The sequence below is a fragment of the Ammodytes marinus genome (assembly GCF_949987685.1).
Source record: "Ammodytes marinus genome assembly, chromosome: 10".
Lineage (NCBI taxonomy): Eukaryota > Metazoa > Chordata > Actinopteri > Uranoscopiformes > Ammodytidae > Ammodytes > Ammodytes marinus.
Window position 1 is genome coordinate 9,971,744 of NC_137214.1, and position 231,321 is coordinate 10,203,064.

Below are 231,321 nucleotides of genomic sequence, written 5' to 3' on the forward strand. Positions count from 1 at the left end.
ACTAGGCCTACTCTACATTCCAGCCCTGAAGGTTACAGGGAAAGATGAGAAGGTGCTCTTTCCGTGTGGTTGACCCAGGTCGTCTTCCTGGTGTATTTCCTTGGCATGATGGCTTTTCTACAGTGTGTATGACATTAAAATAAAACGTGTGTCATGTAATATTACATTAAAATATGTTTAAGACTAAACTTATGCCTCATCTCTCCCCTACAGCATTTGGCTCACTTTCCCCCACCACCACAATTTGAGAAAAAACTACCTCTCTTAGCATTTCAGGCTAATCTTCAGTTATCAGCATCACATGGTTTCATATGTTGGTAGTTCATCAACACATATGATAGAAGTTTTACTATGTGAATACATTTGCTTTGGCACAACAGTTGATTAAGTTGACAGCAAGAAAATTTACTTTTACATGCAAAATACCTATTTTGGTGAAAAAAACATGCTTACCACAGCACCATGAGGTCCTCTCTTTCAGGGCCATGGGGAAATGAGAGGGGCTTGAAAACATATATCTCACATGACCACAAATGTTTGCCGTTGCCTAGATACAGGGGGTGGCTCACATTACCCGATGCCTCAGATTCCCCCGTTCTCCCCTATACTATTCCTCCACTGCATTCACAGCAATTAAAGTATTATATTTCAAAGTCATGCTTTACACACCCTACACATAATACACAATTTAAAGATAATTATGATACATCAGCAAAGATTAAATATCCCAACAGTATGTAAATATTTAAGCTCAATGATACTAACATATAAATGTATCAGTAATAATATTCCAATAACTGGTAGGATGTATATGATATAGGATAATATAACTGATAAAACAAGCTGATTGGGGCCATTCTGTTCTGTTAGTAATTGTTGGTTTGTACCTTGGGCTAATGCCTATGAAATTGCATCAGGACATCTAAAATATTTCACTATGGAGAGCTTTGAAAGAAAGTTGTGATGTGAGAGGAGGACACCATGTACAGGTCCTTACCCACAGTAGAGGTCGCTGTTTCCTCAATCATGGTAGAGGTTGTTGTTGGTTCAATACACAGGGTGTTATTGGCTGCAAGCGCCCATTGTGATATGTACATCCCATTTGAGATGCACTCAATGTATATGAAGCCTATCGGAAAGAAACAAAACAATCACTGATGAACAATTAATAATTTGGGTCATTACTGTTTTCTACGCTCCGTTCTCACTCACCACTGGTAGATATATTCTCTTCCTTTGAGACACTACTGACGTGATTGCTGACTGAGCAGACCAGTTTTCCTTCTTGTTTCAGAGTGATGTCATTGGTCTCATTACTTCCAGAGAGCAGCAGAGTGTCTGTCAGTGTGTGTCCATCCAGAGTCCAGCTGTACTGAGGACTGTCCCCTCCCTCAGAGGAGCAGGACACCCTCATCTCTCCCTGGGACAGACACTCAGAGACCAGCAGGACAGAGGACACAGGAGCTGAAGGAGACACACCCACATGACTTTTCATATCAATAGAACTTTGGTTATTCAAAACATTTTCTATTACAGTGCCGCCATGCACAAAGATATATGGAGAATATGAGAGTGATGTTGTTTAGAAATAGTATCATATGACATGTATGTTTATCAGTGTTAATAATTCCCCCGTAGGGAAAACAGTTGTTTACCTTGAACTGTCAACTGTAGAGTCCGTCTCTCTATATTCTTTCCATTTGAATCAAAGATTTCAAGAGTATATTCACCACTGTCTGTCCTGCTCAGGTGGTTGATCCTAAATGTTCCATCACTGGGTGTAAATGTGTATCTGTCTTTTATGACATTGATCACAACTCTATTCTTTCTCCCATGTAGTATCTCTATTGATGTTTTAAACCATTGGTATTTAAATATGTCTGATGCGCTGTCCATCAGCCGTAGGACCACAGTTCCTCCCAAAGCTCCATAACACTGAGCTCCTTCCTGTCTGCCATCACAGTGGAGTTCCACACCTGAAGATTGAAACATGAACAAAACAGACAACTACTTTCATCCTTTGACTTCTACAAACTGACAACAGTGGGTTTGCTTCAGCTGCCTCACTCTCAGTTTGAAAACAGGAAGTTATTCTTGTTCTCAGAATTACACAGGCCTGTAGTCAGCCTGTACCCCATACTGGTCTCTCTCTCTCTGCATGTGTGTGCGCGCGCGTGTGTGACTGACATTATACGTTTAGTTTTAGAAATGTGCATTTCTCCTTTGTACATACAGTATTTGAGTCTTAGTATAATCAATATATAAGATTGCAAAATATTTTATAATCAATATTGAAGCTTTCAGCTTTGGGATCTTTAAAGGTCTTTGAGTTTCAATTAAAAGTATTACACTATATTAGTATATGAGTCATTATAGACTTTTCACTTCTTTTTGAATTATGCTGTATATATTTTATGAATAATATTTTGGTTTCAATTTCAGTTAAAAGCTTAAATTTACCGTCATATGTAACCTTAACAGCAGCTATTCACAAGCAAACATGTAGGATTGAAGTGCAGTACATTTTAGTTTGTTTTAAAAACAAAAATCTATGAAGGCACATTTAAGATCAAATCTGAGTTAACATATATAATCATTATTTAATATACAGTATGTACAGTATGTCTCATCAATATTTAATTAATTTGGTCGCAGCATGGGTCAGTGTTTAAGCAGGACAACCCGAACACATCTCTGAAGATGATTTCAAAATCTGTATTAAACATGTTCCCATAACTACATATACTGTAATATGTCGAATTAAAAAAAGTCAATCAGCTCACCTTGAGAGACTCCGAGGAGCATCAACAACAGTCCAAACACAGCTTCCATGTCTCCTTGGTTCAGCCTCTGTTGACCCAGTCAGCAGCTTCCACACAAACCTTTCTCCTTCAGTCAATAGCAAACATGCACATCTACATCTACAGCCTGAAATGTCTTCTGTAAGTGATCAGCTTCAGGTTAGAAGATGGAAACTCTGAACAAGCACAGTGGTTAACAAACAGATAAAGAGGAACCAGTGTTCAGAACTTGTTAATTTATTCAAGAAGATACGAAGAAACAAGAAGTCGCCTGCTTGTTCTAGTTACTATTTTCTCGCCCTCAAGCATTTTTCAGTAAGAGCCATATTCTTATGTCTTTGATCAGACAAATAACTTGTTTAATAAACCAAGGTGAGCCGAGGTGGACACAAGTTGCATGCTCAAAAACTGCGTGATGCAACATCAGTAAAAATGTTTCTATTATCTTGACATCCATTTGCCCTTTGCGTTAGAAATATAAACTCTTTGTAACAAGTGTAATACCTATGCTCCGCAGTTTGCACTTTAGACCATCAGCAGGATAAGATTTGCAATGCTGTACAGCGTCAACGCAGTCTCATATACCCACATTAACTACAAAATGGGTTGAACAATGGAAAAAAAGGTGTTTTAGGAAGACAGTTGATAACTCCACAAGATGCTTGTGCACTGATAGGATATTGTATGTATGTATGGAGTCATTTTAACACATCATTATCATCAGGTCATATGGTTATTGTAAAGGCCTCGATATTGGATGTCTCAAACTTCATATTATCACAACAGAACAATGCAGGCAATAGGTAATCTCAGGTCCTTATTTAAAGTTTGATAGTGACATTGACAGAATTTATTTCAATGTTAACAATTCCCTGCAAGGCAAACTAGTTATTTACCTTGAATGGTTCAACAGTGGAGTCCGCTGCTCTGATCTCAGACCATTTGAATCATATACAGTATATCAATATTTGCACCACTCTCTGTCCTGCTCAGGTTGTTGATCGTACATGTTCCATCACTGGTAGGGAATACGACTGTCTTCTTCATTTCCTTCTTCCATCTAGTATAAATCTTGCTTTTTTTTACCATTGGTATTTTAATATTTGGTGAGGCGTTGTCCATATCAGCCATAGGACCACAGTTCCTCACAAAGCTCCATAACACTGAGCTCTCGCCTGTCTGCCACTGCAGTAGACTTTCACACCAATGAAACTCAGGCTGCACTTGAAAATAAGAATTTTGTTCTTAATTTGCTTGCCTGGGTAAATAAAGGTTAAATAAATAAAATAAATGAAATTAAAATATATTTTCCAACTGCATACACTGGAGTTGCAGTCTAAGCAATTGTGATTAGTTATGAAAAGACTGTACATTATCTTCCTCCACCTCAACTCAAAAATTCTCCCACTAACATCTGTATATGTTCAACAATATCAGAACTGAACAAGGCAGGGGGCGCCTTTAGCTCAGTTGGTAAGGCGTCCCCCTCCCGGGCCGGGCCCAGCAGCAGACCCGGGTTCATTTCCCACCCACGGCCGTTCTCTGCATGTCACTCCCCTCTCTGCCCCGTTTCACCTCTGTCTCTCTGCACTATGAATAAAGCATAAAAATGCCCAAAAATATCTTTAAAAAAAAAGAACTGAACTGAACAAGGCAGATTAATCAAAGATGGAGGGACAGACACAAGGTCAGACCAGTTTTAGCTATTCGTAATCATTCCAAGTTGGGAAAGAGTTCTAGTCATTGAATATTTTAAGAGTGAATGCAAACTGTATTTATTTGACATAAAGAAGAAAGTCATTGTAACCATCATCAACCAACATAAACATACTGGTGACACATTCACATAGCCATTTGCCATTTATGTCTGCTAATTATTGTACAGCAAGAAGTAACTGAACACATTTTTTAATGACCTTGTTACTTTTTTAAATGTGTATTGTCAATATTGCAGGATTACAGTATGTTAAACGATAAAATAAAAGTAAATATGCACATACATTCAAAACAAAAAATTAATGATTATGGAATTGTTAACGAAATCTATTTCTCTATGATTGTATAACATATTAATGCTATCATTCTATTCACCTATTCACCTCACATTGAACTCTGTTGTACAAACACTGTGGTAAACATGTTTTTCTTAAGAAGTAAAACTGCCTCGTCACACATCAAGATGTGAAACACACAGCACATTCTGTTCAAGGACTTATTGCACTATCAGTGCAATTGTATCATCTCCCTTGCAAGACCTGAACACACACAAACAAGTGTGTATACGCCTATTTTTTGGACCATATAACCTCTGCTATTTCTGTTCAAACGTTGTCTCAACCATGTAAGCTACACTTGTGATACATGTTGTTTGACCCTTGCATTTGCTGTTTGCAAGTAAATCACCTGCTTTCAAGAAGGCCTGACTCAGTTTCCATTATTCAAACACGTGGGGTTTTAATAATTCTAATATTTTTAATACTGCAAAAAAAAATTCCTTGAGATAATAATAACCGATACAAGTAACTAATGTAAAAATAAATAAATAATGTATCAACTAGAACTCCAGATGAGGGAGCTAAGTAGAGTGAAGGCAATATAAAGGCACCTTTGCAAACCCTGCCTCCATCTCTGCCTTCAGAGGTGCATACTTTGCAAAAAAACGAAACCAAAAGAAACGCTGCCAATCACCTATCTCTACGGACCTTGGCATACACACATTCTTCTACTGGTTCAACAGTCCGCCGAGGTCCCTCTGAAAACTTGACCTGTCCGTACTCCACCTCACTCTCATCCCTTTGAGGCATCTGCTGCCTCCCCTGTCGCTGAAAGACCCTCACATCAGCATAGGTTAATTCCTGTTCATCGACTTCTTCTGCAAAGGAAAAGGAAGACGTTCACAAAAACATCATGTTTAACTACATGGGCTAATAGTCTACAGTGGATCGTTATGTGCGTATTTTGACACTTGACCTTTTAGCACCTCTAAAGTTCTACAATTACAGTTTTTTACGATTGTGTGGTGTATTTTGTCATAACACATCCTAAAATGACTGTTTAATTAAGTAAAACCATTATACTGAATAACAAGATATCTACAAGTCAAAATGCATCTCTCCATGTGTGTTGAGCAGGCCATTATATAAATAGTGTTCTCCCCTGGTAAGAGAGAGAGTCAGGAATGTGGGTTGTTTAGCGTGGTCATTGAAAGGGAAACCTCCGGTATTTCAGCTTTAGCTTGCATGCAGTAAAATAGGCTCAGGACTGACTGTTTTACGAGCCTAACAGTAGTTAGTTTATGTGAAGTTGCGAAATCATACTATTCTGAAATTCTGAGCAGACTCTCTGGCACCCCAGGGGGCACTCCTCTGAAGATGATGTTTCCAACTAAGTCCCTTTTGGTAATGTTTTAAGGAATAGTCAGTGTCCACCTATCAGGGACGACAAGGGGGCAGATCCTATTGACCAGTGACACTCATCTTACTTAGAGTCGGAGAATAAATAGGCCTTGAAATCAGAAGAATAGCGGGTTTTTGCTAGGAGCTTTTCATGGTGCATCTACCTCACTTCAATTTGACTCCAATACTTCGCATATTTTGATTGGCTTCGTTCTTTTGATTGCAGTCTGAGTTTTTGTTTATAATAAAGAATTGTTCCGGAAACCTCCTCAACTGCTTCAAGCTGTCTCTTTTTCCATCATCCTGATAACCACCACAGTTCGTGAAAGTCTGTCCAGAAACCACAAAGTGGCGTCATCGAACAGAGGGCTTCTGGACGGTTCATTGGGACAACGCGGTGACCCGGAGCTCAACTTTCTCCCCAGCGGCTCGCCAGGTGAGCATTGTTGCTCTGTGGGGGGAGACTTGGGCCCTGGTATCCCTGCGTGTGTTCGTGATGCTGTCGGGCTGTAAATTACTGAATGCGGGGTGAACGACATGGTGGTTCGGTTGATGGGAGAAGATACAGACTACATTACTGTTTTGTTTCGGCTTAAAAAAGAGAGGGATGCATATTTTATGTAGGCTATACATACATTTTAAGTTTGTGGTGCCAAGAGTGTGAGATTAAGTTGTCTTCTTCTCATCTAAATTTCAATGTGACGCGTGAGGTAACGAGTGGCTCATATTGTTTGTGGTAGGCTAACTTGTCAACCAATTAAAATTTTTACTTTATTCTATGTGACGCGTGAGGTAACGAGTGGCTCATATTGTTTGTGGTAGGCTAACTTGTCAACCAATTAAAATTTTTACTTTATTCTATGTGACGCGTGAGGTAACGAGTGGCTCATATTGTTTGTGGTAGGCTAACTTGTCAACCAATTAAAATTTTTTACTTTATTCTATGTGACGCGTGAGGTAACGAGTGGCTCATATTGTTTGTGGTAGGCTAACTTGTCAACCAATTAAAATTTTTACTTTATTCTATGTGACGCGTGAGGTAACGAGTGGCTCATATTGTTTGTGGTAGGCTAACTTGTCAACCAATTAAAATTTTTACTTTATTCTATGTGACGCGTGAGGTAACGAGTGGCTCATATTGTTTGTGGTAGGCTAACTTGTCAACCAATTAAAATTTTTACTTTATTCTATGTGACGCGTGAGGTAACGAGTGGCTCATATTGTTTGTGGTAGGCTAACTTGTCAACCAATTAAAATTTTTACTTTATTCTATGTGACGCGTGAGGTAACGAGTGGCTCATATTGTTTGTGGTAGGCTAACTTGTCAACCAATTAAAACTTTTACTTTATTCTATGTGACGCGTGAGGTAACGAGTGGCTCATATTGTTTGTGGTAGGCTAACTTGTCACCAATTAAAATTTTTACTTTATTCTATGTGACGCGTGAGGTAACGAGTGGCTCATATTGTTTGTGGTAGGCTAACTTGTCACCAATTAAAGTATTTACTTTATTCTATGTGACGCGTGAGGTAACGAGTGGCTCATATTGTTTGTGGTAGGCTAACTTGTCACCAATTAAAGTATTTACTTTATTCTATGTGACGTGTGAGGTAACGGGTGGCTCATGATGTTTTAGGTAACTTGTTCTCTATTAAACTAGTAGTTTGGACAGAAGTTGCCTTGTTGTTGCAGTAAGAAACTGCTGTGACGTTTTGACTTGTATTGGGATTCTTATAAGGTGTGACTTAGCGGGTTCAACGGGGATATAAAGGGGTGCTATGGGGTTCCTGGGGTGTGTGTGACTTAGTATTTACAAAGGGCTTTAATGTGGGTGGTCACGGTGAACTCTTTGGGGGTACCGCAGAGATACAACCTTGTGGCTTAAAAAGGGAACAATTTGTGTTTAAAGGGGTGTCACAGGGGTTAAAGGAACAAGTAGCTTTACTGGGGATTTAATTTGTCTTGTTAATGGGGTGTCACATAGATGTTTTTTGAGTATATTAAGAGGCCCAGAGTCCAGCCTAGAATGAAGTTGTTCTAGAGTGTAGGGGCCCAGAATCAGGCCTAGGCTATAGCAGTTTTGTCTATTAAATGTTATTTGTGTGTTTGTCTGCTGTATGTACTAAGTGTTGTCTTGATATGAATAGGCCTATATAATAATAATTATTAGAATTTATTTGTGATGGCTGTCTGTGGGTATTTTGATCAGGTGACCACATGACGGATTATATGTTGAGATTGCTCTTAAAGTAAGAAAAGCATAGAAAGAAGAAAGAAAGAAAAAAAAAAAAAAAAAAAAAAGAAAAAAAAAAAGAAAAAAAGGGGGGATAGACTAGCTTGCCTAACCCTTATGACATAATAAAAATAGAAACTAGAAGAGGCTTATCCAGGAGAAGATGAGAAATTTGTGTTTTGTCAAAGACTGTAATATGTTGAAATAACATGACAGTGGGAGAGTAGTTTACTCTGTGATTTGAGGCAAAATGTTCATATGTAAGTCCCTTAGTTTAGGAACAAATTAGGAATGAGGAGTTAAAGGTGTAGTTGACAATAAAAAGATTTAATACAAATATTTGGAAAAATTTGTAGAACAGCATTGTAAATTTGATGATAAATTATTTCTATAGAAAAAGTATACAGACACTTGTTTTACACCTGAGTAAGTTGCATAAAATGCATTAAGTATACAAACAACGTGTGGATTTTGATGTGGCAATTTGACTAGTAGTGACAAAGTGTTTAACTACTGATTGATCTAAAAGTAATTTGACAAATTTGCATTTGAAAGAGTGAGAAAAATCTGTTTCTGTTTTTATGTCTGCAGTTAACTTCTTTTTCTGGTTTCTTTTTCAAGCAGAAAGCTTGTGTTTATATAGACTCCACGGAAGCAGATGGATGTCAGGTAGCAGAGGGAGAGCTGGCAGACTGTGTTTAGTTTTAGATAGTATATAAGAAGGTCAATTAATGACCTGGAAAACAACACATGTATTTAAATTAAGGTGAGTTTAAGGATTGGTTGACACACTCAGTAAATCATTTACACTACCAACCCCTGAAGTTTTGATATGAGGAAATTGAATGAATTAAGTTAATTATTTTTGATGTTAGCTGTACAATATTACTGTCTCCTCATGAGATTTCAAAAGTAAGAATAGGTATCTTGATACCTTGGTGGACCATTTTGATGTATAGTGTAATGTGCCTTTGGTCTTATTTCCTTTCAGTGTTTAGTTTTGACTCAGGTCAGGAATAAGATGATAATTAAGGCTAGCTCACTCATAATTGTATGCATTCTATAGATATTTTTGAATTAAAGGGCAAGGGTCTGTGGACTCTTGACACAGAGGGTAAAGTAAATATTTCCTAGCCAACCATGGCAGCAAATGACAATGAAAATCCACAAAAGGAGGGGCTTACTAACTCTGATGGACTGTTCTTGAATGATGAGTGAACAGGGTTCCAGCATTCTGCCAGCCTATGCCGAATGTCCTGGGACACGGAGGACTGCAATAAGCGTGACTGTTCTGGGATGCAAATGACTCAAACGATGGTACGAAACCAGGAACTTAAAAACAATGGAAGACTAATGACAAAACTTGTGTTGTTGTCTGTCACAGGGGAAGTGCTTCAGCCAGCACATCCAGAGAAGAATACAGATCCATCTCCTTGGAAGTTACAGTTCCTTTCTGTGTGGAGAGTTTCCTAAAACCCAACGTTTCCCCAAAAATTAATTTCTGTGCATGAAGTGAGGAGCCAGCCTTAAAACAGACCAAATTTAAGCTTCCATAGACATTAAAGGATTGATAAATAGAGTGATAACTCTGAGCAGTTATAGAGGAGTATTGTTTTTGTTGTTAGCACTTACAGAGGGAAAGGAAGGTTCATATTTCATCTATGATTTTTCTCATGCTTTCAAAGACACCTGGGTTTCTTTAAAATTTCATGCGATTTAAATTCTAGTTTTTGAAAAGATTGACTAGTAAAGCCACATGTTGTTTCCACGCTTTTTCTAATTTGATTATACTATTTGACTATCTGTCTCTGATTGAAAAGAATCATGCTCTTTAGAGTGATGACATCCTCTTCCAGTACAAAATCACTTCTTACAGTGTTTAGGAGTCTACTAATTGAAAGGTTGCAAGGTAATACAAAAATAAAAATGTTAATACAAAATTAAAGATATGGAGGATTAATTAGGGTAATTAGTGTTTGAAGGTTGCAGATAAACTACAGGTTAGGGAAACAATAGAGTTCTAATGCATAACATGACCAGTATTGCATGCCTCTTCAAGAGAGGGGGGTGTGCTTGGACTGGCCTCAGGGTAAACAGGAAAACAGAGGAACAGGTGGTCATGTGTGTATATTGTTGTGAGGAACTAGATTTCTTCAAAGGGACAGGTAAACCCTGTCAGATTGCCACCAATAAACATTCACTAGGGAGTCTATTGACTTCTGGGCACATTGACTAGGGCAAGATTACAGGATATAGTTGGAGGATTTCAGTTAGTTGGCAACTTTTTGTCTGATCATAACCATTTTTATTTAGCTATTTGTTACAGATATTATAGGATCTCTATATATACTCTAAACCTACCTAATTCGGATATTTGGTTTGCTGCTTTATGGAATGGAATACTGACAATTGACAAATTTGGATATACAGAGAGCTGTCACAGTGCAACATCTTCCGGAATGATGAGCAGAGATTTTTAAACATATGTAGGTAACGGTTATTTTAAGGTTAACGAGGCATTTCAGTTTTGACTAAAGTAGAATTAAGGTACACAAGGTTGCTTTGGTTTATTTACCGATGTGAAATACAAATGGATCTGGCTATCTTTTTCGTAGTTATCAAGTCAGTTATGTCATATGTTTCTGTCATTTCTACGAGTGACAGGCGTCTTGTAGTATTGGTGAACTCGTATGGAACCTTGGTGTTCCCCTTGAGGAATTGTGAGGAGTTGATTTTACAATAGGTTGTTGAATGTGATGAGCTCGAAGACTCTACCTGTTCTACATTTGCTGGTGAGTATTGCAGGCCTGCGGGGGTACATGTTGCATGTTTGTTTGATTGTTTGTTTGTCAGATGTCAAGTTGCATGTTTTGCATGTTTGTGGACCGGTCCTTTATAATCTTATATGGCCTAGATAAATGTCTGTAACTTTATTTGTTGTTGACATTGTTTGAGAATTGCAGCTTTCCATCTTGGATCTGGGAACACGGCGTTGGATCCCTTTAACAAATGTTGTTTGCAATTTTAACTATGTTTGTGGAAGAATACTTTCATTTTCCGTAGGATACGTACAGTCAGGTGTGTGAAACCAGAGAGGTCTCTCTGTCCCACTGAGCAAACCAGAGGCTCAAGGGGGGAGGAGCAAATTGTCAGAAAGGGACTCCATGGAAGCAGGCTGCTAGTACACGCTAAGAAATATCAACTGGTGGCCAGTGGCCACATCCAGAATGGCAGGCTGCAACGTCATCTAATCAACTCGGCTTGACAATGCCGTGTACGTTTTGTTATATTGGAATAATCAGATTTGTTCAAACTTTGAATGAGATTCAGTTTTAACAAGGGGGGAGGGATTAGATAAACAAATAAATACATACCTTCATCTTATTTTTTGAAATTTAAAGTAAATAGTGTTAAATTGCTTGACTGGGAGGTAAATTAAAGAGCAGTCAGTGCACTGCTTCTGGTCTCAGAATCAAACTTTGAACATATTTGACTTTAACACTTAAGAAATTGTTACACACGTGAGGTTTGTTATTGGCAAAGGTACTGGTGGTTGTTTTCCTCTCTTCTCAGTGTGATGGGGAGGATTATATGCCTGTCCAGGGAACCAAAAATAGACAAGGGAATGGACTGAGAGACTCAAACATGGACTTAGGTTATGATGGTTGGGCCCTGGGCAGAGCTCGGACTGAGAGAGATTACACTGGTTCAGGGTATAAAGGACACTAAGAACCCCCGCACCAGAAGGCAACGCTGCTTAAGAAGGAGTTTGGTTATCATACAGAATTAAATACACGTCTATGTTCTTATATATATGTGGACACAGTATGTTGCAATGTGGAAGTTGTATTGTTTTGTCATAACCTGTGATATTGATGTTATGAATGTATTGTAACTCTGTGATGTATGCAAATATATTTAGCAACAACCTTAAATATAATATGTTAATCTGGCTTTACTCTTATACAGGTATTTTTTGATAATATTTTAAAATAGGTGTAGAATCTAATGGCTGATTGGAATATGGTCATTTAATTTTAGAATAATGGATAATGATAATTGTTAATTTTAAAAAGGAGTTTCCCTACCTTATTTGGATTGACAGGTGCGGATTCTTCACGTTGAACAAGAAAGGTCTCCGAAATCCTTTTTGTTGTCTTTTAGACAAGGCAATTTTTGAACTAGGAGATAACAGCTGAACTTGCAAGACTACAGTCACGCCTAAAAGGCCATAAGCAAACATTTTTAGTTTCACTTTCCTGTATTTGGAAAAAGGTGTACCTGATAGTCTTGCAGGTGATGCTAAAGGTTAGCCGAATTTGATCTTTACTAAGAATTAAGCAATTAACTTTTCCCAGTCTAACTTAAATTTAAAGTAATGTGAAATTGAGCAAATAGGACATAGTTAATACATTGCCCTTCAAAAATTAAGCTTCAAATAGGACTCTAAAGCGATCCAAAATAGGATTATAGAGGAGGACTTTTCCGAACAACAACTGAGAACTGCAACAAAGGCCAATCATTGTTAAGATGTGTTTAATTACCTTTCTTTCAAGACTTGTTTAGTCTTGAAGGGGGGAATATGTGGTGTATTTTGTCATAACACATCCTAAAATGACTGTTTAATTAAGTAAAACCATTATACTGAATAACAAGATATCTACAAGTCAAAATGCATCTCTCCATGTGTGTTGAGCAGGCCATTATATAAATAGTGTTCTCCCCTGGTAAGAGAGAGAGTCAGGAATGTGGGTTGTTTAGCGTGGTCATTGAAAGGGAAACCTCCGGTATTTCAGCTTTAGCTTGCATGCAGTAAAATAGGCTCAGGACTGACTGTTTTACGAGCCTAACAGTAGTTAGTTTATGTGAAGTTGCGAAATCATACTATTCTGAAATTCTGAGCAGACTCTCTGGCACCCCAGGGGGCACTCCTCTGAAGATGATGTTTCCAACTAAGTCCCTTTTGGTAATGTTTTAAGGAATAGTCAGTGTCCACCTATCAGGGACGACAAGGGGGCAGATCCTATTGACCAGTGACACTCATCTTACTTAGAGTCGGAGAATAAATAGGCCTTGAAATCAGAAGAATAGCGGGTTTTTGCTAGGAGCTTTTCATGGTGCATCTACCTCACTTCAATTTGACTCCAATACTTCGCATATTTTGATTGGCTTCGTTCTTTTGATTGCAGTCTGAGTTTTTGTTTATAATAAAGAATTGTTCCGGAAACCTCCTCAACTGCTTCAAGCTGTCTCTTTTTCCATCATCCTGATAACCACCACAGTTCGTGAAAGTCTGTCCAGAAACCACAATTGCTAAACCACAGTGGGCACAACTGGAACGACAAGTGCAAAACTCTAACAACAGTATGCAGAGCAGCGGTTCATTCGGACCAAACTGTAGCTCATTTTAGCTCGTTTTTCATTGCTTATACACAACCTTCAAAACTCTACACACCTATCTCATGGCTTAACCACAGCCTGCACAACACTGTGGATTTCCAGCACTTTTTTCAAATGCTAACACACTGCTGCCACAACTATAAACCACACATTTAAAACAGAATTAATTCCTTTCAAACACTGCGGATTGCAATTTCAACTCAAACACTAAGATGTCTTGTTAAGACTTGTTAGTGAACATATATACAGTATAAAGGGAAAGCTCAAAAATATATATTTTTTGGGAAATGGACCCAGGAAGACAGGTTGTTGGAGGTAGAAGAGTGGCAGTGAGAGTGTGGATGTGTGGAGGAAGACCTGGAAGACATAGAGCTGTAATGTCTGATGAAATACAGTAAGGGCAACACTGATAGACCCTGTTGAGAATCATGGTATCTCATTGAGAGAGGCAGGGTTGAGAGTGCAACCCAATCTGCAAAAATCTAAAGTTGCATCTATAATACGAATTTTCCAGCAAACAGAGTTGCATCCTTACAGTAAATGACAACATTACAGGAATTGATTTCTGTATTACAATTTTAGAATATTTACAAAGATAAATACTACATTTGGAAATGTTTTCAATAAAGTATACAAAATGTGTATCTATTGAAGCAAACTTCTGATTTTCATTTCTTTTTGTTTTCCTTAAAAAAATGGTATGTTATAAAATAAAAAATTTCATGTGAAAGAATTTCACCCTTTCATCAAAGAAAATATTATGTAATTTGTGTGAAATAACTCATATTATTCAAACTGTAAAGATTAAAAGTTTGTAATGTGTGTATTGGGTTTGATGCTAGTGTTTGTACTCTGAGCAGGTTCTGAGTGACAGTGTGTGTTATCTCAATGAGGCTGGTTCATAGTGTTTGCTGCACTGAACCTATGACTGTTGGTAGTGCAGACTGTAGTTAGAGTTTTGCACATTGAGCTACAGTTGTGCCCACTGTGGTTTAGCGATCGAAAAAAACTGTAAAAGGATTATTAACGGCCAATTACTGTAAGTAGAGAGCTTTGGAGGTGCTGGTAGCCAGATTTTGTTATTAAAAAAAATTATAATTATTCATTAATCGATTAATACAGAAATATAATAATGGAGGGATGTTTCAGGAAAATGAAGTTATGTTTCGCACCTTTTTGTTTCTGGTTCTGCTTTTTCTTCTGAGTGCAGAAGACGACCACTACGATCACCAAAAGAAAGAGCAGTGCTGAGAGTACGCCGGCAATGATCGGCAAATTCCCTGTTCCAGTAACACAAGACACAAGAGACAAGCAGATCTTTAAGTTAGCAAACAGTAAAAGTGATTTTTTTAAAAGACAGACAAAGATGACTTTAAGAAAGCCCCTGCAGCAGAGTTAGTTTTCACTTACTAATGTACCATGGCTTGTCTTTGCTGGGGGCAGTCCCAGTTTGATTTGAGAATGTGTTATTAGTGTTGCCAGTCTCAGTAGTAATCGTGGTATAGGTTGTTGTTGGCTGAATACACAGGGTGTTATTCGCTGCTAACACCCACTGTGTTATGTGTGTCCCATTGGGTAAGATGCAGTCAATGTGGATGAAGCCTGTGGGAAAGAAACGCAACAAAAAATTATATATAGTTAATCATCTGGGTCATAATCATCAAACTGTTTTCTACTCCTGTTCTCACTCACCACAGGTAGATATATTCTCTTCTTTTGAGACTCTACTGACGTGATTACTGACGGAGCAGACCAGTTTTCCTGAGACATCTTGCTTCAGAGTGATGTTATTGGTCTCATTACTTCCAGAGAGCAGCTGAGTGTCTGTCAGTGTGTGTCCATCCAGAGTCCAGCTGTACTGAGGACTGTCCCCTCCCTCAGAGGAGCAGGACACCCTCATCTCTCCCTGGGACAGACACTCAGAGACCAGCAGGATAGAGGACACAGGAGCTGAAGGAGACACGCACATGACTTTTCATATCAATAGAACTTTGGTCATTCTAAACCGTTTCTATTACGGAACTAGAAACAGTCTAGACATAGTATAATATGACCTGATTGTCTATCAGTGTTATTAATTCCCCAGTAGGCAAAATAGTTATTTACCTTCAATAGTCAACTGTAGAGTCCCTTTCTCTGATTCAAGTCCATTTGAATCATAGATGTGAAGAGTGTATTCACCACTGTCTGTCCTATTCAGGTTATTGATCCTAAATGTTCCATCACTAGGAGTAAATACGGACCTGTGTTCTATCTGATTAAATGCAATTCTTTTATTTTTCCAACGTAGTATTTTTCCTGCTTTGTTTGCCCATGTGTACATATGTATTTCTGAGGCACTGCCCATCAGCCGTAGGACCACAGTTCCTCCCAAAGCTCCATAACACTGAGCTCCTTCCTGTCTGCCATCACAGTGGTGTTCCACACCTGAAGATTGAAACAAGAGTTGAAAAAATAAGACAACCATTATCATCCTTTGATTTACAAACAACATTGACAACACTGGGTTTGCTGCAGCTGCGTCACCCTCAGACCACAGTTTACAAACAGGAAGGCCAGTTATGATGTGTATAACTATAACAACAAATCCCCAATCACCTCTCTCCCTCTCTTTCTTCATTCAATTCAGCTTTATTGGCATGACAGTGTGTGTGTGTGCGTGCGTGCGTGCGTGCGTGCGTGCGTGCGTGCGTGCGTGCGTGCGTGCGTGCGTGTGTGTGTGTGTGTGTTTTCTCAATATAAGCATATTATAAACAAGCATTTTGGAATTGCATTAGGAATTTACCTACAATTGAGTTCTAGAATAAACGATATACAAGCATTTCAGCTTTGGAGTCTTTAAAGGCACACTATGCAACGTTTTAATGAAAAAATAAATGATAGTGTGTACACTGTGCAGGTAAACACACTACCACACATTCTAGTGAGGCAGAAGTGATCATTGAATTGGATTACTTTTATGTGACTCTATGCTTTGTTTTTATTGCAAATGTTGCATAGTCAACCTTTGAAGTTCTTTGAGTTGCAAATATAATAGTTAGAATAAATGAATGTATAAATCATTATTTAGATCCTGGTGATTTGTCAAATTAATTAAAATTATATAAATGAAGTGTTTCAAATTTGTATTTCATGCACTCTTGTCTGTTTTGTATGTTTTATTTATTGGTTTCAATATCAGTTAAAACTCATATGAACAGCATTTATTCACAAGCCGACATTTAAAATGAAGCCAACTTTCAGTTTGTTTCCACATCACAGAGCTATGGCAGCTAACTGATGATGAAATTTGAGAAACATAAATCATATTTAATATAGTTATGTTTCATCATTCTTTAATGCATTTGGTCCCGGCATGGGTCTGTTTTTAAGCAGAACACATAATGAGATTATATTAAAAAGTCAATCAGCTCACCTTGAGAGACTCCGAGGAGCATCAACAACAGTCCAAACACAGCTTCCATGTCTCCTTGGTTCAGCCTCTGTTGACCCAGTCAGCAGCTTCCACACAAACCTTTCTCCTTCAGTCAATAGCAAACATGCAAATCTACATCTACAGCCTGAAATGTCTTCTGTTAGTGATCAGCTTCAGGTTAGAAGATGGAAACTCTGAACAAGCACAGTGGTTAACAAACAGATAAAGAGGAACCAGTGTTCAGAACTTGTTAATTTATTCAAGAAGATACGAAGAAACAAGAAGTCGCCTGCTTGTTCTAGTTACTATTTTCTCACGCTTAAGTATTTTACAGTAAGAGCCATATTCTTATGTCTTTGATCAGACAAATAACTAGTTTAATAAACCAAGGTGAGCCGTGGTCAGAACTTGTTTATTTATTCTACTGAAACAAGAAGTTATCTGCTTGCCCCAGTTTCTTCTTACACTTAACTATTCCTCTGTTGAAGCCATATGCTTATGCCTGTAATTTAATCTTTGTACTTGACGGGCAGAGACGAGGTGGATGCAAGTTGCATGCTCAAAAACTGTACGATGCAACATCATGGGCTACACAGCATCAATATAATCTCATTAAACACACAATAAGCTACAAAATGGGCTGAAAAATTAAAGGAAAAAGGTTTTCTAGAAAGACAGTTGATACCTCCATAATATGCTTGTATGATCTAATAGGATAACCTGTATGGAGTCATTTTAACACATCATTATCATCATCATGATCAGGGCTTATGTTTTACGTAAAGGCCTGGAACCTGGACTACTTCAGAAAGTCTCAAACTTTATGTTGTGCACAGCATGGTAAAGGCAGCAGAACATAGCAGCCAACTAAAGGTGAAAACTGTTGTCTTTGGCTACATTCAAGACATTATCGGATGTTGAGCAAATTTTATGAAATTATTTACAATTGTAGGCACAACAGTAAGGTGTGACCTTTAGTGTCCTCAGTAGAATGATGGTGACTAAATTCTAACAGACGTTTGGAAAAGGGTTGCTTAATAGCATGTGTATGAAGATTGAATGTTTAGTTACACCATACTATACCAGGAAAGACTAACATTGCACTCATCTCCCGCAAGCAAAACTGTCATCATACAGTGTGAACCCATCATGACACGTATTTGAGTTAGATGAACATTAAAGATTAAAATGTGTGCACAATGCGTACATGCACACAATGTGACATCTTTCTATTTTCAATGTGAAGTGGGAGAAAAGAGACCAGACTCAACTCAAGATATTGTATATTACAGTGAATCTTTTCAATGATTCTGCGACTCTTATTCTTTACATGCAGAAAATTACATATATATTTGGTCATTGGCACATTCACATTTCCTTCTGAGACAAGCGAACCATGGACATTTTGTACAACTACACTTTAGTGTTCCTACCTACTACACATTTAATTCAACATTCACATTCCCACTATATGCAGTTAAAGATTTACATTTTTTTGTCTAATTATTATTTTTCACTTGTTAAATGCATCTATTTATAAGTGTGTATGTTTCCAAGATACACAGATGTTCCAGTTATACTGGACAAGGCTATATGCCAGTCTCCCTTCTAACGACATCCATAACAGCCTGGCGTCCATCCCAAACACAGCCTGCAGAGGTCGGCATAACACAACATGATTAATAAGCTTCAGCATCAACTAAAAACCAGCTAGACTGATGACCCTTTAGAAATAAACAACTTCCTAGTAAAATCTTTCATAGTTATTGATGTTGTCTGGTGCTTTTAAAGGTTTACATCAATAAAATGATTGCTACTGTTCATCATGATGCCATTTAGTTCCATAATGCCTTTTCCATCACCACTGAAATTACAGCAGAATACCAAATTCAAAGCTCTATTGATGAATATTATCCTAAATGTAAATCAAAGTTGAATTGTTTGGTGTATTGGCTACAGCACACACTTCTAACTTTTAATTTGTATACATATTTTAGAGAAAAAATCGAGGATAGCAACATAAGCATACCATTGACATTGCAGTATGTTTTAAAAAAAATAGCACTTACTTATCACTTGTGAGTAAGTGGTCTCATCAGAGATTTGGCTCTTTTTTTACAATGAACTCAAAAGACAATTTTTCGTCATTGATCAGCAATCGTTTATTATTGTTTAACAAACATCCAACACACAATGATTTACATAATAGATAAATATGAAGAGCATATCCCAAGTCTTCTTTTGTATGCAAGATACAAGAAGAAACTCCAAAGGCTTTTTCAGCTCCCAACTTTTGTTTAAAGTCCTGTCAGCTGTTGGCTCTTGTAGTCTTCGGTTCAGCGTCCATTGGATGTTATGGTCACAGGTTGGGTTGATTAAGGTCCGATACATGAACCTGCAAAAAAGTCGGAATGCAGTCAAATGGGTTTGCACGTTTCCACCAACATATTATTGTCTTAACTGAAATGCTATTCATCTTTTCTTTAATTACAAACAGGCATGTTAAGTCTTACCTGACTTCTTATGACGCCCTCACTTTCCGGTAGACACAGCAACAGCAACATACCAGCATCACTACCAGTAGAGCACCCACTGCACAACAGATTATGATCCACAAGGGCAAAACGTTTTCTGGGGAGAAGAGACCACAATGGTACTTATACATCTTAGTTGCATGCCTGAACAGAATTGAAACATGGTTATGTAATCTAATGTTGTCCTACTAGCAGACTGCATAAAAGCCATAAGCATGCTTCCATTTGTTCTGTTAGTATGAAGCTGTGGCAGCACCCTGCAGCCTTTAACATCTACCATAATACAATAAAGCAAGACTCCAGTTGATGCTAAGGGCTCTATGAATAGATTCAAATACAAGTATCAAGGAGCTCCATTTGGAAGTTCAATTTAGATTTAAAACACCAACACCGCTAAAAAATATATTCTTGTGTAGTAGATATGCTTCATGGTTAACCAGAGGAATACATTCAGTGCATCAATTTGGTTGACACAGATAAAGACGTGTTTGAGGTGATTTTTTCCCCCCAAAAGTTTGGATTTGATTTGACTGTAATAGCAGATTTATGAGAACAGCGTGCCGTACACTGTTATACATGCATGGCTACAAATGTGTTTATGATACCTATTACAGACTGACACGTTCCTTGACTAGATATATGTTTCCCAAAGCTCTACAACGGAGCAGCTTGGTAAAAAAGAAAAATAAATGTGACCAAAGTTCAAAACAAAAATTATGACAAATAGTGAAAGTTCCCTTGAGGAGTGCAGCCACTTCCTTTGAATGCTCTGCACCTAGTTCCTCTTTTTCATTGCACCTTTCAACCTTGGCTTAGCAAAGGTCGCCCACATGTATAAATCAGTTATAACTCAATTGACATTTCAGTATACCTCTAAGAATATTTTTAGGGATAATTTGCTAGAATGCAATCGGGTACTCATATTTTCTAACCTTTTTAGGTAATTGAGTCGAAAGCATTGCTAATAACAGAAAATGTCATAGGATTGAGAAGTAGAGGAATTCTTGGCTGTTGTAACTTTGTGAAGAAATATTTCAAAGCCTTCATTTGGATTACAGTAAATACTAAGCACATAGTAGAGGGTTCTTTCTTAACGATAAGTCTAATAAAGCAAAACACAATGATGAATGTCTACCGATCAAGATTCTTACATTTTTTTCTTCTAACCTTCTTACATTGCACTCATTTGTGCACTGCGTTTTGTTTTGATTCACTTTATGACATTATAAAGACATGTTATATGTTTTTAACACTTGCCTTGAACAACCAGATTGGCATATATGTTTCTCACGAGGACCCCATGTTGGTCAAAGATATCTACGGTGTACTGGGCTGAATCGTTCCTCTCCAGGTGTGTGATCTTAAGGGTCCCGTTGTTGATGAAAAACTCTGTCCTGTTTTTGAACGCCGCCCGTATGGTCACCTTCTCTTTCTTCAGAGAGAACACACTTATGGGTCCGGTGGGAAGCTGTTTCTTGCACTGCAGCTGATGGCCACTGGCATTGGTCATCACCTGGATATACACAGATCCTCCGAGAGCCGCAGAGCACAGAGATGTGTTGCTGGTGGCGTTACATTTTGTCTCAGCAGCTAGAAAGAAAGCTAGAGAAAGACAGAAATCCACTCAAATAATTCACCTGTATGCATTATGACAGTGGTTTCTGCAAAGTGTTTTGTGCTGTTTCCTTAAATGAAGAGGGCTACCTTACCCTGCGTTACTCCAAATGATATCACAAGAAGAATTAAAACTTGCTCCATTTTTCTCAGTCATCCAGAACAGTGACTGATCCCGAGAGAACTGATTTACTGAACACTATTAAAATGACTCAAATAAAGCTAAAGAAGATGAACCGCTGCGCCTAGGTTTTGCCAGATAGCCTCCTGACAGAAAACGGTAAATGGGCGTCAGTGAGGTACAGCAGTCAGAGGGCAGGAAGTGAAGTAAACGGTCTCACTTCTCCTTGCAAAGCAAAACTTTCGACAGCTGTAGTGTGCTCAAATATGCATGTTCCTGCAGCCTGTCAAGTCTTGTTGATATTCACATTTGAAACTGGATTTTTTTTTTGTTTGAGTGACTGGGAATTGCATACTTTTTTAAACACATTTAATGGAAACAGATAGCAAAAGCAACTTTGATTTTTTTTGTGTGTCTTGTTTTGTTTTTTAAAGTTTTTCTTGATTTTCAGAAAATAAAATGGAAGTGAGACTTTTAACCTGGCATGCATCGAACCGAAATCGAACACTTAAAATTTGATCAGAGACTCTTTTCATTCACATTCATATAGAAGTCGCCATTACTTTCTCTCATTCTTGCAGGTGATTTTTCCTTGTAACATTGTCAGACATTTATTAATTTGTTTTTATTAATCGCTATAAAGAGCTCTTATTTATTTTATCTCTTTATTTTGTATTGTTTTAGTTTTACAGTGTTTTCTCTCTGATGATGGCGTTTCCTCAGCGCAGTTTCCTTCCTGTTTTAATGAATTTCTTATTTTGGGGTATGGATGGGTGGGAGGGGGAATGTTTTTGCATGTATGCATATCTCTGGGTGGAGGGTGTGGGGGGGGGTGTATTAATCACTTTGTGTTACATTTGATTGTATGAAAAGTGCTATATAAATAAAGTTTGATTGATTGATTGACATGTCAAATACAGTGATTCAGATTTGTGTATATTAATATACAGTATATTGTGTTTCTCTTGCTCTTAGAAGAACAATTTCCTTTTATGATGATAAAAACGCATTTGCTTATATACTCATCTTGTTAGATGGGATCTTAAAGGCCTACTTCACCAGTGGGAATATGAAGGTGTATTGAACTCTGAGATCATATGTAGTATCAATGTGCAGAATTTTTAGAAATCGGTTCATCCTAACCTGAGAAAAGGCATCAAAGAGTGTTTATGGTCTCACTGTCTACCCTACAGTTTTCTCAGTTGTGATGTCACACATAGGATCTCAGAGTTCAATACACCTTCATATTCCCACTGATGAAGTAGGCCTTTAAAACTAATTTTTCAGCCCAGAATATTCAATTAAGGGGCACAAACATGTTTTATTCAAAAAATAATACAAACCAGTAGAACAATTCCTACTTTCATTGAGATTTTCATCAGTTCTTCTAGAGAGACTGAACATACACCTGCAGCTCCAACTCAGTAACTACAGCTGGATCTTGCAGAAACATTGTTCAACAAAAACAAAATTGCAGCTCCAAAAAGTTCCATCATAAAACAGATCTATCCTTCATGTAACTTTGTCCTTCGGGAGTGCCTCCTCTGAAGCCTTTTCCGTCATGTCCTGTCTATATCCTGTTGGACATCATCCTAGTGTTGAGTCTCCTGAAAAACGACTTGCTTTTGGACAGCTTAAGCTTCTTCTTCCAATCCGTGTTTGTTTTCTGGTAGACACTGTCCCAGCTGTCTACCTCCTCATCTCCCACCCAGGGCCCCCAAGCGCCTCCATTCAGCTGGGGGTCAGCCCGTAGGTCCTCCGATGGGTACCTCACCGGTACCGCAGTGCGATTGTAGAACACCAACCTAGCCAACAGCTCTTTCACGACATCTGGTCTCTGCTCAGAAAGGTCCACGCGCTCGTAGGGGTCTCCCGAGATGTTGAAAAGCCACAAAGATTTCCGGGGTTCCACGTTGCGCTCCAGGTTCCACCAGCTGCCGGGGAAACCTGGAAGCATCTGCGGCGGCGTCCAGTCTCCGTAGCCGGGGTCTCCAGTCAGGAGTTTCCAGTCTCCAGATCGTATGGACGCCTGGATGGCCGTATCCCAGATCCCGTATCCTTTCTGCAGGGAGCCGCTGCGTGCGTGGTTGTACAGCGGGTCGATGTTGTGGAGGATCTCCAACCTGGGTGACTCCTTCCCTTCACTGATGGCTTCCCAAACGTCATACCCATCCAGCCCCTCAGTCAGGGACTCATTGCCGCCCGCTAATCCAACCAGGGTGGGGTACCAATCGGTGATGTGCACCAGGGCTTTGCTCACCCTCCTCTTCTTCCTCAACAGAGGGCTGTGGACGAACCCCAGACCCCGGACACCGCCCTCCCAGTAGGTGCCTTTACGTCCCCTGAGCGGCCAGTTACTGCCACCAGACAGGGGCTGGCCACCGTTGTCAGTGGAGAAGATGACCACACTGTTCTGGTAGTAGCCATACTTGCGGAGAGCGTACGTTATATTGCGCACGGCCTCGTCTACGGCGGAGACCATAGCGGCGTATTTCCTGCGCGCCACATTCTCCATACTGCGGTACGGGTAGATGTACTCGCGCGGAGACTGCAGGGGCGTGTGAACAGCTTGGAAGGAGAGGTAGATGAACAGCGGCTGGGACTGAGGATCATGGGTAGCCAGGATCTTGCGGACTCTCCGTGTGTAGAGATGGGTGGAGTATATGCCCCCTTGGCCCCAGGCGACAGACTCCCCCTCATGGAGGTCGAAGCCACAGCGCCCGGGCCCGTCGCAGGAGTCGTAGGTGTAGTAGTTGACGCTGCCCGTCAGTGAGCCAAAGTACGTGTCGAAGCCGCGGCGAGTGGGCAGGCACTCCTTCTTGTAGAAGCCCAGGTGCCACTTGCCGACCATGTGGGTGGAGTAGCCCAGCTCCTGCAGCCTCTGGGGGAGGGTGACCTGGTCAAAGGGCAGGCAGTTGGGCTGGCGTGGCCGGATGATGGAGTGCTGCAGGCCAGTGTGGATTTGGTACCTGTCGGGTTTATGATTAAGAAAAACTGTCAGAGGGACAAACGTGTGATACAGAATAAGGTCTAGATTGTTATATACAGAAGAATGGGACAGAAAGTGAGAGAAGAGGGGAGAGGGAGACTGCCATTACATATCTGTACTGTTATTTTTTTACTTTTCTTTCATTTACAATGTCTTAGCGTCTCAGCCTCAGGACCCCCTTTTACATTGGACTATTCCATGATCTTACTTACTCGCACCTTCAGAAATGATTTAGATAGAAGACATTTGTAAACGAAGAAACGGATCAGGCTACAGAAAACTAAGAAAAGTTAGCAGTGCTAAATATGGGAGGAAGCGTGAGGAAATCCAAAAGAAAAGAAGTATCGCATAGTCTTTTCTAGATAAAAGGATGGAAAAGGGGGGCGAACTAACCAAAATATCTAGATCCGCCCCTGAATTAACATGAGAATATCCTTATTTATATCAGAGAAATACTATGCATCTTCATGTCTAAATAAAGTATCAAATTTTTTTTTACTGTATACTTTGAGAAATAAGGAACAATGTCCCTAATCCATCTATAGTCCTTCAAGTGTTTTACAAGTTTGTCTCTGGGCACCCCTTTCCATTCATTCCAATGCTATACCTATCAAAAATAAATGTTAATGTGTAACATTGTATCATCTTGAACCATAACTAAAGATTTATGAATTTGTTTTTTACACCAATATTAAGAATAAAATTGAAAACATTCAAGCAGTCTTAGGCGTGAAGAGGCACCCTTTACCTGCCGGTGATGAGTTGACTGCGGGACGGGGTGCAGATGGGCTGGATGTAATAGTTCTCCAGCTTCACGCCGTCCGCTGCCAGTTTGTCCAGCGCCGGCGTCCTGATGTCAGAGCTGTGGTAGCCGATGTCGTTGAATCCCTGGTCATCCGTCATGATGAAGATGATGTGTGGAGGATGTGGGACAGGAGACCGGTCCACAAAGGTTTGGTCCGGCTCGTTTTCCACCTGGTTAGGACCCATCATGTCCCAGGACAGGTACCCAAGACTAAGCAGGCTCATCATAGAGAACCCAGTCAGTGCTGTTGTTGCCATGACTCCTTCAGATCCCTTTATAATATCCAAACTAACTTATGTTACTGTCACCAGATCATCGTGCAGCGAGCCTGGGCGAGTAACATTCTTCTAAACTCAGCCAATGGTGCCTTTATGAATGCTTTAAGTGGCTGTGGCTGAAAAGCTACACCTTCATCCTTTGCGGAGCTCTCCCAAATGTTTCGGCCTCCTTTGAAAACATTTCACTTTCCCCAGTGGTCCCAATAACCCCACCCATTTGCCTCTATGCCTCACTGAAATAACATCAGCCCCCTCCCACCAAAAAAACACACACACACACACACAGAAATTCTTCTCCTACCTCCAGGTGTTAATAGTGAGTTTACACCTCACATTAGATCTTTTGTGGCATAATTTTTAATATTTCTAGGCAGAAGGCAATGATGTTTGGCTAAATTTGGATACTACTTTGGATAAATGTTCACATTTTGCTCCATTCCGTGTAAAGGCAGCCTTAGCATAAAAGCATATCACCCTTCAGTCATACCGTTACTAAAATAATATATTGCAGGCTATTCATGTAGCGCTTTCCTTGAAACTCAGAGTCGCTTTATTACTGCATTACTATCAATCAGATTCCAATGAAGCGCACTGCTAACTTTCGAAAACTTTCAAAATACTAGAAAGCAAGAAAAGTCTGACCTGGTTTAGCAGTAGATGGTACAGAGACTCTACAGAGACCCTCACCAGGAAAAACACAGTGTGTGTGTGTGTGTGTGTGCGTGCGTGCGTGCGTGCGTGCGTGCGTGCGTGCGTGAGGGACATTTGAGTCTCGGGGGTTTGCTATATGAGGCCCTACGAGGCCCTAAAGACACAGTCACAGACACTGTTCCCGTACTCCACTCCACTGCCCTCCACAAGCGCTCTCTTATTATTCCTGTTGCTTTATGAGTGCTGCAGACCTGAGGTGAGAGACAGAGCAGAGTACCCAGACTCTGATAACATCTCCTACCAGACGTCAGAGAGATCATACAGTGGGTCAACACAAAATCAGCAGTACTGCACAGCCTCAGCCACAGCTCCTGTTAGAACACATTGCTTCACATTCATTTGTCAGCACAACTTTGTCCTGCTGTAGATTCACATTGACTGCAAGAGAGGGCTGTAGGAGTAGAACTGTGGAGAGAAACAACTAATGAGTTTAATAAATCTATGTCACAACGAATCAGGTGATCAAAAACACAGCTTCTCATGTCACATTATGAAACAATTGCATTTTATCGGGTTGTTTTACACACGTCATGGGATAAAACAGCGTGCTCAACTCACATTTTAGTTACCGGTCGGATTGTGCCACTATCATCTGATTTTTTCATTCACTTTGGTATAATATGTCGGCCTGTTATCTACAGTTTCAAATGTAAGTCTGTTAAATAAGTCCGCGAATAGTTTGCTCCTTTTTGTCTTGTCTCTTTTAACGCCAGGTCATCCAGGTGAAACAAGGCCTGTGCTCATAAAAACGAGATCTGTCAAAACCGTGAATTGGTCAACACACTGGACGGTCATACACCACAGCATGCGAATGTTGATATTGGTTTGGGAGAGACTTGTGGGCATGGAAGCCGCGGAGTCAGCCAAAGGAAGTATGAGCCTCCCGTATATGGGCATGAGGCTGTGTTTGTGATGTGATGTTTGACCAGCAGCAGCAGCAAAGGCTTCCTTGGAGCAGGGCCTCTGGGTTTAAAGCAGGTCAGGCCAGGAACGAGAGAGAGAGAGAGAGAGAGAGAGGGAGAGAGAGAAGAAAAAAACGATTGTGGTGCACCTGAAGTTCTACACACTTGTGTTTATTCGTGTAGTTTTCCTAGAGGGAGCGGCTTGGACAGCTGAAGGTCTCACCCAAAAAACATGTGTTGGTTAATTATACTGAGGGACCTGATATTATTGATCATAGTAGGTTCTTCTTGCCTGTGTGTGTGTGTGTGTGTGTGTGTGTGTGTGTGTGTGTGTGTGTGTGTGTGTGTGTGTGTGTGTGTGTGTGTGTGTGTGTGTGTGTGTGTGTGTGTGTGTGTGTGTGTGTGTGTGTGTGTGTGTGTGTGTGTGTGTGTGTTCCAGGAAAGTAAAGGCTAGTCTCCAGAGGTCTTTGGGCAGCCACACTTGTGAGACGTGACTCAACTGTTTTCTGTTGGTGGGAGGTGTGACAGCAGCAGCTCATCGTGTCAACAACGTTTTACTCACAACCAACGCCACAACCATGGTCACAACACACACCTAAGCTGGCACACGACGGCTCACACACACCCAGATTTCAACATGAGCATGTGCCCACTTACTCGTCATCGTCTGAAGTCTGAAAATATTGTTGATAGCTTGCTACCGCAGATATGTCACAGCTTATGGTCGCAAATTTGCTAATCCTTTTTTGAGCTGTCCGCTTGCCACAGTAATAGAATTCAACCATTAACCAAGAAATGGTTTGATGACAGTATTTACGGAAACAGTTACCTTACAATACACCACGAGTAGGGGCTTTCATTGACCCTTAAACGTTGAACAAACACCGCGGTGGGTTTCTGGAGGATATTTTCAGCTATTTTTATGTCATAATCTTGGGCTGCTGCTCAATGTCAAAATGAGCTAAGAATAAAACAATGATGACCTTTTTATTTTTAGCATTCTTTGTAAAGCAAATCTGTCTTATTCCAGTAATTGCCCAATTCAAACTCAGTATGTGGTAAGACATGTTTGAGAAGGTCACTCTGGTTTAATGAACCAGTCATGCTGAGTTGCGGATGAACCAGATGTGATTCGACCAAAGATGTAAGATTAAATCCCTCTTTCCAGCTGTCCTAAATGTAAATTATTTCAGACCATTTTCCGTAATGTAGCCTACACTGTTAAATATCAACAGGGAAGTTTTGAGTGGAAAATGTACTACACGGAAATTTAAACATGTGACAGCACCCTTGAAATCCAAATACAACATAAAGTCTCTGAATTGCATTTAGTTATGGTGTGCATGTATGTGGTTTATTTCTTGGTTGTGCATTAGGGTTGTGGTTTACTCAATTTCCTCCAGAGGATGTGAACGGAGCGTAAATTTAACACCGCTTCCTTCTCTCAACTTACTAATTGAAGGTTAGTCAATAAAACACAATCAAAGCGTGGTTTCATTCAGAAGGAGCTCATTACTTTGAGCTAGGGGGGCTCAGGAATGAGGTTAGAACAAGGCACCGCTAGCTTTTTACAACCTCGTGTTGACCTTTCCCCTCTTCTTCCGTTGGTGGTGCCATTTTTTTTTTTGATGAATAAGAAGCTTCAGCAGTATAAATGTATATGTTGTTGCAAAGATTGGATTTAACCAACTCTCTCACATTGTCTTTACATTTTTACTTCCCTTACCATATAGGTTCTGAGCATTTTCTTTTCTGGAACCATGAAATGCAATAATGAGTTGAAAGGGAAGCAAAGACTAGGGGGAGGGGTGGGAGGCTGCTGTTGCCGCCATGTGTCGGTCGGCACCAGATGTTGGCTTTGGCTAAAGGAAGAGGTGCTGTTACTGAATACGGCTGCTCCCCTTAACCGTGAACACTAGCACCTTTCTAATCAAGCGCCCTGCCCTGCCAGTAAACCTGCACATTACTCCCCCTCTTAGCCCAATTTTCTAATCTGAGTATAAGACTGGATGGAGGTTTTTCTTTCTTCCTGTGCGCCAACCTCTGAGCCAATGCCTGTACTTCAATAGGACTGCGTTCAGCCCGTCACCCCTCTAATACGTACAAAAGTACCTTTGTTTCAGGAGTGGCTCAACATTTTTGTTCATGTTATCATTTTCCGCAACATCACTTAGTCAAATAAGGGGTCATTTGGGGGGAAAGGGATACTCATCTTTTGCTGACGAGCATTCAGTGACCATTGCCCTACAAAGGCAGGTAGCAGTAACTACAGTACAGCAGCACTGAAGTGTTGATGCTTTTTCGGCCTTACTGGCAAGCTGCATATGGAGAGACATTTTGTAGAAGCTTAATATCATGCCGTTTAAGGTTGATAATTATTGTGGCCTAAAAATGATTTCCATACAACCCAGAAAAATATCTTAAAATGTGAAAGCATGCTTGTGGACTTCACATAATGTGACATGTATTTTCAGTGTTGTAATGACATATAAGAACACAGACTTAATGCTGATAATTGATAGTCCAACACCATTGAGAGAAAATCTTATAACTTTGTTTTGCTAAATGTCCAAAGCGAGAAGCTGAGATGACGGCTATTAAGATCTGCTATAGTTGTTAGCTTTAGACACACAAATCGTATCCTAACTAATCTGCTAAACCGCAATCCCTTCGTGGAGTTGATGTCTCATGTTGTGTGGCCCTATCCAGCTTGCGCTCAAATTTTCTCCGTGATGACATTTTTGAAAGTAAGAAGGACAAAAACTGAAGAGACAGCAAGTACAAAAACTGCAGTAACCTACCAACAGTAGCTTGGTTGTTTGTTGTGCAGGATAGGATGCCGTCGATTGACGAGCAATAACATTTTAGTACCTGGTACTTTTTTGGAACCTTAAACGGAGTAGGTACCAAATAAGTAGGTACCAGGTACTTTTATATGGTTGAAAACCAAAAAAGGTGAGTAGTTTATAGAGTTTATAGAGTATAGAGTGATGGAAAAGGTACAAGGCCAGAGGTAATACAGCCGGAGTGCAGTTACTGTAATTTACTGGATTGGTCTTTTGCTCTGTGTTGTTGTTTCTGCTCGTTTAAAAAGCTGTTTTCACTGGGGTTTTTCACCGTTTTGGGTTGCGGTAAGCCTCTCCCTGGTTGTGGTTTACTCTGTAGCATGTCAAACACACCCTCCACTATCAGTAGATCTAAAGTGCAACAAACATGCAATTGTACCTGTATAAATATAGAAGGAGACCACGATCTGTTACCTTCAGTATAAACAGTGTTGCATTGTATTCAGCTAATATCTCCTCTCTATCTGTGGCAGATATAATGTCTACACCTCATGTGGTACCAGGTGGGATCTCACAGGTAAGGTGGTGGTCCAGTGTTCCCGGCTGGCCTCAGCCCCTGACTGTAGGTGTGTTTGATTGGGCTCTTGCGGTGCCGGAGCAGCACCTGGGCAAGAAGGCCATGTCCAACACTTCATTATGATCCTCCAGCAAAGCCATATGGTTGGATATCTGACAGGGACTCAATGAACAATCACAATGGGGCTGGCTGTGTTTGAAATTTCCCTAAAAGGGTTCTCGCTTTTTCATTGACGAACCGATAAATCTTCACCTTTTTAGAATGACATACCAATACGTCTTAAAGTGTGCTACTGAAAAAAGGGTTGTACTGCCGTTTGAAAAGGCAGCACTGACAGGTTGTGACACATTAAAGGACCCCAGTAATAACAAATCTCCCCGGCTGTAGTTGGAGGCAATTACCTGAGGAGTGAGCGCAGATGTGAGCGGCTAAATGGTTGGAATGTAGAGTAGATTTATTTCCTGTGAAACAGAGTGCCATTTACAAGGGTAACCTGTACAAATATCACAGTCATTTCTTACTGCAGCTTGTCATCAAAGCCGAGGGAAATGCTCCACTCCTTTATTCTCCAGCTCAAGGATGTCAAGCTATACGGCCTCCTCTTCTGCTGGTTCTTTCTCCAAAAACTTTACCCCACTCTTTAAAATGCTGTTTAACACATTTCAGTTATTAATTTCGTATATTCTGGATTAAAACTGGCCCAAGCAAACATAACATTTCCAATTATACAAATTGTTTTTCTTCCATAAAAACCTCGGTGGTCTGTCCCATCAACTCAGTGGGAACGGGAGCTGAGTCAGCCTCGTAACCAGCTGGCATTGCCAAACCTGAAACTCCACTGTGTGCGCTGACGTTGAGGTTGGAATAGACACTGCTTTCCTATGCTGGTTTCGCTCCATGAATGAGACTCTTTCAACCGTTTGCTCCGGCTGACCCTCTCCTTACCCAATACTCTCCTTCAGTTTGACCCAAGGTCTCACCACCACCTCTCTCAGATCCACTGCCCGGACACCTTCAGTTTCTTCCCAGAACCGACCCAAGAAAAAACACATGCTTTTATCCAAATACACCTGATCACGCTTTTGAAATGTTAGGTCAATTTGTCTGGATAGGTTTGGGGGATCGTCTGGCTCATGTGGTTGAAGGATGTTTTTCCAACGTGAAGAGATTTTAGGGGAGGGCTGAGTCAAGATTCCCTAAGGCTATACAAGAACTAACAAAGACTTAGGGTGTATTCACACTGGGAAAGTCCGCTAGTTCACTTGCTTTGGTCCAGACCAAATTGAGTTTTGATTTTTTTTGTTTGGTGTGGTCCACTTTCACATTGCCCCTTTTGCAAGTGAACCAGCATTACGAAGCAAAACCACACGTGAGCTGAGGTCATTCATTCATTGGACAGACATTCTGGGGTGGAGAGAAGCAGGAAGCACGAAGTTAAAACTGCGAAATATACCATTGATATAATATGGGGTTAAAAATAATAAAAAGGCCTACATCTAACCTATAAATAAAGAGGAAAAACATCAAATTATTGTTGTTTCATATGGTTATAATATGTAGCCCTATGTCAATGCCACGTTATGTGGCTTGTAGCCTACGATATGAAACATCATTTTTACTGTATTTTTGGTGCTGGACGCGCGGCTCGCGAGAAGAATAGGCTCAAGCTGACACTCAGCTGATTAAGCTGTGTATCAGCTGGGTCGGCGCAGTTCAGCTCCAAACTGACACGGGGATAGTATTGACGGTCCCGTACATGGGGAGCAAAATAAAAACACACACTTCTTGCGCAGCGTGAACCTGTTGGCACTGTGCGGGAGACGCTCCCCTCTCCTGCGTCTGATCGCTGAACACATTCAGCATTTTTACGCGTCCTCTCGATCAAATGTAATATATTGTTCTGGGCTCCCGGTCAAACCACAACTTTTCGTCCTAACAATGGCGACAACAACACTTTCCCATAATGTGAAGCTGACTGCAATTTATTAAAAAAGAAAAGAAAGAAAAGGCACAGTGCGTCCTGCATTTGGGTCGGATCGAGTTCGGACAAATTCACACCACAAACGAACTGCAGCAGAGTGCGTTTGAAAACGGACCGAGACTACCTCTTCAGCTGGGTCTCGGAGCGTTTGTTTGGTCCGCCCCCGAGTGCGATTGCTGTATTCACACCTGCCTGAAAGATGCGCACCGAAGGCAGAAGTGCATCTGAGTTCGTTTCAACCGAACTAAACACGGCATGTGTGAATACACCCTTAGAGGATAACGTTATTTCCTTAACTATGAATCAGTGGTCTACATTGGTCCATCTCCTTCAATTTCCCACCTTGTAGTGTCAGATCAGACCACTAATATATGGTCTGCTCCAAGAAAATAAATGGACCCTTGGGGGAAATTGACTAAGAAATTAGATTGATCCAAATGATGGACCTTGGCTAAAAGGTGAAGTCAATGATTCTGAAGAATACTTTTTGTTAGAATCCCATTTTGTCAGAATCAGTGAATTTCCTACCTGTCCGTACTGTGTGTGCATGCTGAAAAAAGTCTGGTGTTAATACACAGCCTAGGCTCTGTAAACTGGTATGTAAACAAAGGGTAGGCTAAAGGGGGGCCATCGTAGCAACATACCAGTTTACTATGCTAGGCTGTGTATTAACACTGTGTACAACATTGTGCGGATATATTCACTGATTATGACAAAATATTATTTTGACAACAAACATTCTCCAGAATTGCTGACTCCGCCTTTGATGCTCCTCAAATTGTTATGACAAACTTCAGGATGACATTTGACAGCTGGTGGCTGTCAGAGGCTGTTACGCGGAAGCACTACAGCTCCCAAGATGCACTGCAGCAGCAAACAGAATGACTTCCTGAGTTCACAGTTCAAAGTGCTCCCATGCTCGTTGCAGTATGGTTTCAATGGAGTAGGCACTGACTCCGTCCAGTGCGTTTTAACATGAAAATACTTGTTGTCGTTATTTCTGCGTGTTTATTTGTCGGCTTCCACACGCATCGAGCATGTCCGTGAACGCATCAGAGCCCGAGCTGATCCAGCTTATCTACCGCCACTTGAAGGAGCACGGCTTTCACTCAGCTGCAGACGAGCTCCAGCGGCACAGCCCACAGGTCGACACTGTCTATGCTGCACAGACACACACACGCACGCACACACACACGTGCACGCACACGAAGAGAGTGAGGAAATGAAACTACTGTATATGCTGGAGTTCGCCACCATAGGTCCACGTTTGCGACAGTGTTTCACGTGCTGCACAGCAATGTTACAGTTTTGAAAAAGTTCACAACCTGAAAATGGGATTTGCCTTCGCGTTCTGTGCATTGGCAGAACTGCTGTTGAATACACAGAGTTCCTCTACAACAAGTTGATTAACTTGTTCCATACACCCTGACCCTGTCAGTATAGTGTCAACTCTGTCTTCTCTGAAGTTGCTTCCATAATCCAAACCAATGGTAGCCTAGGCTATATCATTTGTCACTGTATTTATTAATCTATTCTTCTTATGTTCATTATTCTTTGATGTTATTGTGAGCCTGATGTGTATGCACTGAGCCCTATTCCAGAACAAATTGCTGCCCACATCATTAATATTTTCCAGCTGCTAAAATAGTAAAAAGTGAATGGCTTGTGTATAACAACATACTTTCTATAATAATGGACATTTTAAAAGATCAATGGCTGTTTTGTGATACACTGAGTTGCCAATATTCATAGTTTATTATATGCACAGCCGGCTGAATCTAACCTGTTGTTGGTATTATGTCTCATTTATTAAACGTAATATACTCATTGTATACTTTGACACTTTTCCATTTCTGCAGGGAGACACAGAACTATCGGCGTCACTATTGGATATCTACAGCTCCTGGTTAAAGTGAGTACGGTTTCTCTAATAATAAAACCTGATCAGACTCTGTTGGTTGTTATGATGTATGTGCTGAATATTTTTTCTTCTCTTGTCAGGGACCCGAAAAAGAAGAGGCAAACGGCCAAGCACTCCAGTTTAAAGAAACAAGAAAGGACTCCAGCCAAAGGTATGACTGCGACTTGAAACTTCATATACACAGCATGGGAAGTGGGTACAACTCTAGACCGCATGATAATTATATTAACTTGCTTTAAAAAAAATAAACAAGAGATGTAAGTGGCTTTTCAGACGTCGAGAGCCATGTTAAAGGCCTCCACAGCTGTTCTCTGACTCCTTTTAAGATAGCTTAGTTTTTACTTTCTATCCAAACACGTTCCAACATACTGTATAGTGTGCAAAGCAATGCTGCTCAAACTTGTTAGATTAAGGTTTGAAATTAAGTTTAAGGTTAGTGCAGTTGAATGATTCTGTGCTAAGCTGCGACAGATAGATACTAATGTTTCAACGCTCTTTTAGCAGTTATTTTTTTATACGTTTGAAAATATTCTGTGTGAATTTTTCATTTTTGTGTTTTCATCCTACATCCTACATCCTGCACCAGCTCCAAAAATCCAAACTCCAACGGCCTCCAATCACACCGGAGCTGAGGATGACAGCAGCTCAGATGACGAGGCACTGAGTCAGAGTCTACTGCCACAGGTGACACTGAGATAAAAAACCTATTACACTGCACACACACGAAAGCTGTTGTTGGTTTTTTCAGGGTTTTTCGATAACACATCCTAACAATGGTGATTTTTCATTCTATTGACTTCTTCATCTTGACGTTACAGACTCCCCCTGCGTCCGGTAAAAAGTCTGCTGTCGCTACCCCGGTGAAACCGGTGTCCGCAGCCTCTCCAAGGAAAAAGAAAGATGTGGGCTCAGTCACTCCTGCCACAGCAGCTGCCGGCGACTCTAGTGACACCACAGACATATCGGAGAGCGAATATAATACTCCAGCTGTGGTAAGGGGAAGTTTTTGTTTAGATCACCAGTATCTATGTGCTTTATTTGTCTCTATGGCACATTGCGGATCCATCATAATAGTAAATTCACTTATATGTACGGGTTTTTCAAGTAGGGTCTTATGAAGATGCATGGTCCTTCTATTCATCGTCACGGTCAAATTAATAGAGGGCTGATGCTGCCTGTTCCATGGACAGTACATTCTTGAAGTGCTTTAAAGTGCTTTAATCAAAATTCTAAAGCATTTGGGTTTATATATTGTTTGATTCATCATAATAATACGCTTGACTGATGAAAAAGGCAAAAAGCAATGATGCATTGTATAAGTGATGAAATGTGTATTTTCACATTCATAATAGAAGACAATCTAGAGATGAAGTCTTCACTCATTAAAGCATTTTATGTGGAAGTTTTCACACCTACAGACATCTGTATCAACACCAGTAAAACCGCCAAAATCAACGCCAAGATCCAAGGCGGTGAAATCTATCTCATCTGATGTTGAACTGAAGGCTGCTCACCCGGGAGTCGGCGAAAAGCAAGCGTCGGTGAAGGTATGCAGCATTTAAAAAAAGCTCCTTATCTCTATATATATACAGTACATGTTGTGCTTTTTAAAACTGAAAGGCTGCAAAACACTTTCTCCCAGGTCAAAACACCCAAGAAGAAAAGCACCGGCATCACCTCTGTGCAGGGAACCACAGCTGCTGTCACAAAGCCTTCTGTCGGTAGGTTTGGCTGCGGTGAACCACAGCATTAAGTAAGAAAATAAAAGTTCACTTGAATATATTTGTGAACCCATTCTGTGCACTTCTTTGTCATGTCCAGCAACGCCAAAGAAAAAGAAGGACAAACCAGCGAAAGGAGCAGCGACACAGAAGAAGAAGGTGGGAAGAAGGCTTTTATTTTGTAACATATTTTATTTTGGGTTTAAGAACTGGTCCTGGTCACTGAGCGGACTGTTCTCTCTATTCCTCTCTTTTGCTTTTTCTATAGTCTGTGCCAGTGAAGAGGAAAAAGGCTGAAGCTAAATCCACGGAAAATGTCTCCAAGGCGAAGAAATCAAAGAGCAAATCAAAAGCCGAGACTGAGGCTGCTGCTGTGGCGGCCGGAGGAGATGATTCAGACTCTGACAGCAGCCTGGATGTGGAGAAATGGAAGAAACTGATCCTGCAGATGACAGGTAGAGGTTTCCGTGGATAAAAAATCACTGAGGGCATCGTTAGTGTACACGTATGCAATGGAGGAAAGCAAACCATATTTTCTAGTTTTGTGGAGATATTTGGTTATTTTTCCCCAAAATATAGCCACCACTATTTATTTAGAAGAAGATAATGTATCTTGTGGATAGTTAGTATATAGTAGATGGATACCAAATCCCACTCACCTCAGATTAAGCTTCGGCTATGATATAGATACATAGACTCCAGGTAAGAAGAAGAATTTTTGTTTTTAGTGGGGAGTGGAGGATTGGAAAATGCAGGAAATGGTGTAAGAGCTGGGTCCTTTCACTTATATGGAGAAAGACAACCACCAGGCAGACAGGGCACCACCCACGAACAACATGGAACACAGTGATTTCATTCAAACCGTTCATGCAAACCGAGGTGTGTGTGTGTGTGTGTGTGTGTGTGTGTGTGTGTGTGTGTGTGTGTGTGTGTGTGTGTGTGTGTGTGTGTGTGTGTGTGTGTGTGTGTGTGTGTGTGTGTGTGTGTGTGTGTGTGTGTGTGTGTGTGTGTGTGTGTGTGTGTGTGTGTGTGTGTGTGTGTGGAAGCTGTGTGGTTGCCATTGGTTTTTAAAGTGAAACGCTGCATGTGAAATGTTTAATGTATAGATATCATCATGAAACTTGACAATTTGATGTTGGATAAAGGCAGAGTAAAAATCTTTGAGTCCAAAGTTTTGATGGAAACAGATTTTCGATGCAGCTTTTTTTCATTTTATAAATCAAAACATACTATGTAAAGGTCTCTAAAAATGCATGTTTGGCATATCATGAATCAGACTATTTCCAACCAAGTATTGAAAAAAACATAATGGCCGTTAAAGACGATTGTATTGTAGAAATATACATACGCAAACAGACAAGGTTTAGTCAAATAAACACCTAAATGTACATTTTGGACAGAAAAGAGGTTTTGGAAGCTAAATAGCCAGAAATCTTAATATTGAGTTTGACCAGTCCTTTAAAAAAACTAAAAATGTGCCTGCCATGTCTCACGTTAAGCATTTTTGCCACCTAGCTATGTGTGTTCACTGTCCTCTTATTTGTTTACTTGTGTCCACAGAGGACGACTTAGCCAAGATGGACACCATAGCCGCTCTGGACCCCACTATGCCACCACCAGCCAAAAAGAGAGTGAGGAAGTCCCGGGCCAAGCCTGCCGCAAAACTGGAGGCCCCCGTTCAACAGGACAGCGTGGCGCTTGAAAAGAGTGAAGAGGTGGAGGTGAAAGCTACAGCAGGAACACCAACGAAGAAGAGTAAACCCTTGAAGAGCATACTGAAAAAGACTATGGCCTCCTCCTCCGCCACCCCCAGCAAAGAGCTAAACGTCAACGCGGTAGAGCATGCACCAGCTGTCTTAGAAGAGACGCCTAAGAAAGAGAAAAGGAAAATGGTGGCTCCGGCCCAAGACAAACTAGATGACACAACATGTGAGCCCAAGAAGAAGAAGAAGAAAAAGACAAATGAAAAGGAGACGACTGAAGACAAGGCGGAGGCAACTGAGACCGAAGGAGAAATAATACAGACACAAAATTGCAATGCGGAGGACGTTTCAGAGCCCGTAGTGCAAGAAAAGAAAGCCAAGAAGAAGAAAAAAGAGACGACACAGCACAGCGAGGAAGCTCCAGAACAGACAGCTGAAGAGGAGAAATCTGTGAAGAAGAATAAGAAGAAAAAGACATTGTACAGCGAGGGAAACTCTGAGCAGCTGGATGAAACGGTAGAAGAGAATACAGAGGAAAAGAAAGCAAAGAAGAAAGAAAATAAAGTAGATGTAAGTGAGGAACAGGAGCAAACAGTGGAAGAGGGCAAAGACGATTCAGAGCAGACATCCGGCGAGAAGAAAGTCAAGAAGAAGAAGAAGAAGGAGGTGACGGCTGCTGATGGTGGAGATGATATAGAGCAGATAGTGAAAGAGATAGTTAAAGAAAAGAAGAAGAAGAAAAAGGACAGTCTCCTTGAAGAGAATTCAGAGCAGATTGTGGTTGCAGAAAATACAACGATAAATAAGTTGGAGGGCGAAGAGGAAACGCCAGAGCAGGTTACTGAAGGCAAGAAGAAAAGGAAAAAGGACTCGTCACTGGAGAACCATTCAGTTGATACAGAGCCCCCGCCTCCACCGAACCCCGAGACGCCAAAAACCAAGAAGAGTGAGTAGAGGACTCAAGCCAACCTTTACAACAAAAAAAATATATAGTTTTGGAAAGTTTCAGTTAACTTAACTGAACTTAACCTTTTTATTTATTTCTTCCTCAGAGAAGAGCAAGTCGACATCGGCAGAGAGTGCAGAAACGCCTGCGGTGTCAGTGGAAGACGCCGCGGAAACGGAAACCCTCGAAACCGCCTTCGTCGACACGCCCAAAAAGGTATCGCAACGCTGCACTCTTCACAAGTCAAATGTGTTACAGGCAATGGCAATGTCAGTGCCAGCGAAGGACGTCCCAAAACTACACAGGTGTCCCTCCTAGCATTGCTTACTGCTGAGACCGAGAATTTACGGATGATTCCAAAAACCGAAGCAGGGCGTCATGTCACTCGATGCCTGAGTTCACATAGTGAATCAATCCAGGAACCTTAAATGTCCAAATGATAACTGACCATTGAGTTTGTTTTTTTATCGTCTCTCTTGTATGACACACACTCTAATGATGATTAGATCTTGAAGCGCTCACAATGAATTATGTCACAGCTGCCCAATCAGAATACCACCGTCATTGGTTTGAGAGCGAGTGGATAATTTTTTTTTAATGTACTAATTATTCTGTCATTCTTCACAGAAAAAGAAATCCTCCAAGAGCAAAGAGCCGTGAAGATGTTTGATTCTTCATCCCTGCCAGAGCCATGAAGATGAAGGCATCACATCCAGAGTCCATCCGATTTCTACCATATTTTATGGGATACAAGTATCACCAAAAACTGTACAGAGAAAATTATTTTTTGTATCTTTTTAGTTTTTGTCTTTGTGTTTTGACTTCCTCTTATATGATATATTGCCATTTTAATGGCATTAATATGTAGAAGGGATTTATAACTACTCTCGTATACAAATTTTATTTTCAAGGCAAAATTCTGTCAATGATTGAACAGAAACAAATCTCTCTTCAAACACATTCTCTATTTCAGTCTCAGGAAATTTCCCCAATATCGTCCTAAATCTTAACCCTTGTGCCACCCTTACTTTTTTGTTACACAGAAGGACCTGGCGGCCACAAGAAGCCACTCCCAATTAACTTCCATAAAAACCTTATACAATAATGTTTTTTTTTACTTATTTTTTTATAAACCATTTACCCCACTTGTGCTCTGTACATACATATTTGATATTAGTTTTTAATGTTAATATTGCTTTTAATGCTTAAAATGATTGTTTTTGTGTCAAAGTCAGTATTTTTTTCCCCCTAAAAACGAAGATTTTTTTTTTATTCTGATATAATAGATGCAGAGTTGATTTTTTTAAGTGGAATAACTAGAGTTTAGGGCATATGAATGATTTACACAAAAATTTATTTTGATGCATGTTTAGTTTTTGCGCATGCTCAGATGCAAATAAATTGTTACACAGGAGGACCTGGGGCCTGTTTCAGGTAGCTGGTTTTGAGGCAACCCGGAGTTTGTTCGCTCTGAGTTGGTGGAAACTCTGGGTTTTCCGTTTCAGGTAGCAGGTTCAATGCAACCGAGAGTCAGTTACTGCGGCAACATACGCCGTGGGTCTAACCTGCTGGATAGGTGGTTAGACCTACCCTGAGTTTGTTTTCACTTTACGCTGCAGCTCCGACTGAAGAAGGAGTGTCACTGTCACACGCGTCCCTGTACAGTTTGAAGCAAAATCACTCCACAGAAATCTCCATCGGGATGTTTTTATCATTTCCTGATGATTTTACGTTTGACCGATCATTTATCTGATCAGTAGCCTTGTTCTCAGCCCTCGGTCCGTTCATATAGGCGGCCACCTTACACATCGTGACATGCTCTACATTCAGATTAATAAACCTATTTGTATTGTATGCTTTTTAACGTCTGTGCCACTGAACAGATTTATGTCAGGTGGATTCATGTAACGCTGCGGCTGCACGCGATTGTTACTGTTCACTTGTGCGATCCTAAAGTCACAGACGAGCCCTTTTATATTCATATTATAGCCTAATATGAATATAAAAATTATATAAATAATTATATAATAATTTAAACTGTGATCACTTGAGGAAAATGGATCTGATAATAAATCAATCAGGCTCTTCAATGGAAACTGTCACCTTATGTGTCAGACGTTAATGTCTTTCACTCCCCATTTAAAAGAAGCGACAGTCTGTTTACTGCACAGTGGGCTATTAGGCTACAGCTTCCCAAATACAGCGAATATAAAACACTGTCAGAAATGCTGTGCCGCGCCAGCTTTATTACTTTACTGCTGATATGCGTAACTTTTTAAAATGGACTATGTACTATATATTTTTTCTGAATTGCCGAGGAGATTAGATCAGAGTTATGTGACAATATACCCGTTAATTCTTCTCCATAGGCTACCATAAACTCATTCGTTAATATTTCTAACTCCAGTGGGAGGAGCGGAGAAGTTTTTTTTCTTTTTTTGAGAAGTGGAGAAGTGGGAGGATCACGCATTTGTTTCTTCTGTTTCCATGGTGAATCATGTTATCAGCGATCCATTGACGATGGCTTTTATGCACACGCTCCACCCAGAGTGAACACGCTCAGAGTTGATTAACCCAACGCTGATCCACTGTTCTGTAACCGAAAACCCAGAGTTGCTTATCAACCCTGCGCTCTGAGTTAACCAACTCAGAGCGTATGATTAAACCCAGAGTATGTAAAACCAGCTACCTGAAACAGGCCCCTGGCGGCCACAAGAAGCCACTCCCAATTAACTTCAATTAAAACCTTATACAATAATGTTTTTTTTTTACTTTTTCTTTTATAAAGTATTTACCCCACTTGTGCTCTGTACATACATGTTTGATATTTGTTTATTTTTCATTGTTTTTTTCCCTTTTCAGGCTAGTTTTTGTGATGAAATTACACTTTTTTATATATAAAAATAATAATAACTAAGGGGCCACTCACACTAGGGCCGCGGCCCCGTGCCAAAGCTCATTAGCATACTAAAGTCTAGAACGTTTGGCTAGTGTGACCACGCCATCCGTATTCCAGCACGGAACAGCCCCTTGGCCACGGCACACCTGGGAGAGGTGTGCCGTGGCCAAAGTACAGATGCTAATGAGATGACACGCGCACAAGCAAGCGCACAGGCGGAGTTCCTCACGTGAATTTATTAAGGATGCGCATAGTCCTTTAACGCCCGCTGCCTTACTAGTCGGCACCAGAATTGCCCACCACTTGGACTTGTAGCTACATAAAATGTGTGAGAATTAACGTGTGTGTAGGCCTAGGTGTGGGCTAATAAAAGAGGGGGAGAGCTAAATAGGTGAGCGCAGAAAGCAAAGCAAAAAGGTTTTCGTGTTTACTCACGTTCGTCAGATGATTTTTTTCTTTTTCCTCCCGTCAGCTGTCATAATACTGCCTTTACGCATGGCGGTGGAGACGAACACAAAACAACACACAACGGGACTCCGCGACCCGGTGATAAGGAAACAGTAGCCTACACTAAGGTTTAACAAGAAACTTTATAAAGACACTTAAAAAAACGATCTCTGCCCATACAAAAAGTTCTGACTTGGATTTGATGGAGCGATCGATGTGTATAAAACCATCCGGTACGGTCTGATGACGGGCCGTTATATTAATAATAAACAGCGTGCTGCACAAATATGAGACTGTCCACCGCGACCTATTACGTCAAGGCTACATTTAAAAAAAACTATAGCTTAAGGATTCTCGTTGCTCTAATGTGGAAGTGGAATATTTGATGCAAATTTGGCCGGATGAAAATATTCACAAACAGTCGTATAGCCTACAAGTAGACTAAGCTCCAAATCCTAAACGCGCACGGTGACGTAGGCAAGGTGCAAGTGTGCCCAGGCCACGAGCAGTGTGAGCACGGGCCTGCGGGGGGAGGGGGGGGGAATCGTGCTGAAACGGCACTAGTGTGAGTGCGCCCTGAAACACTTTTCATACAATAGATGCAAGGTGGATTTTTTTCTGTGGATGTTGACCAGATCAGATCTATTAATCATCAACGAAAAGATTGACATTCAAGCATTTTTTGTTTTTGAGCAACAACAACATTTATATCACAAAAAACATAAATCGAACAGTAGAACAGGCTAGAATAGATATATATATGCAGCTAAAAGGTGCTATTTTGGGGCTTTCAGGTGGCTGCTCACCCAGCATGCACAAAAGTTCACTGACTCTCCCAAAACTGTGTGTGTGTGTGTGTGTGAGAGAGAGAGAGAGAGAGAGTGTGAGTGAGTGAGTGAGTAAGGCCCTTTCCCAAATGACTCCCTATGCACTCCCACTCCGTGAGCGAGTGTGACTCGCTGTGGAGTCACCCTCGCGGCTGTGGAGTGCCACTCGATCATTAAGGGGAGGGTATAACAACGGCGCGGCTTTGGCAAGCCCTCGCCTCTGTCAGACGGAAACAGGAAGAAACCTGGAGACACTAGTTAACTGTTAAGTCTTTATTTCTCACCCTAAAATAAAATTCCACCACTTTTATATTTGACCTGAAACGATCTTTACATTCATAAGCTACGCATGTGAGAGTAAATGTAGTATTGAATAAAAACAAACTCACTCCCATGATTTTTTGGCTGCATAATTTATTTTTTGTTAAACATTTTGTAACTGCATATTCTTAATTTTACCAGCTCAGTCTGTAGTGGAGAAAACGGGTGGGTGATCCGCTGTTTAATTATCCTTTTAGTTTACATGCACAGCAGCATACAAAACCAGGGAAAAGAACAATAGTCTGCTAAAGCATGTATTCCACTTGTCATGATACGTTAATCTGCCATTTCGACCCACGAATCGCGGCAGTTAATTAGCGTGCATAAATTATAATGCACTGCAAGGATGGTCATAAATGAGAAAAGTCATGCGCTCCAGCTGACTGACGTCACCGCCGCTATTACTACCCCTCATTGGCTTTAACAGTAACACAAATCTTACTAACAATTTAAGGAAATAATAATCACTGTCCCTTATTAACTTGTGGGCATTTTCTTCATCTGCTTCGTTTTATCTTTTATCCACGCCTTGAAAATACACTAACGGTAGACAAGTGGCATAATCAAATCAACAAGTGTAAAACAACATGTTAATTCCAAAATTGTAGGCTACCCTCTGGTTCCGTCATTTAGGGCTATGCATAAAAATAAACAATCAAATGTCTGTTTGAGGTAAGAGAACGTTTCATTTATAATTCGGGAAACAAACTCCATGGAACTCTCATTTGTAAGTTAGCTCCTCCATTCCGGACTTAATTGATTGGCGGACACCTGTGTCAAACGTAGGGCTAAGCCACTATCGATGCAGACTCGATGATCGAGGGCTTTATAACCCACTCACACTCGAGGCTCTGTGGTTTGGGACGACACTCAATATGGCGGGCCCTCCTCGCGAACGCGCAAACGGAGGGATAGTGGATAGGGATAGGGTGTAGGGGGTGGATCTAGATTGGGCCTTAGTGTGCGCGTTTGTGAGTGAGTGTGTGTGTGTGTGTGTCTGTTTGTGTGTGAGAGAGAGAGAGAAAAAGACGAATGGAAGAGGAACACACTTCGCTGGCAATTTTTGCAAATGTGTCATGGCCAAGCATGGAAGTTGCTTGGCCATGCTGTAAATGAGCACCCATACTTAAAACATTGGTCAATGTTGCACCTGTGTACACAAACCCAGACTTTCCCAGACTTTTGTTTTCACTTCATCGGCATCTTTGTAGCGCTGCAAGATGCAGGAGTGCGCATCACTTCAAAGAGTATCTAGGAAGGATTTTCCATTATCAAAGAGGCTCTGAGCTGTTCTTCATTCTTATCCACATGAATACAATCTATATAAACTACAAAAAATGATTTGTTTTACCACAAGAAATGTGGCCTTATTATGAATACACACACACACACAGTTTTAGGAGAGTGTTAGTGACCTTTTGTGCATCCTGGATGAGCAGCCACCTGAAAGCCGCAAAATAGCACCTTTTAGCTGCATATATATGGAAGCACACAAAGACACACATACGCACACACAATAATTTCACAACAAACACACAGACACAACCCTTAGGTATCCATATGGACCCTAACCTTTCATGTGTTGCTAATTTTTTTTTATGTATAGGTCTGCAACTCTAAAAAATTATAAAAAATCATGTTTTTTTCTTGTTTTGTTTTAGGGAGCATTTTGATTTATCAGTAAAAGGTGAAGTACATTAATAATTCAGCTAAGTGGGGGTAAAAAGTGTAATTTTGGTGTCTTAAGTTTGGGATGCATGCCTAATATCATTACATTTATATATGTCTGTCAACATGGCTATGGTTTGAAAAAGATAAGTTTTTACAGATTTGAATGCTTTCAAATTGAGCCATTTTTTACATACAAGTTTGGGTGTTTCAAGTTTGGCTGTCTGTACACACACACACACAAACCATAATTTCTCAATATCTACATATACACCACACACTGGTATCCCTACCAACACATCAACACCATTTAGGTTGAAATATTTTTTGACATTGACCTTTGGGGGGCAACAATATTGCAGGACTGACAACCAGGAAAATAGCCTGTCATTCAACCCCATGTAAAATATACCCAAAGGGCACCAACTAGTAGTTGGTGTGAAAATCACAAATTGTGATGCCTTTTGTCAAGGATGAAACCACAAAATAATAGAAAAATATATTGTATGCTGGTTTGTCAGCAGGATCAAATTTGGAAAAAACGGCCGTTTTGAATGGAAGTGAATGACGGCAGAAAATGGTCCCAGGTCCTCCTGTGTAACAAAAAAATCTCCTGCCTTTATTATAGGTGCTATGAAGTTGCTGAGTAGAAATTCAGAAAGTATCTGCATAAAAATTAACCCTGGCCAAAATGTATTAGGCTAACATAAGCACAGCCAAAGTTATTCAAAAAACAAAACAAAAAAAGGCCAAATGGCAGAAAATGGTCCCAGGGTGGCATGAGGGTTGATTTGTTTTCTGTGTATGCCAGTTGCCCACTCATCAACTATTGTGAAGAAAAACATTTGTGACCAGTTATAAATGTATTTAAAAATGATATGGATAACGGTTTTAACTGCCTATTTTGGTATCCTATTGAAAAAAAATATATGTTTTGTAAAAGCATGTTTTTAGAAAACAAAATGTGTTAAATGTTTGATAAAGCTTTCATACGTGCATTGTACATTATGCTTTTATTACAAAATTAAACTCCATAGTTTTTTAAGTCTTCTGTGGCTACCTGAGGTCTTTTCAATCCTTTATTGTGGACACTGGACAGTCTTGTCTGTTTCTGTGCAGTACCTGTCTCTGCTGACTATGTCCGCTAGATGGCACTACAGTAGCCGGCTGGGGTCGCACTCGCACACAAAAGATACAACGAAGAAGAACTTCAACCACGGCACCATGGCTACAGTGACATATTCTAAAATGAAATAAGATTAAACAACCCTCGTTTAAACTCTGTTAACTGCGGGTCATTAACCTCCAAATAAATACAATGTGGCGCTTGGGCAAAGTTCGCCACAAAGCTGTTCGAGTGGGCGACAGCTTGGAAGAGCTCAGGTTAAAGAGGCGAGAGCACGAGAAAGGTAAGTTACACTGAGATAAAAAATAAATAAAATCAAAAAAAGTGCAAAGGTAAATTAACAATCCAACGTAACGTTAACATGACAATGACAATTAGAATAGGCAGGAGGCAGACATTGAAACGATCTCATGTAAGCTAAACGTATCTGGAAAGAGTTAACATCAAAGTAGTTCAAAAAAGTTTACCTCAAGTTTAAGTTCTTCTAACAATAAACGTTACGTTATTTAATTTTATAAATTTCCATACACCTAAAACCTCTTATTTGTGAAACGTACGTCTTCATCTTCATGTCTGTTAGGTTTGTTTACCTCATAAACAGGAGCTCACTCCTGAATACTATTTAAAAGAGGTTCCTGTTTAGCTATCTGGATACAGATTAAATCAATAAGCATGGAATGGATATGATCAGAGACAGCGACCTGCTTTGTAGCTTAACATTTTGGGGTTTCTTAGAAGTTTGTGGGCTCTAAGAAATACAACCACTAATGCAGAAATGGCTAATGGCAATGCAGAATAGGGCTTTATTCCAGGCCTTTAAAACAAGAAGACAACTTAAATGTTTTAAACACAGCTATATGATAATATAAATTAAGGCCAGCTAAAGCCAAATTGATATCATGATGTTCAATTGACATTAGCCTACTTGTGGTCAATTTCCTAATTAATTGTCACGCTTTGAATAGGATTGGCTACTACTCTCAGATGATGAGCAGACAGTGATGTGATATCTGTCTATCTGTTGTTACAGAACTGAGACAGGCCCGCAGAGACAGACAGCTTGTGAGCAAGAGACTCCTGCTGAATGAAGATGAGGAGCAGACCACCATGGACACTAGCTCTGGAGAGCAGGTTTGGACGGATGTTGTGAAAGATGATGTTTTATTTTGGTAGGTTGAGTAAGAAACTGACCATCCGAATGATTTACTCCTTCTCATTTCCTCAGGACGTGGTGGCTTTGTTCAGCAAACTTCAGCAGAGTGGTCCAGAGAGAGAGGCCCACATGAGAGCGCTGGGTAAAGCCCTGCGCGACCCGGCAGCACAGCTCACCTTCATCAAGTACGGTGGTAGTCCTTTTGAATGAGTCTAAATCATGTTATCGCCTCGTGTATCTCTGATTCTTGTAACACACAACATCCTTTAAAGACACATTCGACCCTGCTAGTAATCACCTGTTTGAACTGCTGCCCTCCAAAGAAAATGCTACAGGTCCATCAAAACATGCACCACATGAGTTTATCAACAGTATCATATTTGACTCTGAACTGAAAGCAAAACCTACCAAATACATTACAGCTTTAATGTGCAATAATGTATTGTTATGTGCAATAGTATCAATGAGCAATTTTATACCATTTTAACTGCATACGTTGGCTATGAGTATTATATGATACAAAAAATATGAGTATAACTAAATAGAATTAAAGCATTTCTTATTTTTATATGAGCAGGTCCTTGTGCATGAATTTTCTTGTATGTTTTTTTTGTAAAATGACAATAAACAATCTTATCTTTATCTTCCCTTTTCAGGCAGGAGAACAGCATGCATCTTCTAGTTGGTCTCCTCTCCGGCTCTAATGCTACGTGCCGTCTGCAGGCTGTCCGGTGTCTCCATGAGCTGTCTCACTCGCCCCACATCAACGTGGCCCCAGCCTGTCTGCCTGCCACTCCTTACCTGCTCACCTACCTGTCTGGCCAGAGCACCAAGTTCACTGTGAGACCAATAATAACAAGCAAAGTGTACTATTATTATTATCAACTAATTATGCAGAATATTGTTTGACTCTATATGTGTGTTCATGTTTACACAGGAGCTGTGTCTCTACACGCTAGGTAACTTAGTTCCGGACAGTGATGTTGTAAAAGAGAAACTCCTGGCCCAGGGAATCATACCAGCTCTGGCCAACTGTTTGGAGGTGAACTCACATGAATCATTTGTTTCAAAATTGTAACATTATGAAAGTAAATAATTAATGGAGGTTTTGCATATAACTTTAATTAAAATATCATATCCCACATAACCCTGAACTGGTACCAGTACCACACAATGTCAACGTGTGTGTGTGTGTGTGTGTGTGTGTGTGTGTGTGTGTGTGTGTGTGTGTGTGTGTGTGTGTGTGTGTGTGTGTGTGTGTGTGTGTGTGTGTGTGTGTGTGTGTGTGTGTGTGTGTGTGTGTGTGTGTGTGTGTGTGTGTGTGTGTGTGTGTCCATCCAGAACCAGAGACATAACCTTGCGGTGGTGGAGGCTGCAGGGTTCACCCTCTCTCAGCTACTCCAAGCCAAAGATGCAGCACAGAAAATAATCCCGTAAGCTCTCTCCGATGACACACTGTTCATCTCTCTTATGAGGCATTGCTCACATTAAAGGTGCAGTGTGTAAAGGGAGTTGCCTTTTTTCACACCAGACTTGGTATAAATTGAATATAATATTCTAAAGTAAGTTTTCATTAGGCAGTAATCACTTGAAAATTAAAGTTGTTTCTTGAATTACCTTAGAATAGAATGAGCCTTTTATATCTACATAGGGGAGCGGGGCGCGCCGCCATGTTACTACAGTTGCACAGAATGGACATACTTAAACGGCTTTACCTGTTTTTATCTATAGTGGGTGCCTGCTGGAAATGCACCTTTTTAGAAGACAAATAAGTATTATAGAGTAAATAACTAAATACATCTTCACCTCATCACTTGATATTGTGGAAAGACTTGAGGCAGGGGTGGATGATGCCACCTTGGGTAACTAGCTTCTTGTCCTATAAGGCCAACGTAGCTTCTGTAAATTCTATGAACGGGATGGGAAGATACGGAGTGTTGTAATCCACATTTCTTTTACCACTAGATGACACCACATTACAATACACCCTTATTACACACTGTACCTTTAAACATTGTGGTCAGTTTTATAATAGATTCCCTCTGTGTCTGCCAGGATGGTCCTGGCCTCCACATTACCTTCACACCTGTTATCAGTGCTGACTCCTGACCCACAGTTTGGCCTGGCACCCGCCATTGAGTGTGCGTGGTGTCTGCACTACCTCACATGCAGGTAAGAGCCAAAGGGCTTCCTCAGCATGTGTCAACAGTCTGTTATATTTTCGCTGTTGTCATTCTTTGTAATTGCTTAACAAACAGTGGAGTTTTTATCTTCATCATAATAATCTCTGTCTCTGTTGTGCATTTATCCCATTCCAAAGCATGGAAGATAACAGTGTGCTGTTGGCTCACGGGGCTTTGTTGAAGTGCAGTTCACTGTTGGTGTCACTGGGTGGCGCTGTGGCTTCAGGAAAGAAAGAAGAAGGGATGGAGTTGGTAAGGAAATGAATGGATCAAATACAGCATTTCTTTTCCTTCAATTGTGTTATTTTTTCTGTTCTGTTTTTGATTTCTTCAATCAAATTCATGTGTACCAGTGCTTTTAGATACTGTGTTAATACGTTTTTGGATGGATTTTTCACCCTCACTTTGTTGGTAGCAGATCACATCAGCATGGAATGAATCATTATTTGCAGACACTTGAAACAGACAAAGGCAGAAACGGCTTTAGAATGTATTCTGAACAAAAATTAAATTAAATATATTATTTTAAAATATAAATTAATTTACAGTGTTTAATAACACTAAGGACATACTTGGTTTTTCATAGTGAAAGGCATCAAACTTATTATAAACAATGCTCAGGAAAAAAATCAGCCAATGTGTAAAGTAACCACTGTAGCCATTGTTACATTTGAACTGATATGCAGTTTTCCAATGTGTTCCTCGTCTCCAGCTTATCTGTCCTCTGCTGAGGTGCGTAGGAAACCTCCTGTCCTCCTGTCCAGTGGGAGACCTCAGCTCTCATGTGGGTGACGCTCGTGTGCCGGTTGCTCTGTGCGCGCTCCTCCAGGCCTACCTGCAGACACAACCAGCCCTGGCCAGAGAGAGTGCCTGGGTGCTCAACAACCTCACGGGTTTGAAACATGAGGAATCTTTTTCAACATTTAAAGTATTTCTTCTTACTCTTTCTCTGGAACAAAGAAGTCATGCTTTATGCAAAATTCTAACTACATCTAACCCAAAGTGATGGATGTATTTTTATTTAATTTTTTTTAAATGTGGTCTTTATAAAATTGGTCCAATTGGCATTAAAAGAGGTCTTAAAACTAACTTGCTGTGGAAACCCTAAATGTAATGTTTGTCTGTAGTTGGGGTGTGAAGCTCCAGCTGGTTTGCCATAACAGTTTGTAAAAAAGTTTCTGTAGTCTTTCCTTCTCCTTTCACTTTTTGAAATAGTCCTGCTATCAGTCAGGACCATTCTACTATGTATGATTTTTTTTTTTTGCAAAGTAAGAAGGAGGGCGGCTAGGTGGCTTCGTATGACAATTAATTGTGGTATGTAATTTCTTTATGTGTGTAATTAATGCACTGTCCATCTTTCAGCTCAATCCAGTGCTTTCTGCTCTGCTCTGCTGACTCTCAACTTGGTTCCTGGTCTGATCCAGCTCCTCCCTTTCTCTCAAGGCATCAATACCATGGTCTGTGTACTGTAAAGCCATCTATGCAATGACATAGAATCCTCCCTCCTTATTCTCTCCATCTCACTGAACTATGCATCCCTTGTTATACTCAGATCCTGAGGGTTCTGGCAAATATTGCACACAAGAAAAAGGAGTTCTGTGTCCAGCTGGTGGGTTTGGGGATGCTGTCTGCACTCTGTGCTACGCTTAAAATGGCCGACCAAGAGATGGTGACCCTTAGTATGGATGTCCTCCTCATGCTGGTAGTTAGCGGCCCGCAGGTAAATAAGTGAACTTTTTTAAACTATGATGCTACCCAACCAACCCAAGCAGAGAAGGACTAGTGTTTACATTGTGTAGTTGAAGTAGCTTTTACCACTTATTTCTTCCCGTTAGGTGTCGGAGGAGTTTGTGAGGCAAAGCGGGCTGTCGCTGTTGGAGGCCATTCAGTACAACAGTGAAGGAGAGATCAGACGAAGGGCAGCACATCTCCTGGAGCACCACCTGCTGTCCTACTCATCCTAAGGCTCGGTAAAGCCTTTGTTACAGTTTGTTTACCTCGCTGAATGTGTAGTAATTAACTAAAGTAAAATACAAAATACTCATATAAGTTGTTGTGTTGCAGGTGTACAACCTCCCACCAATAGGAAGGCATCAAAATCACTCCTAAGGGATACATTGTGTCGCCATACCTGAGAATAAAAGTACTTCTTGTTTACATTTTGCAATCTGTACAGTATAAACAATGTTTTTAAACTTAATGTAATGCTTGATACCCTTTTTAAATTTGATCTACGCGTTTTTGAACATTTAGCATTTTCAGTGTTATAAATGTTTTTTTAATAGTCTATGTAAAGATGAAATATGTTTTTAATACCTGACTCACAAACCGTGACATTTTCCTGTTTCATATTGTGCCACCTACTGTATGCACAAAGGATTATTTTAAATGACTGACTGTAGATAATAAGAATGAGATTATTACGCATTTTAGAAGTATCATGTATTTTGAGCTAATAATGCAATATCATCCATGTACATTCATCAAATAAATTATAAATTAATACATAAAAAGTCTCCTTCTCTACAAGTGATCTGTTTTCCTGATTTGTTTGTTTTTTGAGCAAGATATTCTCTGCATAACAATATTTAATTGTATTGTATTATTATTATTGTAAGTTGACTGATTCTAACATATCAGAAAATAACCGTCAAGGTCCAGGACTTATTTCAGTTGTTCCATGTGTTTTTATCTATAATGTCTTGTGAGATAAGTACATACCATGCTGATTCCCCAATAACAATTAAAACAAACTTGGGACTGTTATCCCAGCTGTTACTCTGCACAAACATTCAGTATTATTCATTAATTATTATGAATCTGATAAACCTGCAGGTCATTCAGGTGTTTCTTCTGTTTGAAGAGTGAAAACTATTCCCTTTAGAGCTGAAATAATCAACAGATCAATTCAATCTCCAGAAAAATAACCGGCAACTGTTTTGATAATTGATCATTAAAGTCAACAAAAAGCAGCAGAGGCTAGTTCCAGGCGGAACCCTAGAAAAGGGCTCTTGGGTTGCAGCCCTTTTGTCGAGAAGGGTCTAGATGCAGCCGCTTCCGCCTACCAGTGCAGCTCGGCCAAACATGCCAAACACGCCCATATCTGCCAAAAACGCCCATATCGGCCAAAAACGCCTACAGCTCGTGCGCATGCGTAACGCTACAGAACTAATTCAAGCCCGCAGCTCAGTCCCATTGTTGCTTACTTAGCGATGTTGTCGCTATATTTACCGACTTTTCAGACACCTCTGGCGACGTTTTCTTCAAAAAAGCGACCAGAGACAAATCTAGCTACTTTTTCTGGTGTTATTGGTGACTTTTTCGCTCAAGTATCGCTCTTTACTCTAATCAACGATCAGCGGGTGCCTCCCCTGCCTGTCCCCCTTCCTAGAGCACTGACAGGCGGCAGAGTCCTCGCGCAGCAGTCCCTCGCAGCTGCGGGCAGAGCAGGAGATACACACCTCTCTGCTCTAGTGTTCCTTTAGCATCCCTATTAGCAGTTGTAGTACCCCTCTTTTAAGAGTAGTGCTTATTGAAACTGTGAGCATGTATGATTACTGCTAGACTTAACATTATCACGTCGGTTTTCTATGCAATTGTTTGATTCAATTTTATTTCAGACATATCAAAAAAAGACAAATTAAAAGCATGAAAATACAATAAAAAATATGTTCAAATGATTTCACAAATAAAAATAAACAAAAAAAAACAAAAAATAAACAAATAACATATTGAATTGATATGCCTGAAAAGGAGTAGGAAGAAGTATAAACTTATTTGATCCAACCCCTTTTCCACAGCTCAATAACTTTATAATAATTTTTTATATTATTATTATTATTATTATTTTTATATTTATACAATCCATATATCCATATATACTCGACACCATTGCAAATGAGGGCCACCCCTCAATTGGTCTCCTGAGGATAAACAAAAATCAAACGAAAAATGAAATGAAATATCCACTATACATCCATACAAAAATACATCCATCCACCATATGCATCAGCACAATTCATATGTCCATATCTCCATATTTGTACAACTCACATATCCATATCCACACATACATACTTTCCGTCTTAAATCTCTCCCTTATCCCTGTTAAAAATCATTGCTTTGAATTTTTTTTTGAACTGAATCATGTTTGGACATTGCTTTAGCTCCGTGCTCATACCATTCCACAGTTTCACACCACCAATTGAGATGCAATGACATTTTAAAGTCATGCGTGCAGCCAGTGTCTTAAAGTTTAACTGTTCCCTCAAATTGTAACCCCCCTCTCTGTCAAAAAAAAGTTTTTGAATGTTACCTGGTAGCAGTTTGTTTCTAGCTTTGAACATGATTTGTGCAACTTGATATTCAACCAGGTCCTTGAACTTTATGATGCGGGAAAAAAGAGGAGGTTGGTGTGATCATAATATCCAGCTTTATTGATTATTCTTATGGCTCGTTTCTGAAGTGTGACTAGTGGTTGCAGTGAGCTTTTGTAAGTGGTCCCCAGACCTCCACACAGTAATTTAAATAAGGTAAGATCATTGGGCAGTAAAGAATATGCAATGATTTGTGATCCAATATATGCTTTCCTTTACCCAGGACTGAGATGCTTCGTGAAAGTTTAGATTTAACAGTTATGTGACTGTATAAAAAGTAAATAGCCTTCAGTCGCTAATAATATTATAAGAGACTGAAGTATTATTAAATTATAATAATGTTATATATAGGCTATATATTACATCTCACATGCTTTTCCATACTGATTGTATGTGCATAATGCACTTTTTTTGTAAAGTGTCTAAGTATCTTAAAAAAAAAATATTATTTTGATGAACTGTTCTGCTTTTGTTGTTGTGTAGTCAGACACTTTCCCAGGTTCTTAAATGATGGACTTCAATGACAAAAATATTCAAATAGTTTATTTACAGACAAAACAATTATGAATATATTTTCTCAACAATGATATGAAAATGAGTTTTGTTTTAAAAATATGTTGAAACATTGCACTTTGTGGGAAATCATCAAATGCAAAGTGTAGCAAAATCAGACAAGAAGTTTTTGACACTGAATATGGCAGACCCATTGGTCAGTGACATCTTTGATTTGATATGAATTGCAGGCTCTTTGGGACAAAAAAAACCTTTGTTATCAGAAAATACACAATATATTAAATAAAGGCAGCCCCCAAACCTGCGGACAACCACCTTGGCAACCCAGCAAGTACTGTTTAATTGTGATTACTGCACGTATAGAAGAGCTGGAGCTTTTTGAAAAAGCCCACTAAATATGTTCAGATGTATAGCTCTGAGACTCGCTATGTGGAACAGAAGCAGAGTCTCTCATGAGGCTCATTGCAATCAAACATATATAACTGCCCTTAATCCATTTCTTCTGACTGAAAGGTATTTTTCAAGAGGGTCATGGCCGACACACAGCAGTGCAGTAAAGCATACACATTAACACAAGGTACACAGAAACATAAAACTAAAACTAAAAAGAATGATGTGCGAAAACACAGCATGTAGGCTGTGTATCAACATCAGATTTTTGTTCAGTGCTCAGACAGTACGGACAGGTAGCATATTGTGAGGAGATATTCATTGATTTTGACAAAATGTTGTACAAAGTTCATGTGCACCTAAAAATAGAGAAAAACAGTCACTTAATTACACTGATGTATTTGAGGGGACTGAGTCGCTAGTTTAGCCTTTAAGTCTACACAAATACAATGACATCTTGTTTATGTATTATAAAGTATGTAACTACCAACAAAGCACCATTGAACTTGAAGGACGTGCAGGTGTGACAACTTAATTTCTTTAGGCAGCTGATTTGGCTATGGAGACCCAGACCATTTTGTTGATGCAAAGCTCCAAAATGTCATCAGGTGTTCGTAGCTTGCAAATCTATTCACAAAAGACACATCACATAAAAATCATGTTAGTCATTAATTAACATAGTCAAATAAATTATACATTGCCACCAAAATAATGTTAACAGTAACACCTAACCTGTTACCTCATATGCTGACCAGATGCCAGTCTAATTTAATATATAAACAAACACATGTTAATCATTTTTATCATATACTAATTATCATTCAGATAAGACTTATAAAGAAGCTATTTGGTCTGTAACGTTAAGCTATTTTCTAACCAACAAAATCCTTTGAATAACACAAACATAACATTAGGTAACGAAGTAGGCGAATAAAACATTTGTATTGACTTACCTGATATAGAAGAGCAGGGAGGTGTCTGTTTCAGTCCCAGCTGACTGTTGTAATCCATACTCTCGCTGGAGACGTAACTCCTGTACTATGAGCACTTAGTATTCATGTTTAATGTTGCGGATGCTGATTCTCTTGTTTTTAACTGTGCTGTAATGTCCTGTTTTAAACATTTTGCTGGTGAAATGGTCTCAACATCGACGGCAGCAAGAGCAGCTAGCTGGCTAGCGCGATATTAACCAACAGAACGGATCAGGAAGAACGTCACACAGCTTAGTGCAGAGCAACCATAGCAACAAGCTGTAGGCGTTTTTGGCCGATATGGGCGTGTTTGGCAGATATGGGCGTTTTTGGCATGTTGGCCGAGCTGCACTGGTAGGCGGCAGCGGCTGCATCTAGACCCTTCTCGACAAAAGGGCTGCAACCCAAGAGCCCTTTTCTAGGGTTCCGCCTGGAACTAGCCTCTGCTGCTTTTTGTTGACTTTAATGATCAATTATCAAAACAGTTGCCGGTTATTTTTCTGGAGATTGAATTGATCACTTTTTGCTAGGTTACCACAACGGAATAACTCAGCCTTGTTTCTTGGCGAAGTTTCGTATTGCTGAGGCAGCATAGCAGTTTTTTTTCTTCCCTTTGCACGATTGCACAACCCATAATTCTACTTGTTTGGCTGCACTGGTTATTATTATTAGCCTACCTAATTACCTACCTGCTCACACTATAAATGTTTTTGCTATCAGTTTTGTGGTGACTATTGCTACTCAGTCACCGAGGGATTGTTAAACTTGGTAGAAACTAATTTAACGTGTAGCCACCTGTATGTGTGTGTTGTCTATTTCTTGTATTGTATGTTTTTTAAATGGACCTTGAGTCTAATAATAAAAGTTGATGATGTAGCCTACCAATACCACCGATTATTCAAAAGCCAGAACAAGTTAAGATTTATTGACAGGTCAACAGCTGCAGTGAACAACCAGACATCACAAGTTTGCTGTTTTGTACATTTAGGAACCAAATATTTTGAATTGTAATCTTTTCTACCCACACAACATTGAGGAACAGCCTCTGCTCAGCCTGTAACTTGTAAACAGCTCCTCCCCCCAATGTAAAAAAAAATCAAATTTCCCAACTTCCTCCATCCACCCAAAACATTCCCTTCCCGTTATCAATCTCACTACTGCTTCTCTGCATGCAAAGCTTAACACAAAGGTGGGTTCGCTTCATGTTTATATATCCCTGGCATGCTTTGATACTGATATTATGAGGGAATCTGAGCTAATCCTGCTGCACCATAACTATTTTGCCTCTTCAAATCTGCTTTTTACTAGTAGTAGTAGTAGTAGTAGCTTTCTCAATAACAATGTGTGCTGTCAATGGGGTTTGATTCGTCTGGTTCAATTCCTTCTTGTTCTTTCCTCACGCAGCTTAACAGAAGTTAACTGGCCATGGAGGACACCGAGTCAACAACCAGGGAGAGGACACCAGTAGGACGGGATAAGGGCAATCAGGTGGAAGGGGGCAACATGCTCCTGAACACCAGCAAGCCTCTGCATCGCTTCGTCGAGAAAGAGCCCAAGTCCATTGGGGTAACACATCCATAAAAACAAAGAATCCAGGGTCTCATGTAATGAAATAAATGTGCATAGAGATAGTGGTCTGCACAAAGAGCGTCTACAAACTGTTATTGTACCGTAGCTGGCTGCTTCAATCCATCCCATGCTCTTCCACTTCCCAGATTGCCATTCTGATCTTCGGCTGTGGAGAATTCCTGATGGGCTTCAATATGCTCGCTGAAGAGGATTTCTATTCCGGTCGAATCTACATCCCGTTCTGGCAGGGCCTTCTGGTACATAACATTTGGCTGAATAGCAGAGGAAATATTGTACTTGATTGTTGAAATGTTAACTAACATTCCGTATTTCTCAATTTAAAGAGGACATCATACGTTTTGTCTTCAAAGCTACAATGCACGGCATCAAGAGTTGCTATAGCCCCTGAAAAACACTTGCAGGACTTGTGTAAAATGTGCGCATTTGCTTTCTGTTCCAAAAGTGAGTTGAGAACAACCATACCACCCTCATGTCTGACTGTGGTTTCATATTTATGCATTGGTTCTCTCATCAAATCAACAACTCTCAACCACACAAAGAAATCAGCATATCAAACTATTCATCTATGACTAATTCAATTTTTAAATTGTAAATTGTTATACTAAAAATCCAGCAGGCCACCAGGGAGACTGGATTGTAATGTGGTCCATTATAATCTTTATCACATAGCTGACTAAAATGTCAGGAATTCTTTCAACCTTTCACTCCAGCACAGAGAAGTTCTGTTTACTTCTCCATGTGAACAAGTGTCAAAATATAGTTTGGATGTATAACAAAGGAAAAATATGTGATTTTGTTTTGTTTTTTGTTTTATTTTATAAAGTTTATTGTCTGTGGAAGCCTGTCTATCTACACTGAAGTACATCCGACCAAGAAGATGGTATGTTTTATGTCCAAGTTTGAATGTTTTTTTGAATTGATTGAGTCACCATCAGTCCCTGTCTTTCTCAATAACTCATCTGAATCTAGTTGGACTTATTTTCCCCAGGTGACTGTGTGTTTGGCCATGTATGTGGTGGCCCTCCTGGGAGTGATCATCTCTGTAGGCTACAGGATATACTGCCTTAGCTGGTACAGCTTCATGCGCGTGAGGAGATACAGTTGGGAAAGGTATGGGACCAAGACCAATTCCAATGCGGTGAGTTATACCAGTATATATATTTTATATATATTTGGGGGGAAAAGTTATATACACTATATATTTTTGGGCCCATTTTCACAATGTATGAACAACTTTCCATGTCACCTTTCCCTTGCTTTAGGAGCAGCTCTTTGTTGTTGAAGCTTTATTGCTCACAATCTCGCTGTGCGTGTCGGGGCTGCTCATCTTTCTGTGTGTAGTCGCACGCCTAGCTCTGAAATCCACACGTTCTCAGGTAAAAACAAAACAAAAACTTTTTCATCCAAATCCATAATGCACATTTATTGTAATGTTTTCAATTTGACCAGAAAAGGCCAAAATACGAATGCAAAATATAAACCACGATAAGTGACAATACAAATGAGTCACTTCAAACAACTATATATATAATATATATATATATATATATATATATATATATACACACAGTATATATAGTTTTTTCTTTTTGCATTTTACATTGCTGGAGATTTAAGAATGTCATTGCCAATGACTAGCTTGTATTTTCTTGGTGCATATGATAAATAAAGACACTTGAACTTGAACATAGGACAGACAACACAAAGTGTGCCACAAAAACAGAATGAAACTTAAATGCAGTTATAAAAATCATTATAATTAAATGTCTAATATATTGAAATAAAATATTTTGTCCAACCTAAATGGGATCTTAAAACAACACATACACTGTCTAACCACAGACACAACTTATAGTATGATTCAGTTGCTAAGTGACAGTCATTTAATTGCCTTCTTGTTGTCCTATTCAACAGTTCACTGTCCGGCACATCCGGGCACCTGCTGTGAGTGACACAACGTCCACCTAAGATCAACCTTTCCAAGTATTTCTCTACAATAACCAACACTGGTTTTCCTGCAGTACGCCTGCACAGCGACTGTCTTCATTATTTTTTTTATTTTATGTTTCAATTTTTTTTAAAGATAATTTTTTGGCATTTTCAAGCTTTTTATTAGATAGTACAGAGTTGAAATGGGGAGACAGAGAGAGAGGGGGGGATGACATGCAGTAAAGGTCCACGGGTCGGATTCAAATCCGCGACCACTGCAACGAAGGCCGGAGCCAATATGGTACGCGCCCTATCTACTACGCCACCGGAGCGCCCCTTCATTCTTTACAGTATGTGAATGTTACACCATGTAGAGGCAGTAGCCCAATCACAGCTTCTATAGTTACCTAGCTTTACTCTGCACTACTTGTATAGGCGGTAAGAAATGCATTACCGAAACCACGTTTATTTTACACTTATTAAGGGAACGTTATAACCACTAATCTCTAACAAGGCTTATTTGTAATATACAGAAGGCCATGCTTTATTATTCACATTACAATGAATCAAGGTGTATTTTCTTTCTGTTTAATTCACTAACTGTAAGCCTTTGACCCCTAAGTCGTCAACATTTCTGATTATTGTCTCTACGCTACCTTAGTTATTACAGTATGTGCAGTACAGTTTATACTGTTGTTTAAATCTGCAGATTTTTTATGATCAATGTGAACTTCTGTGACTCTTGATGAATTAGCGGCTACATTTGCGCTAAGTATTCATCTGGGATTGCAACGTTTTAAGTGTTTAACAGAACGAAGATTACGGTATATTTTGATACGTTTTGCTTTTAATTTCTTTACAGATGATTAGAAATCAAGAAGAGATTGTTTTTCAAAGCCTACGGTACCCTCTTGATGTACGCCTGTATAGTTCAGTGTGTTTATCTTTATGACTTTGATATGAAGCGCCTTCTTGGAAACCTTGTGCCATATTTTCCCTCTGAATGTGTGAAAAAAAATGCTTTAGGTCACCTTGCAAAAGTGGTCCCTGCGGGAAGGGACCACACGGATTTAAGCTTGAGCTTGTTTGCTTTATCTCATGCAATAAATGTAATGTATGTTATCTTTGTTTTTGAAAATACAATAAAATAATAAAATGCTGCCCAGATTGATAATAAATATATATATATATACTTGTCTGCACAAGTATATATATACTTGTGCAGACTATAGTCTATAGTCTGCACAAGTCAAATCTCCACAGGCAAAGTGCACTAGATTTATTATCATTGCTAGTTATAAATAGAAGACAGTATGTTGTAAAATCTGTATACCTGCCAGACCACTTCGAACAACTCATTAGAAGACCAATTCGGTTGGACTGTCTGTATATAAAATATTGATGTTAATAATTCATTTTCTACATATAGATGAAAAAAATTGTTACAAAACATAAGCATCAGAACATATCAAGCATTCGTCAACTTTCCCACATTCTTGTTTTAAATAGACATGGAAACAGTCAGATTCTGGTTTTGAAGCGGGTTAATTTTTGATTACTCGTCATGTCCTTAAAACACATTCAGTATTTCCCCATGACTGTTGAGAAGGCACGTTGTCATCTTGCTAGTTCCACCCAGAGATTTCCTGTCCGTTTCAAAAGGTCAAACAGGAGTTTGCTTTACTTTGATTCAAAATTCAAATACATTTTGACTTGGGCAGCAAGCCTTAGCAAAAGTTTGGATGAGCTGCACAGCCTTGCATGACGGAGTTGGGATGCGTGTCCAGGATCACTGCATGTATGGACAGAATAGGATTGCCTGCTTAGATACAGACAACCACAGCTATTGTATGTCACAGGTACAATAGTTACATTGAGTGTTTATCAGTCCAAGTCCATTCCTTCCACTGCTGTAGTGCACTAGTCTCGCACAGCCAGACTAAACTACATCTAGTAGTATGCACAAGTGCACTGATGTTCACCCTCCATGCACCTTGGTTAAGAAAAACACCTGCACAGCCAGGCTTATTAAAGACTCATCTAAGAAAAGAAAATTTGAACCCACAAAAACTGCCACAACACAAACAAATACTTTGGTCACTTAATTTATTTCTAGTCACTTCATTGCAGAGACAAACAGTAGTTCAACATTGTAATGGATGTCTCCCCCTGGTGTTTGCAGTACAGGGAAGAGAGGGAGATCCAGGAGAGGCTATGCTTGTAGTCATATTTGGTCCAGGTGCATTTTTAACATTAATGTTCACAGTTATTTAATAGACATAGCTGGCAGTGTACAGAGATGTCATGGAGGCTTGGTCAGTGGAGCCGGTGGGCTTGTACTCTCCTTTGGAAGCCAGGCCGTTGATCTGAGGAGAGCCAACGGAAAAGAGGGGAGAGTGAGGGCAAAGTCAAATCTGAGTGTTAATGATCAGCCGAGTTACCTGGACCGCATTAGTGCAAGGAACAAACAGACAAAAAGCTTATTTTTAGAATCAATCATTTACCAGGGTATCGCAAGATAGAGAGTCATTCAATAAGATAGTTGCACAGTCCACGACTGGAAAAATTGATAAGTGTGCATTAATTATCGGCGCCCCGTTCCAATTCCGGTGACCTACCTTGGCCCTGTTGCAGAAAACGTCACGTGAAGCCGCCTTGTTTTCATCTTTGCCCTGCCAGGCCGCGAGAGCCGAGGCCTGGAGTGCACGGCCGTAAGAGAAGGTCAGCTTCCAGGGGCGGTGGAGGGGAACCTGGTTGATGGCATTCAGGTTGAGGGAGGCTTCCTCCTCACTCTGGCCTCCGGACAGGAAGCAGATGCCTGAGAAGACACAAAGCAGCGTGCTCTATAGTTCATGTTTGATTCTGAATATATTGCTACAAATTAGTCATTGTACTATTGCACATTTTATTATTTCAGTCATTTCCTCTTATTAATTCTCCCAGTTGTATTACTTTTCGTTCCAATCTTTCATTAATTTCCTTTCAAAATCTTTCCTTGGCCAGGTGTTGAGAACTAGAATGTATGCTAAAACACTTAAAATACATCGGGTTTGTCAAATGCAATTGTGATTTGAATGTCAAATAAAATCGAACCAACTACTTGCACAGAGAACTAAGGCTGCGTTCTAATACCCATACTTCCCTGCTATTCAGAATTGTAGAAAAAGTTTTAGGATGTCCCAAAACGTGAGGTCAAATGCAGCATGCAGACAAATACCCAGATGACCAACTACATCCGGTCGTAACTTTTAGTATAGAAATCAGCATACTTTTTTTGCGATCCTGACCCACAATCCACTGCACAGAAGAAGTAAAGTCACATTGACTGAGCATCGGAGTGTAAACAACCAGCAATGTGACAGATATACAAACAAGGGGCAACAAGTAAAAGTATGTCCCCGATTGTGTGCCTACTGCGTGCAAACAACATACGTTTTATGGTCAGCTGTTGTATGTAGAATAGTGAAAATAAGGAGTATGCGATTTGGAATGCAGGGTTAGGTTTTCTTTGTCCGGCTTTACTTGAACTAGAAAAAGTCTGGCCTCATGACACTCACCAGGCACAGCACTGGGGACAGTGCGTCTCAGAGCGGTCACTGTGGCCATGCCAACCTCCTGAGGGGTGTACTTCTTAGTGCAGGAGTGTCCAGCAAGCACCATGTTGGGCTTGAGCAGAGTGCCCTCCAGGTACACGTGGTGATCAGACAGAGCTTTGTACGTGGCAGCCAGAACCTACAGATGAAAAGAAAGATGTGTTCATGCAGACAGGCTTTAAAAAGGTCTACTATGCAAGATGCACTTGTGACTAGAGAATTCTAAAGTATGAGGAAAAAAACAATCATCTCTCTTAAAAAGGCAGGGCTCAATGAGACAGGCGCTAAAGTGGAGCGTTTCAGACACAGGTTGAAAAGAGGATATTCAGCAATGGCACTGATACATTTTTTGGAAACTACACCATCTAGTAGAAACCCAAATTGCAATTTTGAACCTGAAAATTAGCATAACATGTGACTTTAAAAAGAAAATCTAAATGTGGAAATATGTATGTGTTGCTACCAACCTTTTCTGTGACGTACTGGCAGCGCAGCAGGTCGTGGTCTCCGTCAGGCATGATCTCTGGCTCCACAATGGGCACCAGGCCATTCTGATGGGAGGACAACAATGTTGAGTAAGTGGCAAGCTAATATGAAGTAATGTCATATCTTAAAATATGTCCACACACACACCTGTTGGCAGATACTGGCATATCTGGCGAGGACGTTGGCGTTCTCCGCAATGGCAACAGCTGATGGGCAGCTGTCTGAAATCTTGAGCACGCACCGCCACTTGGCAAAGTCACAACCATCCTTCTTGTACTGGGCACAACGCTCTGAGAGGCCATCCAGACCTAAAGGGAGAAAAAAAAAACACAGAAAGTTGGTACGCGTTGCTGCTAATGCTAGTTCTGCAACATGTTGCTGCAATTTTAAACATGAAGCATTGAATTGCACACATTCGAAGGTGCCCATAGAAATAAAAACCCATTCTCACCTTGTGTGGTGGTCTCTCCGTCTGTTCCATTCAGAGCAGCTGTGCCTTTGTCAACCTGCAGGAAGAAAAGCATCCATTACTTTACTAGGATCAACATACATGGGGGGGGGGGGGGGGGGGGAGATGTACGCAATTCAACTAGACTCAATCTCCGCTCCTGACCTTGATCCCGACCACCATGCCCTTGTCCTTGACGACCTGGGGGAAGAGCTTGCCACAGTCTCCCTTCTGGTAGAGGGTCTCGTGGAAGAAGATCACCCCACCCACGCTGTTGGAGATAGAGGGATCGGACCCGAACAGGATCTGACGGAAGCAGCGGCGGTTCTCCTCGGTGTTCTCCACCTTGATATTCTGAAGGCGTTTTCCCATGGTTCCTGGAAAGAAGGAGGGAGGGACATGGTTTCAGTTGCACACTCGCCCAAAGTCACTGCATACTGGCCATACTGGAGACGACTAAAGAGCGAGAGAACTTACCTGTTGATTCGTCAGCAGCCAGGATTCCCTTTCCTGTAGCCACCATCCTCTGAGCAATGTCAGAGAGCTCCTTCTTCTGCTCCGGAGACAGGGATGGAAACTGGTGAGTCATCCTAGAAAGAAAAAAAAGAAGAAGAGAGAAACGCGTTATTTCACAGGTGAACAGGAACCATTCAAGATGGTAGGAAGTATGAGGAAGGTGTTATCTTGTTTTGATTGTCTCTCTCCTGTCGAAAATCAATGAATGCCTGCTTCTGAAGGCCCTGCCTCTCTTGCACCACCTCTGTAAATATTTGGCTTGTGTGGTTGAACTTTGGCCATTGAATAAATATGCCTCTAGATTTACAACATGAGTTCTTAGTTCACCCAAGCTGATGTCTACATAGCACTTTTTGCAGAAGACTCTTCACTTAAATAAACACCAAAAATGTGAAAGCTAATAATTCAAATCACAAGCACTTACAAAAACATATTGGACACGACGGAGTTGCGTTTCATTGCATGCATTTGCAAACACCCAAAAAGGAGCCTACAGGCAACTTTAGGCAGACAACACGTCGACATTTAATATAGAATACAACCCCTGAACTAAAGTATAGGCCTTAATACATATTTCTAGGCTAATTTGTTTGTACTACGTAAATGTATGTAAAACCTGTTATGACAACTTGTTTACCAAGTTCCACAAAGTTTAGACAAAATGTGCATCTTTTTAAATCCATAACCGCAGCATTGCTTCCATTGTTGCATGCACCCACGTTGCAGGAAAACCGTGACAAAGTGGAAAACACATAGCGCACCAGCAATAGAAAGAACTTGCAAAAGTTAAAACGCTTCAAACAGGGTCTTACTTGAGTTTTTGTTTGTCAAACAGCGGCAGCAAGAGATGTGGCAGCAGACTCAATGCCTCTAAACACAGTAACTGGAATGATTGAGAAGGCCGAACGCTGTTGTGCACAGTGCAGTATTTATGGAGCCCGTGGGGGAGGTGCTCGTGATGTGGCGGGGCGTGTGTCTCCCCCGGGTAACGCAATTGGCCCGGTCCCGACTGACAGGGGCGGTGTTAGTCTCTGGATGTGCTTTTTTTTTTTTTTTTTTTTTTTTTTTGGACTTTAGGCTCTGATCAGAACCAGTGCGGATGAGTTGTAAACAAGAAGGGAACACCGTGTATCTCATCACACCACGCCTCCCTATTATACTCACAGCTCTGTTGATTCACTCTATGAAATTAAATGTGAGAGGCTGCTGCAATGTGGCAATTCAGGTTTCTTTGTTTCGTCATTCTTGGTGAAAGTTTGGATTACAACAGGATATGATAGGATCTATGTGCTCTATTTGTTTTCCCCATTTTGTGGTGAATGTAATAGCCTACTTACAAGATGGTGGGTGGAACTAATAAGCATGGTGAAATTGATTGTAATTCTTCAAACTAATGCACAAGTTCAGCCCTGTTCCAGCAGGCAGAAATCTCATCTTCCCAAACAACTTACGACTTTTATTTTATGTAATTATTAATGCCATTATGTATTCACTTATATAGGCTATATCATTGAATCGAGTTATTCTCTCATTGGTGTAGTGTAGGAGCAAGTTTAACCTTAGTTCATATTGACCAAGAACATCCCTTTAGTTGCAGCAAAATCTGCCTTTCCATGCTTCCTAAGTGTGTCACCTTGCTTGTCAAGCACGTCATGCATAAACAGCAACCATATTGATTGCTGAAAATGGCCCAAAAAACCTTGTGGGGGTGTTTGTAATGATCTCATCAGTCCATGAGTGACGTCATCAGCAGATTCTGTAACTCTCAAATTGAAAGACAGGACGGCTTTTACACAACCCGGCCTCTGCACTCTGTGCAAAGTTCTCTTTGATATAGTCCTGATAAGAGTTCAGTCTTTGTCCCTGAGTCCCCTTTCTTAATTTAAAGATTCACTGACTAAAAGAGAGGCATGGGAGGGCAAAATGCATGTATTCCGGACATTTTTATCACCCAAACAAATATGACTAAATATAAAAAAGGAGCACCGTAGATTTGGTTGCTCCAAGAATTTCAACAATATCAAGCACTGCAATGCAACTCCCATGATCTGTGTTCTACACACACAAAGTACATTATCTCTACTGTGAAGCTATATTTCAAAGATCAGGGCATTCCTGTTTTCATTTTGCTGCAGGCTTTTCACTTCCTTGGGTTAGAACACAATGATTGTCAACATAAAAAGTGTAATGTATGTTATTAAACTGCTCTTCAAGCATAGGGTAGGGTAGGGCATAGTTAACAAAAGGGCAAATTGAGAAACTGCACCCAGGCCCTCCAGGCCTTCAGAAGCCCCCAAAGCCCCAGATTCACGGTGTGTTAGTATCATAGGTTAGTATACGTAGATTTTTGGTAATCTGTTTGAGAATATCAACTGTGTAACTGCATTATTGTGCAATCTAATGACCTTATCATGTCAAAATCCCCTCAGAATTATTTTTTGCAACCGAATCAGATAGATATAGACAGATACAGTGGCTTGAAAAAGTATTCGTACCCCTTGAACTTTTCCACATTTTGTCACGTAACAACCACACACGTACATTTATTTTATTAGGATTTCATGTGATAGAACAACACAAAGTGCCGCATAATTGTGAAGTGGAATGAAAATGAAACATGGTTTTAAATTGTTTTTACAAATAAAAAACTGAAAAATGTGGCGTGCAAAAGTATTCAGCCCCCCTGAGCCAATACGTTGTAGAACCACCTCTCGCTGCAATTACAGCTCCAAGTCTATTGGGGTTTGTCTCTACCAGCTTTGTACATCTACAGACTAATATTTTTGCCTGTTCATCTTTGCAAAATAGCTCGAGCTTCAGATTCAGCATCAGATTGGATGGAAAGTGTCTGTGAACAGCAATTTTCAAGTCTTAGATATTCTCAATTGTATTTAGGTCTGGACTTTGACTGGGCCATTCTAACACATGATGACTATGCTTTGATCTAAACCAGCGTTACTCATAGCGCGGCTCGCGAGCCGCAGCTTCTATGTGCGGCTCGCATGGCAATAAAAAAATACTGTGATATGATCATGCAGTTACAGATATTTCATAAAACCATTAAAAACAAGCAGATCTATAACATCAAACCTGTTAAACTAACGTGGCTGCTCTCATACAAATAAGTAATAAAAGAATAAGTCAACAACGGCATTACAAGGTGGAAATACAGACTAGAAAATAATATATTTAAACTTGCTCAGCCGTACGCTGACTGACAGCGGGGTTGCCAGATTTGCGGTTTTCATGCATTACAAGGGAGAATGTGCTCTTGGATAGATTGGGCTGTGGGGGAAAAAACTAACTCACGGTCAATAAAAATATGTTATGCATACCGTCTATCACAGGCATGCTCACGAACATGGAATATATTAAATCATTTACAAAAAAATAGATCTCGTTTCATATCGCTAAATTGGACATTTAAATTGGAGAACACTTAACAACCTGGCAACCACACGCACGGTACCGCAACAATGCTAGCTTGGATGCGATTTCAACATTTCATGCTGGTTACTAGATGTCTACGCACGGTACCGCAACAATGCTAGCTTGGATGCGATTTCAACATTTCATGCTGGTTACTAGATGTCTATTCAGAACCAGTTGGGCACCAGGTGGACAGATGAAAAGCTCCACAAACGAGGAAAATGAAGTGTTTTGGCTAAACTGCATATTGTATGTTCACTTTGATCAGGCAGGGTTCCCAATGTCTCTGAATTATTCCAGAAAAATAATAGTCTGCTAAACAGCTCACATAGGACACAGTTGAATTAGCCTCTTAATTTTCCTCTCATAGTGCACCTGATTGATGCATTTACCTTTTGAAAGGTAAAAAAAATTTATTCCAGGGGAGTATTATATGAACACACCCATTTTGATTGATAATATGTCATTCATAATTTTTTTTTAACAAATATTTGAATAAAAAGTAGGATAATAATGTATTATTCAATAGCTTTGATGTTATGTGACCCAGTGTCTCCAAATTATTCCAGATAATAGTACACAGTCACACAACTTTTAATTTTCCTCCAAAAGTGCACCAGATTGATGCATTCTGGGTTAAAAGGTACCAAATTTTCTTCCGGGGGAGCATGCCCCCGGACCCCCCTAAGGACTGGGTTCCCTCAGTTTCACAAAATTCTGTGGGAAACACTGGTTCAAGAATGACATATTAATAAGCAGGCATGCTTATGTATGACTGGATTTATAGTTTTTGATACTTTGCGGCAAAAATGGCTCTCCTGCTGACTTTGTCCTGTCAGTGCGGCTCTCCTGAAAAAAATAGTGAATACCACTGATCTAAACCATTCCATTGTAGATATGGCTGTATGTTTAGGGTAGTTGTCCTGCTGTAAGGTGAACTTTCACCCCACTCTCAAGTCAGTTGCAGACTCTAACAGGTTTTATGCCCTGTATTTGGCTCCATCCATCTTCAAATGCAATGTGTGGCAGAAAACTCACACTGCACATCACCCTGAACACACCATCCCTACCATGAAACATGGTGGTGGCAGCATCATGCTGTGGGGGTCATTTTCTTCAGTAAGGACAGGGAAGCTGGTCAGAGTTGATGGGAAGATGGATTGAGCCAAATACAGGGCAGAAAAACATGTTAGAGTCTACAAAAGACTTGAGACTGGGTGGAGGTTCACCTTCAATGAGGACAACTACCCTAAACATACAGCCATATCTACAATAGAATGGTTTAGATCAAAGCATAGTCATGTGTTAGAATGGCCCAGTCAAAGTCCAGACCTAAATCCAATTGAGAATATCTGGAAAGACTTAAAAATTGTTCACAGACACTCTGCATCCAATCTGACGCTGAATCTGAAGCTATTTTGCAAAGATGAACAGGCAAAAATGTCAGTCTGTAGATGTACAAAGCTGGTAGAGACATACCCAAATAGACTTGGAGCTGTAATTGCAGCGATAGGTGGTTCCACAACATTTTTACTCAGGGGGGCTGGATACTTTTGCACGCCACACTTTTCAGTTTTTTATTTATAAAAAAAAAATCTAAATCATATTTCATTTTCATTCCACTTCACAATTATGCGGCACTTTGTGTTGGTCTATCACATGAAATCCCAATAAAATAAATGTATGTGTGTGGTTGTTACGTGACAAAATGTGGAAAAGTTCAAGGGGTATGAATACTTTTTCAAGCCACTGTAGATAGATAGATAGATAGATAGATAGATAGATAGATAGATAGATAGATAGATAGATAGATAGATAGATAGATAGATAGATAGATAGATAGATAGGTAGGTAGGTAGGTAGGTAGGTAGGTAGGTAGGTAGGTAGGTAGGTAGGTAGGTAGGTAGGTAGGTAGGTAGGTAGATAGATTTGTATTACGTTGTTCAGTTTCTCCATGTTGCTGACTGATGCTAGTGCTGCAAGATGGCTATAAAATAAATTGTACTTTCCACAACAGACTGGTAGAATATGCAACATTTAATTACACACACTGAAGGATTAATATGCCTATAGGCCTACCATAATGAAGGCTGTGTGCATTCATTTCGACAGGAACCAGATAACAACATGAGCCCAACAGCCAGTTGTTTGTTTTTTGCGTGAATAAATGTTAGACAAAGAGTTCCCCTCCATGGCGGTAGGCGGCGCAGTGTCAGCTGAAGCTCGTCCGATAGACGATTGAGCTCGACAGCACTTCCGTTTCCGAGAGGCGAGAAGCCGCAACAACAACAGCGACAGACACATTCAGTTCATTATAAAACTCTTAACTTTAACTGCGGTAAGAAGTCGGTCAGGTGTGAATGATATTGACAATATAAGAAAGTAAATGCACTGCTCTGTCGGGTCTGAATCGAATTCCCCTCAGCGTCGACAGCATTTAAAGCTGGCGTTAGCACACGGCTAACGTTAGCCTAACGTTACACTGACTGATTGAATTAGCTTGCTCGGGGTTTAAACTGGGAAAAATCATTTATTTGTGTATTTGTCTCGACTTAACATCACTTAGCTAGACCAATAATGGTTAAAATAATCATGAAGGCATTTGTTTTGGACCACTTAACGTCTATAACGACATATTTGTAACAATGTAGCCTTTTCTTTAATCCAGCAGATCCAGGATGTCTGGACTGAAGCGTCCTGCTGACCCCAGCGGGTCCTCGTTCTCCGGTGCCCCCCCAGAGAAGCGCAGGGAGAGGGAGGGAGAGGACGGCGGTCCCGGTGTGAGCGCCGCCGCCACCGCGGTGGAGACAGTCATCAAACTGGGAGGGGTGTCCAGCTCAGTGAGTCCCCCCCTTTGATTTCACATTCTACAGCTAATACATCGATTCATAAACTTCACCCAAGAAGTGTGACGTCTGTTTGACTTGACTTTCCTTCTTGTGGTCGTGTTTGAATCCATTCAGGGCTCCTACAAATCCTTATAGAATCTTAAAATGCATTGAATTCATTCATCAAAAGATCAGGCCTCATAGTGTTAGAAATGTCTTAAATCAATCTTCCAAAGGTTTTTTAAAAAACAAGACATGGACAGTACAATTGTATTAATCTTTATTAAGTCGTGTTTTATACAAATGTTTTGTTTGTTTGTTTTTTAGGAAGAACAAGACATCAAAGCTCTCCAGGCCAAGAACCGAAAGTTGGGAGAATCCATCGATCAAAGACAGGTAAACTTCATTCACCAGCATCTAATAACTCCGACCAGCATGGGAAGGCTGCACGTATAAAATCTCTAACTATATCTATAACATCTCTTGACTTGTTGGTCTGCAGGTGATCGAGGATGAGTTGCGAGAGCGGATTGAGAGACTGGAGACCCGGCAGGCCACGGATGATGCCAGTCTGCTGATCCTCAACAGATATTGGAACCAGGTAAACAAGTCCAGACAAGAAAAAAAACATACTATGTGGAACATTAAAAATTTCTTAAGATTGGAAAATATGACTCCTTTCTCTCTCTTTCAGTTTGATGAAAACGTTCAGCTGACCGTCAGGCGTTACGACAGAGCAAGAAGTGAACCTGAGAAATCTGTGTCAGGCGAGGGACGGAACATGAAGCCGGGCACTCCAGAACCTGATGGAGACTCCAACCAGGAGAGGGCTAAGGACAGAGGTAAAGACTGAGCTGACCAGGGATACATTTATGTGTTTAACATTAGAGGTGTGAATCTTCACTGACCTCACGATTCGATTTGATCATGATTCACTATCAACGTTTCAAGTGCATGTTAATACTGCATGTGTTGCATCCTTTCTATAGTCCTGTACAGTGCACATGAATTCTCTTTCAGGGGAGACTCTTTAAGTATAAAAGGGAGCAATGCTTTCAGTATAAAAAGTAGCAGGTTGAACAAGTAGATCAAAAAAACCACTGGTCAAATCCAACTTCCGCTCTTTCCTTCTGTTGTCACTCAGGTCACCCGGGAGAGGCGGCCAACTCCTTCCTGGCCACGCTGGCTAGCAGCAGCAGTGAGGAGATGGAGGCGGAGCTTCAGGAGAGGGTGGAGTCCAGCATGAAGCAGGCCAATCACGTGGTGGAGATCTACGAGCGTCTGAGGGCCACCGTGGACCAACTGAAGGCAGAGCTGGACTCGGGAGCCAAAGGAGGTACGGTTATATGGAATAAGACAATGATGAGTTGGAGCTTGGGATGAAATCGATTTGGTAAGGAATATGTGCTCACATCCATACTAATGGGCACCTTGTCGCTTTTCCTCCTAGAAGGCAATCTGTGGCAGGTAGCGTCCAAACTGAACACCCTCCTGACCAGTGAAAACGAGCGGCTGCAGCAGGGCACTGATGACCTCAAGCAGAAGCACAGTCAAATGACCAGCGAGGTAAGTTATGTTCTCTCCTGATTCATGCTGCGTTCCTTTTACATTCAGAGGCCGGAACTGGGAGTGAAGTCACTTCTGAGTTGACTGCGTTCCAGTAGCACAAGTGGGAAATGACAAGAAACAAAGCATAAATATTTGCCTTTAGAAATCACATCGGGTTAGCCATTGTTGGCAAAAACCAGTTGATAACAAAGCTCTATGATGTATTTTGTGCATACTAATGTCCTAGTAACATATCTTATCAGAAGATGAGCAGAACGATGTGTACAGGTGATTTTAATTGTGACGCAATAAAAAAGAGCTCAAATGTTCTATTATCAAAGTGTTCACTGCTGTTCATGTGCTGATCAGCCGTCTTGAATGGTGAACTCTGGGTTGGCAATATACCATAGCAGTTACAAAAATGTCTTTTCCACTTGTTTAGTCTTCTTTATAAAAAAATGTTTAATGCCGCCCTGTTGGAGGGAGCCTGAGACTCAAGAGTTTCATTGACGGCTTAATTGTCGTGCACATGAAGAAAAAAAGTTTTTAACCATTGAAACAGCTAGTTCTAGTGTGTGGTAATAATACTTTTCCTTCTTGTCTGGTCCAGAACCGTCCTCTGGGCCGTGCAGCCAACAAAGCAGACCAGCGCATCAGTGAGCTGCAGCTTCTGATCGAGGAGCTGCAGTGGGACATGGAGAAGATCCGCCGCCGAGAAAACAGACTGAACGCACACCTCACCGAGATACTGGAGAGGGTGAGGACGCATTGTCCGTGTGTCCGTGTGTGTGTGTGTGTGTGTGTGTGTGTGTGTGTGTGTGTGTGTGTGTGTGTGTGTGTGTGTGTGTGTGTGTGTGTGTGTGTGTGTGTGTGTGTGTGTGTGTGTGTGTGTGTGTGTGTGTGTGTGTGTGTGTGTGTGACTGAACGCACACCTCACCGAGATACTGGAGAGGGTGAGGATGCAGTGTGTGTGTGTGTGACTGAACGCACACATCACAGAGATACTGGAGAGGGTGAGGACGCATTGTCCCTGTGTGTGTGTGTGTGTCTCCAAGTTTGTCCGAATAGCATGTGTGCAAATGTTGTGAGGTTCATATAAACTCTATTGTAACACTCTCTGTGATGTGTGACAGGTGAACAGCAAAGGCTATAAGGTGTGTGGAGAGGCCAGCAGCGTTTGTGGGACCATCACGATTAACAAGAGAAAGGTAGGCATTGTACAGTTTGCACTCTACACTTTTGGTTATTAGGACAAGGGCGTGGCTTGACTTCATTTTGTTTTGTTTTGTCATACCTTGCTCTTCATGCCCTTTTTTTTCTTTTCTTCCTCACTCCTTTCAAGTTTGAAGAAATGAACAGCGAGATGGATGAGAGCAGGGAGCTGGCCGACAACCGCTCCATTGAGCTGCAGAAGCTTCAGCAGGACCTACAGACTGTGCACCAGGAGAACAACAACATGAAGGTGATCTCCTGCTGCTCACAAACCATCCCTTTTGACTTTCATTTGGAAAAGACCCATTTATGCATGATAGTATTCTATGAATGATGGTGGCACACACATTCCTCACTTATCATGTTAGATAGGGTTGGGCAGTATCCGATTTTTCATACCTTCCTCAAATGTACCCCATTATACGACATTTCCGTTGGGTAATACCTATATCTTGTTCCTATCTTCTAGTATTTGTTTTAGTATATCAACTAACACTAGTATCTTTAAAAGATTACATTGAACTAATCACAATGAAGTTATCTGAACACATACTCAGTTTAACAGAACAGCACTTGGAACACATCACAATGTAACTCAATACAACCTGCCTTCCTAATAACAAAATCACTGCATGTGATTAATGTTTAGTATTTTAAGCTAGTTTATTACAGTATATTTAAGATGCTATACACAATGAAGCATCAGTTGCATTTTATTTTTGGACGTGTTGTTGGCCAATATTTTTTTTCTATTTATCCTTCTAAGAAGAGGCTGTCATGTGACATGATGAAGCAAAGCATGGATAAGCAAGTATAAATAGCTTTGTCCTTTTTTGACCGGTTCTTTATTTGTCAAATTAGGCTGACATAATTTACAGGAGTTTGGTCATCACTTGTATAGCATCAAACACAGGCCTTTGTGCTGGTGCTGGACATAGACACACACTCTTAAGGCCTTTTATTATATACATGCTCACATTACACAGCCGATTTCTTCATGACAGTAATTAAAGTAATACCAACGCTATTTTATTATACCCGGGGATACGCTATTACTGTGTTACCATCCAACACTAATGTAAGATCAGTGAATACTATACTCCTGTAACTTTAATTTGCTGCAGTGATAAAATACCCTACATCCTTTTTTTCCCTTGTCTCTGGTTCTCTTTGGTTCCTGCTGATCAGACGGAGCTGCTGAATCGAGCAGAAGGCGTGGTGAAGGAAACTTCAGAGTATCGCTGTCTGCAGTCTCAGTTCTCTGTGCTCTACAACGAGTCGCTGATCGTCAAGGCTCAGCTTGACGAGACACGCGGCCGTCTCAACACTACCAGGACGGCCAGGCTTCGACAGCTAGAGCACATGGAGGTGTGTGTGTGTGTGTGTGTGCGTGTGTGTCAGAGTCTGTATATGCGACCTCTTGCCCCTTACTTCCCCTCCCTCCTCTGTGTGTGTAGAATGATGAGGTGACTCTGCAGAGGAAGGTTCGCACAGAGGTGTTTCAGCTGGAGGACACACTGGCTCAGGTCAGGAAGGAGTACGAGATGCTGCGGATCGAATTTGAGCAGACTCTTGCTGCCAACGAGCAAGCAGGTAACCAACGGGGTTTGGTGCATGGATTGTACCGATAGGGCAATACAACTAATGCTGGGCTTACACTACACGACTTTTAAAAGACTTTGAAAAGACTGAAGACTGAAACCCTCTTACATCTGAAGACAATCAACTCACACCTGAAGACAACTAGTCATTAGTTTTCAGGCACAGAGTGAGATTTTGAAAAGACACAGGGTCTCATATTGCAAGACTACAACTAGATTCCTTTTGAGATTAATATTATTTCCGCAAACGCGATAGTGATTATTTAATTAGAAAAAGGTTAATTCAATATTCCGAGCGGGGGACTTCCTTTAGTTATTTGACCATCTTTATTTGCTGATCTCGTCCCCCAATAACTTTAACTCCTAACCCTGTATTTGATGGTAAAGTGTTACGGTTGCGCGGCTGTCAGCCTGGTTCTCCCGCCGAGGCTTCAAGGAAAAAGTGTCCGAAATAAGTGCCTGCACAGGCGGACACAGGTCGCGACTAATGCGGCTCCTCCTGCGTCGTGCTTGGTGCATGCGAGAGTGTGACAGTGTTTACGTCATTTTGCTTGAGCCAACCCCTTAAGACTAACGATAATATCAAACCTGTTTGATAATGTCGGAACGTCAAGACGGGAAGAAGACTGGCTGAAATCAGGTCGGATGACCACCTTACACCAAACGACTGAGATTACGCGCGCGCGCCACAACTCCAGCACGACTTCTGTGATTTCAGTCCGACATTGGAAGATTGTCCGCGACTGTCAAATCGCGTGAAAAGTCGTGTAGTGTAAGCCCAGCATTAGAGCGCTTTCACACCGCACATGCCCAGTGAAGTAACATTCTCAAGTGGCTTATGCCGCTACATTTTGGTTCACTTAACCAACTGAATCAGACCAGATTTAACGATAGGTGTGAAAGAGAACCGAAACCTTCGGAAAAACGAACCAATGTATCACTCTCACATCTAGCTTGAACCAAAGACGTGGACGAGGAGGGAACTATTGGGTGTGAAAGTGTGAAAGGTTCACATCAAACCAAACCAAACTAATTCCAAATGACTTATCTGTTCTCTCTTTTCTCCCACCCTTCCTCTCCAATCCCTATCTCTATCTCTCACTCTCAGGGCCTATCAACAGAGAGATGCGTCACCTGATCAGCACGCTGCAGACCCACAACCAGCAGATGAAGGGAGAAGTGGTCAAATTCAAGATCAGGCTGAGAGAGACGCAAACTGAGCTCCACCAGGTACAGTAGATTAGAAATGGTGGCGAATATAACTCATCTATTGACTACTCGCCAGCAACATGAACGAAATAGCTCTAGTGACACAAAGCGGAACATAACAGCACATGCCACTGACCCCCCCCATTCATCTGTTGTCTCTTCAGGTGCGCTCCTCAAAGGGCAACGCCATCCTCCAGTCCCAGTCCAGCACGGAGATGGACGTGAAGGATGAGACCACCTCTCCTTCCACCCCAACCGTCTCTGGGGAACCTGGGATCAAGACGGAGCATGACAACGGCTCCTCCACACCCAGCAGCACTGGTAACTGACACCCAGTTGACTTGCTATTAGTCATTAGTCATTTCTCAGCCGAGCTAAGGGTCTAAGGGAAGAGGGTGTCATACTGTATGGAATGTGAAGCCCACTGAGGCAAATGTCTATTTGTGATATTGGGCTATAAAAATAAAACTGATTTGATTTGACTTGATTAGTTAAATTTCAATTAGAATATTAACAACTGAAGTAGATTTGTTTTTCCTCATTTCACATTGTTCTTATAATAAGTATTGAGATATATTTAGGACTGTCCTGTTCAAGCTCACTTTTTCTTCCCTCAGGAGCCTCTGTGAAAGCGGAGCCTGGAACAGAGCTAGAAGCAACACCAAAAGAGGAGGAAAAAGATGAGAAGAAAGACAAGGAGGAAAAGAAAGACAAGGACGTTGTAAAGAAGGAGGAGAAAGACCGAGAGAAGGAGAAGGAGAGAGAGAGGCCGACTCGCAGCGGAGGCAGCAGCAGTGTGATAAAGGAGGAGAAGGAGAAGCCAGGCAGCAGCCAACCGGAGGAGACCCCCGGGGAGCGTCTGGCTGTGGTGGGAGGGTCCAAGAGGAAAGAGATGGAGCAGCTCAAGATAGTCAGAGCCGAACTCAAGTAAGCGGCATGAAAGGAAGTTGGGTTTTATTTAAGGTGGTGTTATGGTGGTGCTAATTAAATGAATGAATGAATGAATGATTTATTTCAAATATGCAACAACAATACAATATTAAAAATGCACTGATAAGGCCGCCAAGCACTCTATAAAAATGCCACAACATATTTGAAAAGGGGTGGGAAGAAGTAAAAACTTGTTCAATCCCACCCCACTTCTTTAAACAATATTAACAGGTCATAAATCAAAATAAACTACCAAATAGATGAAGTTAATGAAACCGTTGTCCATGTGCTCCCTCAGCGAGTACATTTTCTGACCGATATTTTTTGCCCCTTGACCTCAATTTTCAGTGTATTCCGGGGGATTTGATTGTAACATAATATAAGATAAGATGAACTGAACTGTTACATAGAGTGGACATTTTGGACATTGTGCAGCAGCCATTAAGGGAAAAAAACCACAACAATTCAGATCACAACAAACAACACAGCAAGATCCCTAAAGCACCTATAGAGTAAACAAAGAAAACATACATTCATAACACCACTCCCTTAATAAATAACATAAGTAAATAAATAAATAATTGTTGAAACAAATAGAGATCCTTGCAGGTCCAACCTGATATCCTCCTTTTCTTACCTACTGCTAGTTTTATCAACAAAGAGACAAATTCATTTCAAGTCGAGGGACTCTAAAGCTCCTCCCAGAAGGCAGTTGCTAATACCCAGCATGTAGAACTAGGTGTGGGTCATTCATTATTCTGTTGTCTGCTTATCTTAGGGTAGCCAGTTCTTAGATAGACTGTTAGGATTGGTGCTGACTTAGTCCATGCAGTCTGCTTTGCCCTGATGTTTTTAAAGAAATCATACATCCTCCACAGTGGCAGAAGAATATGCTTCATTCCAACGCCTTTTTCTGAAAACATTTGTTGTTTTGTTTTTGTTGATGCTTCTGATTCCGTAAGTCAGTTTCAGGCTCTTAATAAAATGACATTTGTCTGTCTGAGCCACAACTCATGTGAAAGAACTTTACCAGTCTTATGTTTCTGAATCACCATCACATGATATATAGGAAACTCTTGTCTCAGTATAAGGCAGTTCAACAAAACATGTTATCACTGAGAAATGGGTGAATAGGCCTGACTGCCTCCTCTTTACAGAAACAATGAACAAAGCCATAACTGTTTTCTTCCCTGCATGGTGATGTTTAGGACTTGAGTTGATAGTTTTGTTAAAGTCTCTTGTTTTGCAGGAAAGCCCAGGAGTCCCAGAGGGAGATGAAGCTGCTGCTGGACATGTACCGCTCAGCACCAAAGGAGCAGAGGGACAAAGTCCAACTCATGGCTGCAGAGAAGAAGTCCAAGTCAGAGGTGATCAACATCATACACACTAGACAGCAGAGTCACCTACACACAGGCATTGACTTACACAAGTGAACATGGTCGTAGCAGTTCAGCTGCTAATCCATTGGCCCATGTTGAGAAAACAGTCCGTGCCGTGAACAATTGCACAGCGCTGTGCGTGCAGCGGCATGACCATATAGAGAGGTACAGCACACTGTGATGACAATGTGAGATGTGGTTAAAAAGAAACCCTGCTGAAACAGCACGTTCAGATCGCTGCAGAGCCAACCAAAACAGCCTGCAGGGCTCACCTCCTAATGCGCGTACATAAGTATTTGACACTCTGGAATCCTTTAACAAAACTATCCGAAATTGTAACAAGATATCAGAAAAGACGGAAAAGCAGAATATGTCCCCTTTTAAATATGTGTTTCCTATGGAAGTTTGTGTTTAAATGTAAAAGAGTATCAAGTCCTGGGTCCATTTGATACAAGTTAAAAACGTTATTTATAGATTTTGTGCTACAGTGATAATTATCAAAAGGTGTTACTGTCCCATATTAACTAACTGTTGGTTCCAGGGCGAGGAGCTGCGGCAGAGGCTTAGGGAGCTGGAGGAGAGGGAGAGGAGGGAGGGCAAGAAAATGGCCGACGAAGAGGCTCTGAGGAAGATCCGCTCTGTGGAGGAGCAGATCGATATCCTCAACAAGAAGCTCTCTATAGCAAAACAGGTGTGTGGGCTACTCTTTAAATAATTTGTTTTATTCACACACAAACACACAAGCGCTTTGGCTCATTGACACTCCCCACTCTCTCTGTGCAGGAGGAGGACGCGCTGCTGAGCGAGATGGACGTGACGGGCCAGGCCTTCGAGGACATGCAGGAACAGAACATCCGTCTTATGCAACAGCTCCGAGAGAAAGACGATGCCAACTTCAAGCTGATGAGCGAGCGCATCAAGTCCAACCAGATCCACAAGCTGCTCAAGGAGGAGAAGGAGGAGCTGGCAGACCAACTGCTCACCTTAAAAACTCAGGTGAGCCGCCCCAGCACTGCCAGAAGTGGAAATTCTGAGGATAGGACCATTTGTAATTGCTGATTTTGTGAAGCAAACACATTTAAATCAAAGTGAGAACTATCTACAGTACTTTCTTTGAATCCTCCTCTGAGATATATTCAATAACAAAAAGGCAGCTATTCCAGTTTTTTAGTAAAATGGCTCAGAAGAAGAAGTCTTTTCAGTACACACTGTCCAATCTGCTCTACACTATTACTTTTGTGTGTGTTTGCTTCTATTTGTTTGCACAATTTCCTGTTTGTCGTCATCTCCCAAAACAAATACACTTTGTCTCCTAGCTTGGATGCCTCTCCTTTTTCTCAGCATTATTTCCTTATCATAATTGTTTGGAATTGTGCCCGTTTGATAGGTGGATGCCCAGCTCCAGGTGGTGAGGAAGCTGGAGGAAAAGGAGCGCCTCCTGCAGGGCACCATCAGCACTGCAGAGAGAGAGCTGGCCCTCCGGACACAAGCTTTGGACATGAACAAACGCAAGGTAACGCAGCGTTCGGTCATAAGAAGTCAAATTAACCTCAAAATAGCTGAGCTACGGGTCAAGAACTTCAGTCTTAACATATAGATATGCACTTCCTAAGTAACACAATCACACACTGTATACATAGAGGTTTGTACTCCCATTGATGAAGCATTCAAACTTGTTGCTGTCTTCCTCCAGGCTCAGGACTCTGCCTTGCTGTCGGAGGAGGTGCGTACTCAGCTGGAGCAGGTGCAGCAGAGGCTCAAACTGGTCAGAGAGGAAGTGGTGGAGAACAGCATCTCCAGGGAGAAAGAGTCCTTCAACGCCCGACGAGCACAGGTAACTACGCACACTTATAAACACATACTAGAAGTTAATACACTCAAGTTTCAAAACGCGCATGAGCTAAGAAAGGCAAGACACTGTCCATACAAACAACTGCATCCACTGACGCCATTTTGAAGAGTTAAGAGTTTTTGAAGACATTCCCTTACAGCTGTTAACTGTGTTTCAGGAGGACATCTCCAAACTCAGAAGAAAGATCGAGAAGGCCAAGAAACCAGCCGAGAAAATCAGCAACGGAGACGACATCCTAAATGAAGAAATCAATGACTATAAGGTCGGTTTTTGTGGTACAAAATGTTGGAGACTTTCTGTTTACACTCATCCTGCTTCAGTGCTCGGGGTCTATGGCACATGACGTTTCAGTCGGCTCAGTTAAACTCTGGAGGGTTGACTCTTTTGGTGAATTCTATTTCACAGATCTACTATCCTTTTCAGATTCTGGGTTCATTACAATTTACTATACATCGATGCATTTTTTTTTTTGCATGGGTATCTCATTCATAAGAGCACCTCACTTCATATTTTTATGACATATGCTTATTTTCTTTCTTGCTCCGAGTTGTAATTCGAAAATTGACAACACTGTCATGTCTGTATGCTAAATATGAAGCTACAGCCAGCAGATGGTTAGCTGGAAGTTACAGGTCCTAACCAAGAAATCACTTTGCACAGAGCCGGGCTAGCTGTTTCCCCCTATTCCCAGTATTTGTGCTAAGCTAAGCTAATCAGTTTCTGGCTGCAACTTTATATATAACGTATAGACACAAGAACGGAATCAATCTGCAAGAAAACAAATGACCGTCTTTCCCAAAGTGTCGAAAACTGCTCGAAAATACGTGCTTGAAATGGTTAACGTAAAACACAAATCTGACGGCAAACCAAAGTCTGGACTCAACCTCACAGTCCTTGATATGAACACCTGAGGTGTGACATCACATCAGGCATGTCCAGGTCTGCCTTCGTACCATTAAAAGCAAACACACACACACACACACACACACACACACACACACACACACACACACACACACACACACACCAGGATGCCGCCGGGACTGAAGGCTGTTTGTTATGTAAATGGGCCGTTTTGTTGAACCAGAGAAATCTTTCATCACTTTGATTTCCCGCTAAAATGAGACCAGCTGTCAGTGTGATCACGCTCTTTTGACAGCAACACAGAAGAACATTCAAAATCCTGACCAACTGCGCAAAGACTCCACACCACACATTAAATGAGTTTAAGCTCAAACAGAAACCTAAATGGATCATGCTCAGATATTTTTTTTAATTTGGTCATACATTTCTGTGCAGGTTAACAAAAATAATGAGGGGGTCCAAATGCTCTCATCTCACACGCTGCCCACCCTGCGAGCTCTGTGCGTCAGCTGTCCTCTCTGGACTTTTCATGGTCTTGATAATCAGTCACGGCCACATCAGGGTTATACTCAGCCTTCATATCATGTGGCGGGTTGCTGGTGAAGGACAGTCCAGCTTGAAGATATATATATTGCCTCCTCTCATTAGTAAAACCATTCAGCGTGGGACAGAAATGGCTTCTTGGTTATATGTTCAAACCATTCCCTACCCCCCCTCCATCTCATCTTATCATTCTCTCTCTCTTTCCCCCCCAGGCCCGTTTAACATGTCCGTGCTGCAACTCTCGGGTGAAGGACGCCGTACTCACCAAGTGCTTCCACGTCTTCTGCTTCGAGTGCGTCAAAACACGCTACGACACACGCCAGAGGAAGTGCCCCAAGTGCAACGCCGCCTTCGGAGCCAACGATTTCCATCGCATTTACATCGGCTGAAATCCAAGCTTCCCTCCCCAAAGAAAGAAGGCTCAATATAAAAATCCTGCAGTATTTTTTAAAAAAAAATGCTGCCCAGCCCCGGGACAAATACTGACCACTCTGAAACAGGTGTCACACTGTTGGTGTGATATCTCTGGATGATGTAGGGGGGCCCCTGTGATGCTCTGAACTTGAAAACTCTCATTTCTATTTTTTTTTTTGTCTCATCCCATTCCTGTGCGTTTTCAGATACCGGTTTCAGCAATTATGTCGAGAAATGAGATTTTGCCGGTTTGCATCACATACTGAGGTTTTGTGGTGCATGTTGGAAAACAGTACAATACAATTTAGAAAAAAAATGTAAAAAATAAAAAAAGGTTAGCACAGTGAGAAAACAAAGTGGATGTAGATGATGAGTGTGTTTGTACATATTGTATTTCATTATTGTTTCAATTTTATATTTGGCAGCTGCCCTCTCCTTGCTTCAACCTGTCCTGAAATCTTTAAACGCCTGACTTGACGATTTGTACATGCTCTTTTACTAGTTATTAAACTGTCATCTGAACAGTCCAGCTTCTGCCTCCATTTCACTATTTTGATTTTCGATTATTTACTTATTTTCAATCCCTGTGAAAGATAATAGTATTTAACCTGGAACTTTAAAGCACAGGTCCCCAAAGTTAAGTAGATCTGTATTTACAGTATAGTGGGTTATCCGTGTGCAGAGCGCCTTCCTCCTCCTCCCCCCTCCCTGTAGATGTAGACGTGTTTGCACCGTTTGCACACTGGGAAACTGTCTGTCGTTAGAAACGTTGGGAGGAAGGGAGCGTCATGCGGGAGCAGTGACAAGAGGAGGTTTTTTTTCTATTAAAGCTTGTGCAACGTAATCCATCGGAACATTTGATGCAAACGCGCGGAGACAAAGGAACACCAAACTCGCCCGTTGTGTGGAGCTCAGCGCTGTGAAATAAGAGGATTTGGGAGACTCGTGGTCGGCTCAACGTCATTGCGTTTTTACCCAATTTTTCCCCTTTTTACGCAAAAAAAACTGCAACAAGGAGAAAAAAAACTTTTTGTGGAGATATTTCTATGCCATATCTTTTTATGAACTACTACCTTTCTTTATCCTTTGCATATTGACTGATGGTCACTATATCTTGACCACTGTCCGACCCTAAGCCTCTAACAGTTTCTTACCAAATATAGACACTGTTAATGCTGGAGTGTCCTTGGCGGAGCGGAACGGTCCCAGATTGGGTATTTGCAAGCGCTGCCAAAGTTTATAATTAAATACTCGGATCATTTCGAGTGGTTAGGGGTTTTAACACAATTAACACATTTGTTTGCAATTTGCAAATTGGACTCTCGAATCCAATTGGCGTGTTTGTCAATTTTAGAAGACCTTCTCGTGTATTTTTTTATTACCGCCTATTGTGAATTGGGCTGCTGCATGTTGATTTAAACGCGCTCCGTATAGCCAATGACTGCTCTCAACAGAAGCCATTTTTAAGTCTGTTGATTTACTGCCTTGAGTCATTCAACACGAGCCTCTCGACCTGCTCTGGGGCTACGGCGTTAACCTGTACCTCGTTTCATTTTCATTAGGCTATTCTGTTCCTCTTTTCTTTTCTTTTTTTGTTCTCCAATCGCCAACAATGACTTTTCGTGCGTCTGGGTGCGGCGCTAGTGGATGTGCCATGCCTCGCTTTTCCTTCTCCATCTGTGTGCTGTTGGTGCTCGTGGGCTGGGCTGGAGCTGAGGCGGAGCAGGCCAAGCCGACGAGTGCACCGCCAGCGACGGTCACCCTCGCTACTCTGGTCGTGGGAACCTGCCAGGAGCTCCAGCGGTACGCCGAGTCGGTGTTCGGAAGCGGCGTGATCCGGTCAGCTTCTGAGGTAGAGAAGAGGGAGGGAGGATGTGTGCACCCACAAGGCTATACTGTTTTTCCCTCTCCCTGCACCAGGAAGTGGCACCACACTTTCCTCTTTTTCCTTAATTCTTAATAATAATAATTCTACTGGGTGTTTTGGTCTAACGTCACTGTTTGCTCTTTCACTATTCTTCTTGATCAATATAACTCCTGTGCCTTTTTTATGAACACTAATTTCTCCCAACTGCTAACTCCTGTCATGTCTCTCCTCCATCCATGTGTCCTCCTCACCCTTCACACACATTCCATCTTCCCCATGCCCCTCAACTTGTTAATCTCTCCCCTGATCCCCTCATCTTCTCTGCCCTAATTTTCACTTCTTCTTATATCCATGCATCTCTCTCTCACACACACACAAATACACACACACACTTTTCTGTCCTCCCCTGCTTCCATTCTTGCTGTGGCTCCCCTTTTCCCCAGAGTGCAGTGTTGTATCTTGAGTCAATGCTTGGTCAGGACAACGTCTATTCGGTGGCCATGGTAAGAAAAAAAACTATCCGGTTGTCTCCCATCTCTATAGCACTGCCCCTTAAGAACGGGCCCTGTCATTATGTGGCTCTGTTTTGCACATGTCACTCCCATAGTTAGTGCAGGGAGTATAGGATGCATGCCTGTGGTTGAAGCAGCATATGTGTGTTTTATTTTCTATGCAGTGGCAATTTTGCATGAGGCGCCACATGATAGTCCCATTCCTTGTGAGCTTGTAGTGATACCATTGTTGTATAAGTGCTGGCAACTGTAGGCTGGAATAGTTCCATCTGCCGTGTGACTCAGTTGGTAGCTCCGAAGGTAAAATGTGGTGTGTGTGCATGATCTTTATACAAGTCACAGAAAAGTAGATTTATGAAAGCCTTATTCTAGTGAGATAATCCAGTTTAAATGGAGGAGGGGAACATTAGGGATCAAATTGAAACCTCAAGGCCGAAGATCTGCACTGTGCATCGGTTTTACTCCCAATAAATTCAACGTGGCGGAGCAACATTATCTCCAAGGTCTCTGTCGGACAAGGTTGTTGTGTTAAATTTACTGGGAGCTGTCAGTACAGAGTGCAGATGCATTGTGAAAATCTTGTCCTCAGTTCCTCTTTTTTTTTATTTGGATCGAGCGCTGGTAAAAGTTTTTTATTCTTGGGATTTGCACCCTCTATACAGTGTTTTGAATTCAGAAATGGAATGCTCTGGTCAACTGTAAGGCATTAATGAGATTGCAACAAGTAAAATGAAGTAGAACAATAAAGTAAATGTAACTTTCGTCTGTTTTGGAAGCTCACAAAAAGGCAAAATGCCATTTTGCTTTTTGAATAAAGAACGTGAAATAATATATGGGATTTTTTTTTTGCCTAAAAGTAAGGGTCTGTGGCTACACCAGCCTGCTTTTTGCCGCCTCACTTAAATATTTAAAGTATGAGTCATAGGTTGGGAACACTGGGCCAGCCTTATGATACCGAACAGAGCAGGTGTGTTTTTTGTCAGTTGATTTACACATGCGCTGACATAGAGTGACAGATGCTTGACACTCACTCTGGCTCACTGGACAAGCCCCCACATATGTGCCAATGTGAAGCGCAACAGGTGCAGATAAGATACTTGTCCAACTTACTGAGGCTACCCTTGACCTTGCCTGACGAGGTCAGTGTGTGTGTCTGTTTGGCTGTGTGTGTGTGTGTGTGCGTGCTATGCGCGTGTGCGTGCGTGTGTGTGGGTGGCGAGTCGACAACTGTACAGGAATAGAGAGGTGCACCGTCCAGCTGTCACTCGCATGCACAACTGCTTGTCCAAGTCAACAATACAGTGCTTCTTCTATGTCTTACGGTGCAGCACATAGTCTTTAAGAGCTGATGAGTCTTTACTTGTATTTGTGTCGTGATTTAAATCCGCACAAGCAGACTGTAAATAGCAGTCTTGCCGTGCCATTACATAAAGCAGAATCATCACAATTACACTGTATGTGCCTGTGCATCTGAGCCACGAGGACATGTTTAGGTTGGCTGAGTCTGTAGCCTATCTCTTCTCTGCATGATGAATAGTGCGACCAGAATGCTGCCTCTCTTCATTGTTGCCTCGTATGATAATAACAAAGTGAATTTTGTTTCCACCCCCTCCTCCTCCTACATTACAGTTTTTTGAGATGGTGATCCGTTTCCTGGCTGAAGGAGCTGCCAGCGGCCTGAACGTCATCGCTGTTTACGTCACAGAGATCCTCAGGGTTACAGGATTCGATGGTGGGTAACATGAGGCGTGTGTGTGTGTGTGTGTGTGCACCTGTGTGTGTGTAGGGGTGGGTCGATGTGTGTTAATTCTTCGATGTGTGCTCCACCTTTTCCTGCCTGTGTGTGTATGCAAATTGTCTGCTGGAGAGTAACCCTGCGTTCCAAATGCCATACTCTTCCTATTTGCTTTTCTACATACTACAGCTGGAAATAAAAAGTATACCGTAAGCATGCAGTATGCACACAATTTGGACATACTTTTACTTATTTATTTCATCCTAACATTGCGCCTTGAACTTGCCTTTTCATTATATATCTGCTGCATCGCTGCTTGTTTACACATGGAGGCTCTGTTGAGGTGATACTTTATAACTTCCGCTGTTCAATGGATTGTGGGTCAGATTCACCTTAAAAGAATGCTGATTTCCACAATAAAATTCCAGATGGGATGTAGGGCATCTGGGTATTTTTAAGTATGCTGCATCTGCTGACCACATGTTTAATTTGGGACATCCTAAATTCTCTCTTAAGAAGCGGGGAAGTGTATGGGTAATGGAACACATAGTATAGGAGAGGATCTGTGGAGTTTTTAGGTAGGAGGGAAAGTATGCAGACTTGCCTCTGCCTTAGGCTATTTATCTGTGCCACTCCTTTTTTTCTTTTTTAAAAGCGAGTGTTTGCAACTACTGTTGCTTCCTGGGTAACACAGGCAGGTATTTATGAGCTTTAATCCACATGACAATATGCCCCTAAAACTGGATTTTCCTTTTACCTCCACAGTTGCAGTAACATTGCCCCTCTTCACTCCGGAGGGCGTGGCAGCCATCGCCCAGTGGGGTCTGCTGGCCCTGATAGGCTACTTTGTGCTGACGGTGGTTCTGCGTGTGGTGATTTGCATGACGAGGCGCGTGTTCTGGGTGGTGAAATCAGTCCTGGCCCTGTGGCTCTTCGGACTGATCGCCACAGACAAGACGGCGGCGGCGGACACCACAGCGGTGCGACTGGGAGGCCTGGTGCTGGGCTGCGTCCTCCTCAACCTGCTCACTGCTGGCTCCGAAAAGACTTGTACTGTGGAGAACCGGCTGAGCGGACTGGAGGGCAGGCTGAAGGCCGTAGAGAAGAGGAAAGGGGATTAAAGGGGAGTTAAGATGGACAGAGGTGTTGGTAATGCCTAATGTCGCTGAGAAAAAAATATTAACACTGCTGGTTTTCTGTACGTGTGTCAAAGTATTGTGGGAAATAAAGTAATCTCTGGGATTTTTAATCAGAAAAGCTTTTTTTCCTTTTTTGCCTTCAGAAAAAGTACCTAAATAATTAAACTACATGGTGTTTTTACAATGATCAAAAAAGTGTAAGCCTCTGACATACAAAGGTAAAGGCTACAGTAGTGTGCACAGAGGATTGGATAATTCCACAAATAAGACTAAATAAAACCGTCCTCTTTCTCTATCGTCGTTTCTACAAATCAAGACAACGTTTTACACAATTTTTCAATTGAATAAGACAAAGAGTTTACAGACAGTGTTGTTTGTTTTGCTCTGTGAACCTGTACTAAGGCAAAACAGTGCTTGGAGCTAAATGCTAATATCAGGGTGCTGCTAACATGCTGGTGAAAGTGGGGGTTATCCCAATGTTCCAAGGGCTCAATGTTTCCAGAATAACATGGCCTCAAATGGGACCTTTTTAATAATGTCATATATATATTTTTTTTTATAAAATACAGTTGTAAAGTAAACAACACTGACTTGATATGCTGTGTTAACTTTACCTGATTTACTCATCTTTATAGGCCTACCACTCGGTTGAGTTATGTTGTGCATAAGGTAAAAACAATGCTCCCATTTTCACTGTCCTTTAAATAGTATGTCTTTTCAGTCCACCTTCTTCTAGGACGTAAGCAACAACAATTTAATTCATGACCATAGACAGTACAGTCTGCAAATCTAATGGCAAAGTACTGGATAGAATCAAAACTTTGACCTGCTGGTGGTGCTAACAGGAAAAGGCATTAGCATTCCTCTTTTGGGAACCATTTATCTCATGCTCCTTTCATAGCACGGCAGCCAGCCAGTAGCCTACTAGAAATGGGTACTCAGGGTGGCTTAGAACTTTTAGAAAATACTGAAATAATGCAGAATCTTAGCCAGCCAATGTCAGCTTTTGATGTCTCAATTTGACGTCACCAAAACCAACTTTGTATCTTCAACCCAGGCTGACCCATGTGGCCTCCGTAGCTCCTTTTCTTCTTTAGCCTGATTAGACACTGCTCGGTCAGCTGGAAGCTTTTCAGATTCTCTGTTAACACACCAACTATCCTCACACTCCCCCACTCCACTGCCACTCCAGTCGAGTGGAACAACCTGACCTCACTGACAGAATTATAATTCCCGCTAGCAGCAAAAAAACTCACTTCCCCCTCCTACACTTTGTTCTGGTGGAGTGCCAAGTGGGGCAGTCATGAATCAACACTGAAACTAAGTGTTAGGTTTCACTGTATCATCAGCTTAATATATAGAGCCATGACTATGTGATTCTAGACCTTCATGGATTTCCACAATGATTTTTTGATGGTAATCTTTTGGTAAAAATAAACGACCTGATAGGAAAATGTTCTGAATTCACAGAGGATGTGTGTGGAAATAGAGCATTCAACTTTGAAGCTGATATGATCAATATCTCTTTATGAAAAGAATGGACCAAAATGTTTTTTTTTTACCTTTTTACTGACGAAAGCACACAGAATGATCTGTATGACTGCAGTTTCTCTCAGATCTTCATAGCTTTTTATAGCGTTGCCTTTTAACTTTCAAGTTTTTCCGGCACCAACTTCACTGTTTTGATTCAGTCCCACAGTGTCATTTTTCACTTGAAAAAGCCCAGAGGAAGAAGATCAAGGCACGACTTCAAATAAATGCAAATGCACTGCAAGTCTATTGCAAGTGTAAATAAGCAAAGTAAAGTCTGCTATCGAGGGCGCTATGACAACTTAAAAGTGCAATAATACTGTATGCCATTGTGATCAGAACTCCGAAGTAAGTCGACGAGAAAAAAATTATAAAGAATAAACAAACAATTGACCAATTTGTACTTTGACCTCGGTACAAGTTGACCTTGTTCTGTTGCAAACGGACTGGTATGTTGATGTTGATGAAATGTCATCTAAACATCCAAACGCAACAGTAAAAGATATAAACTATAAAAACATGTCATAATCTATACACTTTAATCATTCTGCATGATACTCCTTTGAATAAATTGAAAGGTCAAAATCTCCAAATCTATCCGTCTGTCAGGCATGCCTCAAATGTATTCCCCCTTATATAACCAGGATGTGGTTTAAGTGGGAGGAGATTTCCAGGATCACTGATGGTAACAAATGTGTCTCCAAAGTATTGCTTATTGTCTCGTGCAACAAGAGGATTTACGACTATGTAGTTTTTCTTTAAAACACATAAAAAGGCCCAGCCGTACTTCAACTTCTGCTCGCTTGAGTTTCTCATGTGAACCGGTTGGTGTGGTGGGAAAGAATTTACGTGCTTGGGCAAGCTTCTGGCTGTGTGTGCCAGGGACGTGTTGTGTGGGTGGGTGCTGCTTGTAGTGTACATTGTGTGTGTGTGTGTGTGTGTGTGTGTGTGTGTGTGTGTGTATAAAGATGGAAGTAGAAGAAAGTCCAAAACACAAGACACCACAGCATTGTCTAATCAGCTTTTATGCAACTGATGCACCTATGACACAGAATCCCAACATGTACACTTGTTTAAAAACGGTTTTACAACACATATATCATGCAATTTAAAAAGGCTCCAGTTAGTGGTCAAAAAAACAACTCTTCTACACGATGTTGAAAATATGACATGCTTCCTAAAATGTTCAAAAAGTGAACCATTCAAATGAAAACAGCTGACATCTGTTGACGTAAATAAATATTATAGTGTTACAGAACCTCTGTTTTGTTTTGTTTTGTTTATATGTAAGATATAGAATGCTGAAAGAAGCATGTTGCACCTGTTGACAACTTTATGGCTTGCATGTGTGTGACTTTGTTATCACAAATGTATTGAAGAGTTATTTATACATATAGTAATATATGTAATACATTTAAGGCGCAACATCGACATGAGTGCAGTAGTTGTGTCAAGGAAAAGGCAACGGGTGCTGACATATATCTACACAAACGCTATGATACAGCTTTAAAACATTTAGATATGTGTGCGCAGGACTCTTGCGTGGAAATAAAAAGGTTATTTTGCCGATATTAAGTTAAGTATCCACAGCTCATGTGAGGTTAATTCTCATTCTGGATCTACACTAAATGGTGTAATGCAGGCATCAAATACAACAAACCACTTTAAAATACACTAGCAGATGAAAGACAAAGGACACGGCAACGTCTACTACTTTTCCAAAATGGAGAGCTTTGGGGAGAGACGGAGAGATAAGGCTACGTTATGTTTATTGTCTTCCCTGAAAAATTATCAAGTCAAGGTCTGGTCTGCAACAAATGATGTGTCCCTAACAGAACCGCAGGAACAAAGAAAGATATTCACTCGATGAGAATACAGCACTGTCTCTCAGTGAGACGCAAGAGGTAGGAAGTCACTGTAAATAATGCAGACACTCAGTTTGGAAAAAAACAAGTTTTTACGGAAGATTGCTCTTTGACCTATAGCTTAAAACCTGTGAACCTTGGTCTAACACATGTGGCCATCGAAAGGCTGAAATGGTCATAGTAAAACTTAAAATAAATGAGACTAAAGCAGGTGCAAAATATGGTCTCCAGGGAATGCGCCTATTTGGCGCCTTGCCGAGCAGTTAGGTGAGAAGATTTATTATTATTCTTTCGGACAATTCCACACAATACACAATTATCTCTTTCACATCATACATCTTAATTTGTGTTGTCCGAAGGGTGACGGAAGAAGCCTAAGGCTTATCGAGTCCCGCCCCCAATTTCATCAGATTCAGAATCAGATACACATTTACTGATCACAGAAAAAAATAAAAAATAAAAAAATGTTTTAAAGAAATAAAAAAATAAGAAATGAAAATAAAAAATGAAAAATGTAAATGAAAATGAAAAGGAAGAAAACAAAAAGGAAGAAAACACAATTTTGCATTTTTTTTTTTTTTTTTGTCTGATAAGCTGCAGTCCAATACACAGTCAAATTTTCATTCTCCTTATCCATTGACCTTGCACAACTGACATGCTTTCCATTTTCCCGATGAATTTAATTACACATCGATATCCTCTCCATCCACTGTAGCCATTTTTTGGATGTTTCCTTTGATATCTGCGATGTCTCCTTTCATGCCATCGATTCCAGCGACTTTTCCTTTGATAACTGTGATGTCTCCTTTGATAGATGCAATACTGGATGCAAGGTTTGCTATCCCCTCCCGAACAGCTGCTCCATCCATATCTTTCAGCGCTGTAAATCTTCCATCTAAAGATTGATAGCACTCTCATGTCAGTTCAGAGAATATGAAGCTACAGCAGCCATCGGTGAAGAGACATATCACCCATGATGACAAATGTCACACCGATCAAAGAATTAGTAACATTTTTGAATGTTCCATTTCAAAATCAAGGCCTTCACAGGAAGTTGAGTTGGTCTGAGTTAGAAACATTACAGACATTATATTCTGTACTGAGCAGTGGAGCAGAGGGTAAGGAAATTTCAAAGCGCGGCCCGGGGTCGGAGTTGACAGGGACTGGGACAGGGACAGGGACAGGGACGGGGGCGGCCTTGGCTTCGGGCTGCGCTGCTGAACCCATAACCTGGAGAGCAAAGACAAACATGTTACTGTGTATCACCAGGAAAAGGCCTGAATAAAAGGTGTAGTGTGTAATATCGGAATGTTTAGCGTCACCTTATGTTGAAAGTGCTAGATTGCAACGCTCCCTTGTTAAATACAAAAGCTACAGTGGCCGTCATGGATAAGAAGATAGTGACTAAAGATGGCATCGCCCACCACTGCCTCAAGTCTTTCCACAATATCAAGTGATGAGGTTAATATGTGTTAAGTTATTTATTCTATAGTAGGGGAGGACGGGTGAATGTGAGACATCGGGTAATGTGAGACACCCCCTGTATCTAGGACACAAAACACATTTTTGGTCATGTGAGATACAGTGGAGGAAATAAGTATTTGATCCCTCACCGATTTTGTAAGTTTTCCCATTTACAAAGAAATGAGCGGTATTTAATTTTAAAGCTAGGTTCATTTGAACAGTGATAGACAGAATATCAAAAAGAAAATCCAGAAAATCACATTAAAAAAAACATGTACATTATTTTGCGTTTCATCGAGTGAAATAAGTATTTGATCCCCTACCAACCATAAATAATTCTGGCTCCCACAGATTAGTCCTCGTGCTTTAAAAAAGTATTCCTAATCTCAACTAGTTTCCTGTATAAAACACACCTGTCTCAACTTGTTATCTATATAAAAGACACCTGTCCACAGAGTCAATAAATCAAACTCCAACATCTCCATCATGGGCAAGACCAAAGAGCTGTCTAAGGACATCAGGGACAAGATTGTAGACCTGCACAAGGCCGGAATAGACTACAAGACCATTGGTGAGAATCTGGGTGAGAAGGAAACAACTGTTGGTGCGATTATTCGAAAATGAAAGAAACACAAAATGACCATCAATCTCCCTATGTCTGGGGCTCCATGCAAGATCTCACCTTGTGGGGTATCAATGATCATGAGAATGGTGAGGGATCAGTCCAGATCTACACGGGAGGAGCTTGTTTATGATCCCAAGGCAGCTGGAACCACAGTCACCAAGAAAACCATTGGTAACACACTATGCCGTAATGGATTGAAATCCTGTAGGGCCCGTAAGTTCCGCCTGCTCAAGAAGGGAACCAAAGTTTGCCAATGAACACCTGAATGACTCAGAGAATGCTTGGGAGAAGGTGATGTGGTCAGATCAGAACAAAATCAAGTTCTTTGGTATTATAGTCACTCGCCATGCTTGGAGGAAGAGGAATTCTGACTATGACCCCAAGAACACCATCCCCACAGTCAAGCATGGAGGTTGAGGCATTATGCTTTGGGGGTGTTTCTCTTCTAAGGGGACAGGTGGACTTCACTGCATCGAGGGAACTATGGATGGAGCCATGTACCATGAAATACTGGGTGACAACCTCTTTCTCTCTGCCAGGTCCGTAAAAATGGGTCGTGGATGGGTCTTCTAGCACGTCAATTACCCTAAAAATACAGCAAAGGCAACAAGGGAATGGCTCAAGAAGAAGCACATTAAGGTCATGGAGTGGCCTAGCCAGTCTCCGGACCTTAATCCAATAGATCTGTGGAGGGAACTGAAGCTCAAGCGACAGCCTCGAAACCTTAAAGATTAGGAGAGGATCTGCAAAGAGGAGTGGTTCAAATATCCTCCTGAGATGTGTGCAAACCTGATCATCAACTACAAGACACATCTGACCTTTGCACTTGCCAACAAGAGTTTCTCCACCAAGTACTAAGCAATGTTTTGATAGGGGATCAAATACTTATTTCACTTAATGAAATGCAAAATAATTTCTATCTTTTTTTTATGTGATTTTCTGGATTTTCCTTTTGACATTCTGTCTATCACTGTTAAAATAAACCTAGCATTAAAATTATAGGCCGTTAATTTAATTGTAAGTGGGAAAACTTACAAAATCAGTGAGGGATCAAATACTTATTTTCTTCACTGAATATGTTTTCAAGCCCCTCTCTTTTCCCCTTGGCCATGAAAGAGAGGACCTCATGGTGATGACAAAAATGTCTTTTTTGCATGTAAAGGTAAATTTTCTTGCTGTCAACTTTATCGATTGTTGTGCCTAATCAAAAAACTTCTATTACACATGTTGATGAACTACCAACATATGAAACCATGTGATGATGATAACTGAAGATTAGCCTGAATTGCAGAGAAGTAGTTTTTTCTCAAATTGTGGCAGTGGGGTAAAGTGAGACAAATGCTGTGGGGTAAAGTGAGACAGTGTCTGTGCCCTCTTTTAATGAATCCATTATATTTGAGGTAACAAGGAGACTAGTTTGAAAAGACAAAAGACACTGTGGGCTGGAGGTGGGGGTTGATGGTTGAAGGGGTGTCAGCAAGGACATGGTTTGGCACGTATGTATGTGGGGGACAGGAGAGTGACCTTTAACATCAATAGACTCTAAGAAATATGTCTTTATTCAATGAATGATCCCAATAAAACAAATGCAGAAAAAAAAGACTCAAAAGATGGAAAATGACAGCTGGGTCTAGTCCTGTTCTGAGTCCCAGACTGTTCTGGTTCTGATTGTCCTTTGCTCTGACCCCCAAACTGTGTTTTAATCTAACTGGTTCTATCTGTCATTTGAATGTTAATTATTGAATATGAATTATATGTTGTATTTGATCAGAGTTACTTTCAAGTGTTAAGAAAAATGTTTTGCTTAATTGACCAATCCCCATGATTCTGTTATTAGTCCGACATTAGTTTTGTAATATTTGGTTTTCAAGCTAGCTGTCAGGATTCTAACTGTTACAATTTGTGTTGTTATGGTAGTTTCCGAGTGGAAAAAGTAAGTGGTTCAGTTTACCCCCTTGATTTTTCTAGTCTGTCTCAGTTTACCCTACAGCTGGGGTAAAGTGAGACACATGACAACTTTTTTTAAAACAATCATATTTTCACTGCCCTTTGACTTGAATAAATTCTGCTAATGCCCATTTCTAGGAAACATCCTGAATTAATGGGAAATGTGTACATTTGAGTGATAAATCATTTTAGCTCGCTTAGAGGGGAGCAAATGTAAAAAGTGTCTCAGATTACCCCGTTCTCCCCTACTTCTTCTCCGTCTTCGAACAGGTGCATTTCCCCAGGACACCAACTTTAAATAAAATAGCGTTTGGCTGTTAAGTTTGTACATTCTTTGCAATTGAGGAACATGGTGGTGCAACATGGCAACCTCTGTGGAGGACAGCAGTGAATGTCAGGCTGTCTGACTAAACTTATGCTCAACTTTAACTGTTTAAACACTGAGAGACAGTAATTCTGCATAGTGTTTTCTCCATAGCACATGCACCCAAAAGGCAAAATTAGGCCACTGTACGGGGAACCTAATTATGATTCCTCTACCATACCGGCATCTAAGAGGGATCCTTTGGCTGCATCTCAATAGATAATAGCATGGAGGAACAGGGCACTGATCACAACCTTTCTGAATCCAGTTGTTTGGTGTTTTGTGAACCCAACGGAGCCTTCAAGGCAGCGCTGCCTGGAAGGCACCATTGGGGGCACAACAGTTATGGTTAGGGTTAGGGTTGGTGCATTGAAGGCTCCGTTGGGGGCACAAAATACCATCGAGCCTGAATCCACCAGTGTTGAAAAAAAAAATTGACCACTAGTTGCGCTATGGAGCAATATTTTTATGAATAGGTCACACTTGCGGGTTTCAAACCTTTAGGACAAATCATCTTAACAAATGGACAAACAAAAGGAAATGCACCCATTGAAATGTTAGCCCTTAAGGTCTCTCCACGGGGCACCTTCAATTCGGATAAGCAGTGATCATCACAAACAATAAACTGGAAGATCCCAAACCACCAAGAGAACCCAACTTGGTCTGCAAATACTACTACAACTGCAATTATTTGTATCAAGTGTTTGAGTGTCTGTGTGCGTATTTGCAGGTCCATGTTTGCTCAGACTAAACAGGTCATACCTCAGAATAAGGCGGCGGCATATTCGCAGTAGTTGGATTTTGTATCTGCAGAGAGAAGAGACACAAAATATTAGTAGGAGGATTCTCAGAAAAAACTCCACAGGGCACCTTCAGATAAGCAGTGACACACAAACAATAGGCCTGTAACGGAGAGCCAGCAATAAATCCCAATTTGGTCTGCAAATACTATGTGAACTCTGCAATTATTTATTTATCAAGTGTTTGAGTGTATGAGTGTGTATTGTGCGTGTCCATGTTTGCTCAGACTGATCAGGTCATACCTCAGAATAAGGTGGCGGCGGCACATTCACGGTAGTTGGATTGTGTATCTGCAGAGAGGAGAGACACACAACATATTAGTAAGAGAGGAGAGAATAAACTATTTCTACCAGAGGCAACAAACACAAACACAAACACACACACACACACACACACACACACACACATTAACAAACACACACTTACCAGAGGGACAGTCGGAGTGTAAGAAGGCTGAGCAGGGTAGAGACTGACTGGTTCTTGCCTCGGTCTAACAGGCTGCAGTTTGAATGAAACAACAATGGGGGCACATGACTTCAACAGCAGGACGTTTAACTGAACATTATAGCACACACATAGGCTGCACATTACTGTCAGGTAGCAGAATGCGTTCACCTCATGGCCATAATGCGTAACAGCAGGTTCAGCCTCAGGAGTCACAGCTTTGTCCTTTTTGGAGGAGCTCTTCTCACAGTAGCAGCTCACGCAACAACAAAGGATAAGTGCACCGAGGAAGACGCCAAAACCAATACCAATACTAGCTGGATCAAAGGTGTCTTCTGAAAAAAGGAATCCACAGAAAATGCACCAGCAACAGTGTAAATCACTAATCGCGCAATTTGCAACAATGTCAAATATTTTCTTCTGCTTTGCTTCCAGTCCCTCAACTGTGAGGAAACCCCTGCATTCCTGCCATGTGAATCACTGTACAGTGATGTAACAAATGACGGAACTTGTGATGGTAACTTATAACCAGGTTGAAGATAGTAAATAGGTAGGACTACAGTACGTGAAAGTGAAAAGTAAAAGAGGTGTAAACACACTGGTCAGGGGACACACATTAGGTAAGAGAACCAAGTTGTCTATAGTTATGAAACTTTTGGAAACTGCCTTGTATAAAACGAACAAAAATAGCTAAAAATAAATAAATAAAAAGTACAAGATGATTTATTAACACGATCAGCTGACACTTATTTTGAACAACAAAAAAGAAAACTTGTTACTCACCACCACCCTCCATTGTCACATACACATTTACGGCAGTGCCACCTTCTCCATCTGTGAACTCAAAGTGCCCGCTGCAAGCCATTTGGAGGTGTTTGTTTGTAATCCCACACGACCTTACCCATTCAAACCCGAAGCAAGACGAATATTCTCTCTGCAGCTGGCCTCCAGAAACTATCACAGTCTCAAACCCATAGTCAGAGGAGTGTTTGATGTTGCAGGACTCCGCTGGCAGATCAGCGGTGAAGCTGAAGTATTCACCAACACTCTTTGTAACGGTCTCTTCAAGTGCTGGAAGACAGAGAATATCAAAGTGATTCTCCACCCAAAAACCAATCACTCATCCCATGTTTCCTCAAAACTCTGTGTAAGTTTGTGAGTTTTTGTCTTTCACGTGGCATGGCAGCTGTGGTCAGTGTTTTGGGGCAATAGGCTTACTTATGAGTTTTCTAACAAACCCAGTATTACCATGACCCATAAGGCCGTCTAAATAAAAAAATGTATTGACGTTTGTTTGTTTATAGTCATGTGTTTTATGACCTAGGGCCAGGTATGATATTATTACACTCAAATGCTTAAGACCAGATGATCATGAAAAAAGTGTGAATGCCACGTTGTCTTAAGAGAAAAGAAAAGTGAAAACTTCCAAGGATCCTTACCTTTTACATGAAGGTAGAATGTGGAAAGTGTTCTACCATCGTTGTCTTTCATGATGTAGCGACCAATGTCTCTCTGAGTCACTGCTTCTATCACATAGTTGCTGCCCTCCACCTGCCCCCTGCTGTTCTCTTGGGCAGGTTTGTCACGTGTCCACAAGACGACTTCTTTTCCGTAATAATGCAGTGATTCTTGAGAAGTGGGACAAAACAGGGTACAATGTTGAAAAAATACAAGCCCTATGTTTAGGCAAATTTAATAACATGTATGTTTCCAACATACTAAGCTACTGAGCTAAGCTTTGACACAACCGCCCAGCTTTTGTCCTTTTTATCAAAATGGGCTTTTTACCTTGCCATTCCTTATTTTGGGTCAACACCGTCAGACACCAAAAATAAATGAATTTTCCCTCTATGTACGCTAGACCCATAAGGTGTATATGGATCACAAAAATTCACCAAGACTGACAGAGGCCACAAAAAGTAGTTTCAAAATGCATATGAATATGCATTTTTTATATCGATTTTCCTGTATGTTCTTTAGTTTAATATAGTTTTTACTTTAAAATTAACAGCAATCAAGATGTGTTTCAAATTCCAAAACACATTCTCATGTTAGGTGACTGGTTAGATTTTCACATACGACCAACCATTCCTCAACAACTATGAATTATCATTATGTATTGTTATCAAAATAATATAAATCTGACGGAGTTGATACATATCTGACGGAGTTGACAAGTATATTTTATGGATTTGAGATATCGGACGGTGGTGACAAAAACCCAGATAACCATCAAATACGTAGAATAATCAATCAATCAATCAACAGTGATTTTATAACAGCATATTATTGGTTCAGCGTTAATTCAAGATTCACATTGCAGTCTTTCAATCAGACTTGCTCTAAAAGACTCACACCAAATCGCCTCATTTTGTATATCATCCTGTACTTTTTTAAGAATAATCCATGACTTAAGAAGATTGTGAGAGTTTCCATAAATACAGTATTAGAAAAACTTAAACTCCGTCATTGGCCTGTCACCACCGTCAGACAGGAAATCTGATGGAGTTGACATCTGACGGTGTTGACATATTTAATGTTTCTTAAACAAAACAAATGGAATGTATCTAGTAGCCATTTGCTTTTTCTGTTGATGTTAGGTGTTAGTATGAACTACTTCAGGAAAATAAAATTATCAAAACATTAAAAATAACAAGTCGGTGTTGACATATCATTGTTGTGAAGCAGGACTTTCAAGATTTGGAATGTAAAATATTCTAAAACTACAAGACTTATAAGAGCCTGTCTGACTCTAATGTACTCTGCAGAGGTAGAATGTGACAAGAGGTCCTTCATAGTGACAGCTGCTCCTTATTTTGCTTGATTTTATTACATTTTAATGGATTGTATGACATTGTTGACAAAAAGTGTCCCATCACTTAGAAACCTTATAAAACATGAATGTGTTGTAGAAAAACTGTTTTTATTGATATGAGAGATTATTTAGTGTTGCTTTTGATTAAAAAAAGTATTTTTAATCATTAAAGTACATTTGTAATAAGTGTTATTGCATATGAATGATTGAACCCTTCTCTGTGGACACACTGTTTTGGACGTCGTGAGAAAATAACAAGTGTCATATATTTGACATAATAATGATACAATTTAATTCAAGGGGATACTTGTGCTCCAGACATTCTATTCCTAATGCCCAATAACATCTACAATTTAAAATATTTTTACTTTGAAACTTAACAGCAGTTACATATGAAAGACAGTCTTTTTTCATACTAACGTTTCTCAAAAATAACTGATTTATTTTTACTGAAATGGATGGATTGGGCCTTTCTGTGCAGCCTCATGGTGTATGTGTTCCCGTACTGCTCCTCATCCGATGCCAGGCCTAGAGAGAAGAGGACCAACAAAAAAAAAAATCACTGACAGGTTACTCCCAGGAATCTCCTTGTTAAATGTAAGACTTTGTAATACCATATAAATGTAATGCCAACATCATGGCCATACTTGCAAAAGTAGGAAGGATATAATGGAAATGCTAACGTTGTTTAAGGTACTTTTAACAACAAACATTTATTATAAATCCACATAAATATACTCACATTGGTTTAATACAACAATAGCAATAGCGTTGTGAGTATAACACAATCAAAAAAGTGCTTATTCTTACACATATTATTTTGAGAATATCAAATGTAATGCTTTTAAGACCCTGTGAGAACCCTGCACTGAGTACAAAGCTTTGTGAAAGAAGGCTTGCTCACATTAGTGCTGTTGGGACGTGCATCTTTATTTGAGCTTGTTTGACTAAAACACATTCAAATGTCAATGAATAAGTAGCAACCTTTTATAAATAAGTAATACACCTGGAAGTGAATGCACATATACTTCACAGTATATCACCATCTTATCATAGGTCCTTAACATTAACCCGCTGTAAATGCTCGGGATTGAGTTCAAAGATGTGCAAAAAAAATGCCACAATGAAAAAATGCAGTCCTGCAATCAGTCAAAATAATTTTGGTCAAAATCAGTGACTCATCACGATCCTCGACCTTTCAATATTGTGTGTGCACTGAAGAAAATATGGTGTTGATATACAGCCTAGGTTCTGTAAACTGGTATGTAACCAAAGGGACCCACCGTAGCTAGGAACATACCAGTTTACAGAGCCTAAGCTGTGAATGAACACCAGATTTATATTCCGGACAGGCAGAGTACGGACAGGTAACGGATCTTGAGGACAAGATTACAACAAGCATTTTCCAGAATCGCTGTGTCTTTAATACTCAGCCTAGGCTCTGTGAAAGGGCATGTTGCTAGCTACTGCAAGCCCCGTTTGTTTATATAGCAAACTCTTTGTTTAAATAACAGTTTGCAGGGTCATGGCTGTGTACCAGAATTGTTTTCAGTGCACACACAGTAGTCTGTGGACATGAAGCGGAAAGGGAGGACTGAGGAGATATTCACTGATTTTGACAACAAGCGTTTCCCCGAAATCGCTGACTCCACCTTTAATAGTTGAGAGTAAAAGTAGGCTGTTGATAGCCTGGTGCTACCAGACCATCGTACTTCATGACTACTGAAGGGAAAATGAAATTTGGCCGGAAGTAGGAGGGCGGGCGGAGCCAGGCTAGGCTGTTGAAGTAAGATTTAGCTGAATTAACTTCAATAATTATAAGTGACCTACTGACCCCTTAAAATAATTATTAAAAAAGGCACCAAAAGTTCTTTAATGTACAGATTTTTTGTTTTGTTTGTGCCTTAAGCACAAGGCAACCTAAAATAAATAGGCTTTACAAGCATTGCACGACTCGGACTCTTCTACATAACTCAAAACACCAGTGCAACACTGGTGGTATGATGGTATGCAGTGCATACCTATCCTATACCCAACTCATTCTATGTTATGAGCTCAGCTGATCTATTTTTGTGCATAGGACTACACATGAAAGTATAATCAGTAAGCACTGCATAACCTACAGGTGTTAAAGAAATGTTGTGAGGGAAGAAGTGCAAAAATGTTCTCCAAAAGTGTAGGACTGGAAAGAAGAATAAATGGGAAATTAAATTGTCAACTCCACACTACCGGGTAAATATAGGCTATGGGAAATAGCTAGCCTACTTCCTGAGGCTACCACCGATTCACCATTACTTTACTTACAGCTGAATCTTGAATGAAAACTCTTACAAAGCAGTCTTTTACACTTACTCACCCACTGACAAACAGGCGCTCAGCAACAACACCACAATCATCCTCTGCTGTCTGTCCATCCAAACCAGAAGTCCAGAGAAAACGAAAACCGCCTTCGACCAGTTAGGCGCACTGTGCGTTCTTGTAGTTCATCAAGACATTACCAAAAACGGGGAAACACTTTAATGCATGCCCGGTATTAAGAGAGTGGTTGTTCAATGCTTATGTTGTGGCCATAGAGGTCGTAGCCTACTAGCTTGTATTGCGGGGTAGGAATGTTGGTATTGGGCCCACGTACCCACCCAACCAGGGCGTGGTCTTATCGATAGAGGAGGCCTTCTGCTCGTGATGCATTCGAGTGCGGTCGGAAATGTCATAAGGCCCTTGACTAGGTAACGGGAGTTCATCCTCGGTTGGAAAAGTCGAAACTTTGAAAGGAGATTTATTTTTGAGGTAAGCATGTGTAAGCCATAAAAAGTATTTTTCTGCTGGCCCCTGTTAAAAGGAATTCTTTTTATCCAGAGTTGAGGAAGTAAAACAAGTAGGCTAGAAGATCTATTTCAAATCCTAAACATTTATTATTTAAATTGAGTGAGCAAAAAGCATGTACATGGTTCTTACAGGTTTGGAAAATCACAGTCCACTTTGCAGCTAATCCACATGTAGCCTAGTTAGCCTATCTGAAACCAACCTCCCCATTAAGACCCCAAAATAATGTTTGTAACATAGGCCTAGTAAAATACACAGTGCTTCTGATTGGTCGACAGTAGGCCGTAGATCCCAGGCTTGACCTCCCCTAGCGCGCCATCCATCCCATGGTGGAAGATACCTGTAAGAATTCTCCACTCTCCTTTTGGGGAGTGAAGGCCCTGTAGGTCGTTGCTATGCTGGTTGTCATGCGAGCTAAGCTCCCACAATTGTTATCTCTAACTCTGGGGAATGGAATGATTTCAAAAGTTAGGTAGCTACGCTTGTGTCTTGTGAGATGTGCAGAGTTACAAAAATAGAGAAGGGCAGACGGTCAATTATCTACCAAAACTGTCTTCTTCGTGCTCGTTTAATGTTTTCATGTGCTCTTACATATATGTGAAGGCCAGGGGCCTCTTGTTAGGAATGTGCAGTGCCTGTAACATATGAATGTGTTTAAAATAAAGTCAAGTGGTTAAGTAACATATATGAGTTTGAATTTTATTACTCACAAATTCCCTCTCTTTACACCTCTTAAAGGTGTAAAAACCCCTCTGCAACAGTTACAAGGCTGACGTTTGCTTCTACAGCCCACCTCTCGCTGACCGTCATCTCCATAACAGAACAGACTAAATGCTGTATGCATAAGTAGTAGGGGTGGGAAAAATAATCGATTTTCCGATTAATCGCGATTCTCTCTCGAACAATTCCGAATCGATTCATAAAAGTTAGTAATCGATTTATTTTACTAGTATTTAATACTAGTATTTCCTGTGCCACTGCGCATGCACACCACACAAGTGTGAGTTGTTAAAAGTGGGGACAAAAGGGCAGAGAGCAGCAAACCCATATGACCTGCACTGGCTTTGTGTCTGTTTACGTTTTTGTATGAGAGCTGAATTCCAAGCCATACTTTTTGCACAATGTGTTGACATGACATAGAAAATAATAGAATTGGGGCGCCTTTAGCTCAGTTGGTAAGGTGTCCCCCTCCCGGGCCGGGCCCAGCAGCAGACCCGGGTTCGATTCCCACCCCGCGGTCGTTCTCTGCATGTCACTCCCCTCTCTGCCCCATTTCACCTCTGTCTCTCTGCACTATCAATAAAGCATAAAAATGCCCAAAAAATATCTAAAAAAAAAAAAAATAATAATAATAATAATAATAATAATAATAGAATAGAATAGAAACATGATTCACAAGAGTAGAAAGAAAATTAAACTGAATCGGTTTAGTTTTTACATACTTCCATATTGTGTTGAAATGCAAGCTGCATTGCGCTGGTCATAGAAGGTCATATTTGTGACAAGAAAAGCTTTTTCTCTAATACAATATTAGAGAAGGTAATTCATCTGTTGATTGTATTTAATGATCATCACAAAAGTAGGAAGTGATTAGCAAACTCTGAGTAGCAAACTCAGATGTGTATATAAATATATTTTTGAAAATCACACATAGGTATGTACGTAAAAAAAAATTGCATCGAGATGCATTGAGAATCGATTTTGAATTGAATCGTTGACCTCGGAATCGGAATTCCATCCCTAATAAGTAGGGGAGACCGGGTATGAAAGTAACACGGGTAGAGTTGTAACATCACCAGTTCAACCAATCAGGGATCAGAAATGAGCCACATGACAGTTTCAGTCTCCTCAGACTTCCTTTACGATCACTCATGGAAATTTTCCAGTTGTTGGCGCCATTTCTCTCGGAGGTACGAGAGAAATACCTTTTTTTTTCTTTTCTTCAAGATATTTTTTTGGCATTTTTATGCTTTATTGATAGTGTAGAGACAGAGTTGAAATGAGTTGTATCAGGTAAAACTATAGTTTCTCTAGTAAAGAATGGTGTATCTCCCTCTTGCTAAAGTCAAAGCACCATGCTTATACAGCTAGCTAAACATGGATAACAGTGCCAGGGTAGGTTGTAACACATGTGTTACAACTTACCCCGGCACTGGAAGAAATTTATCACACTGATGATGAAGAGGTTGTAGTGGATTTAAATGGCCTGTATTGACCAGAGTTTGCTGCGCGGGTAGTCTTAAAGGTTGGAAGGTCACTGGTGAGAGACGAAAACACCTATGTAAGGACATGTGTTCCACTTGTTGTGGTGAAACGATCTGTCTATTTGTAGAAGATTAAGACACGTGGTGCACCTCACACAGAGATATAAACGCAGTACTGTAACTTTAAGAGAGTGCCATTGCGGCTCTCAGCCTGCTGCTTCGATGCTACCATGAAATCCTCCTGTAAAATGTCCTGATGGTATCCCTGAAATAAACCTGAAACTGATGAACTGTCCAGTCTACCGCCTTTGTCTTTGTCGCCATGGGGAAACGATTCGGCACTACAAGGTCTCAAAGATTATGTATCAAATATGATACGTATGGCGCTACAGGGTTAAAGCGCAACATCGACATGAGTTCAGTGCAGAGTTGTTTGTAGGAAAAGGCAACCAGTGCTGTCATACAGTATATCTACACAAACGCTATGATACAACTTTAAAACATTTAGATATGTGTGTGCAGGACTCTTGAATGCCTATAAAAAGGTTATTTTGGTGATATGTTAAGTATCCACAGTTCATGTGAAGTTAATTCTCATTCTGGATCTACACTAAACGGTGTAATGCAGGCATCAAATACAACACACCACTTTAAAATACACTACTAGATGAAAGACGAAGGACACAGCAACGTCTACTACTTTTTAAACATAGAGAGCTTTGCGGAGAGACGGAGAGATAAGGCTATGTTATGTTTACTGTCTTCCCTGAAAAATGATCAAGTTAAGGTCTGGTCTGCAACAAATGATGTGTCCCTGACAGAACCGCAGGAACGAAGAAAGATATTCACTTGATGAGAATACAGCACTGTCTCTCAGAAGATTGATAGCACTCTCATGTCAGTTCAGTGAACATGAAGCAGCCATCGTTGAAGGGACACATTACCCATAATGACAAATGTCACACCGATCAAAGAATTAGTAACATTTTTGAATGTTCCATTTCAAGGCCTTCACAGGAAGTTGAGTTTGTCTGAGGTATAAACATTACAGACATTATATTCTGTACTGAGCAGTGGAGCAGAGGGAAAGGAAATTTCAAAGCGCGGCCCGGGGTCGGAGTCGACGGGGACGGGGACTGGGACTGTCGGTGCTTCGGGCTGCGCTGCTGGAGCAGGAACCTGGAGAGCAAAGACAAACATGTTACTGTGTATCACCAGGAAAAGGCCTGAATTAAAAGGTGCAGTGTGTAATATCGGAATATTTAGAGTCACCATATGGGGAATGTTCTAGATTGCAACGCTCCCTTGGTAAACCCATCACTTTAAAGTAATTACAGAAGCTACAATGGCCTTCAAGGACGAGAAGATAGTTACTAATAATGGCATCATCCACCCCTAACTCAACAAAAAAATGGCGGCACAGAAAATTTACTAGCGGGGGTTGATGAGTGGCCATGTCTTGAGCAACAGCGACAAAACTCAGGCTGTCTGACTAAACTTATGCTGAAACAGTTCCACACTAGGAATGTAACGATACAACAACTCGATTTGTATCACGATTTTTGACCCACGTTTCGATCCATACAACGATTTTTGAAATTTGAAAAGCATTTTATTTAGATAACATTTATAATAACATTTAACTTAATGTATCATTTAATGACAAATAACCTGAACAGATTTGAACACAAAGAACAATATAAGCAACATGTATAAATAAATAACCAAAGATATAACACTTCTCTCTTCTCTGTAACAAAACACAGAGAGACAGTAATTCTGCATAGCGTTTTTTCTCCATAGCACATGCACCCTAAAGGCAAATTGGGCCACTGTAAGGGGAATTGAATTATGATTCCTCTACCATATCCAAGAGGAATCTTTTGGCAGCATCTTTTTTAACAAGATAATAGCACGGGTAGCAAGTCACTAATCACAACACTGCTGAATCCCCCAATGTTGAGAAATGAGACATTAAAGGTCACATATTATGCTAAATGCACTTTTTAAATGTGTTCTAACATATCCATGGGTCCACGGTGTGCCTAGAGACTGCCAAAATATATAAAAAAATAACAATCTCTCCTTTTCTCACTCTCCCCCTTTCTGAAACCCCCACCGCTCCCCCCAATATACTCCAGTCAGAATTCTCGCCGACTATTACGTCACAGTCGGCACAGCCACATCCCCATATTTTCTTTATGTGTCCATGCTTCCCCCCCACATTATTAACCAGAAACTTCCACCGTGCAGTGTTCTATGATAACTCCCCTCCCCCCCATTTCTTATTGGTCCACTGCCCCGAGATCCTCTGGAAAATTTTCCGAGCGACAGCCATGTTGTTTTCCCCGCTAAGCGACAAGATGCCCATAGTACAGCAAACCATGCAGAGTGTTGCTTAAACCAACACAGAAGCATTCTGCTTATAATCCACTAATTTATCTTAATCACAGCAGTCTTAATAATGCCGCGTTTATAACGAGACAAAGCTTAGGGAACTACTTGTGTAGTAATTCCATCGGTGAAACTAAAAGGAATCTCCTCAATGGTTGTTTGCCTGTTATGTACCTAGTGTAGCATGTAGCTTCGGGAGTAGCACCCAACGTTTGCTTCTATTACACTAACTTAGCTTTCCCATTGGAGTTTAATAATGCCTCGTTTTTAACACCACAAAGGGTGGGAAGTTATTCCTGTAGAAACCAAATGTGAGGCCACTGTTTTCACTGGTTTTAAATCGTCTGAGTGTTACTTTTAGCCGTTAGCGCACATGTAGCTTCGGATGTAGCACCCAATGTTTGCTTCTATTACACTAACTTAGCTTTCCCATTTGAGTTTAATAATGCCTCGTTTTTAACACCACAAAGGGTGGGAAGTTATTCCTGTAGAAATCAAACTTTGAAGCTACTGTTTTCACTGGTTTTAATCATGTCAAACTGTTATGTCAAAGTATGGCTTCGCTCCGGGTTAACACTGTGGCTGTGTCTTGATTCAGGGGTTGCAGCCTGGTTGCAGCCTACGTAGGCTGCATTTGAAGACCGATTGCGTCATAGCGGCGCGCAAAGGCTGTCCCATTGGCAAGGCTCCTTGCAAGGCTCCTCATATGCGGTCGTGAAATGCAGCCTTCGTTTCACGGTTTTGAAGGCTGCATCAGATGTATCCTTCGTGGCCCAACATATCCCAAGATTCATTGCGTTTTTTTCAGAGATTGCATAAAATAAAATAAAAAATAACAAAACAGCAACGTGTTGCTCCATCTTCTTAACTTTTATCTTCCTTTCTTTTTTTCTTGTACTTTTTTTTCTTTTCGTCTGGTAGGCAACTTCTTTTTCTTTTTTCCTCCATTGACAGGGCTGTCTCCGTTGGCAGCAATCAGGGTTGCTAGGCAGCACAGGAGCGGCGAGTCGTCACGCAAGGTAACGGCTTGTTACGTAAACCAGAAATGCTCGTAAACGGAGACCTGCGGAGACCGTCTCGTTTAACAAGGCTCGTTGGCCTTGGAACCGGCCTTAAAATCGGCCTTCATAGGCTATAGCCTTCATAGACCGCGAGACTGCGTCCTACCAAGTGCGTGGTCTCTGAATCAAGACACAGCCTGTGTTCGCAGTCACGCAGTGTCTCTCTAGTATCACGAGAGCACGGCAGAGACGGTGGGAGGGCCCGGCAGAGAGGTGGGAGGGGCCAGCCAGATCGCAGGCTGCAGACACCAATATAGGTCATCCGGAGACCAGAGGAACATCAGGGTATAGAGGCTTGCTACAATAAATGATCTGAACAGGTAGTATTAGGGACTACTTAGACCATATAAAATTGACAGCAAAGTGCATAATATGTGAGCTTTAAAGGAACCCTGTGGAGGTGTGACCACTAGTTGCGCTATGGAGCAAGGTTTTTTTATGAATAGGTCACACTTGCGGGTTTCAAACCTTTAGGACAAATCATCTAAACAAATGCTAATACTGCTAATACTACGTGAACTCTGCAATTATTTTTATCAAGTGTTTGAGTGTCTGTGTGTGTATTGTGTGTGTCCATGTTTGCTCAGACTGATCAGGTCATACCTCAAAATAAGATGGCGGCGGCACATTCACGGTAGTTGGATTGTGTATCTGCAGAGAGGAGAGACACACAACATATTAGTAGGGGAGAGGGGAGAGAATAAACTGTTTCTACCAAAGGAAACACACACACTAACAAACACAGACTTACCAGCGGGACAGTCGGAGTATAAGAAGGCTGAGCAGGGTAGAGACTGACTGGTTCTTGCCTCGGTCTAACAGGCTGCAGTTTGAATGAAACAACAATGGGGGCACATGACTTAAACAGCAGGACGTTTAACTGAACATTATTGCACACACATGCTCATGCCTGTCAGGTAGTTTTGAATGCAGAATGTGTTCACCTCATGGTCATAATGCATAACAGCAGGTTCAGCCTCAGGAGTCACAGCTTTGTCCTTTTTGGAGGAGCTCTTCCCACAGCAGCAGCGCTTCAAGCAACAACAAAGGATAAGTGAACCGATGAAGACGCCAACACCAATCCCAAAATAAGCTGGATCAAACGGGGGTCCTGAAACAAGGAATCCACAGAAAATGCATTAGCAACAGTGTAAGTCATTAATCGCGCAATTTGCAACAATGTCAAATATTTTCTTCTGCTTTGCTTCCAGTCCCTCAAATGTGAGGAAAGCCCTGCATTCCTGTGATGTGAATCACTGTACAGTGATTTTGGACATAACACATTTCGGAACTCGTGATGGTAACTCTTCCATAAGTCATTAGTTACAGACTTAGAAGCAGGTTGAAGATAGTAAATAGGTACAGTATGTGAAAGTGAAAGGGAAAAAGGTGTAAACACACTGCTCAGGGGTCACAGATTAGGTAGTCTGGCTGGCCGGATATAGACAACTAGTATCGCACTCCCAGTTAATGGAGCCGGGAGCGTAATACTAGTTGTCAAACTCCTCCTCTTCCTCCTCCTCTTCCTCTTCCCCGCTGTAGTCTACTGTTTATGCTCCACTCAGAACGGGAGACAACAGAAAGTGCGAGCGTGTGTTTGATATGGTTTGATAGTAGGGCCTATCCAGCTCATAATGTTGCTGCACGCACACAATACATGCGCGCACACGCCACACGACACGTCAATAACTGTGTTGGTGTGCACCTTTTATAATAGGTCCATGGTCGGCACCAAATTTCACTATTTTGAAAGGACACGTAGTGGCTTCCTGGGCTTAGCGCTGCACAAGACGATTGTGATTGGTTAAAGAAACAAAACCAGCCCAGCCTTGTTTTCCCCCACAATACTAGAAACTAAATAGCCTGGATCCAGACTATACTACTAGATGCAGTTTGGTCTGGCTGTGCGAGACATGATACGACACATTAGGTAATAGGACTGAGTTGTCTATAGTTATGAAACTTTTGGGAACTGCCTTGTATAAACAAAACAAAAAAGCTAAAAAACTAAAAGTAGGCTACAAGATGATGATTTATTAACACAATCAGCCGACACTTATTTTGAACAACAACAAAAAAGCTTGTTACTCACTCATTATCACAAACACTTGTAAGGCAATGTCACCTTCTTGATCTTTGACCTCAAAGTGCCCGCTGCTAGCCATTGGGAGGTCCTCGTGTGTAATCCCGCACGGACTTAACAGTTCAAACCCCTCGTCAAAAGGCATATAGTAGCTCTGAAGACGGCCTCGAGAAACTATCCAAGTCTCATCCCCATAATCAGAGTAGTGCTTGATGTTGCAGGACTCAGCTGGCAGATCAGCGGTGAAGCTGAAGTGATCACCAACATTCTGTGTAACGGTCTCTTCGAGTGCTGGAAGACAGAGGATATCAAAATGATTCTCCACCCAAAAACCAATCACTCATCCATGTGTTGCTTCAGAACTCTGTGTAAGTTTGTGAGTTTTTGTCTTTCACGTGGCATGGCAGCTGTGGTCAGTGTTTTGGGATAATAGGCTGACTTGCTTTTTTTTTAATAAACCCGGTATTATCATGACCCATAAGGCTGTGTAACTGAAAAAAGTGCAATATTGACATTTGTTTGTTAATGTTCTTTTGTATTTTGACCTAGGCCCGGTTTGATATTACAAATGCTTAAAACCAAATGACCATGAAAAAAGTGTGTATGGCACGATGTCTTAAGAGAAAATAAAATTGAGAACTTCCAAGGATCCTTACCTTTTACATGAAGGTAGAATGTGGAAAGTGATCTATGATCTTTGTCTCTCATGATGTAGAGACCACTGTCTCTCTGAGTCACTGCTTTTATCACATAGTCGTTGTTCTCCCTGTGCCGCCTGCTGTTTTTTTGGGCAGGTTCGTCGCGTGTCCAAAAGACGGCACCATCTGTGGCGTAATGATCTTTGCTGAACTCGATGGATTGGGCATTTCTGTGTAGCCTCATCCTGTATGTGTTCCCGTACTGCTCCTCCGATGCTAGGCCTAGAGAGAAGAGGACCAGCAGAAACAAAAACACTGACAGGTTACTCCCAGGAATCCCCTAGGTAAATTGAAGACTTTTTAATACCTTCTAAATGCCACTGAAAATAAAATGTAATGCCAACATCATGACCATTCTTGCAGAAGTAGGAAGGTAATGGAAATGCTGACGTTTTATTTTAAAGTACTTTTAAAGAACATTTATTTCACAGTATATCACCATATTGACATTTAAAATGTCAATGCATTTCAATTGGTGGTGTGAAACTGTGGAATGGTATGAGCACGGAGCTAAAGCAATGTCCAAACATGATTCAGTTAAAAAAAAAATTCAAAGCAATGATTTTTTAAAAGGTACAGGGATGAGGGAGAGATTTAAGAAGGAAAGTATATAAAAAAAAAATAAAGAAATTGTATATATTGTATATATATATTTAAAGTGTAATTATGGTGCATCATATTGAATGAATATTTGTATATAGATATATTTATTGTATAGATATGTGGATACATGTATATATAGATATAGATATGTGAATTGTACAAATATAAAGATATAGATATATGGATTGTATAAATGCATATAATAGATATATTTTTGTATAGATGTATGTATGTATATAATAGATATAGATATATGGATTGTATAAATATAAAAAAAATTATAGTATCAAGTTGTATATTTGTATGGATTGTATCAAATATAGTATAACTAATTGTATAGATTTGTAAAAAGGATTATAAAGAACACAGGAAGCTAATATAATAAATATAAGTTATTGAGCTGTGGAAAAGGGGTAGGATCAAATAAGTTTATACTTCTTCCTACTCCTTTTCAGGCATATCAATTCAATATGTTATTTGTTTATTTTTTGTTTATTTTTATTTCTTTTGTGAAATCATTTGAACATATTTTTTTTATTGTATTTTCATGCTTTTAATTTTTCTTTTTTTTGATATGTCTGAAAAAAATGTAATCAAATCAAATCAAAAATAATATCATAGGTCCTTAACATGAACCAGCTGCAAATGCTCAGGAATGAGTTCAGAGATGTGCAAGAAAGGCAGCAAATACCACAATGAAAAAATACGTTGTTCCAAGGGAAAGTCCTGCAATCAAAAACTAAAGGGGGAGCCAGCTATCCTAGAGAATGCTTGTTGTCCAAATACTGTAAGTCAAAATCAGTGAATATCTCCTCACGATCCTCGACCTATCAATATTGTGTGTGCGCTGAAGAAAATATGGTGTTGATATACAGCCTAGGCTCTGTAAACTGGTATGTAAACAAAGGGACCCACCGTAGCTAGGAACATACCAGTTTACAGAGCCTAAGCTATGAATGAACACCAGATTTATATTCCGGACAGACACAGTACGGACAGGTAACGGATCTTGAGGACAAGATTACAACAAGCATTTTCCAGAATCGCTGTGTCTTTAATACTCAGCCTAGGCTCTGTGAAAGGGCATGTTGCTAGCTACTGCAAGCCCTGTTTGTTTATATAGCAAACTCTTTGTTTAAATAACAGTTTGCAGAGTCATGGCTGTGTACCAGAATTGTTTTCAGTGCACACACAGTAGTCTGTGGACATGAAGCGGATCGTGAGGACTGAGGAGATATTCACTGATTTTGACATGATTTTGACAACAAGCGTTTCCCCGAAATCGCTGACTCCACCTTTAATAGTTGAGAGTAAAAGTAGGCTGTTGAAGTAAGATTTAGCTGAATGAACTTCAAGAATTAAAAGTGACCTACTGATCCCTTAAAAAAAAATATTAAAAAAGGCACCAAAAGTTCTTTAATGTACAAATGTTTTGTTTTGTTTGTCGTGTTTGCAGGATGAGTTAAACATTTAGGCCTTAAGCACAAGGCAACCTAAAATAAATAGGCTTTACAAGCATTGCACGACTCGGACTCATCTACATAACTCAAAACACCAGTGCAACACTGGTGGTATGATGGTATGCAATGCATTAAACCTATACCCTACTCATTCTATGTTATGAGCTCAGCTGATCTATGTTTTGTGCATAGGACTACACATGAAAGTATAATCAGTAAGCACTGCATAACCTACAGGTGTTAAAGAAATGTTGTGAGGGAAGAAGTGCAAAAATGTTCTCCAAAAGTGTAGGACTGGAAAGAAGAATTAAAGGGTAATGAAATTGTCCACTCCACACTAGCGGGTAAATGTAGGCTATGGGAAATAGTCAGCCTACTTCCTGAGGCTACCACCGATTCACCGTTACTTTACTTACAGCTGAGTCTTTAAACTGAATGAAAACTCTTACAAAGCAGTATTTTACACTTACTCACCCACTGACAAACAGGCGCTCAGCAACAACACCACAATCATCCTCTGCTGTCAATCCAAACCAGAAGTCCAGAGAAAACGAAAACCGCCTTCGACCAGTCAGCGCACTGTGCGTTCATGTAGTTCATCAAGACATTACCAAAAATGGGGAAACACCTTAATGCATGCCCGGTATTAAGAGAGTGGTTGTCCAATGCTTATGTCGTAGACATAGAGGTCGTAGCCTATACCCTTATTACTACAGCTTGCATTGCGGGGTAGAAACCTTGGTATTGGCACCCATTCCACAGGGCGTGGTCTTGTCAATAGAGGAGACCTTCAGCTCGTGATGCGTTCGAGTGCGGTCGGAAATGTCATAAGGCCCTTAACTAGGTAACGGGAGTTCATCCTCGGTTGGAAAAGTCGAAACGTTTGAAAGGAGATTTATTTTTTAGGTAGGACTAAGCATTTTTATATGTGTGGGCTATAGAAAGTATTTGTCTGCTGGTCCCCTCTGCATCAGTTAGGCTACAAGGCTGACGTCTGCTTCTACAGCCCACGTCTCGCTGACCGTCATCTCCATAACGGAACCGACTAAATGCTGTATGGATAATAAATAGCCTACCTCATACAACCCCACTTAAATGATACTGAAGTTACTATCCCTTTGAATAATCCAAAGTTAAAGTTGTTATAATGCCAGCATATTGCTTTTAGTAGGCTATTGTTCGATTCGGCCTATAGCCTACCACTGGTGGAAAGTAGGCTAGGCTACATAGGCTTCTCAGACACTGTTCTTTTTTTTAGGTAGGCCTACTTGAGTAGTTCCATTTCCAGTACCTGTACTTTTAGTTCATAGAAATATTGTGTATATCTTATGTCTAACTTCACTGCATTTATTTAACCCTCTAAAAAATGTTTTTAGCTAATAAAGATATAGCCTAATAGGCTATACATAAATAATGTTGTGTTTGGTTTACATGTAAACGATTGAATGCTGAAAGAAGCACATTGCACCTGTAGATGACTTCATGGCGTGTCACTTTGTATCACAAATGTTTTGATACGAGTTATTTATATGAGGTAATATATTTAACCCTATAAAGCCTGAACCATGAAATAAATGACGAAAAATGAAATTATTTATTGGACCTTCTGACAAAAAAAGCAATTTGCAGACATGAGTTTTAATTTGTATCATTTGTGATACGTCCAGTCATTTATTTTACAAAAAAATGTTTATGTACAAAACAAACAATAACATATTAAACACACCATTGTTAACCTATTCAACTTTGAGTTCCTTTTAAAAACCTTTTTGAGTATTTAATACATGGAAGATGACCAGTTTTAATTGAGAATGACAACATTATACAGAATACAGGATATGTATCTGCTATAATGAATCTATCACGCAGCAAATGAAAAACCCATAAATGGAACCAGTATGTTGGAAGAGCATTTCAGAGAGGATTTCAGTTGGCCGCTTTTTTTTTTAATCACAGCCACTTTATTTAGCTATTTATTATGCGTATGAAAAAATAAAACACAGGTTATAAATATCTCAATTTCTACTCTAAATATACTTAATCATCTAATTTCAACATTTAATTGGTTTACCTGAATGATAAAAAGTACGTTTGCTGCTTTATGAAATGCATAATGTATGAACTGAAGAAAAACAATTACGATTGACAAATTTGGAGATTCCTTGTGTTGTAGTATACCTGCTGTACTTATTTTGATACATACTTTTTCCACACGGTTTTACTACAAAAAAAACACTACATTCATATTGAAGTGTCAGTTACAATTTTGATATTTTCCTTACGTTAACTTTTTTAAAAAAATACATGAAATAACCCTTTTGGATCACTCCATGAAGACACCCATCTTGGATGTCTGAATTGAAGGCTCTCTGGGGCATGAATGAATGCCTCTGGTGGATATCCGATCACTGTATGTATTTGATTGTATACATCAGGTTTTTCAGGAAAAAATAGATCACACTGATGATGAAGAGGTCTCAAAAATCATATATCAAATATGATACGTATGGCGCTACACAGGGTTAAGGCCCAACATCGACATGAGTGCAGTGCAGAGTTGTTTGTAGGAAAAGGCAACCGGTGCTGACATACAGTATGATATCTACACAAACGCTATGATACAACTTTAAAACATTTAGATATGTGTGTGCGCAGGACTCTTGCATGCCTATAAAAAGGTTATTTTGGCGATATGTTAAGTATCCACAGCTCATGTGAAGTTAATTCTCACTAAACATCAAATACAACAAACCACTTTAAAATACACTATCTGATGAAAGACAAGGCAACAATGACTACTTTTCAAACATAGAGAGCTTTGCAGAGAGATGGAGAGATAAGGCTATGTTATGTTTACTGTCTTCCCTGAAAAATTATCAAGTCAAGGTCTGGTCTGCGACAAATGAACCGCAGGAACGAAGAAAGATATTCACTTGATGAGAATACAGCACTGTCTCTCAGCGAGAGGCAAGAGGTAGGAAGTCACTGTAAATAATGCAGACACTCTCAGTTTGGAGAACACACTTTTTTAACGGAAGATTGCTCTTTGACCTATGGCTTAAAACCTGTGAACCTTTGTCTCACACATGTGGCCATCGAATGGCTTAAATGTTTATAGCAAAACTTAAAATAGATTAGACTAACGCAGGTGCAAAATATGGTCTCCACTTTTTTTGAACCATTTGCCCTAAAATTTGTCACATGGAACATAATTGAATTAGCAGTATGTAAAAGAAAAGATCTGTCAATGTGTGAGTAGTAATTAAACGTGTTGCTTTCTGTGTCTATCCCCTAATATCAAACAGAATGGATCAGGAAATGCACCTTTTCTTGCGACTACTTGCCGGGCAGTTAGATGAGAAGATTGATAGCACTCTCATGTCAGTTCAGTGAATATGAAGCAGCCATCGTTGAAGGGACACATTACCCATAATGACAAATGTCACACCGATCAAAGAATTAGTAACATTTTTGAATGTTCCATTTTAAAATCAAGGCCTTCACAGGAAGTTGAGTTTGTCTGAGGTATAAACATTACAGACATTATATTCTGTACTGAGCATTGGAGCAGAGGGAAAGGAAAGTTCAAAGCGCGGCCCGGGGTCGGAGTCGACAGGGACGGGGACTGTCGGTGCTTCGGGCTGCGCTGCTGGAGCAGGAACCTGGAGAGCAAAGACAAACATGTTACTGTGTATCACCAGGAAAAGGCCTGAATTAAAGGGGCAGTGTGTAAAATCGGAATATTTAGAGTCACCTTATGGGGAAAGTTCTAGATTGCAACGCTCCCTTGGTAAACCCATCACTTTAAAAGGTCACATATTATGCTAAATGCACTTTTTAAATGTGTTCTAACATATCCATGGGTCCACGGTGTGCCTAGAGACTGCCAAAATATTTTAAAAAATAACAATCTCTCCTTTTCTCACTCTCCCCCTTTCTGAAACCCCCACCCCTCCCCCCCAATATACTCCAGTCAGAATTCTCCTCGTTTCTGACCTCAAAAACTGGAAAGCCAGAAGCTTCCACTGTGCAGCCCACACCCCTATTTCTTATTGGTCCACGGCCCTGACAGACAGAGGGCGAGGCGTATCTGGCTTCGCTTCCGGACAGGGGGCGGGGGGAGCTCAAAGATTGTATATTTACGAGGGGAGCTGCAGCTCTTTTTAAAAAATAGGCCATTGTGAGATTAGCTGAACATCAGCATAGTACAATAAATAATCTGAAAGTTTTTTTCAGCAAACAATTAAAGAAAAACGTATTAGGGACCACTAAGACCATATAATATGGTGTATAATAGAACCGAAAAGTGTATAATATGGGAGCTTTAAAGTAATTACAGAAGCTACAGTGGCCTTCAAGGACAAGAAACTAGTTACTAAAGCTGGCATCATCCACCACTGCCTCAAGTCTTTCCCCAATATCAAATGGTGAGCTGAAACATATATGTATATAGTTATTTATTCAATAGTACTTCTTCTTCATCTTCTGTGCAACTGTAGGAACATGGCGGTGCAACATGGTGGCCTCCGCGGAGGGTATCCTATGTAGATATAAAAGGCTCACACAGACTTATGAATATAATATTCTGTTTCTACCAAATCTGTTATGTAAATTCTACACACTGCAACTTTAGGTCTAAAATACAGATATTAGCTTCTGTTGATGCCACGTGGAGAATAGTGACAACCAAAACATTTAAAAAAAATTAAGTTTCAAATTGAAAGGCTGTTCTATTGGACTGCATTAGATTATACAGAACATCTTACGCAATGAAGTAAATTACTTTTTATCTTTGGCCAACATGGATGAGAAGTCCTTTGAGAAGTGCTCAGAAAAAAGGAATTCACAATGAGTGCGAAAAGGACAGCTTATAAAAAGACCAACTTGGGCTTATATGATTGTTAGATCACCAGTGTTTTCGAGTTTCAATTATATTTTACATTGTGTGCTGCTAGGTTCAGATAACACAGGAAATCTGTGGAATAATTCATAGCCAGAATGAGAGCGCTAAACAGGGACAGGGCATTGTTTTCAGTTCCCAAATACTGGGTAGACGGTGGAGAAATTGACAAGCTAAAGCAAAAAATATCAAAACCCACATTCTCTTACATAAAGTAGAAAATCCCAAACCACAAAAGAAAATGGCGGCGCAGACAATTTACTAGCGGGTGTTGATGAGTGGTCATGTCTTGAGCAACAGCGGCGAAACTCAGGCTGTCTGACTAAACTTATGCTGAAACAGTTCGACACTAGGAATGTAACGATACAACAACTCACGATTCGATTTGTATCACAATTTTTGACCCACGTTTCGATCCATACAACGATTTTTGAAATTTGAAAAGCATTTTATTTAAATAACATTTATAATAACATTTAAAGCGGCTACGAGTAACATTTAAATATCTTTTAAACAGCCTCATGTTTCCTCTGATAATCATGAATTACCTTTAACAGCAAACGGGACCATCAGTGCAAAGAAAGACGTTTTTATATAGTTTTTATTACTGCTTTTGGTCTGGTCGCACACCCAGTCCGATTTTCGGTTCGCTCGTGCAGGCTCTATGGCAGGGGTCACCAACCTTTTTGAACCTGAGGGCTACTTCATGGGTACTGAGTCATACGAAGCGCACCCAGTTTGATACACTCTTCTGAAATAACAAATTTGCTCAGTTTGCCTTTAGTTATATATTATTATTAATGATTAGTGATATTCATCTATGTGAAGACACTGATCATGTTAATGATTTCTCACAATAATTATCAACAATGACTTAAAAAAATGTGGGAAACAGATTATTATGCTATTTTTAGAACAGGCCTGCGGGCGCCTCATATGGTCCTTGCGGGCTACCTGGTGCCCGCAGGCACTGTGTTGGTGACCCCTGCTCTATGGTCACATATCCGTATTGGTTGCAGATTTCAGTGTGGCGCTGCAACGTGATTTGAGAAGCCTATCCCTCTAGGTGAGGGAAGGGGAGCGGGAGCCTTGTTTGAGACAGTTATTTGTCGTCATAATGACTGGTAACGGGGCTGAACCATCAAAGAAAAAAAAGAGAATGCAATGAAGAAAAGCGAAAAGGGAGAGTGACTACGGGCAGGACGAGGACGTTGCCAAGCAACGTGTATACAATTTCACGAGAGCGAAACTAGACTGTGTTTACTCCTAAATGAATGAGCGGTTGGTACTAACACAAAGTTTGCTTTGCTTCACCATCATCAGATAACCATTATCTGAAATAGTCATTATTTACATCAACAACACAAACACATTACCTCATCGTGATCCATATAACTGCCGTCTCTCTTTCATTCGCTTTCTGTGAGGACACAGCTCCGTGAGAGAGGGTAGTTAGGTGACGCTGCTGCATCAACTCATTGCAATCAGGTGTGTGTACTGACTGGCATTAGTTGATGCAGTGTCAAAACCACTCTCACGGAGCCGAAAAGAGTCCTCACACCTTCAACACACGTACATGCACTATATTGCGCCCTTCTCAATCCACACTCGCGCGCCTGGCACGAACATTTGCGACAGCAGGCGTCGTAAAAATACTACCGCTTTTGTCCAAAGGGGACGCCAACGTGCCATCTTACTCGTAGTGGCTTTAACTTAATGTATCATTTAATGACAAATAACCTGAACAGATTTGAACACAAAGAACAATATAAGCAACATGTATAAATAAATAACCAAAGATATAACACTTCTCTCTTCTCTGTAACAAAACACAGAGAGACAGTAATTCTGCATAGCGTTTTTTCTCCATAGCACATGCATCCTAAAGGCAAATTGGGCCACTGTAAGGGGAATTGAATTATGATTCCTCTACCATACCGGCATCCAAGAGGAATCTTTCGGCAGCATCTTTTTTTAACAAGATAATAGCACGGGTAGCAAGTCACTTATCACAACACTGCTGAATCCCCCAATGTTGAGAAATGAGACATTAAAGGAACCCTGTGGAGGTGTGACCACTAGTTGCGCTATGGAGCAAGGTTTTTTTATGAATAGGTCACACTTGCGGGTTTCAAACCTTTAGGACAAATCATCTAAACAAATGCTAACACTGCTAATACTACGTGAACTCTGCAATTATTTTTATCAAGTGTTTGAGTGTCTGTGTGTGTATCCATGTTTGCTCAGACAGATCAGGTCATACCTCAAAATAAGATGGCGGCACATTCACGGTAGTTGGATTGTGTATCTGCAGAGAGGAGAGACACACAACATATTAGTAGGGGAGAGGGGAGAGAATAAACACACACACACACACACACACACACACACCACACACAACACACACACACAACACACACAACACACACTTACCAGAGGGACCGTCGGAGTATAAGAAGGCTGAGCAGGGTAGAGTCTGACTGGTTCTTGCCTCGGTCTAACAGGCTGCAGTTTGAATGAAACAACAATGGGGGCACATGACTTAAACAGCAGGACGTTTAACTGAACATTATTGCACACACATAGGCTGCTCATGACTGTCAGGTAGTTTTGAATGCAGAATGTGTTCACCTCATGGTCATAATGCATAACAGCAGGTTCAGCCTCAGCAGTCACAGCTTTGTCCTTTTTGGAGGAGCTCTTCCCACAGCAGCAGCGCTTCAAGCAACAACAAAGGATAATAGAACCGAGGAAGACGCCAACACCAATCCCAATATGAACTGGATCAAACGAGAGTCCTGAAAAAAGGAATCCACAGAAAATGCACCAGCAAGAGTGTAAGTCATTAATCGCGCAATTTGCAAAAATGTCAAATATTTTCTTCTGCTTTGCTTCCCTCAAATGTGAGGAAACCCCTGCATTCCTGCCATGTGAATCACTGTACAGTGATGTTACAAATGTCGGAACGTGTGGTAACTTATAACCAGGTTTAAGACAATAGTAAATAGGTACAGTGCGTGAAAGTGAAAAGTAAAAAAGGTGTATACCCAGGGGGCAAAACCAATTTTTTTTTTGGAAAACAGACATGGGCTGTTGTAAAAGGTTGTTCACCAGAAATGATATCTAGGACCTTCAAGGATCACAACCTGGGTGGACAACCTGGTCAACTACCTGCTGGAAAGCCACGGGGGTGGAAATAGAAAATCAGAACCACGGTTTACAGTTTTTTCTATGATCGCTAACCCACATTGGGCACAACTGGAGCTCAATGTGCAAAACTCTAACTAGAGTCTGCAATACCAACAGTCACTGAAGCTGAACAGTTCACTTCACCTGCAAAATAGGCTCAGTGCACCAAACGGTAACACTTTACAATAAGGTACACAAAATTGTAGTAGCTACTACATACCTACTACATAGATATGTGTTACCTACTACATAGGTTTTTTTTTGTGTTACCTACTACATATGTTTTTTTTTTGTGCTACCTAACACATAGGGGTTTTTTTTTGTGCTACCTAACACAGGGTTTTTTTTGTGCTACCTAACACATAGGGTTTTTTTTTTGTGCTACCTAACACAGGGTTTTTTTTTGTGTTATCTACTACATATGTTTTTTTTTGTGCTACCTAACACATAAGGGTTTTTTTTTGTGCTACCTAACACATAGGTTTTTTTTTGTGTGTTACCTACTACATAGGGTTTTTTTGTGTTACCTACTGTATAGGTATTTTTTTTGTGTTTTTGGTAGCACAAAAAAACCCTATGTAGTAGGTAACACAAAAAAAAACCCTATGTACCCACCCAGGTTGTGATCCTTGAAGGTCCTAGATATCATTTCTGGTGAACAACCTTTTACAACAGCCCCCATGAAATCACTTTGCCCCCTTGGAATGTAAACACACTGCTCAGGGTACACACATTAGGTAATAAAACCGAGTTGTCTATAGTTCTGAAACATTTGGAAACTGCCTTGTATAAACCAAAAAAAAGGCTACAAGATGATCATTTATTATACAATCAGCTGACAATTATTTTGAACAACAAAAAAGAAAACTTGTTACTCACCCTCTATTGTCAAATACATAATTACGGCAGTGCCACCTTCTCCATCTGTGAAATCCAAGCGCCCGCTGCAAACCTTTGGGAGGTCTTTGTTTATAATCCCACATGGCCTTATCAGTTCAAACCCGTCGCAAACCTCATATTGTGTCTTCAGCTGGCCTGCAGAAACTATCACAGTCTCATCCCCATTGTCACCGAAGTGCTTGATGTTGCAGGACTCCGCTGGCAGATCAGAGTAGAAGCTGAAGTGATCACCAGGACTCTTTGTAACGGTCTCTTCGAGTGCTAAAAAAGACAGAGGATATCAAAGTGATTCTCTACCCAAAAACCAAACACTCATCCTGTTTTTTTGATATGAGTGAGTAGTATACACACTTGATGTGTCCAAAGAAAATGGAGTGCAGTCTTCTTGTCCAGTTATGAGTTTTCTAACAAACTCAGTATTACCATGACCCATAAGGCCGTGTAACTGAAAAAAGTAGGATATTCACATTTTTTTTCTTCATGTTCTTATGTATTAGGCCCGGTTTGATATTACACTCAAATGCTTAAGACCAAATGACCATGAAAAAAGTTTGTATGGCACGGTGTTTTAAGAGAAAAGAAACGTGAGAACTTCCAAGGATCCTTACCAAATACATGAAGGTCGATTGTGGCAAGTGATCTATGATCTTTGTCTTTCATGATGTAGCGACCAATGTCTCTCTGAGTCACTGCTTTTATCACATAGTGGTTGCCCTCCACCTGCCCCCTGCTGTTCTCTTGGGCAGGTTCGTCGCGTGTCCACAAGACGGTGCTATCTCTGGCGTAATGATCTGATTTGCTGAACTCAATGGATTGGGCCTTTCTGGGCATCCTCATGGTGTATGTGTTCCCGTACTGCTCATCCGATGCTAGGCCTAGAGAGAAGAGGACCAGCAGAAACAAAATCACTGACAGGTTACTCCCAGGAATCTCCTTGTTAAATGTAAGACTTTTTAATACCTTTTAAATGCCACTGAAAATAAAATGTAATGCCAACATCATGACCATTCTTGCAGAAGTAGGAAGGTAATGGAAATGCTGACGTTTTATTTTAAAGTACTTTAAATAAAGAACATTTATTTCACAGTATATCACCATCATATCATAGGTCCTTAACATTAACCAGCTGCAAATGCTCAGGAATGAGTTCAGAGATGTGCAAGAAAGGCAGCAAATACCACAATGAAAAAATACGTTGATCCAAGGGAAAGTCCTGCAATCAAAAACTAAAGGGGGAGCCAGCTATCCTAGAGAATGCTTGTTGTCCAAATACTGTAAGTCAAAATCAGTGAATATCTCCTCATGATTCTCGACCTATCAATATTGTGTGTACTGTGCGCTGAAGAAAATCTGGTGTCAATATACAGCCTAGGCTCTGTAAACTGGTATGTAAACAAAATTATTAAAAGTGGCCTACAGACCATTTAAAAATTATTTAAAAAAGGCACCAAGGCCTAAAGCATTGCACTCAGACTCAGCCACATAACTCAAAACACCAGCGCAACACAGGTGGTATGATGGTATGCAGTGCATTTAACCTATACCCTACTCATTCTATGTTATAGTATGAGCTCAGCTGATCTATGTTTTGTGCATAGGACTACACATGAAAGTATAATCAGTAAGCACTGCATAGTCTACTACAGGTGTTAAAGAATTATTGTGAGGGAAGTAGTGCAACATTTTTCTCCAAAATTGTAGGACTAGTAAGACTGGAAAGAAGACTAGAAAATGCATTTCCTGCTGAAAATGCGTGTGAATGCTGAAACAGCTTACGCTAAACTGGATAGCTGAGTATGAAGATTTGAAAAAGGTCTATAAAAGGTTTATAAAGTTGTTTAAGTTTATAAAGGTCATAATTGTGTAAAATAAGTTTAAAAAGGAGTTGAAAAGTTATATAGAGGTTTGAATAACATTTCTTGCTGAAATTATGAAGAAGTTGAAAGACATGGATAAAAATCTTAAAACTATATGAAATAGTAATTGAATAGACCTGGAGCTAAACTACCTTGATGGCTTGATTGTATATGAATCAGCTAAAGGAGTATGAAGATGTGGAAAAGTAAGAAACAGTCTTAAGTATGAACAGTAGTGAATTGTTTAACTCTTATAGGAATGATGTTGAATATTTAAAAATGTCTAGATAAAATTATAATTGAAAGACATGAAAAAAAAATTGTGTGAAATAGGCCTTCAAAGAGCAGAGTGTTTGCCCCATTTCAACTGTGCCTCTCCGAACTGTCTAATAAAGCGGAAAAAAATAAAAAAATAAATCAAGAAAAAAAAGTGAAATTGCCCTTTAATGGGCAGAGTGAGTCACCAAGGTGAGTGTATGTCTTATTGAGGGTCTGTGATCAGGCAGAAATCCCACCTTTTAGAGGCCTCAGAGAGGTAATTTCATCCAAAACGTCACCTCAAACCGCTGCCTCTAACTGACGGACCGTGAGTCTAACTGACAAAATTATTTTATTGTTAGAACCAGAAGAATCTGATGATACCTAGGGGGCAAAACCCCTTTTTTTGGAAAAACAGACATGGAGCGTTGTAAAAGGTTGTTCACCAGAAATGATATCTAGGACCTTCAAGGATCACAACCTGGGTGGACAACCTGGTCAACTAGCTGCTGGAAAGCTACAGGGGGGCGACATAGAGCAAATCAGAACCACTGTTTAAGTGAATGGGGATGGGATTTTTTTAAACTTATAGATATCATTATGAAACTTTGCAAGTTGATTACTGACATTAAAACAACAACAACTTTTGTATTACAGTATTTTCCAAAAAGTTTGAATAAATATGAAAAATCATCAATATCTTACTAATGATGCGTAAATTTGCAAATCTGCAAAGCCCCAAAATCTAGATGTTGGACAAAAGCAGAGTCAATTTGTTTTTGAATTTTTAAAACAAAACAAGTGTCCAACTGCCTGAAGCCTTTCCTAATCACAGTTCAAATTTGATCAATAACCCATAGAAAATGAATTTTTTACACTGTTTTTTCCAAAGGAATGTCTAGCCGTTTCCTAAAATACCAGCTGGAGACTCCAAAAGGACACTTTTGGTCCATAGCATATGAAATAAAACTGTGTAAAAAATTTATTTTCTATGGGTTATTGATCAAATTTTAACTGTGATTAGGAAAGGCTTCAGGCAGTTGGACACTTGTTTTGTTTTCAAAATTTAAAAACAAATTGACTTTGTTTTCTTCCAACATCTAGATTTTGGGGCTTTGCAGATATGCAAATTTTGGCATCATTAGTACCAGTGCTGAGTTGGAAGGCTGGTTAAGAACAGTGGACAAGTCTGGGCTCCCTGGAAAATTCAAGGCCTGGGTCTACCAGCATGGAATCCTCCCAAGAATCCTCTGGCCCCTGCTCATCTATGAGGTCCCCATGACTGTGGTGGAAGGATTTGAGCAAAGGGTTAGCAGCTATTTACGGAGATGGCTGGGATTGCCACGCAGCCTAAGTAACATTGGGCTGTACGGGAACACCAATAAGCTCAGGCTTCCCTTCAGCTCAGTCAGGGAGGAGTTCATTGTGGCACGGGCACGGGAACATCTGCAGTACTCAGGATCCAGAGACGCCAAAGTGTCGGGGGCAGGGATTGTTGTGAAGACAGGGAGGAAGTGGAGGGCAGCGGACGCAGTCCAGCAGGCAGAAACTCGACTGAAGCACAAGGCCATCCTCGGAACAGTGGCGCAAGGCAGAGCCGGACTTGGGAGCCGAGCAGCGGCCCGATATGACTCTGCCAGCGGAAGGGAGAGGCAGAGGTTGGTGCAGGAGGAGGTGCGAGCTTCAGTGGAGGAAGAGCGAACAAGCAGAGCAGTGGCCATGCGGCAGCAGGGAGCCTGGATGAAGTGGGAGCAGGCGATGGAGCGGCGTGTCACCTGGAAGGATATCTGGCAGTGGAACCCCCAGAGGATCAAGTTCTTGATTCAGGGGGTCTATGATGTCCTCCCGAGCCCATCCAACCTGTGCATATGGGGCAAAATAGAAACACCTGCATGCCCCCTGTGTTCAAAGATAGGGACACTGGAACACATCCTGAGCAGTTGCTCCAAGGCGCTGGGTGAGGGCCGGTATCGATGGAGGCACGACCAGGTCCTCAAGTCCATCGCTGAAGCAATCGGCAAGGGGATCAAAGGCAGTCGACACACTCAAGCCACGGCTAAGACCATTCACTTTGTCAAGGAAGGACAAAGGCCGGAGAAAACTCCAAGAAACCGATCTGCTGGTTTGCTCCCCACGGCCCGAGACTGGGTGATGACAGTTGACCTGGAGAGGCAGCTGAAAATTCCACCACACATCACCCAGACGAGATTGAGACCTGACATCATCTTGGTCTCAGAGGCCACAAAACAACTAGTCTTGCTGGAGCTGACAGTTCCATGGGAGGAGAGGATGGAGGAGGCTCAAGAAAGAAAGAGGGAGAAGTACCAGGAGCTGGTGGAGGATTGTCGGAGAAACAGGTGGAAGACCAGGTGCATGCCAGTGGAAGTGGGCAGTCGGGGGTTCGCCAGTCATTCCCTGAGCAAAGCCTATGGCACACTGGGAATAACAGGTGCAAACCGACGAAGAGCCATAGGAAACAACGTGGAGGCAGCGGAAAAAGCCTCCAGATGGCTCTGGTTGAAGAGGGGAGAGCAGTGGGGGCAGTAGTATGCCGCTTGGACACAGACCGGGGTCTGATCAGCCTCGGTCGGGTCGCCTGGAGGAGGGTGTCTGTTGTAAGACCCGAAACACCCAGTGATTCCAGGATACAACACTGATGATGTGTCCAAGCCTGTGCATCAGTAGATGTATTGTTAACCGTAAGATATTGATGATTTTTCATATTTATTTAAATATTTTGGAAAACACTGTAATACAAAAAGTTTTAGTTTTAATGTCAGTAATCAACTGGCAAAGTTTCATAATGATATCTATAAGTTAAAAAAAATTGCCCATTAGCCCATCCCCATTCACCCCTATTCACTTAAACCTGCAGTGTGTAGAATTTTGGGTTTTATTTCCCAGCAGATTTTGTAGAAAGTAATTATAATATCCATAAGTACATTTAATTTAGTGCATAATAGCTGAAAAAAATGTTTTGAATTATTATTTTTTCCCTTAGAAAGGGTCTCATATATGTCCATATTTCTGCATATTTTGGACCAAGGCCTAGTGCCGCCATATTGAAAGTGTCATAGTTGGAATGTCATCAGGTGCATTGTTTAAAATGTAGAATTGTTCTTGTCCTTGTCCTTGAAGGCCACTGTAGCTTCTGTTATTATTCAAAAGGGTTGGGGTTACCCAGGGAGCGTTGCATTCTAGAACTTTGTAGAACTTTCTTGATGATGTCATATTACACACTGCACCTTTAAACAGTGGTTCTGATTTGCTATGTCGGCCTGCTGTAGCTTTCCAGCAGCTTGGGTTGTCCACCCAGGTTGTGATCGTGGAAGGTCCTAGATGTCATTTTTGGTGAACAACCTTTTACAACGCTCCATGTCCATAAAATCACTTTGCCCCCTGGGTATGAAGACACAGTGTGAAGATTATGTCTGTAATGTGAAGAATATGAGAACCAGAGCATTTTAAAGGTGTGGTACAGTCTGCCTTTCTCCAGAAATGTCATGTCTCAGTTATCAAGGCGGCAGTTGGTTGGACACCATTTAGCTTGGAAGCCCAAAACTTCCATTGTGTATGTCCGATTGCTTCAGTAGTCACATCTATGCGACCGGCAGAATATGTCCTACATTTTGATGTAAAAATTATCCGCGTAGGGTTTAATTTGTGGGAGTGAGAGCTGAGAGGCAGTTATGTGGAAGGTTTTGGTGTATTTTTACAACAGTTCTACACTGTAACAGTTGCGTCTGAAATCGCGCACTTCTGTACTTACACTTACTTTTTTGAGTGCACTTTGCGCAAAACCGGAGAGTGTGCCAAAATGAAGTGCAAGTTCCTCTGTCGTGCACTCAAAACGGTCTAAAACTTGAGTGTGGAGCGATGGACACTTTCCACACTCAACAGCCGCCAGCTTGCCTACGTAACGGAGAGGACGGGACATTATAATCAAAATAGAGGAGCTTGAAGCAACCGTGGAGACGGACGCGCTCCACAAAAGTTAAATTATATATTGTTTTAGTTTTTCCGCGACTAATGTGCCTGTTTTGGCTATCGGTAACGCAAGCAGAAAAAAATAAAAAAAGAAACCGAAGAAGAACCGTCCCATCCGGATCCCATTATAAATTTAGCTTAAAACTAAAACTATGTTTGTTTAAAGACTGTTTAAGATTTTAAAAAGTTGAATAGGAATTTAATAGCTGTAATTAATGTGAATTGTTTAACGTTTGAATGGAGTCTCTAGTTGAAAAAATGCGAGACGAGATAGGTTTCAAAGCAGAGGAAGTTTTAGCGGTTTGGAATGCTGCTCCTATCCGCTTCAATGTTAAAATAATTTGTTAAAAAGCTGAATATTTGAAATATTTGAAAAGGTAGAAACATTTTAAAAGAGGTCCACACATGTCCTTAAAGAGCTGAACATTTTGGTATTTGTATGGTTAAAATAGCTGAAGATTTGAAGGAGTGCTCCAGCATTCACACTAAATACATGGGAAATGAAATGGTCCACACTAGCGGGTAAATGTAGGCGATGGGAAATAGTTAGCCTACTTCCTGAGGCTACCACCGATTCACCGTTACTTGTCTTTACTTACGGCTGAATCTTTATTAAACTGAATAAAAACTCTTACAAGTCAGTCTTTTACACTTACTCACCCACTGACAAACAGGCGCTCAGCAACAACAACACAATCATCCTCTGCTGTCAATCCAAACCAGAAGTCCAGAGAAAACGAAAACCGCCTTCGACCAGTTAGGCGCACTGTGCGTTCTTGTAGTTCATCAAGACATTACCAAAAACGGGGAAACACTTCAATCATGCATGCCCGGTATTAGAGTGGTTGTTCAATGCTTATGTCGTAGCCATAGAGGTCGTAGCCTATACCCTTATTACAACAGCTTGCATTGCGGGGGTAGGAATCTTGGTATTTGCACCCATCCCACAGGGCGTGGTCTTATCAATAGAGGAGGCCTTCAGCTCGTGATGCGTTCGAGTGCGGTCGGAAATGTCATCAGGCCCTTAACTAGGTAACGTTGTTCGAATCGGCCTATAGCCTACCACTGGTGGAAAGTAGCCTAGGCTACATCATGTAGGCTTCTACATGTCAGACACTGTTCTTTTTTTAGGTAGGTCTACTTGAGTAATTCCATTTCCAGTACCTGTACTTTTAGTTCATAGAAATATTGTGTATATCTTATGTCTTACTTCACTGCATTTATTTAAAAAAATGTTTTTAGCTAATAAAGATATAGCCTAATAGGCTATACATAAATAATGTTGTGTTTGGTTTACATGTAAAAGATTGAATGCTGAAAGAAGCACATTGCACCTGTAGATGTCTTTATGGCGTTATCACTTTGTATCACAAATGTTTTGATAAGAGTTATTTATATGAAGTAATATATTTAACCCTATAACGCCTGAACCATGAAATAAATGACGAAAAATGATATTACGTATTGGACCTTCTGACACAAAGAAAGGGAAAAAAAGCAATTTGCAGACATGAGTTTTAATTTGTATCATTTGTGATACATCCAGTCATTTATTTTACAAAAAAATGTTTATGTACAAAAAAACAATAACATATTAAACACATCATTGTTAACCTATTCAACTTTGAGTTCCTTTTAAAAACCTTTTTGAGTATTTAATACATAGAAGATACCAGTTTTAATTGAGAATGACAACATTATACAGAATACAGGATATGTATCTGCTATAATGATGGACATATAATGTATCTATCATGCAGCAAATGAAAAACCCATAAATGGAACCAGTATGTTGGAAGAGCATTTCAGAGAGGATTTCATGAAAATACCCTTTTGGATCACTCCATGAAGACACCCATCTTGTATGTCTGAATTGAAGGCTCTCTGGGGCATGAATGAATGCCTCTGGTGGATATCCGATCACTGTATGTATTTGATTGTATACATCAGGTTTTTCAGGAAAAAATAGATCACACTGATGATGAAGAGGTCTCAAAAATTATATATCAAATATGATACGTATGGCGCTACACAGGGTTAAGGCCCAACATCGACATGAGTTCAGTGCAGAGTTGTTTGTAGGAAAAGGCAACCGGTGCTGACATACAGTATATCTACACAAACGCTATGATACAACTTTTAAACATTTAGATATGTGTATGCGCAGGACTCTTGCATGCCTATAAAAAGGTTGTTAAGTATGTTATGTTAAGTATCCACAGCTCATGTGAAGTTAATTCTCACTAAACACTAAACATCAAATACAACAAACCACTTTAAAATACACAATCTGATGAAAGACAAGGCAACAACGACTACTTTTCAAACATAGAGAGCTTTGCAGAGAGATGGAGAGATAAGGCTGTTATGTTTACTGTCTTCCCTGAAAAATGATCAAGTCAAGGTCTGGTCTGCAACAAATGATGTGTCCCTAACAGAACCGCAAGAACGAAGAAAGATATTCACTCGATGAGAATACAGCACTGTCTCTCAGTGAGACGCAAGAGGTAGGAAGTCACTGTAAATAATGCAGGCACTCTCAGTTTGGAGAACACACTTTTTTAACGGAAGATTGCTCTTTGACCTATGGCTTAAAACCTGTGAACCTTTGTCTCTCACACGCCATCGAAAGGCTTAAATGTTTATAGCAAAACTTAAAATAGATTAGACTAACGCAGGTGCAAAATATGGTCTCCACTTTTTTTTAACCATTTGCCCTAAAATTTGTCACATGGAACATAATTGAATTAGCAGTATGTAAAAGAAAAGATCTGTCAATGTGTGAGTAGTAATTAAACGTGTTGCTTTCTGTGTCTATCCCCTAATATCAAACAGAATGGATCAGGAAATGCACCTTTTCTTGTGACTACTTGCCGGGCAGTTAGGTGAGAAGATTGATAGCACTCTCATGTCAGTTCAGTGAATATGAAGCTACAGCAGCCATCAGTAAAGAGACTAAATACCCATAATGACAAATGTCACACCGATCAAAGAATTAGTAAAATTTTTGAATGTTCCATTTTAAAATCAAGGCCTTCACAGGAAGTTGAGTTTGTCTGAGGTATAAACATTACAGACATTATATTCTGTACTGAGCAGTGGAGCAGAGGGAAAGGAAAGTTCAAAGTGCGGCCCGGGGTCGGAGTCGACGGGGACGGGGACTGTCGGTGCTTCGGGCTGCGCTGCTGGAGCAGGAACCTGGAGAGCAAAGACAAACATGTTACTGTGTATCACCAGGAAAAGGCCTGAATTAAAAGGTGCAGTGTGTAAAATCGGAATATTTAGAGTCACCATATGGGGAATGTTCTAGATTGCAACGCTCCCTTGGTAAACCCATCACTTTAAAGTAATTACAGAAGCTACAGTGGCCTTCAAGTACAAGAAACTAGTTACTAAAGCTGGCATCATCCACCACTGCCTCAAGTCTTTCCCCAATATCAAATGGTGAGCTGAAACATGTATGTATATAGTTATTTATTCTATAGTATTTCTTCTTCATTTTCTGTGCAACTGTAGGAACATGGCGGTGCAACATGGTGGCCTCCGTGGAGGGTGTCCAATGTAGATATAAAAGGCTCACACAGACTTATGAATATAATATTCTGTTTCTACCAAATCTGTTATGTAAATTCTACACACTGCAACTTTAGGTCTAAAATACAGATTTTAGCTTCTGTTGATGCCACGTGGAGAATAGTGACAACCAAAACATTTTAAAAATGTTAAGTTTCAAATTGAAAGGCTGTTCTATTGGACTGCATTAAATTATACAGAACATCTTACGCAATGAAGTAAATTACTTTTTATCTTTGGCCAACATGGATGAGAAGTCCTTTGAGAAGTGCTCAGAAAAAAGGAATTCACAATGAGTGGGAAAAGGACAGCTTATAAAAAGACCAACTTGGGCTTATATGATTGTTTGATCACCAGTGTTTTGGAGTTTCAATTATATTTTACATTGTGTGCTGCTAGGTTCAGATAACACGGGAAATCTGTGGAATAATTCATAGCCAGAATGAGAGCGCTAAACAGGGACAGGGCATTGTTTTCAGTTCCCAAATACTGGGTAGACGGTGGAGAAATTGACAAGCTAAAGCAAAAAATATCAAAACCCACATTCTCTTACATAAAGTAGAAAATCCCAAACCACAAAACAAAATGGCGGCGCAGACAATTTACTAGCGGGTGTTGATGAGTGGTCATGTCTTGAGCAACAGCAGCGAAACTCAGGCTGTCTGACTAAATTTATGCTGAAACAGTTCCACACTAGGAATGTAACGATACAACAACTCACGATTCAATTTGTATCACGATTTTTGACCCACGTTTCGATCCATACAACGATTTTTGAAATTTGAAAAGCATTTTATTTAAATAACATTTATAATAACATTTAAAGCGGCTACGAGTAACATTTAAATATATTTTAAACAGCCTCATGTTTCCTCTGATAATCATAAATTACCTTTAACAGCAAACGGGACCATCAGTGCAAAGAAAGACGTTTTTATATAGTTTTTATTACTGCTTTTGGTCTGGTCGCACACCCAGTCCGATTTTCGGTTCGCTCGTGCAGGCTCTATGGTCACATATCCGTATTGGTTGCAGATTTCAGTGTGGCGCTGCAACGTGATTTGAGAAGCCTATCCCTCTAGGTGAGGGAAGGGGAGCGGGAGCCTTGTTTGAGACAGTTATTTGTCGTCATAATGACTGGTAACGGGGCTGAACCGGGTCTGTGTGTATTGTGTGTGTCCATGTTTGCTCAGACAGATCAGGTCATACCTCAAAATAAGATGGCGGCACATTCACGGTAGTTGGATTGTGTATCTGCAGAGAGGAGAGACACACAACATATTAGTAGGGGAGAGGGGAGAGAATAAACACAGACACACACACACACACACACACACACAACACACACACAACACACACACACACACACACTTACCAGAGGGACCGTCGGAGTATAAGAAGGCTGAGCAGGGTAGAGACTGACTGGTTTTTGCCTCGGTCTAACAGGCTGCAGTTTGAATGAAACAACAATGGGGGCACATGACTTCAACAGCAGGACGTTTAACTGAACATTATTGCACACACATAGGCTGCTCATGACTGTCAGGTAGTTTTGAATGCAGAATGTGTTCACCTCATGGCCATAATGCATAACAGCAGGTTCAGCCTCAGGAGTCACAGCTTTGTCCTTTTTGGAGGAGCTCTTCCCACAGCAGCAGCGCTTCACGCAACAACAAAGGATAATAGAACCGAGGAAGACACCAACACCAATCCCAATATGAACTGGATCAAACGAGAGTCCTAAAACAAGGAATCCACAGAAAATGCACCAGCAAGAGTGTACGTCATTAATCGCGCAATTTGCAAAAATGTCAAATATTTTCTACTGCTTTGCTTCCCTCAAATGTGAGGAAAACCCTGCATTCCTGCCATGTGAATCACTGTACAGTGATGTTACAAATGTCGGAACGTGTGGTAACTTAAAACCAGGTTGAAGACAATAATAAATAGGTACAGTACGTGAAAGTGAAAAGTAAAAAAGGTGTATACCCAGGGGGCAAAACCAATTTCTTTTTGGAAAACAGGCATGGGCTGTTCAAGGATCACAACCTGGGTGGACAACCTGGTCAACTACCTGCTGGAAAGCCACGGGGGGTGGAAATAAAAAAATCAGAACCACGGTTTACAGTTTTTTTTACGTTCGCTAACCCACAGTGGGCACAACTGGAGCTCAATGTGCAAAACTCTAACTAGAGTCTGTAATACCAACAGTCACTGGAGCTGAACAGTTCACTTCACCTGCAAAATATAGGCTCAGTGCAGAAAACACTATGAACAATCCTCATTGAGATAACACACACTGTCATTCAGAACACACTCAGAGTATAAACACTAACATCGAACCCCAATACACAAATTACAAAATGTTAATCTTTACCGTTTGAATAATCTGAGTTACTGTACTTCACACAAATTACGTAATATTTTCTTTGAGGAAAGAGTGAAATTCTTTCACATGAAATTGTTTATTTTATAACATACCAGTTTTTTAGGTAAATAAAAAGAAATGAAAATCTGAAGTTTGCTTCAATAGATACATATTTTATATTTTTATAACATTTCCAAATGTAGTATTTATCTGTGTGAATATTCTATAATTGTAATACAGAAATCAATTCCTGTAATGTTGTCATTTACTGTAAGGATGCAACTCTCACCTGTTTGTTTGCTGGAAAATTCATATTACAGATGCAACTTTAGATCTTGCAGATTGGTTTGCACTTTCACCCCTGCCTCTTTCAATGAGAGACCATGATTCACAACAGGGTCTATCAGTGTTGCCCTTACTGTATTTCATTACAAATTACAGCTCTATATCTTCTAGGTCTTCCTCCAAGCATTTACACTCTCACTGCCACTCTTCTCCCTCCAACCTGTCTTCATTGGCCCATTTCATAAAAAAAAGTATTTTTGAGCTTTCCCTGTATGTTCACTAACAAGTCTAAAACAACCTTCTTAGTGTTTCAGTTGAAATTGCAATCCACAGTGTTTGAAATGCACTAGGCTGAAATCCATTCGGTTTTGAATGTGTGGTTTACAGTTGTGACAGCAGTGTGTTAGCATTTGAACAGAGAGCTGGAAATCCACAGTGTTGTGCAGGCTGTGGTTAAGACATGAGATAAGTAGAGTTTGGAAATGTGTGTTTAATCAATGAAAAACGAGCTAGAGTTTGGTCCACATGAACTGCTGCTGTGCATAGTGTTGTTAGAGTTTTGCACATGTAGCTCCAGTTGTGCCCCCTGTGGTTTAGCGATCGAAAAAAAACTGTAATGCGAGGGTAAAATTGAAAAATTTGAACTTAAAGATATCATCATGAAACTTTGCCAGTTGATTACTGGCATTAAATAGAGATTTTTTTTTTTTTTAAATTTGAATGTAGGCTATATGCATATTTAGCATATTTCACAAAGTATGCACAAATTTGCATATCTTTAAAAAACTAAAATCTAGATATTGGATAAAGCCAGAGTTAAAATCTTTATTGCATTTTTACAACATTTTAGAGTCCAAACAGAACAGATTTGGGATATGGCCCTTTTTCATTTTATAAATAAAAAATACTATGTACAGGTCTTAAAAATGCCTTTTCAGCATGTTTTGAAGGAGAAAATGTCTCTTAACTCAGACAATAAACAACATATGAAAACATCCTTCTGTGATGACGTTCAGAATAGTGCCAAGAATGATTAAGGAAAGTTAAATTGATGTAAGTGATTTAGAAGTTGAGATTTTTTGGTCAGAGTAGTGAAAAAAACTATCAAATCATATCTATCTAACCACTATCAAACCAAAATTATCCCACCATTTCTCACAGAGGAAGTTTGTTATGTAGACACTTATATAATGTCAAAATGCAATAAAGATTTTATCTCTGGCTTAATCTAGATTTTTGAAGATATGCAAATGTGTTTATGCTTTGTGAAATATGCTATATTTGCATATATATTCAAATATTTTTTTAAACAACTTCAATACAAAAAAAAACATGGTTCCGATGTTCTATTCCCCCCCCCCCCCCCCCGTAGCTTTCCAGCAGGTACTTGACCAGGTTGTCCACCCAGGTTGTGATCCTTGAAGGTCCTAGATATAATTTCTGGTGAACAACCTTTTACAACAGCCCCCATGAAATCACTTTGCCCCCTTGGAATGTAAACACACTGCTCAGGGTACACACATTAGGTAATAGAACCGAGTTGTCTCTGAAACGTTTGGAAACTGCCTTGTATAAACCAAAAAAAAAGGCTACAAGATGATCATTTATTAATACAATCAGCTGACAATTATTTCGAACAACAAAAAAGAAAACTTGTTACTCACCTACTGTCAAATATATAATTACGGCAGTGTCACCTTCTCCATCTGTGAAATCCAAGTGCCCGCTGCAAGCCATTGGGAGGTCTTTGTTTAAAATATCACATGGCCTTTTCAGTTCAAACCCGTCACAAGACCCATATTGTGTCTGCAGCTCGCCTTCAGAAACTATCCAAGTCTCATCCCCATTGTCAGAGATGTGCTTGATGTTGCAGGACTCCGCTGGCAGATCAACGGAGAAGCGGACGTATTCACCATGACTCTTTGTAACGGTCTCTTCGAGTGCTAAAAAAGACAGAGGATATCAAAGTGATTCTCCACCCAAAAACCAAACACTCATCCTGTTTTTCCTCAGAACTCTGTGTACGTTTGTGAGTTTTTGTCTTTCACGTGGCATGGCAGCAGTGGTCAGTGTTTTGGGGTAATAGGCTAACTTGTGTGTCTTCTCTTGGTTTTAGTGATGTTTAGAAAAAGATATGAGTTAAATATTGACACCAACACAATCAGTTCATGCTGGTGAGTATACACACTTTATGTGTCCAAAGAAAATGGAGTGCAGTCTTCTTGTCCAGTTATGAGTTTTCTAACAAACTCAGTATTACCATGACCCATAAGGCCGTGTAACTGAAAAAAGTAGGATATTCACATTTTTTTTCTTCATGTTCTTATGTATTAGGCCCGGTTTGATATTACACTCAAATGCTTAAGACCAAATGACCATGAAAAAAGTTTGTATGGCACGGTGTTCTAAGAGAAAAGAAACGTGAGAACTTCCAAGGATCCTTACCTTTTACATGAAGGTCGAATGTGGAAAGTGATCTATGATCTTTGTCTCTCATGATGTAGAGACCACTGTCTCTCTGAGTCACTGCTTCTATCACATATAAGTTGCTCTCCACATGCCCCCTGCTGTTCTCTTGGGCAGGTTCGTCGCGTGTCCACAAGACGGTACCATCTCTGGCGTAATGATCTTTGCTGAACTCGATGGATTGGGCATTTCTGTACATCCTCATGGTGTATGTGTTCCCGTACAGCTCCTCATCCCATGCCAGGCCTAGAGAGAAGAGGACCAGCAGAAACAAAATCACTGACAGGTTACTCCCAGGAATCTCCTTGTTAAATGTAAGACTTTTTAATACCTTTTAAATGCCACTGAAAATAAAATGTAATGCCAACATCATGACCATTCTTGCAGAAGTAGGAAGGTAATGGAAATGCTGACGTTTTATTTTAAAGTACTTTTAATAAAGAACATTTATTTCACAGTATATCACCATCATATCATAGGTCCTTAACATTAACCAGCTGCAAATGCTCAGGAATGAGTTCAGAGATGTGCAAGAAAGGCAGCAAATACCACAATGAAAAAATACGTTGTTCCAAGGGAAAGTCCTGCAATCAAAAACTAAAGGGGGAGCCAGCTATCCTAGAGAATGCTTGTTGTCCAAATACTGTAAGTCAAAATCAGTGAATATCTCCTCACGATTCACGACCTATCAATATTGTGTGTACGCTGAAGAAAATCTGGTGTTAATATACAGCCTAGGCTCTGTAAACTTGTATGTAAACACAATTATTAAAAGTGGCCTACAGACCCTTTAAAAATTATTCAAAAAGGCACCAAGGCCTAAAGCATTGCACTCGGACTCAGCCACATAACTCAAAACACCAGCGCAACACTGGTGGTATGCAGTGCATACCCTACTCATTATATGTTATAGTATGAGCTCAGCTGATCTATGTTTTGTGCATAGGACTACACATGAAAGTATAATCAGTAAGCACTGCATAGTCTACAGGTGTTAAATAATTATTGTGAGGGAAGTAGTGCAACATTTTTCTCCAAAATTGTAGGACTGGAAAGAAGAATACATGGGAAATGAAATGGTCCACCACACTACGGGGTAAATGTAGGCGATGGGAAATAGTTAGCCTACTTCCTGAGGCTACCACCGATTCACCGTTACTTTACTTACGGATGAATCTTTATTAAACTGAATAAAAACTCTTACAAGTCAGTCTTTTACACTTACTCACCCACTGACAAACAGGCGCTCAGCAACAACAACACAATCATCCTCTGCTGTCAATCCAGAAGTCCAGAGAAAACGAAAACCGCCTTCGACCAGTCCGCGCACTGTGCGTTCTTGTAGTTCATCAAGACATTACCAAAAACGGGGAAACACCTTAATGCATGCCCGGGGCCTATCCGAATAGTATTTTTAGCATAGGAAATTTCCTTTCCTATCGAGATGACCCGGAAGTACTCGGCAGATAGGTGATCCGAATTCTCAAAATGCTTAGGAAAGGCATAGGAAAGGAGCCTCGATTCATCCTTTAACCCTCCTTTAGCATAGGTTACTCCGGACCAAAAATGCGAAAGGAAAGGAGATAGTGGTATCCCATAATCTTCTTCTTCTTCTTCTTTGATTTTAGGCAGACTTGACGCATAGCGTATTGCTGCCCCCCACTGTTTGTTATGTTACTCTAAATCCTTGAGTATAGTCCAGTGTTGTGAAGATAATCCAACAAGTCCTTCGTTTTATCCCATGACTCCAGGGCCCTATCCGAAAACTTTTTTTTGCATAGGAAATTTCCTTTCCTATCGAGATGACCCGGAAGTGCTCGGCGGATAGGTGATCCGAATAACCAAAATGCTTAGGAAAGGCATAGGAAAGGAGCCTCGATTCATCCTATAACCCTCCTTTAGCATAGGTTACTCCTGACCAACCTATGCTAAAGGAACGGAGATAGTGGTATCCCATAATCCTTTACGGCGGCAAGATTTAAAGCAACAGGCCACCGCCGGAGTTTACCGACTCTACACGAATACGAACGAGAGGTCAAACAGAAGAGAGGAGAGAAGAAGAGAGGAAGATTTAACTCGGCTAAAACAAAATACCCCCCCTCCCCCATTAAGATAATAAAGAACTCATAAAAGACCAAGATCATAATAGTTATTTTCGTAGCACATAATTTACACCATAAGAAAATAAAATACCAACTTCACATTTAATGAAGTTACTGGGGGCAGTTCATTTCAACATCAACATAAGTGTAGCCTCTTTTTATTCCACATGTGAATTGGGATATATGGGAGTGATTCTCACTCTGTTGGCGACAACCTGATTAAAATCAATATGAAAAGAACGCTTGGATCAAACGAGCATTTGTTGTAGTCAATTTTCGGAGAATAGTGTAGTTTCCTTTATAGGTCCATGGTAGTTTCACGCTAGTGAATCACGTCAGCAATACTCGCCGTCGCGCAATGACGTCGGTTAGGAAAAGTGGAGTCGAATTCATTTGAAACAGTGCTGTCTTTTCCTATGTTCGATAGGAAGCACCTTTCATATCTCCTTAACCCCGATGACGTTTAGGGGTTAAGGTATAGGAAAGGAGGTTCATAGGTTAGGAGATTGGACTATTCGGATAGGCCCCCGGTATTGGCACCCATAGACATTTATTATGGTTGCGTTCCGAATCGCATAGCCTACTTTCTACTACACTCAACAAAAATATAAACGCAACACTTTTGTTTTTGTTCCCATTTTTCATGAGATGGACTTCAAGATCTAAAATTCATTCCAGATACACAATTGTACCATCTCTCTCAAACATTGTTCACAAATCTGTCTAAATGTGTGATAGTGAGCACTTCTGCTTTGCTGAGATAATCCATCCCACCTCACAGGTGTGCCACATCAAGATGCTGATCTGACATCATGATTAGTGCACAGGTGTGCCTTAGACTGTCCACAATAAAAGGCCACCCTGAAATGTGCAGTTTTGTCTCACAGCAAAATGCCACAGATGCCACAAGCATTGAGGGAGCGTGCAATTGGCATGCTGACAGCAGGAATGTCAACCAGATCTGTTGCTTGTGCATTGAATGTTCATTTCTCCACCATAAGCCGTCTCCAGCAACTTCACACAGCCATTGAAGAGGAATGGACCAACATTCCACAGGCCACAATTGACAATCTGATAAACTCTATGCGAAGAAGATGGGTTGCACTGCATGAGGCAAATGGTGGTCACGCAAGATACTGACTGGTTCTGAGTCCCCAGACCCCCAATAAAGCAAAAAAATGCACATTTCAGAGTGGCCTTTTATTGTGGACAGTCTAAGGCACACCTGTGCACTAATCATGATGTCAGATCAGCATCTTGATGTGGCACACCTGTGAGGTGGGATGGATTATCTCAGCAAAGCAGAAGTGCTCACTATCACACATTTAGACAGATTTGTGAACAATGTTTGAGAGAAATGGTACAATTGTGTATCTGGAATGAATTTTAGATCTTTAAGTCCATCTCATGAAAAATGGGAGCAAAAACAAAAGTGTTGCGTTTATATTTTTGTTGAGTGTAGTATGTAGAAAAAAGATTTAGGATGTCCCGATTCTTATGGCCAGATTTAGGATGGTTAGAAGTACCCGGATGTCCTACTTCATGCGGCCAAGATTGTTAGTGTTGAAAAGTGCATCCTATTTGGGCGATTCTGACCCACAATCCAGTGCGCACGTGAAGTGACGTAACATCGACGAAGCCTCCATATGAAAACAAACGGGGATGCGACGGATATAAAAGCAAGAGGCGAGATCAAGGCGCAATGTTATGATGAAATAAGAGAGTAAAGTATGTCCCAATAGTATGCCTACTGCATCCTAACTAGATTCTTTTTATCGTCAGATGTAGTATGTAGAATAGAAAAAAGAAAGAGTATGCGATTCGGAACGCAACCTTATTATGTCTATGTTGGCACCCATCCCACAGGGCGTGGTCTTATCAATAGAGGAGGCCTTCAGCTCGTGATGCGTTCGAGTGCGGTCGGAAATGTCATCAGGCCCTTAACCCCTTCAGACCCTGCGTCCATTGGAATGGACATGACATATTTCTTTCTCTAAACCAATAAATACTTTGTAATTGGATGATGTCAGCACTGTTGGTTACTGATTGGATCCTGATTATCCAATCAAAATCATGCAATGACTTTGAGCAGAGAGTGACAGACATGTCAAGACAAGTATGGCTGAGCCGATCCAGAGAGGGAAGAGTAACTGCCCATTTTCAATCTAAAATCTACATTTATGTTCATGCTAGCCAAACAAACGTGCTCTCAGTATAATTTCAACTATTACAAGTGATAATATTTGAAGTTATTTTGAACATATGTCACGTAATTAATTTGTAGGATTTTTTCAAAGTCCGATGTCCATTGCAATGGACATCAGGAGTCGGACGAATAACCTTGTTAAAGGTTAATTAGCCTACTATAGAAAGCATGGTTATGTGTTGGAAGTTCCATGATCGTTTACTGAAGGCAAAACTGATTTATTTTGTATAAAGTACATGTGCATGTTCAGAACCTTAAAAAACTCAAAAACATCGAAGGCCGATTCGAAGGCCGAACCAGGGCCGAACAAGCGTTGTTAAACGGGACGGTCTCCGCAGGTCTCCGTTTACGAGCATTTCCGGTTTGCGTAACAAGCCGTTACCTTGCATGACGACTCGCCGCTCCTGTGCTGCCTAGCAACCCTGATAGCTGCCAACGGAGACAGCCTTGTCAACAGAGGAAAAGAAAAAAAGAAGTTGCCTACCAGACGAAAAGAAAAAAAAGTACAAGAAAAAAAGAAAGGAAGATAAAAGTTAAGAAGATGGAGCAACACGTTGCTGTTTTGTTATTTTTTATTTTATTGTATGCCATCTCTGAAAAAAAACGCAATGAATCATGGGATATGTTGGGCTGCGAAGGATACATCTGATGCAGCCTTCAAAACCGTGAAACGAAGGCTGCATTTCTCGGCCGCATATGAGGAGCCTTGCAAGGAGCCTTGCAAATGGAACAACCTTTGCGCGCCGCTATGACGCAATCGGTCTTCAAATGCAGCCTTCGTAGACCGCAACCCCTGAATCGAGATACAGCCTGCATCAGTTACAAGGCTGACATCTGCTTCTACAGCCCACGTCTCGCTGACCGTCATCTCCATAACGGAACCGACTAAATGCTGTATGGATAATAAGTAGCCTACCTCATACAACCCCACTTAAATAATACTGAAGTTACTATCCCTTTGAATAATCCAAAGTTAAAGTTGTTATAATGCCAGCAAATTGCTTTTAGTATTGTTCGATTCGGCCTATAGCCTACCACTGGTGGAAAGTAGCCTAGGCTACATAGGCTTCTCAGACACTGTTCTTTTTTTTAGGTAGGCCTACTTGAGTAGTTCCATTTCCAGTACCTGTACTTTTAGTTCATAGAAATATTGTGTATATCTTATGTCTAACTTCACTGCATTTATTTAACCATTTAAAAAAATGTTTTTTAGCTAATAAAGATATATAGCCTAATATATAGGCTATACATAAATAATGTTGTGTTTGGTTTACATGTAAAAGATTGAATGCTGAAAGAAGCACATTGCACCTGTAGATGACTTTATGGCGTGCGTGTGTGTCACTTTATATCACAAATGTTTTGATCGAGTTATTTATATGAAGTAATATATTTAACCCTATAAAGCCTGAACCATGAAATAAATGACGAAAAATGATATTACTTATTGGACCTTCTGACAAAAATAAAATAAAATAAAGGCAATTTGCAGACATGAGTTTAATTTTGTATCATTTGTGATACATTCAGTCATTTATTTTACAAAAATGTTTATGTACAAAACAAACTATAACATATTAAACACACCATTGTTAACCTATTCAACTTTGAGTTCCTTTTAAAAACCTTTTTGAGTATTTAATACATGGAAGATGACCAGTTTTAATTGAGAATGACAACATTATACAGAATACAGGATATGTATCTGCTATAATGAATCTATCACGCAGCAAATGAAAAACCCATAAATGGAACCAGTATGTTGGAAGAGCATTTCAGAGAGGATTTCAGTTGGCCACTTTTTTTTTTAATCACAGCCACTTTATTTAGCTATTTATTATGCGTATGTAAAAATAAAACACAGGTTATAAATATCTCAATTTCTACTCTAAATATACTTAATCATTTAATTTCAACATTTAATTGGTTTACCTGAATGATAAAAAGTACGTTTGCTGCTTTATGAAATGCATAATGTATGAACTGAAGAAAAAAAATTACGATTGACAAATTTGGAGATTCCTTGTGTTGTATACCTGCTGTACTTATTTTGATACATACTTTTTCCACACGGTTTTACTACAAAAAAACACTACATTCATATTGAAGTGTCAGTTACAATTTTGATATTTTCCTTACGTTAACTTTTTTAAATTGGCAAAAAAAAAACATGAAATAACCCTTTTGGATCACTCCATGAAGACACCCATCTTGGATGTCTGAATTGAAGGCTCTCAGGGGCATGAATGAATGCCTCTGGTGGATATCCGATCACTGTATGTATTTGATTGTATACATCAGGTTTTTCAGGAAAAAATAGATCACACTGATGATGAAGAGGTCTCAAAAATCATATATCAAATATGATACGTATGGCGCTACACAGGGTTAAGGCCCAACATCGACATGAGTGCAGTGCAGAGTTGTTTGTAGGAAAAGGCAACCGGTGCTGACATACAGTATGATATCTACACAAACGCTATGATACAACTTTAAAACATTTAGATATGTGTGTGCGCAGGACTCTTGCATGCCTATAAAAAGGTTATTTTGGCGATATGTTAAGTATCCACAGCTCATGTGAAGTTAATTCTCACTAAACACTAAACATCAAATACAACAAACCACTTTAAAATACACTATCGGATGAAAGACAAGGCAACAACGACTACTTTTCAAACATAGAGAGCTTTGCAGAGAGATGGAGAGATAAGGCTACGTTATGTTTACCGTCTTCCCTGAAAAATGATCAAGTCAAGGTCTGGTCTGCGACAAATGATGTGTCCCTAACAGAACTGCAAGAACGAAGAAAGCTATTCACTCGATGAGAATACAGCACTGTCTCTCAGTGAGACGCAAGAGGTAGGAAGTCACTGTAAATAATGCAGACACTCTCAGTTTGGAGAACACACTTTTTTAACGGAAGATTGCTCTTTGACCTATGGCTTAAAACCTGTGAACCTTTGTCTCACACATGTGGCCCTCGAAAGGCTTAAATGTTTATAGCAAAACTTAAAATAGATTAGACTAACGCAGGTGCAAAATATGGTCTCCACTTTTTTTTAACCATTTGCCCTAAAATTTGTCACATGGAACATAATTGAATTAGCAGTATGTAAAAGAAAAGATCTGTCAATGTGTGTGTAGTAATTAAACGTGTTGCTTTCTGTGTCTATCCCCTAATATCAAACAGAATGGATCAGGAAATGCACCTTTTCTTGTGACTACTTGCCGGGCAGTTAGATGAGAAGATTGATAGCACTCTCATGTCAGTTCAGTGAATATGAAGCAGCCATCGTTGAAGGGACACATTACCCATAATGACAAATGTCACACCGATCAAAGAATTAGTAACATTTTTGAATGTTCCATTTTAAAATCAAGGCCTTCACAGGAAGTTGAGTTTGTCTGAGGTATAAACATTACAGACATTATATTCTGTACTGAGCAGTGGAGCAGAGGGAAAGGAAAGTTCAAAGCGCGGCCCGGGGTCGGAGTCGACAGGGACGGGGACTGTCGGTGCTTCGGGCTGCGCTGCTGGAGCCGGAACCTGGAGAGCAAAGACAAACATGTTACTGTGTATCACCAGGAAAAGGCCTGAATTAAAGGTGCAGTGTGTAAAATCGGAATATTTAAAGTCACCTTATGGGGAAAGTTCTAGATTGCAACGCTCCCTTGGTAAACCCATCACTTTAAAAGGTCACATATTATGCTAAATGCACTTTTTAAATGTGTTCTAACATATCCATGGGTCCACGGTGTGCCTAGAGACTGCCAAAATATTTTAAAAAATAACAATCTCTCCTTTTCTCACTCTCCCCCTTTCTGAAACCCCCACCCCTCCCCCCCAATATACTCCAGTCAGAATTCTCCTCGTTTCTGACCTCAAAAACTGGAAAGCCAGAAGCTTCCATTGTGCAGCCCACACCCCTATTTCTTATTGGTCCACGGCCCTGACAGACAGAGGGCGAGGCGTATCTGGCTTCGCTTCCGGACAGGGGGCGGGGGGAGCTCAAAGATTGTATATTTACGAGGGGAGCTGCAGCTCTTTTTAAAAAATAGGCCATTGTAAGATTAGCTGAACATCAGCATAGTACAATAAATTATCTGAAAGTTTTTTTCAGCAAACAATTAAAGAAAAACGTATTAGGGACCACTAAGACCATATAATATGGTGTATAATAGAACCGAAAAGTGTATAATATGGGAGCTTTAAAGTAATTACAGAAGCTACAGTGGCCTTCAAGGACAAGAAACTAGTTACTAAAGCTGGCATCATCCACCACTGCCTCAAGTCTTTCCCCAATATCAAATGGTGAGCTGAAACATATATGTATATAGTTATTTATTCAATAGTACTTCTTCTTCATCTTCTGTGCAACTGTAGGAACATGGCGGTGCAACATGGTGGCCTCCGCGGAGGGTATCCTATGTAGATATAAAAGGCTCACACAGACTTATGAATATAATATTCTGTTTCTACCAAATCTGTTTTGTAAATTCTACACACTGCAACTTTAGGTCTAAAATACAGATATTAGCTTCTGTTGATGCCACGTGGAGAATAGTGACAACCAAAACATTTAAAAAAATTTAAGTTTCAAATTGAAAGGCTGTTCTATTGGACTGCATTAGATTATACAGAACATCTTACGCAATTAAGTAAATTACTTTTTATCTTTGGCCAACATGGATGAGAAGTCCTTTGAGAAGTGCTCAGAAAAAAGGAATTCACAATGAGTGCGAAAAGGACAGCTTATAAAAAGACCAACTTGGGCTTATATGATTGTTAGATCACCAGTGTTTTGGAGATTCAATTATATTTTACATTGTGTGCTGCTAGGTTCAGATAACACAGGAAATCTGTGGAATAATTCATAGCCAGAATGAGAGCGCTAAACAGGGACAGGGCATTGTTTTCAGTTCCCAAATACTGGGTAGACGGTGGAGAAATTGACAAGCTGAAGCAAAAAATATCAAAACCCACATTCTCTTACATAAAGTAGAAAATCCCAAACCACAAAACAAAATGGCGGCGCAGACAATTTACTAGCGGGTGTTGATGAGTGGTCATGTCTTGAGCAACAGCGGCAAAACTCAGGCTGTCGGACTAAACTTATGCTGAAACAGTTCCACACTAGGAATGTAACGATACAACAACTCACGATTCGATTTGTATCAAGATTTTTGACCCACGTTTCGATCCATACAACGATTTTTGAAATTTGAAAAGCATTTTATTTAGATAACATTTATAATAACATTTAACTTAATGTATCATTTAATGACAAATAACCTGAACAGATTTGAACACAAAGAACAATATAAGCAACATGTATAAATAAATAACCAAAAATATAATACTTCTCTCTTCTCTGTAACAAAACACAGAGAGGCAGTAATTCTGCATAGCGTTTTTTCTCCATAGCGCATGCACCCAAAAGGCAAATTGGGCCACTGTAGGGGGAATTGAATTATGATTCCTCTACCATACCGGCATCCAAGAGGAATCTTTCGGCAGCATCTTTTTTTAACAAGATAATAGCACGGGTAGCAGGTCACTTTTCACAACACTGCTGAATCCCCCAATGTTGAGAAATGAGACATTAAAGGAACCCTGTGGAGGTGTGACCACTAGTTGCGCTATGGAGCAAGGTTTTTTTATGAATAGGTCACACTTGCGGGTTTCAAAACTTTAGGACAAATCATCTAAACAAATGCTAATACTGCTAATACTAGGTGAACTCTGCAATTATTTTTATCAAGTGTTTGAGTGTCTGTGTGTGTATTGTGTGTGTCCATGTTTGCTCAGACTGATCAGGTCATACCTCAAAATAAGATGGCGGCGGCACATTCACGGTAGTTGGATTGTGTATCTGCAGAGAGGAGAGACACACAACATATTAGTAGGGGAGAGGGGAGAGAATAAACTGTTTCTACCAAAGGAAACACACACACACACACACACACACACACACACACTTACCAGAGGGACCGTCGGAGTATAAGAAGGCTGAGCAGGGTAGAGACTGACTGGTTCTTGCCTCGGTCTAACAGGCTGCAGTTTGAATGAAACAACAATGGGGGCACATGACTTCAACAGCAGGACGTTTAACTGAACATTATTGCACACACATGCTCATGCCTGTCAGGTAGTTTTGAATGCAGAATGTGTTCACCTCATGGTCATAATGCATAACAGCAGGTTCAGCCTCAGGAGTCACAGCTTCGTCCTTTTTGGAGGAGCTCTTCCCACAGCAGCAGCGCTTCACGCAACAACAAAGGATAATAGAACCGAGGAAGACGCCAACACCAATCCCAATATGAACTGGATCAAACGGGAGTCCTGAAACAAGGAATCCACAGAAAATGCACCAGCAAGAGTGTAAGTCATTAATCGCGCAATTTGCAAAAATGTCAAATATTTTCTACTGCTTTGCTTCCCTCAAATGTGAGGAAAACCCTGCATTCCTGCCATGTGAATCACTGTACAGTGATGTTACAAATGTCGGAACGTGTGGTAACTTAAAACCAGGTTGAAGACAATAATAAATAGGTACAGTACGTGAAAGTGAAAAGTAAAAAAGGTGTATACCCAGGGGGCAAAACCAATTTCTTTTTGGAAAACAGGCATGGGCTGTTCAAGGATCACAACCTGGGTGGACAACCTGGTCAACTACCTGCTGGAAAGCCACGGGGGGTGGAAATAAAAAAATCAGAACCACGGTTTACAGTTTTTTTTACGTTCGCTAACCCACAGTGGGCACAACTGGAGCTCAATGTGCAAAACTCTAACTAGAGTCTGTAATACCAACAGTCACTGGAGCTGAACAGTTCACTTCACCTGCAAAATATAGGCTCAGTGCAGAAAACACTATGAACAATCCTCATTGAGATAACACACACTGTCATTCAGAACACACTCAGAGTATAAACACTAACATCGAACCCCAATACACAAATTACAAAATGTTAATCTTTACCGTTTGAATAATCTGAGTTACTGTACTTCACACAAATTACGTAATATTTTCTTTGAGGAAAGAGTGAAATTCTTTCACATGAAATTGTTTATTTTATAACATACCAGTTTTTTAGGTAAATAAAAAGAAATGAAAATCTGAAGTTTGCTTCAATAGATACATATTTTATATTTTTATAACATTTCCAAATGTAGTATTTATCTGTGTGAATATTCTATAATTGTAATACAGAAATCAATTCCTGTAATGTTGTCATTTACTGTAAGGATGCAACTCTCACCTGTTTGTTTGCTGGAAAATTCATATTACAGATGCAACTTTAGATCTTGCAGATTGGTTTGCACTTTCACCCCTGCCTCTTTCAATGAGAGACCATGATTCACAACAGGGTCTATCAGTGTTGCCCTTACTGTATTTCATTACAAATTACAGCTCTATATCTTCTAGGTCTTCCTCCAAGCATTTACACTCTCACTGCCACTCTTCTCCCTCCAACCTGTCTTCATTGGCCCATTTCATAAAAAAAAGTATTTTTGAGCTTTCCCTGTATGTTCACTAACAAGTCTAAAACAACCTTCTTAGTGTTTCAGTTGAAATTGCAATCCACAGTGTTTGAAATGCACTAGGCTGAAATCCATTCGGTTTTGAATGTGTGGTTTACAGTTGTGACAGCAGTGTGTTAGCATTTGAACAGAGAGCTGGAAATCCACAGTGTTGTGCAGGCTGTGGTTAAGACATGAGATAAGTAGAGTTTGGAAATGTGTGTTTAATCAATGAAAAACGAGCTAGAGTTTGGTCCACATGAACTGCTGCTGTGCATAGTGTTGTTAGAGTTTTGCACATGTAGCTCCAGTTGTGCCCCCTGTGGTTTAGCGATCGAAAAAAAACTGTAATGCGAGGGTAAAATTGAAAAATTTGAACTTAAAGATATCATCATGAAACTTTGCCAGTTGATTACTGGCATTAAATAAAGATTTTTTTTTTTTTAAATTTGATTGTAGGCTATATGCAAATTTAGCATATTTCACAAAGTATGCACAAATTTGCATATCTTTAAAAAACTAAAATCTAGATATTGGATAAAGCCAGAGTTAAAATCTTTATTGCATTTTTACAACATTTTAGAGTCCAAACAGAACAGATTTGGGATATGGCCCTTTTTCATTTTATAAATAAAAAATACTATGTACAGGTCTTAAAAATGCCTTTTCAGCATGTTTTGAAGGAGAAAATGTCTCTTAACTCAGACAATAAACAACATATGAAAACATCCTTCTGTGATGACGTTCAGAATAGTGCCAAGAATGATTAAGGAAAGTTAAATTGATGTAAGTGATTTAGAAGTTGAGATTTTTTGGTCAGAGTAGTGAAAAAAACTATCAAATCATATCTATCTAACCACTATCAAACCAAAATTATCCCACCATTTCTCACAGAGGAAGTTTGTTATGTAGACACTTATATAATGTCAAAATGCAATAAAGATTTTATCTCTGGCTTAATCTAGATTTTTGAAGATATGCAAATGTGTTTATGCTTTGTGAAATATGCTATATTTGCATATATATTCAAATATTTTTTTAAACAACTTCAATACAAAAAAAAACATGGTTCCGATGTTCTATTCCCCCCCCCCCGTAGCTTTCCAGCAGGTAGTTGACCAGGTTGTCCACCCAGGTTGTGATCCTTGAAGGTCCTAGATATAATTTCTGGTGAACAACCTTTTACAACAGCCCCCATGAAATCACTTTGCCCCCTTGGAATGTAAACACACTGCTCAGGGTACACACATTAGGTAATAGAACCGAGTTGTCTCTGAAACGTTTGGAAACTGCCTTGTATAAACCAAAAAAAAAGGCTACAAGATGATCATTTATTAATACAATCAGCTGACAATTATTTTGAACAACAAAAAAGAAAACTTGTTACTCACCCTGTACTGTCAAATATATAATTACGGCAGTGTCACCTTCTCCATCTGTGAAATCCAAGTACCCGCTGCAAGCCATTGGGAGGTCTTTGTTTAAAATATAACATGGCCTTTTCATTTCAAACCCGTCACAAGACCCATATTGTGTCTGCAGCTCGCCTTCAGAAACTATCCAAGTCTCATCCCCATTGTCAGAGATGTGCTTGATGTTGCAGGACTCCGCTGGCAGATCAACGGAGAAGCGGACGTATTCACCATGACTCTTTGTAACGATCTCTTCGAGTGCTAAAAAAGACAGAGGATATCAAAGTGATTCTCCACCCAAAAACCAAACACTCATCCTGTTTTTCCTCAGAACTCTGTGTAAGTTTGTGAGTTTTTGTCTTTCACGTGGCATGGCAGCTGTGGTCAGTGTTTTGGGGTAATAGGCTGACTTGTGTGTCTTCTCTTGGTTTTAGTGATGTTTAGAAAAAGATATGAGTTAAATATTGACACCAACACAATCAGTTCATGCTGGTGAGTATACACTAGGGATGTAACGATATGAAATTTTGAGTACGATACGATACGATATTGCGATTGATATCACGATATCACGGTACGATATTAAGCACGGAATTCATTTCTACCCCCTCAAATTAAATGGTGTAACGCTGATTTAAATAAAACATAAACACAAGAATAATTCTAATTTTTATATCGTATTATGAAGAAGAGATTTCTGAGAGATTTAAACAACTTATCACCAAAACAAAGACACTGCTTCTCTACTGCCATTTTTAAAGAAGCTTTACACCTATATTTTCAAACTGAAATAGGAATTTTAAATCTAAACTTAATTTAGTCACTTGTCTGTAACTGTAAAAGTATGTATAAAATAAAAAAGATTTAAATAGTGTGATAATTTCCCCATTTATTTATGTTTTATTTGCTTATCAACTCCATTTTTACAAGCCATGTTTTACCTTAATAGGCCAACATTATGACAGGCACAATGAACTCTGTAAAATATTTATTTATGATTTTAATTTTAATTGCTGTCTCAAAATCAATGTGTTTGCAGTGCACTCCATTCCCCCCTCCCTTCCTCACACTTTCACAACGTCACCTACATTTGACCAAAGAAGTAGTGTCACCTAAGTTTGACATAGTAGGGATTCCATAGTATTGCGCAACATGCTGGTATAGCTTTTATATACTGTCTATGCTGAGTTCACGTGAAGTTGTGATGAATATATCAAGGATCTTTGGACTTAGGCTATTTCCTTCATCTGCCTTTCACGGAAGTTCGCCGACTTTACCGGGGATTTAACGCGCGGTCGCGGTGGATTCTATTCTTTTTTTTTTTTTTTTTTTTTAGTCTTATTTCATCACGTTCGCCTGGATTCATAATGATATAATTGACCCGCGAGCAACTTTCTCTTCAGTCTGGTAAGCTACTCTTTCGATCTTTTTCTCTATCTCTCCCTTTTCTCTTTCTCTCTCTTCTTCTTTGCTGCTGCTTGACTCAATGTTGTGAAGCTGCACGCGCTAGTGTAAACAACGGCCCACGTGAGACGTGACTGTTCAGTTTAAAGTTAGAAGTCATGTTTCAGTGATAAGATGTTGTGTCTATGTGTAATTGTTTGGTTTCCAATGTTGGTGTGGCCCATACAGTGTTAGATTGAGTGCTACGTTGCTCACGAGACTCTCCACAATGACGGAGCGCATTTACCATGCACGCTCGCCTGTAATACCGTGACGCGGTATAACAAGAAAAAACTTACGGTTGACATTCGTGGCCTTTTCATATCGCGAACGACCGTTTTGCGGTATATTGTTACATCCCTAGTATACACACTTTATGTGTCCAAAGAAAATGGAGTGCAGTCTTCTTGTCCAGTTATGAGTTTTCTAACAAACTCAGTATTACCATGACCCATAAGGCCGTGTAACTGAAAAAAGTAGGATATTCACATTTTTTTTCTTCATGTTCTTATGTATTAGGCCCGGTTTGATATTACACTCAAATGCTTAAGACCAAATGACCATGAAAAAAGTTTGTATGGCACGGTGTTTTAAGAGAAAAGAAACGTGAGAACTTCCAAGGATCCTTACCTTTTACATGAAGGTTGAATGTGGAAAGTGATCTATGATCTTTGTCTCTCATGATGTAGCGACCACTGTCTCTCTGAGTCACTGCTTTTATCACATAGTCGTTGCCCTCCACCTGCCCCCTGCTGTTCTCTTGGGCAGGTTCGTCGCGTGTCCACAAGACGGTGCCATCTCTGGCCCAATGATCTTTGCTGAACTCGATGGATTGGGCCTTTCTGTCCATCCTCATGGTGTATGTGTTCCCGTACAGCTCCTCATCCGATGCTAGGCCTAGAGAGAAGAGGACCAGCAGAAACAAAATCACTGACAGGTTACTCCCAGGAATCTCCTTGTTAAATGTAAGACTTTTTAATACCTTTTAAATGCCACTGAAAATAAAATGTAATGCCAACATCATGACCATTCTTGCAGAAGTAGGAAGGTAATGGAAATGCTGACGTTTTATTTTAAAGTACTTTAAATAAAGAACATTTATTTCACAGTATATCACCATCATATCATAGGTCCTTAACATTAACCAGCTGCAAATGCTCAGGAATGAGTTCAGAGATGTGCAAGAAAGGCAGCAAATTATACCACAATGAAAAAATACGTTGTTCCAATGGACAGTCCTGCAATCAAAAACTAAAGGGGGAGCCAGCTATCCTAGAGAATGCTTGTTGTCCAAATACTTTAAGTCAAAATCAGTGAATATCTCCTCATGATTCTCGACCTATCAATATTGTGTGTACTGTGCGCTGAAGAAAATCTGGTGTCAATATACAGCCTAGGCTCTGTAAACTGGTATGTAAACAAAATTATTAAAAGTGGCCTACAGACCATTTAAAAATTATTTAAAAAAGGCACCAAGGCCTAAAGCATTGCACTCAGACTCAGCCACATAACTCAAAACACCAGCGCAACACAGGTGGTATGATGGTATGCAGTGCATTTAACCTATACCCTACTCATTCTATGTTATAGTATGAGCTCAGCTGATCTGTTTTGTGCATAGGACTACACATGAAAGTATAATCAGTAAGCACTGCATAGTCTACAGGTGTTAAAGAATTATTGTGAGGGAAGTAGTGCAACATTTTTCTCCAAAATTGTAGGACTAGTAAGACTGGAAAGAAGACTAGAAAATGCATTTCCTGCTGAAAATGCGTGTGAATGCTGAAACAGCTTACGCTAAACTGGATAGCTGAGTATGAAGATTTGAAAAAGGTCTATAAAAGGTTTATAAAGTTGTTTAAGTTTATAAAGGTCATAATTGTGTAAAATAAGTTTAAAAAGGAGTTGAAAAGTTATATAGAGGTTTGAATAACATTTCTTGCTGAAATTATGAAGAAGTTGAAAGACATGGATAAAAATCTTAAAACTATATGAAATAGTAATTGAATAGACCTGGAGCTAAACTACCTTGATGGCTTGATTGTATATGAATCAGCTAAAGGAGTATGAAGATGTGGAAAAGTAAGAAACAGTCTTAAGTATGAACAGTAGTGAATTGTTTAACTCTTATAGGAATGATGTTGAATATTTAAAAATGTCTAGATAAAATTATAATTGAAAGACATGAAAAAAAAATTGTGTGAAATAGGCCTTCAAAGAGCAGAGTGTTTGCCCCATTTCAACTGTGCCTCTCCGAACTGTCTAATAAAGCGGAAAAAAATAAAAAAATAAATCAAGAAAAAAAAGTGAAATTGCCCTTTAATGGGCAGAGTGAGTCACCAAGGTGAGTGTATGTCTTATTGAGGGTCTGTGATCAGGCAGAAATCCCACCTTTTAGAGGCCTCAGAGAGGTAATTTCATCCAAAACGTCACCTCAAACCGCTGCCTCTAACTGACGGACCGTGAGTCTAACTGACAAAATTATGTTATTGTTAGAACCAGAAGAATCTGATGATACCTAGGGGGCAAAACCCCTTTTTTTGGAAAAACAGACATGGAGCGTTGTAAAAGGTTGTTCACTAGAAATGATATCTAGGACCTTCAAGGATCACAACCTGGGTGGACAACCTGGTCAACTAGCTGCTGGAAAGCTACAGGGGGCGACATAGAGCAAATCAGAACCACTGTTTAAGTGAATGGGGATGGGATTTTTTTAAACTTATAGATATCATTATGAAACTTTGCAAGTTGATTACTGACATTAAAACAACAACTTTTTGTATTACAGTATTTTCCAAAAAGTTTGAATAAATATGAAAAATCATCAATATCTTACTAATGATGCGTAAATTTGCAAATCTGCAAAGCCCCAAAATCTAGATGTTGGACAAAAGCAGAGTCAATTTGTTTTTGAATTTTTAAAACAAAACAAGTGTCCAACTGCCTGAAGCCTTTCCTAATCACAGTTCAAATTTGATCAATAACCCATAGAAAATGAATTTTTTACACTGTTTTTTCCAAAGGAATGTCTAGCCGTTTCCTAAAATACCAGCTGGAGACTCCAAAAGGACACTTTTGGTCCATAGCATATGAAATAAAACTGTGTAAAAAATTTATTTTCTATGGGTTATTGATCAAATTTTAACTGTGATTAGGAAAGGCTTCAGGCAGTTGGACACTTGTTTTGTTTTCAAAATTTAAAAACAAATTGACTTTGTTTTCTTCCAACATCTAGATTTTGGGGCTTTGCAGATATGCAAATTTTGGCATCATTAGTAAGATATTGATGATTTTTCATATTTATTTAAATATTTTGGAAAACACTGTAATACAAAAAGTTTTAGTTTTAATGTCAGTAATCAACTGGCAAAGTTTCATAATGATATCTATAAGTTAAAAAAATTGCCCATTAGCCCATCCCCATTCACCCCTATTCACTTAAACCTGCAGTGTGTAGAATTTTGGGTTTTATTTCCCAGCAGATTTTGTAGAAAGTAATTATAATATCCATAAGTACATTTAATTTAGTGCATAATAGCTGAAAAAAATGTTTTGAATTATTATTTTTTCCCTTAGAAAGGGTCTCATATATGTCCATATTTCTGCATATTTTGGACCAAGGCCTAGTGCCGCCATATTGAAAGTGTCATAGTTGGAATGTCATCAGGTGCATTGTTTAAAATGTAGAATTGTTCTTGTCCTTGTCCTTGAAGGCCACTGTAGCTTCTGTTATTATTCAAAAGGGTTGGGGTTACCCAGGGAGCGTTGCATTCTAGAACTTTGTAGAACTTTCTTGATGATGTCATATTACACACTGCACCTTTAAAGGGACACTGTGTAATGTGACATCATCAAGCAAGTTCTAGATTGCAATGCTCCCTGGGTAACCCCAACCCTTTTGAATAATAACAGAAGCTACAGTGGCCTTCAAGGACAAGAACAATTCTAAATTTTAAACAATGCACCTGATGACATTCCAAAAACATGGATTCCTCCAAAAGACTTGCCTGCTCAATGTACAAAATGTAACATTAATATTTATAATTCTCCGCTCAGGAGGATAATTCAGATTATTGGCAGAGGTGATTTTACACCAGTGAGGACATATTTATGAATGAGGATATTGATTTTAGCTAATGAATTACTTAACATGTTACACAGTGTCCCTTTAAACAGTGGTTCTGATTTGCTATGTCGGCCTGCTGTAGCTTTCCAGCAGCTTGTTGACAAGGTTGTCCACCCAGGTTGTGATCGTGGAAGGTCCTAGATGTCATTTTTGGTGAACAACCTTTTACAACGCTCCATGTCCATAAAATCACTTTGCCCCCTGGGTATGAAGACACAGTGTGAAGATTATGTCTGTAATGTGAAGAATATGAGAACCAGAGCATTTTAAAGGTGTGGTACAGTCTGCCTTTCTCCAGAAATGTCATGTCTCAGTTATCAAGGCGGCAGTTGGTTGGACACCATTTAGCTTGGAAGCCCAAAACTTCCATTGTGTATGTCCGATTGCTTCAGTAGTCACATCTATGCGACCGGCAGAATATGTCCTACATTTTGATGTAAAAATTATCCGCGTAGGGTTTAATTTGTGGGAGTGAGAGCTGAGAGGCAGTTATGTGGAAGGTTTTGGTGTATTTTTACAACAGTTCTACACTGTAACAGTTGCGTCTGAAATCGCGCACTTCTGTACTTACACTTACTTTTTTGAGTGCACTTTGCGCAAAACCGGAGAGTGTGCCAAAATGAAGTGCAAGTTCCTCTGTCGTGCACTCAAAACGGTCTAAAACTTTGAGTGTGGAGCGATGGACACTTTCCACACTCAACAGCCGCCAGCTTGCCTACGTAACGGAGAGGACGGGACATTATAATCAAAATAGAGGAGCTTGAAGCAACCGTGGAGACGGACGCGCTCCACAAAAGTTAAATTATATATTGTTTTAGTTTTTCCGCGACTAATGTGCCTGTTTTGGCTATCGGTAACGCAAGCAGAAAAAAATACCACCGAAGAAGAACCGTCCCATCCGGATCCCATTATAAATTTAGCTTAAAACTAAAACTATGTTTGTTTAAAGACTGTTTAAGATTTTAAAAAGTTGAATAGGAATTTAATAGCTGTAATTAATGTGAATTGTTTAACGTTTGAATGGAGTCTCTAGTTGAAAAAATGCGAGACGAGATAGGTTTCAAAGCAGAGGAAGTTTTAGCGGTTTGGAATGCTGCTCCTATCCGCTTCAATGTTAAAATAATTTGTTAAAAAGCTGAATATTTGAAATATTTGAAAAGGTAGAAACATTTTAAAAGAGGTCCACACATGTCCTTAAAGAGCTGAACATTTTGGTATTTGTATGGTTAAAATAGCTGAAGATTTGAAGGAGTGCTCCAGCATTCACACTAAATACATGGGAAATGAAATGGTCCACACTAGCGGGTAAATGTAGGCGATGGGAAATAGTTAGCCTACTTCCTGAGGCTACCACCGATTCACCGTTACTTGTCTTTACTTACGGCTGAATCTTTATTAAACTGAATAAAAACTCTTACAAGTCAGTCTTTTACACTTACTCACCCACTGACAAACAGGCGCTCAGCAACAACAACACAATCATCCTCTGCTGTCAATCCAAACCAGAAGTCCAGAGAAAACGAAAACCGCCTTCGACCAGTTAGGCGCACTGTGCGTTCTTGTAGTTCATCAAGACATTACCAAAAACGGGGAAACACTTCAATCATGCATGCCCGGTATTAGAGTGGTTGTTCAATGCTTATGTCGTAGCCATAGAGGTCGTAGCCTATACCCTTATTACAACAGCTTGCATTGCGGGGGTAGGAATCTTGGTATTTGCACCCATCCCACAGGGCGTGGTCTTATCAATAGAGGAGGCCTTCAGCTCGTGATGCGTTCGAGTGCGGTCGGAAATGTCATCAGGCCCTTAACTAGGTAACGTTGTTCGAATCGGCCTATAGCCTACCACTGGTGGAAAGTAGCCTAGGCTACATCATGTAGGCTTCTACATGTCAGACACTGTTCTTTTTTTGGGTAGGTCTACTTGAGTAATTCCATTTCCAGTACCTGTACTTTTAGTTCATAGAAATATTGTGTATATCTTATGTCTAACTTCACTGCATTTATTTAAAAAAATGTTTTTAGCTAATAAAGATATATAGCCTAATATATAGGCTATACATAAATAATGTTGTGTTTGGTTTACATGTAAAAGATTGAATGCTGAAAGAAGCACATTGCACCTGTAGATGACTTTATGGCGTTATCACTTTGTATCACAAATGTTTTGATAAGAGTTATTTATATGAAGTAATATATTTAACCCTATAACGCCTGAACCATGAAATAAATGACGAAAAATTATATTACGTATTGGACCTTCTGACACAAAGAAAGGGAAAAAAAGCAATTTGCAGACATGAGTTTTAATTTGTATCATTTGTGATACATCCAGTCATTTATTTTACAAAAAAATGTTTATGTACAAAAAAACAATAACATATTAAACACATTGTTAACCTATTCAACTTTGAGTTCCTTTTAAAAACCTTTTTGAGTATTTAATACATAGAAGATACCAGTTTTAATTGAGAATGACAACATTATACAGAATACAGGATATGTATCTGCTATAATGATGGACATATAATGTATCTATCATGCAGCAAATGAAAAACCCATAAATGGAACCAGTATGTTGGAAGAGCATTTCAGAGAGGATTTCATGAAAATACCCTTTTGGATCACTCCATGAAGACACCCATCTTGTATGTCTGAATTGAAGGCTCTCTGGGGCATGAATGAATGCCTCTGGTGGATATCCGATCACTGTATGTATTTGATTGTATACATCAGGTTTTTCAGGAAAAAATAGATCACACTGATGATGAAGAGGTCTCAAAAATTATATATCAAATATGATACGTATGGCGCTACAGGGTTAAGGCCCAACATCGACATGAGTTCAGTGCAGAGTTGTTTGTAGGAAAAGGCAACCGGTGCTGACATACAGTATATCTACACAAACGCTATGATACAACTTTTAAACATTTAGATATGTGTATGCGCAGGACTCTTGCATGCCTATAAAAAGGTTGTTAAGTATGTTATGTTAAGTATCCACAGCTCATGTGAAGTTAATTCTCACTAAACACTAAACATCAAATACAACAAACCACTTTAAAATACACAATCTGATGAAAGACAAGGCAACAACGACTACTTTTCAAACATAGAGAGCTTTGCAGAGAGATGGAGAGATAAGGCTGTTATGTTTACTGTCTTCCCTGAAAAATGATCAAGTCAAGGTCTGGTCTGCAACAAATGATGTGTCCCTAACAGAACTGCAAGAACGAAGAAAGATATTCACTCGATGAGAATACAGCACTGTCTCTCAGTGAGACGCAAGAGGTAGGAAGTCACTGTAAATAATGCAGGCACTCTCAGTTTGGAGAACACACTTTTTTAACGGAAGATTGCTCTTTGACCTATGGCTTAAAACCTGTGAACCTTTGTCTCTCACACGCCATCGAAAGGCTTAAATGTTTATAGCAAAACTTAAAATAGATTAGACTAACGCAGGTGCAAAATATGGTCTCCACTTTTTTTTAACCATTTGCCCTAAAATTTGTCACATGGAACATAATTGAATTAGCAGTATGTAAAAGAAAAGATCTGTCAATGTGTGTGTAGTAATTAAACGTGTTGCTTTCTGTGTCTATCCCCTAATATCAAACAGAATGGATCAGGAAATGCACCTTTTCTTGTGACTACTTGCCGGGCAGTTAGATGAGAAGATTGATAGCACTCTCATGTCAGTTCAGTGAATATGAAGCAGCCATCGTTGAAGGGACACATTACCCATAATGACAAATGTCACACCGATCAAAGAATTAGTAACATTTTTGAATGTTCCATTTTAAAATCAAGGCCTTCACAGGAAGTTGAGTTTGTCTGAGGTATAAACATTACAGACATTATATTCTGTACTGAGCAGTGGAGCAGAGGGAAAGGAAAGTTCAAAGCGCGGCCCGGGGTCGGAGTCGACAGGGACGGGGACTGTCGGTGCTTCGGGCTGCGCTGCTGGAGCCGGAACCTGGAGAGCAAAGACAAACATGTTACTGTGTATCACCAGGAAAAGGCCTGAATTAAAGGTGCAGTGTGTAAAATCGGAATATTTAAAGTCACCTTATGGGGAAAGTTCTAGATTGCAACGCTCCCTTGGTAAACCCATCACTTTAAAAGGTCACATATTATGCTAAATGCACTTTTTAAATGTGTTCTAACATATCCATGGGTCCACGGTGTGCCTAGAGACTGCCAAAATATTTAAAAAAATAACAATCTCTCCTTTTCTCACTCTCCCCCTTTCTGAAACCCCCACCCCTCCCCCCCAATATACTCCAGTCAGAATTCTCCTCGTTTCTGACCTCAAAAACTGGAAAGCCAGAAGCTTCCATTGTGCAGTCCACACCCCTATTTCTTATTGGTCCACGGCCCTGACAGACAGAGGGCGAGGCGTATCTGGCTTCGCTTCCGGACAGGGGGCGGGGGGAGCTCAAAGATTGTATATTTACGAGGGGAGCTGCAGCTCTTTTTAAAAAATAGGCCATTGTAAGATTAGCTGAACATCAGCATAGTACAATAAATTATCTGAAAGTTTTTTTCAGCAAACAATTAAAGAAAAACGTATTAGGGACCACTAAGACCATATAATATGGTGTATAATAGAACCGAAAAGTGTATAATATGGGAGCTTTAAAGTAATTACAGAAGCTACAGTGGCCTTCAAGGACAAGAAACTAGTTACTAAAGCTGGCATCATCCACCACTGCCTCAAGTCTTTCCCCAATATCAAATGGTGAGCTGAAACATATATGTATATAGTTATTTATTCAATAGTACTTCTTCTTCATCTTCTGTGCAACTGTAGGAACATGGCGGTGCAACATGGTGGCCTATGTAGATATAAAAGGCTCACACAGACTTATGAATATAATATTCTGTTTCTACCAAATCTGTTTTGTAAATTCTACACACTGCAACTTTAGGTCTAAAATACAGATATTAGCTTCTGTTGATGCCACGTGGAGAATAGTGACAACCAAAACATTTAAAAAAATTTAAGTTTCAAATTGAAAGGCTGTTCTATTGGACTGCATTAGATTATACAGAACATCTTACGCAATGAAGTAAATTACTTTTTATCTTTGGCCAACATGGATGAGAAGTCCTTTGAGAAGTGCTCAGAAAAAAGGAATTCACAATGAGTGCGAAAAGGACAGCTTATAAAAAGACCAACTTGGGCTTATATGATTGTTAGATCACCAGTGTTTTGGAGTTTCAATTATATTTTACATTGTGTGCTGCTAGGTTCAGATAACACAGGAAATCTGTGGAATAATTCATAGCCAGAATGAGAGCGCTAAACAGGGACAGGGCATTGTTTTCAGTTCCCAAATACTGGGTAGACGGTGGAGAAATTGACAAGCTAAAGCAGGGTTCGACATAACGTATAGCCCGATGGCCCGGGGCCAGTAAAATCATATGCAGGGCAAGTTGATTGGCCAGTCACTGTCCCGCCCGGGCCAGTGACTGGCCAATCACAGTTCAGTATCTTGTTGTAGACTACATCATGGTTCATTGAAATGCGCGTTCTGAGTCGTAATGAAAGCAGTGTTTATTTAAGACTCAATATAATAAACCTAATATAAAATATATTTTTTAATGAAAGGCCAGTGGACAACCGATGCGTGGGCGTTTTGACAGGCACCGTTGGCAGAGCTGCCTACCGTCCGCCTGCGAGTCGACAAATCAATCGACTTACTCTGCCCCCTTTCTTTCTTCCCACAGCAGAGGTTGAGGCGCAGAAAATGATAACTGCGCTTTTCCTTTATCTGCCGCCGTAATGTTACAATATTTGCATCCAAGCCCCAATGGTAATACAAATGAGAGGCGTTATTTAAACGCTGTGAATGCGTCTCCGGTGATTGTGTCGGTTGTAGACAGAAACGAACGGAGGGACTCCGCTCACTGTACAGTTCCTATAGTCGCGCAGTTTGGCACTGTGTTTTCAGGCTCGAGACATTCAATCAGATCGCGGAAGTCTTTCCCATTGAAATCGCTAACGGGGAGAATATCCCCGGTTATTATTTTAGCCACAAACCACAGTTCATCTGCGCGGCGGCTCACTCGCTGGCGAGATCACACGGTGAAACGCTGCTGTGATCGGACGAAGGCATTGTGTGTTTCTAAGGTGATTTAACGTCATAGTATTAGACGAGCGTTTAACTTATGCTGCATATTTTGCACTGCATTGTTTTTTATCAATAGTTTGAAAAAATGGTCCCACACCGGACTCTTATATGTGAAGCTGACACTTCATGGAGAAGTGACACTGCTGCAGCGCGCTCACGACCAGACGTGAACTCACATACACGGTGAAATCTCCCATTAAAAAAACGGCATAACCCACTGATTTTCGGATTTCTATTCTATTTTTAAAGTCAACTTGAGCGAAAGTGGAAAACTGGTCATTCGGTCGACACATTCACATCCCTAATGCATATAGAGAAAGTAATAAAAACAGCCTACCACACCACAAAGAATGATCAGACCTTCATCTCTTATTTATTTTTTATGTTTGAACATGACTTCTGCAGGTGAACTATTCATTAAACTGCCCAAATTCAAGAATAAAAACAACCTTCAAACTACTGGACTTTAAAATACTGGCCGACTCTTTCAACATACTTTCAGTTGTAGGCTTCTAATTCAATATGTTTGCCTGGTTTTATATTATGTGTATGAGCAATATCAACATTTCATATAATTAACTAAAAGAAAAATAACCAAATCTAAAGGGAATATCTATACTGTTACAGTATATATATTCCCTTTAGATCTGGTTATCTTTCTTTATTTTTCTAATACAGGTATTATAATTATTGACACTAAATTATGAAGAAAAAAAAGTGTGTGCAGGGCCAGTGAAAATATACAAGGGGCCAGTAAAACTCGGATCCACTGGCCCGGCGGGCCAGTAGGAAAAAAAAGTTATGTTGAACCCTGTAAAGCAAAAAATATCAAAACCCACATTCTCTTACATAAAGTAGAAAATCCCAAACCACAAAACAAAATGGCGGCGCAGACAATTTACTAGCGGGTGTTGATGAGTGGTCATGTCTTGAGCAACAGCGGCAAAACTCAGGCTGTCGGACTAAACTTATGCTGAAACAGTTCCACACTAGGATGTAACGATACAACAACTCACGATTCGATTTGTATCAAGATTTTTGACCCACGTTTCGATCCATACAACGATTTTTGAAATTTGAAAAGCATTTTATTTAGATAACATTTATAATAACATTTAACTTAATGTATCATTTAATGACAAATAACCTGAACAGATTTGAACACAAAGAACAATATAAGCAACATGTATAAATAAATAACCAAAAATATAATACTTCTCTCTTCTCTGTAACAAAACACAGAGAGGCAGTAATTCTGCATAGCGTTTTTTCTCCATAGCGCATGCACCCAAAAGGCAAATTGGGCCACTGTAGGGGGAATTGAATTATGATTCCTCTACCATACCGGCATCCAAGAGGAATCTTTCGGCTGCATCTTTTTTTAACAAGATAATAGCACGGGTAGCAAGTCACTTATCACAACACTGCTGAATCCCCCAATGTTGAGAAATGAGACATTAAAGGAACCCTGTGGAGGTGTGACCACTAGTTGCGCTATGGAGCAAGGTTTTTTTATGAATAGGTCACACTTGCGGGTTTCAAAACTTTAGGACAAATCATCTAAACAAATGCTAATACTGCTAATACTAGGTGAACTCTGCAATTATTTTTATCAAGTGTTTGAGTGTCTGTGTGTGTATTGTGTGTGTCCATGTTTGCTCAGACTGATCAGGTCATACCTCAAAATAAGATGGCGGCGGCACATTCACGGTAGTTGGATTGTGTATCTGCAGAGAGGAGAGACACACAACATATTAGTAGGGGAGAGGGGAGAGAATAAACTGTTTCTACCAAAGGAAACACACACACACACACACACACACTTACCAGAGGGACCGTCGGAGTATAAGAAGGCTGAGCAGGGTAGAGACTGACTGGTTCTTGCCTCGGTCTAACAGGCTGCAGTTTGAATGAAACAACAATGGGGGCACATGACTTCAACAGCAGGACGTTTAACTGAACATTATTGCACACACATGCTCATGCCTGTCAGGTAGTTTTGAATGCAGAATGTGTTCACCTCATGGTCATAATGCATAACAGCAGGTTCAGCCTCAGGAGTCACAGCTTCGTCCTTTTTGGAGGAGCTCTTCCCACAGCAGCAGCGCTTCACGCAACAACAAAGGATAAGTGAACCGAGGAAGACGCCAACACCAATCCCAATATAAGCTGGATCAAACGGGGGTCCTGAAACAAGGAATCCACAGAAAATGCACCAGCAAGAGTGTAAGTCATTAATCGCGCAATTTGCAAAAATGTCAAATATTTTCTACTGCTTTGCTTCCCTCAAATGTGAGGAAAACCCTGCATTCCTGCCATGTGAATCACTGTACAGTGATGTTACAAATGTCGGAACGTGTGGTAACTTAAAACCAGGTTGAAGACAATAATAAATAGGTACAGTACGTGAAAGTGAAAAGTAAAAAAGGTGTACACCCAGGGGGCAAAACCAATTTCTTTTTGGAAAACAGGCATGGGCTGTTCAAGGATCACAACCTGGGTGGACAACCTGGTCAACTACCTGCTGGAAAGCCACGGGGGGTGGAAATAAAAAAATCAGAACCACGGTTTACAGTTTTTTTTACGTTCGCTAACCCACAGTGGGCACAACTGGAGCTCAATGTGCAAAACTCTAACTAGAGTCTGTAATACCAACAGTCACTGGAGCTGAACAGTTCACTTCACCTGCAAAATATAGGCTCAGTGCAGAAAACACTATGAACAATCCTCATTGAGATAACACACACTGTCATTCAGAACACACTCAGAGTATAAACACTAACATCGAACCCCAATACACAAATTACAAAATTTTAATCTTTACCGTTTGAATAATCTGAGTTACTGTACTTCACACAAATTACGTAATATTTTCTTTGAGGAAAGAGTGAAATTCTTTCACATGAAATTGTTTATTTTATAACATACCAGTTTTTTAGGTAAATAAAAAGAAATGAAAATCTGAAGTTTGCTTCAATAGATACATATTTTATATTTTTATAACATTTCCAAATGTAGTATTTATCTGTGTGAATATTCTATAATTGTAATACAGAAATCAATTCCTGTAATGTTGTCATTTACTGTAAGGATGCAACTCTCACCTGTTTGTTTGCTGGAAAATTCATATTACAGATGCAACTTTAGATCTTGCAGATTGGTTTGCACTTTCACCCCTGCCTCTTTCAATGAGAGACCATGATTCACAACAGGGTCTATCAGTGTTGCCCTTACTGTATTTCATTACAAATTACAGCTCTATATCTTCTAGGTCTTCCTCCAAGCATTTACACTCTCACTGCCACTCTTCTCCCTCCAACCTGTCTTCATTGGCCCATTTCATAAAAAAAAGTATTTTTGAGCTTTCCCTGTATGTTCACTAACAAGTCTAATACAACCTTCTTAGTGTTTCAGTTGAAATTGCAATCCACAGTGTTTGAAATGCACTAGGCTGAAATCCATTCGGTTTTGAATGTGTGGTTTACAGTTGTGACAGCAGTGTGTTAGCATTTGAACAGAGAGCTGGAAATCCACAGTGTTGTGCAGGCTGTGGTTAAGACATGAGATAAGTAGAGTTTGGAAATGTGTGTTTAATCAATGAAAAACGAGCTAGAGTTTGGTCCACATGAACTGCTGCTGTGCATAGTGTTGTTAGAGTTTTGCACATGTAGCTCCAGTTGTGCCCCCTGTGGTTTAGCGATCGAAAAAAAACTGTAATGCGAGGGTAAAATTGAAAAATTTGAACTTAAAGATATCATCATGAAACTTTGCCAGTTGATTACTGGCATTAAATAAAGATTTTTTTTTTTTTAAATTTGAATGTAGGCTATATGCAAATTTAGCACATTTCACAAAGTATGCACAAATTTGCATATCTTTAAAAAACTAAAATCTAGATATTGGATAAAGCCAGAGTTAAAATCTTTATTGCATTTTTACAACATTTTAGAGTCCAAACAGAACAGATTTGGGATATGGCCCTTTTTCATTTTATAAATAAAAAATACTATGTCAGGGCTGTACAGTGCGACAGTTTTGATCGCATTTGCTACTGAAATTGATCACGTGCGATGATGAATACAAGTCCAGTCGCACCAGTGCTAATGAGCAGATGCTGTCTGTTTGAGACACAGAGGAGCTATGCACAATACTGCTTAGAGGGCTCTACATTAACACTCTCCAAATGCGGGTGAATGTAGTCTTAGGCGAGTAAGTTATTAAGTCTACCCTCCACTTTGGCTGGTGAAAGATGTGTGCTCGGGATCTGTGCTTGTGCGGCGATTAGTGTCTAACTTCACCAACGGTTAAAAACAGGAAGGAGACGGCTCTCTTTACATTAACGCAGTCAAGTTAGTGCGTGTGCAAACAGAACATTTCCTGTGTGCCTTCACAATAAAAGTTGGTTACTAGCCAAATGCGAGTTGACTCTTATTTTGAAGCAGGTAAGAACAGGAAGTTAGCGCTTCACAGCCCTGCAGTCAACCATGGACCTATAAAGAAAGCAGCCAACAGCAGTAACTATCTATGATTTAAACAAAGATTAACACAACCTATTTAACTTGGCCTAAATTGTACAACTATGTTTACTAATTTATTTAATAGGCTATATGTTCAATGTTTTAAAGTATGGTTTTCATTAAAAGAATGAAATGTTCTAAAAATGTTTGTTATTATTAGCCTAATATAATAATGATATGTTTATAAAAATATATAGGTATAGACATTATTTTTATAGTTTTATGGGGGGGAAATAATTCTGAATCAGCAAAAAAATTGCCATTGGCAGGTTAGACTCTTTTGTCTAAATTGCAATCAGTGCACCCCTATTCATTTTTCTACAATTATTACTGCACACTAGGATATCATATTCATTGAGAATCTCAAATAAAACCAAGATGACATGCTCAAAGGTAATTAGAGCTAAATGCAAGGGTTAGGGTCATGCAAGTTTTCGATCATACTTTGTGTGCTACCAAATTTATTTTTGTGCTACTGAATTTTTTTGCTTGCTAGCACCAGTGCTACCACTTTAAAAAATAAGCGTACAGCCCTGTATGTACAGGTCTTAAAAATGCCTTTTCAGCATGTTTTGAAGGAGAAAATGTCTCTTAACTCAGACAATAAACAACATATGAAAACATCCTTCTGTGATGACGTTCAGAATAGTGCCAAGAATGATTAAGGAAAGTTAAATTGATGTAAGTGATTTAGAAGTTGAGATTTTTTGGTCAGAGTAGTGAAAAAAACTATCAAATCATATCTATCTAACCACTATCAAACCAAAATTATCCCACCATTTCTCACAGAGGAAGTTTGTTATGTAGACACTTATATAATGTCAAAATGCAATAAAGATTTTATCTCTGGCTTAATCTAGATTTTTGAAGATATGCAAATGTGTTTATGCTTTGTGAAATATGCTATATTTGCATATATATTCAAATATTTTTTTAAACAACTTCAATACAAAAAAAAACATGGTTCCGATGTTCTATTCCCCCCCCCCCCGTAGCTTTCCAGCAGGTAGTTGACCAGGTTGTCCACCCAGGTTGTGATCCTTGAAGGTCCTAGATATAATTTCTGGTGAACAACCTTTTACAACAGCCCCCATGAAATCACTTTGCCCCCTTGGAATGTAAACACACTGCTCAGGGTACACACATTAGGTAATAGAACCGAGTTGTCTCTGAAACGTTTGGAAACTGCCTTGTATAAACCAAAAAAAAAGGCTACAAGATGATCATTTATTAATACAATCAGCTGACAATTATTTTGAACAACAAAAAAGAAAACTTGTTACTCACCCTGTACTGTCAAATATATAATTACGGCAGTGTCACCTTCTCCATCTGTGAAATCCAAGTACCCGTTGCAAGCCATTGGGAGGTCTTTGTTTAAAATATCACATGGCCTTTTCAGTTCAAACCCGTCACAAGACCCATATTGTGTCTGCAGCTCGCCTTCAGAAACTATCCAAGTCTCATCCCCATTGACAGAGATGTGCTTGATGTTGCAGGACTCCGCTGGCAGATCAACGGAGAAGCGGACGTATTCACCAGGACTCTTTGTAACGGTCTCTTCGGGTGCTAAAAAAGACAGAGGATATCAAAGTGATTCTCCACCCAAAAACCAAACACTCATCCTGTTTTTCCTCAGAACTCTGTGTAAGTTTGTGAGTTTTTGTCTTTCACGTGGCATGGCAGCAGTGGTCAGTGTTTTGGGGTAATAGGCTAACTTGTGTGTCTTCTCTTGGTTTTAGTGATGTTTAGAAAAAGATATGAGTTAAATATTGACACCAACACAATCAGTTCATGCTGGTGAGTATACACTAGGGATGTAACGATATGAAATTTTGAGTACGATACGATACGATATTGCGATTGATATCACGATATCACGGTACGATATTAAGCACGGAATTCATTTCTACCCCCTCAAATTAAATGGTGTAACGCTGATTTAAATAAAACATAAACACAAGAATAATTCAAATTTTTACATCGTATTATGAAGAAGAGATTTCTGAGAGATTTAAACAACTTATCACCAAAACAAAGACACTGCTTCTCTACTGCCATTTTTAAAGAAGCTTTACACCTATATTTTTCAAACTGAAATAGGAATTTTAAATCTAAACTTAATTTAGTCACTTGTCTGTAACTGTAAAAGTATGTATAAAATAAAAAAGATTTAAATAGTGTGATAATTTCCCCATTTATTTATGTTTTATTTGCTTATCAACTCCATTTTTACAAGCCATGTTTTACCTTAATAGGCCAACATTATGACAGGCACAATGAACTCTGTAAAATATTTATTTATGATTTTAATTTTAATTGCTGTCTCAAAATCAATGTGTTTGCAGTGCACTCCATTCCCCCCTCCCTTCCTCACACTTTCACAACGTCACCTACATTTGACCAAAGAAGTAGTGTCACCTAAGTTTGACATAGTAGGGATTCCATAGTATTGCGCAACATGCTGGTATAGCTTTTATATACTGTCTATGCTGAGTTCACGTGAAGTTGTGATGAATATATCAAGGATCTTTGGACTTAGGCTATTTCCTTCATCTGCCTTTCACGGAAGTTCGCCGACTTTACCGGGGATTTAACGCGCGGTCGCGGTGGATTCTATTCTTTTTTTTTTTTTTTTTTTTTAGTCTTATTTCATCACGTTCGCCTGGATTCATAATGATATAATTGACCCGCGAGCAACTTTCTCTTCAGTCTGGTAAGCTACTCTTTCGGTCTTTTTCTCTATCTCTCCCTTTTCTCTTTCTCTCTCTTCTTCTTTGCTGCTGCTTGACTCAATGTTGTGAAGCTGCACGCGCTAGTGTAAACAACGGCCCACGTGAGACGTGACTGTTCAGTTTAAAGTTAGAAGTCATGTTTCAGTGATAAGATGTTGTGTCTATGTGTTATTGTTTGGTTTCCAATGTTGGTGTGGCCCATACAGTGTTAGATTGAGTGCTACGTTGCTCACGAGACTCTCCACAATGACGGAGCGCATTTACCATGCACGCTCGCCTGTAATACCGTGACGCGGTATAACAAGAAAAAACTTACGGTTGACATTCGTGGCCTTTTCATATCGCGAACGACCGTTTTGCGGTATATTGTTACATCCCTAGTATACACACTTTATGTGTCCAAAGAAAATGGAGTGCAGTCTTCTTGTCCAGTTATGAGTTTTCTAACAAACTCAGTATTACCATGACCCATAAGGCCGTGTAACTGAAAAAAGTAGGATATTCACATTTTTTTTCTTCATGTTCTTATGTATTAGGCCCGGTTTGATATTACACTCAAATGCTTAAGACCAAATGACCATGAAAAAAGTTTGTATGGCACGGTGTTTTAAGAGAAAAGAAACGTGAGAACTTCCAAGGATCCTTACCTTTTACATGAAGGTTGAATGTGGAAAGTGATCTATGATCTTTGTCTCTCATGATGTAGCGACCACTGTCTCTCTGAGTCACTGCTTTTATCACATAGTCGTTGCCCTCCACCTGCCCCCTGCTGTTCTCTTGGGCAGGTTCGTCGCGTGTCCACAAGACGGTGCCATCTCTGGCCCAATGATCTTTGCTGAACTCAATGGATTGGGCCTTTCTGTCCATCCTCATGGTGTATGTGTTCCCGTACAGCTCCTCATCCGATGCTAGGCCTAGAGAGAAGAGGACCAGCAGAAACAAAATCACTGACAGGTTACTCCCAGGAATCTCCTTGTTAAATGTAAGACTTTTTAATACCTTTTAAATGCCACTGAAAATAAAATGTAATGCCAACATCATGACCATTCTTGCAGAAGTAGGAAGGTAATGGAAATGCTGACGTTTTATTTTAAAGTACTTTAAATAAAGAACATTTATTTCACAGTATATCACCATCATATCATAGGTCCTTAACATTAACCAGCTGCAAATGCTCAGGAATGAGTTCAGAGATGTTCAAGAAAGGCAGCAAATACCACAATGAAAAAATACGTTGTTCCAATGGACAGTCCTGCAATCAAAAACTAAAGGGGGAGCCAGCTATCCTAGAGAATGCTTGCTGTCCAAATACTTTAAGTCAAAATCAGTGAATATCTCCTCACGATTCTCGACCTATCAATATTGTGTGTGCGCTGAAGAAAATCTGGTGACAGCCTAGGCTCTGTAAACTGGTATGTAAACAAAATTATTAAAAGTGGCCTACAGACCCTTTAAAAATTATTCAAAAAGGCACCAAGGTCTAAAGCATTGCACTCGGACTCAGCCACATAACTCAAAACACCAGCGCAACACTGGTGGTATGATGGTGTGCATTAACCTATACCCTACTCACTCTATGTTAGGCTATGAGCTCAGCTGATCTATGTTTTGTGCAGCGGCGGCTCGCCCATAGAGGGCGATAGGGCGACGCCCTCCTTGAGCCATACCAGCAAAAAACAAAAATATAATAATGATGACATTTTTTATTTATTTTTTTGTATTTCTAATCATAATTTATTATTTCAATACAGTTTTTACCTGCATCTAAGTCTAAATATCATTGTACAATCAGCGTCTGTGCTCAGTACCGTCACTCCGGGGCGATTTCGGGCTGGTTTAAAATCGCCCTGAGCGCTCTCATAGACTTCAATGTAAAACTTTTTTTTTTTCAAACTGCAGGCTTCGCAATGCAATCTCTATGGGTTCCGGGGGTGCTCGCCCTAACGTGTTGTCGTCATACGTACAGTAAACAATGAACCAATTACAGTGACTGATACAGTCACATGTCCGGTCTGCTGCCCAAAGCGGTCAGATTCAAGACCAACATAACTAATATCAACTCAGGCTAGGCTGGCAAGCTACTTGATCATGTCATTAAAGGACTAGGTCCTTTCCAGACAAAATGTAACTATCAAGCAAGTATCTACCAAGATGGATTGGGGGATCGTATAAACGCAGAGTTTCACGGGGCTCGTTTGAACGGCTAACGAGGCTAGCAGGATGCTAAGGCGCTAACGCTATGTTCTGATGCCGCTGCATGATGATTATGGACTGTGTACTGGCTTTTTATCTATCTTGATGGCAGCACAGACACCGCATGGATAACTCCGGGTGTCACCCCTATGCATTATCTCTCAGAAAAGGTAAAACAAACATTAAACATCAATCTGCATATGGACGAGCCTGCGCCGTTCAACAGCTGATCCATAGACTGTTTACTCTGACAGCTGCTGTCCGTCCGCGGCATAAACCCGCCTACCAAGTAACGGTGCTGTAGACAGCATGGACATAAAAAGAAAGCTATACATGTCATGACTGCACATATGCTATGCCAGCATCCATTTTTGTTGAATCAGAACACAACTGTCAAATCAATCAGATTATTGTGATTAATTGTAGAGCAGGTCTCTTCACTTTTATAGGAAGCCTATCTGAGGAGCACACTGGTAGCCTAGATGACAAGTTATCTGTGATGGCCACAGCCGGATAATCATTTTAGAGCTAAATTAATTTTATTAAAAAAATTAACTAACTTAATGTCCAAAAATACTGTACAGTACATTTTGGGTAATTTTACCCATCATGGCAACAATTGCCCCCTCCCCCCCCCCTGAGATTATCGTCAGGAGCCACCACTGGTTTTGTGCATAGGACTACACATGAAAGTATAATCAGTAAGCACTGCATAGTCTACTCTACAGGTGTTAAAGAATTATTGTGAGGGAAGTAGTGCAACATTTTTCTCAAATTGTAGGACTGGAAAGAAGAATAGGCTACATGGGAAATGAAATGGTCCACACTACGGGGTAAATGTAGGCGATGGGAAATAGTTACGCCTCGTTTCCACATACGTACATTCTCGTATGCGATCCAATCGTCTCCGACCGAGAGTCCATTCATTCCTATGTGAGTCTCCGTAATGTCCGTTTTGCGTCCGAAACTCCTCCCCTCCGTAATATTTCTGTCCGGTATGTCCGTAATATACGTTCATACCGGACATCGCCGTGGTTTTACGGAGATACCGTATGAAAGTTTTGCTAGCTCGCTTGCTTTTGATTGTCAGTTTGAGTGAATAAAAAGACAAATTGTGAGTATTTTTATTTTCCTTTTATACTTAATACATAAGTTTGATATGAAATGGTTATAGCCTATTTTATCAGTTTAATATATCATATGTTTTACATAAATAACAGTATATCAGTTTGATCATTCGCTTTTATAACTAAATACTGTCAGTTTGAATGAATTAAAAGACAAATTGTGAGTATTTTTATATTCCACAGGACCGGTCTCCTCCCTGACTGCTCCTAAACACAGGCGTTCCCCCATCTTTTTTGCTGTCCGTAAATAAATTCATGTCCTTGCGTAGAACACTTGACCCCTTCCATAAATTTACGGAAGCACGTACGAAAAACATACGTAGGCCTATGTGGAAACGAGGCGTTAGCCTACTTCCCGAGGCTACCACCGATTCACCGTTACTTTACTTACGGCTGAATCTTTATTAAACTGAATAAAAACTCTTACAAGTCAGTCTTTTACACTTACTCACCCACTGACAAACAGGCGCTCAGCAACAACAACACAATCATCCTCTGCTGTCAATCCAAACCAGAAGTCCAGAGAAAACGAAAACCGCCTTCGACCAGTTAGGCGCACTCTTGTAATTCATCAACAAGACTTTACCAAAGACGGGGAAACACTTCAATGCATGCACGCTATTAAGACAATGGTTGTTCAATCCATGTTGTAGCCTACAATACCCGTTTTACTACAGCTTAATGCGGTGTAGGATTCTTGGTATTTGGCCCACCCACCCAAGAGGGCGTGGTTTTGGTGGACTACTGCTCGTGATGCGTTCGGGTGCGGTCGGAAATGTCATAAGGCCCGTAACTAGGTAACGGGAGTTCATCCTCGGTGGGAAAAGTCGAAAGGTTTTTCAACTAAACAAGACAGACATTATGAGAGAACTAAAAAAATGAAGGGTAGGTGTGCACCAAAATAAACCACACACTAACGATGAGAATCCTGCGTTAAGGGGAAAACATAATCAGAATCAATATGGCTTGAATTCAATGTGTTTCTTTTAAGTTTAGACCTTTTTGTAGGCCTATTAGAAATAACGGGCAAAGCCTACTCGCTTGAAAACTGCATTTTCAATTGACACTGTTGCAAATGCTAAGACAAAGTTAGTTCTCTTGTTAGGCCAAACCCACATGATTAAGGCAATATCATGGAAACAGAATGATGACCCCAACCAAGGTCATAGGCCTATAGCCTAGGCTGTTTAAGATGCAGACCATTCTCATTACCCCACTCAGCTGTTGGACTGTGACACAAGTTCACCTGTTGCAACCTAAACGTTTGGAATTTCTTGGAGACTGGAAAATAGGCCTATTTTAGTCACTCTGTTGTTTTTTTGACTATTGAGGTTGTAAAGCATGTTTGTTAAAAGCCATTCTTATCAATAGTTTAATTATTCAATGATGGCCTAAGTTTATTTTTTAGGCCTAGACCTAGGCGATATTTAGCCCAATGGCTGGCGTGACAGGTTGCGTGACAATTGTGCTGAATCCAGTTGATTTCTTTCCCGGAATTCAGGATTATACACTCTGCAGTCCGCACCAGTCATCTCCACAACAAACCACAGCATGGAGACTTAACATCCGGGCCTTCCACTACAACAGAGATGATATGATAACTCATGCCCTGATAAGATTTATGGATGACCACACACAGGAGCAGCTGAAGAGGAGAGCGATCGCCACTTGTCAGTCCGCAAATCAGCAGTGAAACGATCCTAAACTTTTTGTAGGCCTACAATTGAATGGATATTTAATTTCGAGGTAAACATTTAGCCTATAGGCTATGTGAAGGCGGCTATAAAAAGATTTCTTCTGCTGGCCCCCTCTGCAACAGTAGGCATTGGCTGTCGTCTGCTACAGCCACAACTCACCCAAACTCCTTTTAGTGACTGCGCTGGCCGCCATCTCCATAAGGGGACTAAATGCTGTAGGCCGATGCATAATACCTCCTACAACCCCACTTCAATAATACTGAACTATCCCTTTAAAGTAGGCGACCCAAGTTTTCATATAGGCCTACCAGCAAATTGCTTCTTAATGTTAAAGTATTGTTCGTTTGTACAATAGTGGAAAGCAGGCTACATGTAACTCAAACACTGTACTTTTTCGAGGTAGGCCTACTTGAGTAATTTAATTTCCAGTCTAGTCTACTTGTTCTTTTAGTTCAGAGAAATAGTGTGCATCTTACTTCACTGCGTTTATTTGAACACTTTAAAACAATTATTGATCTAAGAAATATATAAATAATCAGCAATAAATAAGGATGCATTTTCATGGATTAAGCTAACAGTTTAAGATTGGCAATATAGAAATGGTTCATACAAACCAATCAATTAGGCCTAATGATTATAATCTATAACAATATTGAATGAAATTCTGCAAGGTGTGTAGGCTACTGTTACTTTCATTAAGGTATATATATATATATTTAATATATCTATTTATACAGAGTATTTCTACACTGCGGTATTAGTTGTAGGTTAGGCTACATCTTCCAGGATTTATAATGAATAGTCGCCCTGTCAACAGAACGTCATAGGCTATTTGTTAGCTATGTAAAACCAGAATTTGGACATATTAGCCTAACTGTTGAATAATTATATTGTAAATGAAAGTGGAGTGATGTGTGAGCAGCATTGAAGAGAAATAGCCCACTCAAGTTAAGTGTGCCTCCAATTTCTCTGCTGTGAAAAAAATAGAACGATTATAGGCTTTTCATAAGTGAGCATCTGAAATTGCTGTGAAGGTTTTGCGTTTGATCTCGACACACATCCCTTTACGCGCATCCCACTTTGTGACTGCGTGTTCTCCTCATAGATAGTATGTAACATAGGCTATCTCCTGCGCTAACAGCGTACCTACATCCAGGGATTTGAGAAAATAACGCAACATGTGACGCATCTTGCGTAGGAGCCCGCCGAGAATAGCACCAATGCTATAAATAAAAGAAGGTGACAGTGCCCATGCGCGCTCTGCAGAGGACGTTATTATCCTTTTGTATCCCCATGCACTCAGAAAAAACATTGATCAATATCCAGCGGTGGATTTGTACTTCTCGCATCCCACAGGTGAGTTCAGACTAGATGCGTCACAGACTAATCATTTGTAGGCTACATTATTATCAGTCATTTGGCGGCCTAACGGTCCGCTCTATCCGCTGGATGTTGTCCATCAGCTGGGAAACATGTTGGACACCTGAGTGGTCATGGCTCCTAACTGTGACAATAGGCTATTGATCTTTTGTTTTTGGATGGACATCTGAGTTGTATGGCTTGTTGAACGATGGTCGCGTGTCCCTCGGCTGTCAGGCTGGTTTTCGGGGGAGGGATGGGAATGTATGAAAATGTCGCTAAGTGCGTCTCTGTCAACTGTGTGCTTGCAAATATGAGACAATATGGTTTGATTGTCTTCACAGGAGAAGATGTCCTCCTGTGTCCTGTTCATTGCCATTTTTACCCTTCCTTTGACCGTGGGTAAGTCCCTGTAAATGTTTTATAACATTTTTAAATAATTTAATAATGACGGCTTTTATTAGGCCTATTGCTAATTCTTCATTTTCTATGACGCCTTTAGACGTCAGACGACCAAATTAAATTGGCATGCTAAGTGGTGGAAATCTCTATGACATTTGTTATCCTTTGTATGTGGCTAATAGTTAAGTTGGTAATAAATTAGCCAATGCTCTTTTTCTATTTTGATAAGAAACTGCAGTTATACAAAATGTAAATGAGGTCAGAGAGTCATGGCTCTCTTACTTTCCAAGAAAGTGGCAGCCAAAGCTTGTCATATTAAATTTCAAATGCAATTATTTAAGTTATTAATAAAGGTCTAAAAGGTCCTAAAGGTTTGTGTTAAGTGTGCAGTAGTCAATTTTGATTTGTTTTTCATTAATGTAATATAGACTAAATAGGCCTAAACAGCACCTTTTTTCCTGGAGGTCAGAGGTCAAACAGACAGTAAAAACGCTGAAATTCCTCACTCTACAGATTAACACCAGGCAGTTATTTTGCTGTTAACTCTGGACTAAGGACTTTAACTGACTTCGTATTGGGGGGATATACTGAGATGGTTTTTTTATGGCCAAAGTTCGGTGTATAATTGGGCTGAACTAAAGAGCCAGAAACTGAAATTTTCATACTGGAAAAGCAGAGGTTCTTATTAATTACTCTTAACTGATCTATAATTGGTCGTTATAGATAACAATAGAAAAACATTACTTGAATAACTATTTGTTTAGTGCTTTCGAAGAGAGAAAAGTTCATAATAAAGGCAAATGCATATAAAAACAAACAATGACATCATCAAGTGCAATGCACATTAGGTATGCAGAAATATTTTCTCATTTAAGAATGTTTCAGGATACAACCTGTCTTATCTCAATGGTCAGAGAGTATTCCTAAGTCCAGGGGCTGTTAACAGCAAAGATCAACTTTTGTCAGCCAGCAAGTAAGGAGCCTTTAAAGACCATTACTTAGTGGTTTACCTGTAGTGTAGTCTCGCACAGCCAGACCAAACTACAGCTAGTACCTGTTATTTAGCAGAGGGGAAATTTGTTCTCCTATGTGGGCAGCTGGCTTCTGAACCAGTGGGAGCCATTGGAGGGAGCTCTGACTAAATCCCAAGGAAAGTGTATTGCAGTGGTAATTAGCACTTATGACCCCAAAGGCCGACCCAAGTTTCTCGACGATGCAGGGCGTCACTAATGAATAAACAACCTTTACTCTCTTTACAAATTAAATTTTAAGTTCTGAAGGGGTAGGGGAGAACGGGGTAAGTAGGCACACTTTTTACTCTACTGAGAATTGCTCATCACCTAAACATCTTTCGATAGTCATTCCTACATTACATTGAAGCTTAAAGTGTTGGCTTGAAATGTGTACCCCTCACTTTTTATATCTTATTGTAATAAAGAAGAAATTAATCATCAAAGACACCCTTACACATTGTGACAATCAACCCCATCAAGGGGTTGGTTGTCATACACTATGGGGTTGTTTGTCACAATGTTATCTTTATGGGAATAATCTTGAAAAGAAGGAAAGAAAGTAGAACTAAATTTGAAAATGCAATTGCATTGTCAAGTTGACACATAGGCCTATATAACTTAATGTAGCCTTGGCAGCTTGTCTAGTTTGGGATGCACTGGGTTGTTTTGATTTTGTTGCCCTTTTTTCCTTTGCATGCTAGCTGCCTTTTCCTGCTCTATTCTTTCCTTCTGTGGGGTGTCAGTGAGGATACAGCTTGATAATTTATTTCGTTATTGGGTTCCTTTTCTGCCTGTAGCCTTTGGATAACTTGTGACAACCAACCCCCCCAAAAATGTGACGACCAACCCCAACTTGAATTTTTTGCTAGCATCAAGGCCAACAACCATCTGACAACTAATTAGCTTGCTAACCACAATCTAAACTATAGTTTACCCTTCACACTTTTTATGGGTAACAAGTGTTTTGTTATAAACCCATTCTGTAAAAGCCTAGAAGAAAAATACTGAGGAGCTAAATATTTTCAATTTGACATGAAAAACACAAACAGTCCTCTCACCTCAAATTCAGCAGTCTAACTCCAAGGAAGACTATGTAGGTGACCTCTGATCCCAATTCTGGATTTTACATACCAAAATTTCACAGACAGCGCCTTCTGGTTCCGAGATATAACGATTGTGACAACCAACCCGTGTGACAAATTACCCCGTTCTCCCCTACCTTCATTTCCTAAGAGATGTTCCAGTGTATGTGATGTCTAAACATTGTGCTAGAGAAAAATAGTAATACTCGTATTGATTCCGCTCTCTCCACAGGTTGGGTCGTATTCGGTGAGTCAAATGCCACGTTTTGCACATATCCATCGTCTCTGAAGAGGTTGTTGACTCTCTTTCTTTTCTCCACTTTGACAGGTGAAAGAGAAGAAGCCCAGAAGTTGTGTGCCGGGAAGGAGTTCCGTCTCCCCGTGTACTCAACATCCATGATGGTGACTTTCACACCGAACTCTGACGGGCCGAGGCGCGTCCTGCTGGACAAAATCACGGTGAGTGAGCGTGAAATGTGTTGCTGCGTGTGTTTCTCGTTTGTTCAGTTGCTCGTACAGATTTTGAAAAAGCTTTTTTTACTGTAAAACTGCAGGTAAAGGACCCGCGTTTCCAGTGGACCAGAGATAAGATGTTAATCCTTAAGGAAGTGACTCACGGTGATGAGGGACTTTACGCCATTAAAATGTCCTCCGGATTCACCTACGAGGCTGTTCGTTTGACTGTTTCAGGTAGGACATTTTCCTCTCTTTGTGAAAACCATCACTGTTTTTTCCTATGACTTAATTGATTTCATAAGTAACTAAAACTATCAATGTAGTAGAGTAAAGAGAACAATATTTCGCTCTGCAATGCACTAAGGGGAAGTATAAAGTATCACAATATTGAAAATACTGCATAGCATCTCACAATTGTACTCTAGCACAGCTCTTGAGTAAATGTACCGCTGATCTCTCTCTCTCTCTCTCTCTCTCTCTCTCTCTCTCTCTCTCTCCGTTCACTCCTTTGTCTTACCTCAGAATGCATTAAGTCTTACAACAGAAACTACGGAGAGAACTTTGAGCATTCCATCCCTGAGAGTGGCTACCTGCTGGAGTTTTCTCCACGGGGCGCTCCACCTGAAGCCATGCCGGTTGTGCTGTGGAACAGAACTGACCCCGAAACCAGCAACGCGGGCCGGGGGCGGCTGCTACATGCTGGGAAGGTCTGGGTGGCAGAGAGGGTGACGCAGGCCGACCAGGGCAACTATACTGTGAGAGACGTCACGGGGAGGGTGGTGTCCCGTAGCACCCTCACTGTCCGCGGTGAGCACAGGCAGAATCTGAGAGGGTGTGGCTGATGGATTTCTTTAACTTAATGGTGGATTCAGCGATTCTGGAGAATGCTTGTTGTCAAAATCACTTTTGTCAAAATCTCCTCACGACCCCGCTACCTGTCCGTACTGTGTGAGCTGAAAACAAAAATCCAGTGTTTATACACAGCCTAGGCTCTGTAAATGGGCATGTTGCTAGCTAAGGTGGGCCCCTTTGTTTACATACTGGTTTACAGAGCCTAGGCTGTGTATTAAACCAGATTTTCTTTCCAGTACGTGCACTGTACGGACAGATAGCAGATCGTGAGGAGATAATTACTGATTTTGACAACAAGTGATTTTGACAACAAGCATTTTTTCCAGAATTGATGACTGCACCTTTAACTTCAGGACCCCTTCAACTGTAACATTTATATTTTATCTTTTCCCTTTTTTCCATCCGACACCACCTCATCCCCTTCACATTTCTGTCCACTACTCTCCACTACTCTCTCTGTGTTCATGGTTGTGTGTGTGTGTGTGTGTGGATGCAGGGCACTCCTTCAATGTCACCCGCTTTCCCAAGGAGACTCTAAACCTGCCCCTCTTCCTCCCTGTGCCTCATGCCCACCTTATCTTTACTCCCTCCCGTCACCCCGACGAATCAATGGGCCCCTTTGACCCCAAGCCGCCCCGTGGCCCTGTGCAGCTGATCCGTGAGGGCCAGATAACGGACTACGACATACGCTACAGGGGCCTGGTCTCTCTGGGCAGGAACGGCTCCACCAACGAGGTGGTCATATCCAGGCTGACCTCAAGGCACGATGGGGTGTATGAAATCAGAGACGGGAATGGCAACCTGGTATCCTCCACCTCGTTGCAGGTGATGGGTGAGTGACAGCGCCTGTTAGAGCTATACTGCGTAACTTCCCCCATTAGGAATTCTGAGGAATTACCAGGACACTGTTGGCGCATCGATATTGGGTAAGCCTTCAGTGATCGCGCATGGAAACCTGTTGTACGTCCAGGTTTTTGTATTAGCAGTAGAACATCATCAACCTTAAACAATTCTCACTTCTTGAGCTCCTGCGCCAGTGTGTGTGTGTGTGTGTAGGGGGGTGATACCATGTTTGTGAACGCTGCAATACTTACAAATACTGAGAGAGTTTTTTGTCCCGACATTCATTTTTATGAAAAAAGTTATGCACTATAGCTTTAAATCTTTCTTTTGGTTTCTGAAATTCTTTGTTGCTCCTTCACATCTGACATTCCTTCTGAAATCTGTCTCATCTCTCTCTCTCTCTTTTAGAAAGGGGAGGCAGATGGCGATCGCTTTTCAAGTCCATCACTGTGCCCTCTTGCATGTTTGTGTCCCTGGCGGGTTTCGTCCTGTTCATGAGGCGATTCCCAAACTGCAGCGTCTCGCAGTTGGGCACTTACCTGACAGCAAACCGCCCGCCACCGGCCATCCCCCCCAGGGTCAACATCCAGGTGAGGTTATTGGGAGGAAGTGTTGATCAAGCCTTCTGTGGCTTTCAACAGATATACAACAGAAACATACATAGCAAATGCAGATGTCTATAATAGATTGATGAGTATGAAAGAGATGCCTGACAGAATCTCAACCCACTTCAACATTAAAAACAATACCAACATGTGTTGTTAGTTTCACTTGATGACAAATCAAATCAGGTCCAAAACAATGTTCTTCAGCAAAAGAAAGAAACATAAAGATATCTGCTTCACTCCTAAATGAAGCCAACACTTTAATGTTTCTTGTATTCTCTGTTTCAAAACTGTGTGGCCGCACTGACTTGTGTGTGTTTGTATCTGTGTGTGTTGGTCTGTGCAGGACTATAGCCAGCCCCTCCCCGAGCCCTCAGGCTTCTACGTTCCCTCTCAGCAGCCAGGAACCCCAAGAAAATGGAGCCCGAGGTCCAGTCCTGCCCATGATGTAAGGCTGAGTAACTGAATGATATGAGTGGGCAGGTTTTGTCTGTACTCTTGAATATTATTTTAAATCGTTGTGTGTGTGTGTGTGTGTGTGTGTGTGTGTGTGTGTGTGTGTGTGTGTGTGTGTGTGTGTGTGTGTGTGTGTGTGTGTGTGTGTGTGTGTGTGTGTGTGTGTGTGTGCCATATGTGCATCTGATCGTATATCAAGGGTTACACTCCCGTTACGGTGGGAACTCCGACAGCTCAGAACCAGGAAGAACACAGACTGACTCCTGGGAACTCCCCCGCTCATAATTCCACTCCTGAGGTAACACTACAATTCAGATGTGGGTACTTGTATGTCATAGACTTAAACACATAAACATACTTTTAAGCATACATTTTTATTTTCATCCTAGCGGGACTCATCCAATGAGGAAGAGAGAAGGATCTCCTTTTCGGTGACCGGGGCTTCAGACTGCCTCCACTCCTCCGAGGACTGTGTTCAATTCCAGATCAAGAAAGACGAAAACGACAAAAGGCGGAGCAAATCACTTGAATACTTTGCCACACTGCCGCTGGACACGGACACCTCTGAATCCTGTAGTGTTTACACGTCAGAGAAACTGAACTTCTTATAAAACAGGATCGGAGGTGAAATGAAGGAGGAAGAAACGTTATGGAAAAGAAAGACTTCACGCGTGCCTTTATGCATCTTAGCCCAGTTTAAATGGTTTGGTATTACATTAATATTGCATGTCATTTCATTGACTTTTCTGAAGCATGAGTTGAGCATTAGCCCTCCTGTCTCATGTGAAGTATTTCTCGACACTGTCGATGGTGCTCCTTAAATCTCCTGCTGTTACCTACCTCCAGACCCTCAGGACCAGTCTGATGATCTGCACTGTATTTGCTGTAGTTTTACCTCGTGAGTGTAACGTGATCCTAACCATTCCTAACATCAACAGCACTTAATTATCCTGTTAAATGTCGATTCTGCAGTTCAATTATTTTTTTTGCAGAGATATTGTTTATTTACGTTCTAGATACTTGTAGTAGCCAAATAGTTATATAAAGTGTAACATGTTCAATCAAATATTTACCTATTAATCTTTTGACTTTGTGTACAGGAGAATATCTTATCAAATGTTCCCATTGAAGAAGAAAAAAGATTTGACTTTTGCCTGTGATTTTTATTGTTTTGGTTAATCAAACCCCTCCAAAACATCAAATGTGTCTTTAACTCACTTGTTTAAAGATAAAGGTCATTTTTATGAGTTGAACATATGAAAAAAAGCTATGCTACTCATTCCACTTTTTAGCTCATACATTTGACTTTAACTCTGTTTTATTCCATAATTATTGCTTTTCATCAGAGGCAATATAAAACTAATAAATGTATTTCCCTAGATAGTTATTACTATGATTTCAGAAGTAGAAAGTATAGTGGAAAATTACAAGAGCTCATAATTTTTGACTTTTTGTCTCAAAGTTATGACTTTTATGAGTGTTTTTATTATTATCAAGGCTAAGAAGAACATACTATGTTTAATATTTTTTTTTACCTCGTTCTGGGTACTTGAATGTAAAAAATGTAAAAAATAAAAATAAACCTTGATATTGGAGGGCAGCTGTTGTTCGCAGTTCAATACAGTAGTAGTGTCGTTTTCCTGCCGGTAGGTGGCAGATCATCGGTTGGGCTCTGACGCTCAGCGACTGTAAGACAGCGTAGAAGAAGAAGGATCAGCTCCGTTTGTAGCGGCAATGAAAGGACAGCGTGCTACTTCCATTCTGAGCACAACAGGAAAGTAAAGTGTACTTTAGGGGTGAAAACTATCAAAGCAGAGGACCAGCATAATTGCATTTCAGAAAAAACTCTAAGGACTGCGCTGGGAAGATGTCTTTGGTTTGTGCCAGTAAGTGAAGCTGAATTCATTCATATGACGGAGGTTAGCTAGGCGCCGCGCTAATGCTACTAGCTAGCGTAGCTAACGTTAGCGGCCATGCAATGCCGCCTTCTACTTATCCTAGCTCTTACGTCTTGGTTTGTTGTTCACTTTGTGTTAATATCAGAAGGATTATAAAGCTGTAACTTTTTCTGTTGTTTCATCAAGTCTCCAACGAGGTGCCGGAGCACGCGTGCGTCTCTCCGGTGTCCAACCAGGTGTTTGAGCGCAGGCTGATCGAGAAGTACATCGCTGAGAATGGGACGGATCCGATGAATGGACAGCCTCTGTCTGAGGAGCAGCTCGTAGACATTAAAGGTAAAGAACAGGGAGCAGCTGGAGATCCACACACCGTTTGCAGTTAACTAGGGCACGTTACTCCTGGCAAAGGTCAATATAGTTTTATAGAGCCCTATTGTTCAATTTTAGTTGATTCGTCTGCAGTCGGTGGTGTTATAATGCATTGCAGTAGACTCCGGTGTTTTCAATATTCTGCCCGATCCTGTAAAGATAGTTGACAACTAATGGCATGAAAATGTATGCATTTCCGACATTCAGCAACTTATCAATTGACAGAATATGTTAAATGAAAAAAATACACAATCAAAACTCTTAGGGCCAAGGCCCCCCCATTGGCTCATGGCCCCGGGCATGTTCCCACTAAGCTCATGTATTATCCGTCTGTGTGCTGAATTGACCAAGTGTTTCAGCTGTTTGGGTAGATATCCAAACTTGATTCATGAATACCTGTGAGAGGCTGTGTGTCCCGAACCATAAGCAACTTTTTTTCTGTTTTAGTGTCCCATCCTATTAGACCAAAGGCCCCGTCAGCCACTAGCATTCCTGCCATCCTCAAGTCCCTGCAAGATGAGTGGGTAAGTACTGTTAACTTTAAAGGATGTGGAAAAGGACATATCCAAAACAACACAATCACACTCTAATGTTACCATGAATGTCTGTTTTTAATCAACAGGTGACTTAATCTTGCCATGACAATCTTTTTAAAACAACGCATTACATTATTCCATCAATCTTTTTTCACCTTTCACTTAAAATAAACAAACGCAGTGTCATATAACTGTTAGTTACTTTTCTTTTTTAACAATTTCTTTTGTTGTTAAGTTATCAATGTTAGATGGTAAAACAAGCTCCTTCATGCTGTTTTCTTCTTTCTTCTAGGATGCTGTTATGCTTCACAGTTTCACCCTGCGCCAGCAGCTGCAGACAACTCGCCAAGAACTGTCTCACGCCCTCTACCAACACGATGCCGCCTGCAGAGTCATCGCTCGACTCACCAAAGAGGTCACTGCTGCAAGAGAAGGTGGGTTAACAACAGTTTGCGTGTCCTCTTGTTACAGGGACATGATTCAATTTTTAAAGTGCATTAAATGGCCTCTATACAACCATTATCTCTTCAGGGATGGTTTCACACCAACATGAGCTCATAGTGATCATTTTGAGAATGTTTTTCTTAGGTGGTCTATTTTCTTTTCACAGCTCTGGCCACACTCAAACCCCAAGCTGGATTGATCGCCCCCCAGGCAGTCCAAACCTCTCAGCCAGCTGCAGCAGTAAGTGGGAAAACCCTTTATTACAGTTTTTACTTATCGGATATACTCATCTCTTCTCTGGCCATACTTCCTCCTCACAATCACTAATGTCTGCCTTCTGTCTGGCAGGGTGCTGGTGGAGAGCCTATGGAGATTAGTGAACAGGTGGGAATGAATCCCGAGATCATCCAGAAGGTAAGATTGTTTTTGTCTTTTTCCGACATACATCATTATTTGGCGGTTAGCTTTCCTGTTTCCTTTGCAGGTCTAAGAGATGTTTCAATGTGCTCCTTTTCTCTTTACAGCTCCAAGACAAAGCTACGATCCTCACTACGGAAAGAAAGAAGGTATTATATTGCTCTTTTATATAGCTACTCGATGGCCACTTCTACTGTAATACTTTAATGTGTTCACGTGTATAAATGTTAAGGTACAATGTAATATATTGTTGTCACACGTCTTTAACTTATTTACTATATTTCTCCAGAGAGGCAAAACTGTCCCAGAGGAGCTGGTTAGAGCTGAGGATCTCAGCAAATACCGCCAAGTGGGCTCTCATGCTGTAAGTAAACACCGTTCTGTCTGCGTATACATTTTATTTTTTCAATGTTATCAGAAGGCCAAGACAGTGATTTGATGACACAATACGTTCTCTCTTTGTTGCCTTCAGGGTCTCCATAGTGCCAGTGTCCCTGGTATTCTTTCTCTGGATCTGTGTCCCTCAGACACCAACAAAGTCCTCACCGGTACGTTGATATTGAATTTGGAAAATAAGTTTTTGTGATTTCTTCAAAAATGTAATTTGTATCTGATATCCACTCTTTTTTTTTGTCTTCCAGGTGGAGCTGACAAGAACGTGGTGGTGTTTGACAAGAGCGAGGAGCAGATTGTGGCAACACTTAAGGGTCACACCAAGAAGGTCACCTCTGTCATTTACCATCCATCCCAGGTAATGTTTACTTCAGACAACTAGTAAAAAAAAAAAATCCCAAATGCACACATCTTCTAGAATTATCTTACTTGTTCTTAATTATCTAACTTTGCTGTATTCCCCCCTCTAGAATATCGTTTTCTCTGCATCTCCAGACACCACCATCCGTGTCTGGAATGTCAGTGCGGGCAACTGTGTCCAGGTAGTGCGTGCCCACGAGGCGAGCGTCACTGGACTCTCCCTCCATGCTACTGGGGACTACCTGCTCAGCTCCTCTGAGGATCAGGTGTGTTTGTGTGTGCAACTTGACGACCTCATGCTGTATGAAACACTGACGTTTACCATTTAACTGCTTCCCCACACTAACTTTTTTTTAAATATTTTTTCTTCCCTGCTCTGCAGTACTGGGCCTTTTCTGATGTCCAGACTGGTAAAGTCCTCACCAAAGTTACTGATGAAAGCGCTGGCTGTGGTAAGTCCCTCCATGAGAACTTGTGTTACGCAGGCTGAATAAGTGTCCTTCAAAGTTCCCGGTGCTAATGCTCCTTTCTTTCCCCTACAGCTCTGACCTGTGCTCAGTTCCACCCTGATGGTCTCATTTTTGGCACCGGGACGGCCGACTCCCAAATCAAGATCTGGGATCTGAAGGAGCGCACCAACGTGGCCAACTTCCCCGGTCACTCTGGCCCCGTCACCTCCATTGCTTTCTCTGAGAATGGATACTATCTGGCCACAGGTTAGACCTACTAATTAACTCATCTTTGTTGTGCAAGTGTTCCCCATCTGGTTGCTTAGCTGCAGGAAGATTTGAGAATGTCAAAAAAGAAATGCACATGCATCACATCCACCTGTAGACTGGTCTGCAGTATCTCAAAATCCTACTTGCAGCTTCACCCCTGTTTTTTGCCACTTAGGCACCTGAAACTATTTAGTTGTGTTTGTTTTCAATACTCAAACGTCCCTGTTTGGTGCTGTGCTCCAGGTGCCCAGGATAGCTCTCTGAAACTGTGGGATCTGAGGAAACTGAAGAACTTCAAGACCATCACTCTGGACAATAACTATGAGGTAAGGATGAGGGAGTTTCTCCTATGAAAGGAATAGTTTGATGTTTTGTGAAATGGTGTTAGACACAAGTTGGATGCTGTTCATCCTGTTAATTTCTGCTCAGCAGAAAGACTGAATTCTATTTCTTGATTATCCTGGAGTTTGGTCGTCACATTGAGGATGTCTCTGCTGTAGTAGAGAAATAGTTAGAGCATGTAACTCTATGTAAAACCTAAACTTGGTTCTTTTACTTTCCTGTTTGTGTATGGATTAAACAATTAAAATGAATGAGTAATTGTGTAAACTGTAGAGGTGCTGGTTGTTGGATTTAATTTAATTTTTTACTTTATAGAGAAACATCACATCTAACTCTCAGGAAATAAAAAAATATGATAATTATGATTTAAAGTACGAGTTTAATAATTGATACTAGCAAATGGGGAATTACAACCTTAGCTCACCCATAGAGTTGATTGGCATCTGTCGATTTAACTGCACAAATGAGCATAAAAGGGAAAATAGTGCTTTTTTTTTTAACACCGTCTTTGATCATCTGGTAGTTCTTTTCTGAATCTTATTCCTTTGTCTTGCTGTTTCAGGTTAAGTCCCTGGTGTTTGACCAGAGTGGTACCTACCTGGCTGTAGGAGGGTCTGACATCCGTGTCTACATCTGCAAGCAGTGGTCTGAAGTCCTCAACTTCACAGGTAAGAGGAGGAAAAAGGCCTCTGTCTTCTCAAATGTTCATCCAGTGTTGTGTCATGAATGGTGTTGGCTCTGAGGAAGTAACAACCTTTTTAAACCTTGCTTTTCCCCTTCTATTTCTAGACCATACCGGACTGGTGACTGGAGTGGCCTTCGGAGAGAACGCTCAGTTCCTGTCCTCTGCAGGAATGGACAGAAGTCTCAAATTTTACAGTTTGTAGAAAAGGATCATTTCAGTGTGAAAGGAGGTCTCTATGTGAGCAATCACCACCCTGGACGCAGACTTGGCATAAACCTTTCATTTCTTGCAAAGGAGGAAGAAGAGAAAAATCATTTGCTAACTTTGCTTCATTAGTGTGTTTGTCCTCATGTCCGGAATTGAGATCCCATAAAATGTGTCTGCTACATAAAAACACAGCAGCATCAATAGGATTACATGATTTTTGGCATTGTAAGTCTGAAATGTAAATGTGAAATGAGATGCAGAAGCCAGTGTAATGTTCCCGTCTGAATTGCCAGCAAACATGATTTTACTGTAGTAATTTCTTTTGTGTGTGTCTATGTATGAGAGGATCTAACTCCTAAGTGTGGTAGTACACTGGTGGGAGCTATAATTGGTATGAACAATCTTTCCTTATTAATGTAGACCAGTTTCATTTTGGTATCTTTGGGTAAGTTGAAAATCCATCTGTAGGTGGAGAATAAACAAGTGAGATTCACAGTCCTCTGAACATTTGTAGTTTAACCTTCCTTCAGTCTCATTTCCTGTTTCATTTGTTCCTTTTAAACCTTTGTGTTTTTTTTCCAACTGTATATTTCTCATTGCTATTTTACCTGAGCGCAACTCTGTCCTTTTACAGTAAAATAAAATATCTTTTGTATTGCCATTCTTTTGTTTGTCCTATCGAGTCCTGAAACTCTTTATTGTCCTCTGCAGAAACAGACATTCTGTCAGTCACAATGACAAAGGTTGCTCAAATTGCACATTTGCCCAATTATTTCCACAAATATGATGTGGAAACTTGAAACCAGCAGGGACTATACAGATAAGACAGTGTCCAGTTAATATTTCAGTTTAGGAGCAATACCTCAAATGTTCTTAAATTATTAAACCTTAATAAGTTAGGCCATGTAAAACTATATTATTACTGTGCATATTCTGGTTTAAGCTGTTATTTCCCTATATTTACTGTTATTTGTATGAGTAATAATGCATAAGTGTAAAAGGGGGAAAAGGTTTCGGCCACAAATAATGTTAAATGAGAGGCACAGGGCTCTGATTTACGGTAATTAGTGTCGCTTAGCCACCAAACTGCACACCACGCGTGTTGTTAGTTCACAAAGCACGTAACAGTGATACATCACACAGAATAATATATTATCATATTGCTATATCATTATAATGGTAACTGTTTAACTCAAACTAGTATGAAGCCGAATTAAGCTAATGTTTACCGCCATTTAAGGGAGGATTATCTCGACCCCTCGTGGCCAAATCATGAACGTCAACTGTCACGTGAGATTCCAGTAACGTGACTCCACAAACGGGAAGTGGCTGGAGACCGAAAACTTCTCATAAACACGTCTGCTTTGTCCAGGATAACAGTCTCGCCGGTGTGACCGGACAGCCTGAAGGACAGCGGTTTGGAGTCCAGTGGAGTTTTGGACTCAGACAGGTGAGAAGGTAGCGTTTAGCGTCAATGTGTGCTCACGTTTTCCCACCTCTAACCACCGCGTATGAGCCGCTATTGTTCTGTTATTGTATCAAAACCCTTGTTGTGAATTTGATTTTCTTCGCGTGATTTCCTCTAATCAATCACAGATATTCTTCTTCATTTTGCACCGCTTTTGTTTGACTGTTCACCCCTCTGCCTCGTTTCATTGCCATGGCCATTAGAAACGAAACTGTGCCATATTTCTGTTGATTATTGCAAAAAATGCAGATCTAGGCTTTATGGACCCGAGCTATTATTCGTTTATGAAAATGTTCTTATAGAAATATTTTATTCCTGATGCGCTGAATGCGTTTGTAGTTCTAACTCATGTTTATTTAGGTAACTGCCAGTCCTGATATACACTGTATTACTAAAACCTACAATCAGATCAGATGTCAGTTTAAACTTTGTAGGCATACCCAACTTAAACTACTGAATTCTAGACAACTACCGCCTTCACGAAGGTTTTAATGTTTAGTTATTTGAACTTCATTCATAGTCATTTTGGTGGCTGTAGCATTTTATCCACTGCATTCGTATCAATGGGGTTAATTTGAATAACAGCCTCCAAATTTACATTGAATCAACACCTCTTCGAACATTTAGGATTATACTGCTGAGCTGCACTAGTTCAAACTAGGTGGGACGACAAAATAAAATGGCAACTGACCTCTTTATACTATGTAGCAATGTTCTTTTCAGGGAATTGTAGAGGAATTTTACTCTAAACTGCAAAAACAAAACTTCAAGCTTGTACTATAAGCAGAACCATGTCTTTTGAAAGAATGGAAACCCCACCTGATCATCATAGTCAGGAGGACGTGACACTTCTCTTTTTTGAAACTGAGTTTCTCTCACTCACAGGCTTCTGCATTGTCACAGAGAGGTTTTTATTGTCCTCATAGAAAACAGACATCTCCTCTTCTCTCTCTCTCTCTCTCTCTCTATCTCGTAACAATATCCCTCATTCTGCTACAAATATAAATTTCTAGGAAGTATTAATTCTGTTTCCTTGTGTGTGGTGCAGCCAGCTATGGGTTCCATGTTCCGCAGCGAGGAGGTGTGTCTGGTGCAGCTTTTCCTCCAGTCGGGCTCGGCCTACAACTGTGTCAGCGAGCTAGGAGAGCTGGGCCTGGTCGAGTTCAGAGACGTGAGTAGTGCAGTCGTTTTTTCAACCCTCCCTTTAACTTCTTCTTCTTCTTGATTCATGGTCTTGTGCTGAAAAGATCAGAGTCCAATGCTAACGGAGGCCAATTAGCCCGCTAAACTAGTCAGCTGATGCTCTGGGCCCAAACCTTTTTCCATGTGCAACTATTTCTCCCACATGTATGCCTTTTTATTATTCATGGGACTGTTTTTATCTGTTTGTCTCATATTACAAACCTTTGATCATTAATCTAATTCTTGCAGGAAACAATCAGCACAGAATAAGTAGGTCCGTTTACAGCTGAACTTCTTTTATTGATGTATAATTGTACAAGCAGATGTAAAATCTGCAGCTTTTCTAAGTTAGAGCTCAGATCAGATGACAGGTTTATTTGAGTCACTGTGAGACACAGCAATGCTCTCTTATTGTGATCAGGTGGCCATGAGTAACCCTTCCTCTCTCCTCTCTGCTCTCATGCTTTTAGTTAAATCCCAACGTGAACTCTTTCCAGCGGAAGTTTGTCGGCGAGGTCAGGCGATGCGAGGAACTGGAGAAAACCTTTTGTACGTGCATTTTTCATCCATGTTCTTTATTTACTAGTCGAGTTTAAATTCTCCTTTCTGACCATTTTCATCTGCCCCTTCAGCCTTCCTGGAGCAGGAGATCCATCGCTCCTTCCCCGGAACCCTCCCTCCTCCGTGCCCCACACCTTTGGCCCCCCAGCCCCGTGAACTCATCACCATAGAGGAGGAGTGTGAGAGACTGGCCAGAGAGCTCAAAGAGGTGAGTGCCCTCAAACAATGCTGAGATGATTTAATCAAAGATGTGCCTCTGTTATCTTGACAGTGCAGAATAAGTTGACCTTATTGGGTTAACACTTTTTATTTTTATTCTTTTTTTAAATGTTTGTTGTTTGTCTCACTAGGTGTCCAGGAACAGAGACAGCCTCCGGGCTCAGCTGACCCAGCTCTGTCAGTACAGAGGAGTCCTAACCAAGACACATACTCTCACAGCCACACAGGTGGGAAAAGCCACATTCCTGAAACAATTCCTTAAATGTGAAGACTGTGATTTTCAATATTGGTCAAAATCGGGGAATATCTACTTGTCCATACTCTGTGCACAAAAAAAAAATGATGTTAATACACAGCATAGCCTCTGTAAACTGCTATGTAAACAAAAGAGCCCAGCTTAAATAGCAACATGCCTGTTTGCAGAGTCTAGGCAATGTATGAACACTGTTTTTTTTTGTTCCGCGCACACAGTATCGCTTTTGGATGGTGAGGAGTTCTGCACTGATTTTTACAACAAGCGTTCTCCCGAATTGCTGACTTGCACCCTTAATAACACTGTGCTGTTGTGTGCAAACAGATGTGCGCAAACCAAAACTTAAAAAAACAAAACAAAAGTGTAATTTTTTGCTTGTTCTCACAGGCACCACCACCACCTGTACTGGAGACCCAAGGCCTATTTGATAACCGCCAGGATGTCCACCTCAGGTAGTTATCAACATCAAAGGGATCCGTTGTGTTTTATGGTGTTTTTTTAATTCACATTTAACGTGTTTTCCACTGCCTCTCTACTCTCTTAGTTTTGTGGCAGGTGTGGTCCATCCGTGGAAGGTGCCCTCATTTGAGCGCTTGTTGTGGCGGGCGTGTCGCGGTTACATCATCGTGGATTTCAGAGAAATGGAGGATCGACTTGAGCATTCGGATACGGTAGGGAGACGAGGAGATATTATAAGCCATCGATTTTGCAGGGATAGATTTGATGATTTATCATGTAATGACTCTTGCTGTTTTATCCGTTTGCAGGGGGAAATGGTGCAGTGGACTGTGTTCCTCATTTCCTATTGGGGAGATCAGATCGGACAAAAAGTCAAGAAGATATGTGATTGGTGGGTTAACATGTGCATCAGTTTATTTTGTTATTTTCCTATTCCCGGTTTAGATTTCCATGCTACAATGATTATTGTCTGTATTTCCCCTCCTCATAGCTTCCGCACCCAGACATTTGCATACCCTGAGAGCACTGCCGAGAGAGAGGAGATTCTCCAGGGACTCCAAGGTCGAATTGAAGATATCAAGGCTGTGAGTGTGTAGTGCATGTTTTACAAAGGCACACAACATTGATACAATCTCTAGGATTTGTGTGTGTATCACTTGAAAATACATGCCTGTTCCCCTTAGTTCAAACCGACTCTCTCTAGTTTCAAACAACCTCTTGAGGACTGGTTAAAAAAAAGAGCAAATGATTGTGTGCTTAGTACATTATCTATGCAACAAGATCACTGAATTTTAAAGAATGCGTGTTATTTCGTTGTTATCCGATCTACTTTGCAAATCTTTTTTTCTGTAGCGTGAAAATGGCATTTCAGTTTTCTGTTTTTTTAAAAAAAAAAATTATGTTTCCCCCATATCTCCACACAGTAACATAGTGTCTGTTTCTTCTTTTAAAACGTGTTGCCTATGCCCTCCACTCTCACTTCCCTCTTCTCCAGGTGTTGTCCCAGACCGAGGACTTCCTGCAGCAGCTGCTGATGCGTGCGGTGGCCGTGCTGCCCCAGTGGAAGGTGCGGGTGCAGAAGTGTAAGGCCGTCGAGATGGTGCTCAATCTCTGCAGCCCGTCCGTCACTGACAAATGCCTGATCGCCGAGGCCTGGTGCCCCATCGGCAAACTGCCCGAACTGCAAAGCGCTCTGCGAGAGGGAGGGGTAAGACCAGCTGTACATGAGGAAGCTTGAAGGGCTGCACCATTAATCACAATCTCGATTTATAATTAGATCTTTTCTAAATGATGACTATTGCACAATTCACTAACTCACATTCTCCTATGCATTAACGTCACGCCGATGGTGACTGCTTAGCTTCAAAACAATATATAGTGTAGATATTGTAACATACCAGTGTCCCTCATTGAAGGCCCCAAAAAACTGAATGTTTTGTATTTAACAAAGACAGTACAGTAGTTAGTTGTCTAAAAGTGACATGGTGCTAGTATTTATTTACTTACTTACTTACTTACTTACTTACTCTAAAGCTGTAACTTTTAAATAAAAAATTTCATGTTTAGCAGCATTTTAGTTCTAAAATAAGAGAGAGAAAAAAATAATTATGTATGAAAATAGTTTTAAATTTCAAGCCCAGCACTTAAATATCATGTTTAGACATGTCTGAGAGTGTAATTTCTCACTCTCTTTAACCTGTATCCAACCTTCTTTCTCCATCCACAGAGGAAGAGTGGCAGCGGGGTCGACTCTTTCTACAACCGCCTGCCCTCCACCGTCCCTCCACCCACTCTGTTTCCCATCAACTCCTTCACAGCCGGATTCCAAAACATCGTTGACGCCTACGGAGTGGCCAGCTACCGTGAAGTCAATCCAGGTACGCCAGCCCGCGCCACCATTATTCCATTATTGTCTTGATAGAAATTACCAAAGCATGCTCATGTCTCTTTCTCTCCACGCCTCTACAGCGGTGTACACCATCATTACCTTCCCCTTCCTGTTTGCTGTGATGTTTGGGGATGTGGGTCATGGTTTGCTGATGACTCTGGCTGCCCTCTGGATGGTCCTCGAGGAGAAGGACCCCAAAATGAAGAACAGCAACAATGAGGTCATTCAGAGGATATTTGCTCACAGTACACTCACACACACACACACACACACAGGAATTTGATGAAGAAGAATAATAAAAATCTGTATTTAAAATAAATAAATAAATAAATCGGAAATGAATGGCAGCCTTGTGCTAAAATAATATAATTACTTGCTTTTCATTTTAATTGACAGTGGACTCTTCCATGCAATCTATTTATGGCCAGGATGTATTCTCCATGTACTAGTTGCACACACTGAATACATTCCTTTGGCAGCAGTAAGGCTTTATGTAGTTTCCGTTTCTAGGTATTTTCTCTTTTCAGTGCTACATTCGCTGAAATTACATGGATGAGAAACAAACATCACCCAATATTTATTTATATATATAAAGAACACAAACTTTTTTTCATTGTGCCAACAGTATATAAGAGTAAAACAAACACCTGTAAGAGCTAAAAGATGTCTTTGACCTTTCATTATTAATCGCTGAATTGATGTGTGTGTTCCAGATCTGGAGGATGATGTTTGGAGGAAGGTATCTGATTCTGCTGATGGGACTGTTCTCTGTGTACACTGGGGCCATTTACAACGAGTGCTTCAGCAGAGGCCTCAGTACCTTCGGCTCCACGTGGCACGTCGGCCCTATGTTTGAGAAGAACATATGGAAGTGAGGAGGAACTTCAAGCTTGACTACTTTTCTAATGTTTTCGGCCAACCTCCACACACACCTGTGTCTTGTACAACTTACCTATCGGTGTTTTTATTTCTTTCAGTGCATCCGTCCTGGCAGGGAACCAGTATTTGGCCCTGGATCCTGTTGTGCCTGGGGTTTTCACCAGCCCCTATCCATTTGGCATTGACCCGGTAGGACCATCACACTCATTAAACCCTACCATCATGGACCACATTCTTTCTTGCTGTTATCTTGTTTGTCACTGCAACCTTCTGAATTCGTTCTTGTCTTGTGTTGCTGTCAGATCTGGGGGCTGTCCAACAACAAACTAACTTTCCTCAACTCGTACAAGATGAAGATGTCAGTCGTCATAGGCGTCATTCACATGACTTTTGGAGTCTGCTTGTCATTCTTCAACTACTGGTTAGTGATAAAGTTGTGACTTTTTTTTGGGGTCCTTTTTTGTCTGTTTTAATTTTTCCCCCCTAACTTACATTAACATTTTCCCTGTCCCTGCCTTCCCTTGTTCTCCAGGAACTTTGGCCAGATAAGCAGTGTGTTCTTTGTGCTGATCCCTGAGCTGATCTTCATGGTGTGTCTGTTTGGCTACCTGGTGTTCATGGTGGTCTTCAAGTGGATTGCCTACTCTCCGGCCCAGTCCAAAAGCGCCCCCAGCATACTTATACACTTCATAGACATGTTCCTCTTCTCAGACAACCCCGAAAACCCACAGCTCTATACAGGACAGGTGTGTGCTTTGTTCATTTCCCTATGAGTGACACATCAGTGTTTAAACTCACGTTCAACAGCAGCAGGCTTTTAAAAATATATATTTTATTTTATATAATTTTTAGCATTTCAGATTTGTAAAAAAAAAAATCTCAGTACAGATTTGAATTCACCTTAACATTGAACCCCAACAGTTAGCTAGTGAGCAACAGTTATAATTCAAGTCACTTTTTTTCTTCCTTAGTGGTTGCTTCTGTCCTCTGGGTTTCATTTTCTATAATACTATATAGCATTTTTTCTTTAGCATGGTCATGCCAACAGAAAACTACTTGCAACAAATGTTTTAAATGCATTAGGAAGCAAGGACCATGTAATCATTGCTTAAATTTCAATAAGACAATTGTCACTTTGAGAAATGGACAAAATTTAACAGTCACTTTTAAGAATGTCAATGTGAAGCTAGTTTCAGTTCTTTGCAAACTCACTTTTGCTTTCGTAGTAATGTAAACTGGAACCAGAGAACATCTGGAAGGTAGAAATAATAAGATAGCAATTTTACCCAACCCCCCTCCCCAAAAAATAAATAAATAAATTAAAATCCGAAAATCCTTTGCAAGAGTTAAACTATACGCTATTTGTTTTAAATTGATGACAATGAGCAAAAGATATTCTTTTCATGTGTTGGTCAAAAGCTGACCAGCTGTCCTGTAACCCTTTGTGTGCAGACTGTGGTGCAGACGGTACTGGTGGTTGTGGCCCTGTGTTCTGTTCCGGTCCTCCTGTTCGGGAAGCCAACATGTGACTACATTACATACAAGAGAAGACGACGTCATGTGGTGAGTCTATGTTTGACTGAACTTTTTTAAATTATAATTTTTTTCTAGAGCTGAATGTATTTTATGACCGCTTTCTGTTTTTCTGCACGAGCAGGTGGAAGACAGACGTCCGCTGGTAGCCGACGAAGGCTCCATCAACACCCATCAGGGAGAGGTGGAGGGAGGGGGAGCTGATGAAGAGGAGGTAAGAGCCAAGTCGGAGCGTTTTTTTATTTTTGCCATAAGTGTTCTCCATTACCATGTCTGCACATACTGGCCAGTGCGTTTATACGTTTCGGGATAAGATGTGGATCCACTTTGGCTAATACACATTCCAATCAAATCATTTCTCGTGAGTGTGGTATTAGTACTTTTACTTATGTAAAATATCTAAGCACTTCTTCTACCTCTAGTCATCTGTTTGAATTACATTTTTTCAAGCATTGGTCAATTTTGTGATTTTTGGCTATATAGATTTTTAACATGCCTTCTTTCAGTGAGAAAGGTGAAAATATTATCAGTCACAAACAAATGACTTGTACTTGTCCAGCTTGGCAATTTGATAAAAGATTCTGAATGCATCATCAAAAGCAGCCTGTACGTTCACCAAACATACTCGGCCCGGTCTGAGATAAGCTTCTGTGATTCTAACTTTTTAACCTTTTGCTTTTTGCAGGAGTTTGACACCGCTGACGTGTTCATGCACCAGGCCATCCACACCATAGAGTACTGCTTGGGCTGCATCTCCAACACTGCCTCTTACCTCCGACTGTGGGCTCTCAGCTTGGCACACGCGCGTTAGTGACAAACACAACACACACACACACCATCATACTCACATGATGTGCGCACACACAGACAGACTTCCTCTCTTGAACCAGACGGTTATTCTATACGGTTATATTCTATAAGTTTTCCAATGACTGATTGCTGGCTGTCTGACGATTTAGTTATTTGTGTCTCCACAGAGCTGTCGGAGGTGTTGTGGGTGATGGTGATGCGCATTGCCCTGAGGTGGCAGGGCTACGTGGGAGCTGTAGTCCTCTTTGTGGTTTTCGCCTTCTTCGCAGTGTTGACCGTCTCCATCCTGCTGGTTATGGAGGGACTCTCGGCTTTCTTGCACGCGCTCCGTCTGCACTGGTAAGGATGGGAGGGAGGAAAAGACCAACGTTAAAAATACTAGGTCGCTTTATTTAAGTTTATGCACCACCACCGCCAAACCTCCACAGCCATATCACACAAAGCCGGATTATTAACTAAACTGGATATCTGCACCTAGTGTAATCTGCTGCTTTTTGCTCAGATCCGCGATTAAGAGGTTTAGTGAGTCAATTGTGCTGTTTAAGGGCTTATAAGAAAACACAAACTTTGGTCAAACTGGTACATAACTACTTGCATAGAACATCACATTGCTAAAAAAGAACTTTGTCTTCTGATTGTCCTCCAGCTAGTAGAATACATCAGTAAATAAAAAGGGTTTCTCTAAATCTTCATAATAACAGTACGCAGAGATCCTAACTCTCTTTTACGTGATGCACTTGATGTCACAGGTATCAGGCGATGCGAATTGTGCATCTTGCGTGCAGAGGTTTACTTTTTTTGTCTTAAGGGTGCTTAAGCTCATAGTGGCTCCAAATTTTTTTTATTAAATCATCGATGTAATTGTTGGTCACATTTCTATTTTTTTGACAGTGGTTCTATACAAAAGAGAAATCCAAAAATGTGTGTGCACTGTAGAATAAACGGGACAGGATTGTTTGTGTATGTGGGATGTATTTGCTGTCATGTGTTAACTCTGCTTTCTTTTTTCTTACAGGGTGGAGTTTCAGAACAAGTTCTACAGTGGAACAGGCTACAAGCTGAGCCCTTTCTCTTTCTCAGCACTGATCAATGCGTCAGCTGCTTTGTGATCAGCCACACGATGATGTAGGATTGCGAAACGGTTATGTTAACTTTTGTAAATCACCGAGTACAACTGGACTACAGCAGCACACATCCTGACTTTCTCTGCGTCTTAACATTAGTATTATTTTGCCTGAGCGTTATGGTTAAAATTAATGATCATGATGGTATAGACTGTTATTTTTGCATCAGTTTGATTTGAGCACGAGTCCCTAAAAAGTGAATTACAATTGACTTATTTGAAATGACAAAAATATACTTTTTTACCCCATCTCAAATGTTTTTCTTTTTCATGTACTACTTTCTAATGACTCTTTCGGTATTTAAAATAATAGTGATCCTTTCATTTTCACTCTAGGAAAAGATTTTATAGACACAAATATGAAAAGGGAAAGCACTTAACGTAATGTATCTGTCCTGCAGTTCAAGGGAACGTATGATTGTTGAATGAAATGGTTATTGTGCTTCAATAAGACAGTTCTGCAGGATTCTTTTGAATGAATGGACTTTCATGAGCCAAAGATACTTTCACCTCTTTGTCATGTCTTCCAATCAGGATACACTACAGGTATTTATTGGTAATAAAAGTTTATTTCATGTGCCTTACTGGGACTGTGTGCTTGTTTATCCATTAGGCTTTTTAGTAGAATCATAACATCCATTTGTCATGCCACTATTTTGAACAAAGTTCTGCCTTGGGTATTAATCTTGCCGGTTTGCACTGTAATATGGATAAAATTTGAACTGAAATAAAAAATGATTTTCTTGTGTGATCTAATTGTGTGAAGTGCTTCACTGAACAAGCTACCTTACATGTTGTGCAGTCACACCATTTTAATGTGGTAATGTTGGAAGAAGTATTCACATATCTGACTTTAGTCTAAGAATAAGGATGAATACACTAATGTAAAAATAGCCCATTATAAGTAAAATTCTAATAGTTTGAGATTGTGCATTATTTTATTCCATGCGCTGCAATCATGAAACATTAACCCAAAAGAAAGGCCTGCCATATTTAATGAGTATGTAAAATATTTGAAAGTTTCACTTGTACATGAACTTGTCCATGATATTAATTTTTTTTAGATGCACCTGTATGTAGAACAATTCAAATGTAGCTGAGTGGAGTGGTGTATTTATCACATTATTAGATTATAGCATAAAGATAGAGCAATAGATTGATTGTGACCAACATTGTGATGTAGATTACCTGGGTGGAACTCATTTTAATCAGGCCATATACTATTAGTAGGTGATTCTCTAATTATTTACATGATCACATTATTATTATGAAAAATCCTCATCTCTACAGCAGCTAGTTGCAGAAACTGTTAAATAAATCGAGTGCCCCTGAAATGCAGTGACAAATAGCCTATAGAAAATTAGAAATGACATCAAGTCAAATATATAAAAAAACACTGTAAATTACAAAGTATTCACTTGACTCGTGTACACTACGAGTTTAATGTCTTTAGTTACTATTCACCAAAATTGCTGTATAGTTAAAGTGTAAAGCGTTTATTGTTCAGGAAACAAAGACCATGGAATGGTAGTATAATATGATATACGTGTAAGTGGAACCTTTGAAACATTTGTTTCTGTCAGTGGTCTTTCTAAAGGGGAGCACCGACTGAACCGGATGTTGTCCGAATGTCATAGGTGGTTCACATGTCTTATGTGAATTATTCTCAACTAGCGTAAAAAAAAGGGGTTTAAAGAGTATGTTTTGAAATTTTTAAGGACATGACGATTAACCGGATGATAGCGCTTTAACTGAACTTTTATTTTAATTGATGCGGTTACACAATTAAGGAGGAAGAGATGGCTTTGACTGTTCGTCTGTTGTTAGGTCAAATTCAACGATGTCGTCCCATTGCTGCTACAAACCAGACAGGTAAGCACGTTCATATTCGTTAATAGTTTCAAGACTGTGTTATTTTGAATTAGTTTAACACATAACATGGTGTGTTTGCTCAGTACGGTGTCTGAGTCAGGCGGCCTCTCAGCCGGAGCCCAGCGCCGATGAGAACGAAGCGGTGAACCCGACCTTTGTGAACAGAAACCCCCGGAACCTGGAGCAGCTGGCCCTGGCTGTTAAGGACCGGGGCTGGAGCACCACCTGGCCCCACCGGGAGTTCTACCACAGGTCTGTGGCAATATAGAGGAATTTGTATTTAAGATATGGGTGCATCATAATAACACAGGCCAGGGTTCCTACAGATTCTTAAAATGCATTGAATTGAAAGCCTCGGCAGAACTCTGAAGAGTTAATGTCTGTCGTGTGAATTAAGGCACTTCTGAGCCACTATTCAGAATTTGCATTTAAAGATATTATATTGCTCTTGCCTAGTCTGTATTACACTTTGACTGTGCATGTATGCAATGTATATAATATACAACCACAATATAATAAGAGAAGCTCCACTTACACTGACATCCTATTATAAAGGGAAGTTTTGAGTACATGAAGAAAAAATAATTTTCCCTAAGATTCCCTACATTTCTTTTCCTAACACAGTTCCCTCCTGTCTCTCCCTTCTATTTAACCACTGTGGTCTTGCTCGTCTTTTCACAGGTTGGAGTTTTCTCGCACCCAGCACCATGTGACAGCACAGGTGTTCTCCAGCAGCTCTCCTGAGCCGGTGGTTTCCTGTTCCACTAAGGAGTGGGCTCTGAAGAAGGAGCTGCCCTCCACCAGCTGCGTGGCGGCCTGTCAGGCTGTGGGCGAGGTGCTGGCACATCGATGCCAGCAAGCCGGCATCACCAGGATGGTTTACAGGGCCATCCCATGGACGTACCGCTCCGACGCTGTGAGTAAAGGCTGCAAGCAACATCTGTATGTGTAGGCATGGGCCAGTATGATTATCTGACGGTATGATGGTATGGTTTTTACCTTGAGCAAAAATACAACGCTTTCACGGTATTGTGATTACAGCTCTCAAATGTGTTATTTGGAAATTTCTGGGTAAAAAACAACAATTTTTTCCCTGCCTGAACAAAATCTTTATATTTTTCATATAACATATATAATATTCTGAACATTAATAAACTTGTATGATAACAATAATTGTGTGTTCTTATACCCTATAACAGTATGACAGAGATAATGGCCATAGTTTGCCATCACTTGTCTGTTTATGATGACTTTTCTCTTTCACAGGTTCAGTCTTTCAGAACGGCAATGAAAGAGGCAGGAATCACCCTCAGTGAACCCAGAAGGAAATACGTCGGTACCTGAGTTTGTGTCTATCTATCACATCTGTTGTTTTGTAAAAAATATTCTCTGTATCCCCTCACTCTCTGCTCTTTTGTGAATTATGACATTATAAAGATAATCAAAGTGAGTGATTTGAAATAAAGTTGCTTGTCCCTGTGCTTTGTCTGTGGTGGATAAATGTTTGTGAACAGATGCAGTTCTTTTATCAAGAAAACAAAACAGTTTAGTCTGGGTATAATCGTTTACTTTACCACTCATGATGCTTGTTGTAAACAGGAAATAAGTGCTGATTGTAGAGAAAGAGATAAAAAAAAATGACTATAATAATTTCAATCATAATACAGAGTGACGTTGGCTCAGGCAGTGGGAACAGTGTTTTGTTTTGTGGGATTATAAAGTGCATGTTTGTTTGTTTTTACTGGTCAGCAATGCATGCAGGATAAATGGAGTAAGTGTTAGCTTTGTATTCACCGGTTTTAAAAAGTTACACCAGCATAAAATCAAAACATTCCACATCAGCATCTAGTGATCACAAGCCTGAAGACGGTATATTGAATAATTTACCTCAATCCATTACATTTCTATATAAATACTTGAGAAAACCCTGAACAATTTGCTCTCACATAGGTTGGTATAAAACAACATGCACCAAGGTCATCAGCAATTTTGTCGATGCATATATACTGGGTATATAATATATATATATATTATATATATATATATATATATTATGCATACATGCAAAAACTAAGGAAGTCACATTTATACTGCTATCAAAGTGAGAGACAACACAAGATACATACAATATGCAGCCACTGCATCATCGTAAAAACACCAGTCGAGTCGTATTTCATTCTCAGGTTGAAGGCACTCATGAAGCCCAGGTGTTTAAATACAGGGAGTGACATTGGTCCAAAACGTATAGACGTGATAAAGATTTTCAATCTAATATGGTCATTGGCACATTAGAATACATTGTTTGGCAAGAACGCTTTGTGCCATAAAACTGGCCCCGACTTGGTCCATCGTAATGAACAGCTTGGATACAGTCAAATCTTCCCATCAGTGAACAACATTGGATCTTGTGAAAAAGATCTTCTGATGAGAACTAGAATATGAAACACATTTAAAACCGTCCACCTCGAATTGGCAGCATAAAGCCTCGTAAATATATATATATATACACAGGGAAGGTAAAGGAGAAGAGTACCGGTAATTGCATAGATATCATCTCTGGAGTGATGCAGTGTGAGCTGAAGAGTGGACTCTACATGGAGGGAGAGACCAGGACGTCTGTGAGTGATATCATATGTTCTAAAAGACAAGCTTTACAACCGCCAATAAAGTTTTTTCAGTTTTTAATGTAACAAAAGCCGTTAATGTAATCACTTGCCATTGTTCCCAATAACGTCATGACATTTCTGAACCAATAGTGTGATAACTTTTTGTCCATGATGTAATAAGTTATTGGCATACCTTATTGGTTTATATAACGTTATCAAAGTTTCATTTATTTGGCTATAAAGTTGTAACATAATCATATTTCCTTACTATGGCCTCCTTAAATAACTGCCACACTAAAACCCCTACTACACATTATGGGCAAGAAGTAATTACGTTAACCTTAATGGCATGTTATTACATTATCGGCTTTCATAACAATCAAAACTGAATAAACATAACCTTATCGACCTTTATTACACTATTTGCTGCTACACCTGGTAATGATTTCAGCCATCATATATCCTGACATTCAGTGGTACAGCAATACTGCAGCAGGATCCTTCAGAGATATTCAATAACATCATCATGTAAATAATCTCAAATATAAAGCCAGAGCGTATCAGTGTGTTGAAACCTTGGCATGTAATCGGAGCACACTTTTCCTTCAGGTGTGGTCTCCATCAAGGAAAACTATCCCTGTCCTCTGCAGCTCTCTCCCTCCTGTACCTCCCTGCTTTTCTATCTTTTCCATATCTTTAGGTTTTGCCCTGAGCGGCGTCTGCCAGGCTTCGCGGCTCAGGCGAAACGTCCACACATGCACTCTGGTGAGTCAGACTCCGTCGCCCGTAGCTACGCCTCCGCTGCCGTGGAGACCGGCTGGGGCTGCCGGGCAGCTGTGAAAAGAACAAAGAAGAAGGGAAGCAGTTTAAATAGCTAAATTGGCACAGGACGCAAAAACAGGGAAAAGAAACCCCAAAAATCTAATAGATAACAGCACATCATATAAAATGTTTTCCACTTGTGGGCATTATTATCAGTCGCTTTAAGTAAAAAAAAGGACATCTGAATCTGAATTAGATAAATGCAAGAACAACTTTAACAATCAAAATGAATGTCAGATTGATATAGATTGTTCATTCGCACTTCACTTACCAACTAAACTAATATTTTTATGTAAAAAAAGCAGTTCCTCAACTTACAAATCAGCCATTTTAGTGTGGAGCAGCTGAATTATAAAGAGTGTAAAAAGAGCGACAGGCTAAATGTACCTGTCCTTTTTCTGAAACATCCTGTTCACTAATGGACTGCATGAGGGAGAAGAGGTTCATCCTGCCACTGCGATTCACACTGGAAGCCACCTAGAGATGATAGAGAGAAAAGAAACGAAGGAACAAGATATAAGAGACACGTGAAGGTACACAGCATCAGACACTGTGTGTGGATTGGAGTCATAGCCTGTATATAAAAGGGTTGGGAGCATCTGTGTCAGCCAGTCTGCTCACCTTGTCTGGTTCATTCACTGTGACAACAGGACAGACTTCAGGTGCTCCTGTCTGCTCAGGTCCCTGGTCGGTCTCGGACTTGAGGGCGGGCTCTTTAAACACCTGGGCGTGTGTGAAAAGATAGACGGATTGAAACATCAAAGATTAAAACATACAGTATGTAAATCTGCAGGACAAAACAATACTAATAATAACATCTCACTGATGTTAAACAAATACCTCTGGTTCTTCCTCTGAATGCTCTTCATCATCTGAACTGTGAACATCATCCTCGTCCTCTTCAGATAGTTCCTCGTCCTCCTCCTCTTCGTCCTCCTCCTCCTCTGCCTTTCCCTCCTCTCCTCCCTCCTTCTTGTGCACTGACTTTTGCCTTTGGTCCCTGGACTTTCGCCTCCAGAGGGCGCTGTGACGCTGATGGCTAGAATGATGAAGGAACATACAGCAATAAATTTAAAAAGTCACAGACACCGGTGAGACCATCTAGCTAGCTACACATTTGTTTCTCTCACGCTGATCAGCCTGGCATTTCTCCAAGTCCATGGGGAGGAGCCGGTCAAGAAATGACTAGGCCAATAAGAACCTGCGTTATGATCTAATGATTAAGTTTGTCCCCAAGTGGAAGGCAGCATCTGATTGGTTCATGTAGTCGGAAATCTGGCCTCCAGTCAGACCGGGCCCTCCTTCTGTCTGTTGAGGCTAGATTGACAGCTACGCGAACCAATCAGCGGCTGCCTTCCACTAAGGGATTAACGGGCTGATCTGCGTTTGATGCTTGAGAAATAAAGCTGGTCTGGGCAGGCTAGCAAACTCTTTTCATTGTATAGACAACTTCACACATGGTGCCTGACCTTGCGTTTAGGATGCCGTTATAGGTCTGGAGCTGCTTCATGAAGCCCTCGTTGGGCTTGACAATGGAGCGTCTGTCCCTGATGAAGGCCAATGCCACATCCAGAGGCCAGTGGTGATGCTTCATGGCGAAGGCGCACACCGTGGACGCCGAGCGAGAAACGCCCATCTTACAGTGAACCAACACGGCCTGTCCACTCCTCCTGCAATACACATCAAGATTGAGATTGAAATTGAGGCAGACTCTTTACAGTGTCAGTGTTTTCAATATGTTTTTACAGTTACAAAAATGGGTCTTTTAAATTGATGTAACGTTGGCCAGGTGCCCCTTGAAAAAGAGATTTTTAATCTCAATGGGTTTTCTCCTGGTTAAATAAAGGTTAAATAAAAAAATAAATGTCAAAGATCAGGAGAGGCTCAACAGCAGTCTGGGAGTTTGGCTTGCCAATTGGCCCCAAATGAAATTCAAAATATAAAGAAACTGCTGTGTCATGCTGTGTTTCTATAATGCAATGTAGAAAATAGATAATTCACAAAGCTTACAGCGAATGGAAATATACTGTAAGTCACAGTGCAGCAACTTAAAACTGAAAAATTGGCGGTGAGACAAAGCGAGGAACATATAAAAGGAAAAGTTGATTACTTTGAGAAATACACTCATTTACTTTCATGCCAAGAGTTGGATGAGAAGATCGATAACATTCTTGTGTACGCTCAATGGAGCTACAGCCAGGAGCCAGTTAGCTTAGCTTAGTATAAAGACTGGAAACAGGAGGAAAACAGCTAGACTGGATCTGTCTGATGGAAAAAATACAGCCCAGAAGCACTCTGGTATCTCATTTTCTTAATCTGTACAAAAAACAAACAGATCATGTTTGGTACTATTTCTTGGCCAGACACAGTAACTTCCTGGAGTATCTGATTGCCTAGTCCAGCAAATATTGAGCTTCAGAGAGACTGTTAGGCAGATGCTGAGCAACTAGGCTAGCTGTCTCCCTCTGTTCCCATCTTATGCACTTAGCTTAACATCTCCAAATCAAAAACACAACATGGTTAATGAGAGAAATGTGCTTGTCTATGACTTTAATCTGTAAAATAAGTAGGATCTTAAGAGTCTTGTGTTGTGTTTGGGGTTTGAGGATTACCTTGCAGTGTCGATGAAGTTGTACGTGTCCGTCCAGTGAGGCAGCAGGTCGGTGGCTTCCACGTCGTACACTCTGATGTTCATATAAGTGAAGGCCTCTGGGAAAAAGTTGTCAATCTCCCTCGTCACATTCAGAATATAGCCCACACTGTAAGAAAATAACACACAGACACAATCTTTAGAGCCACATTGATGACTCAGCAAAACAATATGCACAATTGAGAGTTACTGTGTGGAACAGAGATGGACAACAATACAAAACCAACAATAGACGGAGCTATTAAGTACTGCAGGTGAAAAAACACTGACTTGTTTTTCTGCAGCTCCTCAAAGTTCGCCGCGTTCCACTCAGAGCCCTGAAAGCAGATGAAGACATGGGAGAGGTTCAGTCGAGGGCACAGAGGACAAAAAGGAAAGGGCCAACAGAGTCGCCTTCCCTATCGCTGTCAACACACTTCTCTCACAAAGGGGAAGTTACAGTCACATGAAAACATCCTGGTGAAAAGTACACTTTGGTCAGTTTCGCAGACTGAAGCACATAAAAGCTCCCTTTACTCTGATGTTCAAATAAAAAAATATACTGTATATATATATCGGGTTACCAGGTATAGGTAGTCAAATATTTTGGAGGGTTTGTCCATCTGAGCGATGGTGACTATGATCTCATTGTCGATGTACTCCTTATAGGGTCTCACGTCGAAGCCTGTTCTGGTCTCCAGGGCAGTGTGCACCTACAGTAAGAAAGGAAAGGTTTGTTAATATACACCGACGTACATAAATTCACTGTTTATCACTTTATTTACCCTTTCTTTTCCTCCACCATACCCATACATAGTAGTAACTTTATTCAACTTCCCCTTTCTGCCCATACATAGGGGACGTCTCACCATTTTAGACGTGAGGCTGTCCAGGTCTTCAGTCCTCATAATGTCTCTCAGGTGCTCTTTGATCAGCTCCTCATTGGAAAGTCTGTCGGCCGAACTGCCCGGACGAGAAAAAAGAAAGTGTAACCTAAGTACAAACCAACATGTGTGCACAAGCAAAAAAGATCGGATGACAACATTACATCTTATTTACATATTTAAAGCAGTGAGTGCTAGCAGAATGTATTATAAAGAATTTTATTTTCTTCACTATCACTATGCATTACCAGGTTGCATGCTGACTTCTTTGCTTTGGAACAATATACGTATGTTATAAATATGGTCAATTGCCAAAGTCTCTCCTTGAAGACCCAAAAGGTTCATACTGTAGGCTTGTGTTCTTAACTAATCACTTTGATGTACAGTAATAGCTTGTTGTTGAAAAAGGGACTGGGTGCTAGGTTTAAATTTGACATATTCTAAAGTTGGAACTCAAGTATTTTTTTTTTTATGTTAGAAGATACTTCTAAGTTGAAGTCCAGCACTTAAAGGTTATGTTTAAGAGTGTCTGAGCGCACAATAAATCAAAAAGTCGAAAAAGACAAGAATCGTTTGAGAGAATTGTGATCTCAGTTGTCCAGGTGAAAATTCTTGATTCACATTTTGGCAGGTAACTCACTGCCCTAGTTTTGAGGTACCTGTACTTTACATACCTCTGTCCGTCATCATCTCTGTCCCTGCGGACTGACTCCAGGTCGTTCATGGCTTCCCACTCGTTGATGCAGGATCGCTCTGACTCGATGTGCTGGTTGTAGTGCTGGGCCCACTCCAGGCCATTTCCTGGTATAACCCCTGCCCTGACCGCTCGCTCGCAGCAGCCGTGCAAAATCTGCAACACTGACCTTAAAGCAGTGAGGGTATAGAAGAGGTTATTATTTGAGGTTATATTATATGTTGTGGGAAACTAAATGTCTTATAAAGAGGCTAAAGAGATAAACAATGTAGAAGTCTTGAGATTTAGAGTAAAGAAAAGTCATCTTGTTGATGAGGTTCTTTAGGATTTGATGTGCTAGGTGTCACAGTAAGGACATAAATGTTTTACACATTGGTGTCACTGTCAGCATGTTCACTCACCACATGGTCTGCATGGAAACAGGCTTAAAAATTCTGGTCTCTTCGGCCGTTGTCACGCTAAAACCACTGTGGAAAAAATGACAGAAGTATGAGTTTCAATAGTTAAGTCAGAAGAAGATGAAGAGTAGAAAGAGATTTATATTCATAAGAAGCATTGTTGTACAGACAGACTCATACAGATTTATTCAGGTGTTCAGAGTAAATAAGTGTATAGAAAGTGGGGAATGAGAGCAATTAGCTTGGTTGGAGATGTGAACGAGCCTCATGAGCCAGCGGTGCAATCATAAAGTGTTTCGTACTAGCACAGAAAGAAGCCAAACTAACTTTACTTTGATTTCTCTGCAAAAACACATGATCTAGATGCTTATGTAAGGTTCTGAGTGAGTGATTGGATCAGTTGTAATTCATGGAGAATGATTCAGCTCCGTAAATATAGACATTACTCATTCAAATATCTCTGGCCAGTCTCCCAGATATCAGGCTGCTCCGTCTGTGCTGCAGCAGACTCCGTGCTTGTGCTTTTACACTTTGAATTAAAATCCTCGCTCCCCCCTTTTTTTTTATTTTTTTTTTAATGTGTCTTACCCATCTCCGTCCAGATAGACCTGTGTGTCGCTCCATATCGGCATAACCAGGCCGATGGTGCACTGGTCACTGCAAAGACATAGGGAGGACACAGAGACGTGAGACAAGGCAAAAGGAAAAAGGAACTTTAACTTGCCAAAGCTAAACCAGAAATGTGTTCACTGATTGGAAAGGAAATAGTATCTGGCGCGCTCCAGGCGACACGGTACACCAGCATCTTGGTTACACACACCTGTCTGAGTTGGGGAAATCCATGCCCAGCAAGATGCTCTCCTGTTTGTTGCCCAGGGTGGAGACAAGGATCAGATACCTGACTCTGACCGAGCTGATGGACTCCAGCTGGACAGCCTGCGTGACAGACAAAACAACAAGGGGCAAGAGCAGTGAGGCCAAGTTAAATGAAGGTACTTTTTATGTAACATGCTGCAGCTTTCTCTCCCATTAAACCAGATAAGATGGTCTGATTACACACGGGGCAAAACATGCCGTGCAGTATTTATATTTTCTTTTGCCTTTCTGGGAAAATGAAATCAAGGAAGTCGATGTTGTGTTTACACAGAAACACAAACTGGCGTGAGGCCACTTAAAGGACCATACCTGTGTTTTTTCTTTTTTTTTTTACACGTTTTAGCCCTTTTACTCCAAATCATTTATATTTCACATTGATAGATTTACTTTTTCTTTTCTTTCCGCCATCCAAAGTCTGGTGGTGCGTTCAAGTTCTTACTCCAGTTGACTTTAAGAGCAGACCACTGAAGAATAAATTATTCAATGTAATGTTCATGTTTGCTTTTATCTTTTTTTTTCATTATTTCAGCTGTATAACTATACAATAATAACATTACTGAAACAATTTGTAACCCTAAATTAAATGTTCAGCATTACTGATATCAAGAATGCTCAGATTTTAGCAGAATATTTTCATATTCTAGAGCTGATATTAGTGTAACAGCTGGCCAAACAACATTTTGGTCAAATCTCAAAATCTTCTTTGCTTTTCTATGTTGCTTTCTCAAAAATGGAAAGTATAGCCCATTGATGTGGAATTCCACCTACATATTTCTGTATAGTGAATCGGTGAATGGTGTGATGTGTGTGAGAGGTTGTTTCCATTTAGAGTGCCGACATAAAATCAACTTTCATCTAATTCACTGGTGCACTGCTGGCCATATGACACGATTAAACCTCATGTGTGACTGCCTGGTCTCTGCTGAAAGTAAAAAATGCAGCCACCCTCTGATTGAGCAACAGTTTATTTCTAACATAGAAGAAGTGGATAACTCCAATAGCCAGACCAGCTCTATAATGTGTTTTATGATAGGAGGGCACCATGCAAGTTTTCTATCTGACTGGATGAAAATGATAATAATGATGGAAAATGATTCCATCATACACTCAACATGTGAGTGAACTACACTGAACATGACCTCTACTGTGATATAGCTACAAAACAAAATGCTTTGACTTTCTGATCTGATTTGTGCACGTGCTAGCAAACATGTAGCCTCACCAGCTTGATGGTATCTTCTGGTCTGAGCTGTTCCACCATGGCATGTAGCTGCCTGTGTCGTCTGTCTGACGCTCCATCGGGGGCCTTTGAGGGAGAAGTGGGAGCAGGAGGGGTCTCTTCTTCAGGACCCTCCCTCTCACCCCCTTCCAGTAGAAGGACAGCTCCCTTCATGAGGGCAAAGCTCTCCCTATGAATAGACACAGATCTGTTAGAATAGAGCCACTGGAATCAACCAAATGGGAACAGGTTTTCCCTGAGACATTACAAAGATGGTGCGGTGTACGTCTACCTTTTCTGAAGTCTCCCTCTTCTTTGGAGGCCTTCATCCTTAAAAAAATAAAAATAAATCCTCATCAGGAAAAACTGGAAAATATTCATCCTCGATTGTGTATTGTGTGTGATTCAGTTTTTGTGTAGAATCCAACAGTATGCTATATCTCAAATGTTTTTTTTACATTTTAAGGATAATCATTTTTAACATTTTATTTTCCAAACAAGTGGTCTATTACGTGCCTTCCAGCAGTCTGTAGCGCTTCTGTTGTGCAGTGAAAAAAAGAGTTGACTTACACACAGCTGTGTAACTTCCAAGCAGAGACTGGAGTTGTACTAAACTAAAAAATATTATTTTGAGATGCTCCCAAAATGGCCACTTTTTAACTCGATTAAGTTGCTGTGTCAAACTTTCTGGGAGCATTGGAAACAGCGCATGTGATGTGTTGCCTGTTGAAAAAGTGGTGACACACATGGCCGGAAATGAATATATTCGCTAACTGCCTTAAGTGAAATGTGGTGCAACACAGATAAGGTGCAGTGGAGGAAGACTGGAGTGAGGAGACAGACACACATAGTAGGAGAGAGAGAGAGAGAGAGAGAGAGAGAGAGAGAGAGAGAGAGAGAGAAGCATCAGTAATAACAAGGGGTTTACAGAGAAAGAAACTTGAGACAGTAACATTACCTGTTACGCAACTGACAAGTCCAAAAGAGTCACAAAAAACAAAGAAAAACAAAGGAGAAATGAGCAGGAGCCAGGAGAGGAACGATGAGGGTTTGAGGAAGAAGCAAAACAAAAAGGAGAGAACACAAGTTAAGATAGAAGAGTGATTAGATTAGTTTTTTTTGGTGACAAAATATGCAAGAGAAAGGAGACTTAGGACACGTAGTCAGCCAGGTAATTTATGGTTCAGCTGGCGATGAGAGCAGAAGAAAAAAACAGGCTTTGGAATGTGAAATGAAATCCTCTTCATGATAACAGTGACTGAGGGGAAAGGGATCGAAAGCTGCAGACAGAGGCTAATGAAACAGTGTTTGATATGTATGCATTAAGTGGGGGTTTGTGTTAAGGCAGGCAGGAGGTGATCTAATCATCAATCTTGGACCATTACTGAAATACACGTGAATGGCAGCAAAAATCACTTTGACGACCCCTCTATCTGGGGCATGTCTGCCCTGTAAAGCCTATACAACCATATAGCTGGAAACAATCAAAAGTAAAACAATGATATATCAATGATCAAACAGCTGCTCTACAGAGAACGCGGGAGGGTCCAGCGTGAACAGTCTCAATCATTCTGAATCACCCTTTTTTATAATGCAAATTTAAACCGTTTTTACATATGATCAAACATGCCTGACTTCTCTTACAAAGAAGTGTTGAATGCCCGAATAACTCACTGGAACATTGGAGATGGATGGCAGCCTGTGCAGGGTTAACAGAGCCATGGCAGAGTACAGGAATGTCCCAACTAAACCTACTGTAGTAGCGGGCAAGCTCAGACAAGCCCTGCAGGTTCCTTGAGCCAAACGTGTGTCGTGTGGGGCAGGGCCAATGCTGGTATTTGCTCTCTGTAATGACACAAATATATTCGGGCTTGATTTCATCCAATACATGGGCTTTTTTTTGGATCAGATATTGCTAGAAGAAGAGTCAGAGGATGGCAAATGTCTAGTTAAGGAAGTCTTGTGTAGTGGAAGGAACAGTATTTGTTGTTGTATTGAGTAAGTAGGGCTGGGTTGTATTATAATGTATACCATGATATATCATCTTGGGAGGTGGAATACCAAAATATCAGGACACGTCATCACATTGATCCTGTTAATCCAGTTGTGATAGTTATGATGGCGGCCTAATTAAATCATATATTTGACAATAGCCAACCTTTGATGGTTTATTTATAGCCTATAAACCTATGTTGGTATAGCCTATATGGTAAATTTAGGCTATATAAATGTTCCATACCATTAGCCTAGAGCTGTACAATAACATCATAGTGCATGTAGGCCTACTGATGTGACCATAATATTACTGGATTGACAGGATAAATGCAATGATGTGTCCTGATATTTTGATAATTTACCTCTCTAGATGAGCAAAAATGTTACAAGATTATGTAATCTCTGAAAAATATCGAAAAAAATAAAAAACTCCATTGCATGTCAAATTTTCACAAGTACATATCGATACTAGTGTATAAAAATGATATAGCTACTGTAACTGAGGATTTTAACAGAGTATCGAAGATAGAATGCATTGCCATTATATGCAAATGGCCTACTACAGAAAGACAACTGCATTCCTTTATAGCGCCTCACAATTGTATTGGACACACAATAAAAACAAACAGCAAGAATAGCACTAAAAAATATCTTACAAATTACACAAGAAAAAATACTGATCATTTAGGTACTTTCAACTTATTATGGTGATGCAATGATTGGTGATATAGAACATTCTTGAATAAATAGCCTATGAAAAATATTAAGTATCAAAATCACATGTAGGCCTAAAGCAAAATGCAAGAAATGTTTTGAATAGTTTTCAAAGCCACATAATCTTCCCTTAAAGGGGGTTTCTTGAGTGTGTGGACTGCTGACCATATATGACATGAATAGTGTGGTAACGCCTACGTTATATGGCTGCAAATGTGTGATAATGCTTCAGCTCGTTGCATCCATAATAAAATAAACTGACGCACTGTTAAAAAGGAAAGTATGCCTATTCATTGAAGAGAAACTATAGTGATTATATTCTGACTGACAACGTAAAAACGGAAAGCACTTCGTGTCTACATCACATCAACAAACAACGAGCTATGAATGCTGTAAGTGCCAGTCCGAGCTAACAGCTGACGATAACATTGGCCGCTGCAGTGTCCACGACAACATAAATATATTAAATGCAATAATAGGCTATAAATATACAATGTTCTCACCTTTTCCCAGCCTGGGTCCCCCTCTCTAATTTCCTGCTTAGAACGGCTTCTTGTTTGTTCCTCAAGAGCGGAGTGCTCCTTATTCCGCCCTCTGCTGTTTTTTGAGAGTGACGACTTCAATGTGTGTTGCGCGAGGCTGCCCTGAGGAGGCAGTGCGAGCACCACGACAGGGGAATGCAGGAGCGGACAGTGACGTCATACGCACGGCGGCCACAGCTACGTCGAATGCGGTGGCCTTTAGATGGATAGTCTAAAATGATAAATAATTTACTCATCCCACCCCAAGAAAGTTAAGAAATAATTATTGTTGTTGTGATTCAGAAATCAAAACTATTGTAATGGATTATTCTGCAGTAGCCAGCTATTCGCTTTTAAAATCGTAATGCGCATGCGTAAATCAATCGTCTTCTCCTAACTTTTTTTTAGGATCCCAGGAAACATAACCAGAGGAGAAATATAAACATGTCCATACGAGGATGAGAGTGAGACTCATACAAAACAATTATACAAAGGCTGATGAAAACTGCCGAACTGCACAGGTTATGGTTGGTTGGTTATGATGATGATTGATTTAATAATGTCATTGTTATTCTTTTTTACTGATTAACTGACATCATGACCAACGAGTAAACAGACGTTTTTATATTTCTACTTATATCTGATCCCTAGAACCAAGAGCGGGGACAGTACAACTACTAAATAGCGCTAAAGAACTCCACGCAGGCGCAGTTGGTGCCATTACATTGAAGCACTTCCTGATGCCTGAAGGACCGTGCCAAGTGTAGTTTTTTTTCTAGAGCGCGAGTGTGGCAGACATTGAAGGTTAAACCCGCTGAAGTACCTATGTGAGCAGTGCATCCAGACGTCTATCCTCCCCGTAAAGCTGCACGGTGCTCATTGGGAAGAGGATTCCCCCGTTCGTTTGCCTGTTAAAGTGGGATGCAAACAGTGGGCAAACTCATGAAGGTGTTCGTGACGAGGCGCATCCCGCAAGAGGGGGCGAAGATCCTGTCAGCGGCTGGAGAGTATGCAGTATTTTTAACTTTGATTAAACATTGGCAAGGCATGCATTTATGAACTAACCGCAGACTATATTGGGCTTTCCCCCAGCGTGTAGCCGGGCTGTTCACGCAAACATATGTTCAGATAGTCATGGGCTTTTGCTTGTATTCATGCTGCATACTTCTGTAGCCAGTGGAGGCTATAAAATCTAAAAATGAAAGTAACCTACAGTGTGAACTATGAACTTTCCTAGGGTCACAGTCACACACATCCAGCTGGCCTCAATCACAACGCCTGTGTAGCCTATGTCTGACTGAAATGCCATCTCATGCATGTGGTCTTCTTGTCTTGTCTCCATTGAAACAGTTGTGAGCTGTCTCTGTGGGATTCAGATGAACCTGTGTCAAGGGCAGATCTTCTCAAAGGCGTGCAGGGGGCCCATGGTCTCCTGTGTATGCTGTCAGACAAGATCGATGCAGAGGTTCTGGATGCTGCAGGTAGTCATCATTGTGTGTGTGTGTGTGTGTGGAATCAACTGATCAATCAATTTCTATAATTAATAATGTCAGTGGGATAAGATAGCAGAGTGAAAGCGAGAGAGAGAGTGGCTACAATGGACAGCGACCTGATCCAAATCGTGGTCAACATCTGAACCACTAAAAGCTTTGAGGGCATCCTTACTTTGATTTAGTGTTGTGAAAGACATTTAAAAACATACAAACTTCCAAAAGGGCTGAACACTTTTTATAGATACTTTCATTTACAATAATTATGTAAACAGTGAAAGCAAGAGATTAGTTTTTGTTTTATGGATCTGCTAATCCACTATGCCTCAAATTGTTTCAGCCATAATGAAAACAAAGCCTCAATCAATAGCCTCTTGTTCAAGTGTACCAGATATGGATTTTCAGCTGTTCTGTCTGTGATTCCAGGGCCAAACCTGAAAGTAATCAGCACCCTGTCTGTGGGGTTCGACCACATGGCTATCGACGAAATAAAAAAACGGTGGGTTGAATCGACCGATACTGTAGCTCGTACTTACAAACCCAGACTGTAAGGTTGAAATGCCACGCATTGAGTGGCACACCAAGTCATTTTACTGTGTGTTTTCAAACAGCGGTATACGTGTTGGATACACTCCGGATGTGCTGACTGACGCCACAGCAGAACTGACTGTGGCTCTGCTGCTGGCCACCGCGCGCAGATTACCAGAGGGAGTGGACGAGGTCAAAAAGTTAGTCTCACCAAGTTACACATTTACACAAATGACTTGCCTCTTTATTTGATCGTGAGTCTGTAACTTTTCAACACAAGAGTAATTGTCTTAAGTGAGTCAAACACACAATGGTCACTCTGTCTATTTTGTCTGTCTGTCAGTGGCGGCTGGAGCTCGTGGAAGCCTCTGTGGCTGTGTGGGTACGGTCTGTCCGGCAGCACAGTAGGAGTCATCGGACTGGGACGTATTGGTACGGCACGCTGCTTATTGCTTAATTTTTTTGCTTTGGCAATGCAGCTTTGTTATCATAGGATATGATATTGTTATGACAAGCTCCTCTGTTGTCATCATGTGTAATGACTAATGATCGTGTCATGACTCATATTACAGTATTTTCCCTAATTGGAGTTAAGGTTCAGGTACAGGTTGTTTTATTTTTTTTAAGATTATTTTTTGGGCATTTTTGCTTTATTAGACAGATTGGGGAGACAGTGTTGAAATGGGGCAAAGAGGAGAGGACATGCAGAGAGCTGACCCGGGCAGGATTCGAACCCGGGTCCGCTGCGGGGCCTTGGCCCGGGGGGGGGGGCGCCCTATCAACTGAGCTATGGGCGCACCCTAGGTTGTTTTATTTCTACCCGTGGACACATTTGGTTTGCAGTTAATAAACAAAAGGCACCCGTAAATACGTACACCAAACAGGAATCATAAAATATGCTTAGGACATCAGAATAGGCAGGCACATACCGTAGATTTAATTAATACAGTAAATGATGGCCAGAGGAACAAAACTATTTCTATAATGGTTTGTAACTGTATTTTTGGACTGTGTGAACCTCTGTGCCGAAGGAAGGAGGTGAAATACACTGTATAAACGGTGGGAGTCAGCATTTTTAATGGAGTGTGTTAACCACTGTTAACTGTTTGGTGTCGAGGGCCTCCATGTTCAGCTGTGACTCACCAATCAGATTGCTGGACCATTTCACAATCTGGTACAAGGAATTTCTGTTTCTGTTCTTCAAAGTTATAGTTCCAAACCACGATAGTAAGAAAACAGATAACATTTACTGTGGCCGTAAAGGTACAGCCAGCTTCCTCAAACAATGCAGGCGCTGGTGACCTTTCTTACACATAGCTTCACAGTTTGTTTCGAAGATAAAAGTGGAATTGGTGACTGTCCCCAAGATACTTGCTTGATTTCACCTTTTCAAAAGTTTGACCTTTTATTGTGAGGGCCTCCTGACTGTGGGCGTGTCTTCAGAAATCAATGGTCATGTCTTTTGTTTTGAACACATTTAGCTGAAAGTAAGCCTCCTTACACTTCCTACTGACCTACTGAGTCATCTATGTACTTTCAAATAATTCTACTTTTTTACTGGCTCCATAACATGTTGGTATGAAGGAGAAGTTTAAGACCTGCTAGTAGGCGAATAACTACAGTAGCTGTTCTTTTGTTTGCAGGCATGGCCATTGCTCGGAGACTCATGCCCTTTGGGGTGAAAAAGCTGCTCTACTCTGGGAGAACAGCCAAGGCCGACGCCGCTGAGGTGAAAGGAGAGTTTGGTAAGTCAAAAGAGGAACGATTAAAAGCAGAGCGAGACAAGAGAGGACAGAGGAAGTGATATCTTGTATTCTAAATAAATCTAATAATATAATGGGGTATTTATAAGTAGTTTGGTATATCTCTTCCCATCATGTTCCCCCCTCCTCTCCTCTCTGTTGAACAGTTCCCCTGGACACACTTGTGTCCGAGAGCGACTTCATCATCGTATCCTGCTCCTTGACACCGGAAACCCAGGGCCTGTGTGACAAGGCCTTCTTCAGCAAGATGAAAAAAACTGCAGTGTTTGTCAACTCAAGCAGGTAAGGCTTTCCAGCAAACACCTGGCTGTGCGTTAAGGGAAAAGCTTTGGTTTAGGACCAAATGGGGAACAAATGGTTGTGGTGTATTTTGACACCAACTATGTTTGCTATTAAAATTAAAACATTATAAATAAATGCAAAATCCACCAAGTATGATGTTGGGACTTATTTGTCTCCAGGGGAGCTGTGGTCAACCAGGAAGATCTGTATGAGGCTTTGTCCAGTGGGCAGCTTGCAGCAGCCGGACTGGATGTCACCACACCTGAACCACTCCCAACCAGCCACCCACTCCTTACACTTAAAAACTGTGGTGAGTTGACAGGATGTGCAGTATCTAAACAAGTTTTTTGGGTATTTTTTGCCTAGTGGTTTGATGTGAATGTTTATGTTCTTATTTATTATTATTTTAATTGTGTTTTCTGTCCTCTCTTGTCCTGTGCAGTGGTGTTGCCTCACATCGGCAGTGCCACCTACTCCACAAGAGGCATCATGGGAGCTTTGGCAGCTCAGAACCTGGTGGGGGGTTTGCAGGGCAAAGAAATGCCCAGCGAACTCACCTTCTAGAGCCTGAAACTGAGCCATTGTGGCTACAGTGCCTGACTCATCTGGATAACAAATAACAGTAAAGTACTAGTAGTCTACTAATGGACTCCAACGTGAGATCAAACTGGAAAATGGGTCGAGAAGAATAGCAAGGCTACTAATGTAGTTCAGACATGCCCAGAACACATGTTCTTTTCAGTTCTGTTGACCTTTCACAGTTACTAATGAAATGCACTTTTGGTAGACAGTGCGCATTTTTTGAGGAAGGAAATGATCAGACATGTTTGTGAGTTCTTAGAAGAGGCAAATGAACCAACTAGAAGCACTCCTTGATCTCAGTTCTTATAAAAAAACACACATTGTAGCTGAACTGCAAACGGCCTTTTCTCATTTGTTTCAAAATGTTTCCCCCAGAACAGAATCAGAATGTGCTTGGTTATCAGTCTCATTGTACATGTAATGTGATAAGCATTACACTTGCACTTTATTCTGATGTTAACGTTCCATGTCTGCTGTTATTACTTACAACAGTGCAACACTCCAGTTCTGTGCCAAATGGGATTCTTCTGAAGTATAGAAACTAATGGCGTAGTTAAAGTGTAGTCCTAAATGTAGTGTTTGTTTAGTTTGTGATAGAAATGTCTGAAGCTTGAAATAGATTAAAGATGAATTTAAAAAAAAATGACCATGTGCATCATCTTTATTCTCATCGCTCTTAACGCAGCAGTCAAAAAATCAACTAAAATTCAAAGAATCCTTTGAAAATATTTGAAGTGCAGTTACATCCGCTTGGCTGAATTTGATCTGTGTCATTTCATGGAAGTATAAAAACATTTGATAACTTAACATTTCATAAGCCAATTTCATGGAACATGAAATCAAAATTGACAATTAACAACAACAGAGTGCATTTTGTAAAATAATTGTGTCAAGTTGTCTCCAAATCAACAAATGTCCATCAGTGTAGCTGCCATAACAATTTTTCAGTTTTTAATGTTATAAAACTTGGATACTTAAGTAACTTGCCAATAACGTAACCAACTTTCTGAACTAATCACATAATAACGTGTTGCCCACAATGTAATAAGTTATTACATTATTGGCTGGTAAAAAGGGTAATTTATATTTTATAGCCAATAAATCAAACTTAAATAAGGTAATTAAAAACTGAATTTGTTTTACGTTAATGGCAGTTAATTCCGTTATCGGCCATTATTACATTATTGTCTCCTACAATCGTGTTCAGAGCAGGGTATCTGTGAATGCCTGGTCCTCTGCTCTCCAGTTCAGGCAGGTGTTCTTGGAGTGCTTGTACAGGTGTGAGGACTGGCTGAAGCGCTTGCCACACTTTGGACAGGGGTAGGGCTTCTCCCCCGTGTGGACGCGGATGTGCTTCTTGCAGTCCGTCAGGTTCATGAAGGTCTTGCAGCACATTTTGCAGGCGTACTTCTTCTCCCCTTCCACCAGCAGCACGTGGTCCTCTGCGGCCGCTTTCTTGCACTTTGACAGAACGTCCTCGGAGGCTCTGGTCAGGGGCGGGCGATCGGAAGGGGAACAATCTGTGGTGGCGGGGTCCGACCCGGGCTGCACTTTGGGGGCTATGCGACGGAAGGAGGTCGCCCCCGAGGTTTTCCCGGCCCTGGTGGAGGAGGGTTGTATTAGGGGGGTTTCCAAACTCAGGAAGCCAGCTAGAGAGTTCTGCGTGGGCTGGAGAATTAGCGTGTCACTGAAACCACCGGGGCCCTGAGTCGGTAGAAGCTGCTGCAAGGGCATAGAGGTCACCGGGTAAACGAGTGAGGATGAATCAGAGGTGGTGTGCGCTTCTCCTAAGTTCTGACACAGTTCACCAGCACCTCCAGGAGCATCGCTAGTGGAGGCGGCTGTAGCAGCGGCTGTAGCAGCAGCAGTGAGGCTCGCTAGGCTGTCTTCTTCTTCTCCCAGAGCTCCCATTACACTCTCAGCAGTGCTAGGGTTGAGGAAGCAGGAAAAGGCCAGTTCTGACAGGCTGTCCAGGCCCTCAACGGCGTCTACCGACTCCTCGCCCAAATCTCCAGCATCTTCATTTGCATCATCGGCTAGAAGATCGGTGCACAGCTGAGACTGTAAAGAGCTGACGTCACTGACCGTGGCGGCCATTTTCACGTCATTCAGTTGTGCTTCTAAATGGTCAGAAGTGTGCAGCGCCGTGTCCAAACCTGGGGAGTAGGAGCTCTGATTTTCCTTCTTCACCTCGATCATGGGCATCTTGGGCTCCTCTCCCTCTCCATCTTCCTCCCCTTCCTCACCCACCTGTACTTTGACCACAGTGTCCTCAAACGTAGCCACGCCTCCCGCGCCGCTGTCTGATTGGCTGGGCAGCTGGATCTCCTCCGACTCTCCCTTGGTCGCCTGGTACTTCTCCTCCACCTCCTCTTGAGCACCTCGGCCCTCCCAGAATCCATCGCTGGTGGTCTTCAGGCAGTCCGGCGATAGCAGCTCCTCTCCTAGTCCCTCCTCATTATTGACTGTGCTTCTGGTGACAGTAGGTGAGCCCTCTTTATTAGGCGGCCTATAGCAAGACCTCTTTCTGCCACCGAGCCCATCCTCGTTGGACTTTCTCTTATGCCTCGAAAAGGGCGCGGCACTCACCCCTTGGTCTTCAACCCCACTACCAGACTGAGACACCTCCACTCCCACGTCATCCTCATCGCTGTCCACCTCCAAGACGGATGGGACATTTTGAAGCAACCCTGAAGACGGACACTGCTGCTGCATAGACTTCCAACCTTTCGGGGCAGACGCGGGGAAGTTCTTCCTGGAGAGGTGGAGCTTGCAGGCCTTCACCACGCCGTTGAGGTGCAGGTGTGACGCGGCCAGCAGCACGTCCATCACGTTGGAGGCCCCCAGAGAGAGGGCAGAGGTGTAGATCATGTCTAGCAGGGTGGAGAAGGCCTCTGGAGTCACCACCTCTGGATCTAGCTTCATCACAGTGAGGCCTCCACCACTTCCACTACCACCTCCGCCCATCGTGTCAGCTCCTGCTAGCCCCCCTTCTCCTACCTCGTCTGTGCTGTCGCTGCTGGAGCTCAGGAGGGCCCTGAAGTGGGAGCTGCATGCTGCCAGGATGGAGCGGTGAGCCTGGAAGCTCTGGCCGCCGACCAGCACCACACAGTCACACAGCTGAGCGTGGAGGCGTTGGTGGTTGAGCTGATGGAAAATGTGCTGGAAGTGACCTGGAAAGTCCATAATGATAATAGGCGGTGGTGGTGGAGATTGTTGTTATTTAATGTTGCACGGTGTTATTTCTAGGCTACGCATCCGTTGGGCTACTGGCAACACAATAACACAACGAAGGTCATTGTGAAAAAAACAAAACAGCCCAGCCGTCTTGTTATACACATCTCATCCGGCTGACTGGACATTTTGACAGAAGCCTACCTCCGGGCTGCTGTCAAAGCCCCTGGATTTTCGTGCTGCCCTCCCGATGTGTAGCCGGCTTTTGTGTGATGCTGCGGGGTTTCCTGAGATGCTCTGGAGAATGGGCGGGCCCGCTTCAACAATAACACGGAAGGATGCGGAGCGGTCTCGAGCTTTGTTTTGATTTCCAAGAGCGGCCTTGATATCTGCACAGCTGCTCTCCCCTTCCCGTAACTCAATTATTATAATATAACGTGGCTTTTCTAGTGGTTATCATTATTGTTAGGGATTCAGAGCGCTCACACGAGCAGACAGCCGGTTCAGTTCACTGCAGCCGTTGTCGTTGCCTCCATCACTGGGTGGTCTCTCTCATCAACCGTTAGAATATAACACCGCCCCCATGTGGTGGTGTGGCGAAAGTTCACCAACGTTTAATTTTTGTATACTTTCAGTCAATCTCATTGAAGTGCAACCTACTAGACAATAAGTACACTATAATTAATTATTTAAGGTAAATCATGTTTAACGTCCAATTGAGGTTTGTGATTCATTTTATTTTGTAAATAAAAAAATAATTGATGGGTGAAGGGGCTTGGAACAACCCAATACCACCAGCACTGATAAACAACAAAAAAAACATTACTATTACCTTTGAATGCTGTTGCCTTAACCTTTAGGGATCAAATAAGCATTAAGACTAGTAAAAAAAAGGCCTAAAGTTGACAGCCTACAGCTGTAGTGTCCGTGTTTAAAACATATGCCTTAGGTTGTTGTTGCAAATTAATTGAATTAAGATGAAACTCATTAACAATAACATTGAGGAATGTTTGCCTTGCAGTGTACATTCATAGGGAACAAGTGTAAACTATGTTATGCAGACTGAGCAGATCTTTTAAGCAGTAACACACCAACACAAATAACATTGTTTGCCTTTATTGCGCGAACATGTCAGGCATTCGCTATATCAAACTTTGCATTTTACAACAATCACAATATGTTAAACAAGAAAGACGGACTAACATTCACAACAAGGGAAGATATGAGAATAGGTGAGGTGTATCATCAGGTGCAGCGTTGGACAGACACTGGGTGTCTTCAACAGGATTTGCTTTGATGGCCCTAGCTCTCTGCTGCTGCCGCTGACGATGATTATGGTGGTGGTCCATACTGTCTCTGAAGCAGCATTCTCTCAGTTGATGGTGGTAGAAGAGATCAGATGCTCCTTTTCATATGCTGTCCAGCTTCTTTAATACATATGGGGCTGTGAACACAAAAAACTGATTAGTTACTGTTAAGACCATGACTAGAGAATATAAGAAGCTAAAGCAGCCTGGTCTGTCACAGACAGTTTTCCAACAGGAGCAATTGTATGTCAAATTTTTAGTTTTTTTTTAATGTTAAAATCAAATCGCTGCAGGCAGCAAGTGTTGTATGTTGATATCCCAATAGCTATTGCATTTCTTTCTATATAATTGGACTTTTAAATGGCCTTTTTTGCAACTCAAAGCACTTTATTTCTACTCTATTTGATCTTATCGGATTTATCCTATTATTACTGGTGTCAGCAGTTTAAATTTAAGACTTAATTTTTTAAAAACCCAGTACGAATGCAATTTCAAACCTATTTCATGTCCATACTGGCAAAACAAATTGTAATGATATTAAAGAAAATTGGAGTCTTGTTAAAGCATCGTAAATAAATAAATAAAAAGTCGTATCTAGGACGTAGTAAAGCCCAAAATTCAGATTGTTGGGTTTAAACTTCCTGATACATTAAGTGGAACCCTGGAAACTCTATTATTATCAAGCGGTGTTCATTGTCTAGCTGAAACCCTGGGTGCGTGTAATATCCTCATTGTAGAGCCATATGAGCTTTTCTTGTAAAGCCTACAATGTGCTGTAAAAATGAAGTAAATAATAATGATTATAAACGAAAAACTACATTTTGGTTTACTTGTGTTTCGTTTAGTGCATGAGCTGATTAAACAACGTCATAAATACCAGCGAGGCCCTATTATAGCTATATGCAGTGTTAGTATTTCAACTGAAATGTCAATGTCATCTGTAGACTCACTGGCTCTGAGGAGGGCGACGTAAATAAGAAAGTTTCGTAAAGACGCGAGGACATCTTGTCGCATCTTCTTCTTCATCTCCTCCGGGTCCATTTTAGGTCCGAGTCCTTCAAGTTTGAACATTGTAGCTGTTTTTATTTCTTTGTATTCTGTCTTCAGCCTTTCGTGTTGGAAATTCACCGTTTCAGGAGCATGGGGTGAAAAAAATAATCGAAACTGGAAGTGACGTAACAACAGGAAGTTGCGATGAAAGGACAGAGCGCACGGAGGGACAATTCGCACGAAGACACCAGAAAGCACATTTTAATGTGGCTCCCCAAATCTAGGTTAGCAGTCAATAGATTAGAATTTAGTATGGTTGTAAAAAAGTATTCATTTTGTTGTATATAGCCAAAATATATTTTTTTAAATTTCATTTCAAATGCCTCTGTTAACTGTAATTGTAGCACTATCTCTGTCTTTTTAAATCAAGGTTTGCATAAAACATTTAACCTAGGAACAAATTGCCTACTTTATTTCCTGAATAATACAATGGATTTGGGCTTTCTGGGCCAGAATAACCCACCAGGGGACCCTAGCTTTCATTTGAGTTGATATTGTGTGATTTAGTGGTGCAGATGCCAAACAAACGTGCAATTAACTAATTACAACTGTCCAGACCTCCCGACAGGCAATAGGGCTCCTGGGGACGTGTCCCTCTTTGTCAGGTGGGTAAGGGTAGGTAGGCTACTTAAGATGAGTGGTCAATGTGTACATTTCTTTGAGATGCATAGGCTATTTATTGATTACACATTATATTGGCCTTAAAAGTTCAAATGATTCATTATAAGGGCATCCCTTATATCTCAAATAAAAATACACAGCTAGGCCTATTTATTTATTTTAACTTAGCCTATATTATTTTAAAACAATCTTTCCTAACATTGGACACAGGCTTTCAGTAGGCCCTAGGCAATACAAACACATTATTATTATTATTATTATTATTATTATTATTATTATTATTATTATTATTATTATTATTATTATTATTATTATTATTATTATTATTATTATTAATAATAATACTTTTATTAATAATACTTTTATTATTAATACTTTTATTATTGTTATAAGACACTAAGACCGGATGGATGTGACCTTGCTTTGGTGGGTGTGGATCCTCCGGGCAGACAGCGGAGGCAGGGAGCAGAGAGAGAGAGAGAGAGAGAGAGAGAGAGAGAGAGAGAGAGAGAGAGAGAGAGAGGCGAACAGAGGGAGGCAGGGGGGGTTGGTTATTTCTGAGCTCAGGGCCGAGGATTAGGCAGAGAGCAGTCCCAGTAGCCTACGATGACAGCATCCAGCACATAGCCAAACCCCCACGCACACGCACATCACCATCACCATCCGGCCCGGGAGGACGCCGCTGATTTGAGACAGAAAATATATCTTCTCCTCAATAATTGTCCGCATCACTGATACATTCTCTTTGTTGGGGGGACAACCCTCTCAGACTCCCAGTCCGTCTTGTCTCCTCCTCAGACCACGAGGTGAGTTTTTCTCGGTATTTCCCTGTGTTATTGTCTGATGATGAAGGAGCGCCTGGCTGTATCCTGGCAATACGCGGAGGCGCCTGCACCTTGCATCCATTTGGTGCTGATATTTATCTAACTCGAAATGAATCATTGAGCCGACGTTCGTTTTTCACAGCGCCTACGGGCTTTACGCGTGTCCCTATTTCAGGATGGTGGTGGAGAGATTTAAAGCCGATTAAATTTATAAAGGAAGCAACAAAAGACTGACCTTTTTTCCCTTTCTTTGTTAAGCCGTTTGACAGACATGGCTGCGGTCACTGATCAAACTATATAGCGGTAGGTCAGTGAGTGCAATGATTATTGATGATTTTAAAGGGGGATTTTTTAAGCATTTACGAACCAGCACACACAATCGATAAGTTTATTCTCACAATCTAAATGAAGGTTTCTGGGCACAATAAATTCTTACCACACGGGTTTACAGTAGCAAATCTGGGCATTTTAGCAGCACAATTTGTATAATTTAATCTAGCCTACATAGGCTATATTCACACATGTCATGTCTATGAGATTCAGTGGCGCCGTATGCGCAGTGTAATCACCGTCACTGCCTAGAGATTGGAAATGAAGTGACTAAATCCGGACAGATCAGAGGGGAGGGGTGATGCTAGAGTAAAACACGCACATTGTGAATGGGCGTAGGCGATGAGCAGCCACTATGGGACAGTCGCCTTTAATTTTTTTCTCTATTTCTTTCCTCATGTCCTTCGGCCAGCGAGCAGCAGCTTCTTCCTCCCTTCGCTCTCTCTCTCTCTCTCTCTCTCTCTCTCTCTCTCTCTCTCTCTCTCTCTCTCTCTCTCTCCCGTGCCGTGCTAGGCATGACAAGCGCAACACAACTAGACCGGAACAATGCGTTTTGCTGTTCTGGGGCCTTTCATTTAATGCATGACATGATTTAATACGATCGCGGCTCTCATTCAGACACGTGTAACGCCACGGCCCCCCTTCATAGAGACATCTCTTTAGTTAATCATTGAGTGAGTTTTTTTTTAAACAGCATCATATTATGTGGCCCACAGCCGAATGAATGAATGAATGTGATCATCATGATGTGACGTGTGCAGCCTATGTGAAAAAAGCTGTGGTGGATGCTCAGTGTTTTGCTTTCACTCTTGTGCGTGTGAGTGTGTATGGGCTCTGCTCTTCCAGGCACTGTGCTATGACTCAGAGGGGGGTGATGATGCTACACTATAGGCCTACAACATGTGATGGGAGTTGCATGGCTGCTCCGAGGTCATTCTGCCAGAGGAAGAAACGGGCAGAACTTGCACATCAGGCCATGGCTTGAATCTCGATGCCTGCATGGCTGCATTAGCCTCGATCTGCTCCACTGTCCCACTTAACTGCAGCCAGCCACTCAGCCATCCTCTGCCTCTCTCCTCCTCTTTAGTCTTAGCCAGTTCATACCCTGCAGGCAGCGGGGCACACTGACTGTGTTGTTGCTGGGCTGGTGTTTTTTTTTGCTGCTCTGCTTCAGCCCAATGCCTCCTTGACCATATGATCAAGTCCTCAAACCAAGATGTTTAGAAACACAATTCAAATGAGCAGCTACTGGAAGCTATTGATCAATCAACATTGGCGTTTCTCGATGAATAATTCAATCTTTTCATGTGTTAGACTGGTGTATGGTAATGGTAGTGTAGGCTATAATGATTGATGGATATATTGATGAACAGTTGGATTGATGGATGCAAATTACTGGTGGATATTGGAGCAAAGGTGGGGTGCAGGCTATAGTTTAAATGTGAGTTTTGTCCCTTTAAACTGTACCGCTTTACTCACCGCAGTTGAATAAGGAGACGTGACCTCATTGATTTGACAGCTTTGTGGTGATGGCACAATTGACTGGCAGTGGCGCCGTAATGTAGGGCATGCTCTATATAAGGACATTGGCTGTAGTAAAATATTAAGAGTATGAAACTCATAAGGCCTAAGTAAATCATCAGCTCTGCATAACCAGGTTGGTCCTCCTCTATGCTTGGCTTTGATATGAAATATTAAAGCTGTCCTGTGGCCTATGTGTAAGTATTATTCCCTCTTTGGAGCTGCATGGCTCACTGGCTGCACTCATATTACTTTTCACCGAGAGATAAGACCTCTATTGTGCATTTTCTCTTTTTTTTAAGTAACACTGAGTTGAAGGAAATTGGCTCCGGCAGCAACAGAAGAAGTGGAGCAGACAGGTTTCCAGACTTGCAACATCTATCATCCTCAAAGACTCTATAGTGTTCAGACATCAAGATCTTCCTCTCTGTCTGTCTGTCTGTCTGTCTGTCTGTCTGTCTGGCTCTCCAGAACCATCGGAACCATCGATAGAGATCTGAAACACAATGCAGCACACAATTAATCTTCAAAAAGAGCCATTATTTAATAGTGCACTGGGGAACTCAAGCCTCAGCAGGCCGCTGATGAAAGGGGGAAATGAAATGAGCCGCGCGACACGGCGAGCCCCATCTTCATATGCTAATGGAATGAGCTGACAGGCTGAATGAAGCACAGTAGATGTGATTGTGCCTGGAAGATATAGGTAAGAGAGAAATAACCAGCAAAACACAGCATTCAACAGACCTAAACAAGCCCCCCCCCCTCCCCGAGCTTTTGTTGACTGTTATCAATTCCTTGTTGCAATATTCTTTCATTTTCATGTTTCATTTTCAGAGGGTAAGTTGACCACAACATATAGCTTAGCTTGTTTACAAAACCTCTCACTTCCTTATATACTATAACCCCCACAAAACAGGAACAACACAGTTGTCCAAAGACAAGACTAAACCCTGTGTCCCATACTTTTTAATTTTACTATACCAGATACTGTAGCTGCCCTGAAAAATTCTGTACTTTGCTTGTTGTAGTATGCCTACGGTTGGGACTTACTTGACCCTCTTGCATACATCCGTCACACAACCCATATCACAAAATTGGAATATTCTGGTTGTGTTCCTAATTTCCACTGTGCAGAGAACTGTCATAATAGCAGAATCATGCTGGTTTGCATAATGCAAAATTTGACTGGATGTAGTAGGGCAACCTGGATATATATGGTATACATATACAAATTGCATACTCTTCTTTTGTCTATACTATATACTGCAGCTGACCATAACAAGTATGTAGTATATTTTGCATGCAGTATGCATACAATTAGGACTTCCTTTTACTTACATATTTCGTCATCATATTGTGCCTTGAACTGACCCTATACAGTTCAACTTTTGCATCGCTGGTTGTTTCCATTGGAGGCTCAGTCGATGTGACATAACTTCCGCTGTGCAATGGATTGTGGGTCAGAACCTACAAAAAAGCATGCTGGTTTGACCACAAACAACTGTGACTGGAAGTAGTAGGATATCAGGGTATTTTGGGGCAATCTGCATTTAACATAATGTATTGACATCCTAAATCTTTTTTCTTGCATAAATAGCAGGGAAGTATGGGTATTGGAACAAACAATAAGAGTCTATAGCTATGCAAGCAACTCTGTGAGGCTATATGGATAGCCGTGCTTTGAGCTAAATGCTATCACTTTAATGTGAACATGCTGCTATTTAGCTGTCAGTGTTAACCTGTTTTAGGTGTTTGTTTAGTATGTTAGCAAGCCAACATTTGCTAATCTGCAGTAAACATAAAGTATAGCTGAGGCTGATGGGAAAGTCTCCAGGTATTTTAGTCATGAAACAAAGAAATGGACAAACTGAAGTTTTACCCAGATGATGGATACACAAATGGATTACAAAGGTTATTACAGCTCATGCCCATGGGGACATGACTGTGTGTATCAACTTCCATGGCAATCCATCTGATAGCTCTTGAGACATTTCACTAAAATAAATAAATAAATTCAGACATTCTTGTGGCACGAGAGGTCAGAGTCAGAGGATCCCCGATGTCAATAGTATGTTTCCTCTTGAATGCCTGTACCAACATTTTGTGATAGGTGCTTCACTGGATCATTCATCATTGAGATATGATATCTTTTTTTGATTGTTGTATTTTATTTTGGTAGGCCGACAGAACAACTTCATGAAAAGCACCTGATCGTAAACACAACTGCACCCTCTTATAAAAACAGTTTTAGATCCACATTATAATCCCTCAATAGAAAACATCACCTGTCAAAGGATGCTTTTATGGAAGGACACCCAAAAATCATAATACAGATATGTTTCTTGCGAAACCTTTCCAATACCTTGTTAACGTTGAACGTAACTTCTGGCGTGGGGCAGTACCTGAATTTAAGCATTGCATGTCATCTGTATTTTTTATTGTTTTGCAAACTTTTTTGCGAGAAAAAAATTAATCTTTTTGGCGTATTTAGCGTCTGCTTTGCTTGTTTTTGCTCACATTTACGACTTTGCATTCGTGAAACATGAAGCAATCCAGCTGCCTCCCATAAACCTAAATCACGCTGGACTCAACTCATCCAGATATTGAGACACACACAATTTATTTCTGTCAAGTGTGCTTTGCATTGGACTGAACGTTTGTTCACTGAGCTCTGTGTTCAACTTTGTTGGCAGTGACCATGAGCCAAAATTAATTGTCTAGTTGCTGAACCAATCCCCCTGCTGCTGCTACCCTGCGTGTCATTTGGTGCAGCTGTGTCCTGTGTGTCGTGTATTCAGCTGGAGGGGAATGTGTGTGTGTGTGTGTGTGTGTGTGTGTGTGTGTGGTGGACAGATTGGGAACAATATGTCAATAGCAGTAAACTGGTCGTTTCGAGCATCAAATCTGTTGTTCAGTCTGTCTGGTTACCAAATGTGCACTGCCCCACTTGTTTATCAAGTCACACAGTGAGTTGTGTATATGTGCATCATGCATGTAGAGTGTGACTGGCTGTTTTTTACTGCATTAACAGCAAGAGAATGGCAAGAATTTCAGTCTGTCACGGAAATAATTCACCTTGTCAGCCCGATTGTCATAGCCCTTTTGCTCGGTTTGAGTTATTTAGCAGAACATCCGTCGTATCTGGGTTTTCTTTTCTTCTTCTCCCACTTTGCGTCCTTATGCAACTTCAGTAGGCCCCCGTCCAGGTTGGGGTGACCTGCAGCGGCCCCGCTCTGGCCCAGCAGTGCTAATTGGGCTGTCTTCCATCCAGCTGGCTGCACAGAAGCTGCCAGTTCAGTGCCACCTCTGAGTCCCCGAGGAGAGAGAATAGTACTTCTATGAACTGCGAGCGTGCTCATACCAGGAGACAGGGGATTGAATAACTGACTGTTTTGTCTGAGACAGAGGGACATTGTGTGGGAGAATGAGCAGAGAGGGAGTTAAAGGGTGGTGGTATGTGTGTGTGTGTGTGTGTGGGGGGGGGGGGTTCTTGTCTCAGAGAAATGAGACACTGACGTAGAAACAGAGGGATCGAGACAGACTTCATTATCCAACGGAAACAAATATTCTCCATGTCTTCGTGTACATTCAGTTGCATACACAGACTCTCTAAGGGGCAGGGGTGATAATTGATAATATGGTGCACCTCCTCTATTACCCCTTATCCACCGAGGCAGTTTGGGGGCCGGTGTCCAATAAGGAAGCAATTCTTTGCTTTTCCAAAGAACCAGTCCCCGGCCAGGAAAAAACTGGCACCAACTCTTTTCTGGTCTGGAACCGGGAACCGCTTACGTCAGGGGCAGGGGGCAGGATTATCCTGACCAACTAAAACTTTGTGACCCACATATCTAAAAACACAGCTAACGAGACATAATCGCTGTCCGTAGCAATCACAACGAGCTGCACAAATACGCAGGCCAGAAGCAACACTAGGGCAAGCAGTAGTGACGTCATGACATGGCTCACTACAGGTTCATAAGTAGAAGAACCAACTGCGAACTGGGCCCTTGTTTGCTCTCGTTGGTGTATAAGGGGTACATGTACACAAAAGTAGCATGCTGACAGTTGCAGATATTGGGCTGAATATTCATTTTGGCTGGATAAGGTGACACAAGCGCCTGAGCTGCTCAAACAGCACTCTTTTAACAGATTTAAGTTGCTCCGAGGAACTGTTTGTGTTAATTCTTGCACTCCCTTAGGACAAAAGCTGTAGGTCCTGGGTGAGCGTACCCATGACAAAGGCATTAAGACATTAACAACGATATAAAAATAGCATTCTTTGCACTGATGGTCTCGTTTGCTGTTACATGTAATTTATCATCATCAGAGGAAAAAAAGAGACTGTTTCAGAACTATTTAAAAGTTTGTTGCAGCACCTTTAAATATACCCTTTGTATGCACACGCCACTGTGTACATACATGAGGGGGAGAATGACTGAAAGGTCAGACATGCTACACGGCCCGCTGATGAGCTGTGTGTCTCTAGCTTTTTGTGTGTGTGTAGGCATGCAGCTTGGGGACAGGGCAGCAGACAGGGAAGACAAGATTCACGATTACTATCGATATAGCACCAGATTAAGAGCAGACTCATTACACGCAGGATTTGCCTTCATGTCACCACATTAGATAGACACAGCAATCTAGTCATTTCAGGAGGCATATAGCAGTGGAAAAGAGGAGCAATAAAAACACCTTGACTGATGGCAACTGTGTGACGGGTCTGCTGTTTTGTTTGTTTCATTTCTTCCTTTATTTCTCTATTTAACGACTGACCATACATCACTGTCTGCTGCCTGGCTTTGTTTGTGTGCTCTTTTAGTTGGGGGAAAAATGCTGCAGTGATCAGCTTTTTCCTCCACACTTCTCCTTGTGGACTGACTCTTTTTTCTCGTTTTTTGTTTTTGTTTTACGTCTCGCTGTAGAAACTTTTGTTCTTCTTTTCTTCTCTTCTCCCTGCAGCTTTTACCCTCTCTCTCTCTCTCTCTCTCTGCGCCGCCGCTGCCCTCTTCACCCTCCTTAAAATTCTCCCCCTTTCCTGCACCCCCTGTGCAATATCCTGTCTTTTCTCTCTTTTCTTTGCGTTGACCAATTCCCTCCTCGGTATGCCTTCCCCCTTTCTCAGCCCCTCGGTGCCCCCCCCCCCCCCCCCCCACACCCTCCATGACCCTCCGACCCCCATACGTCTTTCCGTGTGTGTGTGTGTGTGTGTGTGTGTGTGTGTGTGTGTGTGTCTCTCTCTCTCTCTCTTCTTCTGCGCTCTGCCTTTCTTGTTGCCTGTGTTGGCAAAGTGGC

At 40.6% G+C, this 231,321-nt stretch overlaps 21 protein-coding genes across 28 annotated transcripts; 9 read left to right on the plus strand and 12 right to left on the minus strand.

Moving 5' to 3' along the window:
- Positions 1-5,300: 5,300 nt before the first annotated feature.
- Positions 5,301-17,293, minus strand: LOC307256904 (uncharacterized protein; the record flags this gene model as incomplete). Its single annotated transcript, XM_080036020.1, has 5 exons — positions 5,301-5,673; positions 15,002-15,109; positions 15,936-16,054; positions 16,151-16,256; positions 17,245-17,293. 5 exons carry the CDS (start codon positions 17,291-17,293, stop codon positions 5,486-5,488), a joined length of 570 nt encoding a protein of 189 aa, XP_079892146.1. The 3' UTR covers positions 5,301-5,485.
- Positions 17,294-23,083: 5,790 nt separating this feature from the next.
- On the minus strand, positions 23,084-25,564 carry LOC307256775 (arylsulfatase I-like; the record flags this gene model as incomplete). The annotated part of the gene is made up of 2 exons (XM_080035868.1): positions 23,084-24,482; positions 25,251-25,564. 2 exons carry the CDS (start codon positions 25,562-25,564, stop codon positions 23,084-23,086), a joined length of 1,713 nt encoding a protein of 570 aa, XP_079891994.1.
- A 7,912-nt stretch (positions 25,565-33,476) lies between these two features.
- LOC307256299 (uncharacterized protein) lies at positions 33,477-41,574 on the plus strand. 2 transcript variants are annotated; one of them, XM_080035214.1, is made up of 12 exons: positions 33,477-33,687; positions 34,402-34,454; positions 34,544-34,614; positions 35,050-35,147; positions 35,282-35,455; positions 35,867-36,010; positions 36,106-36,184; positions 36,285-36,343; positions 36,453-36,639; positions 37,745-38,833; positions 38,940-39,049; positions 39,461-41,574. In XM_080035214.1, the coding sequence occupies exons 1-12, from the start codon at positions 33,580-33,582 to the stop codon at positions 39,491-39,493; spliced, it is 2,205 nt and encodes a 734-aa protein (XP_079891340.1). In that variant the 5' UTR covers positions 33,477-33,579; the 3' UTR covers positions 39,494-41,574. The 2 variants fall into 2 exon arrangements, with proteins under 2 accessions (XP_079891340.1, XP_079891341.1); XM_080035215.1 differs by having other exon boundaries at positions 35,882-36,010.
- Positions 41,575-46,210: 4,636 nt separating this feature from the next.
- Positions 46,211-51,923, plus strand: tmco6 (transmembrane and coiled-coil domains 6). Its single transcript, XM_080035906.1, has 13 exons — positions 46,211-46,404; positions 47,152-47,252; positions 47,347-47,459; positions 47,931-48,114; positions 48,212-48,316; positions 48,616-48,707; positions 49,330-49,446; positions 49,595-49,709; positions 50,170-50,350; positions 50,820-50,914; positions 51,010-51,177; positions 51,293-51,427; positions 51,522-51,923. The coding sequence occupies exons 1-12, from the start codon at positions 46,314-46,316 to the stop codon at positions 51,419-51,421; spliced, it is 1,491 nt and encodes a 496-aa protein (XP_079892032.1). The 5' UTR covers positions 46,211-46,313; the 3' UTR covers positions 51,422-51,427; positions 51,522-51,923.
- Positions 51,924-56,526: 4,603 nt separating this feature from the next.
- On the plus strand, positions 56,527-60,386 carry LOC307256693 (uncharacterized protein). Its single transcript, XM_080035752.1, has 7 exons — positions 56,527-56,896; positions 57,112-57,273; positions 57,423-57,533; positions 58,121-58,177; positions 58,286-58,435; positions 58,560-58,673; positions 59,212-60,386. The coding sequence occupies exons 2-7, from the start codon at positions 57,133-57,135 to the stop codon at positions 59,263-59,265; spliced, it is 627 nt and encodes a 208-aa protein (XP_079891878.1). The 5' UTR covers positions 56,527-56,896; positions 57,112-57,132; the 3' UTR covers positions 59,266-60,386.
- A 937-nt stretch (positions 60,387-61,323) lies between these two features.
- On the minus strand, positions 61,324-65,197 carry aldob (aldolase b, fructose-bisphosphate). The gene is made up of 9 exons (XM_080035073.1): positions 65,082-65,197; positions 64,231-64,343; positions 63,919-64,130; positions 63,757-63,811; positions 63,453-63,613; positions 63,287-63,370; positions 62,784-62,958; positions 61,845-62,044; positions 61,324-61,592 (listed from the first exon to the last, which is right to left on the minus strand). The coding sequence occupies exons 2-9, from the start codon at positions 64,340-64,342 to the stop codon at positions 61,497-61,499; spliced, it is 1,095 nt and encodes a 364-aa protein (XP_079891199.1). The 5' UTR covers position 64,343; positions 65,082-65,197; the 3' UTR covers positions 61,324-61,496.
- Positions 65,198-69,960: 4,763 nt separating this feature from the next.
- Positions 69,961-82,595, plus strand: rnf20 (ring finger protein 20, E3 ubiquitin protein ligase). 3 transcript variants are annotated; one of them, XM_080036143.1, is made up of 22 exons: positions 69,961-70,036; positions 70,370-70,538; positions 70,854-70,922; positions 71,029-71,127; positions 71,221-71,368; positions 71,671-71,862; positions 71,977-72,092; positions 72,685-72,831; positions 73,208-73,282; positions 73,417-73,536; positions 74,475-74,654; positions 74,744-74,879; positions 75,996-76,117; positions 76,261-76,417; positions 76,714-77,023; positions 78,276-78,393; positions 78,947-79,096; positions 79,189-79,401; positions 79,793-79,918; positions 80,099-80,239; positions 80,415-80,519; positions 81,877-82,595. In XM_080036143.1, the coding sequence occupies exons 2-22, from the start codon at positions 70,377-70,379 to the stop codon at positions 82,051-82,053; spliced, it is 3,063 nt and encodes a 1,020-aa protein (XP_079892269.1). In that variant the 5' UTR covers positions 69,961-70,036; positions 70,370-70,376; the 3' UTR covers positions 82,054-82,595. The 3 variants fall into 3 exon arrangements, with proteins under 3 accessions (XP_079892269.1, XP_079892268.1, XP_079892270.1); XM_080036142.1 differs by having other exon boundaries at positions 69,962-70,036; positions 70,367-70,538; XM_080036144.1 differs by having other exon boundaries at positions 69,962-70,036; positions 70,367-70,538; positions 71,980-72,092.
- A 245-nt stretch (positions 82,596-82,840) lies between these two features.
- Positions 82,841-89,776, plus strand: LOC307256826 (uncharacterized protein). The gene is made up of 3 exons (XM_080035931.1): positions 82,841-83,930; positions 86,087-86,189; positions 86,958-89,776. Exons 1-3 carry the CDS (start codon positions 83,691-83,693, stop codon positions 87,311-87,313), a joined length of 699 nt encoding a protein of 232 aa, XP_079892057.1. The 5' UTR covers positions 82,841-83,690; the 3' UTR covers positions 87,314-89,776.
- Positions 89,777-89,868: 92 nt separating this feature from the next.
- Positions 89,869-101,809, minus strand: LOC307256825 (uncharacterized protein). Of its 3 annotated transcripts, none has more exons than XM_080035929.1 (9): positions 101,543-101,809; positions 99,637-99,714; positions 97,811-97,999; positions 97,155-97,442; positions 96,543-96,706; positions 96,354-96,425; positions 96,170-96,217; positions 95,889-95,933; positions 89,869-91,956 (listed from the first exon to the last, which is right to left on the minus strand). In XM_080035929.1, exons 1-9 carry the CDS (start codon positions 101,598-101,600, stop codon positions 91,771-91,773), a joined length of 1,128 nt encoding a protein of 375 aa, XP_079892055.1. In that variant the 5' UTR covers positions 101,601-101,809; the 3' UTR covers positions 89,869-91,770. The 3 variants fall into 3 exon arrangements, with proteins under 3 accessions (XP_079892055.1, XP_079892054.1, XP_079892056.1); XM_080035928.1 differs by having other exon boundaries at positions 99,607-99,714; XM_080035930.1 differs by lacking the exon at positions 89,869-91,956 and adding an exon at positions 94,901-95,054 and having other exon boundaries at positions 99,607-99,714.
- Positions 101,810-102,106: 297 nt separating this feature from the next.
- LOC307256657 (uncharacterized protein) lies at positions 102,107-113,215 on the minus strand. Of its 2 annotated transcripts, none has more exons than XM_080035709.1 (7): positions 112,987-113,215; positions 110,408-110,671; positions 109,794-110,042; positions 108,613-108,779; positions 108,420-108,491; positions 108,272-108,319; positions 102,107-105,392 (listed from the first exon to the last, which is right to left on the minus strand). In XM_080035709.1, exons 1-7 carry the CDS (start codon positions 113,024-113,026, stop codon positions 105,225-105,227), a joined length of 1,008 nt encoding a protein of 335 aa, XP_079891835.1. In that variant the 5' UTR covers positions 113,027-113,215; the 3' UTR covers positions 102,107-105,224. The 2 variants fall into 2 exon arrangements, with proteins under 2 accessions (XP_079891835.1, XP_079891834.1); XM_080035708.1 differs by having other exon boundaries at positions 109,761-110,042.
- A 945-nt stretch (positions 113,216-114,160) lies between these two features.
- On the minus strand, positions 114,161-128,511 carry LOC307256658 (uncharacterized protein). The gene is made up of 7 exons (XM_080035710.1): positions 128,263-128,511; positions 122,110-122,376; positions 121,481-121,762; positions 120,044-120,210; positions 119,846-119,917; positions 119,676-119,720; positions 114,161-116,174 (listed from the first exon to the last, which is right to left on the minus strand). Exons 1-7 carry the CDS (start codon positions 128,300-128,302, stop codon positions 116,013-116,015), a joined length of 1,035 nt encoding a protein of 344 aa, XP_079891836.1. The 5' UTR covers positions 128,303-128,511; the 3' UTR covers positions 114,161-116,012.
- A 612-nt stretch (positions 128,512-129,123) lies between these two features.
- On the minus strand, positions 129,124-138,211 carry LOC307256164 (uncharacterized protein). Its single transcript, XM_080035051.1, has 7 exons — positions 137,524-138,211; positions 136,274-136,540; positions 135,493-135,771; positions 132,749-132,915; positions 132,551-132,622; positions 132,385-132,429; positions 129,124-130,800 (listed from the first exon to the last, which is right to left on the minus strand). The coding sequence occupies exons 1-7, from the start codon at positions 137,561-137,563 to the stop codon at positions 130,639-130,641; spliced, it is 1,032 nt and encodes a 343-aa protein (XP_079891177.1). The 5' UTR covers positions 137,564-138,211; the 3' UTR covers positions 129,124-130,638.
- Positions 138,212-142,123: 3,912 nt separating this feature from the next.
- LOC307256249 (uncharacterized protein) lies at positions 142,124-156,801 on the minus strand. The gene is made up of 7 exons (XM_080035155.1): positions 156,552-156,801; positions 151,613-151,879; positions 149,519-149,800; positions 146,782-146,948; positions 146,589-146,660; positions 146,431-146,478; positions 142,124-144,152 (listed from the first exon to the last, which is right to left on the minus strand). Exons 1-7 carry the CDS (start codon positions 156,589-156,591, stop codon positions 143,991-143,993), a joined length of 1,038 nt encoding a protein of 345 aa, XP_079891281.1. The 5' UTR covers positions 156,592-156,801; the 3' UTR covers positions 142,124-143,990.
- Positions 156,802-157,431: 630 nt separating this feature from the next.
- Positions 157,432-172,516, minus strand: LOC307256383 (uncharacterized protein). The gene is made up of 7 exons (XM_080035314.1): positions 172,270-172,516; positions 169,145-169,411; positions 167,050-167,331; positions 163,266-163,432; positions 163,073-163,144; positions 162,925-162,972; positions 157,432-159,084 (listed from the first exon to the last, which is right to left on the minus strand). The coding sequence occupies exons 1-7, from the start codon at positions 172,307-172,309 to the stop codon at positions 158,923-158,925; spliced, it is 1,038 nt and encodes a 345-aa protein (XP_079891440.1). The 5' UTR covers positions 172,310-172,516; the 3' UTR covers positions 157,432-158,922.
- Positions 172,517-182,298: 9,782 nt separating this feature from the next.
- On the plus strand, positions 182,299-187,613 carry prpf19 (pre-mRNA processing factor 19). Its single transcript, XM_080035876.1, has 16 exons — positions 182,299-182,468; positions 182,667-182,816; positions 183,297-183,373; positions 183,678-183,819; positions 183,996-184,069; positions 184,178-184,243; positions 184,354-184,395; positions 184,536-184,610; positions 184,719-184,794; positions 184,888-184,997; positions 185,110-185,265; positions 185,382-185,451; positions 185,542-185,715; positions 185,962-186,044; positions 186,623-186,728; positions 186,850-187,613. Exons 1-16 carry the CDS (start codon positions 182,450-182,452, stop codon positions 186,945-186,947), a joined length of 1,518 nt encoding a protein of 505 aa, XP_079892002.1. The 5' UTR covers positions 182,299-182,449; the 3' UTR covers positions 186,948-187,613.
- A 657-nt stretch (positions 187,614-188,270) lies between these two features.
- tcirg1b (T cell immune regulator 1, ATPase H+ transporting V0 subunit a3b) lies at positions 188,271-198,044 on the plus strand. Its single transcript, XM_080035875.1, has 21 exons — positions 188,271-188,402; positions 189,469-189,591; positions 190,073-190,151; positions 190,235-190,371; positions 190,514-190,609; positions 191,023-191,087; positions 191,180-191,306; positions 191,403-191,485; positions 191,585-191,678; positions 192,089-192,301; positions 192,821-192,971; positions 193,063-193,202; positions 193,696-193,853; positions 193,960-194,050; positions 194,164-194,282; positions 194,394-194,607; positions 195,314-195,424; positions 195,519-195,608; positions 196,080-196,200; positions 196,372-196,543; positions 197,220-198,044. The coding sequence occupies exons 2-21, from the start codon at positions 189,475-189,477 to the stop codon at positions 197,311-197,313; spliced, it is 2,472 nt and encodes an 823-aa protein (XP_079892001.1). The 5' UTR covers positions 188,271-188,402; positions 189,469-189,474; the 3' UTR covers positions 197,314-198,044.
- Positions 198,045-198,936: 892 nt separating this feature from the next.
- Positions 198,937-200,672, plus strand: mrpl18 (mitochondrial ribosomal protein L18). The gene is made up of 4 exons (XM_080035217.1): positions 198,937-199,199; positions 199,283-199,451; positions 199,881-200,115; positions 200,466-200,672. Exons 1-4 carry the CDS (start codon positions 199,127-199,129, stop codon positions 200,541-200,543), a joined length of 555 nt encoding a protein of 184 aa, XP_079891343.1. The 5' UTR covers positions 198,937-199,126; the 3' UTR covers positions 200,544-200,672.
- An 84-nt stretch (positions 200,673-200,756) lies between these two features.
- Positions 200,757-212,645, minus strand: LOC307256237 (protein phosphatase Slingshot homolog 3). 2 transcript variants are annotated; one of them, XM_080035140.1, is made up of 17 exons: positions 212,540-212,645; positions 211,002-211,172; positions 209,620-209,657; positions 209,331-209,517; positions 208,053-208,168; positions 207,821-207,889; positions 207,236-207,301; positions 206,815-207,003; positions 206,126-206,219; positions 205,841-205,969; positions 205,548-205,594; positions 205,240-205,386; positions 204,097-204,297; positions 203,468-203,666; positions 203,249-203,350; positions 203,015-203,104; positions 200,757-202,639 (listed from the first exon to the last, which is right to left on the minus strand). In XM_080035140.1, the coding sequence occupies exons 2-17, from the start codon at positions 211,047-211,049 to the stop codon at positions 202,502-202,504; spliced, it is 1,860 nt and encodes a 619-aa protein (XP_079891266.1). In that variant the 5' UTR covers positions 211,050-211,172; positions 212,540-212,645; the 3' UTR covers positions 200,757-202,501. The 2 variants fall into 2 exon arrangements, with proteins under 2 accessions (XP_079891266.1, XP_079891267.1); XM_080035141.1 differs by lacking the exons at positions 211,002-211,172; positions 212,540-212,645 and adding an exon at positions 210,286-210,360.
- A 370-nt stretch (positions 212,646-213,015) lies between these two features.
- On the plus strand, positions 213,016-217,829 carry grhpra (glyoxylate reductase/hydroxypyruvate reductase a). The gene is made up of 10 exons (XM_080034977.1): positions 213,016-213,084; positions 213,209-213,564; positions 213,908-214,038; positions 214,474-214,546; positions 214,659-214,775; positions 214,919-215,007; positions 216,219-216,320; positions 216,485-216,620; positions 216,800-216,930; positions 217,063-217,829. Exons 2-10 carry the CDS (start codon positions 213,479-213,481, stop codon positions 217,182-217,184), a joined length of 987 nt encoding a protein of 328 aa, XP_079891103.1. The 5' UTR covers positions 213,016-213,084; positions 213,209-213,478; the 3' UTR covers positions 217,185-217,829.
- A 576-nt stretch (positions 217,830-218,405) lies between these two features.
- LOC307256905 (zinc finger and BTB domain-containing protein 5-like) lies at positions 218,406-220,388 on the minus strand (the record flags this gene model as incomplete). Its single annotated transcript, XM_080036021.1, has 1 exon — positions 218,406-220,388. The coding sequence occupies one exon, from the start codon at positions 220,386-220,388 to the stop codon at positions 218,406-218,408; it is 1,983 nt and encodes a 660-aa protein (XP_079892147.1).
- A 1,071-nt stretch (positions 220,389-221,459) lies between these two features.
- On the minus strand, positions 221,460-222,833 carry tomm5 (translocase of outer mitochondrial membrane 5 homolog (yeast)). Its single transcript, XM_080035274.1, has 2 exons — positions 222,634-222,833; positions 221,460-221,820 (listed from the first exon to the last, which is right to left on the minus strand). Exons 1-2 carry the CDS (start codon positions 222,752-222,754, stop codon positions 221,786-221,788), a joined length of 156 nt encoding a protein of 51 aa, XP_079891400.1. The 5' UTR covers positions 222,755-222,833; the 3' UTR covers positions 221,460-221,785.
- Positions 222,834-231,321: the final 8,488 nt, after the last annotated feature.

Excerpts from the sequence above, each read along its gene's own strand:
- LOC307256383 (XM_080035314.1), bottom strand. The coding sequence starts at position 172,309 with ATGATTGTGTTGTTGTTGCTGAGCGCCTGTTTGTCAGTGG. Across the intron at positions 163,433-167,049 it reads TATATATTTGACAGTACAGG|GACCCCCGTTTGATCCAGCT; the intron begins GTGAGTAACAAG and ends TCCTTGTTTCAG. Across the intron at positions 163,145-163,265 it reads TTATGCATTATGACCATGAG|CCTGTTAGACCGAGGCAAGA; the intron begins GTGAACACATTC and ends TTCAAACTGCAG.
- tmco6 (XM_080035906.1), top strand. The coding sequence starts at position 46,314 with ATGTGGCGCTTGGGCAAAGTTCGCCACAAAGCTGTTCGAGTGGGCGAC. Across the intron at positions 47,253-47,346 it reads ACACTAGCTCTGGAGAGCAG|GACGTGGTGGCTTTGTTCAG; the intron begins GTTTGGACGGAT and ends TCATTTCCTCAG. Across the intron at positions 50,351-50,819 it reads GGTGCTCAACAACCTCACGG|CTCAATCCAGTGCTTTCTGC; the intron begins GTTTGAAACATG and ends TCCATCTTTCAG.
- rnf20 (XM_080036143.1), top strand. The coding sequence starts at position 70,377 with ATGTCTGGACTGAAGCGTCCTGCTGACCCCAGCGGGTCCTCGTTCTCC. Across the intron at positions 74,655-74,743 it reads GACAGCTAGAGCACATGGAG|AATGATGAGGTGACTCTGCA; the intron begins GTGTGTGTGTGT and ends CTGTGTGTGTAG. Across the intron at positions 74,880-75,995 it reads TGCTGCCAACGAGCAAGCAG|GGCCTATCAACAGAGAGATG; the intron begins GTAACCAACGGG and ends TCTCACTCTCAG.
- grhpra (XM_080034977.1), top strand. The coding sequence starts at position 213,479 with ATGCAAACAGTGGGCAAACTCATGAAGGTGTTCGTGACGAGGCGCATC. Across the intron at positions 215,008-216,218 it reads CATCGGACTGGGACGTATTG|GCATGGCCATTGCTCGGAGA; the intron begins GTACGGCACGCT and ends TTTTGTTTGCAG. Across the intron at positions 216,931-217,062 it reads CCTTACACTTAAAAACTGTG|TGGTGTTGCCTCACATCGGC; the intron begins GTGAGTTGACAG and ends TGTCCTGTGCAG.
- LOC307256299 (XM_080035214.1), top strand. The coding sequence starts at position 33,580 with ATGTCCGTGAACGCATCAGAGCCCGAGCTGATCCAGCTTATCTACCGC. Across the intron at positions 36,640-37,744 it reads ACTGATCCTGCAGATGACAG|AGGACGACTTAGCCAAGATG; the intron begins GTAGAGGTTTCC and ends TTGTGTCCACAG. Across the intron at positions 38,834-38,939 it reads GACGCCAAAAACCAAGAAGA|AGAAGAGCAAGTCGACATCG; the intron begins GTGAGTAGAGGA and ends TTTCTTCCTCAG.
- mrpl18 (XM_080035217.1), top strand. The coding sequence starts at position 199,127 with ATGGCTTTGACTGTTCGTCTGTTGTTAGGTCAAATTCAACGATGTCGT. Across the intron at positions 199,452-199,880 it reads CACCGGGAGTTCTACCACAG|GTTGGAGTTTTCTCGCACCC; the intron begins GTCTGTGGCAAT and ends GTCTTTTCACAG. Across the intron at positions 200,116-200,465 it reads GGACGTACCGCTCCGACGCT|GTTCAGTCTTTCAGAACGGC; the intron begins GTGAGTAAAGGC and ends TCTCTTTCACAG.
- LOC307256826 (XM_080035931.1), top strand. The coding sequence starts at position 83,691 with ATGACTTTTCGTGCGTCTGGGTGCGGCGCTAGTGGATGTGCCATGCCT. Across the intron at positions 83,931-86,086 it reads TGATCCGGTCAGCTTCTGAG|TTTTTTGAGATGGTGATCCG; the intron begins GTAGAGAAGAGG and ends CCTACATTACAG. Across the intron at positions 86,190-86,957 it reads CAGGGTTACAGGATTCGATG|TTGCAGTAACATTGCCCCTC; the intron begins GTGGGTAACATG and ends TTACCTCCACAG.
- aldob (XM_080035073.1), bottom strand. The coding sequence starts at position 64,342 with ATGACTCACCAGTTTCCATCCCTGTCTCCGGAGCAGAAGAAGGAGCTC. Across the intron at positions 62,045-62,783 it reads TGTCCCCAGTGCTGTGCCTG|GCATCTGCTTCCTGTCCGGA; the intron begins GTGAGTGTCATG and ends GTGTCTTCTCAG. Across the intron at positions 61,593-61,844 it reads TTTTCTGCAACAGGGCCAAG|ATCAACGGCCTGGCTTCCAA; the intron begins GTAGGTCACCGG and ends GGCTCTCCTCAG.
- tcirg1b (XM_080035875.1), top strand. The coding sequence starts at position 189,475 with ATGGGTTCCATGTTCCGCAGCGAGGAGGTGTGTCTGGTGCAGCTTTTC. Across the intron at positions 194,051-194,163 it reads ATCCATTTGGCATTGACCCG|ATCTGGGGGCTGTCCAACAA; the intron begins GTAGGACCATCA and ends TGTTGCTGTCAG. Across the intron at positions 195,609-196,079 it reads GGGGAGCTGATGAAGAGGAG|GAGTTTGACACCGCTGACGT; the intron begins GTAAGAGCCAAG and ends TGCTTTTTGCAG.
- LOC307256658 (XM_080035710.1), bottom strand. The coding sequence starts at position 128,302 with ATGATTGTGTTGTTGTTGCTGAGCGCCTGTTTGTCAGTGG. Across the intron at positions 121,763-122,109 it reads AATCGACCTTCATGTATTTG|CACTCGAAGAGACCGTTACA; the intron begins GTAAGGATCCTT and ends TGTCTTTTTTAG. Across the intron at positions 119,918-120,043 it reads TTATGCATTATGACCATGAG|CCTGTTAGACCGAGGCAAGA; the intron begins GTGAACACATTC and ends TTCAAACTGCAG.
- LOC307256693 (XM_080035752.1), top strand. The coding sequence starts at position 57,133 with ATGGAGGACACCGAGTCAACAACCAGGGAGAGGACACCAGTAGGACGG. Across the intron at positions 57,534-58,120 it reads CGTTCTGGCAGGGCCTTCTG|TTTATTGTCTGTGGAAGCCT; the intron begins GTACATAACATT and ends TATTTTATAAAG. Across the intron at positions 58,436-58,559 it reads CCAAGACCAATTCCAATGCG|GAGCAGCTCTTTGTTGTTGA; the intron begins GTGAGTTATACC and ends CCCTTGCTTTAG.
- LOC307256164 (XM_080035051.1), bottom strand. The coding sequence starts at position 137,563 with ATGATTGTGTTGTTGTTGCTGAGCGCCTGTTTGTCAGTGG. Across the intron at positions 132,623-132,748 it reads TTATGCATTATGGCCATGAG|CCTGTTAGACCGAGGCAAAA; the intron begins GTGAACACATTC and ends TTCAAACTGCAG. Across the intron at positions 132,430-132,550 it reads ATACTCCGACGGTCCCTCTG|ATACACAATCCAACTACCGT; the intron begins GTAAGTGTGTGT and ends TCCTCTCTGCAG.
- LOC307256657 (XM_080035708.1), bottom strand. The coding sequence starts at position 113,026 with ATGATTGTGGTGTTGTTGCTGAGCGCCTGTTTGTCAGTGG. Across the intron at positions 108,780-109,760 it reads ACAAGTGTTTGTGATAATGA|GACCCCCGTTTGATCCAGCT; the intron begins GTGAGTAACAAG and ends TCCTTGTTTCAG. Across the intron at positions 105,393-108,271 it reads CGCCGCCATCTTATTTTGAG|GTTCCTGCTCCAGCAGCGCA; the intron begins GTATGACCTGAT and ends TTTGCTCTCCAG.
- tomm5 (XM_080035274.1), bottom strand. The coding sequence starts at position 222,754 with ATGTTCAAACTTGAAGGACTCGGACCTAAAATGGACCCGGAGGAGATG. Across the intron at positions 221,821-222,633 it reads CGTCGCCCTCCTCAGAGCCA|CCCCATATGTATTAAAGAAG; the intron begins GTGAGTCTACAG and ends TTGTGTTCACAG.
- LOC307256237 (XM_080035140.1), bottom strand. The coding sequence starts at position 211,049 with ATGGCTCTGTTAACCCTGCACAGGCTGCCATCCATCTCCAATGTTCCA. Across the intron at positions 207,890-208,052 it reads GATTTCCCCAACTCAGACAG|TGACCAGTGCACCATCGGCC; the intron begins GTGTGTGTAACC and ends ATGTCTTTGCAG. Across the intron at positions 203,667-204,096 it reads AACGGCATCCTAAACGCAAG|CCATCAGCGTCACAGCGCCC; the intron begins GTCAGGCACCAT and ends TCATCATTCTAG.
- LOC307256825 (XM_080035928.1), bottom strand. The coding sequence starts at position 101,600 with ATGGACAGACAGCAGAGGATGATTGTGGTGTTGTTGCTGAGCGCCTGT. Across the intron at positions 96,426-96,542 it reads TTACGCATTATGGCCATGAG|CCTGTTAGACCGAGGCAAGA; the intron begins GTGAACGCATTC and ends TTCAAACTGCAG. Across the intron at positions 95,934-96,169 it reads CGCCGCCACCTTATTCTGAG|ATACAAAATCCAACTACTGC; the intron begins GTATGACCTGAT and ends TTCTCTCTGCAG.
- LOC307256249 (XM_080035155.1), bottom strand. The coding sequence starts at position 156,591 with ATGATTGTGTTGTTGTTGCTGAGCGCCTGTTTGTCAGTGG. Across the intron at positions 146,479-146,588 it reads ATACTCCGACGGTCCCTCTG|ATACACAATCCAACTACCGT; the intron begins GTAAGTGTGTGT and ends TCCTCTCTGCAG. Across the intron at positions 144,153-146,430 it reads CGCCGCCATCTTATTTTGAG|GTTCCGGCTCCAGCAGCGCA; the intron begins GTATGACCTGAT and ends TTTGCTCTCCAG.
- prpf19 (XM_080035876.1), top strand. Across the intron at positions 184,396-184,535 it reads TCACTACGGAAAGAAAGAAG|AGAGGCAAAACTGTCCCAGA; the intron begins GTATTATATTGC and ends ATATTTCTCCAG. Across the intron at positions 185,716-185,961 it reads TGGATACTATCTGGCCACAG|GTGCCCAGGATAGCTCTCTG; the intron begins GTTAGACCTACT and ends GCTGTGCTCCAG.